The sequence below is a fragment of the Capra hircus genome, chromosome 17 (assembly GCF_001704415.2).
Source record: "Capra hircus breed San Clemente chromosome 17, ASM170441v1, whole genome shotgun sequence".
Lineage (NCBI taxonomy): Eukaryota > Metazoa > Chordata > Mammalia > Artiodactyla > Bovidae > Capra > Capra hircus.
Genome location: NC_030824.1, coordinates 57,283,880 through 57,572,237, shown reverse-complemented (window position 1 = coordinate 57,572,237; position 288,358 = coordinate 57,283,880). Strand labels below are relative to the sequence as shown.

Below are 288,358 nucleotides of genomic sequence, written 5' to 3'. Positions count from 1 at the left end.
ATAAATTTTGTAAAATACAAAGTAAAAGAAATACATACATATATATGTCTTAAAAAAAAAAAACAAAAAAACTTTCGGATGTTTCCCTGAAGCAAGCAGCATTCAGCAGAAACATTTTCTGCATCTCCCCAGGTGAGAGAAATTCTGCTCTCAGGGCCAGCCAAGCTCTAGGGTAGCCAGGAAAACAGGCCGGCTGAAATTCACAGAATACGTTTTGTCCTCCTGATTAGGTAAGCTTCACCTAGGGAGGTTCCCCTTTGGTGAATTTTCAGTGGAACATAGCTATTCTTTCATTCTTTGCAATTTTTGGGAATCCCTCCATAGGCCTTTTCTGCAGACTTTCTCACGATCAATTCTCTAATTTTGTTGCTATAGCATCCACGACCATCTGGCCAAACCATATTCTATTGCCTATGAATGACTGAAGAATCCATGAGTGCATGCTAAGTATCTTCATTCGTGTCCGACTCTCTGCGACCTTATGGATTTAGCCTGCCGGCCTCCTCTGTCCACGGGATTCTCCAGGCAAGAATACTGGAGTGGGTTGCCGTGCCCTTTTCCAGGGGATCTTTCTGACCCAGGGGATTAAACTTACCTCTATTTTGTCTCCTGCCCTGGCAGATGGGTTCTTTACCTGGGAACCCCAAAGAATCCATACCTATCTCTATCTCTCCTTTCAGAGAAAGTGAAGAACTAGGTACCCAGCTTATAGCTTTGCCTGTTGGAATCCTGATGATCTGACAGTGCTCTCTCAAACACCATTTCCTTTAGTTAGGCTTTATGAGTACCTCCAGGAGGATATGCTTCCTCTCTCCTTTCAAATTGCTTCGCATTTTATACTTTTCTCACGATCCTCTTCTTACTTCACCTGGCATTACTGTAATGTTTGCAAATCACTAATCACCTTCTCCTAAAGCACAAAGATCTTGGGATCATTTCTTAGTCACTTTTATGTCCCATGTAATACTAACAAAGTAGTTTAGACGTGTATGTCTAATAAATATTTGTTGGCCAATTGAAATACATCCACTAACACTCTAGTAGATATTGTGCTAAATATCAAGATGCATATAGATGGTACCCTTCAAAAAGTTTGTAGACTGCTCATATGGAAGGATATCTCAGCTCTGCATCTTCAAAAAGGACAAAATTTGTAATATTTCAAGTGGAGCTATAATGAGTGGGTTGTGCTCTTTATAACCTACTGGGTCAAGATTAATAGAAGTGTGAGGATAAGGGAACTTATTTCCTTAGAGCTCATTTTTTCATGAATAAGGCTTTACCACAGGAAGTACTTGAGCCATAGGAAAGAGTTAATAAAAGGGTCACAAATTTGTGTTTTTTTGCATCTAAGTACTGCATTTCGGACTCTTTTGTTGACTATGATGTCTACTCCATTTCTTCTAAGGGATTCTTGCCCACAGTGGTAGATATAATGAGTTAAATTCACCCATTCCAGTTGATTTAGTTTGCTGATTCCTAAAATGTCAATATTCACTCTTGCCATCTCTTTGACCCCTTCCGATTTGCCTTGATTCATGGACCTAACATTCCAAGTTCCTATGCAGTATTGCTCCTTACAGCATCAGACTTTACTTCCATCACCAGTCACATGCACAACTGGGTGTTGTTTTTCCTTTGGCTCCATCTCTTCATTCTTTCTGGGGTTATTTCTCCACTGATCTCCAGTAGCATATTGGGCACCTACCGACCTAGGGAGTTCATCTTTCAGTGTCCTATCTTTTTGCCTTTTCATACTGTTCATGGGGAGAACATCATAAGAATGCTGGACTGGATGAAGCACAAGCTGGAATCAAGACTGCTGGGAGAAATATCAAAACCCTCAGATATGCAGATGACACTGCCCTTATGGCAGAAAGTAAAGAAGGACTAAAGAGCCTCTTGATGAAAGTGAAAGACGAGAGTGAAAAAATTGGCTTAAAACTCAATATTCAGAAAACTAAGATCATGGCATCCAATCCCATCACGTCACGGCAAATAGTTGGGGAAACAATGGAAACAGTGACAGACTTTATTTTGGGGGGTTCCAAAATCATTGCAGATGTTGATTGCAGCCATGAAATTAAAAGACGCTTGCTCCTTGGAAGGAAAATTATGACCAACCTAGACAGCATATTAAAAAGCAGATACATTACTTTGCCAACAAAGTCCTTCTAGTCAAAGATATGATTTTTCCAGAGGTCATGTATAGATGTGAGAGTTGGACTATAAAGAAAGCTAAGCAGCAAAGAATCGATGCTTTTGAATTGTGGTGTTGGAGAAGACTCTTGAGAGTCCTATAGACTGCAAGGAGATCCAAGCAGTCCATCCTAAAGGAAATCAGTCCTGAATATTCATTGGAAGGACTGATGCTGAAGCTGAAACTCCAATACTTTGGCCACCCGATGAGAAGAACTGACTCATTGTAAAAGACCCTGATTCTGGGTAAGATTGAAGGTGGGAGGAGAAGGGGATGACAGAGGATGAGATGGTTGGATGGCATCACTGACTCAATGGACATGAGTTTGAGCAAACTCTGGAAGTTGGTGATGGACAGGGAGGCCTGGCATGCTGCAGTCCAAGGGGTCCCAGAGTCGGATACGATTGAGTGACTGAACTGACTGACTGAAATTTGTTTTCCTTTCTAGCCAGAGCTTCCCCGGTAAAGAATCCGCCTGTCAACGCAGGAGCCAACAGAGATACAGGTTCTATCCCTATGTCAGGAAGATTCCCTGAAGCAGGAAATGGCAACCCACTCCAGTATTCTTGCCTGGAGAATCCTGTAGACAGAGGAGCCTGGTGAGCTACATACAGTTCGTGGGGTCACAAAGAGTTGGACACGACTGACCACATCGAGCACTAGCCAGTCCTAGCTTAAACACTGTGAGAAAGCAGCTTTGGGCTATATTAGTTATGAGAGGACCTACTCTGTCATCTCAGTTTCTGCAGTACATGCAACTTCATAGTGTGTGCTAGTCCCAAGTTCAACGACAAGTGACTGGTGACAGCCCCTCCCCGCCCCACCCAGCTCCCCTTCTTCCTTCTGATGGAAGACACTCCGGATTGAGTTTGACTCCACTTGGGCCGTCTTCAATTGAATCGGCTGTTGACTTGTCGAGTCACAGGGTCTTTCTTCTGCCGTATTCTATTAGGAAGGGAAATGGGTAGAGAAGAAACCTCTTGTGCCTCATTCCATCCAGCTGCTGGTTGTGCTTCGGGAAGTGGAGGACGCCAAGAAGGAACGGGAGAGGTGCAGTCTGTGGTGACTTTGAATCCACCAGACTGCGGGCATCTAAATTTCTCCACTCTGCCTGAGACGGATGTTTTGCAGCCTCACAGAAGATGATCTGTCTATGAAAACATGGATGTCAAGTGTCATATGCAGACATGAGCAATGACTGCCCTCTGTTGCTCCTGAGCTTAGAAAATGGGTGCCAGTGGAAAAGTCAACGAGTCTAGCTGTCACTGAGGAAAGCAGTTCAGGGAGATTTTTGTTTTTATCCTCTGCCAATCTCAACTCACCAATGTGCAGGCTACATATGTTTAGAATTAGCAAGTAACAGTGTATCCTTCATTTCCCCATTGCTCATCTCCCACTCTTGAGGTTGCTTGTCCAAAATGGAACTAAGCTTCCATGGTCCCTGGAGGTCACTCATCTCTCTTTACAGGTGCAGTGGAAAGAGCTCCCCACAACTTAGGTCTTCCAAAGGACCACCTTGCTTACTGAGCTCTTATTAGGTCTGGAGCTCTTTTATTTTCATAGCTCTTCAGAGGGCTAACGAGCTTTTAAGAAACACCTGCAGCAAGTCCCAATTCTACACAGCCACCTAAGTTTTCAGAGAATGTTTTCAAGAGCACTGTGGTGGTGGGGAACCAGGGGTGGAAGGCGGGGGGCAAATCCCTTGCCCAGATAAATGGAATAAGGACTATGAGGGAAGTTAATCCAACATTCACATTCACTTTCCCTTTTTTAAAAAACTGATATACCCAGGCTCTGATGCCTTCATTTCCCCTTCATTTGCAACAGCAAAGCCTCCTTGATCAGAAAAATAAATGCGCAGTTGGCAAGAGCTGAATAGAGGTCTGCTTAAATGATTCTTAATTTATGTTAAAATGCTAAGAGCAGTTTTCCAGGTCCCTGTTGAACACCTCACGAAATGAAGTTTCCAATCTTACCTTTAAAAAAGGAGCTAAAAGACTGAAAAACATTCCCTTTAATTTTAGCTGCCCCAGCTCGATCTTTTAATCTTGCCCCACTGAGATCCAGCAACTGGATCTCAGGGCCCTGGTCTGCAGGTCAGAGACCTGTTTTCTGTTCTCTCCTCCGAAACAACAGCAGCAAGATGGTGTTGGTTTGAGGTCATCAAACTGCTCTTTGCTTGTCTTCTCAGAAACTGGACAGTGATGATGAAAGTATGCAAAGAATCACAATCACGTCATCGGAAAATAGTGTTTCTTGGTATTTTTTAACATTTGTAACATGTTATTCTTCTTCTTTTAATTCTTGTCTTCTTAGAAGGAAACCATTCTGGCCTAATCTTTAAACCGGGTTGATTTTCATCTGCCACTCAACCTATTGAAGACATCTAGCTTAAAATTTTAACAATGTTTATTGAACAAAGATATAGTCATGGTGATATACACCAGGACATAAGCGCTTAAAAATAAGTATTGAAACAGTTTAAAAAATGTGCTATTTTTAAAGAAAATTTGTGACAGGCTTTCTCCAAATAAATAGAGATAGCTTTTAAAATGATCCTTACAGTGATGGTACTTCATAACTTGGGATAATAGCTGTCAATTATTATTCTTAACTGAGGTGGTTAACCATCCAATGCAGTTTTGGCTCTTTAAAAAATCATTTAAAATTTTTTAAATTCAGGTTTTTGCCTATAACTATGTTGAAATCCATAGGAGATCATAAAGACATATAAGATCTTATGCCCATACAATTTATAGTTTAGATCAGTGTGTGTGTGTGTATGTGTGTGTAGCGGGGGGTATAACACAAATGATCAGTGTTAAATGAGGCATGCCAATTTGTTTTTTGAAAAATGTTTACATTTTATATTGTAGTACATTGATTAACAATGCTGTGTTGGTTTTAGGTATACAGCTAAGTGATTCAGTTATATATATCATGTATCTTTTTTTTTCAAATTCTTTTTAAATTTAGGTTATCAGAGGATATTAAACAGAGTTCCCCGGGCTATACAGTAGGTCCTTGTTAGTTATCTATTTTATTTTATTGTTTTTAAATAAATATTTATAGAACATTTGTTGAAGACCTACTAAGTCTCTAGGTACAAAAATAATCATGAACCATAAATAGTTTCCAGTTGAGAGAAATTGTATATGTGAAAGGAAGCTGTGAGTAGCCGAGGGTATCTCTAATTGTTTAGATGGTGTTAAATAGTCCTTCTTATTTGGGGGCTTTATAGAATGCTGCTGTGGCAACAAAGTGGAGGCCCCATAGGCTTTTTTTTTTTTTTCCAGGCTGCACCACGCTGCTTGTGGGATCCTACTTCCCCACCCAGGGATTGAGCCCAGGCCCTTGGCAGTGAGAACACAGAGCTCTAACCATTGGACATCCAGGCAAGTCTTTGGTTATCTGTTTTAAACACAGCAGTGTGTATCTCTCAATCCACAGTTCCCAGAGGCACACTGATTCTAACGCAAGCCGCTCAGAGAAGAAAGACAAGGTGACCATCTAAAGGATCATGACTACAATTTCAGACTTGGGCTAGGTGGGAGAGGAGAGACTGAGGATGTGAAAACAATGAGAAAGAATAAAGCGAGGCGCTCCATCGCTCGGCACTCAGTTCTCCGCTAGGCGTGCCCAGCTAGACGGCTCCAATCTGAAAGCGAACGGAGTGAACTTACTGCCTTCTCCCTGAAACTCTCTCTCCTTTCGGGTTCCAGAGCCCAGCAGGGGACACTAGTACCAGCCCAGTTTCTTAGACTAGAAAACTGGGAGGGACCCTAGATTCTCCCCCACGCCCTTCTTTCTCTTCTCTTCTGTCCTCTCTCAGCCCTGGGGCTGTCTTTTGAGAGCTCCCAGGAAGGTCACTGCCACAGATCTGAGGTCAGCTCCGGGTCGTCATGATCTCCTATCGCCCCCTCATTTCAATTCTCCTTGCTCATTATTGCTTTCGAGAGATGTGTTCCTGAATTTCTAACCTTGGCGGGAATATTGTGAATGGATCCAGAGTGACTACCCAATTCTCCCAAGCCCTTTCTTGAGGTAAAGCTTCTGACGTACTTTCCAAGTGTCCCCACCTGGCAGTCCACCTCTACCCAGGCCAACCAGCTCGGACACAATCTCTGGTTATGGTCCCAGCTTTCCTGATGCCCTCTTATCCAGTCCTCCTCTGTCTGCCCTAGTTTGGAAGTTCAAAATCTTTAGCTTGGTAGATTACGTTAATGCATGTGTGTGATAGTCGCTCAGTGGTGGTCGACTCTTTGTGACCCCACGGACTGCAACCCTCCAGGCTCCTCTGTCCGTGGGATTCTCCAGGCAAGAATCCTGGAGTGGATTGCCATGCCCTTCTCCAGCGGATCTTCCTCAGCCAGGGATCAAACCTGGATCTCCTGCATTGCAGGCAGATTCTTTACCGTCTGAGCCACCAGGGAAGCCCAGATTGAGTTAATAAGTTCAGCCAGTGTTTACTCTCCCCCTCATCATCCTATGGGTGGAGAATCCCGCTGTGCCCTCCGGAGTCTGAGCTTGGCCGTGAAGCTTAGGCTAGCGTGGTGTGGACAGAAGGGATAGTGTGCTAGCTCTGAGCCGAGGCTTCAGGAAACCTTGCGCGTTCCTGCCATCCAGCCATAGAAGAGCGTCGCACAGAGAAGCCATCGCTCATTCATCCTGGGTCCTGAAATGAAAGACCCAGGAAACACATGTGAATCAGCCAAGCCCAGCTCAGTTAAAACCAGCCCTCAGTTGACCTGCAGATGCATGAGTGAAAAACAAATGTTTGTGGTCGTAAGACACCAAGGTTTTGGAGGAAATGAATATTTGTTGTTATAAACCACAGAGATTTTGGATTGTTTATTACTGTGGTAAAATCTGCAGATATATCTGAATTTCTCAGAACCTCCTTCCTAATCTTCCAGTCTCCAGTCATACCTTCCAACCATCTATCCTTCACGTTGGATTAAATAAAAATTCTTCAGTAGCTCTTATGTCCCACAGGATAAAACACCAAGATGGAATAAAAGACTTAGCTGCTCAGCCTCCCCTCTCACTTTTTTCTGTCTTGCTTTTTAAACTCTAGCCATACCTCACACCCTTATGTTCCTGTGATTCACATATTTGAATTATATTTGTCTATGTTCCCTTTTGCAAATGCTGTCAATTCTGAGTCCAATACGTCTGTCTGATCCCTCTCAATCCAGCACATTCACCTGCAAAATCCTGATAAGTGTTCAGCGTTGCCACATCTGAGCATCTTCCCCGGCTCCTCAAAGCTCTGAAAACAATTTGTACAATTCCACGAGAGAACATTTTGTTTTGAAATAGATTATTTTATTTTAATCTCTCTCTCTGTTAGATTGTGAACAATTTGCTGATACAAAGTTTCTCTTTGTGTTTTTACTCTCAGGACTTACCAATAAATGAAGCAATAAATGTTTAGTTGGTTTGGAAATTTAATCTGCATAATGTCTCTATCATCCAGTTGAATCCCTTACACTGAATGTAACTCTGAATGTAAGTGGTTCTCACCAAGATGCTACTTCTCGAACTATGCTTGAATCCTCGAATGAACACTCTCAGGCACCCAATGACCAGGTTAAGAAATAAGGCATTTCTGGCCCCCTCCTTCTTCTCTTCCTGGTTACTACAACATTTTGGCAGAGAAAAGCACTGTTCTGACTTCTAACCCCATAGATTTCTTTTGCCTATTTTAAAACAATACATGAATGGAATCACAGATGCACTTTTGTGTCTGGCTTCTTTTGTTCAACATTATAGTTTGCAAAGATTCGTTCAAGTTGTTGTGAACAGCAGTAGTTCATTTCACTGCTGTGTAGCACTCCATGGCATACATATAACACATTTTATTTATCCATTCCACCATCAATAGATATTTAGATTGTTTCCAGTTTTTGACTCTTATGAATAAAGGTATTATGAACATTTTAATCTGTGTCTTTTGGCATGCATATACAAATTTCTACTGAGTATAAACCTAAGAGTGGAATTTTGGGGCCACAGGGTATGTATACATTCACTTTTAACAGATACTTCTAGACTCTTCTTCAAGGCAACTGTACCAATTTGTGTCCCCATCAGTGGTGTGTGAGAGTACTTATTTTGCATCCTCACCAATTTCTAATATTTTCAGTCTTTTTAATTTTAGTGATTCTGGTAGATGTGCTTTGGCTTTAATTTAGGCATAACTGTTTTTTTAATTAAATTTTTATTTTTACTTTGTTTTACTTTACAATACTGTATTGGTTTTGCCATACATTGACATGAATCCACCACGGGTGTACATACGTTCCCAAACATGAACCCCCCTCCCACCTCCCTCCCCATAACATCCCTCTGGGTCATCCCTGTGCACCAGCCCCAAGCATGCTGTATCCTGCATCAGACATAGGCTGACGATTCGATTCTTACATGATAGTATATATGTTACAATGCCATTCTCTTTTTTTTGGCCATGCCATGTGGCATGCAGGATCTTCCTCAACCAGGGATTGAGCTCATGCCCTTTGCATTGGGAGTATGGAGTCTTAACCACTGGACCACCAGGGAAATCCTGGTTTGTTTTTAATTTGCCTTTCCCCACTGACTAATGACATTGAACACTTAAATAATATGTTTATTTAATATTTAGATATCTTTTGTGAAATCCTTTTTTTTCTATCAGATTACCTTTTCCTTATCTATCTAATATTTTAAACTATGTTTTGCTTCTATCTTCCCAAGAGAGATTCACTTATAATTTTCCTTTGTTATATTTTTATCAAGTTTTGAGTCATGGTTATTCTGGTCTCATAAAATGAGTTGAAAATGTTCTTTCTGTAGTCTCTGGAAAAGTTTATTTTTAACGTATTTTATGGAAGTATAGTTGATTTACAACGATGTGTTAATTTCTGCTGAACAGTGAATTGATTCAGTTATATTCTTTTTCATATTCTTTTCCATTATGGTTTATCACAGGATACTGTGTTATATAGTAGGACTTTGTTGTTTATCAGTTCTACATATATGGAAAAATTAAATGTGAGAGTTGTATTATTTCCAATTTCTTCTCTAAAAGTCAATATGTATGCACGCTAAGTCGCTTTAGTTGTGCCCAACTCTTTGCCACTCTATGGACTGTAGCCCGCCAGGCTCCTCTGTCCATGGGGTCTCCCAGGTAAGAATACTGGAGTGGGTTGCCATATCCTCATACAGGGGATCTTACCGACCCAGGAATTGAACCCCCATCTCTTATGTCTCTTGCATTGCCAGGCAGGTTCTTTACCACTAGCACCGTATGCGAAGCCCAGGAGTCAGTGTGAAAGTGAAAGTGAAAGTCATTCAGTCGTGTCTGATTCTTTGCAACCCCATGGACTATACAGGCCATGGAATTCTCCAGGCCAGAATACTGAAGTGGGTAGCCTTTCCTTTCTCCAGGGATCTTCCTAACCCAGGGGTCAAACCCAGGTATCCTGCATTGTAGCTAGATTCTTTACCAACCGAGCCACAAGGGAAGCCCAAGAATACTGGAGTGGGTAGCCTATCCCTTCTCCAGGGGATCTTCCTGACCCAGGAATGGAAGTGTGGTCTCCTGCATTGCAGGCAGATTGTTTACCAACTGAGCTATCAGGGAAGCCCAAGAGTCAGTATCAGTTCAGTTCAGTTCAGTTCAGTCACTTAGTCGTGTCCGACTCTTTGCGACCCCATGAATCGCAGCACGCCAGGCCTCCCTGTCCATCTCCATCTCCTGGAGTTTACTCAGACTCACGTCCATTGAGTCGGTGATGCCATCCAGCCATCTCATCCTCTGTCGTCCCCTTTTCCTCCTGCCCCCAATCCCTCCCAGCATCAGCGTATTTTCCAATGAGTCAACTCTTCGCATGAGGTGGCCAAAGTACTGGAGTTTCAACTTTAGCATCATTCCTTCCAAAGAACACCCAGGGCTGATCTCCTTTAGAATGGACTGGTTGGATCTCCTTGCAGTCCAAGGGACTCTCAAGAGTCTTCTCCAGCACCACAGTTCAAAAGCATCAGTTCTTCAGTATACACAGTGCTTAAGCTTCTGGGCCTGGGAATCAGACTGCTGAGACTGAATCATGGCTTTCTGCATTCTTATCATGTTGACTTTGGAGAATTTATATAACCAATTTGCTCCTCAGCTTTCCCATCTGCAAAATGGGGGTAAAAATGTACCAACTTTATAAAATTATTGTCAAGACTTTAATAAGAGTTTTACATGTCAAATTTTTAGTAATGCGCTTGGCCCATAGTAGGAGTTTAATAATAATTAGCTATTATAATTATTTATTCACCAAATCAGCCCTTTGGTTACAATACAGTCTTTCATAGAAGCTGAAGCTGTATTCTCTTTATGGTGTTGGTTCAGCAAGAAGCCTTACGTGGGTTGAGGATCTAAGTACAACCTTCTAAATGGGATGCCAAAAATCAAATTCTTCTTCACACTTGGCTTTTTCTCTGTTTTGTGAAATATGAGGCCAAAGACATCAGAAGCTTTCTGTAGAAACAGTACCCAGAGAAAGACGTGGATCTTAGTCATGGTACCTTCAGCAGTGTTGTAGGTGGGTGTGGGTCCACACAGCAGATAATCCAGTGGTTGGAAAGGAGTCAGGACTTTTGATTTTTGCTGCCTGGGTAACTGACCTCAGGGATTCACAGTTTTCCTTTTTAACAAAAGGAAGCCCAGCCTTCCCAGGGTGTGGTTTGAATTCCTGATGTGGCGGTTGTTAGGGACTCTAAAAATGCTGTGGAGCTTTAAAGCGAAGATAGAATCATTACTATGCAAATCTTCTTTTTTTCTTCTATCAGCCTTTGTGCCCCTAAAACACCACTTAAGTGGGATGTCTTTTTTCATCTGGCTTAGAGCCGAGATTTAAGACACATGGTTCTCTGATTAACTCTGAAACCATTAGCACCACGTCTTCATCAGGAAAACCATAGAAATTAGGGTTAAATGGGTCCCCTTGTGACTTTTCTCTTTTTCCAGCTTTACTGGTTTCTCTCTGCTTCCACTGTGTCTTCTCTCTGTCTGCTTTTTATTTGGGAACAAATGATCTGTTCCAGATCTCCACGCATAGTCTTATTTTGCATCGTTCCTGACCTATAGTAAGTACTTCATGTAGGCAGTGTTCCTCTCAGTCATTTTCTTCTGAGCAACAAAAGACAGAAAGATAACAAAAACGGCAGTAGATTCCTATTGTTTACAGGTGTCTGGTCTCCTGAAGACAATTGTTCCCCTCTACGTGCTCAATACAGCTGCAGAAATCTCTGCCATTTCAAAAAATAATTTTTATAATGTTGTGCTTTCAAGTAACCTCATCTGTTGTAGCACAGATCGTGTGTGCATGCTAAGTTGCTTCAGTCATGTCTGATTCTGTGCGACCTTATGGACTGTATCTTGCCAGGCTCCTCCGTCCATGGGATTCTCCAGGCAAGAATACTGGAGTGGGTTGCCATGCCCTCCTCCAGGGGATCTTCATGACCCAGGGACCGAACCCGTGTCTCTTTCTTCTAACCTGCTTCGGTAGGCAGATCCTTTACCACTCGCACCATCTGGGAAGCCAATCGCATTTGTGATCATGTGTACTTAAAATAGATCATCCCTTTTGTGCAGCTCCTACCAAGCTAAGATTTTATTATGGATACTAATCTTTTTATTTTGTTCTGCTGATATATAACCTTTTCCTTCTATGTGTGTGTCCTCCTGCTGCTGCTGCTAAGGCGCTTCAGTCGTGTCCGACTCCGTGCGACCCCATAGACGGCAGCCCACCAGGCTCCCCCATCCCTGGGATTCTCCAGGCAAGAACACTGGAGTGGGGTGCTGTTTCCTTCTCCAATGCATGGAAGTGAAAAGTGAAAGTGAAGTCGCTCAGTCGTGTCCGACACTTAGCGACCCCGTGGACTGCAGCCTACCAGGCTCCTCCATCCATGGGATTTTCCAGGCAAGAATACTGGAGTGGGGTGCCGTGGCCTTCTCCATGTGTGTGTCCTACCTACGTTTTTAAAATATTTTGATTACATAAGTATTATATGAGTACAGTCTTCTTTTAAAAAACTTAAGACATTATGAAGAAAACTAAGATCCTCTGATCAACACTTTCAATTAGGAATGGATCTTTTTCAGGTTTTTAAAAATATTTCTTATAAATGGAAACTGGTGGTTGGTTTAGGTGGTTTAATCACTAAGTTGCGTCCGACTCTTGTGACCCCATGGACTGTAGCCCGCCAGGCTCCTTTGTCCATGGGATTCTCCAAGCAAGAATACTGGAGTGAGTTGCCATTTCTTTCTCCAGGGGATCTTCCCGACCCAGGAATTGAACCCAGGTCTCCTGCATTGCAGATAGATGCTTTAACCAACTGAGCTATGAGATCCCACAAACCAAAATAATAATAATACTTGTTATTAGTATTAAATAAAGTCAGTGTCTGACAATCGTGTCACGTTCGTCAGTTTTCTGGTTTTGTCCATGGATTTTTTTCTCCTGGACGTATAGTGACATTTTCGTGCCTCTTTGCCTGCCTGATGATCTTCTTATTGGATTCTGGACACTGGATCTTACACTGTTGAGGTCCTGATTTTGCTGTCTTCCCTTAGCGAGTGTTGTGATAGTCCCAGCAAGCGCTAAGACTATGCAGTGCATTTCACTCCTCTTGATTCTCTGAGTGTTGCTGGGGAAAGTTTGGAACAGTCTTCACTCCAGTGCTAATTTTGCCCTAGGATAAAGTCTGGCCTCCCTGAGGTCTTTACTAAATGCTCTTCATATCATGAAGTTTCTTTGCTCTGAGTGTTGAACTATTCCTAGCCTCATCTTGGGAACGCCTCAGCCCACTGCTTTCCTACTTTCAGCCTCAAGGAGTTTTATTCCATGGATGTGGAGATTGGTACTCTGCCAAACACTCCAGAGAACTCCTTTGCAGATCTTTAAAATGGTCTCTCCAGTTTCCTCATCTCTGGTATTCTGTTCCATAAATTCTAGTCACCTGGATGTCCCTGAGCTATAATCTCTGTTCCTCTTAACCCTGTTAAGATACTGAAGATACTGGGGTGTGTATAATCCCTCCCTTGAGCTCCCTAGACACTGTCACCTGGCAGAGAGCCAAGAAGATCCTAGGACTTACCTTGTTTGCTTCCCCCTTTCCAAAGATCACAGGCTAGTTAGTGCTGCCCACTGCCCAATGTCTGAACAGAGTCACTGTATGTATTTTGTCCAGTTTCCTTGTTATTTTCAGTGGAAGGGAAATTCTGTTCGCCCTTCCATGATATTTTTGCTTTCTATTAACCATATTTAAAATTATTTTATTCTTTTACTTTTTGGTCTAGAAAATGTCCTTTTCTTCTAGTGGTCACCCTTGAATTTAGGTTTCTTCCAACGAGGATATTGGATCAGAGTCCCCACAGACACTGCACAGACTGTGTGCTTAATGACTGTAGGGAAAATCACTTACATGCACTTGTGCAACGTTACAGCTGGTATACGTTATAATCTATACATAGTCGATCATATTTTTATTTTTTCATTACTATTGAATGATAGTTTGTATGGATATAGTACTTTACGTTCAAAATTATTTCTCTTTAGGTATATAAAAATAACACTTCATTAAAAAGTAGTCACCTATGTTACTTTGGAGATTTTGGATATAAATCTGATTCTCCTTGCATTTTAGGTGATCCATGTTTCTGGCAGCTTTTGGATTTTCTCTTTATCTTTGATATACTAGATTTTCAGTGCCAGTACTCAAAGCATAGATTTTAAAATGGTTTTTTTTTTTTTTTCTGCTTGGCAGTCTGTTTTTTTGTTTGTTTGTTTTTGAGGAATCATGATGTTCTTCAGTTCTGAGAAAATTTTGTTATTATTACTTTATTTATTGCTTGTCCTATAATGTCTCTGGGGCTTCCCTGGTGGCTCAGTGGTAAAGAATCTGCCTGCAGATGCAGGATACACGGGTTTGATCCCTGGGTTGGGAAGATTCCCTGGAGAAAGGTGTCACAACCTACTTCAGTATTCTTGCCTGGAGAATTCTATGGACAGAGGAGCCTGGCTGGTTACAGTCCATGGGGTTGCAAGAGAGTTGGACACAACCTAGCAACTCAACAATAATTACAATGACAACAACAATAATCTTTCTAGTCTGTTTGAAAGTGCATTCCTGCTTAGTTGCCTCAGTCAGGTCTGACACTGTGACCCAATGGACTGTAGCCTGCCAGGCTCCTCTGTCCATGGGATTCTCCAGGCAAGAGTACTGGAGTGGGTTGCCATGCCCTCCTCCAGGGGATCTTCCCAACCCAGGGATTGAAGCCACATCTCTTATGTCTAAGCAAATGTTGGTACTTTTGTATCTATTCTTGTCATTCAAATTTTTTTCATTAAAAAAAAACTTTTACTTTTTTTCTGTGGGCTACGATTCTTCAGCCACATTTTCCAGTTCGGTAGTTCTTTACTTTTGTAGTAAAAGAATTACTTTAATTGATAATTACTCCATCTATTAGATTTTTAACAAATGTTCTTATTTTTAAATAATTTCAGGTTTAAAAATGTGTTGTAAAGTTAGAGTTCCCATATACTTTCACCCAGCTTCCCTTAATGTCAACATCTTATACAATCATAGTGCAATTATCAAAACTAATACACTAGCATTGGTACAGCAGTGTTAATTAAATACAGACCTTCCATAAATATTACCAGGGTTTCCACTGATGTTCTTTTTTTGTGCTGTGTTTCAGAATCCAACACAAGATCTCACGTTGTATTTAGTTGTCATGCCTTCTTCTTTTTTTCCAAACTGTGACCGTGCTTTAGTCTTTCACTGTCTTTCATGAACTTGGTGCTATTAAAAATAGCATTGTTGAGGCATAATTAATACTGTAAAGTGCACAGGTTTAAAATGGATAATTTTATATTTTGGCATATGTATACACCTATGAAACCATCACCCCAATGAAAATAATGAGCCCACCCATTGTTCCTGAGTTCCAGAATGTCCTTGGGTCCCCTTGGAATCCTACTCCACTGCCTTCCTTCACCTCCTGTGACCTGGCAACCATGGATCTGCTACCTCTCACTTTAGGTTGTTTTTTTAAAATTTTACATTTTAATGCAATTTCTAAAGTTTATCATCCATTTATAGTTATTGCAGAATATTAGCTATATTTCTTGTGTTGTGCAACACATCCCCGAACATATCTTACACCCAGCAGTTCACGCCTCCCACTCCCCTACCCTGATATTGCTCCCACCCACCCCTGTCCCCACTGATAGCCAGTAGTTTATTCTCTGTATCTGTGAGTCTCCTTTCTTTGTTGTTATACTCACTAGCTTGTATTTTTCAGGTTCTACATATAAGCGATATCATACAGTATCATTCTCTGTCTGACTTATTTCACTTAGCATAATGCCCTTCAAGTCCATCCACGTTGCTACAAATGGCAAAATTTCATTCTTTTTTATGGCTTAGTGGTATTCCACTGTATGCATACGCTACATCTTTTTTATTCATTTATGTGCTGATGGATACTTAGGTTGCTTCCATATCTTTGCACTTGTAAATAACGCTGCTACAAACATTGGGGTGCATATATCTTCTCGAATCAGTGCTTTGGGGTTTCTTATATATATCCGAGTGGGATTGCTGGGTCATATAGTAATTCTATTTCTAGTTTTACGAGAGATCCCCATGCCATTTTCCACAGTGACTGCAACAATTTGCATTCCCACCAAGAGTGTGGAAGGGTTCCTTTTTCTCTCAACATTTATTATTTGTGGGTTTTTTTTTTTTGATGATAGCCATTCTGACAGGTGTGAGATGATATCTTATTGTGGTTTTGATTTCCACTTCTCAATTAGTGACATTGAGCATATTTTTGTGTGCCTCTTGGCCATCTGCATTTCCTCTTTGGAAAACTATCTATTCATTTCTGCCCATTTTTAATCAAGTTGTTCGCTTTTTGGTACTGAATTGTATGAGCTGTTTATGTAGGTTGGATATTAACCCCTTACTGGTCACATTATTTGCAAATATTTTCTCCCACTCAGTAGGTTGTCTTTTCCTTGTTTCCTTTGCTATGCAAAAACTTTTAAGTTAAGTACTATTTGTTTTTGCTTTTATTTCCTTTACTTTAGGAGATGGATCCAGAAAATGTATCGCTATAATTTATGTCAAAGAGGCTTCTGCCTATGTTTTCCTCTAGATGTTTTATAGCAGCTAGTCTTACATTTAGGTCTTTAATCCATTTTGAGTTTATCATTGCTCGTAGTGTTAGAGAACATTCTAATTTTGTTATTTTACATGTAGTTGTCCAGTTTTCTCTGGACCACTTTTGGGAGAGAGTTTCTTTTCTGTATTGTATATTCTTGCCTCCTTTGTTGTAGAGTATTTGGCCAGATTAATTAATAATTAAACATTAAAATTAGTTTTAACTTTATGGAAATTCATATAAATGAGAAATCCCTTCATGATCCAGTGGTTAGGACGCCACGCTTTCACTGCCTAGGGCATGGATTCAGTTCTGGTGGGGGAGCTAAGATCCCACAAACTGTGTGGTGCGGCACCCCCGAAATTTATATAAATGAAGTAATACAGTATAGTATATGCTCTTTTTTTTTTTTTTGGTCTAGCTTCTTCCTTTCAGAATAATTAACCATACAATGTGTGTGTGCTTAATCACGTCTGACTCTTTGCAACCCCATGGACTGTAGGCCACCAGACTCCTCTGTCCATGGAATTTTCCAGGCATGAATACTGGAGTGGGTTGCCATTTCCTACTCCAGGGATCTTCCCAACCCAGTAATTGAACCCAAGTCTCCTGTGTCTCCTGCATTGGCTGGTGGATTCTTTACCATTGAACCACCTGGGAAGCCCATCAGTAGTTCATAACTTTTCATAACTAAAGAGCATTTCATTGTATTGATTGATATACCATAGTTACATATTCACCTGTAGATGGACATTTGGGGTTGTTTCCCATTTTTGGTAATAACCAAAATAAACATAAAAATTAATTTAAAATTAAAATTAAAAACAAATTTGGCATGGACATTCCTGTACAAATGTTTTGTATGGGCCTATACTTACGTCTAGTCAAGGTTATGGTTTTTCCAGTGGTCATGTATGGATGTGAGAGTTGAACTGTGAAGAAGGCTGAGCGCTGAAGAATTGATGCTTTTGAACTGTGGTGTTGGAGAAGACTCTCGAGAGTCCCTTGGACTGCAAGGAGATCCAACCAGTCCATTCTGAAGATCAGCCCTGGGATTTCTTTGGAAGGAATGATGCTAAAGCTGAAACTCCAGTACTTTGGCCATCTCATGTGAAGAGTTGACTCATTGGAAAAGACTCTGATGCTGGGAGGGATTGGGGGCAGGGGGAGAAGGTGATGACAGAGGATGAGATGGCTGGATGGCATCACCAACTCGATGGACGTGAGTCTGAGTGAACTCTGGGTGATGGTGATGGACAGGGAGGCCTGGCGTGCTGTGATTCATGGGATTGCAGACAGTCGGGTATGACTGAGTGACTGAACTGAACTGAACTGATACCTACATTTCTACTGAGTCAGTGGGTAGGAGTGGAATATCTTGATTCTATGATAGAGTAGAGGTATGTTTAACAATTTAAGAAAACTGTCAAACAATTTGTGAAGTGGCTGTATTATTTTATTTTATTTTTTTTGGCTGTATTATTTTAGATTCCCTCCAGCAGTTTATGAGATGAGATTTCCCCTTTTTCCACATCTTCACCAACAATGGTGTCATCAGTCTTCTTACTTTTATCCCGTATAATAGATGCACAGTAGTGTATTATTGTAGCTTTCATTTACATTTTCTAAATGGCAAAGGATGCTGAGTACTTTTAAAGGTGTTTAGTTGCCATCTGCATATCTTCTCTGGTAAAAGATCTGTTCATATATTTTGTGCATTTTTGTTGTTGCTGTGTTTGTGTGTCTATAACTGAGTTTTGAGAGCTCCTTATTTATTCTGTATTCAAGTTCATTGTCAGTTATATATTTTGTAAATATTTGATCCTAGTCTCTGTCTTGTTGTTTCATTCCCTTAACTGCATCTTTCAGAGTCAGACACGACTTAGTGACTAGAGCACTAAGTTTAGTCCACCTCCGCTGCCTCTTAATCCTCAGGTGTAGCCCTTACTATTCCTCTTCCTTAAGGGAAAACAAGGCTTTGACTGTCTTCTCCCTGTGTTAAACATACATGCATACTTTGACTCCTCAGCGTACTTCTCAAAATAGCTGTATATTTATTTTGTTGAGAGCAGTATTTATTGCTATTGTCTTTATGAATTGATAAAGGCTATGAAATAACCTATGACAGACAACTCCTTGTGTCTTATGCTTCTCGGGGTTAACAACTTTCTTTTTGGGGGCATGGAGGATTATTTGCTTACTTTTCTAGGTATATGTCCAGCTCCAAACCCTGCCAACTGAGCATCTGCTGACGCTCAGACATAACAGGCACTTATGACAAAATTTCACATTTTTGAAGGAATTTCACTGACAGGTTGTCCTCTGTTACTGAAGAGAGGTCATTCTAGGATCCCCAGCAGCATCAGTTCAAAATTCCTTTTGGCCTGAATTTCCTGTTTTCAGAATCCTATGTATTACTCTTTCTTCATGCACTGCTTCAGTTTGGTGGAATATAGCCTCTAATAACTTCCTGAGAAAGGATCTGTGGGAGACAGATTTATGAGACCTTACATGTCTAAAATATTCTTTTCCTCTACCTTCGTACTTTATTGACAGTTTCTTTGGATACGTATGCCTAGGTGGTAAAACCTTTCCTGGATAATTTTAAAAAACATTTCTCAATTGTCCTCTGGATTCCAGTGTTGCTTATAAAAACTTGGAAGACATTCTGATTCCTGAATTTGTATATTTTATCTGTTTTTACTCCTTGGAATCTATCAACAAACCTTCCTTAGGTTAGCACCATCCCCCTGCCTCTGTTTTCAGTGGTAACTTCTGCAGTAACTCACAGACTTCTTGAAGATTCTGTGGTCTTCACTAGATTAGGACTGGCTTTTCTCTACAGGTAGCTTAGGAGTTAGTCTTCTTGAGACACGTATTTAATTCATGTGGAGTGGCTTTCCAGCTTCAGATATTTTATAGTGTCCTTTCCTATTCTCACCATTCTTGTGGATTGTTGCCTTAAAAAACTTTAACCATATTTTGAAATGAACCCCCCCAAAATGTGTGTGCTCAATTGGCCGTGTTTACCCATGGGTAGTGCTTCCCTGGTGGCTCAGCTGGTAAAGAATCTGCCTATAATTCAAGAGACCCTGGGTTGGAAAGATTCCCCTGGAGGAGGGCATGGGAACCCACTCCAGGATTCTGGGGTCACAAAGATTTGGACACAGATTAAGCGACTAAGCACAGCACAGCAGCCATGGGTATCCTGTTTGTTTGTTTTTTTATCCCCCACCACACAGCTTGCAGAATTTTGGTTCCCTGACTAGGGATCGAACCTGTGCCTCCTGCAGCAGAGGCATGGAATCCTAGCCACTGGATCACCAGGGAATTCACAGCATTTTTAAAAAAAATTGATGTATGAAATATATAAAGTGAGCAAAACACACTGATTTTAAGTTTACAGCTTGATGGATTTTTACATCTATCTACCTACCTACCTTAGTTATCTGTCTGTACATCTATCTTAATCATTAGATAAATTAGGAGATAGATTATTTCTAGCATCCCCAAAAGAAATTTTATGTTCCTTCTGTGTCAATACCAATTCCCTCTTGTGATCTCTTCTGACTTCTATCACCATCAAATAATTTTGCTTTGTTCTTTTGATTAATAGGAAAGTAAATATTATGCCATCTTTTGTTTTTGGCTTATTTCATTCAACATAGCCTCTGAGGGATTTGTCACTGTTGTTATGCATATCAGTAAAGCAGCGCTGTGCTGAAGCTGACTCATTTCAGCTTGCAATTGTGTGCCTGACTTTCTGATTCTGTATTTTATGACTTCATGCTGATAACATGACATTGGCTATATTGGAAGTATTTATTCCATAAAAGTTAGAAAACACTACCAACCAGGACTGTTTTCCTCCTTAAGGAGCCAGTTGTTAAATGTTTGTGAGCATATCACTGCAGTAGTTTTTTTTTTCTTTATATTGCTGTGTAGTATTCCATTATATGACTATAATATGTTACTTATTCACTGTCTTATTGATGGATATTTTTGTTATTTCTAGTTTTGCCTATTATGAATAAAGCTGCTTTAAGCATTCTTTTTTTTTTTATTCGTATCTTTTAAATAACCTATGTATTTATTTCTTTTGGAAGTATTGACACTTGGAAGTATGATCGCTGGGTCATGCATTGGGTAGATATTTTGTTTTAGGAGATACTGCCAAACAGTTTTTTAAAGAAGTTTCACCAGTTTATACTTCCACCACCAATGCAGTTTTCCCACATTCTTGTTAACTCTTGGTTTATCAGTCTTTTCAATTTTGCTGGAGGTGTGATGTCTCTCCTCGTGGTTTAAATTTGCTTGCTTTGATAACTAATGAATTGGGATCCCTTTCCTTACATTCAGAATCTTAGCCATTGGGCCACCAGGGAAGTCCCCCAAGTCCTTTAAATTTCCATGTAAATTTTAGATTCATTTGTTAATTTCCAAAAAAATAGAGAGAGAGAGAAGAGAAAAAGAAAGATCTTTGCTTGGGTTTGGTTTTGGATTTTATTGAATCTATAGATAAATTTGGAGAGAATTAAAATATTAATGATCTTGAATTCTGCCAATCTACTTACATGGTGTGTCTCTTAATTTATTTAGGTCTTTAATTTCTCTTTAATATTTTGCAGTTCTTAGCATAGTGGTCATATACATCTTTTGATAGGTTCATTTCTAGTTATTTGATTTTTGAATAACATTTGTATAAAATTGTGTTTTTAAAAATTTCACTTACCAAAGTTAGGTCCTAAAAAACACAATTGATGTTTATATATCAATTTTGTTTTTAGCGGTACTTTAAATTTGCTTATTAATTCTCATAGTTTTCAGATTGCTTTTGATTTCCATGTATATAGTCGTGTTTTCTGCAAATAAGAGTAGAGCATTTTTCTTCTTTTCTAATCCTCATAACTTTTGCTTCCCTTTCTTTCCAACTGCACTTGAGTAGGGCCTCCAGAACAATGCTGAAAATATTTGATAATGGTGCACATTTTTGCCCTTAACAGAGTGGTGCTGGCGTCTGGAAGGGAGAGGCTGGAGATGCTGCTAAACATCCTACAGTGCACGAGCCATACGCCCACAACAAAGGATTATTCAGTCACAGTGTCAACAACACTGATTTGGAAAACCCTGGCGTAAAGGAAAGTAGACTAACAGCTCATAAACCTTAGGGCATGGCTGCTAATATTTATAACCTTGACCTTGAATCATTCGGGAAACATTAGATTATGATCAGCACACTCCAAAATGTGATTCAGTCTAGAAAAATTTACGTAAAAATGGTTAAGATTTGCAATGATTTGGGGCTTAAAGATCTGTTTCAATTGTCTAAACAAATTAATTTTGTGGACGATCTCATTTGCAAATCATGTCAAATGCAAGAAGTATTACAGAAAGGCAAGACCTCTCTCAATTTTTATATTGTTCAGTGATAATTTAAAAAACATTTCTGGCTTGCTGGTTTGATATTTGCATAAAGAGAGTATTAAAAAAAAAGTTCTAAAACAAACTGCGGTTTGGACATCAGGGCCCCAGTGAACTTCTTCCTGTCTATAGAGACTTACATAATCATGGACATGGACCTCAGCAGCATCTCGCTATCAGCTGGGAGCTCACTCAGAAGGGGCTTCTCCTGCAGACCCATCATCTCTTTCACCTTCAGGGCAGAGGCATCCTTACCTGGGGCATGAAAGAGCCAACTACATTTTGGTGTAATTGCAGCAGGTTTCTGGAATTCTTCTGGATGGGCTGGAGGAGCTGGCAGGGAAGGTGGTATGGAAGGGAATTATGCAGAAGTTCAGGGAAGGATAAACTGTGCTGAAAATAAAAAGAATATGCGACAACATCTGGAAATTGATTGAAAAAAGGCAACAACTAAGAATGCATCTGGTGAAGAGAAAACAAGACCCAGATTGCCATGAATCTGGAAAGACCTGGAGACTAGAGAAAGTTCTATTTAAAAAAAAAAAAAAAGAAGAAGAAGACCCTGTGGCTATGCACCAAGAAGCAAACAAAGTTGTTTGGCTTCCTGACCCAGAAATCTCTGTCTGTATCGCAGCACGCTTTCTGTTGTGAAATCCGCACAGGAAGGAAGCCGGAAGAGCCATAAATTCCTGTGATAAGGAAAGTGGTACTGCTGTGGCAGGACACAAAAGGCGCAGAGCTGAATGGAGGCTGTCTCTGGAGCTAACAGGTCATCTGTTAGGCAGAAATAAGCAAATTTCATTGTCTCTTGGCTCACTGCATTCCACCCATCTCCTCAATGGAATACCTTCTTGGGTCCTAGATCGCAGTATCACCCAATGGCTCAGACGACACTGGCTTGTGAAGGGGCCTATGTGTATTTCTCGGTGTGTTTTTATAACACAACAGTGCATTATAACCACTTCAGCCGCACCGGTCATAAATCACGCTATCGTCGCAGTCTCCGATCACGCAGAGCCGATCACGGTCCTCCCCGTCCATCCAAAGAATAAAGAGAGCCTAACATTTTCCAGTGGACCTCGGTATCCTCACTGGAGTCACGGAGGGATGACTGTGTAGTGCAGTCTTCAATTACAAAGTGAATGTCATATCAGTCTCCAGGGACGATGAGGTGAAGACCACCAGAGCTGCTGGCTGGTGTTTCTCGTGCAGACTCCAAACTAGGACAAAACGCCCTTCTCTGTTAGGATTGCTGTAGGATTGTTTGTCAAGAACCTGGTCCTGTTTCTCAGGAAGCTCACAGATTTCTTCCTGCTGTGGTGTTTTCATCCTTTGTTAGCAAGCCCTTTCCCCTTAGTTCTTTTGGGAGAGGAAGCTTGGCCCACTCTGTAACACTGAGCCTTGAATTTCAAAGACGGATGCCTTTTGTAGTCCCTGTTATATTTACTAACCTGTGGAGAGGAGGAAGGCACCAGGAAAATCTTCTATTTGGAAAGCATTTTGCCTCTGAAACAAGAATGACGCAGTACGGTAGACAATCACTATTATGGATTGAATCCCTCCACCCCAAATTTGTAACTCCCAGTGCCACGTGGTTTATTTGGAATAAGATACTGAAAGAAGTAATTAAGTTAAAATGAGGCCATTAAGGTGGGCCCTAATACAATATGGAGCTTCCCAGGAGGCTCAGTGGTAAAGAATCTGCCTGCAGTGCAGGAAATGTGGTTTGATCCCTGGGTCAGGAAGATCCCCTGGAGAAGGAAATGGTAACCCACTTCAGTATTCTTGCCTAGAGAATCCCCATGGACAGAGGAGCCTGTCGGGCTACAGTCCATGGGGTTGCAAAGAGTTGGACATGACTGAAGTGACTAGACAATACAACATGACTGGTGTCTTTATAAAAAAAGAAGATTAGGAGACAGAGGGGCAATCATGTGAAGATTACAGAGAAATGGCTATCTGCAAGCCAAGGAGCAAGACCTCAGAAAAAGCCAGTGCTGCCGGCACCTTGATCTTAGACTGCTAGCCTTCAGGACTGGGGAGTGAGCACATTTTCATTGCTTAAGCCATCCATTTGGTGGGCAGTTCATTATGACAGCCCTAGCAAACTAGGGCTACACCCATAGACAGCTTGATGTATTTTTCTGGATAAACTACAGGGGAATATAGAAATGAAGGGCATCCCTGGTAGCTCAGTCAGTAAAGACTCTGCCTGCAATGCAGGAGACCTGGGTTCAATCCCTGTGTTGGGAAGATCCCCTGGAAGAGGGCATGGCAACCCACTCCAGTATTCTGGCCTGGAGAATCCCATGGACAGAGGAGTGTGGTGGGCTATGGTTCACGGGGTCACAAAGTGTTGGACACGACAGAGCAACTAAGCACAGCACAGCACGTAGAAGTGAAACAGAAAACTTGGGTTAGGAAGCAGGCTACCATTGTAGGCACCTGGGGCTCGTTCCCACAGGAGAGTCCTGGGATAGGGTACAGAACAGACCTCAGAGGTGTTGCTCTTAAACCCATATATCTAAGAGTAAAATCGCTGGGTCCCGTTAGCTCTTTGTTGAATGGTTTGAGGGAGTGCCAAACCAAAATTCACAAAGGCTGCATTGATTTAAACACCCACTAGCAATGTTTGAAAGTTTTAATTCTCCACCTTGTCATCAATATTTGCTATTATCCATCTTTTGTTATAGTCATCCTGGTGGTTATAAAGTGATATCTTGTGATTTTTATTTGCATTTCTCTGATGAGTAATGATTGTTGAGCATCTTTTCATGTGCTATTTTCTTTGGAGAAGTATTTATTCAAATCCTCTGTTAAATTTTTAATGAGGTTATTTGTCTTTTACTGTTTAATTGTAAGAATTATGGTTTGGGTACCATTTGTTGAAAGACTATTCTTTTCTTTATTGAATGGTCTTGGTACCCTTTTCTTAATCAACTGATCATAGGTGTATGGGTTTATTTTTGGATTTTCAATTCCATATGGTTGATCTACATGTCTGTCTTTATGCAAGCACCACAAAGTCTTAATTACTGTGGCTTTAAAATAAATTTGAAATTAGGAAGCATAAATCTTCCAGCTTTGTTTTCCTGTAAGATTATCTGGCTATTTTGAGTTTCTTGGATTTCTATGTGAACTTTAGGATCAGCTTGTTAATTTTGTCAGACGGAAAACTTCCTTTGCAGTTAGTTTTTTCCTTTAAATGTGCAAGGATAGGTTATTGATTTGAGATCTTTCTTTTTTCTTAACATAGGCATTTATAGCTATAAGCTTTCCTCTAACAACTTCTTTAAGTACTTCCATAAGTTTTGGTACGTTGTGTTTTAGAGGCATTCGTCGCGAAGTATTTTCTAATTTCCCCATGATTTCTTCTTTGAAACATTGTTTTTTAAAGAATGCATTGTTTAATTTTCACATACGTGGGAATTTTTCCAATTTTCTTCTGTTATTGATTTCCTGTTTCATTCTATTGTGGTCAGAGAATATACTTTGTATGAATTCAAGTCTTTTAAATGTACTGTTACTTATTTTGTGTCCTAACATGTGATCTCACCTGGAGAATGCTTCACGTGCGATTGAGGAGAAAGTGCACTGTTCTGTTGTTGGGTGGTGTTCTATAGATCTCTGCTAGGTGTAGTTGGTTTATAATGCTATGTTGGTCTTTGATTTAGTTGTTGACCTTTTATCTAGTTGCTCCATCTCTTATTGTAAATAAAGTATTGGAGTCCCCAGCCACTGTTGGGTTGTCTGTCTCCTTTCAATGTTGCCAGCACACCAAAACATGTATTTTGCTGTGCATGTTATTTGGTGCAGTTGTCTTTTGAATCAGATAGGAGGGAAAAAAGCAAGTTATAAACAGAAATGTATTTAATCCGTCTTTTATTTTCACCTATGTTGTTACCTTTGGCCACTGCCTCTTCTTGATGAGGGTGAAAGAGGAGAGTGAAAAAACTGGCTTAAAACTCAACATTCAGAAAACCAAGATTATGGCATCCAGTCCCATCACTTCATGGCAAATAGCTGGGAAAACAATGGACATAGTGACAGACTTTATTTTCTTGGGCTCCAAAATCACTGTGGACAGTGACTGCAGCCATGGAATTAAAAGACGCCTGCTCCTTAGAAGGAAAGCTATGACAAAGATGTGCTGTGCTTAGTCACTCAGTCATCCCCAACTCTTTGGAACCCCATGGGCTGGAGCCCATCAGACTCCTCTGTCCAAGGGATTCTCCAGGCCAGAATACTGGAGTGGGTTGCCCTGCCCTCCTCCAGAGGATCTTCCTATCCCAGGGACTGAACCCAGGTCTCCTGTGTTGCAGGCAGATTCTTTACCTTCTGAGCCACCAGGGAAGCCCATGACAAAGCTAGACAGCATATTAAAAAGCAGAGACATCACTTTACCAGCAAAGGTCTGTATAGTCAAAGCTATGGTTTTTCTGGTAGTTTTACATGGATGTGAAAGTTGGGGCATAAAGAAGGCTGAGCACCAAAGAGTTGATACTTTTGAGCTGTGGAGCTGGAGAAGACTCTTGAGAGTCCCTTGGACAGCTAGGAGATCAAAACAGTCAATCCTAAAGGAAATCAACCCTGAATATTCTTTGGAAGGACTGATGCTGAAGCTCCATTACTTTGTCCACATGATGCAAAAAGCCTACTTGTTGAAAAACACCCTGATGCTGGGAAAGACTGAGGGCAGGAGGAGAAGAGGGTGGTAAAGATGAGATGGTTGGATGACTCAATGGACATGAGTTTGAACAAACTCTGGGAGATGGTGAAGGACAGGGAAGCCTGGCGTACTGCAGTTCCTGGGGTAGTAGAGAGTTGGACAGGACTTAGTAACTGAAGAATGTTGTTATCTTTACTGGCACCTATTTCCTCTCATATAGATTTTAGTCTCTGTCTAGTGTCCTTTAATTTCACTTTAGTAAATTTTCTGTGGTATTTCTTGTAGGGCAGGTCTTAAGTTTGCTTATGGTTTCTCATTTCCTTCTTTCAGAAAGAAGACCGTGTAACCATTCGAGTGGCTATAAAATCATTAGAAATGACTGATAAAATGATAAAACAATAATAGCTCTTTATTACAAAAATATTTCATGTTCTTTGGAAACACTGTAGTTATTTTACTTTAAGTCAGTTTTAAAAGTTCTCGTTTTAAAAACTAAAAAAAAAAAATCTTCTGTAAGAGTGATGGAAAAACCCTTCCTGAGTGTAGCAATACTAATAATTAAATTATGAAAAGCATTTCAGTTTAAATTATGAAATAAATTCTTTGTGAAATCAAATCTGATCTGTAAACAATGGTATTTGCTTTAAAAACTGAACAAATAATGGAAAGCTTAGATAAAGGCACAGAACATAATTCTTGAATATTGAGTGGTACGATTGACTTTCATAATTCCTTTCAAAGTGTTTTATACATATTAATTTAAACCTCTCAAGTGTTCACTGGTAGATCATTTATCCACAAGTGTTGGCCTGGAAATTATTTATCCTAGAGTTAGGAGATGGAACTGAAGATACAACTAATGGAGTCTGGGGTCACAATTTTCTTACCACAAGCAAATGTTTTTTCCTCTGAATAGTTCTGGACTTTTAGAAAGAATAGTGGACATTTTCTTAATAACATTTGCATTTATTTTATTTTAATTTTAATTTATTTATTTTAATTGGAGGCTAGTTACTTTACAATATTGTATTGGTTTTGCCATACATCAACATGAATCCACCATGGGTGTACACGTGTTCCCCATCCTGAGCCCCCTCCCTCCTCCCTCCGCATACCATCCCTCTGGATCATCCCAGTGCACCAGCCCCAAGCATCCTGTATCATGCATCGAACCTGGACTGGTGATTCATTTCTTATGTGATATTATACATGTTTCAATGCCATTCTTCCAAATCATCCCACCCTCGCCCTCTCCCACAGAGTCCGAAAGACTGTTCTATATATCTGTGTCTCTTTTGCTGTCTCGCATACAGGGTTATCATTACCATCTTTCTAAATTCCATATATATGTGTTAATATACTATATTGGTGTTTTTCTTTCTGGCTTACTTCACTCTGTATAATAGGCTCCAGTTTCATCCACCTCATTTAATCATGGGTGAAGTAGAATCCAGTGTAGGCCTTGGCACGTGAAGAAAGGTATTCAATGGCCTTAAATCGTAGAAACACGTCCATTTGTAGTGTGCAGTATTCACACGCTATTTATTTTTTATTTTTTTTTTGTGTTTGATAGCGGTATTCTAGGATTCTAGTTCTCTCTGATTCTTTTATTTATTTTAATTTTTTAAATCATGCAAGTGTGATAATGCATTTACAAAAGACTTGGACAATACAGAATAAAGTTTCACTATATATTACAATTATTTTTTAAGTAGACAAATTAAGGTTTTTAGTTGGAATTTCAGTATCAAACTCCCATTAATTAACAGAATGAATAGACAGAAAAGTAGGATAGAGTAGCCCTGAAAAACACCATGAACCAATTCAACATAATTAAGATTCATACAATTTTTACACAACAGTAGGATACAAATTCTATTCAAGTTCCCATAGACTATAAACTAGGAGACACTGAAATATATCTAGGGACACAAACCATGGTGCAAAAATTTCATGGTCTAAAGGTATTGAAATCATACAGAGTCTGTTCCCTTATCACTGTTCACACACTGTCTCTACCCTTGTTCATTGCAGACTCTCATGTTTCCTCAATCAGGCAGGCAAAGGACCAAGTTCACTCCTGCAAGTCACTGAGGAATTGATTGCTGTCATAACACATCAGTTGCTATCACTGGAGCCAAGCACGCATTGTAGATCTTACTTGAGAATGGTACTTTGCTCAAAGCCTTTCTGGAGAGTTTCTTCTCAGCGTGACTCATCAGGAAATTTTCTCAGATATTTAGGGGCTATCTGGGAGGTCCAGCCACTAATGATCTACCTTCCTGTTCAGACAGGATATTTTCCCTTAGCCAACTAAAGAAATCCCTTTTATAAAGAGTTGTCCTGCTGAGCTTTTGCAGGATTAAGTGCCTAGTTGAGTGCCCTCTACCAGGGAAAGCTGGAATGGATTTGGTTTATTTCTTAGCTCTGTGGAATCCATTTTGAAAACTGTCAGCCAAAGCAGATTAACAGAGCGATTACCATAAGCTATTTTGTGGATTTCATCCAAGTTCTGAGGGCTTGAACTCAAGTCTTTCTTGTCTTGAATGTCATGCATTTGAACAGGAAGGAGTAAAATGACCCGTTTTGGTGCATCTTGGCACTTTATTAAAATCAGGTCTAAGGCTAACCCAGTATGATTTTTTTTTTTTTTCCCCAAAGGAAGTCTTATTGATAGAGGAGTTACTTTTCCCAAGATTGCTCCATATAGCAGGTTACTTGAGGTCTAGTGTATTTACTTCCTCCACTAAGTGGAAGGACTTTAAAGCAATGTTGCAGACATGTCCCAGAAAGTTCTCTTGAAACAGAGAAATTAGAATTGTCAGTATTTGAGGCAGGTCAAGGAGTTTAACTGGATTATGCCTCTGGGTTTCTGTGACTACCTTACTCTACACTTCTCCCTGGGATGGAGTTTATTTTTCCAGGCAGACAATGCATTAAGACTGTGTGTTGGGGGGCCTCCCTGGTGGCTCTGTGGTAAAGAATCCACCTGCCAATGCAGGAGACATGGGTTCAATCCCTTATTGGAGAAAGCCCCACATGCCACAGACCAGCTAAGCCTGTGCATCCTAACTATTGAGCCTGTGCTCCAGACCCTGAGAACCGCAACTTCTGAGCCCACCACCCTAGAGCCCATGTTCTGTAACAAGAGAACCCATCACAGTGAAAAGCCCGCGCACTGGAGGGTAGTCCTTGCTCACCTCAACCAGGGGAAAATTGGTGCAGCGGTGAAGACCCAGCACAGCCAAAAATAAATAAATATGAAATTTTAAAAAAGAATGTGTCTTTGTTTTTGGCATCATGTCTCAGTTGCAGAAGTGATTTGGTCATAGATCATCGGCTGAACCATCTGTGGTTTCTTGAGTTGGGGAAGAAAGGGAGATGCTCTTTGGACTTGGACATGACAGAGGATAGAGTCTTCCAATTCCATCTAACATGGCAAGGGAGGAGGATGCAGCGCTGGGGCTGGTGGAAGAAGGTTGGAGTGTTTGGGCCTGAATCAAATGAAAATGCATGAAAAGAAATAAAAGGAATAATATTAGGATGTGGCAGACACTATGGTTGTGAGGGAAAGTCCACTGCTTCTATGAATTAAGATCTTATGGAATATTGGGTTCAAATTATGTTTTGCTTTAATTTTTATCACTGAATAAGGGCCTTTTGAGTCCATGGTTCAACATAAGTGGCATTTGGGGGCGATCCTGGCTAATTAAGAAATTAGTCAAGATGCTTTAGAAATCATGTCATCAAATACAAGTAGAAAATATTTTCCCAGCTATCTGAAAAATAAACCAGTGAAAAATGAAAAGGTCAAGTTGCTATAAACCCTTTGGCTTTTGTTATGGGCAGTTGCAAATAACATCACTCATTCTCAGATAACTGGAGCTTGAGTTACATAAAATAAGCCTTCGGAATTAAGCTGATGGGTGGTCTTTAGCTTGTTACTCCGGCACTTGGGTACCAATACTTAATATTCATGATTAAACCCAAGGAGAAAAATTCTTGAAATTACAACCTCCTTTTGTGTTTGGAGAAGAATCTAGTTACAGCTAAAATGTTCATTTTACCAACATGTTTTAACCTCACTTAACAGAAAAGGGGTTAGACTTCCAAGCACTGTTCAATGTTTAACTTTAGTTCACTTGCTGGAGAATGTGACAGGTTTGCAGATGTGTTTCTAATGCGAAGATAAGGAACCTGTTTCTCTCTTTCTGTTGCAACACAACACCTCACAAAAGGCTCTCTAGTGCAGATCCAGCTGTTGGGAGAGTTTAGGCACAAAATCTCTGCAAACACGTAGTCTGTTGTCTCCTTGGCGCACCTATGAATGCCTGGCTTTCACAGACAGGTGCCCTTATTTATAAACTCCTCCCGTGAAGACAGCCAGAGGTGTGAGCTGTGCCTGTCAGGGTGAATGATGGGTGCAAAGGAGTACAGAGGAGTAAACAGTGGGACTGTCCTGAGTTAAAGCCTGGACTCTTCCAGTCCCTCGGGGCAGGACACCTGGAGCTCATCCTGCCAGGTCACCCTAACAGGTTTTGTCAGATATGGCCCGTGGTGAGAAGTAAATAAACAGAGTATGCGTACGGGAGGGGAGGGCTTCCCAGGTGGTGCCAGTGACAAAGAATTTGCCTGCCCATGCAGGAGACATGAGAGAGGTAGATTCGATCCCTGGGCTGGGAAGGTCCCCTGGAGGAGGGCATGGCAACCCACTCCAGTATTCTTGCCTGGAGTATCCCGTGGACAGAGCAGCCTGGCGGGCTACAGTCCATAGAGTTACAAAGAGTCGGACACGACTGAAGCAACTCAGCACACACACACTTGGAAGGGGAATGGGATGAAGGATGTTTGGGGAATTTAACCCAACCAGTGAACTTCAAAATGCCTCTCACGACTGAAAACGGAGCTCTCGGGCAGGAGTGGTTCTTTGATTGTTTACGCAGGTTCACCCACACGCCACCAGACATGCCTGCAACCTACTACCCTGCCAGCCTAACTTCTCCTTTCTGCCCCTTTTGCCCCTTGAAATTCAGGGTTGAAACAGGGTGAGGTGGGGAGATAACTTGGAAAGAACCATTGGGTGGCTTTTGACACATTGGTTGGATCTTTCACAAGGGTGATTGATCACACATTGGTTTCCATGCTTGTGAAATGTGAAATACTCTTTTCTCTCTTATTTTGAATTTATGGGACTACTCATCAAATTCAAGAATTAGTGCCTGCTGGTTTAAATAAACCGTTATAATAACATGACTCTGAATGCAGTTTGTCTCTTAAGAAAGGAAGTTTAACTTAGACACCATTACTAAGTTAATCTTTTTCATTTTTCTTTTTTAAAAATTAAAAAATTTTAAACTTTTTGGAAAGATTTTTTGATATGACCCATTTTTTAAAAAGTCTTTATTGAGTTTGTTACAATGCTGCTTCTATTTTATGGGGTTTTTTTTTTTTTTTTTTTTGGCTATGAGACATATGGAATCTTACATCCCCAACCATGGATGGAACCTGCGTCCCTTGCATTGGAAGTTAAAGTCTTAACCACTGGACCACCAGGGAAGTCCCTAAATTTTAGTTAAAAAAAAATTGAAGTATAGTTGATTTACAGTGTTTCAGGTTTACAACAAAACAATTATATATTTGTATATAAATATATTTTTTCAGATTCTTTTCTATTATAGGTTGTAACAAGATAGTAAATATAGTTCCCTGTGCTGTACAGGAGGTCCTTATAAGCCAGTCTTTTTAGGTGGCAAAGCACTGGGCAAACAAGCTCCTCTTGTTGTAGAGGAAAGGTTTTATAGTTAGATATGTCTGATTTAAATTTCTGTTCCAGCCTCTATTACATATAAATGACCTTGGACAAGTGGTTATACTCTGTGCCTTAGTGTTCTGCCTCTGTGAGATGGGGTATTACTGTTTCTCTTTAGTGCTGTGATAGTGAGTCCATGGACTGTACCTACGGAGCACTCATTCTGATGCAGAGGGTGCCTCTGTGCACGTTAGCGCCTCCCTTCAACAATTCATGATAGAACCTCTTTTAAAACCAGGATTATACCGAGGGGGAGGAGAAGACGGGATGAACTGGGAGACTGGGACCGACATATGCACTCGTGGTGCCATGTATAAACTAGATAACTAGTGAGAACCTACTGTATACGCCGGGAGTTTACTCAGTGCTCTGTGGTGACCTGAATGGGAAGGGAGCCCACAAGGGAGGGCATGTATGTGTGTGGCTGAATCACTTTGCTGGACAGCAGTAACTAAGACAATGTTCCAAGCAATTATACTCCAATAAAAATTAATTAAAAAAAAAAGAAAAACGAGGATTATCCGTGTTGCAGTGTCTCCAAAAGGTTATCTTCTTGGTTGCTTTTTAATCACTGTAGAAAAAATTTCTACAGAAATTTCTGCAGAGTTTTCTGCTGTTTTTCACTCTCTCCTGGAAGAGAAGCTGAGTACAGAAAGCAACAGTTAAAAACAATGTTTGGTGACTGGGAAATGGATATAAACATGAGAAGTATCCTTATCAGGAAGATTTTTTTTCCCCTTGTTCTTGGAACTTTGGTTTTCCCTCATTAAACCCATCTCCAGGGATATAAGCATGACTTTTCTCCACCCAGGTGTCAGACATTTGTGATGATATTGATGCCTGTGTGATAGAAATCTAATTTGGGGGATAATAAAGCAAGAGTATTAGAGCTGGAAGAAATTATCCCTGTTAGTAAAACAGGACACTGATGGGCCCAGGAGGAATTTGGGAACCTAGAGATGTCACATGGTGAGTTCATGGCAGAGAAAGGATTAAAATCCAGAATATTAGATTTTTAACCCAAAGCCCTTTATTTCAGAAAGGGTGTTTCATTATAAATGTTTGTTTTTCTCTCAGTTGCTGCTCTTGGTGAACTGGAAAGATGGAAGCCAATATTAAGAAGCTGGGCTTTTTTTTTTTTACTGTCCTTCAAGAGGTCTTCTAAGTGATTTGAAAGAGCAGAGTCAGGTGGATTCGAGCTGGAGAAAGAATGGCCCTCCCAGATTGGAATCCCCACAACAGTTTCTGTTTGGGGCAAATATTGGAACATCACACCTTGAGTTTCTCACTTATTCTACTCATCAGCACACTCACTGATTTTAAGGAGCAAAAAATTAATATAATTTGGGGGAGATCAGAAGGAATATTTCCCAAAGCTGTATGAGGAACAATCTCTTAGATGGACTTGTTTTGATTGCTGTATGAAACGAAATCATAGTGAGATTTCTCAGGCTTTACAACTATGAATTAAAAATTAACAACCAGTCTCTGGCCAAAATCTGCTCCCTAAGCTGTGTTCTGCATCTTGTTCCAAGAGCAGCATAGTCTGCCAAGCATACCGGATGGCGCATCGGCAGCGAGAACTGGAAAGGAGAATTCTGCCCTGAGTTTGAAGGTGTTATTTTTCCCATGGTTTGATTTGCCTGGCATTCTTTGCCTGGCTTTTTTTTTTTTTCCCTTTTCCTTTGCAAGGAAAGGGAGAAATGAGCATTGCTGACGAAGTCGAGCGGGCGCTGAGGCTGGCTGGCTTTATTACTTTTGGCAGATGAATGGTGTGATGTGGTTTTACTTCCTATTTGCAGAGCCTTTCTAGAAACCTGGGCTCTGTTCTCTGGTGAGTCCTCCTTGTCAGTTTATATATATTTTAGAAAGAGAAAATGAAAATGCAAAAGGTGGAATGGGATTTTTAAAAGCAGATTGTTAAAGAGAACCAGAGGACTCCATGGGAAAGCAGGGGCATCAGAAGGGATGGAGCAGAAGGTGGTTATCACAATCCAAAAACTACTTTTCTTTTTAGCACAGAATTTGCAGAATTTGCATGTGTTCAGTCTCCCTTGGACTGCAAGGAGATCAAACCAGTCAATCCTAAAAGAAATCAACCCTGAATACTCATTGGAATATTGGAAGGACTAATGCTGACGCTCCAATCCTTTGGTCACCTGATGTGAAGAGCTGACTCATTGGAAAAGACCCGATGCTCGGAAACATTGAAGGCAGAAGGAGAGGGGGGCAACAGAGGGTTAGATGGTTAGGTAGCATCATGGGGTCAATGAACATGAATTTGAGCGAACTCCGGGAGAGAGAAAAGGGCAGGGGAACTTGGCATGCTGCAGTCCATGGAGTTGCAGAGTTGGACATGACTTAGCGATTGAACAAGAAGTCTCTCTCAGAAGCTAATAATGGCACGAGCAAAAGCATCAGCTACAAATGACGTGTGTGGTACATCCCAGCTTATCAGCAGCTTTTGGCACACAGTATTTCATTTAAAAAAGAAAGGAACACAAAGCAAACTTTTGAGGATTCACAGTGAAACCCCCAGAGCTTGGGCCCAGGATGTGCTCTAGTCTGGAATAGCCGAGGAGACAGTGGACCCAGCCTCTGGTGAATGGTTTGGGCTCAGCTCACTCTTTAAAGCCTGGGATAAAGCACAAGCCCCTAGGCCTGTTTTCCTCATTTTTAATGTGATAAAATTACATTAAAGTTCTCTAGGAATCCTCCCAGCACTAATATTCTAATTCTGTGATCAATTTCTCTGGATGGGGAGAGATTTTTCATCTTAAACAAGGCACACTTTGAATGTTGCAAGACTCACTCTGCTCTTTGAAGAAGTCCCTTCTTGCAGCCAACAGTCCTTCTGAAGGTTTACACTTGATTTACTAAACCATTATCTTTTCAAGCATGCAGCTAGCTAAAAAAATCAGAGCTTCCATCACCCTTGCTTCTATTCTGAAATGAAAATTTCTCCCTGAAAAGATTTAAATAGGAGTGTGTCCTGCACTTATCATGTTGCTACCTGACAATGTCACAAGTCTGGAATCCATTATTGGATGCCATAAGCCAACTCTTTTTAAAAAAGAATCTTAATACATTTTTCGTTTAATTTTTATTCAAGTATCAGTTCAGTTCAGTTCAGTTCAGTCGCTCAGTTATGTCCGACTCTTTGCAACCCCATGAATCACAGAACGCCAGGCCTCCCTGTCCATCACCATCTCCGGGAGTTCACTCAGACTCACGTCCATCGAGTCCGTGATGCCATCCAGCCATCTCATCCTGGGTCGTCCCCTTCTCCTCCTGCCCCCAATCCCTCCCAGCATCAAAGTCTTTTCCAATGAGTCAACTCTTTGCATGAGGTGGCCAAAGTACTGGAGCTTCAGCTTTAGCATCATTCGTTCCAAAGAAAGCCCAGGGTTGATCTCCTTCAGAATGGACTGGTTGGATCTCCTTGCAGTCCAAGGGACTCTCAAGAGTCTTCTCCAACACCACAGTTCAAAAGCATCAATTCTTCGGTGCTCAGCCTTCTTTACAGTCCAACTCTCACATCCATACATGACCACTGGAAAAACCATAGCCTTGACTAGACGGACCTTAGTCAGCAAAGTAATGTCTCTGCTTTTGAATATGCTATCTAAGTTGATCATAACTTGTCTTCCAAGGAGTAAGTGTCTTAATTTCATGGCTGCAGTCACCATCTGCAGTGATTTTGGAGCCCCCCAAAATAAAGTCTGACACTGTTTCCACGGTTTCCCCATCTATTTCCCATGAAGTGATGGGACCAGATGCCACGATTGAGTTATAATAGTATGTTAGTTTCAGGTGTACAGCAAAGTGATTCAGCTATATAGATATCTATCCTTTTACAGATTCTTTTCCCTTATAGGTTATTACAAAATATTGAGTAGAGTTTACTGTGCTATACACAATATAGTCTTTGTTGTTTATCTATTTTATATATAGTAGTGTGTATATGTTCGGAGAAGGCAATGGCAACCCACTCCAGTACTCTTGTCTGGAAAATCCCATGGACGGAGGAGCCTGGTGGGCTGCAGTCCATGAGGTCGCACAGAGTCGGACATGACTGAAGCAACTTAGCAGCAGCAGCAGCAGCAGTGTGTATATGTTAACTCCAAACTCCTAATTTATCCCTCCCCCACTCTTTCCCCTTTAAGCCAACTCCTCTCTTTCTCTCTCTCTCTGACTCTTTTTTTTAAGCCAACATTCTTGAATGTAATTCTAAGCCTGGAAGTCTTCGATCTGTACACATGGAGCCTTGTCGTGTTACTTAAAAAGAAGTTTTTGTACAGTTAGGAAAATGAAGAGCAAGTGTGCAGAGAAGGAAAGGAAAGGATGAGTTAGCTGTGTTTCAGCAATGATCTGGGGTGTGAGTGTGTGTGTCTGACTCAGGGAAGATGGCAATGATCGAGAGGTTGAGTGTTGCAGAATCAGAGAGAGTAAACATTAAAAGATAGGAATCTTGCCTCTTTAACTTGGGACATATGATTCTTCTGCACACTTGTTCTGTGTCCATATACCTTAAAAGGATATCTTAAAACCTTTAAGAGCACACTCACTGTAGCATGAGAAACAAGGGAAAATACAACAAGAATATTGTCTTTAGTGGAATACCAGTTTCTGGGTTTGGTGTTTCTAGATCTATTTCAGAATCCACCTGCAATGCGGGAGACCTGGGTTTGATCCCTGGTTTGGGAAGATCCCCTGAAAGAGGGCATGGGAACCCACTCCAGTATTCTTGCCTGCAGAATCCCCATGGACAGAAGAGCGTGGCAGGCTGCAGTCCATAGGGTTGCAAAAAGTCAGACACAACTGAATGACAAGCACAACACATAGATCTGTTTCTCCTTAGTTTTCAGGAGAAAATACAGCTTGTCGTTGGGAGCTGTATTTCCCATGTCTACCTTGTTCATTTTCAAGAGTAGCTTTTTATTGTTAATTTGAAGGATTCTGTTTCATAAGCAACCATTTTTAAAGTTAGCCTCTTATTTTGGAGTAGTTTTATTAATAGAGTTACAGAAAAGTTGCTCAGGCAGTACAAAGATTTCTTAAATGTCACTCACTCCGTTTCTCTGGTGTGTCTCTGCTGTAGCCATGCTACATGAGACAAAACCAAGAAATCAATATCATAAATCCATGAACTAAACTCCAGACTGTACAGACTTCATCTGTTTTCCACTCGTGTTCTTTTCCTGTTTCAGAATCCAATCCAGAGTCCCCCATGGCATTCAGCTCACCATGTTTTACAGAGGTGAACAGAAGGGTCTGGGGAAGACCCACAGTGCCTTTTAGAGCTATTGCCTTTTATCTGGATTTTCCCTCTTCTTCTAGAGGTACTATTGCACAGTGCTTAGCTAGACTCTGCTTTTTAAAAAAAATTTATTTTATTGATGTATAGTTGTGTTGTTAAAGTAATGTACTAATTTCTGCTCTACAGCAAGATGATTCAGTTATACACACACACACACACACACACACACACACACACATATATATATGAGAAGAAAATGGCAACCCACTCCAGTGTTCTTGCCTAGAGAATCCTGTGGACAGAAGAGCCTGGTGGCCTGTTGTCCATGGGGTCACACAGAGTTGGACTTGACTGAAGTGACTTAGCACGTATGCATGCATTGGAGAAGGAAACGGCAACCCACTCCAGTGTTCTTGCCTGGAGAATCCCAGGGATGGGGGAGCCTGGTGGGCTGCCATCTGTGGGGTCGCACAGAGTCGGACACGACTGAAGCGACTTAGCAGCAGCAGCAACAGCAGCAGTATATATATATATATATATATATATATATATATATATATATGTATATGTATATGTATATGTATATGTACATGTATATACTCTTTTTCCATTATGGCTCATCACAGGATATTGAATATAGTTCCCTGTGCTACACAGCAGGACCTTGTCATTTACCTATCCTATATATAACAGTTTGCACTGGTCAACCCCAACCTCCCACGCCACCTCTCCCTTGCCCCCCGCCCCTTTGGCAACCACAGTCTGTCTTCCTATGTCTGTGTAGAGGCTGCTTTCCTGACCAATCACTGATCCCCCAAGGTAGCTTTGGCTATTCATCCATGGTAGTGTCATTTGCAAAACTCTGTTATAACACTCATCAGGCTGGGCTGCAATCTCACTCACACATACTGGGAGTTGTTTAACATTAAAGCCACATCGGGGGCTGAGAGGAAATGCTGGCCATTCAGGCAACATAGTTCGCTTCAGCTGGCTTTGGTGGCATTGAGGAAAGGAGTCTTGAGACCTTTGCTTATGGCTAGACCCTCAGACTATAAGCCCCATGAAGTGAGGGATTGTTTCTGTTTTGGTTACTACAGGCTTTCCAGGTCCAACTGGTGCTTGACCCAAAGGAGGCTCTTCATAAATATTTGCTGAGTGAACAAACGCATGAGAAGGTGAGAAGCTGCGGAGCTGAAGGAACACCAGAGAGACAGGGAGCACCACAGCTGGCAAAGGAGGGGCGTTTGGCCCTCTCGGTCCCCACCCAGGCGGCCTTGGCAGCGCGAAGGAAGGAATCCTCTCCCGTGGGGGGCAGCTCTGAGCTCTTCAGCTGTTCTGAGTTGGAAGGCTCCCCTCACTACATCACACCTGGCTATATTTCAAAGATTAATGAACAGCGTCTTGTCAGGTTTAATATATTGCACTCGGGGAGTTTACTTTGACGATGTAATCATAAATTCCCTGAGCTGCGAATTACACCTTAAGGACTTAAATGAAGTCCTGGTGAGACCCAAAGAAACAGGAATCACCGTAAAATGTAAAAAGTGCCAGTTTTGAGAGAAAACTGTAAATTTTCTAGGACATTAGGTTTCAAAAGAAGGATTACACACAGACTAAACAAAGTAGAAGTCATAAAAATTTAAAGACACCACAAAACATAACAAAAATAAGATCCTTTTTAGTTATGACAGAATTCTAAAAGGAAACTTACACCAAATTATGCCACCCAAGCAGAGCCATTAATTAACCTAATGAGAAAATATGTTCCATTTCCATGGCCAAAACATGTCAGGAAGCCTTTGACATTTTAAAATAGGAAAAAAGAAAGAGAGAGGTGGGGGGGAGGTGGAGGGAGGGAGGGAGAGAGAGAGAGGAAGAAGGAAAGAAAGAAAGAAAAAGAAAGTAGTTGCACCATTCTAAAAAGGTTTAAACATTCACTTATCAGTTCAGGAAATCTAAGGTACTTTTCATAATATTCTCAATGACCCCTTTGAGAAATTTTTGCAATTGTTGCATAAATAGAATGTGGATTACAAAAACAGTACTGGGAAAAAGAATTTGAAGTCAAGGGAACCATCAGGAAACCAAGGATCATTGTCTGAAGTGGAAGCTTAGCCACTGACCTTTGGGCAGAACTTCAGAAGATGAACTTAAGTAATGTGGACAGAGAGAAAACAATGACCTCCCTTCGACCCCCTCCCCACCAAACCTACACTGACCCGAGGAAAGACTCAAGCAAAGCGTGGAGATAGAAAAATATATATTCTGAAACAAACCAATGACAGCGAAAATTCCCCACGTCAACTTCCCTTTCTGTTTCCCAGTAATTCTATTGGTTCTGTGACTCACGTTGCTTTCATTACAACCGAAGTCGTTTTCTCTCTGGAGGGCCGTATTCCACCCCCTTTCTTCCTGGGCCGTTCCTTGCCCCAGATCTCTCTACCAGCTCTCAACCTTGAGCCTAGTTACGAGGTTTAGACCTGGGTAATTCACTGATGATCTCTTTTTCCCTCCTGAGACACGGAGATAATAATATTTCCCATATATTTTTCAGAAGTTATTTTAAGGATTAGTGAGGTCATGTGGGTAGTGCTTTGAGGTCTTCAGATGAAAAGGGCCAGAGGAGGCCAACATATCATTAGTCAGCTTTATTCAATTGCTGTACATTCTTATACCAGTGTAGTTATAGTGGAGAAGGTATTAGGCAGGGGTTTATGTATTTCTCCCCAAGATTACTCTTAAAACTAAAATTGAAAAGTGGTCCCAGTTGTGAAAGTTGAAACCAGGGTAGGTAACGAAAGCTGTAGGCCTGATTCCCAGGCATCCTGGATGGGGCTTTGTGGCCTGGACAGGCTCCAGGTTCTACCTTCTCTGGTGACCTGGGGGGCAACTTGCCCCTGTGCCCTTTCAGAGGTGATAGACAGTTAACAGAGTCCTGGCAGCTCTGGAAATATTGCCTCAAGGCCTGAGGTCAGAGATGTTTTTCCAGCCTATGCTGGGAAGGCAGTCTGATTCCTACCAGCCTATTGATGTTGCCAATCATTTTAGGAACGAGATTCTCCACTTGACTGACTCCATTTGAATAGAAGAAACAACTCTTGAGTCCACCCTTTTTCAGCCTGAGGTATCACTGAGTTATCCATCCATCTCCCTTCGGGGATAACCCCAAGGCCACTAGAAATGTTCAAAGACGAGCCTATGCTATGCTGTGTTTAGTTGCTCAGTCATGTCTGACTCTCTGAAACCCCATGGACTGTAGCCCGCCTGGCTCCTCCGTCCATGGGGATTCTCTAGGCAAGAATGCTGGAGCTGGTTGCCATGCCCTCCTCCAGGGGATCTTCCCAACCAGGGACTGAACCCAGGTCTCCTGCACTGCAGGCAATTCTTTACCATCTGAGCCACCAGGGAAGCCCAAAGATGTGCCTAGACTTCAGGAACTCCAGTGCTCCTTGGCCTGGTGTCCACACCGGGGTATTAAGAGCTTAACTTTGAGGATTCTGAACTTGTCCAAAGATCATATTATTGAACCAGAAGATCTTTAAATGAAGGTTGAGGGGATTCATCATTTTAAATGTGAAAAAAAGCTGATGATTTTTATATGGTAGTTACAGTTTGATGATGAGAGGGAAACCCATCATCATCATTTCAATTCAACTCATCATTTCAATTTGGAAATGAACTTAAACTCTCAACTCTAATTTGTGTTAAATACATCAGACGTATGGACTCGAGACTTGTTGATTCTGAGATCTAGATTTGGAGGCAGTGGCTAAAATTCTTTAGTTCACTTGAGTGAATCTTGAGACTGTCTTCCCTATCAGACTTCAGGATGAATTTCCTGGAGGAAATGAAGACATTTAGTGCTGAGCACCACCAGGGAAATGTCTGATCTGGTAGGTCTGAGGTGGGACCTGAGAATTTGCCTTTTTCACAAGTTCCCAGGTGATTCTGGATGCTGCTGGTCTGGGGTCATGCTTTGGGAACCATTAAACTAAGGGTACAGGCTTGTAGAATCTGGAGTCTAAACTAGACTATACCATGTATGGTCCTGAACCAGGACGTTGACATCACTTGGAATCTTGTTAGAAATGCAGAGTCTCAGGCCCCAACTCCAGACATTTTGTATTTAAATCTGCCTTTCATAAGATGTCCAGGTAATTAATAGGATCTCCCTGATGGCTCAGACAGTAAAGAATCTGCCTGCAATGCAGGAGACAAGGGTTCAATCTCTGTCGGGAAGATCCCCTGGAGAAGGGAATGGCAACCCATTCCAGTATTCTTGCCTGGAGAATCCCATGGACAGAGAAGCCTGGTGGGCTACGGTCCACAGAGTCAGAGTCGGACAGGACTGAGGGACTAACACTTTCACTTCCAGGTAATTAATATGGACGTGAAAGTTTGAGAAGCACCACTCTCAAGCTCCCTGTACTTGACTATCCAGTAACCTATAAACTGTTCTTAATTCTCAGGCGGAAAGCTCTCTGAGTGACATAACTTTCCACTCAGATACAGCTCTGATTGACAATAACCAAGGACTCCAGGAGAATCAGCATAGCACAATAGAAAGAAAACTGATCTCTCACTCACATCTCATCAAAGAATGAATTGGGACCTAGAAAAATGGCCAATGAACAAATCCAAAATGACTTCAGTACACAGACAAGCTTGCTTGTGTCACAGGAACCAAAACCCCAGGAGAGAGTCTATACTTCTGAAATCACCTGTGGGGTGACTCCTCGTGAGCAAGAGTCCCCTGAACCAGGCGGGAGCTCTTGGGTGTTCACCTTTTAGCTCCGTTGTACAATTCTATAGAGCAGAAATGTCAACGCCTCTCTCAGCAGGGCCAGCCACAGCTCTCCCTGTGTGAAGGCAGGTGTTCAACATCAAATAACACTGCCCTGGACCTGAGCAACCCAGAGGAAAATGTAAATGAAACTAAACAGTTATGATAAGAACCAGTCGAGCACCCGGTCCACCCTGCCCCCAACTCATCCCACCCACCTCTCTTCTTTGCTCACACAGCTGAAAGGCCAGGAGTTGTCTTTAGAATTTCAAATACTGTTTGGGAAAAACAGATCCTACAAACGTCAGAAATCAGGGCAGATGAATTGACGGTCATGGCCACAAAGGATTTTACCCACAAGAACCCACCAAGCCATCCAGTGAAGGAGACAGTGAGCAGCCTGAAGTTTACTACATGGGCAGATCTGTCTTCCCAAATAATTAGTGCATCTTTCATGGATTTGTTCTAGCAAGTCATTCATTCAGTAAGTATATATACCTAGTGGTAGGGTCTACAGGAAATATGAAATGAAACACCTTGTAGGGGGAATAAGTGTGAAGATAAAGTAGAATGCAAAGTTGAGAGTGTTCAGAAATCCCTGCAGAGAATCTCTGGGCGGATGGGAGAGAACCTTAGGGTACCAGTCTCTGAGATGAAGGAGATGGGGGCCACAGCAGTATGAGCAGAAACTGGTGACTGGAGTTTGGATGTACTTGTCTCTTGAGGTCACTCCGCTTTGATTTCCAATGGAAACCAAATTTCCAGCCCCTGTGTAAGCAGTTTGACTACCCTGGGCCAATATGCTATGAAAAAGCTAAGACTAACCTCCACAGAGAGAACACAAGAGTACAGGAAGGAGGGTGCTATCTTGCCAAGCCTGTTGGGGCAGCTCCACTCACCTCCTGAGAGCAAGGTCATGAGAACTTCCAAGCAGAAGATACCCAGCCAAGCCTCTCCTCAATTCCTGTCCTAAAGAAACTTTGAGATATAAGAGAATGATTACTTTTGCTTTAAACCACTAAGTCTGGAGTGATGTGTTGCGTAGTCATTGATACATGGGCTTCCCAGGTGGCCCTAGTGGTAAAGAACCTGCCTGCCGATGCAGGAGACGTAAGAGATGGGGGTTCGATCCCTGGGTTAGGAAGATCCGCCTGCCCCCCACCCCCCCTGGAGGAAGGCATGGCAATCTACTCCAGTATTCTTGCCTAGAGAATCCCATGGATAGAGGAAGCTTGGGCGCTATAGTCTATAGGGTTGCAAATAGTCAGATATGACTAAAGTGACTTAGCATGCACACAAGCATTGATACACAGAACGGATAAGAAGGAAATGAACAGGTTGATGGCATACAGAGTAACCAGGAATGAGAGCTACTTTAAATGGGGGAGGGGGGCGGGGAGAGGCATAGAAATCCCATCTCAGGAGGGAGAGGTGAAGAGTTTGGAAAAGGGCATCTCAGGCAGAAGAAAACACCAAAATATTAAGGGGGGAAAGGACTGATCCTTGTTATGGAGACCAAATGAAGAATAAGTTTGGAGATGCGGGCAAGAGACAGTTATGCAAGGTCCTGGAGGGACTCCTGAAGAATTTGGTTTTCACTGGAGAACCCTGGGGTGACTTAAAGCCACCAGCTAACCCCAGTTCATGCCTATTACTCCAGCTGCCTTGGTTCCAAGGCTCTCCCCTCCAGAGGCCACCCCACTCCCTCTGTGTATGATATCAGTCCAAATCATGGGCTATCCAGTGGAACCCAAAACCTAGTGTTATCAAGAGACAGTACATCCACACCCCAGTCACCAGTTTCCACTCTTCCTGCAGTGTCCCCTTTATCTCAGAGATTGGCACCCTCTTCTCTGCGGGGCTTGGTTATTCTTGGACCACTGGCCCAAAGCGGGTGTGCAGTCATCCTTTAGCTGAATGTTGAATGAATGGCCAAATGTCAGGGTAAATGGTTGGGTCAACTCAATTCTTTCACAAAACTAAAACATATCCTTTGTGAAATGGTCTTTCCCCTTTGATTCACCCACTTTCTAAAGGACATAGTAATAGCTACACAGTGGCAGTAAGACATCTCCCCTTACCCCTTTCTCCCTAAAAACTGACCTTTCTCCAGTGCCGTTTGGTTCTCAATGGAAAGACACGGACATTCTGAACGTTTCCTGTGTTCCCAACAGGTTCTGGGCTAGCCTTCAGTAATTATTCATCAGTGGATTGGTGCATTCTTATAAGTTATCCTCGATCCCTTACAGCACGAGCCTGGATATACAGTGTCTTCTGGTCCTAATGTCAGTTTTTATTGTGCAAATGAAAAGAGAAAGTATGTAAGAAGAAAACGTCTCAGTCTGTCCCTCCTCCTTCCCTCCGTTTTCATTCTTTGATTTTTCTCTCATTATAGAAATGTAGAGGTGGGTTTGTTTTGTTTTTTTCTCAAACTCGGGTAATCAAACTTCCCTTTCTCCCTTTATACTTGTAGTCAGTATGGCACATTGATATGAATCTTTTTTGGAAATCTAATTTTGTAGAGAGAACTCATTAGGGAAAATAAATCACTATGAGTTCCTAAGTGAAAACAAGCAGAGGTGAAACACTAAAGCAAAATTCTAAGAGATAATCATTTCTCACAATGGAACAAGTGAATATATGAAGTAAGTCATAAGTGAAGTTGCTCAGTCGTGTCCGACTCTTTGCGACCCCATAGCTCCTCCGTCCATGGGGTTTTCCAGGCAAGAGTACTGGAGTGGGTTGCCATTTAAAGAGAAAAACAAATATCATATATGGAGGCATACATGTTGAGTCTAGAAAGATGGTAGAGATGATCTTATTTGCAAAGCAGAACTAGAGACTTAGACATAGAGAACAAGCACATGGACGGGGAGATTGGGATTGACATGTGCACACTAAAATGTATAAAGAAGGTAACTAATGAGAACTGACTGCATAGCTCAGGGAACTCTACTCAGTGCGCTGTGGTGACCTAAATGAGAAGGAAATCCAAAAAGGAGGGGTTATATCTATAGCTGATTCACTTTGCTGCATAGCAGAAGCTAACGCAACATTGTAAAGCAACTATTCTCCAATAAACGTTAATTTAAAAAAAAAGAAAAAGACAAGAGAGTATAGAGGCCAGTCTTCACGTGCATCCATGATGAGGTAGGGGTGGAAAGTAGGTAATGAATACAAGTCCATGTCCAGAATGATGTTCCATTTGCACCGTGAGGGAAATGCATAGGCCCTCCACAATGGCTGTGTTGTAGTCAGCATGCCTTTGAAAAACCCTGTGAACTCTCTTTTTACCAAAGTTGGTAACGTCGTGAGTCCAGCTGGATAATGAGCAAACTTACCAACAAAACATGCTTTCACTGTAGTGTATGAAACTCATCATCAGAAATAAATGTTTGGAAATAAGATGAAAATAAATATTATTATTAACTTGGGAGTCACGTTGTGGGAGGCAACCCAAATACCTAGAAATCTGGAGTGATTAGGTCATTGTAATCTTAATCAGTTTTTTTTTTTTTTTAAAGGATAGACAAGACTTTCCTGGCACTACAGTGGTTGAGACTTTGCCTCCCAATGTAGGGAATGAGGTTTGATCCCTGGTCAGGGAGATAAGATCCCACATGCCTGGCAGCCAAAATACCAAAACCTAAACCAGAAGCAATATTGTAACAAATTCAGTTGACTTTAAAAATGGTTCACATTAAAAAAAAAATCTTAAAAAAAAAAAAATCTGGATAGGCAAATTGCAATAAACTCCAAGCCCTCTTTCCCCCTTTCTGTTTACTACTGAGACAATGACATGGTCTGTTATGCCAAAGAGATAGCTGGTCAGCTTGGTCTATTAGACTGCCAGTAAATTGATTTTGCATCCTTGAAACACCATTTTCACACATAGCACTTTCACTATGTCATCTCATTTGACATTGGCAAAACTGTGGTAGTTATCGTTATCCTTGTGTCCATTTTATCAAATATGATCTACCTGCTGCTGCTGCTGCTGCTAAGTCACTTCAGTCGTGTCCGACTCTGTGCGACCCCATAAACAGCAGCCCACCAGGCTCCTGTGTCCCTGGGATTCTCCAGGCAAGAACACTGGAGTGGGTTCCATTTCCTTCTCCAATGTATGAAAGTAAAAAGTGAAAGTGAAGTCGCTCAGTTGTGTCCGACCCTCAGCGACCCCATGGACTGCAGCCCACCAGGCACCTCTGTCCATGGGACTTTCCAGGCGAGAGTACTGGAGTGGGGTGCCATTGCCTTCTCCGATGATCTACATAGAGATGATGATTTCTTGCAAATGTTAGCCTTCTGGTGTCTGTTGAATGAAAGAACACTGGTCAGTGACTTCTGAGATTCAGACTCAGTTTTCACTGCTGGCCCTGCAACCCCACCACTGTGTCATTATCCAGTCCAAATTATCTTGGCCCTTGAACTATGAGTGCAAATTAATTTACATGCTGAGTTGCTAAATTGTGCAAAATTCTTTGCAACCCTGGGACAGTAGCCCACCAGACTCCTCTGTCCATGGGGTTCTCCAGGCCTGAGTACTGGAGTGGGTTTTCATGCCCTCCTCCAGAGGATCTTCCCAGCTCAGGGACTGAACCCATGTCTCTTGCATCTCCTGCATTGGCTGCTGATTTCTTAGCACTAGTGCTACCTGGAAAGCCTGGTTAATTTACATAGTCATTGTTGATCCACAGATGTCCAGTTAGACTAGCACATGACCTTGAGTTACATTCTGAGGTCAAAGGGATATCAGAATGACTGTCTTGGCCCATCTGCCCCATATCCTATGGCCGAGGTTCTTCCTGAGAGAATGCTGTTGCTCTCTTTGAGGGCATCCTTCAAATTTACATGTATTTCAACTTCAGTACCCACTTAGGGCTTTTCCTCTTACTCATGTCCACTAGGAACAGAAGGCAACGTTTAGCTTAATCCTGTAATTCCTTAGTCTAACAGTTTGAGGTCCCTTCTGGAAGGAGTTGGAAAGATAAATAAAATTTCCTAATAGTTTGTTAGAGAGCGATCTGTGGCAACATTGGAATGACCTGGGAGCTGATTAGCAGTGCAGACTGTTGGGCTCCACTTCATACTTAATGAACCACAAATTGATTTTCCCAAGATTCCCCAGACACCTGGTAAGAAAGGATATTAAGGTGTGAGAAGCACTGGCCTGAAAGACAGGGTACTCCTTAGACACAGCATCTGAGGTTGGAGAAATGAGCGCCTCCTTTTGGAGGTTTGATGTTCTGGTGGTTCACCTTGGTGATGCCTGCTGTTCAAGGTTTTGGGCACTAGAGGGGGACATTGGGCTGCATGGCTAAGTGAGCAGGGCCTCTCTTCTGGAAGCAAAAGGGCATCTTGACATGATGCAAAAATTAAACCTTTTCTTTTTGAATCTCTTGTATGAAATTTAGTCCAGTTACCAAATAGTAACTGACACCTAGCATGAGCTATGTGCCAAGCATCGTGCTGGGGTACGTACATGAAGGCTTCTTTGAATCCTTAGAGGTACTATTCTTGATGTACTTTAAAGATGAAGAAATTGGAGCACTTCCCTGGTGGTCCACTGGTTAAGATTCTGTGCTGCAATACAAGCAGCGTGGGTTCAATCCCTGATCAGGGAGTTAAGATCCCACATGCCATGCAGCTAAAGAAAAAAAATTTGAAGAAACTGGGGTTCGGGAGGTAGGGAAATACATTTATGCTCACCCCACTGAGAAGCGACAGGAAGCGATAGAGCAGGGATCAGGCAAGGTCCTTCCGACTATGAGCCTGAGCTCTGACCCTGCACCCTGAACTGGCTCCTCCTCACTCTTCCCAGCAGCCCTGCAGGTCAGGCATCACAGCAACCAGTGGCGATCCCTTTAAACAATTAAAATAGAAGAGCAAGGGATTAAGGAAAATTCTCTACATTTTTAATGCACTTTTTGTGAGGCAGGAGAGCCCAAAGGTTATTGCACAGGCTTTATTCTGTCCAAAACAGCAGCCACTGGCTAGAGATGGTTAAGAGCCCTTGAAATGTGGCTGGTGTGATGGAAAAAATGGATATTTAATATGTTTCATTCTAACTAGTTGACTTTTAAACTCTGATAGTTGATTATTGGAAAGCTTTAAAGTGTTTGGAATAGCTTGGGGGTGTGACTCTACTTTTTCAATTGTCAAGTTTTTTCGTTAATAATTTTGGGTCTCTATAAAAATGTATATGTAAGTATTAGTCATTTAGCCTGACTCTTTGTGACCCCATAGGCTGTAGCCTGCCAGGCTCCTCTGTCTATGGGATTTCTCAGGCAAGAATACTGGAGTGGGTTGCCATTTCCTTCTCCAGGGGATCTTCCCAACCCAGGGACTGAACTCGGTTCTCCCACATGTCAGGCAGATTCTTTACTGTCTGAGCCACAAACTGAATGATTTTGCTGTACACATGAAGCTAACACAATGTGGTTAATTAACTATTCTTCCAGTGAAAATAGAAAAAAGATTTAAAATTCTGTGTCTGAATGAAGATGTGCCATAAGTGTAGCATACACACTGGTTTTCAAGGACTCTATATAAAAAAAGGAATGTATTTATTAAAGTTTCATTAATAACAATAATTCATATATCAGTTACCTGTTGAAATGATCATATTCTGGGTATGTGGAATTACATAAAACATATTACTAAAATTATTTTCACCTGCTTCTTTTTACTTTTTTAATGTGGCCACTAGAACATTTTCGATGATGCATGTGGCTCACATAACCTTTCGGTTGGACCCTGCGGCTCCAGAGCCGTTTGTTGAGTTCAAATCCTTATTCTACCACTCAAAGCTGTGAGAACTCTGTAGGTTTCCATTTCGCTTGTAAAATGGTATAACAGTACCTACCTCACATGGTTGAGAAGGTTGATGAGTCAATATATGTTAAGTGCTCACTGGGTGACAAGTCTCCATAGGCCTTGTATGTTTCTGCACCTCTGATAAGCAGAATTTTGTTGTTTTGTAGACTAAGTTGTGTCAGACTCTTTGCGATCCCATGGACTGCAGCACGCCCAGCTTCCCTGTCCTTCACTATCTCCCAGAGTTTGCTCAACTCATGTCCATTGAGTCGATGAGGCCATCCAATCATCTCATCCTCTGTCGCCCCCTTTTCCTCCTGCCTTCAATCCTTCCCAGCATCAGGGTCTTTTCCAATGAGTCAGCTCTTCGCATCAAATGGCCAAAGTGTTGGAGCTTTAGCATCAGTCCTTCCAGTGAATATTTGGATTTCCTTTAGGATTGACTACTTTGATCTTGCAGTCCTAGCAGAATGTTCTAAACTATCTTATCAAAGATGCTTGTATAGTAACAGCTAATCAACTACACTCCAATATGAAACTGAAATTTAAAACAAGAAATCTTGGACTCTTCACAGTTTGGGACAATATTTAGAAAGAGGCATCTGGAACACAGCCCTGTGTTAAGTGTTAGATATTATTACCGTTACCTGCCCCTCCCCTACTTCCACTTAGTGAAGCTGAATCACTGCTAATTTCTGCCTTTTGTGTCCCCTTGTACGCAGGGAGAGAGCATTTCCTCACTCTCTCTCTGGCCCTCCCATTGGTTGCACCTTGTCACTTACCCCTCCTGGTGGTGTCTTGTTGCGGTCAAATTGTCAGAGCTGAATCTTATAGATCAGCTTGATGGATTTGATTTTCTCTCGCCAAATATTGTTTCTTTTAGCTTATTCTCTTCCAGGAGAATTTTCTGGAACTAAATGTTAAGGCACATGGTGGTTCTCTACGCCCCCAGTTCCTCCTGATTGTACCTTCTCTCATACAGAGGACAGTTTGGCACATGAGAAGTGTCAACCAGCACTTCTCTCCACCAAAAATTCTATCTATCTAGTGCTACTTCTTCACTTTTTTTTTCATTAAAAAAAATCTGGGGCGGTACCACGCAGCATGCAGGATCTTAGTTCCCAGACGAGGGATGGAACCTGCGGCCCCTGCAGTGGAAGCAGAGTGTTAACCACTCGACTACCAGGGACATCTCACTGCTTCCCTTGTTTACACTCAAGAGATGTGCATACACACAACCACAGAGGGTAGTTTCCACATACGCATGAGATCGATTTTGACTGTACTATATAACTCTACCTAGAGTTAAGAGCTTTATTGGTTTTGGTCAAAGGACAATGGGAAAAATTTCAGAGCAAAGAGTATATACAGTGTACTATTTGGAATAAGCTACAGGGTCAAAACAGAACAAAGCTAAAGGGAACGTGAAACATTTCAGTGTGAATTATGTATAAAGGATAATCACACAAACACATCACTGAAATGTTTTAACTGAACTCTCTGAATTGCCTTTAGCTCTGGTTTTTAAAGTAGCCAATATAAAAGGACACCTTACTTTTATAACGGCAACTGAAATTTAAATTTAATTAAAATTAAGACCCTGATGCTGGGCAAGATTGAAGGCAAAAGAAGGAGGTGGCAGAGGATGAGATGGTTAGATAGCATCACCAACTCAATGGACATGAGTTTGAGCAAACTCTGGCAGATGGTGAAGGACAGGGGAGCCTGGCGTGCTGCAGTACATGGAATTGCAAAGAGTTGGACACAACTTAGAGACTCAATAGCAACAAATAAAATTAAACATTCATGCCAGCCCCATTTCAAGTGCTTGAGGGCCAAATGTAGCTCATGACTACCATATTGGACAGTGCACATATAGTACATTTCTATCACGGGAAGTTCCATTGAGGAGCCTTGCTGTCAAATTACATAAATGTCTGAATCAGGCGGTAAGTATTATTCATTAGCAAACAGCATTAAAAGGTACATCCAAGGTATTTGGGACAGAATTCTAGACATGTTTGCAACTCTAAGCAATATGATTATATCTTGGCTTTAAGATACAGGTACAAAACTTCAGCTATGAAAATTCAACACAACATAGAATTTGTTTTCTATTCTGTCAGTGGTTATATCTTCACTTAAATCTATCTGCTCACAGTGATATTTTCCTTTTTAAATGTTTTCTCTTGACAGAAATCATCCACAGTTTTGTGATAACTGCATACCATCTTGGCACGATTGACAGAGCTTAAAACTAGCGTATACTTTATTTATGGTGCGTATTGCTTTTATAACCCAATTTATTTTGAACAGATTGATGAATTGCAAAGTACATAAAAATATTGTGCTTGTTTGTGTCATTATGATACTGTTGCTGAAAATCACATTGGCTATAGTAACAACAGCAACAACGGCTCTCGCATGACGGGGATACCTGACTGCCAGGCACAAATGTGTACCCTGTGTTGCGTGTATATTCTACTCAACTAACTCAAGCCTGGAATGAAGATACAGGACATATGACTGTTTCTGTTTTGGTGACAGAAAGCCATTTTCCCACCAAGTTTTTGCATTATTACTATTCTGTCCTTGGAGAAGGAAATGGTAACCCACTTCAGTACTCTTGCCTGGTGAATCCCATGGACAGAGGAGCCTGGTGGGCTACAGCTCATGGGGTCGTTAAAAGTCGGAGATGACAGCACATTCTGCCCTTGAAACCATCCTCTAGATCCTTGTGCTTCAAAATGTGGTCCAGGAACCAGCATTAGCATCACTTGGGAGTTTGTTAGAGGTACAGAATCTCAGGCACCCCCAGACTCTGTGTCCCCAGTAAACTAGAGGCACGCTAAAGTTTGCGAAACATTGCTTTAGACACCGAAGATGAGACATCAGTACTTCTGATGCCATTTCTGGGGCAAGGTGTTATAAACTGAATCATGTCTCCTTTCAAAATGCCTGTGCTGGAGTCCTAAGCTCCTATACTTCAGAAAGTATTCTTATTTGAAGTTAGGGCCTTTACAGAGGTAATCAAGTTAAAATGAGGTCATTAGAGTGAGTCCTAATCCAATAGGACTTGTGTGCTTATAAAAAAAAAGGGCGGGGGGGATTTGTATAAGACCCAAGGTGTCTACAAGCCAAGGAGAGGGAACAAAACCTTCCCTCCCAGCCCTCTCTGAGGAACCAGTACCTTGATTTCAGGCTTCTCGTCTCTAGAATTATGAGATAATAAAAACTTCTGGTGATTAAGCCACAAATTTGTAAGGGCAACCCTAGTAGACACTAAATGGTTACTCTTTCTTCTGTACCATGACTTGTCCACCTTTTAAGATGATGTTTCAGGCATTTATACTGTTGTATCTGCTCAGGATATGGTATCTATCAATCAGGTAGGGTGCCTACAGCAGTGCTCTTGGGAACACAGTTCCTGGAAGAGATCATTACGTTTCTAACAGGAGCAAAACTAGTCATCGAGGGCCCTGGAAGGAGTGGCAGCCTCCTTGTGACAGTGGGTTCTTCAGCAAGAAGAAAACGGTGGCCACAGACCAGTGTGTGTGGCAGTCACTCAGTTGTGTCCGACTCTTTGCAGCCCCATGGACTGTAGCCCGCCAGACTCCTCTGTCCATGGGATTCTTCAGGCAAGAATACTGGAGTGGTTTGCCATTCCCTTCTCCAGGAGATCTTCCCGACCCAGGGATCGAACCTGGGTCTCCTACATCTCCTGCATCGGCAGGAGGGTTCTTTATCACTAGCGCCACCTGGAAAGCAGATCAGAGTGCTTTAGAAATCAGAAGAGAGGGAGCTGCAGGAGACATGAAAGGATTATTCAAGAGTAAATCATGCCAGGATGGGAGGAACAGGAAAAAGTGATTCGGAGAACGCAGCGAAAGCAACAAAGAACCATAGAGGGCAGAAGTGGCTGGAAGACTGGGAAAAAACTGAGTGTCTTTTCTAGTCATTTAGCTGCCACAAAATGCAGCGGAGTAGTTAATAAACTGTCTAAGATGCGCAATTTCTAACCTGCAGTTCACATGGATCCTGGGATTAGGAATGTCTATTGATAATCCCTGTTAGAGCTGATAGGAACTTGTCTCTCAATTTACACATAAGGAAACTGAGTCCTAAGGCAGTGAGTGACTTACCTAGCATTACTCGGCTGATTAGTTGGAAATACAAACCTGGGAACCCCATCTCACAGCCGAAGCCGAGAATTCCTGCCAGCACACCCAGCATACACAACTTTTGGAAGCTGTAGATCACAGAACAGTGTCTATGATAATCTAAATTGCTTTACATGAAGCACATGGATTTTGCATCAAGTAGTTTTAATTATAAGGCTATAAATATGTCAAATATGTCATCAAATATCTGATGACGTCTTATTAAATTACAAAAGTGAGCTCAAGCAGTTTCTGATGTGGGCGTAATCCCAAGAAGAATGAGTTTTATAGTCAAGTGCTACTCAGGCTTCTCTCCCCCTCCCAGTCCCCTACTTTCCCAATTTTAAATTGTTTTAATCATAGAAACTATCATCGAGAAATCAAGCATAAATCAAATTATGAAAATATCAAAGAAATATTGTATCTAAATTATTTTTCTTCCTTTGATCCTTTCATTTCTTTAAATGCTGGTAGAATTTAATCTCCAGAGAGACCCTTTCAGACCTTCAAATAGGGGAAAATATGTATTTTTTTCTGATGAGATCGTGTAGTTGCTATTTTAAGCTATACGTCCATTGGAATTAATACATTAGTCTAAAATGAAATTTAAAAAAAGAAAAAAACATGAATGTGAAGAAGCAAGTTCAGAGAACTCTCTCTCATATTAGTCGTCCAACTCCTGGACAAATCGGAAGCTGATAGGTTTAATAGTACAAAGGTGAGCTATGAGATCTCTTAGTGACAACTAGGGGAACAATGGCCTTTTCCATTTCCATTCATAACCCTGCAATTACTTAGGCGGTAAGTAAGGATCTCTTACTTTGAAGGTAGGATCCCTCTGATTGTATGTTGCTGTGATCATGCTGGGACTCTAGGCAATGGTTTCTTAAGGTATTCTCCTAAAGGAGATCACATCGTGTTCCTTTGTAATGCCACCTGTGATCTCTTTTCTCATCTCTGTCTAAGTCACTCTTACTAACATGTGTATCATGTATTTATTTTCCATCTTTTGGCCGTGTTGCACAACATGTGGGACCCTAGTTCCCTGAGCAGGGATCAAACCTGAGTCCCCTGCATTGGTAGCACGAAGTCTTCACCACTGGATCAGGGTCTAAAAAAGGAAAACAGAAACTGCTCCTAGTACATTTATGACCAAGGGAATTTGATGCAGGGAATTAATGACACTGTTGATGGCAGAGGAGGAGGCAATCAAGGGACATGAAGAAACCCAGAGATATGGTTAGCATCAGGAAAAGAACCACTTCCATCTTTAGGCTGTTATGCACCTTTTATTATTATCTTCCTCATGGCAAGTAGGCAGGAGCTGCTCTAGGTCTGTCAGGGATTCTAAGTAGAAGATATATCCTTGGGAGATTTATAATCTGGTTGGAGAGACCAGGCATGTGCAGAAAACAGATTATGATTAAGGGCTAAGCCTCAGGGACAGAGTCTCAAAACTGGAAGGGCAGTGGCTAGAGGGAAAGAGACCTTCTGTGCTTCCTGGGCCATTGAGGGGGCTTCCCAGGTGGAGTTCCTGGTAAAGAACCACCTGCCAATGCAGGAGACATAGAGATGCAGGTTCAAACCCTGGGTCGGGAAGATCCCCTGGAGGAGGGCATGGCAACCCACTCCAGTATTCTTGCCTGGGAAAGCCCATGGACAGAGGAGCCTGGTAGGCTACAGTCCGTGGGGTCACAAAGAGCTGGACACAATCAAAGTGACTTAGCATGCATGGGCCACTGAGGAATGAGCTAAGGGATGCTTTACATGAGCTTCTTTGCCTAACTTAACACTTCTGGAGAGTAACCTGAGTTCGAGGACTCTGTCTGGGAATAAGCACCTGTAACACATTTTCTTCTCAGAACAATCTTCTCTTCTAGGGAAATAGCTTTACCTGCCAGTCAGGGATGTATTTGTTTAGGAAGAAAGGAGATCGAGATGAAAGCATTTTGCTCTTCTAAAGAATGTTGGCAGATTTAAAATTCATGTTCAAAATAGCATAGCTGACCTTGTACAAATACTCTTGATACAACTGACTGGAAACCAGGTCAACGAGGTTTTACGGTATCTGCAATTGCCTTTTTCCACGTCTCTCCTCTTCTACGTGCTTCTTTCTCTCAGGACTCTTGACTGCTCTTTTGCATTCTTCACTTATTAATTTTTTACTTTTTTGAAAGGATCAGATCTAAGTCATTTACAACTTATAAATTTAAGTCAATATTTGTACCCAATGAAACTGACCCTTAACATTGCCATATATTTTGGGGAGTAAAATTTTGAAAATAGAACATGAAAAGTGAAAAAAGACAAGAATAGTTTGAACAAGTAGTTTGAGTATAGAATATTTAAAAATTAGTGTTTATGTACTCAATATGGATACTTAAGAAAAGCTTTAAAAATTCTCAAATAAAAAATAATTTTAAAATCGCACATGTACATTAGATCATAAGATAAAGTTTAATACATTTGATCATGTTAAAGGACACAAAACACAGCCAATCTAACCAAATTTCAGGCATGCATTTACATAAATATATTAAATTAAGAAAAGAAATTATACACTTAAACATCCTTTTCACCTAAAAATCATTAAATCCACAGATCAACAATAAAAACCAATTCTCTGCATTTATCACTTCAAGATACAATTGTTCTATTTTAAAGATAACACAAATACACTTGTTAGAATTTATATGCATTATACATATATTATATATTACATAGATAGTGTGTATACATATGTAGTGTTTGTACAGATAGATAAATATATATACATGGGTGTGTGCACACATACAGATACACACAGATGTATTTTAGGCCATCTGTACTATTACTGCTGGACTTTGATGTTGAACTGAATTAGAGCAGTTGGGTGCAATTACTGTCTTCTGCTTCAAATGCACCCATTGGGCTTACAATCTCCCATTATAGACATCCTTGCCTTTTCTATAGTACATAAATTGTGCTGGGCACTTCAATAAATCTTTGTTAAATTAATGAATGGATGGATGGCTGAATAATAGAAGATCAATCAAAAAGAACTAATAATAACTTGGTAAAGTTAAGTCAAATTAATGCAAATATAGAAGGATTATCTAAGCCGATGACTGTGCGTGTTACTTTTCCAAAGAACATTTATAGAAAACAACTAGTACATATATTAACTTGCTTTCTTAAATGTGTACCTGCTTTTGTTACTTGTTCCCACAGTCTTCTGCCTCTTATTAACAGAAATCCAAGCAAAGTATCTTCTGTGAATAAGGTTATGGACAAATTGCCTTAACTGTCAAAAATCTAAAGGAAAATGAACAGCTAGGAAAACCAAAACTTAGAACACTTTAGCCATTCTAAAGTTAAAAGATAAAGTTAACCATTCTTTAAAACTGGACAAAAGAATCACAGATACAGCCAGGAAAGACATGGTTTCCTTACCAATTTCTTTTATGCTTATTAATTATAATGATTTGATAAATTTTTAAATTTTTTTTAGCTGGGTTTCTTTTAGACTTCTTTAGCATGTCCTAGGGAATGAACTCCAAAAATCTCATAGAACCTCAGTATCATTTATCTTGTTACTCCATAGCTCTTGGTGAAATGCAAGTCCAAAAATGTCCTATGAATTGAATGAGATGTGGGAAATACCTGATATAAGGTTGTCAGTTTGATTTCTCAATAATAGTATTATGAATGGAATGTATTAATGTGTTAATAGTATTAAGTTCTACTATACATAAACTCCTAATTTATTCTATGAAAATCATGTTTCTGATTTTAAGAACATAAGGTGAAGAAATACCCAACACAGTTTTGGGCATAGACTGTACCAAATCTGATCACACATTGTTCATGTGAATGGAAACTCTTGGCTAGTTATTTTTTAGTGCAAAGGGAAACGTACAAGAGTTAGTTTCTAACTGTGAAGACAAAGCTTATTTTCTATTTAGCGATTATGAATTTTCTATCTCTGTTAATATTATTTTTTTATCTTGTGTTAAAACTCTTTTTAAGTTAAAAATTTTTTAACTTGAAAGATTATAGTTAATTGAAATAACTGACCAAACATTTATATTAATTTGCTTGTGTGTAAGTAATATAAAATCTACGTGTGCAAAAAGATACCCTGACTAAAATGTGATGTTTGACTCTGTGATGTACATGAGAACTCATATTGAATTGGCATCATTTTTTTTGTTGTTGTTAAAAGCAGTGACAAGTTTTAAGCTTAGGCTTTGTGTTAATAGAAGGGATCACTATTTTTTATTGCTTTCAATCAACTTGTAGATGACCTATACAAAACAAGGAGTGTATCTTTTTTTGGGGTGTATCTTGGGCTCACAGTTAATGAAGAATCAAAAGAGCTCATCTGATAAATAAGTAAATCTCTTCATAGTCACTAGGGAAATAATCACTATGATTGAGAAGAAAATAGCACAATACTTTTTCATGCTCTCCTGATACACTGTACTCCCCAAAACAGTTATTTTAAGACAATTTTCAAAACTTATGAGTGGCTATTAAGAGGAAGAAGTGTTGCAACTGGTTAGGATTAATGTCCGGCAGGTTTTATGGTCATGTTTTTAATATTTTTAATATAAAAATGCTTCTATTATTAGATTTCTCACCTTCTCTGTATCATACTAATTATAAGGGGTATGACTAATTTGTGTTTGTGTGATCAAGAGAAAGAAGGTAAGATAGAATATATTTATCTAGGATATTCTAATGAGAAACTTTCTAGAGGTATTTTCTATAGTCACAACAGGCCCACTAACTTCTTGGAGGTAATAAAGAAATGGGTACATTTTCAAGGCATGGAACTTTGGTCTAAGTTCTTTCCAAGTTCATGTTTCATTCCAAGGGTGGGGTCAAAAGATTCTGAAGTCTCCACTGAGGGACTATTTAATTTTTTCCTCACAGATTTGGGATAGTCTTGCTTAAGATTATTTAACCATCCATAGAGATGGTTGTTGTTTGAAAAGGAAATAGTCTCTATCTTTCCTTATTGTTAACTCACACTGTTGGACTGGGGACATTCTTTCTAGCATCCAAGACGGAACCCCCGCTGAGCTGGGGCATCTAGGCTGGGAGTCATGTACACTTTTTGTCACTTCTTTCAATGACTGCAATAGGTCAGTCTACTCTGTTTATAACTGTCTACTGTTCTTTATGATTTAGAGTTTGAACAAATGTGGTACTAGGAGAGGAATTTCTCAGGCAAAATCAATAGCAACCTGCTCTAGGATATCTTCATTAGTGTCCTGAGGACATGTCTGTTTAGTCAAAACCAATAGAAACAGAGATGAGAGAGGTTAACAAGAAAAGGGATGTACGGCAGTGGGGGAAGAAAAAAGAGAGAGAAAGATATCATAGGTAACATTCTATAGAGATGCTCAGAAACTTCAATCTATTGAGCAGCCAAATATAAATGCCTATAATATACCTTATTTTTCCTCTTAAAAATTTAGTCTTAGTTTTTATGTTTCAAAACTAAAAGAAACTAATACAGTTTAAATTAACGTGTAATTTGAAAGACCCTAGATGCAGCAACCAACCTAAGATCCTAAACCTAGTAGATTTCTTTTTAGTTTATGATTTGGAGATAAAAACAATATTACGAAATTGTTAAAAATTGTTAGTACAGTATTATGTAATTATTTTCAAATAAATAAATAGAGAAGTGCTTACTCTTAAATATACAAATGAAAAGGAGAATGGCTTTCTATTTAAGTTGTATGTGTAGGTTTCTTTGCTGTTCTTTAGGAGATAGTCATTAATCTGAGAAAACTTCTGAGTATTCTTTATGATAAAATAAAAGATATGTTTTACAGTAGTCATATTGAAGGGAAATTCCAAACAGAAAGCTATAAATGGAAGCCCTTTTTATCATTATTCAAGTTTCTTAAATCTTCCTTTCTTTGCACTTTTTTTTAATGATGTGTAAACTCATTTGTCTTCCTATTACCTCAAATAACTAGCAAGAAAACGAAGTTCTATCAACCAGAACGAGAGTTTGTTAGAAGCAGTGGCAGAAAATATTTTGCCCCAACTCTTTATAACCACCATTGTAGCATTTTACATTAAATTGATCCCCAAAGCTTAAGCTCTAGAATGGAAAAAAAGGAAAAATAATTTACATTTTTATGTTTATTGTATCTTTATCTCCCATATCTATTTCATACCGAGGACATTTTCTTTCATTTTGATTATGTGCTTTTTTTACTGAGTAGATATTGCCATTCATGTGATGAAACAATTATTTTTCCCTAGCTCATACTTTTTAACCAATTCCTACTTGCCTCTCATCATGAATTATTTAAGATCATTCTCAGTCACATATCTATTTAAAATCTACTTGAAAAGAAAGGTCAAAAGTGTTTTTTGAAACCATCACTTAGTTTAAAATATATAGGTCTTAACCTGCCTTTGCTATTTACTTCTTTCCTAGGAACAGAAAGAAATGATTCCAATGACTGTCTTTGCTGGGGTTTAATGTCAGTGGATCTGTTTTCTTTTTAGAAAATTTTGATCTTTTATTCTAATGACTCCCCACAGAAAAGGCAATGATACCTGGGGTACATATGTTTTTCTAAGTCATTTGAAACTCTTTCACTTGGGAAATGACTATCTAAAAAAAAGCTGGGTCTGGTCAATTTAATCTAGATATTTTTCAATAGGAGAACTAACGGCAATAGAACATCTCTTCTTTTATAAAGTTTCTTTCGGAAAAGACGGAAAGATTCAAGATGTCAGAAAAAAATGCTGTTTTGTGTGTTTTTTTTTTTTTTTCAATTTGGCTGAATATATGGCAGTATCCTTATTGTTTTCAGTGAAACTATGAGCAGGAGAATGTGTAATAAAACTGCACGATTGGACAGGTTTAGACAGCTGGCTCCCTCACAAGAAGCTCACATTTTGTGAATGTTACCCACGTTGAATAGGAGATGAGGAGATGGTAGGGTCCATTTACAAAAATGGTTGTCAGGACATTTTTTTTTTTAATTGTAAAACTTTCTGTGATGGAATTCAGTAAAAGGGCTATGAAGAGAAAGCCACAGGGACAAAAGACTGCTATTAACCTACAGATGCGGGCTACGGCAGGGTTCACTCCGAGATTTGCCACACTGCTGGGCCAATGAAGTGTTCGTGTGACTAGAAGGGACCACCCCTTTTCTGGGGTAAGAGGGCAATTTGGTCTCCATGCTCATTTAATCCTGAGATGTCTTTGAATAGACTGTCCATTGAAATCTAAATTGTGCAAAATTATGCATGCACTTTTTAATGCAGGCTATTGTTCACTAAGCACTGAACCAAGACTTGTCAACCCATTTCCACTGGGCATGAGGTCACTTGAAACTTAAGCAATCATATATGGCAGACAAGAACAGGGTACTTAACCAAACTTTCTACTTGGTGGTTTCTCACTGTGCTTCCGTTGCAAATCTCTCGCTTTCCAACAATAAACAAATATGAGTTGCAAGCTTTTGTTTATTTTTTAAATTGACACTCCTGTTCTTAAAGGTAAAGAGTAGGTTTGGGAAGTCAATCTGTGTTGTATAATCTGCCCTGCTCTACAATTTAGACTCTGGAGGAACAGATGTTAAAGAAGGGCAACCGAAAGCGGGGGCCCACGTGTCATGAGTCGATGTTTCTTCAGTGGTGCAAAACGCCCTGATAATTCTTTATAATCCAAACATGGCAGGCTGACTTCAAAAACCACGAAGAGAAGCATCTACCTGAGTTTCTGCAGTTTAAGTTAGAACATGGCATTTCTTGAAAAACCCCAAAGAACATTTACAGGATATTTATTCATACATGAACCAGAGAGGATTTTCATTGAGTTCTGAAGGAATATACACATTAAAAGTCATATTTGGCAAGAATGAACATGTTAAAAATTCGTACAAGTGACAGCTTACATAGGCAAGATTTGTTCAAAACGAGTGAACTCTTTTTCCAGTGAGGTTTGACTCAGTGTGAAACCCACAACATTCTAATCACATATACTCTGACAGGCTTGCTATGGTGAAAAGCATTTTACGAATGTTTAATGCTGGAATTTTATAATGAGTGGCTGTTTTCTTGCTTTTTCATCCGTCGTTAATGATTACATGTTGGCACAAGGATACATTGCTAGATTAGATCCACAGCACATTAAAGACTGTTTGCTTTCTCACTCCCCTTCTTTCCAATTAAGTTGGTGAAAAATGTAACTTTAGTATTTTACAGGACAGGGTAAAGGTGTTTCATCTAGGTGATGTCTATATTATAAAAATAAAATAAAAAATATAAATATGTAACACAAACCCAGTGCCTATTGTTAAATAAACTATACAATAAAAGCAGACCTTTTAGGAAGATTGGTTTTAGAATATGCTGTTATGATTTAATTAGAACACACTTGAAAACTATCTTGAAATTAAGCTAGAGTAACCAGATTTCTCTGCCAATAAAAAGGTAAGTGCGTCAACATTCTATAATTGGATACATTGATAAAAATGCAGATTACAATTTTATACCATTGCCCACTTAGAAATTAATCAGGGCTGAAACATTCTCTCATATTACAGTCCTTTAATATTAATATAAAAATATGGCCTTTTAAAATTCAATCCATCAGATTGCACAGTAATGTTTTAAAACTCCATTGAAGTAGACTTCAGTGACTACAGACAGAAAATTCCTGGAAAGTCGAATAATCTCTTCTGGTGACATAAAAATGCTGTTACCAATTTACAATGGAATTTCCGGGGAAATTACTCCACGCAAGGAAATACATATTTTTAAAACCCATCTGTTATGCAACCACACGCATAGGGGTTTTGAGTGTGTGTGTATATGTGCATATGTGAACAAACATGCCCATATACACACACGACCTGCACATTTCTGGAAATGACTTTTAAATTAATCAAAGAAAATGAAATCACAGGAGTGTGTAGCAAGATAACAGTTGTTCTTTTTAATGACAGGATAAAAAAATAAATGCCCACTGGAAAGGAATAGTCAAACAGTCCCAGAAACTATACAATGTAACTTGTTAGATCCAGCAAATAAGATGTCATGTCAATGATCTGATCAAGAATACCTGCCCTGGTTACTCTGCGGAGGTTTCTGTCCACTTGTTCACACTGAGCACCAAGATATCCTTTTTTACAGAGGCACTTGTTGGGTCTAACACAGACACCACCGTGGCAACATGCTGGCTCACATTTTGCTGGAAGAAAAAAAAGAGCAATACAATCATGTTCCATTCTGTAGGTCAGAAACGGCACTGAATATGAGGCCAATAAATATTTGATGAGTAAGGGAAGGGAGGGAAAGAGAAGAGCAGTCCCAAAATGACCCCAAAGCTAATAAATACAAAGAAAGAAGATTTTGGACTTCCAATTATTTGGGGGCCAGAATGCAGCATACAGTGGGAGATAATTCTAGAGAAGCGGATCACCCAGATCATGGGAAACAATTTCAATCCATTATAGAATTGACTTTATGTAAAACAAGGACCCTGATGCTGGGAAAGACTGAAGGCAGGAGGAGAAGGGAACAATAGAGGACGAGATGGTCGGATGGCATCACCGACTCAGTGGACATGAGTTTGACCAAGCTCTCAGAGACAGTAAAGAACAGGGAAGCCTGGAGTGAAGCAGTCCATGCAGGTCGCAAAGAGTTGGACATGACTTAGTGACTGAACAACAACATCGAAACAAGAATTTCAGTTCTTTAAAACTTCCGTTTCCCTAGGGCATCTCCAACAGAAAGTCTTCCAAGTACCTCTGGTTTCCATTCCTCCTGGCTAGGACCTCAAGGTGGGAAGGCTGTGGCCAGAGAGAAAGACCCAGAGGCTGGAACATCAACAGTGTAACAGCAAGAAATGGTTAGTTTTTTATTTTGGTTGGAGGGAGGATCCATTATGTGGATTCCCTTGGATTCTTCCCTTTCCTTGTTCCCAGGGGGTGCACGGTATACGTCTCATTTCTGATTACACCTTGAAGCCCTTTCTTGGGGGTAGTAAGGTTGCCCAGCAAAAGATATTTTGAGCAGTCCTTTTCAGGGTACTCTCCAGCACAGGACTGCCTCAGAAAAGAATGTTTACCACTACAATATAGGTAGGGAATGTAAAGATTTACTGTTAAAATGAGGCGGAGACATAAAATTGAGCCTATAACTTAGTCTCTTACTGACAGGATGAATCTGGGGTGTGCAGCCACTGTAGATAGAATCAAATTCCTTGAATACATATTCTTATACTTCTCAGGGACAGTTCTTTTAACCTTTTCCAAGTGAAGTTGCTCAGTCATGTCCAACTCTTTGCGACCCCATGGACTGTAGCCTATCAGGCTCCTCCGTCCATGGATTTTTCCAGGTGAGAGTGCTGGAGTGGATTGCCATTTCCTTCTCCAGACGTTTTCCAATGCATAATAAAAATCTGGGGGTCTGTGGCTGGTATATGGGAAAGAAACGACACAGAGAAAATAGACTACAATACTCTTTTAAATTTGTGGGAGATGAGCAAACTATGTGAGTATATGAAAAAAGTTCTTGGTTGGGTCAAAAACACCCCAAAATATATATTACTTTAATAAAATGATTCTGGTTTAATCTTATATATTCAAAGTATTTAAATTGATTTAATGAAAAGATGAAAAAAATACTTTATGAAAATATAAAATTTCATTTATATCATATATTATCATATATCATATTATTATTTCATTTATATCATATATTATTATCATATATGATATATATGAAGCCACCTATATTCAAAATTATGTTTACCCTCAGCTTAACATACTGTTACTAGCAGGCACTCAAAAAATTTTTCTTATCCAATGACTTGAGGTGACCTAAGAGTCAAATATAAGCAAAATATAAGTAAGGGATAAGACAGAATGGACACCAGGTAAAAGAAGTCGAGAGAAAATATATTATCAAGCATCAGAGGAAGCAGGGGGAAGAGATATCATCAGGAATTAGAATATTATTGCATTTAAACACTGATCCTCATTTTTTGGCCAACTAGTGAAAAAATATAGAATATGAATATTTGTTTTAAATAATGTAATTATTTTATTTCTGTTGTTTCAATTATGATACCTTTTTCCTAGATATGTAACCATGGTATCAATCAGTCACATAATATTATTAGTGATGAAGTAATTTAAGCTTAAAATGGATATTGTGACTTTAAATACTGTCTACTTTATTTTGACAATATATAAAGTAGGCAATGTATGGCTATAGTATTTTGAAACAAATACATGTTTAGAATAAAGAGAGATGGCCTTCATGATTGATACTTTTAAATATTAACATGGGACTTAGAATTTTATCAGCAAGAGAGACTTTAATGTTTGAAATCTTTTGTAAATAACACGTATATGCTGGTTATTGAAAACGTTCTTTCAACATACCCATCTTAAACTCTAGGTATCTAAATTAATCTGTCTTCACAACAGGTAGAATTTAAAGACAACTGTGTGTATTTGTGGAAGTCACAAGTTAAAGGATAGAATAACCCTGGAATGAAACTCCTTTGCTCTCTGAGCGGCTGTACACCTAGCTGATGGTCGACAAGGGAGTGGCAAAAAGAATGAAGAAAATCTTATAAAATGACTCTAGATAACTGCATTTTCCCCTTTCCTATAAAAACACCAACTGAATCCCCTATTTTAGTGCACTGCAGCAGGAAGGCAAGCAACAAATCGAGGGAGGGCCTATATGGAGTGTCTGAAAACTTTTGGCGCTCAGAAAGGGACTCTGCACACACAGGTCATTGGTGGTGGTGTTCAGTCGCTCAGCTGTGTCTGATTCTGGACTGCAGCACACAAGGCTTCCTGGTCCTTCACTAATCTCCAGGAGTCTGCTCAGACTCACGTCCATGGAGTCGATGATGCCATCCAACCATCTCATCCTCTGTCACCCTCTTATCCTCCTGTCTTCAATCTTTCCCAGCATCAAGGTCTTTTCCAGTGAGTCTACAGGTCTGAAATCTCAAATCCGGGACTGAAAGCCCCAAGGATGATCCAGTTGGGCTGTTTTCACTTTTGATTTTGTGAGAGAAGTCTGTTGTCTTCATAACTAACTTACATAAATGAATTATTTACATTAGGGAAATGGCAAAGTCTTCATGTATAAATTCAGAAACAAGCTGAGCATTACTGTTACTGTAGATGGCTACAGTTTTATCTTATTCACCTTTTTCCATGGGGGACTGTACCTCTCGGTTTGTGGGATCTTAGTTCCTGGAGCAGGGATCGAACCTGGGCACCCAGGAAGCTTGCAGTCCTAAGCACTGGACCTCTGGGGAATTTCCCCTTTTCATGTTATAGCTGAGAAGTTTATACCCTCCTATAAGCCTCTCCCTATTTCCCCCACCCCTAGCCCCTGGCAAACACTTTTCTGTTTTTATGAGTGTGATGTTTAAAAAAACAAATTCCACATATACGTGATATCATGTAGTATTTATCTACTGTCTGGCTTTTTCACTTAAGATACTGTACTCAAAGTCTATCTCCGTGTTGTCAAGAATGGCAAGATTTCCTACACGGCTGAATAACAGTCACATATGTATATGTGTGTGTGTGTATATATATGTGTGTATATATATATATATATATATATATATATATATATATAAACATCTTCTTTATCCATTGATAGTCACTTACATTGTTTCCATATTTTGGCTACTGTGAATAATGCTGCTATAAACATGGGTGTGCAAGTAGAAATATCTCTTTGAAGTCCTTTTTTCACCTACTTTGGATAAATACTTAGAAATGGCATGTTGGATCATATGGTCGCTCTATTTTTCAGTAAATGGCTACAGCTTTGAACATTCGATCATTCTAGAAAAAATAACTAACGTTAAGGTCTTGAGTTCCTAGAGCTTGTCCCATGCCCTCTCTTTCCCAGGGACAACAGAAATACTAACCGATTCTGCAGAAGTCCCCTTCCCAGCCAGGACTGCAGCAGCACGTTCCGGTAGGAGTGCAGTAGCCATTCCGACAGAGCCGGGAGCACTCAGATGTTAGGGTCTGGGCGGGCTGGACCACGGCCCTGCATTCCTCAGGCATCAGAGGTCTGCATCAAAAGACAAAATCAAAAGTGCATTTTGGTTGAAAATCAGCACTGGGATAAAATCGACCGATTTTGTAGCTTACAAAGCATGTCTCTTCCTTTCTATGGAAATTTTACTTTTAAGTCACTCAGACAGAAAGGTCGTTGACTTTCTAAGAAAACATACACCCGTGAGAAGACAAAATAACCAGTTTTGAACCAAAGGGAACACATTAAACATGGTTAAGAAACTTTATCATGATCAAGATTCATTGATTAAAAATGTAATTACATTACACCAATATTTTGGTGAGGCTTCCCTGGTGGCTCAGCGGTACAGAATCCGCCTGCAGTGCAGATGTGAGAGACATGGGATTGATCTCTGGGTGGGGAAGATGCCCTGGAGAAGGAAATGACAACCCACTCCAGTATTCTTGCCTGGAGAATCCCATGGACAGAGGAGCCTGGTGGGCTACAGTGCATGGGGTCACAAAGAGCGGGACATGAATGAAGCGACTAGGCACACACACAATTTTTTGGCATCTAAGAATTCCTAGCAATTACAATTTAAAAAATGAAGATGTATGGATATTTTAGAGCTTTCTTTTTTCTGCAGGACTCCAAAAGTTTTTAGGAATAGAAAAAATAGGCATGTTTGGCAATATTAGGCGGCTGAAGGCAGTCATTAAAGTGAGTGCTTGTAGCCTAAAAAGCTTTGAAATTGCTTTTTATTTCATTTTCATGTTTCTTTTGAGATACTTTGTCCCAGAATGGCTGGTCTTGAAAGGACATAAATAATACATGTGTGTTTCTGGACTCACAGTTTAAACTCTCTATGCAATAAATGATCTAAATAGAGAGATTTTTATATATGTATGTGTATATGTGTACATACATATTTTTATAATTTTATTTTATCCTGCTGTAAAGAAAAAAGAATGCTAATAGTAGCAAACAAAAGTATCTTATCTGTCACGTAAAAAGTCACAGACTTTGTTTTAACTGCTCGACAACTGCCATCATTTAAAGAAGGACCAAGCTGCCTTCAGAAAATTGTCATAAGTCTTCATGTTTTTGAGTGAGAGGTTATCTTTCAAGGTGGTTCCCGCTAGAAGCATGACCCCAACTGCTCATTACCTCATCTTTGAGAAAAAATTTGCAATGGCCCTTTGCTATCAGTCACTGCTACCTGCGCCTCAGTGTGGTGAGAAAGCTCTTTTCAGGGAAGGAATGTAAACAAACGCTTCATCACCAGTCAAATCACCACTGTGAAGAAGGCCAAGTCAGTTGGAGTCCTTAAGTACCATAACAAAGAAGGTGATAATTATGGGTCAGGACCACCATAGAGGCAAATGATACAGCTTTCTGAGAGAAGCAAATAATTAGGCCCCGAAGCCTCAGTTTTTTTGAGACAGGTTATCTTGTTATGCCCCATGGCAACGTGAACTGTGATAATAATTTGAGGTCTGATCTGAGACTGTTTCTACAATGACTCAAAACCATATTTAAAATATCCAGTGACTTCTTTAGCTCCTCTCTCCAATTAAAACCCACTCTCTGTTGAAAGTGTTGTTTGGGATGAACATGTACGCACTGCTATATATAAAACAGATATCTAATATGAACCTAATGGCTAGCACAGGGAATTCTGCTCAATATTCTGCAATATTCTAAATGAGAAAAGAATTTAAAAGAGAATAGATACCTATATATGTGCAACTGAATCCCTTTGCTGTATACCTGAAATTAACACAACATTGTTGCTCAACCATACTCCAATATAAAATAAAATAATTTTTTTAATAAATTACTGATTTTTGCAACTATTGTGACAATTCAGAAACTCCCTTAAATTGACTCAACCTCTTATTTAAATCTAGAAATGGTCCAGTTTATGTGAAGGTACTTGAGACATTCTACATTTTCACTCTGAACACACTACCTAATATTTTCCTTGTCTCTCCCCACCACCCCCTGCTCCAAGGAACTCTTTCTGGGAGTAAGGGCAGAGGGTGATATGGTGGAGAACACATTAAATGGCCAAGGAAAGTGAGGGAAAAATCTTTGCTTTCTTATTTTGAATAGCCCAAGTCTGCTCAATTTTTGCCTCACATAAAATTCTTGTTTGAGATACTATGGTGGCATTTTGACCATCAGAAGAGCAGTTTCTCAGAAGTCGTTATGTTTTTCTGAATTACAGATCACCACATTTACTGAGTGATATTCAGTAAACAGGTATTGTTCACATTTTCCTGGTAACTGAGATTCTATTTATCTAGTTCTATTTAGGTTACCTACTCCAGTATTCTTGGGTTTCCCTTGTGGCTCAGCTAATAAAAAACCCACCTGCAATGTGGGAGACTTGGGTTCGATCCCTGGGTTGGGAAGATGCCCTGGAGAAGGGAAAGGCTACCCACTCCACTATTCTGGCCTAGAGAATTCCATGGACTGTATAGCCCATAGGGTTGCAAAGAGTCAAACATGACTGAGTGATCTTCGTTTTCACTTCATTTGTTACTAATGAACAAATGTTACATGTGAACTAATGATTTTCGTTTCACTTCATTTGTTCATGCTCTTTCCAATTTATTCAAGGAGACCCAGAAGTAGAGTGTGTCAGGAATATGTTACATGCGATGGAAAATGTTCAGTCAACATAGCTCACATGCTTCTTGATTATATGGTTTACACCCGAGCAGATGAATCTAAAGAGAAGACACCATGTGATCAAGAATGTAAGTGACTTTGATCAACTACAACCAGAAGATGTTGCCTGTTTGAAGCAAAGTATAGGGTCATTGAGCCACATACACTGGGAACAGATAAGGCAGTCTGATGCACAGGGATTCACAAGAATGGTTTTTCGAGGCAGGATACCTGATCCTTGTTTCCCGGCTGATCCTCCAATTAGACAGTTTGATTGATTTTCCCCAAACATTTAAATGTGTGTAAACTCAGATTATGGAGGGAATTCTAATTTTTTTTTTAAAATTTTGCTTAAGATAAAGCAAATGCTTATCTATCTGTAGATGCGATTGCTTCATGCTTGGGCTTGTTTATATAAGACTCTGTGACTGTCATATATAAACATGATTCCCTTAAATTTTTATTTAATTACCTACAAAAATAACTTTATTCTTTTATGAAGTTGACAACTAACATTCCTCAGTTAGCATGTTAAAATCCACCCCCCGCCTTTAAACAATTATTCTATTGGGAACCCTTGAACATGAAAGTGTACATCAAACATAGCCCATCACTTATTGGACCTCACTTTCCTTAAGGAATGAGGAGTCCCATTTCTTCTTTCCCTTCCCCATTGAAATAAAAGTTTTCTGAGTAAAAGTCTTCAAGTCTAGCCACTGACTGCCAGGCACTATACTTTTCATGGGGGGAAGACAAAAACAAAACAGTATCCTGATCCTCACGGAGACCACAGTGGGGAAGACAGACGGGCAAACACAAAAGTGTAAGGCAGTAGGATCTTTGTTATGATAGAGGGGCATATGAAGTTATTAGGAATACAGACAAGGGTGCAATTAATTTAGGGTTGAGGGATACTATGGAAAGATGATCTTTAAGCTACCAAAGCATTTTATCTCAACTACTTATAGTCCTAGGAGGTAGGAAAATACCATGGAATTTCAATATGTTTATTGAACTAAATGCATACAGTAGAAACTTTTTCAAATCTAGAATATAAATTCCATGAAGACCAATAATTTCCCTCTCTTCTCTTATGTCTTTTCAGGACCCAGAAGAGTGCACAGCACATGCAAGATGCTTATTAAAAATCTGCTGAATGAATGAAATGAGTGTAATTTTAAAAGGGTGTTTGGTTCTTTAAAATTCTATTGAGTGATGATATTAGGAACAGACAACTTAGGGGAGGCATATGATTAAAATTGAATCACTATACTTTTATATCATAAGCATAAAACTAAATTCACTGTATTTCTTTCTGTTGCCTAAATCAACTCAAGTCTTACAAAATTCTTCCAAGGCACAATTAAACGCACTTTAAATAAAGCATTTTTATACTAATCGTAATTGTAACAAATAAACAACAGGCTAAGAAGTAAGCAAGACATAAAGAGATATGATTATTTTCTCCTCCAATTGGGAATTAAGTCAACACATCAAAATTCATTTTTCTAGTAATATATGTGACAAAGCCTGACAAAGATTGCTGGAGAGCTCAACCATTTCTTTTCTCTACACACACTCTTTGTCCTAGGGACATTTCTTCCTTCCATTGAAAGAAGTAAGTTTCCTTTACATGGAATAAATAAGAATTAAGAAAAGGAAATAGAAGAAGTAAATGTGAACTTTATTATTATTGTCACCTTGAAATAGACCATCTTGTATTTCAAAATTATTACATATACACACCTAGATGGGATCTAAACACAAATCTAGAGTATATTTCTACCTGTAATAGATAAACTCATTTTTCATTCTTAATTTTTATTGAACTGGGAATTTGGGCATTTTAATATAGGCCTAATAAGAATTGCTTAAATAGTATTTTCCTTTTAAACAGAGAAGTTTATTTTTTAAATAAAAGTTTTATTTTTTAAACTTTTAGAGCCTTACGTCTACTGAATGCAGTCTGAGATAGCTTTCAAAACAGGAAACTTACCTAAGAGGATATTTAGGTTTTTAATAAAGAATATATGGTATCCATTTGTTGAGTTATTCTCCATAATTCTCAGAAATTTAATTTAAATTTCCTAATTCAAAAAACACAATTCCTAACCCCTTTACACATGACAAATAATAAAATATTAAAGGGTCAGTGCAGAAATCTACCCAACATTTCCTAATCTATAAAGCATTGTTTTCAGAAGTGTAAGACATTTTCTTAGAAGTCTACTTTGATTCATTTTGTGTAGTAGTACAAAGCTTTAGACACTTTCTTGAAATAAAGGAGAAAATTGAGAAACTCAAGAAGTAATTTATAACACATATCATACCATGATGACTTTTTGTGACTAGCTAAGGCCAATGGTGACTGTCTTTGTGTAGTGGGTTAAAGAATGATTTTAATTTTAGGATCTTTAATTTAATAAGTGACTGACTCAATCAATGGGAAGTCTCTATCCATCTGTATGGATGCACAGGGATAAGTTCTGTCTTAGCAGGCCTGATCTTCAGAGTGAGTGCTGCAGAGACTGATCTACTGTGTCTTATATAAAGAATAAAGTGTTCATTCTGAAATTTTTTTAAGGGGTTCAGATCTTAAATCCATGTTATTGTAAAACAAGGTACACTGATCATGAGTAATACTCTTTTATAAGATTCTGAATTGTTGAAAGTTTCAGAAGATGAGCTTATTCTTCAGCTTCTCTTAGACAATGTTCTGCTTGAGGTGATTTAGGAGGTGATGTAAGAACCGTCTTACTCTTTTTTTTTTTCCTCGTGTGGAATCTTATTTCCCTGACCGGGAATCAAACTCAGGCCCTCAACAGTGAGAGAGCAGAGTCCTAACCACTAGACCACCAGGGAATCCCCTTATTCCTTTATCCACAGTCACATTAGGACACATGCAAAAGCGATCCCTCACAACTAAAACCTTTACAGAATTCTTTTCCTTTTTTTTGATAACTAGTCATCTTCATAATAGAAAGTAGAAAATTAAATTATACAATTGTTGTTGTTTAGTCACTCAGTTATGTCTGACTCTTTGTGACTCCATGGACTGTAGCCTGCCAGGCTCCTCTGTCCGTGGGATTTTCCAGGCAAGAATATAGGAGTAGGTTGCCATTCCTTCTCCAGGGATCTTCCTGATCTAGGGATCAAACCTGTATCTTCTGAATTGGTAGGAGGGTTCTTTACCACTGAACCCCAAAAATTATAAAATGGGGAATAATAAAAGGATCCTAATGGAAATTCTAAGGAGGAATAGAGAAAATATTTCTAGTCTACTATTTGCAATTGGAGAATTGTAGTATGTGTGACTTCAGCATTATTTACATAGTCCAAACTGAGCTTCTGATATCCACACCTCAGTCTTGGCCCTCAGACTTCCCAGGTGGTGCTGGTGGTAAACAGCCCACATGCTAATGCAGGTGACGTAAGAGATTCAGGTTTGATTCCTGGGTCAGAAAGATCCCCTGGAGGAGGGCATGGCAATCCACCCAGTATTCTTGCCTGGAGAATCCCATGGACAGAGGATCCTAGAAGGCTACAGTTGATAGGGCTGCAAAGAGTCAGACATGACTAAAGTGACTTGGCATGCACACAATCCTGATCCTTCTACAAGGAGGGAGGAGCTTCTCTATTTTAGTTAATGGCAGCTCCCTTTTTTTTTTTTTTTTGCAAAACTATTTTCATGTTTTTCCAGTTCTCATGAGGTAGGCAAAACTGTTAAGTCCAAATCCTCATTACTCAGTGTGACACAGAACAGCAGGCCTAGCACCACCTAGGAGTTTGTTAGAAATGTAGAATCTCAGGCCCCTCCCCAGACACATAGAATCAGAGCCTGCACTTCACTCAGTTTATCAAGAGATTCACGTGCACAGTCAAGTTACAGAGGGACTTTTCTAATTTAGGGCCGTTCTCAGCCAATGGTGATTAATGGGGGGCCATAAATTAATGTGGTCAGCAGCTCCCAGGACAGAATATTCTGGAATCTTTGACTAGACGGAATATGACCTCTGCACAAGGAGGCAGCCTTCCTGCACCACCAGATTTGATGCCTTAATGGATCTCCTCACTCTGGAAGCATTTGAATACGTAGGTGATAATCCATAAACATGCATTGGTTCTAAAATCATGACTCAGCACTTTTGCCTCAAAAAAAAAATTAAGAAAATGGAAAACTCCTCATGATTGGTGAGATGTTTACTATTTTCCCATTTGTATAGCTTGAGGCATGGGAATGAGCACTAGTATATCAATACTGTGTCATCTTTTAAATACTCATTTTAGGGTCTTTCTCCAAGGTCAACATACAAAGGAATTTTTGTTTATTTTCAGTCTGGATAATTTTTTTTGGTTTGAGTGGTCACTAAATTCTTCTTATTCATGTTGACATTTCTCTTTTCTAGGTTTCAGTTTACCCATGAGGAGTAGAAGTTTGGATTCCGACTACATATAACCATTTTGTAGCACCTGTTAAAATGATAATACACCATACAAATTCAATTTGGCTGTGAGGAATCTTATATATTCATAATACGATCCTATTCCAGGTCAGAGAACAGAGACTATGGAATCTGTTTCTGTGTAATCATGCAAAACTGGTTTCACAGGACTTCATGGCTATATAGATGGCAACACACACTTCCTAACAATATTTTTCAAGTACCGTTTGAGATCTATCAAAAAATTGAATGTTTTAAGAGCTACTTGCTTTCATTTCATTCTTAAGGAATGCCTTCTTTGATATTATATCACATGTAGGCCACTTAGAAAAATCTTTTTATATATGTCCTCCGTAACCCTGATATTGGGATGAAGGAAAAGAAAACAAATTCAAGAATACCTCTGAAGTTATGTACATTATTGATCATATTAAACATTATTAATTTGTACTGTATATTTCTATAATTCAGGTTTAGAATGGGGAAACCAGTGCTCTACCTTATTTCTCGAATCACTGCATTTTTCTGTTCTGAAAGGCACTGAAGAGTGGGGCTAGGCTTGGGCATTTTTCTCTGGGTCCAAGGTTGACTTTGTTCTAAGGTCTGTGACTTAACTGCTGAGCACGTGATCACTCAGACACAGGAGTGTCCATAGTGTGTCCAAACATTTGCTCCCCCACAGTGTCCACGCATTTGTTATCTATGTCTGTGTCACTATTACTGCTTGGCAGATAAGATCATCTATACCATTTTTCCAGATTCCACATATATGCATTAATATAATAATATTTGTTGGACTGCCTAGTGCTATTGTTGTTCGTTACTCAGTCGTTTCTGACTCTTTGCAACACCATGGACTGCAGCACCCCAGTCTTCCCTGTCCTTCACCATCTCCGTCTTCACCTTTGCTCAAACTCATGTCTGTTGAGTCAGTGATGCCATTCAACCATCTCATCCTTTGTCATCCCCTTCTCCTCCTGCCTTCAGTCTTTCCCAGCATCAGGGTCTTTCCCAATGAGTTGGAGCTCCGCATTGGGTAGCCAAAGTACTGGAGCTTCAGCATCAGTCCTTCCAATGAATATTCAGGGTTGATTCCCTTTAGGATTGACTGGTTTGATCTCCTTGCTGTCCAAGGGACTCTCAATGGTCTTCTCCAGCACCACAGTTCAAAGGCATCAATTCTTCAGCACTCAGCCTTTTTTATTGTCCAGCTCTCATATCCATACATCAGTTCAGTGCAGGCGCTCAGTGTCTCTGACTCTTTGCAACCCCATGGATTATAGCACACCAGGCTATCCTGTCCATCACCAACTCCCAGAGTTTACTCATACTCATGTCCATAGAGTTGGTAATGCCATCCAACCATCTCATTTTCTGTCATCCCCTTCTCCTCCTGCCTTCAATCTTTCCCAGTATCAGGGTCTTTTCCAATGAGTCAGTTCTTCACATCAGGTGGCCAAAGTATTGGAGTTTTAGCTTCAGCATCAGTCCTTCCAATGAATATTCAGGACTGATTTCCTCTAGGATAGACTAGTTGGATCTCCTTGCAGTCCAAGGGACTCTCAAGAGTCTTCTCCAATAACACAGTTCAAAAGCAGCAATTCTTCAGTTTTCTTTATAGTCCAACTCTCACATCCATACCTGACTATTGGAAAAAATCATAGCTTTGACTAGATGGGCCTTTGTTGGTGAAGTAATGTCTCTGCTTTTTAATATGCTGTCTAGGTTGTTCATAGCTTTTCTTCCAAGGAGCAAGCATCTTTTAATTTCATGGCTGTAGTGATTTTGGAGCCTCCCAAAATAAAGTCTCTCACTGTTTCCATTGTTTTCCCATCTATTTGCCATGAAGTGATGGGACCGGGTGCCATGATCTTAGTTTTCTGAATGTTGAGTTTTAAGCCAACTTTTTCACTCTCCTCTTTCACTTTCATCAAGAGGCTCTTTAGTTCTTCTTCACTCTCTGCCATAAATGTGGTGTCATCTGCATATCTGAGGTTATTGATATTTCTCCCAGCAATCTTGATTCCAGCTTGTGCTTTATCCAGCCTGGCATTTCACATGATGTACTCTGCACATAAGTTAAATAAGCAGAGTGACAATATACAGCCTTGACATACTGCTTTCCCAATTCTGAACCAGTCTGTTGTTCCATGTCCAGTTCTAACTGTGGCTTCTTGACCTGCATGCAGGTTTTGCAGGAGGCAGGTGAGGTGGTCTGGTATTCCCATCTCTTTAAGAATTTTCCACAGTTTGTTGTGATCTACACTGTCAAAGGCTTTAGCACAGTCACTGAAGCAGAAGTAGATGTTTTTCTGGAATTCTCTAGCTTTTTCTATGGTCCAACAGATGTTGGCAATTTGATCTCTAGTTCCTCTGCCTTTTCTAAATCCAGCTTGTACATCTGGAAGTTCTCAAGTTCACACACTGTTGAAGCCTAGCTTGAAGGATTTTGAGCACTGCTTTGCTAGCATGTGAAGAGTGCAGTTGTGCGGTAGTGTTAATGAGATTATTAGAAAGTTCACATATACCTGCTCAGTTTTGTTCAATAGTTAAAGATGCAACCCGAATAAAAGCAGATACTGAAGCCACTTACATCTTCCAGTAATTTCATATTCAACTTTATCCTCTGAGATAGGGCTGACCTTGTTACTCCCAATTTAGAAGATTAGAACATGGATGAAAATATGAAATGACTCTCACATGGCCTAATTCAAGATAATCTGGAATTCTTTTCTAGCATAGATTTTTACTCAACTGGTCCTCTTCAGGAACAAAGGGAGCTAGGCACTGTATTTCAGGCCCTTTATTAACCTCCCTATCCAAACACCACCACCAAGATATACAAGTATCTAAAAGGGCGTGTGAATTGCCTTCATTCAACTTTATCAGCTTAACTCTGCATTTATTTCCAGGGGAAAATTAGGAAATGAAAAGGTACATATTTCCTTGAAAGGAGAACCTAGGAGAAATGACTAATGAAACTAGACAAGGTTGTTTGCTTTTAGGGAGAAACAAAGTCCAATTTTATTAAATTGCCTTAGGTGTTTCTTGTACTATTTTTGTTATGTCCTTAATTCAGAAACTGGTCTACTATAATTATGAGAAATATAGGCATTTCACTGTAGCTCAGTGGGCTTGTTCCTGAAAAATCTTGTATTGTATAATAAAAATAAGGTTTATAGGAAAAATAGAGCTGAAGCAGACTCTTCAAGATCTATGCAACTCTGTACCTAAGGCACTAACGAAAGTAAAATGTGGTGTCATGGAGAGGGTATCCCAGGGATACCAGAGTCACCTGCAGGTGGAGGAGAGAGTCACTCAGGGAAGATCAGAAGCACACAAAATATCGTATATTAATGCATAAACGTGGAATCTAGAAAATGGTGTACATGATATTATTTGCAAAGCGTAAGTAGAGACACAGATGTAGAGAACAAATATATGGATACCAAAGGGGAAAGGAGAGGGGCGGCAGGAATTGGGAGGCTGGGATTGACACACACACACAGTTGACACTATGTATAAAATAGATAGGGGTTTCCCAGGTGGCTCAGTGGTAAAGAATCCACCTGTCAAGGCAGGAGAGCCAGGAGACATGGGTTCAATCCCTGGGTTGGGAAGATCCCCTGGAGGAGGAAATGGCAACCCACACTGTTCAGTATTCTTGCCTGAAAAATCCCATGGACAGAGGAGCCTGGTGGGCCACTGTCCATGGGGTCACGCAGAGTCAGATATGGCTGAGTGACAGCATGCAAGTATAAAACAGGTAACTAATGAGAACCTGGTGTGTACCACACGGAACTCTACTTACACTGAGGTGACCTGTGTGGGGAGGAAGTCCAAAGGGGAGGCATACATACATATGCGCGGCTGACTCACTGATGCACGGCAGAAGCTAACACAACATTATAAAGCAACTGCTTCCCTGGTGGCTCAGTGGCAAAGGATCTGTCTGCAGTACAGGAGACCCGGGTTTGATCCCTGGGTTGGGAAGATCTGGAGGAGAGCATGGCAACCCACTCCAGTACTCTTGCCTAGAGAATCCCATGGATAGAGGAGCTTGGCAGGCTGTACTCCTTAGGGTCACACCATCGGACATGACTGAAGCAGCAGCATACTCCAATAAAAATTAATTAAAACACATACACACACACACACACACACACACACACACAGTGAAAAACCACAGAAGTGAGGCTTTGATCTCAGGGGGAAGTGAAACCTGCGAAGAGCCATGCAATGGCCCTGGGGTTGAGTGGGGGAACTTAGTACCATGCTTCTTTCTTGTTTTAACTCAACTCGGGAGGCTCCTTCTGCCTGGACAAGTCAGGCTGAGGCCTTGTTCCTCTTGTCATTCTGGCTTTAGCGGCTTGGAAAGCTATATAATTTCCATGTTATGCAACCATCCTTTTATAAGTGAGTTAATTAGTCTGAAAGAAAATCACAGGATAGCAGAACAGACTGCTGTGAAGCCAAATTATGGTGAGTTCTACCCACCTTGGTACATATTGGCTTCTGGACCATTAATTTGGCAATTTATAATATACCATGTTTTGACATAATTTTGTTGTTCCAGAGTGGCAATATTTATCTCTGAGAACATTGCTAATGTTTTAGACAATGTGTGCAATCTCTTGATTTAAGATAAAAATAAGCTCCTTAGAGAAAAGGACCAAATCTTCATGTATATTCTCCCTTCCTAACGCATAATGGAGGCTACCCACTCCAGTATATTCTTCGGCTTCCCTGGTGGCTCAGCTGGTAAAGAATCTGCCTGCAATGCAGGAGACCTGGGTTTGACCCCTGGATTGGGAATATCCCCTGGAGAAGGGAAAAGCTTTCCACTCAAGTATTCTGGCCTGGAGAATTCCACGGACTGTATAGAACATGGGGTCACAAAGAGTTGGACATGACTGAGCAACTTTCACTTCACTTTCATAATACGTAATACAATATCTTGCACACAGGAGACAAGCCAAAGATACCTGTGGACTCATTAAATCTCATGATTTAATCTTGTATAACTAGACTTACTCTGATAGGATAGAAAATAAAAACTGAAAAATTAGGGTTCAATAAAAAGTCAATGCAATTGCATCCTAATATAAAGAAGGAACCAAATTCTGTTCAGAATTTTATATCCAAAATAAATTTTTTTAATTTAAAAACTTTGTGATAAAAATATTAGACACTAAATAAGAAACATTGGTGACCAATGTTTTAAATGGGAAGTAAGATTTGAATCAAGTTTCTATCCTTTAAAATAGCACAAAAATGTCAGCTTAAATTCTCTGAAGACTATCAGAATGCCAAATTTTCAAATTTTGATGTTACACCTTTTGATTCACTTGTCAACATTGATATAAATGAGGCATTTAAGCAAGAGTTTTTTAAATCAAGTAAAGTGAATTAGTTAAAAAAAAAATGATGCTAGGGTACAATATGTCTCTTTAGAAAGTGCATCTTCCTCTAGCAAGCATTTTTTACAAATTTATGTGGCTGTTCCACGCAAGATTAAATCTGTCTTTATCTCAAGAACTGTAATATCTGATAATATACTGTCTTACAATAAAAGTATGATATTCAGAAGGTCTGGTAATAACAGATTTCCACCATTGTCCCAGGCAGGGAAGAAACATGGATATTGAAAAGAAATACTTTTAATTATCCTTCAATAAAAAATAAATTATTAACAAAATAAACAAAAAAGAAAAAAAAGAAATGCTTTTTAAAGTTTTTGATTAAAAAAATGAGTCTCTTTTTGAAGAATATAATTTTAGCTATTTATATTCTCCATTTCCTGCCTTTCTAACAAATGCCACTTGTAAGTGACAACTCAATCAAGTTTTCATAGCTATCTGCACAATTACTCTAGGAACTGATATACCAACATTCAAAATTGATAGTTTAAGGAAGACTATATAATTAATTTAGGGGCTTCCCTGGTGGCTCAGATGGTAAAGCTTCTGCCTGCAATGTGGGAGACCTGGGTTCGATTCCTGGGTCGGGAAGATCCCCTGGAGAAGGAAATGGCAACCCACTCCAGCACTCTTGCCTGGAAAATCCCATAGACGGAGGAGCCTGATAGGCTACAGTCCATGGGGTCGCAAAGAGTCGGACACGCCTGAGCGACTTCACTTTCACTTTCATATAATTAATATAAAGCAGAAAATTCCCTTGAATACTGTGGTCACATGTGACATCTTCAGAAAATAGGATCTAAATATAAGAAGTCTTATAGTATAGGCTTTTAAAATAACAGGATCATTTCAATAAAAATTTTAAATAAATTATGATATAATATTTTGTATGTACCTTGGAATAGGTGATGGTGCTACATAGACTTGTATGGACTATTTGAGTGTCTTTAAGTATATCTTTGTACATATATACACACACAACAAGTCTTGGTAAAGAATGAATAAAATTCCAGTTATCCTTAGACCATTACCATATATTATGTATGCATCCTCATCCATTCATTAAAAGTTTATCTTATCCCATTCTTTTGTAATATATCTTTAAATTTTCAGATGCTTCTGGAAATTTAGGAAGGATTTGTTAGCTAAAACTATTGCATACCACAACATAAGCTATAGCATATTGAGAGTAAAATGTAAGCAGGCACCTAAGTGTATGCCATTTTTGGTGACTGGAAATGTAGAAAAACCATAGCAAAAATGTGGACCATGCTTCCCTTGTCTTTTTGACTTCAAATCCACCACACTGAATGGATTTTTATAAGGCATATACTTGTTCATGACCTCTAGTGTTAAGAAATTCTGTCATGTTTGAAAACGAGTCCCTCGTCGAGCCTGTGTCCCTGTTAATAGCTGAAAGGTCAATGCAGCTGCTAAACAGTTTGTATTACTGTCAGGGTGGCCCTGAAAACACCGCCTGCAGCAAGAGGACCTGGCAGCTGGGTCAACAGGCACTGCGGGGATTTATCAGCCTAGGGAGGCCACTTGCATAAAACTCCGACTGATGAGTTGGGACTAGACTGGCTTATTGGGCTAAACCCTCTCCATTATGCATGGCTTTCTTTAGGATGGCAGAGCTGCCTGCCAGCTCCCTGAGACATATGCGAAGGATAAACAGAACCAATTTCCTCTCATGAAGTGATTTTTTTTTGGTGGAAAAAAATAAAGCACTCGTCAGCATCCAGCATACGAAGTAGTAGGATGAAGATATTAAGAAAAAAGTAAACAAAGAACAGTGGGGGGGTGCATATTGGGGAGGATACAGAAGAGCAGGTTTTTAAAAATATTAATACCATCATATTTATTAGTTTTCAGACTTCCAAATAACCCATACCTAAACAGAAGAACATTGCAAACTGTTTCTAGCAGCAACAATCCTTAAACAGCAAGGGTTTAAGTGAATTAGGAGTGATTTCAAGATGAGATTAAAAGTCATAGTTTTTCTTTTAGCAGCTGGTATATGAACAGCAAAACCATAAATACATAGACACCCTGGTTTAGGCATGAGGGCAGTTTTTGATATTGGTCATACAGAAGTCTGGAGATAGGATGTTTCTGTAAAATAACCTCTGAAGCTGGGAATTTGCATTGTTAATTTATAGACCTCTTAAGGGAATGGGCTGTGTGATTTGAGTGGGTATAATAGATAAGCAAGGTGTTAAAATAGAAAAAGACTGGGTAAATGGTAATTAACTCAGTATGTTTAAGAATGATGTTGTTTTACAAATTCCTGGAGAAATAACCCTGGAAATATTTCCAGGTCAAAAAAGGGCCTTCAGTTTCAGTTCATCTGATACAAAAATTAAAGAATCTTTTTCAATAGTGTGAAAAGATTTGCATTCTAGAAAAATGAAGCTTGGTAAATTCATAACTCTGTTAGAATTCTTTCATTTCCGCTCCTCAGGAGCACTTGTGTGATTCTGAAAAGATTTAACGAAGAACAAGCCTCTAAGACATGACCTGAACAACTGAAAACTAGACTCAGAGTTCTTTCCCTGGTGACTCAGACAGTAAAGAACACGCCTATAATGCAGGAGACCTGGGTTCAATACCTGTGTGAGGAAAATCCCCTGGAGAAGGGAATGGCAACCCACTCCAGGATGCTTGCCTGGAGAATCCCATGGACAGAGGATCCTGGTGGGCTAAGGTCCATGGGGTTACAGAGTTCTTTAAAACTCTGTGGACGTCTTGACCCCAATTTTGGCACTAAAACAACCTCAAAAGTTGTGAGATCAATCACCTGAAATAATCCATGAGTGCATGGAATGAGCATCAATGATACTAAAGAACAGCATAGGCTTTAAATCCATTATATTATCTTCACAGCGCTCTGCGAGGCAGAAGCAGAATGCTCACCTGCACTTGACAGACAGGCAGAGGAGCAGTGTGGTGGCATCCACATTCCAAGATTCAGAGACAAGACCATCTGACTACTGGGCTTGCCAGGATCACCTTCTTGTCTTAACCAGCCTTGGGGGGCACTACTAAATGAAACTAACTTGATGGCCCAGTTCCCGTGCTCAGCACTGACATGCTGGCTGAAGGAGTCCCAGACCACGGCACGCAGAACCCAATACTTGAGGCTTCAGGGGACCTAGTGAGGTGGGCCAGTAAACTGGGAGATTGGCATTGATTCAATCCTAACTTCATTCCGCCATGAGACTTAATTTTTCTACCTCTGAAGGTATCCCCAAGCTAAGATGGAGGCAATATTTGTCTCTTTTCTGCTTTTCCCTTAAAATCTCCTATGTCCTAGTTAAGCTGTAGAGAAAGCTGGTTGTATTCTCATGGAAGTTTCTTTGATTACAATGGCATTTGTGTTTTTTATAATAGGCTACCAAACCATGCTTTCTGAGAAGGATGCCCACTGTAAAGGATTTTACGTTTATGTCAATAGTTAAGTAACATATAGGCTGGGGGCTTCCCAGCTTTGCTCAGTGGGTAAAGAATTTGTCTGCAATTCAGGAGATGTGGAAGATGTGGGTTTGATTCCTGGGTCGAGAAGATCCCCTGGAGGAGAAAATGGCAACCCACTCCGGTATTCTTGCCTGGAGAATTCCATGGACAGAGAAGCCTAGTGGCCTACAGTCCATGGGGTCACAGAGAGTTGGACACCGCTGAGCGGCCAAGAACTCAAACAATAGATAGCCTGAGACCAGACTGTCCTTACAGATGGAGGTGGTAATGCTGGGACCTCATCCGATCTTGTCAAAATGACCCAAGAATATGGCATATCATTTATAAATTCCCGCATCTTCTTTTTAAGAACTTATTTCTAACTGGAAGAAAGTTGCTTTACAATGTTGTGTTGGCTTCTGCAGTACAACAAACGTGAATAGCTGTATGCATTCACATATCCCCTCCCTGGTGAGCCTCCTTCCCCTCCCACCCTTCTAGATCATGGCAGAGCAGTGAGCTGAGCTCCCTGTGCTGCACAGCAGCTTCCCACGAGCTCTCTGTTTTACACACGGTACTACTCTCTCAGCTCATCCCACCTTCTCCTCTCCGTCCACTGCTGTGTCTACTAGCTTCATTTTGGGGTGTGTGTGTGTGTGTGTGTGTGTGTGTGTGCAGGAAAAAAGAGAGAAAACACAAATCTTACGGTGTGTAAGAATGGAACGTCTATGACACAATGCAGAATATAAGATTTCTATGATTTATAGTTCTCCTCTTTTAGAGCCATGAGACAACTGATACTTGAAATTTATTCTGAAAAACATTATTTGAACAAGTCTGGGGTTCCTCCACAAGAATACAGTTAATCTAAGATTTTGATTGGAATGAGATATTTGTTGTAACAAGAAATATCTGTGGATTATTATTATTAATTATTATTTTTTGGTTGATGAGGCTCTTTCTTCAAATTCTCCCTTAAGTGTTTTAGAAAAGCAGTTCTGCCCTGAAGCAGACATCCTATTAACACTGTGAGGGTAGTAATTTGCTCGTGTTTCCAAAATAGCCCCATTCACATATACTAAAGTGTCTGCTTATACAGACCTTCCACTCGTGTCGGGAGAGCTACTATAATAATAAACGTTGGCATCCAAATCGAAACAGCATGCGGCTCCCAACAAATGTTTATGAAAACATTTGTTTTCTTACAGCCAGTTTAATTTTGAAATGTATGCCTAGGCCTGTGTACAAGGACGGTGTCTCTGGGACTCTGTTAATCGCCCCCCGACCTCCTCAAAACCAAACACACCTCTTAACCCTGGCCCCACACGTGACAGGACTCACCAGAAACAGGCACCACAGTGAAAAGTCAGGCCTTTGAGGTATGTCACTCTGAGACCACCCTACGAGAGGAGGCCCCGAGATCGCAGAGCCAAGGCCCCTCACGGCAACCCTGGTAATTAGACACTAATAATGGACTGAAGGTGTAACATTCACCTCAACTCACCACCAACAGACTAAACAATCCATAGGAAGAGAGAAACCTTTAGCATGAGTAATACAGCAGAAAGCTTGCAAAAGCCTATCAACTTTGACAAACATAATGGAATAACAATGGCTATTTCAAAACGAATGGCATTAGATCCGAGTGAAACCCCAGACTGCATTCTGAATCGTTAGAAGGCTGCTAGTTTATGAATTAACACTGGTTTGATGTTTGTTCTTAATATCGCCAACTTCAATAATCACCAAGGCATCTGATTCCTGATTTTTTTTTCATTCGTTAGTTTGCTTCTCATGAAGGACACTCAAGGAGGAAAAGAACCCTTACAGCGTGTAGATGGGTACTTCTCTTATTGTGAAAGAAAATGCATACTGTTAAATAGAGGAGGAAAGCTATCATCATCGCTGTGTGACAGATGGGTATATACGATGTCCTCCATCACAGACCATTTAGCATTGATTATCCCTTTTTGTTCTGCAACACCAACGTCAACCTATATTTTTCTTACGAAAGATAATGAATGCTTTCTGGGGTGGAAAAAGGACAAGAATCTCCATTTGTTAGTCAGTGATTTTTTCAGAAAAACATACACAATTTATAACCTACAAATATTTGTAAAGGGGAATTAAATGAATGCTTTTAGTAAACTTTTTGGATTATTGGAATGTTTTTCTTCTAAAAGAGACTTGAAATTTGGGGATTTCAATTTGCACATGGGCTCGTGAGGTTAACTTAGCATAGAAAGAATTAGAAATCACACACATAGTGGCGTTTTAAGCATCCTTGAGAATAATACAGACAAATCTCACAGATAATGTTGGGCAAAAGAAAGCAGAAACGAGTACATCTTATACGATTCCACTTATATACAGTTCAAAAATGTGCTAGGTCAGTTAGTCGTACCCAACTCTGTGAGACACCATGGATTGTAACCTACCAGGTTCCTCTGTCCATAGGATTTCCTAGGCAAGATTACTGGAGTGGGTTGCCATTTCCTCCTCCAGGGGATCATGCCCACCTATGTGAGATCAAACCTGAGTCACATGCATTGGCAGGTGGATTCCTTACCATTGTGCCACCTGGGAAGTTCAAAAATGGGAGAAGCTAATCTATGCTGTTAGAGGTCACAGGATGATTCCTCTAGGCAGGGGAGGTAACTGGAAACAGAAATGAGGGGTCTTCAGGCCACCTGTATCCTTCCATCCCTTCTTCTGGGTGCTTGTTACAGTGTGTGTCACTTATGAAAAACTGTCATACTGTATGCTTATGATTTGGGGCCTTTTCTGAATACATGCTTCAGTAAAAAGTTTGAAAAAAAAAAAGGACTAAAAATTCATAGCACTGTGAAGCTAGAGTCTGACCACAACTGGTTCCACAGTGGTCATATACGTGGGTATACTGAAGTCCTGCAATAATTGTTTCTAAACTTACACCTAAAATCTATTTGACAGTATGTAATTTTAGTGGCTTCTGAGAGTTTTGACTTTATCCATGAAATTAACAACTGACTTGTGATGACCCAAGATAATTTGAAAGTTGAGTGTGTGCTGAAGTTGGGTTAGGTGGGTAGAGCGTTGCAGGGGAGGGATAATTATATTTTCTAAAGGATGAAACATTCACATCTTCCTTTTGCTGAAGTCAGTAACAAAATACTTCTGTAGTTTTCATTTGTTTGGTCAAAGAAGCTGTGAGCTTCCAGATAGCTGTCAAATGAGGCTTTGATATTGAATTACCAAAAAAAAACTTTCCTTGTGTGTTAGCATGCTCAGTTGCTCAGTTGTGTCCAACTCTTTGCGACCCCAAGGACTGTAGCCAGCCGACCCTGTAGTCAGTGGCTCTCTGCTGACTACAAGGATGTTATCGCTATGTACATGATCTAAATAATGCTTTTGAAGGTCAGGGTATTGAAGTCTAAGTTTTAGAGCCTGGAGCTGAGGGGCTCTCAGGAGAGCACTCAGCAGATGGACAGGGCAGAAATGTTCATCTTTGAGTGCTAATAGCAATTCCATCACTAATTTGAATGTACTGGAATAACTTAGAAAATATTACTTGACTTAACAGAATGTTAAAAAAATAACTCACCTTTTGGGATCGATAATTTTGTAGAGTTTTCCATTGTGAGTCTGGGTCATACTTTTACTACTTGATAGAATGTAAACTTCACCTATGGAGAGAGAAATACAGTAAGTTAGTTCACAGTATCGTAAGGCTTTACCTCCTATTGACTGTGTGTGTATGCTCAGTTGCTAAAATCGTGTCTGACTCTTTGCGACCCTATGGACTGTAGCCCACTAGACTCCTCTGACAATGGGATTATCTCGGCAAGAATACTAGAGCAGGTTGCGATTTCCTCCTCCAGGGGATCTTCCTGACCCAGGGATCAAACTCAAGTTTCCTATGTCTTCTGCTTTGGCAGGTGGACTTTTTTTTAAATCACTGATTCTTTACCACCTGGGAAGCCCCATGTGTATGTCTATATGTATATTGGGCTTCCCAGGTGGTGCCAGTGGTAAAGAATCCACCTGCCAATGCAGGAGACACTGGAGATGCGGGTTCAATCCCTGGGTTGGAAAGATCCCCTGGAGGAGGGCACGGCAACCCACTCCAGCATTTTTGCCTGGAGAATCCCACAGACAGAGGAGCCTGGAAGGCTACAGTCCATGGGGTGGCAAAAGAGTCGGACGTGACTAAAGTGACTAAGCACACACAGTACATACATATATAGTCATACATCCTCAGAAGATCACTGGCCTGAAGATCATGAAAGCTTCCCAAGTCTACCCTCAGTGACTCTGGTCACTTCTTCCCACATCTCCCCATGGCTCTGGCTTGAGCAGAGTGTAATCTCTCACCTTGATGATGGCCACAGCATCCTAGCTGATCTCCCTGCTTACTCTTATTCTTCTAGGTTTACTCTCAGTATACCAGCTACAGAGATTCCTTACAAGGCAGGCGAGAGTGTATAAATTGGATTCCCCTCTTCTGTATCAACACCCTCCAATGACTTCTGATTTCCCTCCAATGGCTTCTACTCTCTCTCCAAGCCCAGGCTAAGTCCTGACAGAGGTCTATGACAACGTGCCCCTTATTGCTCTGATGCCATCTGCAATGTTCCTAGCCTCACTGGCCTCCTGACTTTGGAAATGGGAGGCAAGTTCCTGGCCCAGCATCCTGTTTCAGGCCCCCGCTGTCCTAGGCTGCTCCTGTCTTAGCATCTGTCCCAGGTCCTGTCTGTCTGTAGACCACCACTACGTACATTTCCCCCCTTTGATCTGTGCTTATGTCATCTTTCTTGACTGTACTGTTTATTTATTTTAATAGATCTTTTTGACTTGGACCATTTTTTAAGTCTTTATTAAATTCGTTACAATATTGCTTCTGTTTTATGTTTTGGCTTTTTTGGCTTTGAGGCATGTGGGACCTTGGCTCCCTGACCGGGGAGGGGACCCTCTGCACTGGAAGGAGAAGTCTTAACCACTGGACCACTCGGGAAGTCCCCTTATTGTGTTATTTAAAAGTACGCTTGTCCCAGCTCCTAGTACACTTTGTGCCAACTCTTTCCTCTTAGAAGAGAACCACTCTCATTTATGACCATTCCTTCCATATAATCCAATACATAGACCTGATCATATGAATAGGGAATTAGAAGTTGTTTTTATGATTATATTTTTATGAGGCTTTAAAATTTGTGTTTGGTTCTCAGTCATGAAATAGTCTTTGATTTAGTCTATATTTCTCTGTTTTACTCTGTTATTATGTATTAAGCACACCCTACTGCTTTCTCACTTCTGGAAAGGATATTATGGGACTTATAATAAAAACATGACACAACAGAAAAAATGGCATTAAAAAACTAAGGAATGTAAGTAAAAAAAAATTCATATTTGTTTCATCAACTACTTTATGCAGTTTACCACATTTAATCCTTAAACCCATTCTGATTTTATGGTTAAAAACATACACACACACACACATCCAGAAAAAACTCATTAAAAAAATCTAACTCAATTTATTATATGGCTCTTAATTAAGAACCAAAGAGTTTACATTAAACAGTGAAAGTACATTTACTCTAAATTATGAAATATACACGATATTTTTGGTTTTGGACAGTAAGAACTGTGTATGCTTCATTTCTGGTTCTCCTCCCAACATTGTATCAAGTATAGACAGATATTTGGACATTTTAACCATGGTGGGGTGATGGTAGGATAAATGATGGTGAGTTATTGGTAGTAAGGTCTGGGGCAACCAAAATGATTCATCAAAATGATTCTAAATACTTATCTCTAACTCTGTCACAAACAATTTGATCCTAATTCACACGTTAAAATCAGAGTTTGCCAATGATGTTTAAATTATATTACAGAAGATTGAAGTGAGAAAGGCTATATTTCTGGTTCATCTGAATGGGGTAGAAGAATTTCAAAGCAAACTTAAATGCAAGATGCTTGCAATGCTAAAACAAGCAAAAGACAGATTGGACTACCCTTCTTTGAATCCCTATATTCCTGCAGCTCTGAAATCTGTGTTTTGTGTTGCAGGAATCTAGTTTGAGTTCCTTGGCAACCTAAGGGAATGGCATGGAGCTATTTCTGATGAATTCTCTATTTGGTGGAGTTAAACCAAATCTGAACATCTACAGTAAATAATTATGATTTAGATGAAAACACAACTTCTCTTTTTTAATACCTAGAAATTCATGTCCAAGGCTAAAGGAGCATGGTAGCCATAGTTTGTTTGAATATTGCTCTTTAAGGAATCATTATGATAGCTACATTTATCTCCGAAATTTAAAACTGGTAGCATTTCACTCTTTGGTAATTCAATTCACTCTTTTCAATTCAATTCAGTTCAATTCATTTCACTCTTTGGTATTCCAATTATCAACCTAGTTTTGCTTTTTAAACTGCATACGTATTGATAATTTATCAACAAATAAATTGCATGTTATACTGGAGATTATCAAGGAGAAGATAATTTTCATTCTGTTGGAAAGCAAATCTATAAACTCAGATTATTTCCAACAAATTTCATGCCCTGATGGGCAAAAAAGTAAAAAATTAGGAAATGAAGTGAGATTCAGACTGCAACATATTTTAAATTTATTTCAAGAGACATGGATAAGTGGAAAGGTTTTCAGATAGAGAATATAAACAAATGACTCAACTGACTCAAAGATATCAGTAGCCATTTGAAATTTTCTCTCTAAGATTCAAAAATTCTCTTTTGTTTCCAACTCCCATCTTCCTGCTTTGTTTCTTTCATGTTTCTGGCGTAGAAATAAGACTTAAAGACCCCCAGAGAAAGTTTATTGTAAGCGAATACTGAACTGGTCATCTTTGCTGGAGGTTACATTTCCAACAAATGGAGGTTGAGATTATTTTGCTTGTTTTTCAGAGTAGAACAGAGCCTCTTGGGCAAAGACCGAGAATGGAACTTAACAGAAATAGTTTGTACAGTACCTAATTCATCTTCTCCAAATCCCAAAATGTGACCTGAAAAGTAGCCTCTACAGGAACCACCGTTGCCAAGACAGAGTGGCTTTTCTTGCCATTGCTTGCTCACAGGACTTTGCTGGAGGGTTAAGAAATTCCTACAAGAAAAACATACCAGAAACCTATGATGAAAATGTGCTTTTGCCTAAAAGACACAATGACATATTTAAAATAAAGCTTATAATAAAAAATTCCTGTGCCGTGGACCTGGCTTCTAAAGGGAAAAATAATATAGCCCAAAATGTGTGTGAATACTCTGAAAGTCCCATGTGAGGAAGAAGTACTTAAAGGTGACATTTTGTTTGGAGGGGGTGGGTACTAAAAGTACCTGAGTATGAGAAATACCCTCCCCTTCATCTGGACAAGGATGCTTCCTATCCAGGACTAGACATCATGCTGCGCTATTGATCAGAGAGAGGGACAGGGGAGGAGCACAAGGTCAGTCCACTTTTCTATTTCCTTTTAGTGACCAAGCATATCAGCTCTGCCATATGCCTGAATGACAGTGACTTGGGAAACAAGATCCTTATTTTGGGCTTCATTACAGAGTTTCTTATAATTATCGACAATGTGACCTCTAAGCTTTAGGCTAATATTTAATTTTGTAGTATTCCTATCAATAGAGAGAAATTAAGGTCTGTTGCCACAAGTCCTGAAAGTTTGGTAAAAAGAAAAAAAATTCTTTCCAATAATTTTTAAATTTTAAAAATTCCTTCCAATAAATTTTTAAAATTTTTATGTAACTCATGTAAAACTACATTTCTTCAATTTACTCATGATCATGTAAATTTATGTTAAGGATGAAGGGAAGAGCGTAAATAATATGAAATGTCCATCTGAAGACTTCTCTGCTCTTAAAAATTATTTTATGAATTTGATCAAGTCTGTTTCAAAACCATCTTTTAGGAAATTCTTTAATTTCCCCACCATACATGGTAGAACCAAAAGTAAATAATAGGACTTCCTTCGTGGTCCAGTGGTTAAGAATCTGCCTGCCAGTGCAAAGGACATGAGTTCAATCCCTGGTCCAGGGAGATTCCACATGCTGCGGAGCAACAAAGTCTGTGAGCTCCAAGTACTGAGGTCCACGCTCTAGAGCCCCTGAGCTGCAACAAGAGAAGCTACCACAACGAGAAGGCTGTGCACGGTAACAAGAGAGTAGCCACAACTCACGGCAACTAGAGAGAGCCCTTGTGCAGCAAGGAAGACCTAACACAGCCAAAAGAAAAAAGGAAAAGAAAGACTAACTGGTAGAATTGAAAAAAAAAAATTAATAAACAATAGTTTTTATGTGTCCCACACCTGACCTCCAAAGGGTGACATGCATTTGAATATTTTCTGATGATTTGCCCAATAATCAATGGATATGTCATTCGATCTATCAAACCATGGTGTCAGGAAGCCTACCCATTACGATCTCCAAACACGTAGCTTCCATAGAGTCTTTCTGACTGGCAGCCTCGGTAAACAAATCCACCAACCAAAGGACCATTACTGAATGGCTTGAATTCTAAAAGCGATGGCTCACTTTCTGGAAATAAATAGACATAACATTAGATCAAACGAAACATATTTTTATAAAGGAAAACTAATGTAGGCCAGGGGGCTTCCAGGGTGGTGCTAGTGGTAACCACCCTGCCAATGCAGGAGACGTAAGAGATGAGGGTTCAATCCCTGCATCAGGAAGATCCCTTGGCGGAGAGCATGGCAACCCACTCCAATATTCCTGCCTGGAGAATCCCAATGACAGAGGAGCCTGGCGGGCTACATACAGTTCATGGGGTCACAAAGAGTCAGACATGACTGAAGCCCCTTTGCACTCATGCACATACAACGTAGGCCATGCCACAGTCACTATGGTAATTTACTTTAACTCTGAAATGTGTTCCGTGATGCATAAGATGGATTCTTTCTATAGATCTTTAGTGGAAATAATTAACCCTTTTGCTTAAATATTATAAAATGTACAGGGCTTCCATGCATAGCAGAATGAAACAAAAATGCTCTGCAAATGCTTATTGTTATTATAACTTCCAAGACATACCAAATTTTCAATGACAATCTCTCTGAACATTTTGGAAATCGTGGACTTTAGAACTAAAGTACTTAAATACTACTTAATTTTTTTAATATTGAATTTTTTTTAGAAATACTTCTGCATATACCTCCTAAACTGAGTGAAACCTCTGTCAAATTCTATAAAATGTTTAAAAGTTTACACTTTAATGAAAATAAAGGCATGGTACATAAAAGGTCTTCAAAACCACATTTGTTGCACATTTTAAAACACTGTCACTTAGTCAAGTAATATTTTCATTTAAAATGTTTTGAGAGTTCTGTTTATAGGATCATGTGGTTAACAAAGTCTATTTCAGTCATTCCTTCAGAATTACACGTGAATCATGCATGTCATTATATTCTCAAATATAAAGATGCCAATTACGATGAAAAAGATACAAAGCTAGCTGGAAATTAATCTGAAAATTACTTATTACATACTTAAATAAGTCACTATCAACAGGAAGTCTTTTAGGCAAAAGCTTTTGTGGAAAGACAAAAGTTCTAAAGTTCTTCCCGCTTCCCACGTGATTATGGTGAATAGGTGAATGTGTGCTCAGACACTCAGTCATGCCCAACTCTTCGCAGCTCCATAGACCGTAGCCCTCCAGGCTCCTCTGTCCATGGGATTCTCCTGGCAAGAATCCCGGAGTGGGTTGCCATTTCCTTCTTAGGGGATCTTCCCGACCCAGGGATCGATGCCAAGTCTCTTGCGTCTCCTGCACTGCAGGCTGACTCTTGACCGCTGGGCCACCAAGGGTGCCTGATGATGGTGAATACGATACTATAAAAAGTAGAACAAGCAAGTTTTAAATGAATTTAATTTACTCCTCTCCCAGGGTACTGAGAGGCAGCATAACTGAATGTCTAAGGTCATGAACTCTGGAATCAGGCTACCCGGGTTCAAATCCAGACCCTGTCACTTTACGTGGTGTGACAAGTAACATTTCTGTGCTCAGTTTTCTCATCTGTGCAGTGTAACTTCTAGGATTCCTCTGTAAATGAAATGAGCGAAGTTTTTCAAGTACTAGTTACGGGCCCTGGCATGGAGTAAATGCTGTGGATGTGGTTATTTGTTTTTTTTTTTCTTTTTTTTCTTTTTTCTGATTTATTGAGGTATAATTGACAAATAAAATTTGATATATATAAATAGTAAAAGAATTCTACAGCTGTGTTTTCAATATATAAATGTAGGGCCATCCATATTGTAATCAGTTTCAGCTGAACCCAAATTAATGTGACTGTAGAATTTAATCTACAAATATAGCTAAAATTCCCACAGGCTAGTGACTCATTAGATTTTTTTTTTTCTAACCACATTATTCTTTGGTTTGGCTTTTATAAGATGTACACACACATACACGAATACCTGAAAAAAAAAGTAAAGTAAAATAACAGAATACTACATGAACCAGCACAGCTGCTTCATTCCTGGTACTAAATAAATATCTGTATTGAATGAATAGAAGAAGCAATCAATTCAATAATCTTCATCTACTATGTTCCCTGAATCATAATCATATTTGATATACCATTTCCTCCAAAATGAGTAAATACAAAAATGTGGGAAAATATTAACTTTATATTTTAATATGTATCTCAAACACTCTAATAATCATGTCATTAGAAATAAGATCTAAACATTCCATCTTCATGACTTGGGTAAATAACATGTTTTTATAAGTCTATTACTTTGTTTTCTCTAAAATAAACACCTTTAAAAAATATATTCTTATTTGAAACACATAATTTTCCTAATTGCTAAGACTAGTATGTTGGGTATTGGGAAATTTCTTACTCTTAACACTTATTTTTTTCCTCTGTATATAAGATGTTAAGACAAGTTCTCTCTTATATATTAAATAAATAGAAGGTATTCATCTTGATTCTCAGATGAGCAAAATATAAACTGCTAAGTTTTGAAGGCCCATTAAATTTTTGGACCTACAGAGCAGCATTCAATCCACGGGGAGGGTAATTACCCAAATGGAGCCCCTAGGGCTTGTAAGAATCATTGGACCTTTAAGAAGCCAGCAACTGATTCTGTTACCACTGTTAGGCCAGTGTTCTGATGCTTTCCTAAATGCTCATTTTATAGAAATCTTTTTCTCTTCAATTAATACACTAAAATAAAACAAAGCCCGAATGAAAGCCCAAATCAACAAATTATGCTCTACTTACCATAATCTTTCCCCTTTATGATCTGTAGGATTCTGGCCGATGAGCTGTTCTTTCCATTGGAGTCTGAACAAAGTATTGTTAAATTGATGTTTATATCAGTGGGGTGTCGATCCACAGCGCATCTGTGACAAAAGTGGGGACGCTCATGAATTCCTACCAGGGTATGTTCCAAATTGAGAGACTCCTGACACAGGAACCCTTTGTGGGCTGGCAAGGATGCTAGGGAGGAATCTCTAGAAACCGCCGAAGGAAACATCCTGTTTGTTTACTCTGTTGAAGTTTAATGAGCTCTGGAGTGTATTTCTTAATTTCTTTTGGTACCTCCCTCCACTATGAACGTGCATGCTGACTTAAAACATGTGTTAGTCTGTTGTTAAGGGAAAGCATGGATATGATACCTCGGTAACGTACAAGAGTAAGGACAGTGGTGCCATCAACTCACATCTTCAACATGCTACAGGATACGTGGTCCCTGAGTTGTGATGACCCAGAATTATGATGCTGTGGCAGTATTTCACGGGCAGTAGAAACTGTACTTTGAGTTTTGACCTTCTCCCAGACTAATGACATATGGTACATACTCTCTTGTGATGCTGTGCAGAGGCAACTACAGTTCCCAGCAGCCCATGCCATCACTAGAGGAATCAACGACGCATAGACAACCACTCTGTATCCCTAAAACCATTCTGCTTTCTACTTTCAGTATAATATTTGATAAATATTAAAATATTTGATAAATATCTCATGAAAACATGAGACATTCAAGTAAATGGCCTCCCTGGTGGCTCAGACGGTAAAGAATTGGCCTGCAATCAAGGAGACCCAGGTTGGATCCCTGGGTCGGGAAGATCCCCTAGAGAAGGGAATGGCTACCCACTCCAGTATTCTTGCCTGGGAAATCCCACTGACAGAGGAGCCTGGCAGGCTACAGTCCGTGGGATCACAAAGAGTCAGATACTACCGAGCGACTAACACAGACACACATTCAATTAAACAGGCTCTGTGTTAATAGATTTTGCCTAGCTGTATCCTAATGTAAGTATTGTGAGCATGTTCAAAGTGCGCTAGACTAAGCTATGATGTTCAGTAGGTGAGGACCATTAGGTGCCTTTTCCACTTATGGTATTTTCAACTTACAATGGTTTCACTGGGATTTAACACTACTGTAAGACAAGGAAGGTATGTATTAGTTATAGTATTAATTTTGTGTTTCTTTTTTTAAAGATTTTTAAAAAGTGTGGACCATTATTTAAATGCCTTTATTGAATTTGTTATAATACTGCTACTGTTTTATTTTCTTGCTTTTAAGCTATGAGGCATTTGGGAATCTTAGCTCCCTGACCAGGGATTGAACTTGTACCCACTGCATTGAAAGGAAGTCTTAACCACTGGACAACAAAAGAAATCCTTTGTGTTTCTTAGATAGAATCAGTACATTCTAAAGTGTGGGCTGCCCTAACAAAGGGGAGCATGGACTCCAGTTTAAGGAATAAAATAAAGCTGCCCTCCACAACCACTAACGTCCTTCACGTAGACTCTGATTTCATGTTCACCCCCAATCTGTGGCCAGAATATTTCTGTGACTTAAGCCACTGACTGTAAACTCTATGAGGAAAGGAACTATTTTCAACCTCTTTATCACTGTTATTTCTGTTCCTTAGTTCAAATCCGAGAATATAAGGAGGGCTCAATATTTGTTGAATGTTTCAGCCAATGAGTGATCAGGTATGGGGAGTGTGGGTTGAGGGAAGAATGAAATTGAATAATATTTTTGAAATTTTCAAAACTTTGGAAAACAGTCCTGCACTATTTTCAGATTTCTTAAGCTTGGCATTACTGACATTTGGTGCCAGATATGAAAGATTGTGAAAAAGTTGGCTTAAAGCTCAACTTTCAGAAAATGAACATCATGGCATCCGGTCCCACCACTTCATGGGAAATAGATGGGGAAACAGTGGACACAGTGTCAGGCTTTATTTTTCTGGGCTCCAAAATCACTGCAGATGGTGACTGCAACCATGAAATTAACAGATGCTTACTCCTTGGAAGAAAAGTTATGACCAACCTAGATAGCATATTCAAAAGCAGAGACATTACTTTGCCAACAAAGGTCCATCTAGTCAAGGCTATGGTTTTTCCAGTGGTCATGTATGGATGTGAGAGTTGAACTGTGAAGAAAGCTGAGCGCCGCAGAATTGATGCTTTTGAACTGCGGTGTTGGAGAAGACTCTTGAGAGTCCCTTGGACTGCAAGGAGATCCAACCAGTCCATTTTGAAGGAGATCAGTCCTGGATGTTCACTGGAAGGACTGACGTTGAAGATGAAACTCCAGTACTTTGGCAACCTGATGTGAAGAGCTGACTCATTTGAAAAGACCCTGATGCTGGGACAGATTGAGGGCGGGAAGAGAAGGGGATGACAGAGGATGAGATGGTTGGATGCCATCACTGACTCAATGGACATGGGTTTGGGTGAACTCCGGGAGTTGGTGCTGGACAGGGAGGCCTGGAGTGCTGCGGTTCATGGGGTTGCAAAGGGTCAGACACGACTGAGTGACTGAATTGGATTGAAGCCTGATCTGCCAAAGGTGGGTAGCTGTTGTGTAACCATAGTCCCAGTCTTGTCCTCATTAATTCAATGATTCCCAGAATACAGTGTTTGGCAGGGATTGTGATACAGACCTGCTGTGACTTAAGGTGGAACTAAGTCCATATAGGGTGAAAATTTTTCCTGTATTGCTTTTTTTTTGAAGATGGAGAAACTCTGACCAGGAAAATAGTTTGACCTGTTTCTAACAAGAAAGAGGAAATCTGGAGGAAAAGTGAGGTCTCCCAAATCTGGAGGCCATGAGGTCTAGCTCTGGCTGAGTACCAAATTCACTAAGGTCCACTTGGCCCTTTTAACATTTTTTCAGTTCAGTTTAGTCTCTCAGTCATGTCCCACTCTTTGTGACCCCATGGACTGCAGCATTCCAGGCCTCCCTGTCCATCACCAACTTTCGGAGTTTACTCAAACTCATGTCCATCATGTCAGTGATGCCATCCAACCATCTCATCCTCTGTTGTCCTCTTCTCCTCTTGCCCTCTTCTCCTCTTGCCCTCAATCTTTCCCAGCATCAGGGTCTTTTCAAATGAGTCAGTTCTTCACATGAGGTAGGCAAAGCATTGGAGTTTCATCTTCAACATCAGTCCTTTCAATAAATATTCGGGACTGATTATCTTTAGGATGGACTGGTTGGATCTCCTTGCAGTCCAAGGGACTCTCAAGAATCTTCTCCAACCTTTTTGGTTTCTTATGTAAAAAGAGCCCAGACAGTGAAACTTCTCTATATGATACTATTGTTGTTATTTAGTTGCTAAGTTGTGTCCGATTCTTTGTGACTCCATGGACTGTAGCCTGCCAGGCTCCTGTGTCAATAGAATTCTCTAGGCAAGAATACTGGAGTGGGTTGCCATTTCCTTCACCAGGGGATCTTTCTGACCTAGTGATTTAACCCACGTTTCCTGCATTGTAGGTGGATCTTTACCACTGAGCCACCTAAGAAGCCCATATGATACTATACTCATGTCAATAAATATGTATCCAACCCATAGGATGTACACAACACTAAGTGAAGTGAAAGTGTTGGCCACTTAGTTGTGTCTGACTCTTTGCGACCCCATGGACTCTAGCCCACCAGGCTCCTCTGTCCCTGGAATTCTTCAGGCAAGAATACTAGAGTGGGTTGCCATTCCCATCCCCAGGGGATCTTCCTGACCCAGGGATTGAATCTGGGTCTCCTGCATTGCAGACAGATTCTTTCAGTTCAGTGAAGTCGCTCAGTCATGTCCGACTCTTTGCGACCCCATGAATCGCAGCACGCCAGGCCTCCCTGTCCATCACCAACTCATGGAGTTCACTCAGACTCACGTCCACCGAGTCAGTGATGCCATCTCATCCTCTGTCGTCCCCTTCTCCTCCTGCCCCCAGTCCTTCCTAGCATTAGAGTCTTTTCCAATGAGTCAACTCTTTGCATGAGGTAGCCAAAGTACTGGAGTTTCAGCTTTAGCATCATTCCTTCCAAAGAACACGCAGGGCTTATCTCCTTTAGAATGGACTGGTTGGATCTCCTTGCAGTCCAAGGGACTCTCAAGAGTCTTCTCCAACACCACAGTTCAAAAGCATCAATTCTTTGGCGTTCAGCTTTCTTCATAGTCCAACTCTCACATCCATATATGACCACTGGAAAAACCATAGCCTTGACTAGATGGACCTTTGTTGGCAAAGTAATGTTTCTGCTTTTCAACATGCTATCTAGGTTGGTCATAACTTTTCTTCCAAGGAGTAAGCGTCTTTTAATTTCATGGCTGCAATCACCATCTGCAGTGATTTTGGAGCCCAGAAAAATAAAGTCTGACACTGTTTCCACTCTTTCCCCATCTATTTCCCATGAAGGGATGGGACTGGATGCCATGATCTTCATTTTCTGAATGTTGAGCTTTAAGCCAACTTTTTCACTCTCTTTCATTTTCATCAAGAGGCTTTTTAGTTCCTCTTCACTTTCTGCCATAAGGGTGGTGTCATCTGCATATCTGACGTTATTGAGATTTCTCCCTGCAATCTTGATTCCAGCTTGTATTTCTTCCAGCCCAGTGTTTCTCATGATGTACTCTGCATAGAAGTTAAATAAGCAGGGTGACAATATACAGCCTTGAGGTACTCCTTTTCCTATTTGGAACCAGTCTGTTGTTCCATGTCCAGTTCTAACTGTGGCTTCCTGACCTGCATATAGGTTTCTCAAGAGGCAGGTCAGGTGGTCTGGGATTCCCATCTCTTTCAGAATTTTCCACAGTGTATTGTGATCCACACAGTCAAAGGCTTTGGCATAGTCAATAAAGCAGAAATAAATGTTTTTCTGGAACTCTCTTGCTTTGTCCATGATCTAGCGGATGTTGGCAATTTGATCTCTGGTTCCTCTGCCTTTTCTAAAACCGACTTGAACATCTGGAAGTTCATGGTTCACGTATTGCTGAAGCCTGGCTTGGAGAATTTTGAGCATTACTTTACTAGCATGTGAGATGAGTGTAACTGTGCGGTAGTTTGAGCATTCTTTGGCATTGCCTTTCTTTGGGATAGGAATGAAAACTGGCCTTTTCCAGTCCTGTGGCCACTGCTGAGTTTTCCAAATTTGCTGGCATATTGAGTGCAGCACTTTCACAGCATCATCTTTGAGGATTTGAAATAGCTCAACTTGTATTCCATCACCTCCACTAGCTTTGTTCGTAGTGATGCTTTCTAAGGCCCACTTGACTTCACATTCTAGGATGTCTGGCTCGAGGTGAGTGGTCCCACCATTGTGATTATATTGGTTGTGAAGATCTTTTTTGTACAGTTCTTCTGTGTATTCTTGCCACCTCTTCTTAACATCTTCTGCTTCTGTTAGGTCCAGACCATTTCTTTCCTTTATCAAGCCCATCTTTGCACAAAATATTCCCTTGGTATCTCTAATTTTCTTGAAGAGATCTCTAGTCTTTCCTATTCTGTTGTTTTCCTCTATTTCTTTGCATTGATCGCTGAGGAAGGCTTTCTTATCTTTCCTTGCTATTCTTTGGAACTCTGCATTCAGATGCTTATATCTTTCCTTTTCTCCTTTGCTTTTTGCTTCTCTTCTTTTACAGCTATTTGTAAGGCCTCCTCAGACAGCCATTTTGCTTTTTTGCATTTCTTTTCTATGGGGATAGTCTTGAATCCTGTCTCCCGTACAATGTCACAAACCTCCATCCAGAGTTCATCAGGCACTCTGTCTATCAGATCTAGTCCCTTAACTCTGTTTCTCACTTCTACTGTGTAGTCATAAGGGATTTGATTTAGGTCATACCTGAATGGTCTAGTGATTTTCCCTACTTTCTTTAATTTAATTCTGATTCTTTACCCTAATGTAAACTATGGTCTTTGCGTGGTAAGGATATGTCAGTGTAGGTTTCTCAATTGTAACAAATGAGCACTTGGCTGGGGCACGTTGATAGTGGGGGTGGCAATGCTCGTGTAGGGGTTATATGGGAACATCTCTGTGCTTTCTGTTGAATTTTGCTGTGAACTTCAAACTAACCTAAGAATTAAAATGTCTTTTAGAAAGAGGAGAGGAGGCACCTGATGCCAGCTACCTGAAAGTGCTGGCTGACAGTTATCAGTAAGAGGACAAGCACAAGATTCTTGGCCTGCTGCTCTGCACCAAGGTGCTTAATAAAAGTCAGCTTTGCTCTGTAGCCAATAATTTTGGATTTTAGTTTCCTTTCTGCTTTATTAAATCCTCCTCTGCTTGAAATGCTTTTGGAGGGAGGCAAATTGTTCAGCCCTCTACCGCCGGAGGATGTAAGCCTCCACAGCACAGGCACTCTGCCACATGTACGGTCTATAAAGCACTCTGCCACATGTACGGTCTATAAAGCACTCTGCCGTGTGTTTTTACGCTGAGGGCCGGGACTCCCCGGGAGGGGTGCGTGAAGGGTCCGGTGGGACTGTGGTGACTCAGGCTGCTCTGACTTCAAAGTGCTGCTTTGTGGTGGTGTCTGTGCATTCTGAGCTCCAGGAATGGAATGTGACAGTTTCCTCCACATCCTGAACCCACCTTAAGTATTCCCTGTCGCCCAGATTTTAAGATCTGCTGAGATGCCAAAAAGGAAATGAACTGTAGACTCGCACTTTGATGGAGGGGAGATGAAGGGCAGGAGGGATTATAAAAAGAAAAAGTTCGAGAAATACTCACCTTGCACATAATGAACACTCAATAAACATTAAATAGCAATAATAGCTTAACAAGAAAATGAATAAATGTGGCCAGATATCCCTTAGTGTGAGTCACAGACCACAGACTGAATGAAGCCTTCATCAAAGAAATGCTATACAGTATTATACTTCCTTGCATTTTTCAAGTATATCCCAAATTTCTCACTCTACATACTTCTTTTGTTTTGGCTGCTGCCGAGTGGCATATGGGATCTTAGTTCCCCAAGCAGGGATTGAACCCACATCTCCCGCACTGGAAGTATGGGGTCCTGACCACTGGAGTGACAGGGAAGGCCCTCTAGTTAGTGGTCGTTTCTTTATGATTCACTGTAGCAAACAGTCAATCTGAATTCCTTTACCATTTATAATCTTTTTCAAGTAAAAAAGTTAACATGCAACTCAACTCCTTCCAAATGCCACTGGGTCATCTTATATTAAGTGAAGCTATGATAGTAAGCGGAGAAGGCAATGGCACCCCACTCCAGTACTCTGCCTGGAGGAGGAAGAGGAGGAGCCTGGTAGGCTGCAGTCCATGGGGTTGCTAAGGGTCGGACACGACTGAGTGACTTCACTTTCACTTTGCACTTTCACGCACTGGAGAAGGAAATGGCAACCCACTCCAGTGTTCTTGCTTGGAGAATCCCAGGGACCGGGGAGCCTGGTGGGCTGCTGTCTATGGGGTCGCACAGAGTCGGACACCACTGAAGTGACTTAGCAGCAGCATGATAATAAGAACCATAATTTATTTAAAATCTATCAGGTGTGTCAGACACGCTAGTGCTTCACTTACAAGATTTGTATTTAATCAGTACAGCATCCTTGCAAGGTAGATATTACCATCCTTATTTACTGTATAAGGAAATTAACATTTAGAAGTGTTTAAGACCTAGGTTCAATCCCTGGGTTGGGAAGATCCCCTGGAGGAGGCATGGCAACCCACTTCAGTATTCTTACAGGGAGAATCCCCACGGACAGAGGAGCCTGGCAGGCTACAGTCCAGGGGGTTGCAAAGAGTCGAGCATGACTAAACAACCAAGCAAGCATAAAAGGACAGTAGAGGATGAGATGGTTAGACAGCATTACTGACTCAATGGGCAGGAAAGTGAGCAAACTCTGGGAGATCCTGAAGGACAGGGGAGCCTGGCGTGCTACAGTCTATGGGGTTGCAAAGAGTCAGATACAACTTAGCGACTGAACAAGAAGAGACAAAGGTTTATTAGTTGTCTGAAGTGTTCAGTTTGAAGTCTTAATCAGGACACCAGCCTACCAGTGTTTATTTAATAAGAACCTCCAAAATGTTACGGTGATTTTTCTCTTTGAATTTGTCCTTTGCCGTGTCTAGTCTGCCTACTAATGGAAGAAAAGAGGACAAAATACTGGGTGACAATGAACCAGTGTGACCTTAGCGGCACAGCGTTGGCTGAGACTCTGCTCCGTGCCTGCAAACTCTCTTTCCTCCTCTTTGTGAATCCCTGCTCTGCGGTAAGGCAGGAGAGAGAAGAGGCTTGTATTCTCACCTGCCTGGATCATGGAGGCCGTGAGCAAACACTTCAGGGGGCTGGTTGGTGCTGTTGAAGTGCGGGTTGCTCCTGGGTATGGAGTACGGTGCGTGGCACATGTCAGTATCCACGTCCAGCCGGAGCACGGAACCTGTGAAGTCGCTGAGGAATCAGAGGACCGCGTAAGGGCTTTCTGTTCTTGTTACATATTTCACCTACACTAAATGCAGGGAGGTTGCTCTATGGCTAAAAAAATAAAAATAAAAACTACCTCTCCTCATGTGAGAAAAAATTATTAACGTTCCAAATTTCACACTGTGGGAAATGAAACCAGAGACTGTTTTGTTTCAGAGCAGCACCGAGACACACACAGCTCGACAGTGATGGAAGGGTGTGGCATCGGTGGGGTACTGCCTTCGGCATCCATCCTCTAAAATGTTTTCTTTTTTTCCAATCCATGTGTTTAACGTCCTCTGAGAAGTTCCACTGAACAACGTCAGTCCATTAGGTAGTGTGGAAGGTAGCTGCTGTACAACCCCCACGGGAGGAACTGGTGTTAGGACATCTCAGAAGAGCGACTTTCAGAAATACTACATCAGCAGATTTATTGAATTCCTCTTCATGTTATAAATAAATGCAGATACTGATAATAACAGTTAAAGAAGATAACCAAGGTGATCTAATTCAGTTTTTAATTCACTTAAAACACTTTACCATCAAGGGACACCTGTTTTTCTGTTTTGTTTTTTACCTTAATCCATCCATTTCTTCCATATCATCCAATGTGATCATCCCATCACCGAGGATGATGTACAGAAAGCCGTCAGGACCGAAGAGCAGCTGTCCTCCCAGGTGCTTTCTGTGGAGTTCGGCGACTTCAAGAAATACTCTGGCTGTTCGTAAATCAACTTGATGGGGGTTTTTCCTACGTGGTGGGGATGAAACAAATCATGAGTGTGAAACGTGTCAGGTGAACCCACAGAAAGTAAACAGGACACAAGTAGGGAAGCACATGTAAATAAGCAAACATACTGAAGGTGAAGCTAATAAAAATCACTGAAAAGTTACGTTAGTTTCTAGGTTTCCCAAGTGGCATTTGAGAGGAAAGAGAATTGTGGAAAATGCCAAAGCTACCATTTTCTGCAATTTTCCTTAAAGACACAATCGGGATGTTCAGCCAGATGGAGACTGAGGTTTAATTATTGCCACCTGATGGTAAATTATTTGTAACTTCTAAACAAAACATTATAAAGACACAGTGAGATAAATAGTATCAACCATCTTTTAATGATACCTGGATACTGTGTATTCCACAACTCTAAGAATATGATCATGAGGCCCCATAGCCCACCGTTCTTGGTTGGTGGTATAAGACACATATAGCTTTCCATTTTTCTTGTAATTGGGATGGAATGCAAGGCTTAGCAGTCCTCTTTCATCTCCTCCCTGCAGTCAAATGAAAAACACAAAGAATTGTGAAGTTAATTATGTTCTTTATTGTGTTTAAACTGGAACCCCCAAAAGAGTCCCTTTCTTCTTCCTGGATAATCTTTGTCCAAACTCTTTTCTTTCCTTCCTTGCCTACTGCACACACAAAAAAAGATTATAAAACATTTCACTTTGCAGAACTCTTTAAGGGTTAGAAACAAGACAATTGTCTTGTGTGGTTATCTACGCACAAGACCCTTACACGACTTTAGTCAAGTGATTTGTGTATGTAATCTGGGGAAGCTAGGAAGACAAGTTTAAGTGCTGTGAAGAATTCTTTGCTGGGTTACTAGGTTGCTTGTAGTTCACAGAAGACAAATAAAAAGGTTCATAATCAGCAGTCACTTCTAATCCAAGTCTCCCAAACCTAAAACACAGTGCGGGCTGCCAACTCCCACTGTCTTGGCAATCTATTTAGAAAACAGTTAAATTGCTTGTGTAATAGGTAAACCTTTGTTTCACCCTGGAGGCATCTACATCAGTTGTCACAACCACGGTGGTCTGTTCGTCATAGCTAGGTAATAAGCAGCCTTGGCCTAGAAATGAGGTATTTTTACATAGATCCTTTCGCTGCCTTGAGTTTTTTTCTTTATAGAAAATATGGAGAAATGAGAGGAGAGCTAAAAGCCAGGGCTGAGGTGGGGGTGGGAAAAATCCTAGAAAGGAAAGGGGACACTAGGAAATAAAAGAAAAATCCCAAACAACTTTCTTTTGTTATTATATGTATGTCAAGAATTGTATACATTAGGCATGCCAAATGCTGTAACAATTAAAACATCATCGTGTGCTTAAATAGAAAGGCATTTTATCTTTATTTTCTGCTAATTCAGCTTAATGAAACTCAATATGGTCTCAGCATTTGCTTTATCCCAAAAGTAGTCTAGGAATTTCTATAATGAAATCAAAGTGTCTAAAATTATCGAGTTCAGATACTTTAAGTTCACATCATGGTAAGCCAGTGAGCACTTCGTCTGTAGTCTGCCGAGTTATGTACAATGGCGAAAAATGTGACTGAAACTGCCCTTAGGACATCACCTTATCCATGCTATTTCATTAAACAGCACATCTCTTTGGGTGAAAAGCTGTAAGTTACTCCTTAGATGTGTCAGAGAAGCAAAACCAGTCTCTAATACTGCGGTTTCTTCACTGGGTTATACTCCATCATTCTCCTACCTTTGTTCCCCAGAATAGCTTGTGTTACTAGAAATATATGATACTGTTTGTAGTTTGTAAGCTACATGGATTTGTGAATTTCAAGATCTAGGCATAAAAGTTTACTTTTAATAAACACTGTTTATTTCCTGGATTAGGGAAAAACTGCTTTCATATGTATGCCATCCAAAACGGAAACATCCAAACTTTAAGTGTGTGTAAGTAATACAGTGGGTGCAAATATCCCAGAACTACCAAGTTATTATTCAAATGTCCAAAAAGCCAGCCTCTTCATTTGCATATCACAATATGATTAATTTTAACAATGAGAACTATCTCACTGAAGGGTAAGTCTTTATGACTTTATGAATGAGCCTGTTTTTTTTGGATTATCTTATGATGATTTTAATATTGACTCATCTTTCTTCTTACATCTTGATTAAACAGATAGCTCTTACCTTTCATATGATATGTTGAAAACAGGGATGTGTAACTAATACTTAATTATAGAAAAACCACTGCACATCTAAACCTCCCTGATGGCTGAAGAAGGAGGCCTAGGGGTGGGATGTAGTTTGTAATTAATTCCTCTTGCAGATACATCCTCCTCTAAAGCAGTGAATGCAGGTTAAGTACTGTATGCCCACTTCACAAATGTTTGTGTTCCACTAGAAGAAGGTTTTGTTGAAAGCAGTTCTTTTGTAGTCTTTAATCAAATCATCTGAAAGACAATTTGAACTGGCTAGCAACATGGTTTAAAACTGTGTTGGTTGCTTTTTGGGAATTAGGTATAGAATTCATGCACTGTAGAGAGAGAGATGGGAAAAGAGATTTAAATAAATCCACAAGTGATAGAAACAGTTGTTTACCTTAGAGATTGACGTATCTCACGAATGAATTTGGAGTTGGGGGGACATCACTGACTTTTATTAAAGGGCCAAATATGGAGACAGAATGAGACATCTGAATGACAAGTAAATAAATCAAGAAAGTCATTTTGAAAATGCCCTGAATTTTTCTGGTTATAGGATTTACATTTGTTTAGGTGGTGCTAGTGGTAAAGAACTCTCCCGCCAATGCAGGAAACAAGAGACGCAGGTTTGATCCCTGGGTCAGGAAGATCCCTGGATGAGGGCATGGCAACCCACTCCAGTATTCTTGCCTGGAGAATGCCATGGGCAGGGGAGCCTGGCGGGCTACAGTCCATAGGGTCGCATAGATTTGGACAAGACTGAAGCGACTTAGCATTAGCACACACACAATAATTACACATGATTTCACTTTTCTAAAGTCAGTTTCCAGGTGCAAAGAAGTGTTCTGGGTGGTTTACAAACAGGACTAATCACTCAATCATTTCAGAGAAATACTCACTTTCATAATTATAGTGATGAAAAAATTTAGTATACTATGTAAATATCCTAGGGTGTCTCTCAAAACTAGCTTTTTAAATTATATCATATAACACAATTCAAAGATTGGGAAGGAAGGATATTTGACTCCTGTTGGGATTTTGAAGTATTGGTAGGCTCACATTTAGCTTGAATTAGCCTGCAGAAGTATGCTGTCCATTTAAAGCATGTTACAAATCATAAGAATAGAGAAGTATGTCGATTGGGCACTGAAGTTTTAACTTTGGACCAGGGTCAGAGGCTATAATGCCAGAACCACCATCAGATTTTTGAGGCTTCCAGACCTTCTGTGGTTGCTTCCACCAGTCTTCATCAGCGCATTGCCGCCTGAGAGCCTGAGTGTTGGCCCCTGGCGCCAGGATCAAAAAAATGGCCCAGCTCTTGCAGGCTCATCAAAAAGCCCTTATGTTAATGTCTTTTTACTCTTTCCCATTCTTTCTCTTCATTATGTGTAGTTTTATGGAATGAAAATCAAGCACTCCTCCCAGAAATATCAAATTATTGCACTGTTCCTATTGAGCATTTGGGGCGAATGAACCTCTAGTGATTAATTAGTTCAATCAAGTTGCCTTAAAAGGAAGACAAAACACAGTCCTAGATGGCAAACGGAAGCTCCGCGGTACAGAGAGCCACACCTTTCCAAATGACACTGACTTCTAACATCATACTTGTGAAAACTGCTAACTTAATGTCCAAAATGTTTACCCTAAGTGATGTGAGAAAGAGTAATGTGTCCAAATATTCACATTATACTTTGTACTTTATTACTAATACCAAATGCTTTGTGCGTGTGTCTGCTGCTGGCAGTGACCATCACTGCCTGAACTAAACTGGCAAAATGTAGTTTACAACACTTAAGAGTTTCCTCTATTTGGATAATGCTTTTTTTTCTCCCCCAAGTTTACTGACTGAAGCTTCAACAGAATATTATTATAGGCTACCATAAGCCCCTTTCTTCCCTGTGCTCAGGCCTCTCAATACCCCATCAACTTCTGGACAGCCTCTCCACCAAGCACCAAGGGCCCCTCAAAAGCAGGTACTTGCATGATTTGAATATAATGTCCCTATACATTTTGAAAACTTGAGATCAACCCATGTTTCAGGGTGCATCATAAAACCCTCTTTAGGAGCTTTTGTTAAGAAGTTAACTACCATTATAATCATCGTCCAGCTCTCAGGAACAATTTCACAGGGTCAGCAGAAAAGAGACAAAGCCCGTAAGCAAAGCGTATTGATGACTTTCATGTAAGTACGAGATGAGATCTAGTCCTACAGTTTTGAGATAAACTCTTACCTGGTGAACACATCAAAGTTCTAACCAAATAACTACAAACATTTCTCTTTGAAGAAAATGAAGCAGCTGTTGAAAAAGACAGGGAATCATGAGATGATTCTAACAGGAAGCACATTGTACTTTTTTACTAGAAATTGTGGGGCATAGCCTTTCATTGTGATATTTTAAAGAAAACATTTGAATGTTTTCATATTTCAATGTGGCTAATGTTAACTTTTTTCTGATTTCTGCCTACTTTAAAATTGGCCTTAATATTTTCTATTTGGCAATTGACTTGCATATTTTAGGAAACAGGGCTGGGCTGCACTGAGGTGGAAGCATCATTTCTCATTTTGCATAGTTTCCTTAGTGACCCTTTGGCAAGTGACTGGCTTCAAGGTCAGTGATCCATAGAACAGCCCTACGGTATAGAGAAAGCAAAGAAATGTAAAGTAAATAAGGCACTCCCTATTACTATCTTGTCAAACAAAAGCGCATTTAACACTCACCCAGCAAATATTTATTGAATGTCTACTGCGTGTTAGGCATTATATTTGGCACCAGGGGTAAGATAATCAACAAGAACCAATTCCTGTCTTCCAGGTGCTTATCCAAGGAAGTAGGTAACAAAGTTTTCAGTTGTTATTTCCCCTATAACTTCTTTATGATGCTAATTTGCGATGCAGGGCAGTAATGCTACACTATTAGAAATATGCATGACCCCAAACCAACCATTAAAGAGAGTAAATAGCTATTCTGGGTAACTTCTGACACAAAGTTTAATCAGCATATTTTCACTAAGGTTTCTCCACTCTCAAACATGGTAAAAAAAAAAAAAGAAAAAACCTTGGTTTTATGACAGATAAATTACATGAAGATTAGGCAGAGTGTCTACAAATAGTAAAACATCTTCTAAATTTATCTTACATCTGTTACCCAGAAAAACATGTATGAATGAAGACCTCTGGTAGAACTTTTGCTCTCTTAGTAATGAAGAAGTTTCTAGGAATTAACATAAGAATAGACTGGTGGCACTTAGAATTCTCTATAAAATATATACTTTTATTAAAAGTCAAGTCACACATTTCCTTTATTAATTGCCATTAATGTCTATGTTTTAAAGGCACATTATCAGGAAAGGAACAAGAGAATTTGGAGACCAATGTGAGCCCCTCCCCGTGCAAGCCTGTGCTTCTTAGATTGGAACCTTTTGCTATTCAGAAATGACAAACAGGTTTATTTGAGAATTGTTCATTCAAATACAATACCAGGTTTCTATTACTGCTGTAAAAAGTCAGCATAAACTTAGCGGCTCAAAACAATACAAATGTATTATCTTAAAATTAGTAAGTTAGAATCCAACCCAGGTCTCACTGGGCTAAAGAATTGTGTTTTCAGAACCATGGTCCTTTCTAGAAGCTCTTAGAGGAGAATTCATTTCCTGTCCCAACTTCTAGAAGCCCCCTGGCATTCCTTGGATGATGCTGCCTTCCTCCCATCTTCAAAGTCAATAACAGCAGGGTTGAATTCTCATATCTCACCACTCTGACCTCCTCTGCTGCCCTCTCTACTTTTAAGAATTTGTGATGACACGGAGCCCACCCAGATAACTCAGTATAATCTTAATTCCACCGCAACCTCAATTCCCCTTTGCCAATTAGGATGAGGAAATCTTTGGGGGTAAGCTTTCCCGGTGGTTCAGATGATAAAGAAATGGCCTGCAATGCAGGAGCCCCAGGTCTGATCCCCAGTTTGGGAAGATCTCCTAGAGAAGGGAATGGCTACCCACTCCAGTATTCTTGCCTGGAGAATTCCATGGACAGAGGAACCTGGTGGGCTATAGTCCATGGCGTTGCAAAGAGTCAGACATAACCGAGTGACTTTCACTCACTAACATCTGTTGGGGAAGGGCATTTTCTGCCTAATACGTGGCTATTTTAATCTATTTTTTAAAAAGGATCTTAAGCACTGATAACTTGAGCCATCTTGGCTGTGCCCTGAAAGATAGGACTAATGAAGCTCACCAATACATTCATATTGAAATATCTAAGGAGATTCCTGGTGCTGGAGAAGACTCTTGAGAGTCCCTTGGACAACAAGGAGATCAAACCAGTGGATCATAAAGGAAATCAACCCTGAATACTCATTGGAAGGACTGATGCTGAAACTGAAACTCCAGTACTTTAGCCACCTAATGTGAAGACCCAGCTCATTGGGAAAGACCCTGATGCAGGGAAAGATTGAAGGCAGGAGGACAAAGGGATGACAGAGGATGAGATGGCTACATAGCATACCAATTCAATGGACATGAACTTGGGCAATCTCCGGGAGATAGCAAGAGACTGAGAGCCTGGCATGCTGCAGTTCACAGGTTCGCAAAAGTTAAGACGTGACTTAGGGGCTGAACAAAAACAACAGCAACGACCTAAGGAGAGCACTTTCACAGCAAGCACTCTCTCTGAGCTGTCAGTATCACAAGAACAACCAACACCCTTCAAAGTGAAGGGAAAGCACTTTTCAGAATGAAGGAGAAAGTGGAGACCACCTATATGTGGGCATAGATGAACTCAGTCAAGAGCAGAACTCCTGTGTTAACCACAGGATGCAAAGAAGGCAAAATCAATGTAGGCAAACCATTTCCAAGCACTAGACGACCTCAATCTCACTAAAACTTTATTTTGGCTTGTTGGTAAGTTTTGAAAAGCACTGTATTCATTTCTCCACAACCCCTGGAAAAGATGAGAAGCATTGCTTTTCAATAGTTCCCAAAGTCTAATTTGGTCTCAGAAGAGGAGTCAATCTCCTGAAGAACCCAGAGGGTTTATGGGAGGGACTGCATGATGTTATGGCACAGCATGATGTGGGCTGTTGTATAATACAATGGAAAATATACTTGAGTTTTTGGCCCTGTTTCTTGGCACAGAGTTCTTAAAACCAATGGAATTTCCTGTGTGATAGGAGCATCTTTTATTCTTCATCAGCCTTACCTGAGTTTATGCTAACAAAGTGACTTTTGGTATTTCCCCTAGCCCCCATAGGTTCAGGACTTCCCTGGTGACTCAGTAATAAAGAATCCACCTGCAATGCAGGAGACGTGGGTTCGATCCCTGGGTCAGGAAAATCCCCTGGAGAAGGAAATGGCAACCCACTCCAGTTTTCTTGGCTGGGAAATCTCATGGACAGAGGAGCCGGACAGGCTACAGTCCATGGGGTTGTAAAGAGTCAGACACAACTGAACAACTACACAGCAATCACAACAATAGATAGCTTCAGGATGGAGACTGGTAGCCAGAGGAGCCAAAAGGTGTAATTGGGGGATTAGAACTTTCAGTCCCACCCACCAACCTCCCCGGAGAGGAGAGGGACTGGTGGTTGAGTTCAATCACCAACAGTCATGATTTCATCAATCAATGAAGCCTCCATAAACCCTTAAGTGGTGGAGTCTGGAGAGCTCCCAGGTGGGTCAACATATTGAGGTACTAGAGGGTGGTGCCCCTGGAGAAGGCATGGGAGCTCTATGTCCCCCTAACTTCTACACCTTATCCTACGCTCCCTTGTAACTAACTGCTCTGAGTTACAGCTTTTATAACAAACTTGTGGTGAAAAGTTAAAGTATTAGTCACTCAGTCGTGTCTGATTGTTTTCGACTCCGTGGGTCTTATAGCCTGCCAGGCTCCTCTGTTCATCAATTCTCCAGGCTGGAATACTAGAGTGGGTAGCCATTTCCTTCTCTAGGGGATCTTCCCAACCCAGGGATCAAACTCAGGCCTCCCCACTGCAGGCAGATTCTTTACCATCTGAGCCACCGGGGAAGTCCAACAAACCTGTAATAGTAAGTAAAGCCATTTCCTGAGTTCTATAAGTTGCTCTATGAGTCACTGAGCCTGGGGAGGGCGGGGCTCACGGGAACCCCCGAATATGTAGTCAGCTGGGCAGAAATGTGGGTAGTGTGGGGACCCATGTATAGCTGATGTCTGTAGGGGAGGCAGTCTTATAGGATTGAACCCTCAATCTGTGGGGTCTGGGTGCATTCTGGATAGTTAGTGTCAGAAATGAATTGTTGAACACCCAGTGAGTGCTGGAGAATTGGTTGATGTGAGAAAAAACACCCCCAAGCCAAAAAACAAAGCAAAACAAAACAAAACCTCTGTCATTTGGTGTCAGAAAACATTCCAGAAAAAACCTGAGAGTTTCCTTAGCTCTGGGATCTAATGCCTGATAATCTGAGGTAGAGCTGATGTAATAAAAATAGAAATAAAGTGCACAATAAATGTAATGAACTTGAATTATCCAGAAACCATCCACCCACCCTGTCCATGGAAAAACTGTCTTCCAGGAAACCAGTCCCTGGCACCCAGAAGGTTGGGGACCACTCATCCTCTTTCTAGGAAGGAGTTCATGGTCAACTCTATCGAAGAAGTCTAAGTTATACTTGGAATGATTTGGTAGTCTTCCTGTTGTACAAATTTTATTTTGGAAGTTGACCTTTTCATAAAATATCTTGTGCCATTTTATTACTCACTCTTCTGGCCCTTCTCACTTTCACTGTTCTCTGAGCATGAAACCACAATATACTGAGGATCTGTCACTTAGAGTACTAATTCTCCCCTTTTCTTTAAAACTGCCTCTATTTTTCCAGATTTGGCTTTTCTTTTAAATAAGTCTGTCTGTAACTTACTCCCTCTGAGTTTCCTGATAATGAATGCACTTCGCGGCACTGTCTTGTCTCCTTAAGGCCTCTGCTATGCTTAATTGTATTTACCCTCTGTTTCAGCGCTTTAAAAAAGTATTTACAGTTTTCAAATGCTTGCAGGACCCATGCTTGCCTAGACCACACTCTGACAAAGAGGTCTGTCCTGCTTCATATGAAGTTGGAGAATTGCTAGGAGATACCCCAGTAAGTCAGAGCTTTGAGGAAGTGTTTTATGGGGTATATAATTTCTGGTATGTAGCAATTGGGCCACGTCAAATGTACATTTAAGGTTGTACATTTTATCTTCTGATGGTAGCAAATGCAAAAAGAGACGAGAAAAGCACAAATGAGAGGATAAAAGATATTCGAGATGGAGACTAGCTACCTCAAAGTCACAGTACCCTCTTCAACGATTCTCTTCCCCACTCTTTTCAAGCATAAACAAAATAAATCAGTCACACTGGGTTTAAGTAATGACCTGCATGGAGGCAAGATACCAGAAGTGGTTATTTTCTAGAATTTACAGCTTTCCAGCTGCTTCTTATTCCATGTCCTAATATTCTTTTGACATCTTATGCCGATGGGGAAGAAAGTATACACATATTCAGTTATATAGGTAAAAACTGTTATGATCACAATAACTTACATCTGGGTGTACATGATTTATTTTATACTTTATTTTAAACTTTATAAGTTTATTTTAAACTTTAAATTGTGAATGGAACCAACTTCCCATCTGAACTGTGATATCTGATACAGGATGGCACATTAGAGAGTGGATTGACTTGTTCCTTTTATGCTATCCAGGCAGCAATTAGTTGCTGCAGAACCTTTAATATATGCTGCCCAAGGAATCTAATATCCTATCAGGGAATGGCTTGGATACTAAGGACTATTTGGCTCAATATGGGTCAAGTACTATTAATAATAATATCTGTCATACTCCAGAGTTCAGTTCTCCAAAATATCTTCTGTAAAAGAAAAAAAGAATGCTTCAATAAAACTAAATTGTGTGGGACATCTATTTGAAATAATGACAAAATACTAAAGCTACAAAAAGTATAAACTCTTTTTAAAAACAGAATCCTAGCATTAAGCACCTTTCTGAAGAAGCAAATGTATAGCGATGTTGGCAGCACTTTTAGAGAAAGCTCTTATGTTTTATTTAGGGTACCCGAAAATAAATTAACAAAAGTTTTGATAAAAACTACAAGGACAATCACGGACTTACAAATGAATAGGGAATTCCCTAATTGTCCAGTGGTGAGAACTCTGCACTTTCACTGCCGGAGTCCCAGGTTCATACCTGGTAGAGAACTCAGATCCCACAAGCAGAGAGGTGTGGCCAGAACAAAACCAAAACCAAACAAAATGAATAAAAATGATACATCAGAAAAGACTGTAGCTATATTAAACTCTCCGATTATAACCTACAGGTTTAATACTTGTTGGGCCTTAAATTTTTAGAAGTACACATTTCCTGTATAATATAGGATATTCAAATGTATAATACATACATTAATATATAACTGAATCACTTTGCTGTATATGTGAAACTAATATAATATTGTGAATCAACTACACTTCAAATAAATAAATAATAAACATTAAAAAGACACATTTCTAGATTGAATTGAAAATGAGTAAAATATTGGGCAGCTACATTTTTGGACATAGCAAAATATCAGATATGTAAATTAGGAACTAGACCAATTCTCCACTAGGCTGTAAGGTTCTTAAAGGGAGGGGCCTGATCTTGGTATTTCTAGTATCTTACAGTGGAAGCCTTGTCATAAATGGTAGCATGCACTGAGCACTTACTGTGCGCCAGAGACCATGCTAAGTAATTTGTAAGCATTATCTTGTTAAAGCTTTATAAAAACTCTAAAGTTTAATGCTATTTTATTATTGTCTTTACTTTATGGATAGAGACACAGAGACATAGAGGATTTGAATAACTTGGTCCACATGTACAACTACAAGAGGCAAAAGAGAGATTACCTGGCTGGAGGAGAAATAATGTAAACTGTTATGCTCTACCACCTCACCAAAAATTCCCTAAATAAGACAGGAACAAACACAAAATAGATTGCATTCTCTCATCAGCATCTACTGTTCATGGACTGAGGCAGTATTTTTTTTTTTTAATGTTTATTTTTTTTTTAATTTAAAAAAATTTTTTTTTTATTTTTTTTTATTTTTTAAATTTTAAAATCTTTAGTTCTTACATGCGTTCGAGGCAGTATTGAAATAGTCTTAATTAAGTTTACAAAGCTTGGCAGGAGAATGAAATGAAGCTTATACATCAGTTATTTGAAAACAAAGGTTAACCTAGGCTTTAGGGCAATGAACTGATAAACTGACTATCTGGGGGGAAAAAAATTCTGAATTTGTGTATATTTCTGTGGTGTAAATACCCTCACCATGGCCCATTTTAAACTGGTAACTTGATGTCTCTGACTGTGGTGTATGAAGAGGTGAGTACAGTTAGCTCTTGCAAACCCAGGACCACCACTGTAGAATATTTCTATTCTTTAAGACTCAGTTAATTACATTCTTTCTCTCCACTAGTATTGTGCTCTTATCTTTCACCCCCTGCTTTACAGTTTTATCAAAGTTGTTCTTTTCAAAGAGAAGTACCCAAATCATTTTGTAAATTGAACAGGGGTTCAAAATACTAAGTGAAACATTAATTAAAGATGATATTTTTAGATGAAACAATACATAAAAACTAGTCTGGTCCAGTGGCAAAGACTCCTTGCTTCCAATGCAGGGACAGAGGGTTTAATCCTTGCTTGAGGAACTAAGATTCAACACATGGCCTGGTGCAGCCAAAAAACAAACTAAAACCAAAAAACTAGTCAACAGTGAAAAAATAAAGTAGAAAGCTCAACAATCCTTTCAAGGAGTTTATTTGGTTATTTAATGGGCAAGAAAGGCAAATTAAAACTCCTTGGCAAAGATCTCTCCTCCTTCTCATCAAGTTGCTCAGATAATCAAAGAAGACAATGAATGAAAAATCATTTTTATAAATTCCAAAGTGCAATTTGAATGGAAGATACAGCTATTACAATGGACAGTAAGGTAAGAGCCATCCTCAAACTCAATCAATCCACAAAACACTAAGATTTTGGAAGTGAATATGATTTTGAAGCAGAGAATGTGTAGCCCTACATTTGAATCAGATGAGGAATGCATTTAAATTGTGTAGCGGAAGTATTATCTTGCCGGCTACCATCTGAAGAACTTTTGGACTTCAGAAAATTGCAGGCATGGAAAGGCACATTGATACTTATATTTAGCACCAGGCTTACCACACACTTATGATAAAGATCTGTCTATATTTCTTCAGAAGATGTAGATGGCATGTGTTAACAGTGGCTTATTAATGAAAGATTTGCAAAACTTGAGGTAATCTGAATTTTTATCCTAGCATTGAAACATACATACTGGCTACTGCTATTGCAGGAATTTTTTTTTCAGTTAAATATATATATATATATATATACACACACATATATATACACACACACACATACTCAGTTAAATATATATATATACAAACACTATATATATATATATTCTTTATAGTATTCTCTAAATTTAAAGCGATTTCTGTAGTAAACAAAGAAGAATGGGAGAAAAAACATTTTAACCCCAACATTTGTGTTTGCTAATAATACACATGGCAAGTAACAATATTTTCTCCCCTCTAAAAACAGACTCTATGTAAAAATACACTTCCCAGATTTATGATAGAAAAATCTGCATTCTTGGTATTGGCAAACAGCTGGGAAAATTACCTCAGAGCAGTATTGACTGACATAACAGATATTTAAATAAATTTTTAAAAGACACTGAAATTTAGATTCAAATTTGAACATCCGGTTATGAACTAAGAAAGAATTTTAAATTATTCAGTGTGTGAGCGTATGTACATCCATTAAAATATACATCTCCCCAAAGATTAGATGATGCTATGGAATAAAGGAAATACTTGTTTATGATGGGGAGTTTCAATTTTTACTTCCCTTACTCTCTCAAATATTTCCTTTTCAGGGTCATTCTTTTTTAGGATCATTCTTAAAATGTAAATATTAAAAAAAATTATTAAATTGATAAATATTCAGCAAACCTTATTAGAAGAGCAAATAATTCCTTTGGAAGATGATTTAGAAAATAGCTTAACACTTTCAAACCACAAGATTGTATTTTATTTGATGGGCAAGAAGTGTTCTATTGTTTGGCAGCTTGGAAATCTCTTTCTTAGAATGTCTTGGTCTGTCATAAAGAAAAGTAATTCTTCACAATTTATTAATAAAGGTCTAACAGAATTAAGGATTATTTACTTTTATAATAAAAGTAAAAATTTTAATGAAATTATTAGAAATATTAAATTTTTATATTGAACGCTAAAGAAATAAAATATTCATATGATTTCATTTACCATCTTTAAAGCTAATACTTTTGTGGCATAAAATCTGACCATTTTATTTTAGACATTAAATCCAAGGATATAAAGCAAGTTTCCTTGATATTTTCCTCTGCTTTATACCTTTTTATCTGAAAAATCTTTTTCCTCCTGTCAGAAAATGGAAGATTCAGGGTCTTTTCAATGAAAGAAAAAAAAATCGCAATATTAAGTATTAATGTTTCACTCCAGCTAAGGGTACAAAATATTAAGTGAATTTGACCTCTTGCTTTTATAAAGTTTGTTTTTTATGACGTGTGGCTAATATGGTGGTCATGCAGCTAAAGCATTATCCTCACATCATTATATTGAAACACAACACTACGACACTTGAGTTTCCTAGTCATGTTTCACTGCTCTTTGCCGTTATATATTTCCTATTGGTACTCTAAAGAAGAACTCAAATTGACTTATATGAGAACCAACATTAAACAATTAAGTAAGATTACTGCTTTGAAAAGAATTCTTGAAAAAAACTCCAACAGTTTAGACCACCAAGGAACACTCATAAATTTAAGAAAACATGAAGTTTTCTCTATGTGACTTCTCTTGAAAAGTTATGCAACAGATTGCTTCAACTTCAAGGTCATATAAAAGTTATGGTACTTTTGAAGTTATTTTCTGAGAAGAGTTTGTATTTAAAAGATTCAGATGTCAATTAAACTTGAAATTTACCAAGATAGCAAAATGAAATTCTATTTTCATTAATCACTATTTTACAAAATGATCAAATGTAGAATTCTAACAATACAGCAACATTAAAAAGCGATCAGTCCAAATCTTCATTTTTACATCAAAGAAATCATTCTTACTCTAAAATACCGTCAGTTACAAATCAGCATTTAATAAACAAACATTAGCTATGCCTCAGATATCCACATTAAGCAACAATTTTTGAAATTTAATATGCCTATACTAATTCTGAATGATAGTAATTCATATACATTATTTCTGGAAAATATATCTTGAATATTAAATTATATAACAATTTAAAATGCAAAATTTGCCACTCCATGTTTTCTATAGTTAGCAAAGTATGATACTACGGCATTAAGACAGAATAAATGTGGGGACCGTGTATTATACATATCTGAAAATATGAAGTCCAGATTAAAGATAAGTAAGTAATTATAAAATCAGAATAGGATTTATGAAGACTAAAAGGAGGGCTTGAATTTCTTAAGTTCAAAAAAGAAAGCAATCTGAGTGCACATAACTTGCTTCAAATACATGAAAATTTATTTTAAGGAGGACAGTGTTTGGCTCCTCACCTTTTCCATGTAAGTTTCACCAGTAGGACAGTTTTCAGTGCAAAAGAAACTATTCCTTTTGGACCAAAAGGCAGAATTTGAGGAAACTTCTGACATTCATACTGCCTGAGATTGTGTTCTTAGTGAACTGAGGGAAGGACAGGAACAGAGTTTTCTAATGTGTTTATAATTCAACATTTGGAGCAATGGGGGACAGAACCGATGGCACATTCACCATCCCATTTTCATTCACAGACTCACCATGCAGAGACAAGTTCTCGATTCTCAATCACAGGGCAAAGGAAGTGTTTATAAAGACCGCACTCCCCGACCAGCCCCCACCTCCTCATCATTTATAACGCGGTCCCCATTTATCCTTACATACTGCACAGCTCTGCTCTGATGCCAGCACTCCATTCAGTCATTGTGGGGGCAAATATGGTGAGCCAGTTGCTCCCAGGTCATTAGGCATCAAATTCCTGTTCATTCGTGTCAAGAGGATGGGCTCAGAGCTTTAGACTGTCTAGATTTGCAACTTGTTTGCTTTTTGACAGGAGAAAGTGACTTAGCTTCTCTTGTCTTTGTTGAATCACCTTTCAAACAGGAACCTTTCCTATCTCAAAGGTTCCTGCGAGGTAGATAACGAAAAGAGCAAAGAGTGGACCCTGACCCAGGGTTGATGTTCAACAGAAGTCAGTCACTGTTACTCTGCACCATGGCCGGGCTATTGTATTCTAGTGGGGGAAAGAGGCTTAGACAAGTAAGCATACAAACAAATGCATAATTTAAAACTAGAGGGAACTAAAAAGAAAAGAATAGGGTATTATGGGAATGCATATCATGGGGAATCCGATTTAGACTAGGGGATCAGGGAAGGCCTCCCCGAAGACAAACATTCCAGCTGAGACTCCAGGAACCAAACAATGAAGGGGAAGAAAATTCCAAAGAAAAAAAGAATTGCATCTCCCAGAGAGACACTTTATTAATATTGGAAATTCTTTGGAAAGAGAAATTTAACGAAAAAGCACAAAAGTACACACACTCTCCCATTCTTGCTCTCTGATTACAGAGAGTTTGAGGCATTTGAGGGCATAGATGAATCAGTTCAGTCGCTCAGTCATGTCCAACTCTTTGCGACCCAATGACTGCAGCACGCCAGGCCTCCCTGTCCATCACCAACTCCCAGAGTTCACTCAGACTCATGTCCATTGAGTCAGTGATGCCATCCAGCCATCTCATTCTCGGTTGTCCCCTTCTCCTGACCCCAATCCCTCCCAGCATCAGTTTTTACCAATGAGTCAACTCTTCGCATGAGGTGGCCAAAGTACTGGAGTTTCAGCTTTAGCATCATTCCTTTCAAAGAAATCCCAGGGCTGATCTCCTTCAGAATGGACTGGTTGGATCTCCTTGCAGTCCAAGGGACTCTCAAGAGTCTTCTCCAACACCACAGTCCAAAAGCATCAATTCTTTGGTGCTCAGCCTTCTTCACAGTCCAACTCTCACATCCATACATGACCACCAGAAAAACCATAGCCTTGACTAGACAGACCTTAGTTGGCAAAGTAATTCCTCTGCTTTTGAATATGCTATCTATGTGGTCATAACTTTTCTTCAAGGAGTAAGCGTCTTTTAATTTCATGGCTGCAATCACCATCTGCAGTGATTTTGGAGCCCCAAAAAATAAAGTCTGACACTGTTTCCAATGTTTCCCCACCTATTTCCCATGAAGTGATGGGGCCGGATGCCATGATCTTCGTTTTCTGAATGTTGAGCTTTAAGCCAACTTTTTCACTCCCCACTTTCACTTTCATCAAGAGGCTTTTTAGTTCCTCTTCACTTTCTGCCATAAGGGTGGTGTCATCTGCATATCTGACGTTATTGATATTTCTCCCAGCAATCTTGATTCCAGCTTGTGTTTCTTCCAGTCCAGCGTTTCTCATGATGTCCTCTGCATAGAAGTTAAATAAGCAGGGTGACAATATACAGCCTTGATGTACTCCTTTTCCTATTTGGAACCAGTCTGTTGTTCCATGTCCAGTTCTAACTGTTGCTTCCCGACCTGCATACAGATTTCTCAAGAGGCAGGTCAGGTGCTCTGGTATTCCCATCTGTTTCAGAATTTTTCATAGTTGATTGTGATCCACACAGTCAAAGGCTTTGGCATAGTCAATAAAGCAGAAATACATGTTTTTCTGGAACTCTCTTGCTTTGTCCATGATCCAGCAGATGTTGGCAATTTGATCTCTGGTTCCTCTGCCTTTTCTAAAACCAGCTTGAACATCAGGAAGTTCACGGTTCACGTATTGCTGAAGCCTGGCTTGGAGAATTTTGAGCGTTACTTTACTAGCATGTGAGATGAGTGCAACTGTGCAGTAGTTGAAGCATTCTTTGGCATCAGAATGAAAACTGGCCTTTTCCAGTCCTGTGGCCACTGCTGAGTTTTCCATATTTGCTAGCATATTGAGTGCAGCACTTTCACAGCATCATCGTTCAGGATTTGAAACAGCTCAACTGGAATTCCATCACCTTCACTAGCTTTGTTCGTAGTGATGCTTTCTAAGGCCCACTTGACTTCACATTCCAGGATGTCTGGCTCTAGATTAGTGGTCACAGCATCATGATTATCTGGGTCGTGAAGATCTTTTTTGTAGAGTTCTTCTGTGTATTCTTGCCACCTCTTCTTAATATCTTCTGCTTCTGTTAGGTCCAGACCGTTTCTGTCCTTTATCGAGCCCATCTTTGCATGAAATGTTCCCTTGGTATCTCTAATTTTCTTGAAGAGATCTCTAGTCTTTCCCATTCTGTTCTTTTTCTCTATTTCTTTGCATTGATCGCTGAAGACTTTCTAATCTCTTCTTTCTATTCTCTGGAACTCTGCATTCAGATGCTTATATCTTTCCTTTTCTCCTTTGCTTTTCGCCTCTCTTCTTTTCACAGCTATTTGTAAGGCCTCCGCAGACAGTCATTTTGCTTTTTTGCATTTCTTTTCCATGGGGATGGTCTTGATCCCTGTTTCCTGTACAGTGTCACAAACCTCATTCCATAGTTCATCAGGCACTCTATCTATCAGATCTAGGCCCTTAAATCTATTTCTCACTTCCACTGTATAATCATAAGGGATTTGATTTAGGTCATACCTGAATGGTCTAGTGGTTTTCCCTACTTTCTTCAATTTGAATCTGAATTTGGTAATAAGGAGTTCATGATCTGAGCCACAATCAGCTCCTGGTCTTGTTTTTGTTGACTGTATAGAGCTTCTCCATCTTTGGCTGCAAAGAATATAATCAATCTGATTTTGGTGTTGACCATCTGGTGATGTCCATGTGTAGAGTCTTCTCTTGTGTTGTTGGAAGAGGTTGTTTGCTATGATCAGTGCACTTTCTTGGCAAAACTCTATTAGTCTTTGCCCTGCTTCATTCCACATTTCAAGGCCAAATTTGCCTGTTACTCCAGGTGTTTCTTGACTTCCTACTTTTGCATTCCAGTATCCTGTAATGAAAAGGACATCTTTTTTGGGTGTTAGTTCCAAAAGGTCTTGTAGGTCTTCACAAAACTGTTCAGCTTCATCTTCTTCAGCGTTACTGGTTGGGGCATAGGCATGGATCACCGTGATATTGAATGGTTTGCCTTGGACACGAATAGAGATCATTCTGTCATTTTTGAGATTGCATCCAAGTACTGCATTTCAGACTCTTTTGTTGACCATGATGGCTACTCCGTTTCTTCTGAGGGATTCCTGCCTACAGTAGTAGATATAATGGTCATCTGAGTTAAATTCACCCATTCCAGTCCATTTTAGTTCGCTGATTTCGACGACGCTGTTGTCGACGTTCACTCTTGCCATCTCTTGTTTGACCACTTCCAATTTGCCTTGATTCATGGACCTGACATTCCAGGTTCCTATGCAATATTCCTCTTTACAGCATCAGACCTTGCTTCTATCACCAGTCACACCCACAGCTGGGTACTGTTTTTGCTTTGGCTCCATCCCTTCATTCTTTCTGGAGTTATTTCTCCACTGATCTCCAGTAGCATACTGGGCACCTACTGACCTGGGGAGTTACTCTTTCAGTATCCTATCATTTTGCTTTTTCATACTGTTCATGGGGTTCTCAAGGCAAGCATAGATGAATAGAGAGAAATAAATGTGGGTCTTTAATATGAGAGCTGGGTTTGAATCCTGGCTTAGTGACTTACAGGCTATTTGACTTTGCAGAAGTAATTTAACACACTTGAACATCAAGGTTTTTAAAAAAATGACATATAAACTTTACTTCATTAGGTTTCTTTTTTAATGAAAAATACACACAGTAAAAACTGTGACACACAACTGATCCATATTAGCTGCTCACTAATCAGCTTTCTGTTCTCCCTCTTGGTGGAGGGCAGAGGGATGGGCTTGTAGTATTTTATGTACCTGACAGTAGATGACAAGGATGTCTACTTAAGTGTAAGAGAGGATTAAGCATTCAGGATTATATCCTGGGATGAATAATCATTTATTCATTCATCAATTATTCTGACAGAACTATAACCTCAAACCAAAATGCCACTCTGAAATGTTTCAGATTATCTTAAATGATAATTCAATTACTCTTCTTAAGCACTTATAATTTTTTTCTTTCATTTTGATATACCTTTTCTTTCTTGATGTTTTCAAGTGAAAAACTGTAGTTGGATACAGTGTTCATTTCTCATTTGATGGCATGCGTGACAAAGTGACTTTCAGGGTGAGGACCCAGAAAGGGCAATGCTGATGGCATTTGGTTTTCTTGTGTGTGGCATTTGCAGTAAATCTGCTTGTTTTACTGTATGTTTGTAATTATGTGAAATCAAATAAAGGAATCAATTTTAAAAGATCATCTTAAATGAGAAATCTAAATATACATACTTATTTTTGTATTTATATATAAAGTATGAGTATAAAAATATAAACACAAACACATTAGCAAAAACTACACAGATTCTGCAAGAATCATCATATGTTAAAAAAAAAACCAAACTTCCAGAAGCAGCAGTTTATCAGATGAATTATGGACATAAATATCAGCAACATCCACAAACTGCCTTGTTCTACTTTCTTAAATACTTCCAGACACAAAACATACTGCCTTTTATGTTAGACCTATAAGTCTAGGTGAATCAGGAAATGTGAAAATAACAATCAAAATTAACATGCATAATATAAAAACTTCTAAGGTTTTTTCCCCTGACACGTATAGCCAAGATGTAAGGCCATGTTGATGTGAATATCAGAAATCCAGGTATCCAAAACCCACATTTTAACACTGTAAAAATGATAAGGGAAGTCATTTCTTTTTTTCAAGCTGGTAATCTTTTCATTGTGTGATAAACAGAAAACTATCACAGATAAACGTGAGATTGTCTAGAGAACTCTCAAATATACAAGAGCATTATTTTGTATAATGCACACATATGATCCTAGAAGAAGTGTAGAAGGTGGGGCCAGCCTAAGACAGAACTGCCCTTACTGATGCTAGAATGACTTTGGCATCCACCCCTTGCTGTTGAGCTGGTGAAAACACAGATCAAGCTAAATTTCCTTTGAATCGATTAACTTCCTGATACAAATCTAAACAGAGGTAAGAAAACCATGGACAGCAATCAAGGACACCTTGTTTTTCCTCTTTGGCTATGAGAGATTGTTGTTTCTGTTGACCGTGTCTACTGATAAGAAGAGTCTTTCCCCACTTCCTGGGCTTCCTGTCTACTGATAACAAGAGTCTTCCCCCACCTCCTGGGCTTCCTGGGTGGCACAGTGGTGAAGAAGCCGCCTGCCAAGGCAGCAGACTTGGGTTCGATTCCTGGGTCAGGAAGATACCCTGGAGAAGGAGATGGCAACCCAGTCTTGCCTGGGAAATTCCATGGACAGAGAAGCCTGGCAGGCTACAGTCCATGGGGTTGCAAGAGAGTTAGACACCACTTAGCGACTAAACAACAACTCTGCTTCCTACGCACAAGCTTGTCAAAAACTCAGCTGATCATTTAACTTTGCTTCCTTGCAACAATAACAAAACAAAACTTTCTATCATTATCTAAAAAGTAAGTTCAAGGGATTTGACAGCAAATACAAGACCCTTCAACAGATAGCCCTAGCCTCTTTTTTCCAGCTTCAGCTTCTGCCATGTATCTGGATGCTCCCTATGTTTTCACATCCTGATGACTCTGCACTTGGCTATTTCCTCTGCTTGTAAGACCATCCCCATCTGGTTGCTGGGAAAGAACTTACTGATCTTTTAAGACCCAGCTCCAGCTCTTCTGGGGTCTTCTCTGATTCCAAAGAATGCCTGTCTCTTTTTTTCCTAGCACTTTCTACAAATTGCTATGACACCATATCACTATTTTATTATGTTGTATTGATTGTACCTACAGCTCTACCTGGGTCAGATGTTTAAGAATCTGCCTGCAGTGTGTGAGACCCAAGTTTGATCCCCATGTTGGGAAGATCCCTGGAGAAGGGAATGGCAATCCACTCCAGTATTCTTGCCTGGAGAATCCCATGCACAGAGGAGCCTGGCAGGCTACCGTCCATGGAGTCACAAAGAGTCAGACACAACTGAGTTGATAAACACTTTCTCTTTTCACCACTTTCCCTACCCATCAAGAAGAATCTTGAATAGAAATCAAGTCTCATTATTTCTGACTGTTTCCCAGCACAAAGTCCAATGGGCTGACACCTAATGGGCACTCACATAGTTGGTTGCATGAGGAACCGACTTTTAGCTCGATCTCACATATTATATATATCTTTGCCCCATGCTCTTCTAAGGCTCAAGTTATCAAATAAGTCATTTAAAAGGATTTATGTAGAAAAAGAACTAGAGTAACGCCTCAGGAAAAATAGAAAGTTAACAACTTCCACTTAGTATTAGTAAAAGAAAGGAGCATATTGCTAAAATTTACATTGGATGGTTATGAAAAACCTTTTTCTGATCGCAACAAGTAATGGTCTATAAAATATTACTCTGAAATTGTTCTTTGACTTGTAGACTAATCAAAGCACTAGTTCAGACAAAAATACAAGGTAATTCTTTCCCATTAAGAAATTGTGTGCTTTATTATCCTGTTGTTTTTCATGATGAATGTGTAAAAGAGAACTGATGCTAATATAGTGGTCCTAGAATTACTTCCTAGGATTAATGTCACTAGAAAACATCAGGTAAAGTATTAAGGGATAACACTAGACAATTTGTTTTTCTTTATAACTACTGGTCTAGAGCTTTAGAACTTCAGAGCAAAAACACTAATAAAAGTCAGTCATCATTATGATGTCATTCTCATGATTTCCTTAGAAATAAACCAGCAAGTACAAAAAATATTTATAATGTACGACATCATCTATGTGCCTTTCCATTGCTTAAACTTTGAGTTATATTTAGTGAGGTTTCCTGTTTGTTATAAAGAACACCTTCTAGATGAAATAAAATACATTAATAAAAGCCCTCTGAAGTTAAACTATCTTTGTGAATTGCACGTGTGCAGGAATAGCTTAAATGCTAGGGACTGAGCCAACTCTATGATCTAGTCCAAGTTATACAAACATTTTTAAAAAGAAATTTTTGTGACCCTAACTCTTCGGAAGATATTTATCTGTTATGGAAATGGTTTAAATATCTAAAAGCAGCTCCCAAATGATATCTGCCTACTGGTATGGCATGGGCCCTAGATGACATTTGTAACCCACCAAACTTGGAGAAATAAGTGCGCCAGTGACATTTGTAGTTTCTGGTGCCTTTACTTTAAACCCATAAATGTCTATGGCCTTTAACAACATCCAATTTTCAAGTCAGGATGACTTTTACAGAATAGGAGACACAGGAGAATTGAGAAGTTTTAGGTATACAAGAAAGAATTCTCAATTCTTCCACTTGTGCATATAACTTCTTAGATGATGCATTTCCTCATTTTTCCCACTTTGCAAACTGTTTCATTTGGCAGAGTCAATTCATATCTCCGGGCCTGACACAGTCTCTTTGACATTGAACATACTCTCCGTGACATGCGTCCTTCAGGGTGTGAAATGGACTTGGAGAAACAAAAGAACAAAGGATCCTCAGGTTTCTTGAAATATGTCAGAGGGGCATAATCCTGCTCCACAAGTTCTGGTATTTAGAGTCCTCAATTTGTTTTGGCAGAAAAATCAAACTTTCTATTCATCTGAGATAAGGAAAGCCTTATCTCACCACAGGTGTGCCTTTTCCCCAAGATTTGCATGAATAATGCATTTTCATCTGCTGGCTGCATGGGACTTCAAAAAAAACAAAAAACCTCCAATGAATTCTACAGAAGGACATTCTGTCAACCAATATCAAACTGGGGCTCTTTTAGCAAGCCACATTTAACTTCCTTCATAATCATACTGTTCCAAATCAAGTTTAGCTTCTTTTTCTGCTTCAACAAGCTGTTCCAGGGTCGACCCATACTTGGGAACAGAGGCTGGGGGAAGCAGGAATATGATCTGAGTTTAGCTTTGGGTTAGTTTATTACGGAATGCTTATTAGAGAGAGCAGAGTTGGAAATCAGTGCTGATTCTGGAACAAAATGTCTTCAAAATATTCACTGGTTGGTTTTTGGATGGTTATTGTACAATTCCCTGGGTTGGGAAGATCCCCTGGAGTAGGAAATGGCAGTCCACTCCAGTACGCTTGCCTGGAAAATCCCATGGATGGAGGAGCCTGGCAGGCTACTGTCCATGGGGTCACAAAGAGTTGGACACGACTAAAAGACTTCTCTTTCACTTTCAGTGTACAACTACTAGAGTCAGACAGACAGAAATTTAAATCTCAGTTCTTCCAGTTGGTAGAAATAACTGTATATCATTACTTAACTTTTCTGAACATGAGTTTATCCATAAAATAATTTATCAATAAAATAGGAATAAAAATATTCAAATTGTAGGACTATTAATAATGCCAGAATTAAAGCTGGTATATCTTAAAAATTCTCTGAAATAGAATGAAACTTCAAAATGGTACATCCCTTTCTCTGTTAAATTAAAAGGTGTATGTCAATAGAGTGTGAGGTATCAAATTTAACTTTGATAATGCTGAAGTTGACTATAGGCCATTAGCAAAAAGACTCCAAAAAGTTATCAGGCACTTCTGGAACACCAAAAGCATTCACTAGATCAAATGATTTTTATAGTACTATGGAGGGGCAGTAATGCATTGCGTGAAGAGGGAAGACCTCAAAGCATCAGTTTAATCTAGGGCTATCGCACATTTGGAACCAAAGAATTAGAGGATGGTGGCTTCCCCTTACCCATGTATAGCTCACTGATTCTTAAGCATATTTAATACACTTCCTACTTGTAGGAGACTGAAGTATCCTCCATGAGGTTGGTAGGAATTAAGCATTAAGTGTATACTAGTTTATAGTCAATGCATTAATGTCTAAACCAAGTGAAAGTGAAAGTTGTTCAGTTGTGTCTGACTCTATGTGATCCCATGGCCAGAATACTAGAGCGGGTAGCCTTTCTCTTCTTCAGGGTATCTTCTCAACCCAGGGATTGAACCCAGGTCTCCTGCATTGCAGGAGGATTCTTTACCTGCTGAGCTACAAAGGAAACTCACTCTAAACCAAAGCAAGGTAGAAAACGGGTTGCATAAGAAATAGATTTGCCAGATAACACATTCAGTCCCTTGATTTGTTTGACCAGTGCTTTCCAGGTGGCGCTAGTGGTAAAGAACCCGCCTGCCAATACAGGAGATGTAAGAGACGTGGGTTCCATCCCTGGGTTGGAAAGATCCCTTGGAGAATTCCACGGACAGGAGTCTGGCACACTATAGTCCATCCATAGGGTTTCACAGAGTCAGACATGACTGAAGTGGGGACTTGTGGGGTCATAATTTAAGGTGAGTGGCAGCCCTTCTCCTCTACCCCAAAGGACTCTACTTGGATAAAAGCTCTCTTTATTGCAACATAGCTTTCCTGGGCAGGACACATGAAGGGAATATTATTAGGATAGCCAAGGACTTACTGCATGAATGGCTGATGCTAGACAAGACAGACCCAAGCAGGACTGCCTGCTATATTATTCAGTCAAAACCAATGAATGATAAGAGGACTGGTTGGATATAACAATTCCTAGAGTGACAAAGCTGTGGTATATTACCAAAGAATAAGTCACCCTTGTCCTGAAGATATGGTCGCTTCTCTTAAGCCAATCAGTCATGGAGTCTAAGAGAAACAGAGTGATGCTATGAACAGGAATGATTTGGAAAGAAATCCAGGCTAAGTATCTTTCTCTTCAGTGTTTATGCTTTCATACATTTTCTGAAAAACTTTTTGTCCTTGTTCCTTGTGTTGAGGCCAGACTAAGATCTTCCTTGGAAGTTCTGACAACTAATGCATGCTTTGCTGAGTGCCATGGCCTTAGGGTGAGCCAGTAAACAGCCAAATAGCTTCAACTCCCACTTCTTTGTCCCCTTCTTTCCACCCAGAAAGTCATTCATGTCTTTAATAACCTTTTAATAGTCTATACAAAGTCATTACCTTAACAGTTCAAGTTATTATTAAAAAATTTATTTCTGAATACAATTTAAGATGGGTAAGCAGAGAGCAAGTTTTCCGGATAATTACTTTCAGGAACATTTTCTATTTTCTCCTTGTTTTCAACATTTCCAACACATCTTTAATCCTCCATTTCTTCACCCCTTTTAACTCCGATAGCCTCTTTAATATCCCCAAACATCTCTCTTTTGAAAGATAATGACTTAATATACTCAGATTCACAAGATAACAAAATACTGTATCTTAATCAGCCCTTTTCCTGAATAAGTTTTATGGTGTTTCTACTGACTCTTTTCTTTTTGACTTCACAGCATTTCCCCAAAGACTCATTTCCTGGCTCTGGAAAAATTCCTTTTCTTTAAGCTCAGTGTCATAATAGTACTTCTCAGAGCCTCCAGGGAGGATACCGAACTTAATTATATTACGGCTGCTGTAATTTGGTGGCTTAGCCACACTTATTCCTTAACCAATTCATATGCTACCGAAGGCAAAACCAAGAGTAACCTCTCTTTATGCTTCAGCAACAAGCTGTTCCAAGAAAACCGTTGTTTATAGTATTGAGAAACTGTTCCTCCAAGCCACATCCCAGTGTAATGTTCAGTTGGCAAAAAAGAAGGTTGTATGTTGTTTGACAGGGAAATCTGCCTCATTCGACCACCCAAGAGGGCAGCAAAAATAAGTTACCTAGTAAAGGTGGTCTTTTATACAGAGGTCAGACAGAACTTTACTGGAAACTTGGGTGGACTGGAAAGTCCTGGCTTAATATAGTGAACTGCATAATTTACCATGCGCTCAAATGTTACTGTATAAGTAAAGCTTATTGTAAGATCAATGCATGCTCCGTTACGCTCTTTTTAAAAAAGTGATTAAAAGAAATAAAAATGAAACAAAATGGCTTGTGCAAGATATTGCTTCCAAATCCTGGACACAATCCTTCATTAGCCCCCTTTTTACTCCTGGATTTGTTTTTAATATTTTTATTTTTTAACTGAAGGATAATTGCTTTACAGAATTTTGTTGTTTTCTGTCAAACCTCAACATGAATCAGCCATAGGTATACATACATCCTCTCCCTTTTGAACCTCCCTCCCATCTCCCTCCCCACCCACCCCTCTACGTTGATATGGAGCCCCTGTTTGAGTTTCCTGAGACATACGGCAAATTCCCATTGGCTATCTATTTTACATATAGTAATGTAAGTTTCCATGTTACTCTTTCCATACGTCTCACCCTCTCCCCTCTCCCCGCGTCCGTAAGTTTATTCTCTATGTCTGTGTCTCCATGGATTACTTCATTTTTTTCTCTTCTTTTGTTGGCCACTGTCTAGAGTGATAGTTATCTGCTTTTCTTGATGATTGAAAGGAAAAGAAGCCACTATGAAAGCAGGGGTGAAAAGGAAGAAGGCTTGGTCATCGTGTTGCTTAAATCAGGTACAAAATATCAAGTTCAAGTTAACTGAAATTCCCTCAAAAAAATTTTTTTTAGTTATTTCGTTGTCATCAAAAAGGTCACTTAAATGTCTATTTTATGATAATGAGTCAGCTAATCATCAGACATAGTATAATTAAGGAGATTTGGTAGTTTTAAAATGGATAAAACTTAGGGCAACCATATAGCCTGGACATAGTTCTGGTCTATGTTCTAATAAAACTCTCCTTTCACTCACAAAGGTATCCCAGCTTGAATGATACATTAAATGGTCATGCTTAATTTAATACATACTTCAAATATGGAGCATGTGCAGAGGAGGAAAATTTTGAAAGTATACTTTTAGAGGAAAATACCAGCTTTGTACCACAAATGGTGCTAAAGTCTGGCATGTGGGAAAACGACGTTAGTATAGTCCCTGTCACTCAGGAGAGAATATATCAGTGTAACGTAGGTACCGCTGCAGTGAAGGATGTAACTCATGAAAAGTGTTCTCGGTCTATTCTGGACAATGCAGAAGGCTGCAGTTATATCCAGGCATACCTTAGAGCAATTGTGGGTTTGATTTCAGACCACCACAACAAAGCAAAAATCACAAGAAAGCCAGTTACACAAATTTTTTGGTTTCCCAGTGCATATAAAAGGTATGTTTACACTATGAAAAAGTGAAAGTGTTAGTCACTCAGTTGTGTCTGACTCTTTGTGACCCCGTGGACTGTAACCCACCAGGCTCTTCTGTCCATGAAATTCTCCAGGCATGGATACTGGAATGGGTAGCCATTCCCTTCTCCAGGAGATCTTCCTGACCCAGGGATTGAACCCAGGTCTCCCGCATCGCAGGCAGATTCTTTACCATCTAAACCACTGGAGTCTATTAAATAAGCAATAGCATTCTGTCTAAAAAAAATAAGGTACATACCTTAATGTTAAAATATTTTATTGCTAAAGAATGCTAACCATCATCTGACCTTCAGCGAACAGTAGTAATCACATCAAAGATCACCGATCACAGATCACTATAACAGATATAATCACAATAGAAAAGTGGGAAACATTCTGAGAATTACCGAATGTGACAGAAGAGGAAGTGAGCAAATCTGTTGGGAAAATGGGGCTGAGAGACCTGTTCCAAGCAGGGGTGCCATAAACCTTCATTGTGTAAAACACACAGTGTCTGTGAAACACAATAATGTGAAGTGCATAAAATGAGGTGTGCCTGTATAGGCAAGGTAACACTGTTACTGGTAGAAAGCAGTATATCCAGGGAGTCAAGCCCATGGGTTGGGATTTGAGTATATACACCAGACTGAGGTGTGCCAAAGACTAATGGAAATCCTACCTAAGTCATTTAGAGTAGAAAAGACACAGAATGCAATCAAAAGCACCTATACTACCTTTTCCCCCCAGTAGTTCTAAAATACAGAACTGTCAAAAATAGCTTGTTGTAATGATCTCTTAAAAAAAAAAAAATCAAAACCCTGGAAATATAAACTACAAAAAAAATTAGGATTCTATGAGTATTGAATTTTGCAACAACTTGGATGAATCAAAGAAGAAATTTCAAAAAGTTATGTATTGGATGTTATAACATTTCAAAAAAGCAAAGTCACACTGTTGGGAACAGATCAGTGAGTGACAGGATCTAGGGGCGGTGGTGGGCAGAGGGGGAGGATGTGCATTCAGGGAGATAGAATGAGGAGGTTTTTGGGGAGTTGATGGAACTGTTCTGTATCATGATTCTGGTGCCAGTTACATGAATTTGTACATATGTTATAGTATATAAAATTTGACTATAAATTGATTTTAAATTAAAATCAGAAAAAAATCTCAGAAATTAAAATTTGAGATAACACTGAAATGTGCATTTAGAGAGACTTCTTTGGTGGCCCAGTGGTCAAGACTCTGTGCTTCCAATACAGGGGCCACAGGTTTGATCCCTGGTTGGGGAACTCCCACAGGCATGGTCAAATTAAAAAAAAAACAAAACGGTGCATTTAGAGAAACATGCTAACTTTTTCAAGATATCCCTCATTTTGTTAAAACATCATTGTGTAAATGAGTTTAGTGCCTTCAAAGATGAAAAGCAACTGGACTTCTAACAGAGGAGTATGTTGAGAATAATTAATTGACCACCTAAATCTGGGGTCAGCCAACTTTTTCTTAATGGTCAGATAGTAAATATTTAAACCTTTGAGGGCTATATAGCCTCTTTATGGCAATTATTCATCTGTTGTTGTAGCACAAAGGTAGCCACGGATAATATGTAAAGAAATGGTTTGGCTATGGTCCCATAAAACTTTATTTATAAAAACAGGCAGAGGGCCAGATTTGGTCTGTAGTTTGCCAACCTCTAATTTAAGTTATTACCACATAGTGTGTCTTAAGAATACTTTACTCTGGCTCACCACCTATATCATATCCAAATATGTGGAAGCAGTTGGTATAATTTTTTTACATGTTTCAAATTCAATTATTTAAGTATAATCCTCTTTTTTTTTTTTTTTTTTGAATTTTTGGCTGCACCCAGAGGCATGTGCAACCTTCCCTACCAGGGACTGAACCTATCAGCCCCCTGCACTGGAAGGTGGAGTCTTAACCTCTAGGTTGCCAGAGAAATCCCCTTAAGCTTAAAATTCAACTTCCAAGAACAAATCATTATAACCACAGTGGCCTTTTATTAGTTCTTTTACGTTAATAAAACAAAAAGAAAATGATGTAATTCAGTTCAGTCGCCCAGTTGTGTCCGACTCTTTGTGACCCCATGAATTGCAGCAAAGGTGCAGACAGCATGCCAGGCCTCCCTGTCCATCACCAACTCCCGGAGTTAACCCAAACTTACGTCCATCGAGTCGGTGATGTCATCCAGCCATCTCATCCTCTGTCGTCCCCTTCTTCTCCGGCCCCCAATCCCTCCCAGCATCAAGGTCTTTTCCAATGAGTCAGCTCTTTGCATGAGGTGGCCAAAGTATTGGAGTTTCAGCTTCAACATCAGTCCTTCCAAAGAACACCCAGGGCTGATCTCCTTCAGAATGGACTGGTTGGATCTCCTTGCAGTCCAAGGGACTCTCAAGAGTCTTCTCCAACACCACAGTTCAAAAGCATCAATTCTTCGGGGCTCAGCCTTCTTCACAGTCCAACTCTCACATCCATACATGACCACTGGAAAAACCGTAGCCTTGACTAGACGGACCTTTGTTGGCAAAGTAATGTCTCTGCTTTTTAATATGCTATCTAGGTTGGTCATAACTTTTCTTCCAAGGAGTAAGTGTCTTTTAATTTCATGGCTGCAATCACCATCTGCAGTGATTGTGGAGCCCCAAAAATGATGTAATTAGCTCCTGTTTTTGAACTATGGGTCAACTTTTATACTCAAATGCCTTGTAAATATATCATCCTTATTTATTCTTTATTTCTTCTACAAAAATGAAGAATCAGGTAAATAGCACTTGTTCTCATCACTTACAGTGAGGATCAAGATTGAGAAAATACTTTATTTCTGTTCCATCTGATCCGAGGTTCTTTATTTTAAAAAAGTTAGTGAAAAATATTGGATTGCATATCAATAGTCCAAGATATTTCAAAATTCGTGGACAGGAACATAAAATCCTACAATCTGACAATGGCACTTGATTCTGGAAGTTACTACTCTAATGTGGGCCATATTATAAGACCAGAGATTTGTTTTCGGTGTCTAAACTCACTCAGGTTCTGCCTTTCGTTTCTCTCTCTAAAACTATCTATTCCTTCTTCTCTGAACCCAAAGATTCTCAAGTTTTCTCACTACCAAAATATGCATTTAAAGAGCTTAAATTTGTTCCTACTAAATCTAAAAGAACAGTAAGGATAAGAGCCAGCTTTCTCAGAGATACCAGAATTTTAACAAAAATCAAGCTGGTAAAAATGTGATTGATAACCTTTAAAATATATTTCACACATCCTTACTTTAAGAAATACAATTGTAATATTTTCTTATTATCTAAGTGTTATCTTTTTAAAAAATGATCTCTATATTTTGTTTTGCATATTGAGATTGTTTTCCTCAAGATAACTCTAATTATCAGCAACACGAATGTTGCCTTTCCATGTCTCTCTTCCCTTACGAAATTCCATTTAACTCAAATATCACTGACTTTTTTCTGGTTTTGGCCCACAGTTCCACTGCATGCAGAGCTTCCCTGACCAGGGATCGAACCTGCATCTCCTGCAGTGGCAGCGTGGAGTCTTAAGCACAGGGACTACCGATGAAGCCAATACCCTGAGAAGAGAATACAATTCTCTTTCTATACTTTGATATTGAGGGATGTTTCAAAATCGATAAACCTAATCCCAGGTGAACAGGTTGACAACAAGGAGTGCCACATAGAACGTCATTTTGTGTTCACAGAGGAACACTGTGTTTCCTCTAAGAGAACCCCAGAACAAGACACAGGTATCGTCACCCTGACAAGAAGTCCAGCCTTCAGGGAGTGTATGAAGTCATTTCTGGGGAAGGAAATGGCAACCCACTCCAGCATACTTGCCTGGAAAATCCCATGCACAGAGAAGCCTGCTGGGCTAGTCCATGGGGTTGCAAGAGTCGGACATGACTTAGCAGCTAAACAGCAACAAAAGTCTTTTCTGTCCTGCAAATGTGCTGCTCTCCTACCCTGCTCTCAGTCTCCACTTCTTGGTAAATCAGCCTCTAGGGTGCCCTGTGTGCCCTGCATGTTTCTAATCCACTGTTCACTGTCACTCAGAAACTTGAACGTTCTGAGAACTAACATCAACACATCAGCTCTATTAACTAATGAAAATTAACTTTATATATAATTCAATGTCAGGGTACCTCCTTGTGGCTAGCCAACCTCAAACAAATGATTTCGTTTCTCCATTCTCATTTCCTCAACCATGGAATGGAAGAGCTGGATTGAATGAATCTAAAGCTTCCTTCAACTGGTAAAAGCTTTATGGGAGCAGCATATGGCACTCAGTGACAACTATTTTCATGGAACCTTATAAGACATTTCTGCTTATTTTTGCTTTCCCAGCTCTGTTGAACTCACTACCAGACAAATGAGATGCTAAACACAGTGGTGTGATCTAAGGAGTCCGGGATTTCTTCTCTCCTAGGCAATTCTGAAATCCAAAAAGCTTGGATAAGCAAGAGGTTTTTTTATAAGTTTAGTGTAAAATTTATTTGCCAGCAAAACTAGATCTGAACTATTGGGAAGAAATTTATATTCTCTCTTTATTCCACTTGTTTGAATATTCAGATTTTTTCTGCATGTACGTTAATGTATATTTTACCAGTGCTATCTCAGATCCCACCAGGGACGTTAGATAGGTTTTAGAAAAGGCAGAGAAATCAGAGAACAAATTGCCAACATCTACTGGATCATCGAAAAAGCAAGAGAGTTCCAGAAAAACATCTATTTCTGCTTTATTGACTATGCCAAAGCCTTTGACTGTGTGGATCACAATAAACTGTGGAAATAAACTGTGGAATAAACCTGCCTCTTGAGAAGTGTGTATGCAGGTTAGGAAGCAACAGTTAGAACTGGACATGGAACAACAGACTGGTTTCAAATAGGAAAAGGAGTGTGTCAAGACTGTATATTGTCACCCCGCTTATTTAACTTACATGCAGAGTACATCATGAGAAACGCTGGGCTAGAGGAAGCACAGGCTGGAATCAGGATTGCAGGGAGAAATATCAATTACCTCAGATATGCAGATGACACCACCCTTATGGCAGAAAGTGAAAGGGCCTCTTGATGAAGTGAAAGAGGAGAGTGAAAAGGCTGGCTTAAAGCTCAACATGCAGAAAACTAAGATCATGGCATCCGGTCCCATCACTTCATGGGAAATAGATGGGGAAACAGTGGAAACAGTGGCTGACTTTATTTTTCTGGGCTCCAAAATCACTGCAGATGGAGACTGCAGCCATGAAATTAAAAGACACTTACTCCTTGGAAGGAAAGTTATGACCAACTTAGACAGCATATTAAAAAGCAGAGACATTACTTTGCCAACAAAGGTCCGTCTAGTCAAGGCTACGGTTTTTCCAGTGGTCATGTATGGATGTGAGAGCTGGACTATAAAGAAAGCTGAGCACCGAAGAATTGATGCTTTTGAACTGTGGTATTGGAGAAGACTCTTGAGAGTCCCTTGGACTGCAAGGTGATGCAACTTGTCCGTCCTAAAGGAGATCAGTCCTGGGTGTTCACTGGAAGGACTGATGTTGAAGCTGAAACTCCAATACTTTGGCCACCTGATGTGAAGAGCTGACTCATTGGAAAAGACCCTGATGCTGGGAAAGATTGATGGCAGGAGAAGGGGACGACAGAGGATGAGATGGCTGGATGGCATTACCGACACAATGGACATGGGTTTGGGTGGACTCTGGGAGTTGGTGATGGACAGGGAGGCCTGGCATGATGCAGTTCATGGGGTCACAAAGAGTCAGACATGACTGAGCGACTAAACTAAACTGAATATGTGACTAATACTGACTTAGTATAAATCTGGAAATTTCTGAATTATGAAACTTATCTAGTTTCAAGGGTTTCATGTAGATGGTAATGAGGGATGATGAGCCTGATATATTTCTAATGATGACCTGAAATCTACAATATTTCAAATTTGCATCTAAGAATAAATGGTTCTTGGCATTATTTACATGTTTTTTGTACTATGTTTACGTACATTCTTTGAACATGGTAATTTTCAACATATATCTTTAAATTATTAATCAAAATAGTCAGTTAAGAAACTAACACAGCACTGTAAATTATACGTCAATAAAATATTCAATTAATATGTCCTCACTTTCTGTTACAGATAAAAATTTTACGCGTTTTAGTATTTTTCAGGTCAATATTGGGAATAAGGAGACATTCTCATATGAAATAAGTGAACAAATAAATGGGGAGATATTTGAACCTGCTTCAAAGTCATCCTGAAATGCAAATCCAAAGGCCTTCAATTACTCCATCTTTCTTCTAATATTATAAATCTCTATCTGCATGTTTACAGTCAATTCATTATATTCTATCAACATACAGAGACAAAACTTCTGAACTTTCCCCAGGATCTCTGGCTCAAATAGAAAAAGTCCAATATACATTAGCTTGATGAATGAGTTGGTCAATGAATGGGTGGATGGCACACAGACAGCCATCTCCCTTGCGTGAAGCAGAGACATTTTATTTTTGCAGTTCCATAAAACACAGGGAAGACATTCAGGAAGTGCCTACACAGAGAACTTCAGAAAACAGATTATTCCTCTGAGCTGGTCAGAGGAATTCCACAACCTGGTCACCTTCTGGATCAAACAATAAGTAGCTTTATTATTATCTTTGGTTAAGAGTCCTCGAGCTGGATGCTACTTGAAGTTTCCATGGATGAAAAGTCAGTTTCAAAGAAAAACACCTTTCATCATTTGACATTATCAAGTGGCGGAACAAAAAGTCTGACAAGGGGTCAGGGTGATGAAATAAAGCAGAGGGTCAAGTCATTGCAACTTTCTCCACAAGCAAGTGAAACATTGCTTTTGGAAAAAATGGATACTACAGGCAACGGTATAATAGACACTAAGGAAAACAAGTTAACTATTTTGGTGAGAGATAGTGAACACACAAGCATGGTTTTACACAGAGAGAATGAAAAAGAAAGTCTGCCATATAGTTACATAATATTGTACTATTCCTATTTAAAACTTAGATACATGACATGAACTAGTTTTTTTTTTTCATTAAAAAGAAATGAACTTTTAATTTTTGAATGTTTATTGCATGTAGTTTGCATTAATTTGAAGAACATGAGTAAACGTGATAAAGGCTTTCAATTAAAACACAAATAACTAAAGGTTTTCCTAATGTTAGAGATAAAAGTACACACATTCTTAGGGAGTCAGAATTTGTGCTTTTCAAACTTTCTCTTGCTTTCATTTAAGTGAGTAAACAAGGACAGATTTTAACATGCTTATTAACTACCTAGCAAAGGCATACTAACAGTCATGAGAATATTCAAAAAAAGTATGAAAAAATGGCAATATTATTCATTTAGTAGTCTACAGCACATTAGTCGTATCATTATGACTAAAAAGACAAATTAAAACATGTCATCTTTGTTTACCAAAATTAATTCAACTGCACAAAATGAGCTCAACATCATTAGAAAGAAAATGTGAACTTTAGAGACACATGGTGCAAAAATATTCCAAAATTACACAGTGCAAAAATACAAAATGTTATCATCTAATGTTTCATATTCTGTATTAAAGCATTTTGAAGACAGTTCTCTATACACTTCTGGAATTCTTGGAGGCAAACTCTATAGTGACGCACTAATAAATATGATTAACAGATGAGACTGAAATAGAAATTTCTTGAAAGCCTTTCAAAATAAGGACAGGACTGTGGCTTGTGTAGATGTATTTCTTACGGGGCCTCAGCTATCTTGTTTTGGAGACAGGACATTATCTGCAATTTAAGCTATTAAGTCAGTCTTTTTGACTCCTTTGTTTCTAGTGATTTAGTAATGCTTCCTGATGCATCATTTATTGGTACATCAAACATCAAATCAAGGTATCTTGATTTCCATGTCTTAAAAATAAACATAGGCATAAGTAAGAAACTAGAACTATGTGAACGAAAAGAAAATACCACCCAATTAGGAATATTGTACCCATGGAAAGCTCCAATTGGGCTGCTTTACAACCTTTGAATGTCCCTGCCATATGACCCAGAGGAAAACCCAGTAATCAGAAGCATGGGAAGGAAGGCTGTCAGGATTGAATATGCAGAGCCTGGACTCTCTGATTTAAGAGTAGCCTTTTTTCCCTGGTGGCTCAGATGGTAAAGCATCTTGCTTACAATGTGGGAGACCTGGGTTTGATCCCTGGGTCGGGAAGATCCTCTGGAGAAGGAAATAGCAACCCACTCCAGTACTCTTGCCTGGAAAATCCCATGGGTGGAGGAGCATGGTGGGCTACATACAGTCCACTGGGTCGCAAAGAGTCAGACACGTCTGAGCGACTTCACTTCTTTGCCCAGAGAGAAGTATGTATCTGTTGTTTCGGCTGCCCGGAATCCACTCCTGCCTCCTCTGCTAACAACATTCTGATTTCCCTTTGGGGTATCACCTCTTCCATGCTTCGAGGGTAGTGCTTTGGCCTCTGCTAATCTCTGCCCCTGGTCCAGGGAAGGGGACATAACCCAAGACAGGCCAATCACGGTAGCACATGACTGGCCCCGGGTGGATGCGGGGCCTGAGACAGGAGCATCATTTAGAGAACTTCTGTTGAAACTCTTATGGGCAAGCAGCTCTTGTTCCTCTGGATTTGCTAAACTGGTAGGATGGGAGCCTGGCACTGCCACAGAAACCTGGCAAAGAATGAAGCTAGCATGGAGGAAAGTAAAGCCAAGGGTGGAAGGGATGGGGTGAGGTGAGGGGTCAGGGTGTGGCTATGCTTTGATTAGGCCCATTTGATGAAGCCCCTTTGAACTGAGTTTGTGTCCCCTAGGGTCTTCTTTCTCCCTTTGGATTCATTTTTCAATTCTTCCTAGAGTGTCTTGCCCCCTAGATAAGGAGAAGCTCCGAGATGCCTTACAAGGGGAAAGATGGCAGTCACAGCAGCGAGAAGGCAGCTGGCTACACGGGAGCCTGCTATATCACCGGGGAGTGGCTGGAACTGTCTTTGCTGTCTACTCTAGGAAGAAACTCAGAATCCCTAACTGCATCTGGGGATTGTCTCTGGCCTCAATTTACATGTCCAGCCCCATCTCAATCCTTTCATGATATTTCCTGTATGAAAGGCTCATCCCTCTTTTCTTCCCATTCCCTCTAACAGTCATTCCCCACGTGAGGCGCCATCATCCTCAGAGGGATGGCGTTCCCTGTTCCTTCCCCCAGGATCTCCCAGACTTGGCCCAGACTTTGGTTATGCATGTGCGTGCCTGCTCGGTCCATGGAATTTTCCAGGCAAGAATACTGGAGTGGGTTCACTTCCTACTTCAGGTTGTAGCATCTACTATGTCATTTATTCTGTTTCCTCTCCCTCCTTGAGTTTCTCAGATCTCTGTTGTTTTTCCTGCCCACCATCAGAACACTCTGATGGTTTGATCAGAACACTCTGATTTTCCTTTGGGGAACTACCTGCCACACTCTCGGTCTTGTGTTTAGGGTTGGGATCCAGAAATGACTCCCAAGATGGGCATCTCTGCTGAGTACCTAACACATATGAATGTGTCTCCTGGTCTATGTTCAATGGTAATCGAATAGCAATAATATAGCACAGCAGGCTGTTATGGTTGAAACCATCCAGATACTTGCATGCAGAATTTTTGATAGAAGGAAGAAACAGACACACACACACACACACAACAAAGAAAAAAACACTTAGACATAGCTCAGTAGGAGCATACATGATGGCAAACAAATGCTTTTGGTAGGATTAAAACAGTCTCAGGTCATGCGAGTCAGTGTCGAAATGTGTCATTTACTGTATTCTAACTATTGCTTCCAAATTCATTTCAAATTTGTAAGTTTGATGGCCATTTTCTCTGATAAACTCTTCTTAGGGTTATCAGCAAGTTACAGCCACATCCTGCTTGATTGTTACTTTGCTGTGGCTATGCCTCCTACCTGTAAAGAGAAACCACGGGGGTGGGGTGGGGGGAAGATGACTTTTGCTACTGAAGTTTTTGGAAGCTATTGCCCCTGTGTTTCTAACGTATTGTCAGCAATTTAGTATTTTCTTCAGCATTTAAAGACTGCTCTCTGTCTGTTGACAACTTCTTTACCACTGAGTTTTTCTCCTGGGTGGCATTAAACTATATTTAAAACTTACATCTTGTTTATATATGCTCTTGAGCCAGAACCTTTGGTTTACAGGAAAGAATTTGCTGATCTCTTTCCTTCCCCACTAAAAAACTACTGAAGTTACACTAATTGCTTCTACAACTGCATACTGCTGGACTCCTCAAAGGGCTGATACCACAGGCAAAGCTTAGACCACTTGGCTTTGCTTATGTTACAATCTGACATATAAATCAGAGAGATTATAGAAATATTCTACATTTAGTCTATGAATTTACATATCTAAACATTGTCTGATTAAAAATTAGGTGTGTAATTTTGGAGGGAAAGCTTATCGTTAGCAATATTTCATTCAGCCACACAGGTTTCTATTATATATCGGTGTGTATATTAATATAGACATTAATACTTATATGTATATATAATACACTTATAAACAATAAAATTGAGCACTAAAATTACTTTTCTTTAGGAAAGAGTTAAAAATACTGGCCCCTTCAATGTTATCTAAAACTAATGGGAAAAGAAAAATTAGACATTCATAGAACTAAAACCTAGACATCTGGGTCTACCTAACTTATGCCCTGATCATTAATAAGAAATTAATGATCACTTTATATCCTATAAAAGAGCATTACTTTCCAATGTTTTCAGTTTAACAAAGCCAAATAAGGAGATATATATATATATATATATATATATATATAATCCAAAACTGAGTCTAAATTCCTACATTCAATAATTTTGATGTAATTATCCCCTCAAAGCTCAATAAAAGCTTTTTCATAATGGAGACAACACAGAAACTGACAAGACTTGTTTTCAATAATTAAATATTTTCTGAATAAAATGTATTCTGATGCAATATGTTCATTCATCTTTAATGGCTTGTATAAATTTTCAAGTGCCATTAATACATTCAAATTAGCAAAATTATAGGGATTAACTTTTCTACAGTGTTCCCCCAATGTCACCCAGGACAGTCATAATTTAACTATGAATCCATTTTGAACGCATATATATCTCAACTCATTAAATGTTTGGTATTTAAAAGTAAATTACAGACATAAAAAAGCTTACTGGCATGCTTCATTGGGGAGTTAAGCAACAAATGTGTGGTTAACACTATCTTATGAGCACAGGAGAGGTCTCTCTTTTACTATGATACTCAACAACATGACTAAATGCCTCCCAGAAATTTCGAATTAGAAATGCAAAGGTTAGATAAAGTTAAAGGTCATCCCCCTACAGTCAAGAGGGGGCCAGCTCCCTACCAAGTTCCTAGCAGACTTGCTTCCCTAGGGCACATCATAAAAGTAATTTACTGACAACTCACCTTACCAGGGGTCATTTGGGGCCTCGAGTCTTCTGGAATTCACTTTTAAGAAGCATGATTAAGTGGGGACAACTATTGGCCCTAAAGTATTTATGCTGAGAACAAATGTCTGTCAGAATTAAATCCTTTGTGTGTGGTGGTTTCAGACTTAAAAAAGATGTGTGCCCTGATGAAAAGCACATATATTCTATTCACCAAATTAAATCTTAGAATGAATATGGTTAATTGATTTATGAGGTTTAAAACAAATACTCCAGAAATCCAAATAGACAACACAGCCTAATAAAATGGAGAATGCATTTACCAGGTTAGTTAAATTCTTTTTCAATGTCCTCTAGTCCAGTTTTGTCTCACGCTGGAGGAAAAATGAATTCACATCGTTTCAAAGAAAAATGAAGATGCTGTGGAAACCAAGCCAGGAAAGTTGACTTATTTCAAAATTTTTGCAAGAAAGAGCTATTTCCTGATTAAAACAAATCTCCTGCTTTGAGTGCTTTTGATAATTTTGACGTGAAGTATTTGGTTTAATATTAGGTAGAGAAGGCTTTTCCACATTAAAAAAAATTACGAAAGGGTAAAATATGTGTGCCTTGCACAAAATTAAAACAGATTATCTGACTCTGTGTGTGGGATACAGTTCTAATCTATACAGTGCGTGGAAATGAAGCTGGTACTTTGAATTGCCCAGCACACATCTCAGTAATAACAGAGGATGAGGCATACAATTTCAAGGAACACCCACAATGAAAATTATTCTTTCCAAACAGAGAATTGTTTTGGAATATGTTAGGTTAATTGGCGCAGTGGGATTTCTCTCAAGGAAACACAGAGCACTGAAATCCTGACATGTGCAAGTAAAATGATCAAGCCTACTCTCTTCCCCTTTTCAATTTTTCACATCTAGTCTACTCTAAGGAACTAAGTAAGTGCTAGCTGCTCAGACTCTTTGTGACCCCGTGGACTGTAGCCTGCCAGGCTCCTCTGTCCATGGGATTCTCCAGGCAAGAATACTGGAGTGGGTAGCCATTCCCTTCTCAAGGGGATCTTCCCCACCCAGAACTCAGGTTTCCTGCCCTGCAGGCAGATTCTTTAGACTCTGAGCCACCAGAGAAAGCCCTCTACGCACTGTCAAATTCACTTTTGTAGATTCACATGCAGATAGAAAAGGAGACAGTTTTTTGTTTGTTTGTTTGTTTTTGCCAGTTTAATTTACAGCAACAAAGACTGATTAGTTAAATGAGGTTCCACTGGCAAAAAGAAAGAAGAAACTCACTGAAGATATCTGTGAATATTCTACTTTGGAGGGTGAACTGCAGGTAATTTAGAAGTAAGGTAATCATTTCTTTATTTTATGCTTTCGGTCATTATTTTACAACTTAAATAGTTAGAAATTCCCTACAACATTAGCATATCTTCCCTATTAGAAGGACATAGTTATTCCATCATTATTTTAATCTTCTCTGACTTAAGAATGGGTTTCCCTGAAAGCTCAGTTGGTAAAGAATCCACCTGCAATGCAGGAGACCCCAGTTTGATTCCTGGGTCGGGAAGATCTGCTGGAGAAGGGACAGGCTACCCACTCCAGTATTCTTGGGCTTCCCTTGTGGCTCAGCTGGTAAAGAATCTGCAATGCGGAAGACCTGGGTTCGATGCCTGGGTTGGAAAGATCCCTGGAGAAGGGAAAGGCTTCCCACTCCAGTATTCTGGCCTAGAGAATTCCATGGACTGTATAATCCATGGGGTCTCAAAGAGTCAGACACGATTGAGTGACTTTCACTTTCTGACTTAAGAATACCTTGATTTGGCCTGTTACATTCTAAAATCCAATTATAATTATCCTTTTAAAAAATAATCACCTGACTCCCTTACTCTATTTAAATATGCATCTTCCCCAAGGAGGAACATGTGTGTGAATACACAGTCTCTAAGCTGTGGTTACCATTTTTATGAATTATCATTTATGACTGGTATAGAATGAGCCCTCTTCATATTGCCACAATTGATAGCTTCCTGTAATTTGCAACTTTTCACTGGAACCAATTAAATGTCCCATGTTGTTAATGTACTGAGGTTTTAAAAATCTATACTTCAAAACTATGAGAAAGAATGTATACATTCAGTAAACACCATGTGTAAAAATACTTACATTTAATAGGGTAAATTCTAAATATTCTTCCCAATATTGACGTGCTGAAAGTTGGAAATGAAAGGAACCTCAGTGATTATTGATCCTCTCATGTTACAAAGGAAAATTTGAGGCTCAGGTGGTCAATGCCCTGGCCATGGGCACAAAGCGCTCAGAGCAGCTCTGGTACCAGGAGTCAGTCTTCTTCCCTGTGACCTCCTTCTACTTCTGCCCCACCTCACCGGCTATCTGTACATGGCTGCTATCACACTTGTTTAAAAAAGCTTAGGTCAGACTTTGTCACTCTCCTGTTCAAAATCCTCCAGTGATTACCCCCTTTCATTCACAGTAAAAGCCAAAGACCTTAGGAGAACACGTAAGACTCTATGTTATCTGAGGCACAACTTCCACCCCACCAACACCACATGGATGCTCTGCGATCGTATCTGATTACTCTTCTCATCACTCAGTTCCACACTGTCCTCCCCAGCACACCAACTGCCTGCTTCAAGGTCATGATTTATCTTTACCATTGAACCCAGGTTTGCAAACTTAGCCCCTGTTAGCCCTACCCATTAAAGACATTATACTTTCATTAACTGAAACCCAAAGTCTCACTTTATGCTGAGTTACAAAGCTTTTCAAAATTTAACTGGAGTGATAGTGACCTTATGAAGGTGAGTACACCTATTTGTCAGCATGGTAGGGTGTCCAATGGGCTCTGCAATTTGGGAGACACTACTTGCGTTTCTGTATCAGTACAAAGGAAAAAATCAGAATAAAGTAGAGTAAACCCCGTGCTCTCTGAGCCTGGGCAAGGATGGAGTTCCCAATGCCCGAGTAATACTGACCACTTTTCTTTACCGTCATTTTCTTGGAAAGTGTTGGAGACTTGCACTGCTTTCTGTTTCACTGACTTTTAGAGCTAGAAAAGACCTATGGTATTATTTAGCCTGGTCCTCTGATTTCAAAGATGAGGATGTAGAGACACCAGAAGGTTAAGCAGATTGCTCCCAGTCATATGCCCACTGGGGCTTCCTAGGTGACTCAGTGGTGAAGGATCCGCCTGCCAAGGAAGAAGATGGAAGAGTTGCAGGTCCGATCCCTGGGTTAGGAAGATCCCGTGGAGAAGGAAAGGGCAATCCACTCCAGCATTCCTGCCTGGAGAATCCCCATGGACAGAGGAGCCTGGCAGGCTACAGTCCATGGAGTCAAGAAGAGTCAGGCACGACTCAGTGACTAAGTACACAGACACACACAACCACTGGCAAATTCCGTGGACAAGAGTGCCATAGCCACTCAGAGGTCAGTTCTCACGCATACCCAGCTGAGGTGGGATATTACAGGAAAGGGACAAAGCGGGAATCAAAGACGGTGACGATTTGATGCTGTCACCCAAAGTTTTAATAATTACTTATAAGGGAAGAAGTGTACCTAGTTAGTCATGCCCGTAATACATTTTTTGGTTGTTTTTCTTTCTTTCCTCTCTTTTTTTCCTTTTATGCAGAAGTTTTATATGTACTGACATTTAATCAAAGTCAAATCGTAAAATACATATACACACACACACACCCTTCCTTGGACACGGAGACATTGTCTTTAGGTTGCAATTAAGGAACTTAAGCAATTAAGGAACTATGCCAACTATTGGTTAAATCTTTTCTGGAGCTAGCTATTAATACATTGCTGCAAGTCACAAAATCCTAACGAAGATCAGCCCCAGGGTGGTGTGTGTGGAAAACCTGGGCGTAAATACATTATTAATGTCATGGGGTCAACCTGATCTTCCAAACCCCTGGAGATTTAAACAGAAGCTTTAAGAGTGGTACAGGGTAAAACCACAGACTGGGTAAGAGACAGAGTGAGCTTTTGCAACCTCAGGTCACAGGCTTGAGCCCAGTCTTGGCTAGTAATTGATAACTTATGACAGATGTTTCGTGACCTGTGTGTGGAAGGAGTCGGTTCAAGTTTTGTTTCCCTTTTCCTGAACAGGTGTGTTCACATCTACCCACGGAGATGTTTGCACTGTGAAAATCTCATTCCCAAATCTTTCTCAGAAAGGCTAAGAATTTAATGGGAATTAAATCCAGCTATCTTTTTATCCTCTTAAGGGTTAGCACTTTTCTCATTTTTTAAAAACTTAAGCAACTTCCCTTCACTCCAAGTCTTATCTTTAAGGAATTCTTCCGAACAGTTTCAAAGTGTTGGTTAAGGGAAATAGCCTGAGGACAGATGTCATTTTATTCATGGATAAGAGACTGGTTTAGGAACAGCTTATTAGAATTTTTTTAAAAGAAGAGAATTTAGTTACTCTTAAAGAGAAAGACAGAATATTTAATATTTGAATTATTTGTATGGAACATTTTTCCTCACGAATTCTGTGGCCATATGTAAACCTTCAAGATCCTTTGTCATCATGTTTTATTTTTATATTAGCCTCAATTTATTGGGTTTTATAAGCAGGCTAAATATAATTTCAACTACAAGCAATCATGGAATTAGATCAAATTCATTGAGGTTCTCCTTTCCTCTTCTTGTGCTACCACATATATGTATGATAGGGTAGCTAGCACATATTTTTTTGTCTTAATAATAATATTTTATAGATTTTCTGTGATTTGCAGTTTAGGCCTGTGGAATTACACAACTTTTTAAAAAATATAAATTTATTTATTTTAATTGGAGGCTCATTATTTTACAATATTGTATTGGTTTTGCCATACATCAACATGAATCCGCCACGGGTGTACAGTGAATGGAAGAGTTTAAAATTAGTTGTATACAGCATGCCTAGAAAGAGTAAAATGAAAATTCACAAGAAAAAGGAGTCAACTTTTACCTCCTTTTGGATGGTAATTCTCACAAGCCACTGTGACCGTATGCATTGTCATCTAGTATCACAAAGTCAAGCTAGGGTAGAAAATGACATGATTTAGAAAAAGATTCTCTCGACTTTTTCTCATTGTAACACATCACACAATGGGCTCAATAAATAGCATCTCCAAAGATGAATTTAATTTCTAGACAGTGACCCAGTTTTCAAAATGTTCTCAGTTTTGGCCACTTTGATATTACGATAATTCAACATAACTGCAGATTTTCAGATTTTTTAAAAAAACCATTAAACTAAATCTCAATTGGTGATGAATATAAACAAATACATTAAAATGAATTATAGTAGTTGATTAAAATATTTACTGTACATAAATATTACATATTATATAAATAGATCTCTCTCTATATTTACTATATAAATGTAAAGATGAAAGAAATCTGTTAAAAGCCAAGTGCTACATAAACAAACTCCCCAAATTGGTCTTAGGTAGGAAGACACAAATCAAAGAGCAAACATGCTTACAGATTTAGAAAGCTTTCTGTAAAATATTGAGGTGATGAGATAGGACAAGGGCTTCCCTCAGCCTGGGATGTGACCAGGAGGTAGCTGTGGTCATTCCATTTATATATTCTTGCACGTGACCTTCAGCACATTTTGTGATAAATTAACAGATGTTTGTTGCGTTGTTCAATTTTGAAAACTTCCTTTAAACTTTCCTCTTCACTGACCTCATATTTTACCCACCTGTCTCTCTTAGAAAAATATTTTGTTGAGTAATACACTCTTTGTATCATGACATTACATGTTAATTTCAGAGCAACTTTGCCCAACTACTCCCCTACCAAATCCTGAGATTCTAAATCTGGTGGGCAAAAATATGTGCCTTCTTAGTTTTCAGTCTCAGTATATTTCCTTTGCAAATCCTACAATTTATTAACTCTATGGCAGAGTGACACAAACCACGTTCCAAAATAAACACACAAAAAGACCTACCTTACTGTAATATCCAGGTTGAGAAAAACTACTCTGAAAGCAGGGAAATGCTGATGAAAGCTTGCTGCCATATTCAGGGCTCAGCTGCTTTGTGCTTAATCATCATTAGGCATGTGCTCTGAGGAACCCCAGACCTGGGAGTTTTTGCCTAATGAGGTAGGTAGCAAGGCCTTATACCTAATGCCAGAAGGTGATGATGTAAAAAAGAAGACATTCTCTTCCTCTAGCTATACATTTTAATAACATTCTGGGTTTATCTTTTCGAATGGAAGAAAACACACAACAATATAACTCTTGCCATAGGGGTGCTGTATAATTTTGCTGCAAACACTAACACTATCATAGAGCTTCCATGAAGTGCCATCCAGTCCCACACTAAGGGGGGCTGTGAAATACCACAGAATGTAGTTAACTGTGGCCACTGGAGCTCCTGGGTCATTCTGAGGGCTAGGCTCCTTTTCCTTACTCTTTTCATGTGAGTATAATAGTTAATATAATAGTATTATAGTTTCATATTAGTAGATGCCGATAACAGTGAATGCTTACAAAGTATTGATACTTCAGAGTTCCGTGAGATTGAGCACATAAAGAGGTAGGTGCAACCTTGTAGCATCCCTATTCTACAGATAAAGAAACCAAGACTAGAGGTTAAACAAACTGCCCAGAGTCAAAGCACCAGCATATGGTATGAATGCAGTGACTAGCACCCAAGTCTGTATGCTTGCCATCAGATCTAGGTCCTCAGCCTCCCTGCTGTTGTGCAGCCAGGACAAGCAGCACCGCGCATGTCTACACCTACTGTCATCCATCTCTGCTTCTTAAATGTGCTCCCCAATCTTTCCCTCTATGCAGTGGCCGCTGCTCAAAAGCACAGAGGAGCAGAGCACCATGGTTGAGAGCATGGCGGCCAACAACTGCCTGGAAAATTTGGTTCTGCTACTGGCTAGCAGTGATCTCATGGGCAGTTTGTTTAACTTCTGGGCCTCAATCGCCTCATCTCTGAAATGGGATAATCATCCCTGCCTCAAGGGGTTACCAGGATTACAGAGGTACTCTATGTAATGGCTTAGCAGAGTAAGTGCTTAAAAGAATAGTGGTTATGATTAGTAAAATATAAGACTAGAGTGGGCTTCCCAGGTGGCGTTAGTGGTCAAGAACCCGCCTGCCACTGCAGGAGATGCAAGAGATACGGGTTCGATCCCTGGGTCAGGAATATCCCCTGGGGGAGGGCACGGCAACCCACTCTAGTATCCTTGCCTGGAGAATCCCATGGACAGAGGAGCCTGCCAGACTACAGTTCATAGGGTTGCAAAAAGTCAGACACAGCTGAAGCGACTTAGCACATACACACACATCCCACATCCTTGCTAAAAACACGGCCAGCTTGAAGACTGTAATACTGGGAAAGTTTTGGGGTGCTTGTGATTTCGTTTCCATTAGATGACAGAGCCTCTGTAAAGTCACGCCAACTGATAACTGCCAACAGCCCTCTTTTTTCTCCTACTCAGATACAGAGAGCTGGTGGCTGCCACATACAGATAGATACTTTTGAAAGAAAGCAGTGACCTTCTCGAGGGTTCAGATTTCTGCTTCTCACTTGTTTTAAATGATTACCACAGGACCTTTGAGACTGATGGGCTCTATTTCCTTTGCCCTTCAAGTCTTAGATAAATATAAAGACATTCATGTAAAAGCTTTCCTCACCTCAGCTGTGAATCACGGGACCTAAAATGTAGCAGAAGGCAGGTCTGTCTCTGCTTAGCTGCAGGGACCCTGTACTCTGAAGTTTCAGCTTCAGCAAAAAAATATTATGTATGCTAGAGAGAACTTTATAGATTAAACCAGTTAACACTGGCACACACCATATCTATATCCATTTATATTTATTCAAATGTTTTAAATAGAATTGCGAATGCCAAGATAAAAAAGTAAGAACACCAGAAATGAAATTAACTTAAACAAACAGAAAATTACATTGAGATTATTTCACATGATCAGCAAATTTAAAGAAAAGATTTCTCTGTTGGACATTTATAATAGACTTAAAATGAGATTAGACATTTACAAATTGAAAACATTTATCACAGAGTGCAGGGCATTTTGATGCAGGATCAGTAACAGTAAAATAAAGATAGTTGGGTTTAATACCATGTCATTACTATCTTGATATAAAAAAATTATGGTAGTAAAAATTTTTACTTGCAGATCTACATTTTAATGGTTTGGAACCAGAATTTTAAATTACCCCCAGAAGAAGGTATTTATAAATGTATATCTGAGGGAAGACTCTTCAATGAACTTTCTACCACTTTTAGAATGTATTTATTTCTAGCACTACATTAATTCTCTTTTAGATGGAATTCAGTAATTCCTAATCCAGTAGTTTGATAGGTCAAAAACTTAAAAAATATCACATATACAAAAAATCCCAGAATGGCAACTCTTCTATTGCAATATTTATCAAATATATTAAATATATTTTGCTGCTTTCTTTCAACTAAACATACACTTTCTTTCAACCTAAAACATGCTTAAAAGCAGAGCTCCAGCAATTTTACTGAGGAAGCATTCGATAGGGGACCCAGTCAGCGCCGTATACGTGTGCGTGTGCATGAGTGTGCATGTGCGTTCATACTTTGTTTCTGATACCAGTTTTGAACAGGAAACTGCTTCTCATTGATGCTCTGACTCATTTCACTCAGGAAAAAAAACCACTAGGATTGCATGCGTTCCCATAAGATCGCCAGTTAAAGACAGAGGAAAATGTGAAAGGAAGGGTCTCTGACCAACTCTGGAGAAGTAGGACATCCATCCCAATGGGCTGATGTGCAACGGATTTCACTAAACCTTCGCTGTTCACGATCATGCGTGTGACTTACAAGCATGTGAGATCAGAGGCTGCCTGGCCGGGCCTTGCCCCGGCGCACCCTACCTCCTCTTCCACAATGCTCCTGTGGCTCCCGGGGACCTGGGCCACTGTCTCTCAAGAGACCCAATGTCAATGGGTTCAGTCACCCAGACAATCAGCAGCTTTCAACCGCATGTCCTCTCCTCTCTTGGTAAAAGGACGGCTTTGAAAAGCATCTTTTGAAATGAGGATCCAAGTAGATAGGGAGGGACAGGAGCCCAGGCATACTTGTTCCAATGATCGACAAGTCGTTAGCTCTGTCTGCTGTGTGATGTTTGGGTGAGGCCTCTTGGGTTCTGACCAACCCTGAGAACTGGGTGGGGGAGTTTGGTGCAGAGAATGGTGTGTGTTAGTCTCCCTGGGTTGGGGGGACACCCTGTAGGTAACAGGTGCAGGCTTGTCTTCACTGTCATATACACACAAAGCTACGGCTGATCCTTGGTGGTCAGGGCAAGCTTGTTTAGATTAGACTAGAGTAACTTCTGGTGTACTTGTCATTATTTTAACAAGGGTTTTCAGATACAAATAGCAAATTACATTTTATGAAAAGGAATGAGAACATTTTTCCCAACTAGCTGAATACCAAATTCCCAGTGGAACAAAAACAGGAAAATGTAATAGGTGAAGCGACTGTCCAACTCAAATGAATTTGTTGAAAAAACTTAATGTCATTTTCTAAGACTTTCTACCAAGAATCTCACATGCTGCCAGAGTTAACTAATCTTCTCATTCAAAGTAGACAAAAAAAAAAAAAAAAAAGTGGACAAATAATATGTGAAGGTCAAATAAGTGATAGAAGGTACAGGACAATGGGGGCTTCCCTAGGGGCTCAGCGGTAAAGAATTGCCTGAGAAGCAGGAGACACAGATTCGATCCCTAGTTAGGGAAGATCCCCTGGAGGAGCGCCTGGCAACCCACTTTGGTATTCTTGCATGAAGAATCCCATGGACAGAGCAGCCTGGTGGGCTACAGTCCATAGGGTCACAAAGAGTCGGACATGAATGAAGTGACTGAGCGTGTACATGGACACACACAACAATGACAACTAGTGTACAACCATTTGCTCCCAGCAGTTACTTCAGAAATATAACTTGGCCATAGGTGGGCAGAGAAAATGTGTCTCATTCCTTATTCAACTGATCCAGGGGTTTGGCTCAGTCTAGACCAGTGCTTTTCAAATTGGCCCCATGTTGAAATCACCTGGAAAATCTTTAAAAGGGTACCAACTGAGTCCTACCTCCAGATATTCTGATTTAATTTGGGCAGTAGAATGTTCTAACGTTCCCAGTCATCTCTGCTGTGCAGCCATTCTTAAGAACCAGTGGTCTATTACCCCCCGAGAACTTCAAATAGATGAGGCTGGGTCTAGTACATCCAGAAGTTCTGACTATGGATTCAGACATAAGATTAATTTAAAGACTTCAGATCACTGTGATCTTGGAATTTCCCTCTTTGGGATAAAACAACATCAACAACAAAGTATATGCTCCTTCCCACTCCCACACTCAACACACAGAATGAAGATTTTAAAATCTGCTCATCAGTTGGTCATTTGAGCCATTTTCCATGGCATCCACTTGAATGGTCAGCTTGTACAATGCACTAACGCTAAAAATCTAGCAAACCGCTATCTAGTTTAAAACTATTTTTTCACCTATTCTTGGTAATTTTACGAAGCTCAGTCTTCTAGGATTTGAGCTGTTGTGACTGGAATCACCTCTTCCTAAATGAAATAGCAGTTTAAATTCATATGGCATAGAATTTACTCTATTAATCCAACTCCACAATTTCCTAGAGCAAAAAGAAGTCAGTGCTTTAGTTGGTGCTTTGCAGTTTTGCACATAACTTTTGCTCAGTGAAACTTGGTTATGCTCTCTCTCGGTTATTGAAATCTCCTATAATATAGGCAGCACAATCTGGGTGTTAGATATTGGGTTGGCAAAAAGTTCATTTGTGTCTTTCCACAATGGCTTATCAAAAAATTTATACAAATGTTTTGGCCAAACCAGTAAAAACCAGACGCCATATTTTTAGCTTTAGTCAAGGCCCATTTAGGGAGGTGTTCTCTAAGTTCCCCAAATGATGGGTTCTTTGTTGGTAGTAAGAATAAGGGCTGGTAGATATTAAAGGACATCAATTGTCCAGCTCTTTGCCACAACAAGGCCAGTCCTTAACGAGGTGACAAAAATCCCTGTCAATTCTGAATTGACCATTAGCAGAAAAGGAACTCCAAATTCCCTTATACCCAGCACTAGCTTTTAGAAACTCTTATAATCAAGAATTCCTCTTTATGTCTGATTTAATATACTCATATTGGTCATTAATTAATACCATGGGGGGAATCACCACTGTGGCTTGTCCTGCATTTATTTCAAACCTACCAAGATTGGGTTTAGTATATAGAATTATTATTAATGCTGTGATTAGAATATTTCCGTCAATACTTTGGTCTGTTAAAACAGCTTTGTTCCCTCTTTTAGGACGTTTAAAACTGAAAGAATAGGGAAGTGATATGCATAATAACTTATGAAGATTCCTATTTACATTATTAAAACAAAATAATCATTGAGAAACTCAGAAGACTGCCATGAACACACTAATTTTTCACACATCAAGAAGCCTGAAAATTACCGTGAAATGACCGTGATACTGTTTTCATTTCAAAAGTATCTGAGGGGCATACCACAAAAACTAGCAGTCTAGTCAACTCATGAATGTGTTGGCATCTATTCCATTAAACCAACAGTAGTCACTTCTAAGCGGAGAAGGCAATGGCACCCCACTGCAGCACTCTTGCCTGGAAAATCCATGGACAGAGGAGCCTGGTAGGCTGCAGTCCATGGGGTCGCTAAGAATCGGACACGACTGAGCGACTTCCCTTTCACTTTTTACTTTCATGCATTGGAGAAGGAAATGGCAACCCACTCCAGTGTTCTTGCCTGGAGAATCCCTGAGACAGGGAAGCCTGGTGAGCTGCTGTCTATGGGGTCACACAGAGTCAGACACGACTGAAGCGACTTAGCAGCAGCGGCAGCAGCAGTCACTTCTAAGACTTCCAATCTGTGACTTGTGACAGGGGTTCCTTGGAGACCGAGATAAAGGCATGCTGCTGCCTGATCTACTTGGGGGTCTACTTGAGGACAAGGATGTGGTCTTAGTACTGACTACACAGCACACACTCAAATTTCCATGTGATAGGTTCCTATCTCACAGATATTACTAGTGCCAAATACTAAAGGAGCCCAAAATATGCACTTTGAAATATGTCATTTTATGTAACTCTACACATGTATTCTACATATTTCTACATAATGGGTAGAAGAATGGATTCTGAAGTTTATTTTAAGCCTGAGAAACCCTGCAGCTCTCCTAGGAAAGAATGCCCAACAGGGTTCTGCAGAATCCTAGAAGCCTACAGAACATACATACTGCAGAATCACGGCGCTGTCACAATCTGGCTTGTATTATTTTATTGCATGATGAGATGTCTCAATATCAGAGAAGATCCCAATAAATGATGAAAAGAGAGTCTTAAGTGACTCTAATCAGAAGAAGGGGATTCTTTAGGTAGCTAAATCGAAGTAGAAACAAGAAAATCAGTGTTTTCCTTCCTGTAACAAAATTTTCCAGTATTCTGAGCCCATTTCTTTCACCTATATTTTATCACACGTGAACTTTTAATACCAACAGTTTAAGTAAAACAGTATTTGAAAACTATTCTCTCAAATAGCTGAAGATATATTTTAGAGTTAATTGGCAATGTGTATCATGGTGTATGTCCCTCAACTCAGTAATGTTCTATCAGTGAATTTTGAAGAAATTATCCATAATCATGTTAAATAATATATACAGGAATGATAAACATTATTTACAGTGATAAAAAGAAAATACTAGGGTAATCCTAAATATCTCTTAATGAGGAAATTCTATGCTCAAAAGACATAAAAAAACCTAAGTTTCTGAGAAAAGTTTCCAAATCTGGTAACATTCTCATGACATAGTATTAGGTAAAAAATGAAGGCTAAAAAGATTTTATAAAAGCTTATTTTTATTTTAAAGTTTCCTAGGAAAAAACTATTAGAGAACATATTTTTCTGCATTTCCAGTTATTAAAACAGACTTGTGTTACTTTCGCAATCAGGAAAACTTAATTTAATATAAAAACTGGAAGAAAGTATATCAAAATATTAATAGTGATATTCTTCAATTGATAGGATTATAGGTGATGATTATTAGAACACTTTCCCCAATGCTTTATTTTATAGAGAGAATGTTTAACTTTTCAAAGTCAGAAAAAACTTTCAAGGTCAGAAAAAAACCTCACTTGTAGTGAGTAATGCATTTGCTGCAGTATCTTTATTTCTTCCTCATAAGTCAGTGCATTATCAGAATACATTTCAGAATGTATTTATTGAACTCCGATGTGCAAAACAGTAATGGTTCATTTTAAGAGACTTTGGATTACGTGCTACGAAATGTAATGAAAAATTTTACTGGGAGAAAGTTGAAACTACTGATTTAAACAACTTTTCCAAATGATCTGTGTTGTGGTGCCAAAGCTCTTTTCTTTAAAGGACCAGAAGTACTAAGTCTTCTTTTGCGCAGTTATGTCCTGGTCAGTCCTGAGTGTTCATTGGAAGGACTGATGTTGAAGCTGAAACTCCAATACTCTGGCCACCTGATGAGAAGAACTGACTCATTAGAAAAGACTCTCATGCTGGGAAAGACTGAAGATGGGAGGAGAAGGGGACGACAGAGGATGAGATGGTTGGATGGAATCACCGACTCAATGGACATGAGTTTGGGTAAACTGCGAGAGTTGGTGATGGACAGGGAGGCCTGGCGTGCTGCAGTCCATGGGGTCGCAAGGAGTTGGACACTACTGAGACTGAACTGAACTGAACTGATGATGCCACAATGTGACCTTGAGGCTAAGTGGTCCCAACAACAGGCATTCTCTGTACTCTGAGTCATCTTAATTATTTCACACGGTAGATACTGAATAGATAGGTATCAGGAATATATTTATATTTTTTCTTATTGGTTTCTTCTGGTTTTGATGTTCTTACCTTTGAATAGAGCTCAACAAAATAAGAAGGGGCTTATATATACCATATGAGTAGAAGAGTATATATCCTCCTTCAATTTTTTCCAGTTTAAAATGAAAAAGATAACTGGTTCTCCTCAAATCATGCTTAATTCGTTTCATTCTAAGACATTCATGAACTGTTAAATGTCTTAATTTTAGAATGCCACAATTTGCTTATAGCTTAGTACTACTAATATTGTATCATCTTACTTTCTTGTGAACAAAGGTCTTGCCAACAAAGGTCCATCTAGTCAAAGCTATGGTTTTTTCTGTACTCATGTATGGATGAGAGTTGGACTATAAGAAAGCTGAGTGCCAAAGAATTGATGCTTTTGAACTGTGGTGTTGGAGAAGACTCTTGAGAGTCCTTTGGACTGCAAGGAGTTCCAACCAGTCCATCCTAAAGGATATCAGTCCTGAATATTCACTGGAAGGACTGATACAGAAGCTGAGATTCCAATACTTTGGCCACCTGATGTGTAGAAGTGACTCATTGGAAAAGACCCTGATGCTGGGAAAGATTGAAGACGGGAAGAGAAGGAGACGACAGAGGATGAGATGGTTGGATGGCATCACTGACTCAACGGACATGAGTTTGAATAAGTTCCAGGAGTTGGTGATGGACAGGGAAGCCTGGCATGCTGCAGTCCGTGGGGTCACAAAGAGTCAAACATGACTGAGCAACTGAACTGAACTGAACTCTCTTGTGAAGAAAACGTGAAAGTATTTGTTTACACACCTATTAGATTATTGAACATGAGAATTCAAATTGAAGAAGCAAGAAAGGAGGCAATAGATGCACTTATATGTTATAAAGGTGGCTAGTTATAGAAAAAATATTTGACTTACCTGTAAAAATATTGTACAAGGAAATCACAGTATAAATAGCGTATCTTATGACACAGAGTCAAACAAAGATGTAGTGAAAGAATGATTTGCAATTGCCAAAATAACCCAAAGGCCTCTTTGTTTCTGCTGGCAGATGCTGATATACAATTCTAATGCCTGTTAAACGTATTTAAGCAAATATTTTATAAAACCAAGAATCATTTTAAGTATGTCAATTACATAGGGAAACCAAGTCAAAACACCAATCTGATTGCACTGCTTAATCATCACCAAATAACATGAAAAATGTAATGTCATTGTCCTGATTTAGTGGCCATAATTATTGCTCCCCTGTGTTGCCTCCTTATTTTCTCCTATATTCTTTCCTTTATTGCGAAGAAACATCTTTAGTGAGGATAACACTAAAATAAAATTAACATAGCCAGAGCAAAGATAAATAAAATTTAAAAAGCCAACCTTTATTCCACTCTGAACAAGTTTGTGAATGTCCAAATAAGGCTCCTTGAAAATTTCTCCTTCGGGGGTAAGTATCTTCACGTAACCTTCTTTTTCCAGAATGAAGAGGCGGTGGGAGCCATCCCCACTATGTAGGGCGCTGACAGGCTGGCGCAGCCCACTCACAACCTCCTGGATACAGAAGCAGTTGTGTTTGTGCTTTCTAAACAAATTAAAGAAAACCAGTAAGCTTTTCCTGAGATGAAGGAGGTTAGAAATGTATGTAGCATCCTTTTCAAAATATATTTCCTTTAGAAATCAACGAAGGGCTGGTAACCCAAGGTCCCAATTTGATTCTCTAAAATTATTTTCAATGGGGGAAAGAAAAACCCTCAAAAGGCTTTCTATCAGAAAGCAAAGGAGAGAATCCAAAAACAAAGGTATTTTAAATTTTTCACAAGCTCACTATCTCATCTTTCAGTGACTCCAATTAAAATCAGCGTTACTCACAATAATTAAACTCACAATAATTAAATAATTAAATTAAATAATTACAGACAGGTACTCAGAGAGAAAGTTCTAAGATCTATTTATAAAAGTCTGTTTAGCTAATAATAATTGTGCTCAATGTTTCTACAGTGCCATAAGCTAACAACAATCATACAATTCAAGCTTAAAACTATACTCATAAAATTCCCATGAATCATAGAGAAGCTAAGCTCAATAGAAGATTAGTAGTCTCAGCATTAAAGATATTTAAGCGAATATCATTTTAGAGAAGCAAACTGCCAAAAAGAAAAAAACAAACATCTGGAGGATATAACTGCTGGACATGAGCATACACAGATGACTCATTGTTAAAACTACAAAGCTTGTCAGGTTTTGTGTTTGTTTTTTTTTTTTAAGATTAAATAACATTTATCTTTATGAACCTGCTGATCTCTTCCACTTTGTCATATTCTTCCATCTGGTCCAAGTAGTTAGAGGCTGGTCCTCTGATTTGTTTTCTTGGAAAATCAGGAAAGCACAGGCCACCATCTTTTCTTGCATAGTAAAAGCAAAACTCATCAGCAGTAGTTTGAAGTAAACCTTTAAAAAATGTAAAGAGATGCCTTAGAAATATTTAGTGTTATGGTAAAAACACCACATTTGAAAGACAAAATATAGGTCAAGAATTTTCAGGAATATTCTAGGAAAATAGATAGACAAAAAAATAAAAGGAAAGAACACTGGATTTTGGTTTGGGATTTCCATTTCTTTTTAAATCAAACATTCAAAGTTGCAGTACAAGTGAAACGATATTGTATTAGATGTCTTAAAAGGCTCATATGAAATAGAGCTAGTATGAACCCAGCATTAATTGCATTGACTATTTTCAAACCTTCCCAGTTTCCAAGCATCACACTTTCACACTCATCTGATTTCTGTTCAGCCCTTTTCCCCTACCATATTAATAACTTCCTAAGAAAAACAAATTGCAGTCAAGAAAGAGACAGACCATCAACAGCCAGTTTGGGTCATTTTAAAATTCTTACTCTATTGTCACTCATACATGATTAAATGATAAATCTAGTTACTATCCCAAGATCATACATTATATGCCACATAAATGACTGACTCCCTGCAATGATCAAGCAATCAATTGATGCCAGTAACAGAGCCTCTATATTCAAATGTGTTGGTGCCTTTTTCTTGCTCACTTACAGAAGATTATTTTGTAACACAAACATAATCTTTATTTATTTATTTTTTTTAAATTTTTTATTTTTTTTAAATTTTAAAATCTTTAATTCTTACATGCGTTCCCAAACATGAACCCCCCTCCCACCTCCCTCCCCACAACATCTCTCTGGGTCATCCCCATGCACCAGCCCCAAGCAAGCTGCACCCTACGTCAGACATGGACATAATCTTTAAAATATTCTTTCAATCTTCTCAAACAGAAGAGCTGACATACTACTCCTCACTGAAAAAAAATTAATTAATATGAGCCAAAACAAAAATGCAGAGTAGACTTAAAGGGATCTGAATGAAAGGACTTATTTTTTCATTTCTTACATAGTAAGAATTTTTATCAAATAAAAAGTTGAATAAGAAAGACCTTATCACAAAAAAGAATTTTGACATTACTTTTACAATTTGAGTTAATAAGGTAGGTCTTTTTTTTTGCAGGGAGGGTATAATGGCTAAGATTCACTTCCATATCTGACAATTTTGTTATTAAAATATGATATTGCTATCAGAATTGACTCTCAGCTCAGTTCAGTTCAGTCGCTCAGTCGTGTCTGACTCTTTGCGACCCCAAGAATTGCAGCATGCCAGGCCTCCCTGTCTGTCACCAACTCCTGGAGTTGACTCAAACTCACGTCTATCGAGTCAGTGATGCCATCCAGCCAGCTCATCCTCTGTCGTCCCCTTCTCCTCCTGCCCCCAATCCTTCCCAGCATCAGAGTCTTTTCCAATGAGTCAACTCTACTGCTGTTTCAAATTCCTGCTTCTGATTTCATACCTTCAGTTAAGCTCAATCCCTTGATTTTTACCTGACAAATCAAACTATTGTACTCCCAGGTAATCAGGTAATGTAGCTGAGGTTTAGAAGTTGTATAATGGATGCAAGTTTGCAAGTATTTGTAAGAAAAAGAACTTAGAATTTGGGGACAACCAAGTGAGGCCCATCAGTGGAATATGAAAGACACTAAAAAGTTTATTTTCTGTGAGCTTAACCCAAGTCCCCTCCAACCTAAGACTAACTAACCTTGGAATCTGAGGGCCCCACAGGATTAAAACGTAATATATATTTTGACCTAACTTGTGGGTGAAGTGTATCATCCCTGAATTTCTGAGACAGATTCTTCAATGCCAATACCTGACTAACTCATTGGGAAACAAGGCTTCCCTGGTAGCTCAGCTGGTAAAGAATCCACCTGCAATGCGGGAGACCTGGGTTTGATCACTAGGTTGGGAAGATCCCCTGGAGGAGGGCATGGCAACCCACTCCAGCATTCTTGCCTGGAGAATCCCATGGACAGAGGAGCCTGGCAGGTTGCAGTCCATGGGGATGCAAAGAGTCAGACATGACTGAGCAATGAAGCACAGAATTGGGAGACTTCTTATCTTTGGGAAGCAGGCGAGTAAGAGCAGATGTCATTGGGTGTGTGTGTGTGTACGTGTGTGCACGTGTGTGTGTGAGTGTGTGCGTGCATGTGTCTGTGTTTGTGTGTGTTGTGGGGATGGGCAGAATAAAGAGCCATGGTAGCTGGGAAGGGTGCTCTCTGGAAGTGTGTGTGTGTGTGGGTGTGGGTGTGGGTGTGTGTGTGTGGGGGGGATGGGCAGAATAAGGAGCCATGGCAGCTGGGCAGGGTGCTCCTTGGGAGGCAAAGGCAGCTGGAAGGAGGTTATCTTTCTTTGAAAAATCCAGGGATTAGAAATTGAGGAGAGGAATGAAGGCCGCAACAGCATTTACTCATCTTCAGCAATTTACTATTTGCAATAAATAAGTTTTCTCTTCCATTATTTAATGGCTAAGCATCAGAGGACTGCACAGTGGTGTTAAATAATTCTGTCTGAGGTAAAAAGAAGGGAAGGAAAACTGAGTTGCTAAATCAAACTCTTTCCAGTTTTGGCCCAGATGTTTTGGGGAGCTAGATGCTCTCTATATAAACACGGATATAGATCTGTAGACAGAGACATATATTCACCTTTAGGCAGGAAGTTCTCTATGCCAATATGGTGCATGCAGGAAGACTGCTATACTATGGATATATTTATAACTGAATATGTGAAGGAGAAATTTTGTTTTAACTTTGTTTTACCTGCAGGGGTCACACATAAATTTCAAAGTACAACTCAGAGAACATTTTGAGCTCATTTTAAAAAAATAATCTGTTTTTCAACATTATAGTCTGCAAACCCATACCATTTTAAGGGGAAATAAATGAATAATTCCAGTGGCTGATTGCATTTTGTTAAGAATTATTAGCTGGGGACAAATATGAGGAAATGAGAAATGGTTTTCAAAAGAAACATCTGAAGACCAATGAGTGCAGATTCATAAACTCTGACACTCCAGAGATATTATGCTCTCTTAGCAAATTAAACAAAAGCAGAATGCCACCAATTAATTATTCTGAGGTTTTTACAGTATTAAAGGCAAACTGAATAATTTAAGTGGGAAGAAGGGAGCCAACTTAGAGGACTTTTACACAAAAATATGGGCATTTTCTGACAATTATGATAATATGAATGGAAACATCTAATACTTTTATTAGTACTTTATCTTAAGTGATCTGATTTTATGGACAGTGATGAATAAGATATATTTTCTGTGAACAGCTAAAAGAGGATCTGGTTTGGGGACACTGGGCTAACATTTATTTCCTGGGAAGATGCAGTTTAGCAAATGGTACCCTTCTGTTTAAAAGGAGACCCTGAAGAGCATTTTACTGAAGGCGTGCAGCTCACCCTGATGATCATCATATGATCAGGTCCACCAGCGATGGGAGCACACTGATGATTCCAGCAGCTGTAATGGTCTTATAACTCCTGATAATTTATCAAATGTTTTGGAACTGTAACTCTTCTCCCGTCTTACTATACCACAAAGCACCCTGTAAAATACTGGACATGTAAATAAATATTCTCTAGGCAGTGTTCTAAGCTCTAGCTTTTCCCTAAGCAAGTATGCTAGAGAAAAGCTCCTTTTCCTCATTCTCTCTGCTGTTTATATTGATGAGGAAAAAATGGAAAAACCCCGCCATCTGTAAGGCTTGGACTGGAAAGCATTTTTGAGCAGGAGGTAGATCTGGGTGTATCAATCCATCCATTCCGGCTTGCTCTCTGGGGCACTAATGAGACACACTCTAAGATATCTGACTAGGGGTCAGGAGTGGCTGTGGACCTGAGAAACTCAGTGGAATCAAATCCACGACCTTGGCCTCTTTAGCATTGGGATTAAACCAGTTGAACTAATTGTGTACAGACAGTTCACACAACCCTCATCTACAGCTGAGAGATGATAGTCTGAGAGTGATAAAAGTCATCATGGTAATGAGCGTAAATTTAAAGAAAGAAGCAAAACCCCAGGGGGACCCTTTCAGATCCTCTCCACAGAGGGCACTTATTAGCTCATCATTTAGTGAACAGCAGAGCATCTCTTCTGTTCATCGTAATTCAGCCAGAAGAAGAGACCCATGGTGTTGAGAAAGGAGTTCCTATCGTTTTTTGTTTTTGTTTTAATGAAATTTGGGGATTTTTTAGAAGCTTTAAGAGTTTATCGCCCTCACTAAATTCACAGCTGGAGAATACTATGACCAATAAAGCTCCAGTGCATCTTTACTGCAGTGATTTTTAACTTTTTCATTTTTTTGTGGAAATAAGCAGACCATGAATTTTTCTGAATTAAGGTTTCTAGAAAATTGCTAGACGTGCAGAGTGAATGGCACTTTCTTAAAGCTGTGAGGGTAAAGCAAAGGGATAGATCATTTATGTGTTTGATTCTTCATATATTGGGCCATGGGGAAGAAATGAAGATGTCTCTGGAATTATTTTCTCTCTTTCAACCCTTCTCAGCAATCTAAGGTCCCTTCCTCTACATGTTTTTGATTTGCAAAAAGATGAGGCTGATGAGGACAGGTTAAAAAAAAAACAGAATCACAAAGTAGCTATTTTTCACAATGTTGAATTTCAGAGAAGAGCAAACCATGACATTAAAAAGACTTAAGAAGGTGAAAATATTACAAAGTCACTTTTTGAGCAATTTCTGGAAAAGGAGTGCTCTAGAATTCTAAAGAGCCTTCTGTGCTGGGGGCCAGGGCCAAGGGGAGGACTGTCATCTGATTTATCATACTTTAGGAAATGGTAACCTGTGTGCCAAGGATCAGCCTGGCTAACAAATTGATGGACACAAACAGTGTGTTATTACAGCTCACTTTGGGGACATGTATTTAGAGCAATTATTAGCATTTGATGGATGCAGAGGAATCCCCTCTGTTTCGCTGCTAACGCCTGCCGGTCCAGCCCTGAAAATCACCCGGGCCGCTCCACCTTCCACTGGAGTGGAGCTTTCATCTGGTTATCTTTCAAGGCAGCCTGGGTGGCCACCAAAAGCACTTGACATCTTGATGCACTTCAGCAGTTTTACATATATACAAACTTTGGAGAAAAATAAATTTGTCATTCGTCACCACATATGTTGACCTGGGGAGCAAGGTGCTTACAGTTTGGCTCCTGAGCTGTTTGCTGGGCTCTCTCTTTCAGTGGATATTGCTTTTTGTTGTTTGTTTTGGAAGCTAAAATAACTCCAAATAAAGGAAGCACCCCACAGATGAGTCTCTCAATTCAGCCTAGTGGCATTTATCTCAAGGAGATAAAAACGCTGAGTGTCAGTATCGTTTTCAGTTTTGAGTGGTAAAGGCAAGCCTTCCAGACTGGAAATTTGCAGCAAACCTTGATGTGGACCTAATCTGTTATCACTTCTCGGCAGGCCATCTAGGCAACCGTGACCTATTCTACTTTGCTTTGGGGAATGTGATAAAGAGGAAGAAACAGCTGGTTTCAGGCAAACCTTAGAAACATGGCTGTAGTTTATAAAGTCAATAATAATATTTTCACATTGAATGGGTTTAGATACATGTTATGGTACACCAAAGGAAGCAAGCAACCCTAGTCAAAATGTTTTCTTAGGCTATTAAGAGCACTCTATTAAAAAAAAATACAAAAAATACATGTTTCTGGGTCAGAGAAAAAAGTAAAATGTGCATAGCAGTTTAAAAAAAAATTGTTCAAGTGCATCCTACAGTTCTTAAAGCTTGTCTTTTATTTCAATGCCATTGAGTTTTATAAACTGTTAGCATCAGTAGACTTCTTTGTTTGTTACACTAACTAAACAGAATCTGTCTTATTAAATTCTTTTCTACGTCTGTGTTGATTCTTCCAACTAAAGCAACAACCACCAGGGTTCACAAGCCTCAGATGATAAAATTAATCAGTGCCCAAGAACTTATAAGGGTCCAAAATATGACCATGTGTATCTGGGACATTATAAGCTTAAGAACTTAAACTTTTATCTCGCCTGTAAGTTTCTCATTGTATACAACTGGATTAAGACATTTAACTTCTGAGGCTACCAGGTAGCTCAGTGGTAAAGAATCCACCTACCAATGTAGGAGACTCGGGTTTGACCTTTGGGTCAGGAGGATCCCCTGGAGAAGGAAATGGCAATCCACTCCAGTATTCTTGCCTAGACAATCCCATGGACAGAGGAGCCTGGCGGGCCACAGTCCATAAGGTTGCAAAGAATCAGACATGACTGAGCGCATGCATACACACACACACACACACACACACACACACGAGGCTCAATTTTCCTCATCTGTCAAAGAGACACAACTAGAACTTTCCTATCTCCCTCACAGGCTTTATGAGAGGCCATCAGTCATTATATGTAAAAGTACTTTCTAAGGTGTTACACGTTGAGGGGGGGCTTTCAAATTATATTTTATTTAAGGAAATACCTTATAAGTCAGTAGACAAACTGTGCTTTACATATCAACTGTGTGGAAGGGGAGGTTGTCTTGATAGCGACAATGATGAGTAAAGACACCAGTGAGAAATCTGTATCAATAATCCAGCATGTGTAAAGATTACCAATTGTATTATCAGTTTAACAAGAAATGTAAAACACTTCAACAAAATAATGTACTGTTTGTAGGGTGAAATGACAGTTATCCTTTTAGCAGCAATACAAGGTCATAAGTTTTTAACAGTTAATTATGAGGTAAAAATAGATATTTTGAAAGGAAAGGCAAGATAAATTTTACACCCTTGTAAAGCAAGCATTTGGGCTTCCCTGGTGGCTCAGTGGTAAAGCATCTGCCTGCCAATACCTTGAGAGCTGGGTTTGATCCCTGGGTCAGGAAGATCCCCTGGAGAAGGAAATGGCAACCCACTCCAATATTCTTGCCTAGGAAACCCCACGGACAGAGAAACCTGGCAGGCTATAGTATAGGAGTCGCAAAGAGTCGGACTCGACTAAGCAACTTAAACAACACCAACAAATCAAGTGTTTAGGAATAAGTATCTTGGAAAGCTATTCTGCAGTAGTTGATTTCACTTAATCATTTTTTTTTTTTTTTTTACCTGGAATATGGCCTCGGCAAGTATAAAAGAATTCTTTGCAATAGTCTTTGCAGAGGAAGGGAAGTACCAGATCTCTTTCCAAGGCTTCTCTCTCAGGTGAGTAGAACAGGCTCTGAGAATGTGGAGAACAAGCGGCACACTTGATTTCCTCCAGTAACTTCCCGCATTCTGTGTTGTTGGTAACAGAAAATATCTGAAAGCCAGACATTAGGAAAAGACTTCTGTTTAGTTCTGCGAAGTTAGGTTTAGTCATTTTTTTTGGGTGTGTGTGTGGGGGGGGGGCGGGTCAACATAGAAAGAGAAAAGTTCATTGAGCCAGTGCTGTAGTCTGCAAAGAATCACCAAGTCATAACACCGAACACCTTTATAAGGACATAAGCACAGTCTCTTCCCAGGTGGCTCTGGTGGCAAAGAACCTGCTTGCCAATGCAGGTAAGAGACGCAGGTAAGAGAAACGGGTTTGATCCCTGGGTCAGGAAGGTCCCCTGAAGGAGGGCATGGCAACCCACTCCAGTATTCTTGTCTGGAAAATCCCCTGGACAGAGGAGCCCGGTGGGCTACGGTCCACAGGGTTGCAGAGAGTCGGACACGACTTAAGTGACTTAGGCAATCTCTTGGGTTGGGATGGGAGGGCAAAGGGTAAGGATGCACAGACGGGCTTCTTACTCATGTAAATCAGTCTGTTTGTCCTTCAGGTGTGAAAAGTTAAATGACAATTATATTTCGGAGAAGGCAATGGCAACCCACTCCAGTACTCTTGCCTGAAAATCCCATGGATGGAGGAGCCCGGTGGGCTGACATTTAATTTGAAAACTTCAAATATCTTTATCCAACTCTATGTAAAGCAACTTTTTAACACGTGGCTTTTTTGTATCTTGGGTAAAAATCTCTTTCATTCCTGGAATGCCTAATGAGATTCTTAAAGATGTTATTTTAACAATATTGTTCTCATTTGAATTAATTTACAATCTACAGATTGCCTAGGCAAAGTTTTCTAAAGTGTGGGAAATATCTTCTTTGCGTGTTCTACAAAATTAATACCTGAAGTTGAGTAAAAAAGGTTTGAGACCAACTTTTATTATTCTTTATATCTTAGCCAGGAAAAATTTTCTAACTAGCTCCTCAGGTATATGTACGAATAAACACAAGACTTTAGTAATAAAGTGTTTTTGTATAGTATTTAATGAGTTTTAATGAAAAAGGGGCATACAGTATTATTATGTCTTTTATATCAATAAGACTAATTTGACAGCTACTGATTCATTGAGGTTAGCAATTTGTAGGTAAAATAGATCTCACTGTCTAGAACTAACTTTAAAAAACTGATTTCAGGACCTCCTCTAAAAAACAGAATATCAGCACAATATTTGATACATGAAATATAGTACTGTCAAATTAAACATTGATTTTTCATATTAAAAACACCATAATGAGGTAGAATTTCATACAAAAATTTCAAGTTTCCCAGTTTATATGACTATGTTTACACTTATTTCTTTAGAACTATGAACTGAAATTAACATTTTAAACTCTAGATCACTGCTTAAAGCAAGTATTTCATCGCAAGTTGAGGTTCTAATTTGAGTAAACTGAGTGACTCATATGGCTTCTGTGTTTTTAGGATAAAGATATTCTAGGTGATCACAAAATTTGGATCTGAAAGAGCAAAGCAACTAAAAGAAAAGAAAGCTGCACACAAGGTGTGCTGAAATTTTAGCACGTAGTAATTAAAAGTCCAACAGAAGCTACCCTGTTCCAGAAAAAAAAAAAGTGTGTACATATATGCGTATGATGAGTTGTAACTATCTACAATATTCAGAAACTTTATTAATAATTACAATTATGCTTACATTTTTATCATTTTATTTAAATGATAATTGCTTAAATGGTTAAAGTTTTCTAAAAGGAAACATAGACCAGACACTTAGAATTTGCATTCCAAGAATGTTTTAAATGGCTTTTATTGTCCATACTCTGTCAGACCTCGCCAGATCTATTCAATATTAATACTGTTCAAGTTTGTTCGGTTTGTTTATCACATGGCAGTCCAGTAAGAACAAAACAACGGCAGGATGCTGAGGCCACCTCTCTTGCTGGCTGACAAACTGGAATGTAATTACCTTTGGTTTTATGGAGAGTATGCAAGCTTAGATTGTTCATAGTTGAAACAAAATGATTCCCATGCACACTCCCAGCTGCTCTCCAGGAAGAGCTTGATTTTAGTGCCTAAAGAATTGTGTCTTTTACAATTTTTGGAATGTGTCCTGGCCACAAGGTCTCTCATCAAAAGTTTCAGAAATAGGATTCAATAAATTATCTGAAATCAAGTATAATATTATTCTTTGTAGAGTTTCACGCTGTCCCAGCCCAGCAGGATGGTAACATTTTGCTCTGTGTGGGGTCTGCAGTGTAAATACCTATTTGAAGATAGATAGAGCCATCATTCTGGCTTTGGTTTCAATGAACCAATAGTCCTACTGAAGTCAATTAAACTGACTCAGCCCAAGCTGCAATGCTGTTTTAGACAGATGAGTGCTGGTGTGTGTAGGGTATTTTTTTTTTCTTTTTCTTCTTCTTCTTCTTTTTTTTTTTTTTTTGTCTATGTGTCTGTGTCTATACAGGGCCTTAACTTTATGTCTGACAATATCATCAATCTTAAGAAGAAATTTAAGCTAATTTCCTGTTTCAATTTTTAAAAGCCATATATGAAACCATCAAATTATAGCGGTTTAAACTAAATATACTTTGGAAATCATGTAAAACTTCGAAACATTATTACAGTGTGCCTAGTAATGACTGTGGCTGTTGCTGACTAATTTATAACATCTGGCAGGTCATCCTTTAATCTTTAGCCACATGAAAGTAAAAATCCATAGAAGGAAGGTAAGATAAATGCTGGAATACACAGTGAAGCGTGGCCTACAGCTACAGCTTATCAACAAACAGTAAAATGGGTGACAGAGACCTTCTGTATTTCTCTTTATTTATCAAGTAACAGAACAAAGAGGATAAAAAGCCACACACATGGGTTCGATGAGGGGACAAAAGGGGAAAATACAGGACAGTATATTAAGATGATGCTTTAAGATCACTTGGTACACAGAAAGTTATTTCTAAAAATCATATGCCTACAAGGTTGTTCAGCTGTTGGATAGAACACATGCGTCTCTGGACTGTAGTGCTGGATTATGTCATTAAAGAGTTCAGTTTCAATTTTAGGCTAATATGTAAATAGATCATTGTACTAAGGCAGCTGTTAAAGGGACCCCAGGATGAGTTATTTGTTTAGTTGGATGTGTTCAACAATAGCCTTTGTCCCTGAAAGAGCCAGAGCAAACAAATGATTGTAAAAGGGCACACTTGAAAACAATTACTTTTCACCCATTCCTTGACAGCTTTGGCTGTGAAACCACCCAAGGTAGAGAGAGCTTCTATGCCTCTGTGGCTACAAGTTAAGTTTTAGAAATGGGGGTATTTCAGTTGGTTGCAGATTCAATTTGGCTAATGGGAATTAGATCTTTTTAGCATCTTGTATTTAGAAGCTGCAAAAATATTGCTAAGACAACATAACTTTCTAGATTTTGGCAGTACTTATTTGTAATAGTAGTTAACCATCTCGTTACAGTTCACAAAACTACTAAAATATACAAAAAAAGGAAAATACAAGATACCTTATGAGAATAATACTGTGGCTAAGAATTGAACTCAATTACATTCAACAGTTCCTTACATATTAAAGAAAATGGGTTAGCCTGGAAACTGGACTTAATTGCCCAGCTAAGCATGATCAATATTCTATCTAATTTGCTACTATTTGTCTATGAAGTTTCTTCCTTTAGGAAAATGCTACTCCTGTAGTTTCGTGAAAATTTGCAGAAATCTTTCTGGCGGAAAAAATTTTTTTTTCGTTAACAAAAAAGGGCCCTTTCAAATAGCCATCATCTCTCCTGTACACACATTATGAAATAAGACCCTAACATACATTATAAGCCAGGAAGGCTTAAGGGAAAAAAGGGAAACACAGAAGTTTATTATAAAATAACATGTTTTAAAAACTATTAAAACTTGAGAACGAACATGGGTTGAGAATGCACATGCAGAACCATGTTACATCTCTGATTTGAACAATTTAAGTATTGTTGATTTATAAGCCACTTGTAATGGAACCAGCCAAAGTCTAGTGTACCAACTTTAATTCAGACACATTTTCCACATGAGTAGGGGTTTGTTGGAGATTGGAAGCACGTAAAACAGAAGGAATGTGGATCGCTAACGTGGCAGAATGCTTCCTAAAGAATGATTTCTTTAAAAAAAATCTATATAACTTCTCTTAAGGGTTATAACTCTACTCAGACCCAGCCCCCCATCCCTTCCCGAGCTCCCCATTACATTTGGTCAAGAAAAAGTTGTCATTCCTCCTGCACCTGGCTGAGTTCAGTATTGTAGGGGTCTGCGAATCATTGGTTACTCATACATATATCGCACATGGGGAGGCTTCATGGCAAACATTTTGAAATCTTTATCTGAATCTCCTGGTTCTGTCCAGCTCCTGGTAAAAACCCTGGAGTGGCTGTGAATGGAGTGATTTTTGTACTTTAATTCAATTAAAACCCAGGAGCTTAATGACATTGTTTTGAATAAAATGCTGCAATATCTGTTCCCTGCATCTCAGACTACTGCTGCATATGGTAAGAATAAAGAGAGAGTTGGAGCTGAAAACCCGCAGCAAGACAGTTCTCACTCAGCTGGGAATAGAGGGAGTTGGACAAATGCTCCCTCAAAAGGCATGAACATTTGGACAGAGCTGGGGACTGAAAGCGAATGATGTTCTCTAGTTTCACCCATTAGTGAACCAACTAACCAACACAATGGTGTTGTTGTTATTCTTTCGCCATAAGCAACAGGGCTCTGTGTGTGGGCAGCACTTTAGTGGGGAGGAGGATAAGTCGACCCCTTTTTGTCCTATTGATTTTTTCCTATTTGCATGACTTGAGCAAATTAAATGATGCAATATGGCTTTTTGTTACAAAACAAAGTGAGAGATACCACCCAGACACATATGTTGATTCGTAGGAGCTGTTTACATGAGAATAGAGTGAAATCTACCGTGAACTGAGCATAAAAATTAGATTCAGCCTGGGTATTTTTTTTTTTTTTTTAATGCCTGGGCCAGCAAGACTGAAACACAAGTTTTCCAAGAGTCTCTCAGACCTTGACAACTGCAGTGTTGTAACAGAGGAATTCTTAATTAAACCTAAAATGGGGAAAAGGAGGGGGAGCAAAGACACCTGATTGTTTATTTCACAGGCAGGGATTGTTAATGACCCAACCCCTCAGTCTTTCCTTGGAGTACAGTAGAGAACACACATTACTGCAACCCAGGGCAAGAAAGATGTGGCAGAACTCAGATAAGCATGTCTTTACACCCAGCCAACACTATATTCATATTCGTTTCAACTTAAAAACATCGGGAAAGTGTAAATGCCACTAACCCCAAAACAAGTCCCTAGAGAAGGCGTTCCTACACAAGTACCACTGAAAGCCCGATTTTATAACGTTACAAAACGTGACAGGAGGAGAATCGCCACGGTTTTCTGCGATAAACACGCTCCAGCCAAATCTTTCTCCAATTCTGGGGTTCTAAACTGGACTACCAGGAGTTCCTTTTTGCTGTTTAACTATTGTAACGCAGGACACCTCCCCCGCCTTCTGACCGGGCTGGGGATCTTACACCAACCGGGCTTCAACATCCTTTACGATTCAATTCTCTCTCTAACCGAGCACGTGGAGAAAACTGCACAAATCTTTTTACTCTAGAAAAACCGGAAACCACAGCCACCTTCATTTACAGTTTCACCGCAGCCAATGCCCGATTCGATCCAAAACACACTGTTCCTCGCGATTCTTTTAAAATATTTACCCAGCCCAGAATGCGGGTACCACAGAGGCTTCTCTTTTCAGAGACAAGCAATGTTGCACGGCATCCCGCCCGCGGACTCCTGGGGGCTGGATAGGTGTCTGCGCACCCAGAGGAACACACAAACGAATCACGCTAGCGCTTTAGAAAGTTATCAAGAAGGACTCCCGGAGACGAGTTTGGCCCCTCTACAGCCACCAGCATCGCCGGAGCCTCAGGGAACCCCACCCAGTCACTATGCCAATCTCGCAGCTGCGAGGCGGGTGCATGCCTACCTTGCTGTCCAGGCGCCCCAGCCCGGGGCTGTCACTCCGCAAGCAGCAGGACAGTCGAGGGTAGAAGCCGCCACACAGCATCTCTCCCCCACTCAGCAGTTCCGGCTGGGACATCATCCGCCTATCTTTCTTTTTCAGGCGCTTCGGGGGGTTCCCATTCAGGCACCTTCTCCTCCTCACTCCGCTCCCTTCGCTTCTTTCCCCAAACTTAGCATCTCCTTCAAAGAAGCCCAGAGCCACGGCCAACAGCAGCAGCTTAAAGGACAGCATCTTCAGCATCATCTGCCCCGCGCGGTAGGGGCTGGGCGCGGGAGGCGGAGGGGGTGGGGGGGAAGGTCACTGCCCAGCAGGGGCACTAGGGCGCCCCGGGAGGGGGCTGCGGGGCGGCAGGACACCCGAGAGGCAGAGAGAGGTGGCGGGGGAGAGAGGGTGTAGAGCGTTGCAACTTTGCGAAAAATAAAAGACAAGGCGATGGGCCCGGTGCCTCAGGGGAGCCGGAGGAGCCAGATAGAGTTGTGCGGTGGACACCGTTTGCAGTGGTGCCAATGTCAGTCTGGTGGGGGGCTTCCTGATGCGGCTGAGAAGTGGGAGGAGGAGAAGGAGGTGGAAGAGGAGGAAGAAGAGAAGGAGAAGACGGCCACAGAGGTTCACTGGTCCGTGTAACGGGAGTTGTGTAGGTGAGACAGTACCAGGAACAGACACGGCGGCGGCGGCGGCGGGGCAGGCGGAGGCAGGGCCAGCGCTGGGCTCTAGAGGATGCTGAGGTCTCCTCTGCCGGCGGCTGCAGCTTCTCACACAGCCTCTCATGTTTCGTTCCCTCTTTTCTTCTTCTTTTTAACTAGCGCGCGGGGAGGTGCTGCCACCGCGCGCCCCTTGACGTCACCGCTGCTCGCGCGCCCCCGCCCGGGCTGGGGGAGGGGAGGGGGCGGCCCCGGCGCGAGCGCGTCCCCCGGCCCCGGCGGCCTCCAGGGTGCGGCGGGGAGGGGCCGCGGCGGCGGGCGGAGGGGGAGGGCCCGCCGGAGCCCTCGGAGCCAGCCTCGAGGGCGCGGGTGTCCGGCCGCCGCCTGGCCGCGCCGCCCGGCTCGGGCCGGGTGCGGTGGGGTGGGGGCCGCGCACGGCTCTGGACCCCCCGGCCCGTCCCCCTCCGGACCGGGGCGCGCGGCCCGGTGGCTCTCCGTCCGTTGCTCGCCCCTCACGCAGCCCCTCCGCACGACCCCGCGCGGAGGCGCCGAGAGAAAGTGAGGAAGAGCAGGCTGCGGGAAGTGAGAAGGGAGGGGACCCTTCCAGGGCCTCCCCTACCCCGGCTCCGACCCGCCCCTTGCCCCGGAGGGAGGGTGAGCCGAGTGGGCTGGAGTTGTGGTGGGGGAGCGTTTCGGCCCCTTCCCCCCCAACCCTGGCCCGCGCGACTCCTCCATCCCCTGGCGATTTCCAGTGTGAAGCTCACGCCGGTACAGATCCTCCTGGGGTCACATTGAGAGGCGGGGATACAGCCCAGATGCTGCAAGCCGTTGAGAACGTGCAGATGAAGTCGGTGCCGAGAAGATGTACCTCTCCTTGCCTAAGTCCTGCGCGCGCCTGAAGTGGCATAAGCGCCTGTGCGTGGGGTGGGGTGTGGACGCCTCTTGGGGGAACTGCTCCCGCCTGGGTCCTGGGCGGGCTGGGCCCGGACGCCCCTTTCCCTGGCCCCACCTGTGCCCTAGAGCGTAGCTGGGCCCCGCTGGCGCTTTCTGCAGAACAGAGGAATACCCCAGGTTGAGGAGCAGAGGAGAAGCGGGCATTGGAATCAGCGTTCGTTTTAAATGGAAAAGAAAAAGTCCTGGGGAGATTTCCGCCGGGGTGTAAACACAGAGGCCCTGGAGAAATAATTAGTAGTAGGTTTGCGCGCGTCAAGGGGCTGGATGCGCTACTTTTCCAGTGTCCCTAAATAGAGTAGCCCTTCCCTCCCCCCAGCTAGGCAAAGTCTAAAGTGATCTGTGCCTTATCGAGCGCGGTGATGTGACATTAACTAGACCCCCCCCCCCGCCCCCGCCAAGTCGGCATCGGAAGGAATCTCTACGAAGTTGCATCACAAAATGGGCTTTCTGTCCACTTGAGTGTTTAACAAGGGGAGCTCATTTTCTGGTACAGGGGTTCTGAAGAGGAGATGAGGCAGTTTTCTCATTTTGGCAATGGAGGAACGTTCGCCATATTTGGATTTGCTTCACTTTTCCAACACAGACTTGGTCAAGCTAATGTGAATGTTTGACAATGGGTGTGGATAACTGATTAATTATTGTTAAAGTGGTCGCAGTGGCTAGATAAGGCTTCTGCCCCTTTCTCTTCCAGGGCCTGAATTTGCTAGTGGAACTAGGTTTTTCCCAAAAGAGGTGACAGAATGACTGAGAAGAAGCTGCTGGGCAGTGGAATCCAGTCCTGAGCTCACTGTAAGTGCCCCTATGACGTACTTAACATTTCTCTCAGGGGCTGTTGTATACACAAGACTTCTGTATACTTGTGATCCCAAATGCTCCTTGTGATCCCACAGACTACTTTATCTGACATTCTCCCTGCCCCGTTGAAGGCTTTTTAATATAAAATAAATCATAGAGCTATAAAGACTTTAAGACTTTAAACTCTTATTTAATAAACAAATCTAGAAAGGAATCCTGTCGAGATTAAGTCATTTGCACAATCTCGTCTAATTAGGTGTTTAAAAATCAGAGACCCAGTCTAGGTTGCTTTCCACTATCTAAGGTTTTACTCCCAAATACCACTGTTATGTTGGTTTTCCAAAATAAAAAATCCTTTAAAAATTCTGTTTCAGTGGTTTGAGCTTCCACCCTAAGTGATGAATTTTTGGAACAGGCCTTACGGTTTGTGTTTAAAGACTAAGGACATTTAAAAGTAAATTAATTTTGGTTTGAAGAAAATTATGCAGATATCATAAACTGAGACCCTAAGTTAAAGATAGTTTATAAATGATTACTGAAACGAGACACAGTTGTTCCTTCTTGATCCATGGGAGCTAGAATTTATCCCATCTGCTGTTAGTCACGACAATCCATAATTTGGGTCACTGATGAGTTAGTCGCATTTATTTTCAGTGCCACTGATAGAATTTCCGAATAGTCACCAAACAGTGTTATACAAGTGAACTAACTTCTGATTCATTTTTTGCAGAGGGAAATAGCAAACTCATCTATAACCAGATCTTCAGCATATTTTTTTTTTAAGACTCAAGAATCAACATTGAGCTGTTTTCTGAAAGAAAACCATTGAAGACCTCCTGGAGGCTGCCCAATCGTCTGCGAACTTGAACCTGAGAAATGGACTTGTTTTTCATCAGGATGATCGCCTTCTTCAGCTGAATCATCAGAAGTGGTGAGAAGAAAAGACCCCTACCCAACCAAACTGCTTCAGACAAATTCAATCAGTCTGTAAAGGAATGGAGCTGTACAGTGTGGCCAGATCACCATCTGCTTGCACCACCACTGAGCTGTCTCTCTAGGGCTGCCACCTACATGTAGGTTGCACCCAGTCCAGGGCATCCGGCTGAGGCAGGGATTGGGAGCTGAAATCCTGCTCCATTCACCAAGCCAAGTTTGTTGGTGCCTGGCCAAACGATGTGGCTTTTTTTTCTAATTTGCACCAATGCACCCTGTACAGTCTAGTGGCATGTCTGACCATCCCAATCCCATACCCCAGTCCTATCTGAGCTTCTATTCCTTACCTCAGATGGATTCAAGATTTTCATGAACAAATTAGGTGTCTTGCACAAGATGAAATGTTTGACCCGAATTGAAATTAATTTCATAGATGAAGCTCAAAATATTACCATATGTAGGAATTATATATATATTTATATGTGTATGTATATACAGTTAAGTAGATACCATTGTCTATGTATCAGAAGTTAGCACAGTTTAAATGGGTAAATGTTTAAAATAAAACTATTTAGGGTATTTCCATCAGTTTTATATATGGATTTCTGGACTTCACAGAAATATGTGCTATTTAATTCTATTTTAACAAATATAAAGTGCCAAGCACTATACTAAACAATATGTATCCAGTAATGAAAAATAATACAAACATTCTTCTTTGAGTAGTTAATAATCTAGAGCCAGAGATTGAACCCATATCTTGTGTCTCCTGCACTGGCAGATGGGTTCCTTTCTACTTGTGCCACCTCAGAAGCCCCAATAATCTAGTAAGGAAGAGAAATGATAAGGTCACAAATAAACTTGTGACTAAATAATTACAGTCAGTTCAGTTCAGTCACTCAGTCGTGTCCGACTCTTTGTGACCCCATGAATCGCGTCACGCCAGGCCTCCCTGTCCATCACCAACTCCCAGAGTACACTCAGACTCACATCCATCGAGTCAGTGATGCCATCCAGCCATCTCATCCTCTGTCATCCCCTTTTCCTCCTGCCCCCAATCCCTCCCAGCATCAGAGTCTTTTCCAATGAGTCAACTCTTCGCATGAGGTGGCCAAAGTACTGGAGTTTCAGCTTTAGCATCATTCCTTCCAAAGAAATCCCAGGGCTGATCTCCTTCAGAATGGACTGGTTGGATCTCCTTGCAGTCCAAGGGACTCTCAAGAATCTTCTCCAACACCACAGTTCAAAAGCATCAATTCTTCAGCGCTCAGCCTTCTTCACAGTCCAACTCTCACATCCATACATGACCACTGGAAAAACCATAGCCTTGACTAGACGGACCTTAGCCGGCAAAGTAATGTCTCTGCTTTTGAATATGCTATCTAGGTTGGTCATAACTTTTCTTCCAAGAGTAAGCGTCTTTTAATTTCATGGCTGCAGTCACCATCTGCAGTGATTTTGGAGCCCCCCAAAATAAAGTCTGACACTGTTTCCACTGTTTCCCCATCTATTTCCCATGAAGTGATGGGACCAGATGCCATGATCTTCGTTTTCTGAATGTTGAGCTTTAAGCCAACTTTTTCACTCTCCACTTTCACTTTTATCAAGAGGCTTTTTAGTTCCTCTTCCGTTTCTGCCATGAGGGTGGTTCATCTGCATATCTGAGGTTATTGCTATTTCTCCTGGCAATCTTGATTCCAGCTTGTGTTTCTTCCAGTCCAGGGTTTCTCATGATGTACTCTGCATATAAGTTAAATAAGCAGGGTTACATATTCAGCCTTGATGTACTCCTTTTCCTGTTTGAAACCAGTCTGTTGTTCCATGTCCAGTTCTAACTGTTGCTTCCTGACCTGCATATAGGTTTCTCAAGGCTATGAAAGAAATGCTAAGATGGAGAATAACAAGCCACATTTATTTCAGATTAAGTGGCTGGAAGGAGCCTTTCTGTGAAAACGGCATTTCAGCTGGGACCCGAGGATGAATTGGAAGGAGCGTGTTAAGTGAGTCCTCCTTGCCATTTAAAGTACAGGAAAAAGAATGAAACATTGCCATCTGCAGCAGCTTGAATTGATCTAGAGATTATCATACTAAGTAAGTCAGAAAGACAAATGTCATATCACTTGTATGTAGAATCTAAAAAATGATACAAATGAACTTGTTTACAAAACAGAAATAGACTCACAAACATAGAAGACAAATTTATGGTTGCCAAAGAGGACAAGGGGGCAGGGATAAGTTAGGAATTTGGGATTAACAGATACACACTTCTATATATGAAATAAACGACAAAGACCCGCTGTGTAGCACAAGGTGCGTGCATGCTAAGTTGCTTCCGTCATGTCCAACTCTTTGTGACCCTATGGACTGTAGCCTGCCAGGTTCCTCTGTCCATTGGATTCTCCAGGCACAAATACTGGAATGGGTTGCCATGCTCTCCTCCAAGGGAAATTCCCAACCCAGGGATCGAACCTGTGTCACTTATGTCTCCTCATTGCAGGCAGACTCTTTACCACTAGTGCCACCTGGGAAGCACCCCACCCCTAAGCTATATTCAGTATCTTGTAATAACCTCTATTGGAAAAGAATATGAAAATATATATACACATATATATTTATGTATAACTAAATCACTTTGCTGTGTCACTTTTCTGAAACTAGCACAGCAGACATTGTAGATCCACTATATTTCAATGAAAAAAAAGAAAGCCTTTGAATTCAGAATAGAATATGATACATTTAAGGGCAAGCAGAATAAATAGCAAAATAAAGTAGACAGCTAAGATAGGAGAGGCGACAGGCCAAACTCAAAGTGTAGTTTATAGACTCCAGGAAACTAGTGAGGTTTTATTCATGTGTTTGTCATTTCCTTTTACAAGTACCTTACCCTTGTTGAACTGTTTCTCTTTCTTTAAATTCTGGCTTTTCACTCAACTTCCCTGGTGGCTCAGAGGGTAAAGCATCTGCCTACAATGCAGGAGACCCAGGTTCAATCCCTGGGTTGGGAACATCTCCTGGAGAAGGAAATGGCAACCCACACCAGCATTCTTGCCTGGAAAATCCCATGGACAGAGGAGCCTGGTAGGTTACAGTCGATGGGGTCTCAAAGAGTCGGACACAACTGAGTGACTTCACTTTCCACTTTCTTTCTAGGAATTTTAGTTCTAAGGGCACTTCAGCCATTGCTTCTTCTCTAATCAGCACTTATTTTCTTTGTTTTCTTTTGTGCAGTTACTTCTTCAAGGTTTTTTTCATAGGCGGAAATTGAATGTCCATGTGACTGTAAACTCCATGAGGGCAAAAATTGCATTGTCTTCTTGATCACTCCAGCACAGTCTTGTATAGGCTCACAGTACGGTGGGTGCTGACCTCTAGATAAATGCTGCTGATTGTCCAATCTTGTTTGACTCCATGCTTTTTAAAGGTTTTAAATAGAGAAAATATTTGCATTATAAAAATGTTGAATTGTTAAAACAGGAGAGAAGACACAACTTAAAGTGCACCCTTGCCAAGGAATTTCAGGAGACATTGTCACTAAAATGTGAGTCCCCTGAGGAAGGATGGTGAATAAATACAAATCCTTTAAACATTAAAGACCAATTATAGTTCAAGTACTGGAGAAGGAAATGGCAACCCACTCCAGGATTCTTGCCTGGAGAATCCCATGGACAGAGAAGCCTGGTGGGCTACAGTCCATGGGGTCGCAAAGAGTCGGACATGACTGAGCAACTTCGCTTGCTCACTCACTCACTCGTAGTTCAAGCACACTGATGACAGTCACGGACAGGGCTGTTGGTAGGGGGTTTTCTATAGTCTTTCAGTTGTTTTCAAAAGTTGGCATCTGCCACATGCCAGATCCTGCTCTGGACACTGGGGACAAAGCAGTGAGCAAAACTCCTCTCATGGTGCTCTGTTCCATTGCAGGAGGCAGATAACAAGTAGCTACAGAATGTGCCAGAAAATGCTGAGTGCTGTAGAGGAAGGGGGTCATGGGAAAAGAGTACAGGGGCTGAGAAAAATGATAATTTTATTTAGTGAGACTCTACATACGAACGATTTCCCTTCCAAGAGTGCATTCGTAATTCCAATTTAAGTCAAACAAAGTGAGCCTAGGTACCCAACTAACACAATTGGCTATGTAGTACTGTACTGTAATAGACGTATAATACTTTTCACACAAATAATACATAAAAACAAACACAAAAGATAAGAGAACATTTTTGGTCTTTGATCTTAAGAAAACATTTTGATCTTACAATACCTTGGAAAGTATGATAGTACAATACAATGGCTGTCATGCCGGGGCTGGCATCGAGTGAACAGGCAAGAAGAGTTCCTGGAGGAGGGAGAGGAGGTGGGAGATGGTAGAGCTGAAGGGTCAGCAGCAGAAGGTGACCAAGGGCAAGCTGCCATTTCACTCACACCTGATGCTGATGGAATGCACATTCACATCTTTGAAACTTCACAACTTGAAGGTTCGTATGTAGGGGACTTACTGTTCACAGTCAGTCCTCTATATCCACAAGTTCTGCATCTGGGGGTTCAATTAACTGCCGTTGAAAATACTAAAAAAGATTCCATGAAGTTCCAAAAAGCAAAATTTGAATTAGCGTGCACTGATGACTATTTACATAGTGTTTACACTGTGTAAGTATAATGAGTAATCTAGAGATGATTTGACGTATATATGGGAGGATGTGTATGCATTCTATGCAAATACTATGCCATTTTGTATAAGGGACTTGAGCGTGTGGATTCTGACAGCGAAGGTTCTAGAACCAATCCCCTAGGGATACCACAGGTGACTGTATGTTGTCAGGAGAGGTGTTTCCTGAGGTACAGGCAGAGACCAGGGAATAGATATTAGAGCAGAGTGGGCTACATGTCTGCAAGTATAGGGAACAGCAAGTCAAAGGCCATAAAGCAAGCATGCTTGGTATGTTTAAGGATTAGCGGAGAGACCAGTGCGGTTGGAGCAGAATGGGTGACAGAGGAAATGAGAAGAAATGAGGGCAGGCAATATGGGGCAGCCCAGAGCCCTGCATTGCATAGCATTTTACAAACTGTGTTATAGACTTTGGCTTTTCCTCTGAATGAAACGGTTATCACTCTGTGGTCTTAGAAATAAACTCTATATGTTAATTTATTATTAAATAAATAGTAGCTATTTCCTATTAACAGAACAAATTAAATATAAGGAAGTAGTTAAGTAAGTGTTGGGAAACTGAAAAAAGAAAGATTATTTAGGTAAAATAGTGACTGCAGGAAGCTCCTCCCATCCTTAGGGACTGGGGAACAAGAGAAGTTGGAATTACCAAAACCTGGAAGCAGACAAAGGAACCCTCGGGTGGGTACCTCCAGGATGGGGACATGAAATTGATTGTGGGCATTCTTGGAAAAAGCAAGACTGGAACTAACTGTCCCTGACAGGGTACATTCGTTTTCCAGGCTGCCATAGCAAAGTACCACAATCTATGTGGCTTAGAGCAATGCAGAAATGTATTTGCTCACAATCTGAAATCAGAGGGAGGGCAGAGTTTGTTCCTTCTGTTCTGGGGCTCTCTCCTAGTTCTGACAGGCTCAGGCCAGTACCTTTGCTTGGTTTGTAGGTGGCATTCTTCTTGTTTCTTCACATCGTATTCCCTCCAAGCATGTCTGTCTCTGAGTCCAGAGTTCCCCCTTTTATAAGGACACCAGTCATGTTGGGTTAAAGTCTACTTCATCTTAACTCATGCATCTGCCAACACCTTCTTTTCAATTAAGGCCAACTTCAGAGGTACTGGGGGTTAGGTTTTTAACATCTTTGGGGGGAGCACAATTGAATTCTTAACCCAAGATGAGGGATCATCACTGGGGTGATCCAGACAGGAACAGCAAGGAAGGAGGAAGGAGCAAGTCTCTTCTCTTGTCATTTTGCCTTTCAGCCTCCCTCCCATGCCCTGTCTTAGGTCAGGTTTCCAATAAACAGAGCTCAAGATGTGGATCCATGGCAAGTGATTACTGAAGGAGAACTGTTAGGAAAGGATAGTGAGGGCAGCTGGATAAGGCAGGAGGACAAAGCTAGAGAAGGATGAAGCTGAAGATGCAAACTGGAACTTAGCTTCATTCTGATCCTACTAAAGCGTGAATTGCACCACAGAATTGGTTTCAACTTGAGGCAAGGGTGAGGTGGCATGATTTTCTTTATTCCTTGTGTTGGTTATTATTTGCTGGTTGCCTTCTATTGGGACATAAGCCCCCAGGTACATAGGTGCCATTCTGCCTTAACAATGCTCTGGAGAAGGGGCAGCTGTGAACTCTAGTAGCCCATGTTTTTCAAGGGATTTGTCCATTTTATCTGTTGACATGCAGTTGTCCATAATATTGCCTTGCTGTTTTTTATTCTATAGAACCTGTATTAGTGTCACTTGTCTCATTCCTAATATTGACAATTTGTGTCGTCTTTTTTCCTAATCAGTGTGGCTGGAGGTTTATCAATTTTATCAAATAACTAGTTCTTGCTTTCATTAAATTTCTCAATTGTTTTTCTGTTTTTTTTTTTTTTCAATTATTTAGTTGGTTTCCCTTCTAATCTTTAGTGTTTACTCTCTTCTGCTTACTTTGGGTTTAATTTGCTCTGATTTAGCTAGTTTCTTATGATGGAGCCAGAAGTCATTAATTTGGGACCTTCATCTTTTTCTAATGTATGCAATTAGCAATATACATTTCCCCATAATACTGGTTTTAGTCACATCCCACAGATTTGAAATGTGCTTTCAATTTCATTCAGTTCGAAGTGCTTTCTAATTTTCCTGTTGAGTTCTTCTTGACCAGTAGTTTATTTAGAAGTGTCCAAATACTTGGGGATTTTTTTTTTAAGCCTTTATGTTATTGATTCGAATTCAGTTCTATTGTAGTCAGAGAGCATCATCTGTGTGAATGGATTCTTTTAACAACTTTTTGAGACTTTTTTATGATGGGAAATGGTCTAACTTGATACACATTCTGTGCACAGTGGAAGAAAATATATATTTTGCTGTTTGGGGGCAGAGTGTTCTATAAATGTTAAGTTGTTTGGTTAGTGTTGTTCAGTTTTCTGTTTTTGATTGATTTTTCAGTCACTTATTCTATCACTTATTGAGATAGCTCTGAATGTATAAGGTATTTTTCTGTTTCTTCTTGGATTTCTATCAGTCTTTGTTTCACACATTTTGAAACTCTGTTAATTGAGCATATATGCATTTGCTAAGTCGCTTTAGTCATGTCCGACTCTGTGTGACCCCATAGACGGCAGCCCACCAGGCTCCTCCATCCATGGGATTTTCCAGGCAAGAACACTGGAGTGGGGTGCCATTGCCTTTAGGACAGTTATGTTTTGCTCATGAATTTTTCCTCTTGTCATTATGAAATATCTTCTTTTATCCTTGGTGATAATCTTTGCTACAAAATTTGTTATTTCTATAGCCACTCTTTTTCGGTTAGTGTTAACAGGCTTTCCTCCTATCCTTTTACTTTGGGTTTATTTCTGTCTTTATATTTGAGATGCATGTATTGTAGGAAGTGTATAGTTGAGTTTTGTTTGTGTCTGTCACAGTGATGGCCTTTGACTTTTCATTGAGGTGTTTGGACCCTTTCCATTTGATGTGATCACTGACCCAGTTGGGCTTAAGATTTGTCATGAGTCTGTTTCTTTATTTGTCCCCTCTTATCTTTTGTTTTTTTTAAAATTCTTTTGGATTGGATATTTTTATTTATTCCATTTTTCTCTGTAATTGGCTAATTAGTTACACCTTTTACTTTTTTCGGTGGTTACTTGAGAGTTTGGAGTATTTTTTGCTTATTATAGTGTATCTTTAGTTAATGTGATACCATGTCATGGATAGTATAAAAGCCTTAGCAGTATGTTTGTACTTTCCTCTCCTAGACTTTGTACATACTTTCCACGAATGTTATAAACCTTGGTGTGTATTGCTGTTTAGACTTTTTTTTTTTTCAGATTTAAAAATAGAGATAAAAGTCTTTCATGTTTACTCACATAATTATAATTTCTGATGTTCTTCATCCCTTAGTACAGATCCATATTTCTCTGTGCTGTGATTTTCCTTTTGACTGAAGAATATGTGTTGACATTTCTCATAGGTAGAGTCTGAACGTGGTGACTCAGCTTAGGTCCGACAAAGTCTTTATTTTGCCTTTGTTTTTTCAGAGACGTTTGTGCTGGGTATAGAACTTTAAGTTGACAGGGTTGGTTGTCTTTTCCCTAAGTTCTTTAAAGATGTTGCTTTATTGCCTTAACTATATTTTTCCAAAGAGAACTTGTTACCATTCTTATTTTATTTTATTTTTGTTTATAATCTGTTTTAATTCTCTGTTTTTCCGCTTATCAGTGAGTATAATCCTCTTAATACTGTTACCCCTTTGTATAATTTTCTTTATGTTTCTTGTGCTTGGGACTTGTTGAGCTTCTTGGATTTGTGAGGTTACAGATTTCATCAAATGTGAAACGTTTCTGGCCATTATGTCTTTAGTATCTCCTCTCCTCTGGGGACTGTAAAAATATATCTTATCAGGCATCTTGAAAGTGTCCCATGGCCCAGTGACACTCTCTTAATTTTTCTTTTTTCTTTTTTTAGTCTCTACTTTATATTTCATTTTGGTTTCTACATCCTCAAGTTCACTAATCTTTAATTCTGCAGTATCTAATCTGCTGCTCTCTTATCTTGGGTATTTTCTAGTTCAGTCACCCCATTTTTCATCTTGAAAAGTTTGATTTGGGTCTTCAAAAAAATCTTTCAAATCTGCACTTTACTTTGTTAATCTTTCCCCTATATTCTTGAACATAAGGAATATAATTATATTAACTGTTTTAATGTCCTAATCTGACAATTCTGTCATCCATGCAAATTCTGGAACTGTGTTTATTCATTTTTTTTTCTCCTTATGGCTTATATTATCCTACTTCTTTGTACGCCTGATAATTTTTTTGTTGTTAAATACCAAACCTTGTGATTTTTACCTTGTTAGATGCTTAGTACTACATCCTTATAAAAATTCTGGAACTTTGTGCTGAAGTTTTGTTAAGTCACTTGGTAACAATTTGGTCTTTCCAAGCCTCCAGTTAAATCTTGTTCGGTGAAACTAGAACCACCTTTAATCTAAGGCTAATTTCTCCCACTAGTGAGGTAATGCGACTGTAAATACCCTGCCTGGTTTCCTTGAGTTATGATGTTTTCCCTCTGGCTGCTTGGAACATGCACTGTTCTTGGACCTGTCTGAGTTCTGAGTATCAGTTTCTTTTAAGTGGTTCTTTCCTTTTCCTCAGGTAACTTCTCCATAGGCATATACTACTAAATATGAAAACTAAATATGAAAACTCTACCCACCCCTGTGGATCTCCATAGCTGTTTCTCTGTGCAACTGTCTTCTCCCCAGGACTCTGCTTTTTGAACTCCAGTTCCTGGCCTCTGCAGACTCCATGTGTCTTTCCTCCGTTCGAGGTTACTCCTGGCTCTGTTTGGATTCTCCTTTGCACCGCAGCCTGGAAAAATCTGTCTGGGCAGTAAGCTGGAACTGTCATGGGGCTCATATTATTTGTTTTCCCTCTCTCAGGGACCAGTGTCCCCTGCTTAGTAAGTTGATGTATGCAGTGTCTGAAAACTTTTGTCTATTTTTTTTTTGGTCCTCATTGTTATAGTAATATAATATTAATTGTTAAGCTGTTTCAGGAAGGGTGTTCTAAATGGTCTCTCCTACTCCTAGTTAGAAGATCTAGAAGAAGTCTTATCTTTTTTTTTTTTTTTTTTGGTGAGATTGTTGGCAACCAATTCAATTTCTTTATAACCTATACTTCGTGACTGTTTTTATTTCGTTTCAGTTTCTCGTGGTCAGCCAATGACCATGTTGCTCTGCCTCCCTAGACCTACTGCTTCGTGTAATCTATACCCTTACAAAATAACTGGCGGGTGTTTATTTCAGGTTTTTGGTTTTTTTTTTTCATCTTTGCCCTTCGTTGTGAGTAGTGATGTTAATGAATTACATTCATGTTCCCTCTTATATCAAGCTCTTTCAGCTCTGTCCACCACCTTCTGTTTCAAGAGCCATACCCAGGCCTTCTTCCCTCCTCTGCTATTACTCTGGGGAATCCTGACTCTCAGAATGTTTTTCTCCTTGTACTCCAACAGCAACAGTTACTTCTTTTGTTTACACTAGACAGTGTGCTAAATTTATTTAGAAAACACACAGCAAACCCTTTCTCCTACTTTTTTTAGCCTAGAGAGTAGCACCCGGCTGCTGGGTATTCTGAATATAAGGATGGGGAAGTCAGCAGCAGGCTTTTTAATAAGTGCTCCTGTTTTCAGCTCTGTGTTGTACCCTACTGCCTATCACACCTGTCATCCTGAGTCTATAACCCTCCCTCCACTGAGAGGCAGAATGGTTCCCTCCTTGGCTACAACCCCTCCATATTTATCCTGGGCTGTGTCTTTTCCTAGCTCATTTATTGAGCTCCACTCCTCCTCTCACTTCCCACCCCCTAGAACTGTGTTGAGAGAGGTCATTCATTGATAAACTTCCTCCTGTTCTTTTCACTGCTATTTACCCGTCCCATTTAAATTGGTATATTCTTCTTTTAATAGGATCCAAGAAACAAGAGAAGATAAAATCATATGGTCAGTTTGTAATCTTAACCTGGCACCAGTTGCTGTTTAGTGCTAAAGCTAAAGACTATTTTTTTCTAAAACTTACAATTTAATTTTTTTTTTTTTTTTTGGCAGGGGTACCTGTCTTGGGAGAACCAAAGGATTGGTTGCAGGATTTTTTAAATGTTATTTGCATATTTATTGTTGGCTGTGCTGGGTCTTTGTTGCTGCATATGGATTTTCTCTGGTTGCAGAGAGTGGGGGCGACTCTCAAGTCGCAGTCTGTGGGCTTCTCACTGCCATGGCTTCTCTTGTTCCAGAGCGTGGGCTCAAGGGCATTTAGGCTTCAGTAGTTGCAGACACGGGCTTAGTTGCCCTGCAGCATGTGGAATCTTCCCGGACAGGGATCAAGCCTGTGTCTCCTGCATTGGCAGGTGAGTTCTTAACCACTGGACCACCAGAGGAGTCATTTAATTCTTTAATTCACACTATTGACCAATCCCTTTTCCAACACCGTGTCTTTTCTTGTTTCAGTTATCCCAGCCTCAGCTGCTTTTCCCCTTATTTATCTGGATATTACTCCCGAGTCTTCACTTTCTCTCTCTGTCTCTTTGCATGGTTTCATACTCCAGATTATATCCTTGAGCTTCTTCTCTGCTTACTATACCTACTGAACATTTGCATGTGGATATTCACCTTTATCTCAGTATACTCCAAACCAAACTTGCCTTCTTCACTCCGGTATCTCTTCCACCCACCTGTACCTCCTGCCTTGATAAACAGAACTTCCCTAAACTCACATTTAGATCTAGAAGCTTCATTAGAATCTTTGTAAGAATGATCCACAGATGGCTCCTATGTTACCATATTGGGGGACCTACAATATATGGTTGTTTCTCTTTTTGTAATGATAATATTTTTCAGTGGCTTAGTGTGTTATAATACAAATTATCCATTAACAAATCCCTATAACCTCTCACCTAGTGGTTTTGACAGTCAGTGAGCTATTGACAGTCATTGCCTAGGTTCAGTATTATAGACTTATATTTCTTACCATCTTTACTGCAGCAACTTCTTAAGGTCTCCACGCCTTTAGTTTTTTTCCCTTCACTTGACCCTTCTATATGCACTACCACTAAATAGATTTTTATGTACCACAAATCATTTTATGTGATTTCCCTGCTTAAAATTCTTTGGTGGATTCTTACAATTCAGAATATAATCCAAATTTTAGAGCAAAGATATACAAGAACCTTTATCACCTGGTCCATGCTTTACCTGACTGTTATTTACTTTCTATTTTAACTCAGTTGGTGAAGAATCCACCTGCAATGGAGGAGACCCTGGTTCAATTCCTGGGTTGGGAAGATCTGCTGGAGAAGTGATAGGCTACCCACTCCAGTATTCTTGGGCTTCCCTTTTGGCTCAGCTGGTGAAGAATCCACTTGAAATTCAGGAGACCTGGGTTCAGTCCCTGAGCTGGGAAGATCCCCTAGAGAAGGGAAAGGCTACCTACTTCAATATTCTGGCCTAGAGAATTCCATGGACTGTATAGTCCATAGGGTTGTAAAGAGTCAGACACGACTGAGTGACTTTCTCTTTCACTTTATAAATGCTTGAAACTTTCTAAAATAGAATTCATCTTGAGGTAGACAAAGTTATACGATGTTGGTTTAACACTTATGGGAAATGAGGGACAAGCTGCTGATATAGAGGCAGATGGCAGGATTATTTTCATGGTAATAACACCCAAGCTTTTAAGAAACAGACCATCTTAACATTTCACAATATATGTAAATCAAATCATTACACTGTACACCTTAAACTTATACAGTGTTCTCTGTCAATTATATCTCAATAAAACTGGCAGACCATTCATAAATAAAGAAAAATCCCCGTGTCTTTGATCACAACAACAGTGGCAACGTGGCATCTCAAGGCCATGCCCAAGAATATTGACTTTAGGGCAAGAAACCCAGGGAAGGAATATAGGAAAAGGGGGCAGTGATTTTTGGAAGACAGAAAAGTTACATTTTTTCCCCCCAGCTTTATTGAAGTAGAAATTAACAAAAATTCTGTAGGTATTAAGGTGTGGCATAATAGTTTCATGTATATATTAATATATGTGCACTGTGAAGTGATTGCTACAATAAAGTTAACACATTCATCTCCTCACATAGTTATTTTTTTGTGGCCTTTTATATTTTTGGTATGGTGAAAAAAGTTACATTTTAAAATGTATTGTTTATTAATTTGCCAAACAAGTACATTGTTTGCCTTGGTTGTGTTGCCATTTCAAGCTTCCTTCCCATAATATTTTTCTTCAAATTATTATGTATATGTAAATAGCTATGATTAATTCATTAACTCATATGAAATTGAATTATAATTTTATAACTAATTTTTTATTCTCTTCTATATAGTTTATTTAGGTTCATGTTTAATAAAAATCTACCAAGAAATATATATTGTAACATCTTAATAAGCTTACTCATCATAATAAATTTACTAGCATCTTAAGTGAAACATTTTACTTTTTAAAGAGAAGAAATATCCATACAACTTTTTAAATAAAGCAATATGGAAAGGCTAATAAGAACACAAAGCGCTTCCACCCATACTTCCTGTTCTGATTTCCTCTTTTCAGTCAACCTTTTGCAGTTTCAGTTCCTCTTATGATTGTAATTACTTGGAATTCTATTCCATTTATATTTGATTTATTCATAATTCATTATGATTATTTAGCTAAATATAATTCATTATAAAATAACTTTTAAAGACTAAATCTTAATTATACCATATTCATTATATTTTACATTTTTATATTTACTTATTCAATTCAACTGAATCAGATTTTATTGCTAGATAGAAATTTCCTAAAATGCAGCAGCATCAATCTAGCTGGTGGCATTTACATGAGTTTCCATACAGATAGTTGGTCTTTACTAAATATCTACAGCTGGTCCTTAATCATATCTGAGTCATAAATGGAGTGATGGAATCATGTCTAGATCAGATGGATTCTATCTCCAACATGTGCTGTGCCAGCCACAGTTGCAGGGGCTATGACTAGCTACCATCACCTAGCCAGCCCTGTCTCTCACATGGAGCACATTGAGCATCCCCTACACTGATTTGCAAGCTGTGTAATGACTGGGGTCTCTGTCAGCGAGAGGGCTGAACTGAAGTGGATATCCCCAGGGTGCCTGCAGCAGGAATCACTTGTGTTCATTTCTCACGATGCTGGGGGTTCTGTCCCATGAAATTGAATCTCATCAATTCAGATTTATTCTTAAAAAAAAAAAAAAAAGCCTTGTTTAATGGTGGTCACTTAAACTGTTATTTTTATAGTTCATGCTAGGTTTGTTTTTTTTATTAGTAAATGTCAATTTCTTCTAATACCTGAATCAGCTGCCATGGTGTAATTTGCTGATATATTTTCTTTCAATGGAATTGGAAGGGTGAGCTAATGGGACCAAAGGGTGTGCAGAAATGGTGCTTAATTATAAAATAATGGAAAACAGTCTGCATCATGAAATTACCTCATAAACAGAACGATCACAACTGAGATGATTCAGTAATTAATGATTACATCAAGTAAATTAACTTGTTTGTATATCAACCCTACATAAATGATGTGAGAAAGTATAATACCTTAACTATGTAAACAATTAATAAAATATGGAAGACATTATAAATTCACAGAATTGAAAGCCCACACAGCTATAGAATTAATTACTTTTGTGTGTGTTAGGTGTTTTGGAAACTAAGAATTAATTTTCTGGCTTTGCCTCAAATCAAGACCACCCTGTAGGAAAGTTTAATTCCTCAGTGAGTACCTATTTATCATTTAGTGGAATGTTTGGCAACTAAGCCACCAAAACAACATATGCAAATGGAGGTTTACTAATGATTGAATGAAACCATGCTCTATTTCTGAATGTGCTTAATTTGAGTAATGTGAAAATACAAGGACTTATTTATTCAAAACAGGCTACCTTAATCAAGATGCAGAATTAATCTTCAAAGATACTAAGCTGTTTACAATTTTGGCAGTTTTACAATCTGGCAAACATTTCTTCGAAAATGTGAGAGATGAGAACAATATGAGTTTAGTTAGATCAAACCTAAATGTATGATTATTTAAACATTTTCAAATAAACATTTGAAACTGTATCTTATAAATAATTGTCCTGGAGAAAATACTACATTATAAAACCTTTATCGTGTAGTTTAAAATGTGAATTTGCAGTAGTCTTATGGTCTGGAAGGGGACTGATATTTGTGAAAGAATGTTCTGACAGACTAAAACAAAAACTTAGCATTTAAATTTTAGGGCCAGCCAAAGAAATCATTACATCTAAGGCAACAATATATCTGATTTGATAGAATGTGAAATAGTTAAAAAATTATTTGTGTGGTGTGGTTTGAGACCACAAATTCTGCATTATTCAAAATTCCATGAATTGCATGTATCCTTTTATTTTCAAAATGGGTGGCTTACTTGTAAGGAAATTCTTCAGTTCTTTATTAGAAATACATCTAAATTTTATGCCCTGCTCAAGGGCATGGAATTCTGCAAACATTTTCATTTATTAATAGTTGTAAAGACCTGGGCATTTATAGACATTACAGATATTTTTACATGTATAAATTTAGAATGTTGGATATAAGACAAAGATTTCTAATTTTAAAATCTATTTGTATTTCATAAGATTTTAGTTTCCAAAAGAGTTCTGCTGTTTTGGTTTGTTTACCTTAAATAAAATATGATTTTTCTATTTAAAATATCTGCAAAGTATATTCTCAAATATCAACTAGTTCTTGAAATATATCTGGGTAGTTACCAGTGTAAATGAACTCCAATGTCAGGATTCCATATCCTTTAAAATAGATGATTTTTTTCTTTTTTTTTTTTTTTCTTTTTGGTAAAGGGGCGGAGAATTGTGGGTTTATTCTTGGAAACGTGAATCCAAAACATATTAAGCCAGACTTTATTTTCCCTTGAAAAATAATTCTGTCCTAATTACCACATGTGCATTGTTTATTGCTTTTAAAGAATGACTTAACATGATTAATAAGCAAGCACCTGAGAAAGAATGTCTTATTTTCCTCCAGAAAAAGTGAGAGGCTCGGCGGGTGAGACCAACCCAAAGGCCAGCGCCACACCGGGTGATAGTCCTAAAATAAAGTCTTCACTCACAGTTAGGAAAAGAAACTTTCAAAAACGTTCTGATCTTGTGAGGCATGGACATTGATTTAGTGTCTCCTCGGGGAGGGAGCGGGGAGGGATGAGATCATATTTCTGAAATTCAGTGTTACGTCCTAAAAGTTTGTAATTCAGCCTTCTCTCATTTCTTTTAAAACTAGGATTTTCCTCTTTCTTCATCTCTGCTGGAACATAGTGGATTTCTCAGTCCCTTTGGTGCTCTTTTATTATATAGATGAATGGCTATTTTTATTTTTTTGTATAAATTCTTCTAAGAACTTCCTCTCTTTGATTGCCTATGTGACATTTCTCTCCAGTCTTTGAATCCATTTGATCAATTATTTTTGGGAAACGGAAGTTTCTTCTGTGAAACACAGGAAAGAGCTATATTTGAGCCCGCCCTTTATGCTAGGGGCAACGATCAGTGTTTTGCATCTTTCATCTCACTTCAGCATCCTAGCAACTCTACAATGAATACAGTGAGGTGAAGAAGATTTCTCATGGCCTTGTAGAAGATCAACCACAGCGCTGTGGTCCAAACACAGATGTATCCAAAGATGATGCTCACTGAGTTCACAGTGATGATTCCAGAAGAGCTGGGCTGTGATGATTGTCATATCTTAAACACGGATGTCTGAGTGCTGTGCTCATCTTCTGAGACTGAATCTTTCTGTATACACACTGCTAAGAGTTCTCAATGGGCTTTCCTGGTGGTTCAGTGGTAAAGAATCCTCCTGCCAATGCAGGAGACTCAGGTTTGATCCCAAGTCGGAAAGGATCGGGAAGATCCCCTGGAGAAGGAAACGGCAACCCACTCCAGTATTCTTGCCTGGAAAATCCCATGGACAGAGGAGTCTGGTGGGCTACAATGCATAGGGTTGCAAAAGAGTTGGACATGACTTGGCAACTAAACAACAGCAGCAGAGAGTTCCCAGTATCTGCTATTATCATGTTTCTTTAAAGTCTGAAGTTCAACACGTGTCCTTGCGGAAGAGAAAACACAACCCATTTCTCTAAATTGTTCTTCTTTCCACTGACCCCGTCCTTCAGGTCACCCTTGTCACCTCCTCCTAAAATAACTCCTTGTGCTTGTCATCACTTCTGGTTTGATGTTCTCTCACCACATCCTTTCTATTAATTATACATGCCTTGTAATGGTATCATCACAAACTGGGCAGCTTAAAACACACTTATGTGTTTTATGGTTTCTACGAGTTAGGAATGCAGGCTCAGCTTCACAGTCTCTCAGCACCACTATCAAGGTGTGTTGGCCAGGGCTCCAGTCCCAACTAAGGCAAAGCTGGGGAAGGAGCAACTTTGTGGCACATATAGTTGCTGGCAACTTTAAGTTTCTTACAGGCAATTGGAATGAAAGCCTCAGTTTCTTGTTGACTGCTGGCCAGAGGTCCTCTTTGGTTGTTTATCACATGGCCCTTTGACATAGGTCAGCTCACAACATGGCAGCCATTTCTTCAAAGCCAGCAAGGGAGAGAGAATGTCCTCCCCAGATGACTGTTACAGTCTTGTGTATTGTAATCACGTACATGCAATCAGGTGCATCCCATCACCTCTGCTGTACTCTACTATTTGGGAGCCAGCCGCAGGTCCTGCCTACACTCAGGGAAGAGAATCACTTAGAAGATATGCACTCCAAGAGGTGGGCATCTTGGGGACCACCCCAATGTCTGTCACCTCGTCCTATCTGGGCCGTGACTGTTCTTCCACCTCATTTGATCTCCAGGCCACTGACCTCTTTTCTTTGTCCTGATCTATCTGTCTCCAGCTATTTTCACACCCCTCACCATCCTGCTTAGATTAGAATCCATCCTCCCGTATTTCGATTACTATTATGCTAATATCCTGATCCCTTGACCTTTTGCCTATTGGCTGCATTTACCTGGAAAGCCTCCAACTCTAGATAAGCCTCGTGATTCTTCTCCCCTGAATCTAAACTCAAATGGTACAATGGTAAATTCATGTTCACACATTCCACTTGGCTCTCCACAGTGCTCAGCAATCTTGCCACGTTTCCCCACTCAATTTTTTTCCCTATTTCCCACAAGAGCTATTCTAAACTTTCTTCACTGCTCTTAAATCTTCAAGCCCTTCCTCCTCCACCTCTTTATTATCAGCATGTGAACTTAACCCCTGTTATTATAACATATAAAGAGAAACCATCATATGGGGTTTCCATCAACTTCAACCCAGTTTACAAATCTTTCTGCATCTACATCTGTCCTTTCCTTTCTCCCCTCCCCTGTCACCAGATGAAACATTTGACTCCTATGAAATATCATATCCTCCACCTGAATTTCATCTCTCCTTTATTTAACTTGTAGTTTCAACATCTTCATCTTTACCAGCTCCTTCTTATCAATATTTAAGTATGCAAATGTTTAACCTATTCTTTAGCCCCATGTTCCCCTGTGTAGCCACGAACCTATCTTTCTCTTCCTTTTTACAGCCTGACTTCTTGAAAGAACTGAACACACTAGATGTCACTTTGGCCTTACCTATACTGGCTTTTCAGCCCTCATTCTGCCTGCCAGCTTCATTGCTCTTTGGTAGTTCTGCTCATCTCACCAATGGTCTTTCCTTAGCAACATTCAATAGAGTTGACCCATCTTTTCTTAAAATAATATTTTTCCAGGGAACCCTCCTATATGGGAGTGTAAATTGGAGAACAGTATGGAGGTTCATTGTTGTTTCTTACTTGCTAAGTTGTGTCCCACTCTTTTGCAACCCCATGGACTGTAGCCCGCCAACCTCCCTCTGTCCATTGGATTTCTGGGACAAGAATACTGAAGTGGGTTGCCATTTCCTTCTCCAATGGAGGCTCATTGTAAAACTAAAAGTAGAGTTACCATTGCCTTCCCTGGTGGCTCAGATGGTAAAGAATCTGCCTGCAATGTGGCAGACCTGGGCTTAATCCTTGGGTTGGGAAGATCCCCTGGAAGGCATGGCAACCCACTCCAGTATTCTTGCCTGGAGAATCCCCATGGACAGAGGAGCCTGGGGAGCTACAGTCCCTGGGCTTGCAAAGAATTGGACATGACTGAGCAACTAAGCACAGCACAGTTACCATATGATCCAACAATCCCCCACTCCCGGACGTATATCTGGAGAATATACTAATCTAAAAACATACATGCAACCCAATGTTCATTCAGTTCAGTTCAGTTGCTCAGTCATGTCTGAGTCTTTGTGACCCCATGAACTGCAGCACACCAGGCCTCCCTGTCCATCACCAGCTCCCAGAGTCCACCCATACCCATGTCCATTGAGTCAGTGATGCCATCCAACCATCTCATCCTCTGTCGTCCCCTTCTCCTCCTGCCCTCAATCTTTCCCAGCATCATGGTCTTTTCAAATGAGTCAGCTCTTCGCATCAGGTGGCCAAAGTATTGGAGTTTCAGCTTCAACATCAGTCCTTCCAATGAACACCAAGGACTGATCTCCTTTAGGATGGACAGGTTTGATCTCCTTGCAGTCCAAGGGACTCTCAAGAGTCTTCTCCAACACCACAGTTCAAAAGCATCAATCCTTCTGCACTCAGTTTTCTTTATAGTCCGACTCTCACATCCATACATGCTGCTGCTGCTGCTAAGTCGCTTCTTTCGTGTCCAACTCTGTGCGACCCCACAGAGGGCAGCCCACCAGGCTCCCCCATCCCTGGGATTCTCCAGGCAAGAACACTGGAGTGGGTTGCCATTTCCTTCTCCAATGCATGAAAGTGAAAAGTGAAAGTGCATTCTTTCAGTCGTGTCCAACTCTTAGCGACCCATACACTATAGCCTACCAGGCTCCTCCATCCCTGTGATTTTCCAGGCAAGAGTACTGGAGTGGGGTGCCATTGCCTTCTCCCCACATCCATATGTGACCACTGGAAAAACCATAGCCTTGACTAGACGGACCTTTGTTGGCAAAATAATGTCTCTGCTTTCTACTATGCCGTCTAGGTTGTTCATGACTTTCCTTCCAAGGAGTAAGCATCTTTTAATTTCATGGCTAGAATCACCATCTGCAGTGATTTTGGAGCCCAGAAAAATAAAGTCTGACACTGTTTCCCCATGTATTTGCCATGAAGTGATGGGGCTGGATGCCATGATCTTAGTTTTCTGAATGTTGAGCTTTACGCCAACTTTTTCACTCTCCTTTTTCACTTTCATCAAGAGGCTCTTTAGCCATGCGTTCTGGGAAGCAAACTCACTCAGAAGGACAATGCAGATAGCGGAGTGCAGTTTATTACACCGGCGGGCCCAAGGCAGAGTCTTTTCTTAGCCAAGGACCCTGACCAGTTTTTCTGAAAATCTTATATACCCTAAGTGTATGTGCCCAAACTCACCTCCCCAAATTCCCTGAAACTAGTCTGAACAAAGGAAAAGAAAGATACAAACTTAACCTGTGATTCATATGCCTTAAGCCTAGGTAGTTAACAGTGGACAATTATCAATAGGCCTGTGGTTATACCCCGATAAGCATAATAGAATTTATGATTCTATTCGGTTACACAGATAATTAGGGTATTCTTTAAGGCAACAGAGAGTCTAGGTAGGAGCCCTGGGGCTCTTCCATCCTTCCAAAAGCAGGGGGCCTGCTTTTCCAGCTGGTATGTCGTTTCCATAGATACTGGGCATATAGCTCAAAGTCCACGTCCGGCCCAAGATGGAGTCCTGCTTTCAAGATGGAGCCTGTTCTGTCTGTTTCCTTCTTCATCCCCACCTCTTGATGCTCTTAACTCATAGGATGAGCATCATTCGTAGGGACATATTGCACCCTGACTCTCTGACCTCCGATTTGGGAGAACGTCATCAACCTTTGGGTTACAAAGTTCATAATACATTGTGAAATAAAGGGTCCACAAAGCAGAACTATCAAGGCAACTATAACAATGGCAAACATAGCTTTCCATCAATCACCTTTCACCAAGATAGACCGAAGTCCAAAAGGGAAGATCATCAGACATAACTTTTACCTGAACTTTCATGTCATCTAGGGTGGCTGATATACAGCCAGATAAATCAGGAATATATACCCAACATTCAACTTTAATTATAGCACAGGTCCCTCTTTGTACTGAAACTATGGTTAGTCTCAAGATGATACCAGCGTGTCCTTGTAGCAGCAGTTGATTGTAGAGCTTCATCTCTGTTTCTTCTTTAAGATGACCTTGGTTTCACGGGGAGCTTGGTTTCCATCAGTGGGGTCCTGCTGTGTAGTCCACTCGGCGTCCTCCGGGTCTGCGTGGTTTGGTATGCTCTCTTCACCCTCATGTGGAGGATGCAGGGAGTGACAGCTGCAACTTTAACTGCAGTCGGGCTGGTTAGAACAACAGTGTACGGACCCTTCCAATGTAGGGCCAAGGAGTCGTGTTTCCAGTCCTTGACCACACCTGATCCCTGGGCACAAATTCGTGAATCTGTTCCCCAAGGGGGAATGACACCCTTTCTTGTACAGACTTAGTTACCCAATTTATTACCTTACCCAGTTGTTCACCTGCCGTGAAATCTCATCTCCCCTTACCTGAGGCAAATTTGTTGACACCTGTTTTATTATGGGAGGGGGCCTCCCATACACAATTTTGTACGGAGAAGAGCCATGGGACTGTGGGGTCATCCTGAGTCTGAGCAGAGCCGATGGAAACAAGTCCACCCAGGAACAGTCAGTCTCTAAGGTCCACTTGGAGAGTGTCTCTGTAAGTGTCCGGCTGGTTCCTTCCACCATCCCAGAACTCTGGGGCCTATGTCTTGTATGTAATTTCCACTTGATGTTTAAAGTTTTGCTTACTTATTATACTAAATCAGCTACGAAAGCCGGGCCATTGTCCGATCCAATGCTGGTAGAAAATGCAAATCTGGGAACTATCTCCCTAAGCAGGCACCAGGCTACTTTGGATGCTCTTTCAGTCAGGGTAGGAAAAGCTCCTACACATCCCGAGGACGTACATACGATGACCAGCAAGTAATGGTAATGTCAGTGAGGTTTCATTTCAGTGAAGTCCACTTCCAGGTGTTCAAAGGGCAGCGTGCCTTTTAGCTGAATCCCTGGAGGCTTCTGTCTGTGCCGAGAGGCAGCATTGACCTGTGAGCAGGCAGTGCAGTTCTGAGATTTTGTCCTGCATAGGGAAGAGAGGCAGAGAACCAAGAAATATTTTCAAATTAGCTCTTCCAGTTTATGATGGCCTAGATGAGTCGCTTGGTGTGTTTGGCTTACCAGAGTGGGTGCCAGCTCCTCTGGTACCAATAATTTGCTGCTTGACAATTCCCGCCATCCCTTTTCAGTCTTGATGGCCCCTTCTGCTTTGGCTAGTTGGTCTTGGGCTTCAGTGTATTTTGGAGAGTCTAGTGTTAGCTCAGGTAGCTTCGCCAATATGAGAGCTTTAATAGGGGCTTCACCTCCAAGCCTTTGGCTGCTTGTTTAGTGGTCTTATCTGCCAGTCTGTTCCCTGAGCCTGGGGAGTATCCTCTTTTTGACGTCCTCAGCAGTGTATGAGTACAACCCTTTCTGGTTCCCAGGCAGCATCTAATAGGGTCTTTTTTTTTTTTTTAATTTTTATTTTTACTTTACAATACTGTATTGGTTTTGCCATACATTGACATGAATCCACCACGGGTGTACATGCGATCCCAAACATGAACCCCCCTCCCTCCTCCCTCCCCATAACATCTCTCTGGGTCATCACCGTGCACCAGCCCCAAGCATGCTGTATCCTGCGTCGGACATAGACTGGCGATTCAATTCTTACATGATAGTATACATGTTACAGTGCCATTCTCCCAAATCATCCCACCCTCTCCCTCTTCCTCTGAGTCCAAAAGTCCGTTATACACATCTGTGTCTTTTTTGCTGTCTTGCATACAGGGTCATCATTGCCATCTTTCTAAATTCCATATATATGTGTTAGTATACTGTATTGGTGTTTTTCTTTCTGGCTTACTTTACTCTGTATAATCGGCTCCAGTTTCATCCATCTCATCAGAACTGATTCAAATGTATTCTTTTTAATGGCTGAGTAATACTCCATTGTATATATGTACCACAGCTTTCTTATCCATTCGTCTGCTGATGGACATCTAGGTTGTTTCCATGTCCTGGCTATTATAAACAGTGCTGCGATGAACATTGGGGTACACGTGTCTCTTTCAGTTCTGGTTTCCTCGGTGTGTATGCCCAGCAGTGGGATTGCTGGGTCATAAGGTAGTTCTATTTGCAATTTTTTAAGGAATCTCCACACTGTTCTCCAAAGTGGCTGTACTAGTTTGCATTCCCACCAACAGTGTAGGAGGGTTCCCTTTTCTCCACACCCTCTCCAGCATTTATTGCTTGCAGATTTTTGGATCACAGACATTCTGACAATTTCTTCCTTATTTTTAATATCTTTTCCACTAGCTGTCAGAGGCCTCTCTCCTTATACAGAGCCCTGTAGTGTGGCAAAATCATACCTGGAGTCTGCGTAAATGTTTGTCTTCTTACCTTTTGACAGCTGGAGGGCCTGGATTAGAGCATATAATTCAGCCTGTTGAGGGGACCAGTGTGATGGCAGAGAGCTAGCCTCAACGATGGTTTCTTCCATGACAACCACATATCCCGACAGTCATTGTCCTTGTTTCACCAGACTGGTTCCCTCGGTGTACAGGACCCAATCTGGATCCGGGATTGGCTGGTCTCTCAAGTCAGGTCTGCTGGCATATTTCCTTGCAATCATGTGAGGACCCACCTTTTAAGAGAGTGGCCAGATTCAGGGCCTGACAAGGCTCAGTAGTAACATGGGGTTCTCACAGAACAGTCCCTGGTATTGAGTAATCTGGGATGTTGACAACCATTTATGGGAGTCCGCTCGCAGGAGAGTGTTGACCTCATGCAGGACTTGTACGAACAAATCTTGGCCCAACGTCAGCTCAGTTGCCTCCCGGACCAGTAAGCCAACAGCAGCAACTGCTCCCAAGAGTCCCAGCCACCCAGTGGCAACATTGTCCCGCTGATTAGAGACAAGTCACTGGTCTGTCCCATGTCCCCCTAGTCTGAGACAACACTCCCATAGCCACCTTGTTCTTTTCAGCCATGTGAAGAGTAAACGGCTTAGCAAGGTGTGGCAGGCCCAAGGCGGGTGCTGCCGTCATTGTACCGGGTTTGAGTTATATTACCAGCGGGACTTGTTTTGAAAGCCTGGGGTGGCAGGGCGGTTGGGGGGTGTGTCTTCCGCCCGGACCTCAGGGAATTGTTGAGTTAACTTTCTCTCTCGACTGTTTAGCCCATCCGGTTTCCTTGCCCTGAGATTGTGCAACCTCCATTCATCTTGAGGGGTTACTGAGAGGAAGAGTAAATAGGTGGTTGAGCCCACTCAAACAGTGGGTCTTTTGTAGGGGGAGTGGTCACTTGTGCCCCCAATTTAGACAGTAAGTCTCTTCCTAACAAAGGTACTGGGCATTCAGGGATGTACAAAAACTCATGAGTACTTGGTGTCCCCCCATCTGATATTTTCAGGGTAGGCTAGAGACACAAAGCCTGCATTTTTCACCATCTGAGACCCAGCAGCCTCTGGCTGGGTCTATTGGCATATAAAGTCTATAGGCCTCGCGCAGTCTTTCGCAGAACTCAGGGGGTGATTCACTTTCCCTTTGAATCACTTCAGAGGGTTTTGCGATACTTATAGCTTTTCGGACCCCCGTCTTGAGACCTTGTGAAACAGTCACCTGATATCTCTCCAGGTGGCCCCTCCCTTCCTCTGTGTTACAGTCCCAGCTGGGCCTCTCATCGGGATGGCTAGTTCTGCCCACTGCTGTGGGTTTCCAGCACCCTCAGGTGCCATTTCTCTTAACCATTTTTTGGCCTCGGTTAGGATTCTGTGTCTTTCCTCAGTGCTGAAGAGGGAGACTAGTAGTTGGATTATGTCATCCATTACAAAAAAATAGTCTCCATTAGCCTAATCATGGCTTGTGGCTCCCCCACACTACGGTGGAGCGTGTCTCTGCCCGTTTAATGTATCTGTAGAGGAAAATGGCTGGTAATAATAGGCTACAGGGTGCTGATGGTAGTGCCCCATGTGTCCTGAACTGGAGGCTGTCATAGCTCTCTGAGGGGCATCTGTAGTGGGGTTCTTTCCCCCTGTTCCTTGGCAGAGCACAGCCTCTGTCTAATAACTGCATTTTCTTCCTCCTTCAGATCAGTACTCACCGGGAGAGGTGGATACAATCTAGGAGGTCCAGCTGAGGCAGAATTCTGGGGGTATTGACCAGAGTTCTCCATTGCTGGGACTGGAGCCTACCGAAACGGCGGCTCTACGAACTCCAGGAGAGCTGGTGGAAGAGCAGAGGCTGCTGCAGGAGCTTCACCTGGCCCTGGATCAGGCATTAAGGTGACCTCCAGTCCTGGTGGAGCACTGGGAGGCAGGCGCGTCATTATACAGTATGGGAGAGGGGTCAGGTCATCCCCCTCCAAATCCTGTAGAATTTCCTTTTTTATCATCAGTCAATTTTTGTGCCATTAATATTTTCCCCTTTCCCTTCTGGATATAGAACCTTGTCCAAGTAGGAGGGTCTTAAGCTAACCCTAGCCATGAGTCAATATATGGATACTGATCCAGGTGTCCCGGCTCTCCTGTGACTACTGTATAGACTGCTTCCACTATTTTTAAGTTCATGGTGTTCTCTGGGGGCCATCCTACACCCATAGGGGGCCATTCGACCTCACAGAGTATGTGGAGGTGGTTAGGCTTCATCTTCACCCCATAGTCTCCTCCAAGTCCCTTCTTTACATTTTAAATCATGCACTCCAATACAGTTGCCTTAGATTCACTTCCCCCCATCTTGCTTACCTTCTCAGACCTTCTTCTACTTTTCCTTTCCGTTCTGTCTACGAAGTTCTCAGTACCCTATGTACTTCTGATATTTCCACTCAATGACACTTAAATTGCCATTCTGCCTCCTTCCTAATTGGGGTGAGAAGAGCCTTACCTGCCAGATCCCAGAGGGAGAAGGGGGATCAGCGTGTCTTTACCTGCCAGTCAGCACAGCCAAACCAGAACACCACTTGATCCAAGACTGTTTCTCCCTTAACCTTTAAAGTCCATTCTGCCTTGGTGGGCATGATCAGGTGCAGATGAAAATACAGATGGGTTAAATATCCCACGTCCCAGGCCGTCTCTGGAAAAGCCAATTCGTACTCACTTATGTATCCCCCTCCTTCTAGCCTGACATTTCTAAGGGGGTCAAGAATTTCATAGCAGATGGGACACCTCCTTGGGGAGGGCAGAATATGAGCACACAAAAACCGAGTTTCTTCTCCTAAAAATCCCCTGGCAATTGCTTTGTAGTAATTTTCCCCAAGACGGTGTGGACATCACCCTCTAAATGACCTTCACAAATTTCTTTCCTAAGCCCTAACACGCTCGTCAACCTGTGTATCAAGCAATCGTTGCCACCTGTCTATTCCAGGCCCCTGTGGGTCTGTGCCTCTTCTAGTCCCTCCCATGGGGGTGATCAGGCCCCCTCTTCCACTCTACCGGGTGGGTTCCTCCTCACCTGAGCGCTCAGTTCCCTTGCTGCCATCCACTACCTGCTAACGTGAAGGGTCCAGGAGTTGAGAAGCAGAATCCTTCCAGAAGGGCGAGGCGCCTTCCCCCTTCTAGAAGATTTGAGCCACAAGGCCTCAGAGTAGTCCCAAATGGGACTTGTCTCCTCAAAGTGAGGAGCTTTCCGGCCAATGCACCAAATGTTGTAGCCACGTTCAGGGAAGCAAACTCACTCAGAAGGACAATGCAGATAGTGGAGTGCAGTTCATTACACCGGCGGGCCCAAGGCAGAGTCTCCTCTTGGCCAAGGACCCTGACCAGTTTTTCTGAAAACCTTATATACCCTAAGTGTACGTGCCCAAACCCACCTCCCCAAATTCCCTGAAACTAGTCTGAACAAAGGAAAAGAAAGATACAATCAAAGTTAACTTGTGATTCATATGCCTTAAGCCTAGGCAGTTAACAGTGGACAATTATCAATAGGCCTGTGGTCATACCCCAATAAGACTAATAGAATTTATGATTCTATTCGGTTACACAGATAATTAGGGTATTCTTTGAGGCAACAGAGAGTCTAGGTAGGAGCCCTGGGGCTCTTCCATCCTTCCAAAAGCAGGGGGCCTGCTTTTCCAGCTGGTATGTCGTTTCCATAGATACTGGGCATATAGCTCAAAGTCCACGTCCGGCCCAAGATGGAGTCCTGCTTTCAAGATGGAGCCTGTTCTGTCTGTTTCCTTCTTCATCCCCGCCTCTTGATGCTCTTAACTCATAGGATGAGCATCATTCGTAGGGACATATTGCACCCTGACTCTCTGACCTCCGATTTGGGAGAACGTCATCAACCTTTGGGTTACAAAGTTCATAATACATTGTGAAATAAAGGGTCCACAAAGCAGAACTATCAAGGCAACTATAACAATGGCAAACATAGCTTTCCATCAATCACCTTTCACCCAAGATAGACCGAAATCCAAAAGGGAAGATTATCATCAGACATAACTTTTACCTGAACTTTCATGTCATCTAGGGTGGCTGATATACAGCCAGATAAATCAGGAATATATACCCAACATTCAACTTTAATTATAGCACAGGTCCCTCTTTGTACTGAAACTATGGTTAGTCTCAAGATGATACCAGCATGTCCTTGTAGCAGCAGTTGATTGTAGAGCTTCATCTCTGTTTCTTCTTTAAGATGACCTTGGTTTCACGGGGACCTTGGTTTCCATCAGTGGGGTCCTGCTGTGTAGTCCACTCGGCGTCCTCCGGGTCTGCATGGTTTGGTATGCTCTCTTCACCCTCATGTGGAGGATGCAGGGAGTGACAGCTGCAACTTTAACTGCAGTCGGGCTGGTTAGAACAACAGTGTACGGACCCTTCCAATGTGGGGCCAAGGAGTCGTGTTTCCAGTCCTTGACCACACCTGATCCCTGGGCACAAATTCATGAATCTGTTCCCCAAGGGGGAATGGCACCCTTTCTTGGCTGCTGTGTTCTAAATGTCATCAGAGACCCATAGTCTATTCTTACTCTCCTATCCCCATAGAGCTTCCTTTACTCACATTCCACAAGTATCTTAGCAACTGACCATCCTCCACACAGCAGAAAGTGATGGAAAGAAAACTGAGGTCATGTACTTTCCCTCTAAGGGCCAAACCCTGATACATTATTCTATTCATATTTCATTTGCCATAAATTAGACATTTGACTTCATTTTGCTGTAAAGAAAGCAAGGAATCTTTATTCCAAGTTTCTGTGTATCCAAGTAAATTATATTGCATGGAATAAAAAAATTAATATTGGAATACAATTGCCATTCAGTTTAGTTCAGTTCAGTCACTCAGTCATGTCCGACTCTTTGTGACCCCATGAATCGCAGCACACCAGACCTCCCTGTCCATCACCAACTCCTGGAGTTCACTCAAACTCATGCCCACCCAGTTGGTGATGCCATTCAGCCATCTCATCCTCTGTCGTCCCCTTCTCCTCCTGCCCCCAATGCCTCCCAGCATAGTTTTTTCCAATGAGTCAGCTCTTTGCATCAGGTGGCCAAAGTATTGGAGTTTCAGCTTAAGCATCAGTCCTTCCAATGAACACCCAGGACTGATCTCCTTTAGGATGGACTGGTTGGATCTCCTTGCAGTCTAAGGGACTCTCAAGAGTCTTCTCCAACACCACAGTTCAAAAGCATCAATTCTTCGGCGCTCAGCTTTCTTCACAGTCCAACTCTCACATCCATACATGACCACTGGAAAAACCATAGCCTTGACTCAATGGTCCTTTGTTGGCAAAGTAATATCTCTGCTTTTCAGTATGCTATCTAGGTTGGTCATAACTTTCCTTCCAAGGAGTAAGCATCTTTTAATTTCATGGCTGCAATCACCATCTGCAGTGACTTTGGAGCCCCCCCAAAAATAAAGTTTAACACTGTTTCCACTGTTTCCCCATCTATTTCCCATGAAGTGATGGGACCAGATGCCGTGGTCTTAGTTTTCTGAATATTGAGCTTTAAGCCAATTTTTTCACTCTCCTCTTTCACTTTCATCAAGAGGCTTTTTAGCTCCTCTTCACTTTCTGCCATAAGGATGGTGTCATCTGCATATCTGAGGTTATTAATACTTCTCCCAGCAATCTTGATTCCAGCTTGTGCTTCTTCCAGCCCAGCATTTCTCATGATGTACTCTGCATATAAGTTAAATAAACAGAGTGACAATATACAGGCTTGACGTACTCCTTTTCCTATTTGGAACTAGTCTGTTGTTCCATGTCCAGTTCTAACTGTTACTTTGCTAGCATGTTAGATGAGTGCAATTGTGTGGTAGTTTGAGCATTCTTTGGCATTGTCTTTCTTTAGGATTGGAATGAAAACTGACAGTTCCAGTCCTGTGGCCACTCCTGAGTGTTCCAAATTTGCTGGCATATTCAAGAGAATAGAGAGGTTTTAAATGTATATTCAGCAAAATAAAGCAAACGCATTATCAAATAGTTTTTGTAAGAATATATGAAGTAGAGGTAACCTCTAAACTGCAAAGTAAATCTATACAAATCCAGTTTCTACATCTTTTGAAAGCAATTTCATAACAGTAATAGATCTTAGAAATTAAAAGCAAATTCTTAACATTATAGACATTCTCAATAAAATAGACATTCTCAATAAAAGTGATTAATGTACCACTCATTCAGTTATAAATTTCTTCAATACTTAAAAATTCTTTTAAAGTTTTCTTTTAAAAAAAATGTATTCTTATTTGAGGAACAGAGAGACATGAATCTATATCTTCCTTTTTGTTATACCTACAAAATAGTTATATAATAATGATAAACTATTTTTAAAATATATGAACTGAAAAAGAGCAGTATTTTAGATCCCCTGATAAAGAGTCAGAGAGGGGAGAACATAAAAATACAGTTTTTTAAAAAAAATTATTCTATTGACTTATTTTTGTTCATTTACAATGTTTTGTTAATTTATGCTGTACAGCAAAGTTATACATATATACTATATAGTATATATATAGTATATATAGTATTTGTATGTAGTATATTATTTGTTATATATTATATACTTTGTATATATTATATACTTTGTATAATATATACATATTCAGTTAAATGTTCTTTTCCATTATGGCTTATCACATGATATTGAAAATAGTTCCCTGTAGTATACAGTAGGACTTTGCTGTTTCTCCATTCTGTACATAATTGTTTTTATCTGCTAATCCCAAGCTCCCAACCACCCTTCCCCTCCCACACTTGCCCACTACAAGTCTGTTTTCTAAGTTTGTGAGTCTTTCTGTTTTGTAGATAAGTTCTTTTGTGTCATGTTTTAGATTCCATGTACAAGTGGTATCATATGGTATTTGTCTTTCTCTTTCTGACTTACTTCACTCAGCACAATAATCTCTAGGTCTATCGATGTAGCTGCAAACGGCATTATTTCATTTTTATTTACGACTGAGTCGTATTCTATTGTATATATGCACCACATCTTCTTTATCCATTCTTTTGTCAGTGGACATTTAGGCTGCTTCCATGTCTTGGCTATTGCAAATAGTGTTGCTATGAACATAAAGGTGCATATATTCAATAGTTTTTTTGAATTATAGTTTTGTCTGGGTATATGCCCAGGAGTGGGATTGATGGATTATATGGCAACTCTATTTTTAGTTTTTTGAGGAAGTGCCATACTGTTTTCCATATGCTTACACCAATTTACCCCAATTTAGGAAGCAGTTTGGCTTTCCTAGCAGCTTAGTCAGCAAAGTATCTCCACCAACCTAGGAGAGAAGGGTGGCGCAGGAGGCAAGAGCAGGTTCCAACCCTGGTTCAGGAAGATCCCCTGGAGAAGGGCATGGAAACCCGCTCCAGTATTATTGCCTGGGAAATCCCATGGACAGAGGAGCCTGGCAGAATATAGTCCATGGGGTTGCATGAGTCAGACATGACTCAGCAAGTAAACCACCACCAACAGTGTAGGAGGGTTCCTTTTTCTCCACACTCTCTCCAGCAAAAAAAATACAGTTTTTAATATATGTTGCAGCAGTTTCCTATTACCTGTTGCCTTGCTGTTCAGCTGGCTCCAGTGTGGTCATATGTAACATGATCTGCCTGGCAGAGTCCTTTTAAGTCCAAAGACAGGACACCCCATAAGGCAGAGAGGCAGGTTGAGGATGCCTTAGAATGTTAACACACTTTCTGGTAATCCCTTTACAAACAGATTGGTCTGAACTTAGTAACTGTACAACCTCTCAGGACCAAGTGGGGCATTTTCTTTTTTCTGTTTTGGCCTGGAGGGTGAGACAGGGCTGTTCTCATAAACTGTGACCACAAGGTGGTTCTGCCCTCAGTGTGCGTGTAACTCACCCAGAGAAGCACAAGGCTTCTAGCAGGAGGCTTGGGTAGATCTTTTGGCCCTTTTCCTCCTAGTGACTAGGAAATTGATTCGAAAACCAACGATGCTGTGAATTTTAAAAGAATGAAAACATTAGAACCTTGAGCACTCCAACTAAGGCAAAGGAATAATTTCTAGGAATTCTGTCTTCTTTACTATTATGAATGCTTTTGTAAGAAAATGGTACCACAGTGGATATATATTTCTTATAGTTTCCTCATATATTTGCCTACAGATATTTACATCTAGATTGGAAAAGACTCTAATGCCGGGAGGGATTGGGGGCAGGAGGAGAAGGGGACAACCGAGGTTGAGATGGCTGGATGGCATCACTGACTCGATGGACGTGAGTCTGAGTGAACTCCGGGAGATGGTGATGGACAGGGAGGCCTGGCGTGCTGCGATTCATGGGGTCCCAAAGAGTCGGACACGACTGAGCGACTGAACTGAACTGAACAATATCTGTGAATAGAAATCTAGTAAAGTGAGATAAGCTTGTGAGCTTGACATTTTCACATAATTAAAGATGCTCCTGGCTGCTGATACTTTCTTAAATGATACCACCTCCCACTTGCTGTTTTGATGGAGGTTGATGTCCTTTACAGGACAAAAATAAAATGGAAGGGACTTTCCTGGTGGTCCAGAGGTTAAAATGTTTCCTTCCAGCACAGAAGGTGGGGTTCAAACCCCGGTTGGGGAACTAAGAGCCCAAATGCCTCATGGTCAAAAAAACAAAATGTAATACAGAAACAATACTGTAACAAACTCATAGAAAATGGTCACATCAAAGAAAAAAATCTTTACAAATAGAAGTGAGTTATTCTTCAAAAATATGATCAAGTAAAGTTCATTGTTGGTAGCAGTGGTTTAGTCACTAAGTCGTGTCTGACTCTTGCGATGCCAGGGACTGTAGCCCGCCAGGCTCTTCTATCCTTGGGATTTCCCAGGCAAGAATGGTGAAGTGTGTTGCCATTTCCTCCTCCAGGGGATCTTCCCAACCCAGGGATTGTATCAGTGTTTCTTACGTTTCCTACAGTGTTAAGCAGGCTCTTTGCCAGTAGTGCCACCAAATCTCAGTAGCTATTGTCTAATCAAGAATCACATGGGAAAATATGTGTTTTGCTTCTTCACTAAATTAATATTTATTGGCAGAATCAGATTTTCATGTCTAGCCTAGTTTTCTACTGATAATACAATATATGTTAGAGGGCAAAAAATTAATCACATATTTAAAGAAATAGTGCTCATTGACTCCCCAATTATAGTTCCCTATGGAGCTGGAGGAAAACTCTGAAAATCAGAAGGATCTAACTTTTAAATTTCATTCATCAAAATAGGACAGTCAAATCAGGTTTCATATTATTACCTGAACCAGCAGAGCAAATGTCAAGAGGAATAAAGAGGAAAGTCCTCAAGGCAGTGAAAAAGTTGGATTTGTAATCACATTACAAACATATAGACTTTTTTTTTTTTAAACGGGTACTCATTTGAAAAGAACTTTAAAAAGCAACAACAAAGCAAAAGCTTGCTCATGTCCCAAGTTGGACAAATAATATTACTCTGAATGAGAAAAGTAAATGGGTAGATTAAAACTTTCTATTTTCTTGAATGCTTTGTGTTATGAAAACCCCCTGCATGTTTTTTTTTTTCTAAATGAAGTTCTCTTCAATTTAAACCCATGGGCATCTTAAGGGAAATTTAATAAACAAGCACTCTCCTGGCCAAAAAGAATTCTGTGCTATGCAAACGATGAAGAGAATTGTGACACAAGATGCTGAGTCCTGCTAGGCCAGTTTTAATTCCATTCCCTGGATAGCTTGTTCACGTACAGAACACTTTGGAAGTCAATGAGAGGAAATTAGTGTGCTACCCAGAGCAGAGAAAATTGAAATATGCTGAATTAATGTTTTGAATCATGAAAGTTACTCAAAGAAAATTCTTTCAATAGGGTGCCAACCAGAGTCTGGTTTTATAATTTTTATAGAAACCTAATTTGTTCCTTCTGAAAGGAGATTTTGGTTTTTCTCAGAAAGAATGATGGTATTGCTTTATAGTCCAGAATACAATGTGAATAAGCTTATTTCAGAAACCATTCTTAATTTTTTTCTGATTATGAAAGCCCTACTCAATTTTGAAAATGCGTACAATACATAAAGTAACAAAGGAAATAGAAATCACAAGAATTTCACTGTATCTTATTCCCCAAGATAAAAGTTGATAACCTTTTGGTATATGTTTTAAAATTATATTGCTTTAAAGCTGTTAAACTTGGTAACTTTTAGTATTGAAAAACTGGAATATATTCTATATGAAGAGGGGGTATGTATAACTTTTAAATAGCAAAATCATTATTTTAAACAGATACTTCAAAACTTATGAAAATAAGCTGGTTAATAGTTATCTTGGAAAACTAGACAGTTTCTCTATTGATGTGTCCTTTGCTTACAGAATTTAAAGTCACTTTCCAATAATTTACCTTAGATCCAGTTTATGAGGCCCAAGCAAAAATCATTGTGTAATTTTATAACCTAAATCTTGTTGTTTAGTCGCTAATTCGTGTTTGATTCTTTGTGACCCCTTTTTGGACTGTAGCCTGCCAGACTCCTCTGTCCATGGGATTTCTCAGGCAACAATAATGGAGTGGGTTGCCATTTCCTTCTCCAGGGGATCTTTCTGACCCAGGAATTGAACCCAATGCTCCTGCATTGGCTGGTGGGTTCTTTGTGCTGAGCCAATAGGCTTTAAAAAGTTTTTTTGGTCATATTTATCTGAAGAAACAAAGCAGAACTACTTAGGGATCAGTTGTGGGAAACAATTGTCTTTGAGTAAACTATAGTGGTATTTATTAGGGTATGTAAGGTAGATTCAACCTCAAATATTTCTGCTACCATAAAGTAACATCTTCCATATATACCACAAAATTTCATATTAGTCATTGGTTTCAAACTGTGTAGAACTGGACATGGAACAACAGACTGGTTTCAAACAGGAAAAGGAGTACGTCAAGGCAGTATATTGTCACCCTGCTTATTTAACTTCTATGCAGAGTACATCATGAGAAATGCTGGACTGGAAGAATCACAAGCTGGAATCAAGATTGCCAGGAGAAATATCAATAACCTCAGATATGCAGATGACACCACCCTTACGGCAGAAAGTGAAGAGGAACTAAAAAGCCTCTTGATGAAAGGGAAAGAGAAGAGTGAAAAAGTTGGCTTAAAGCTCAACATTCAGAAAATGAAGATCATGGCATCTGATCCCATCACTTCATGGGAAGTAGATGGGGAAACAGTAGAAATAACATCAGACTTTATTTTTTGGGGGGCTCCAAAATCACTGCAGATGGTGACTGCAGCCATGAAATTAAAAGACGCTTACTCTTGGAAGAAAAGTTATGACCAACCTAGATAGCATATTCAAAAGCAGAGACGTTACTTTGCCGACTAAGGTCCGCCTAGTCAAGACTATGGTTTCTCCAGTGGTCATGTATGGATGTGAGAGTTGGACTGTGAAGAAGGCTGAGCACCGAAGAATTGATGCTTTTGAACTGTGGTGTTGGAGAAGACTCTTGAGAGTCCCTTGGACTGCAAGGAGATCCAACCAGTCCATTCTGAAGGAGATCAGCCCTGGGATTTCTTTGGAAGGAATGATGCTAAAGCTGAAACTCCAGTACTTTGACCACCTCACGCACAGAGTTGACTCACTGGAAAAGACTCTGATGCTGGGAGGGATTGGGGTCAGGAGGAGAAGGGGACGACCAAGGATGAGATGGCTGGATGGCATCACTGACTCGATGGATGTGAGTTTGAGTGAACTCCAGGAGTTGGTGATGGGAGGGAGGCCTGGCGTGCTGCGATTCATGAGGTCACAAAGAGTCAGACACGACTGAGTGACTGAACTGAACTGAACTTCAAACTGTGTAGTATATTTGCTCCTGACATATTTGTTAAAGAGCAACCCAGCAGTTACAACATTGACAAATTTAACATTGAGTTTTCCGTGATGTATTGATGGAGGCAAACCTTTATGTTCTTTTCTCCTTTAAAGATTAGTCTTTTCAAGCACAGAAGTTGCAAGACTTCTTGAAAATACTGAGGACTCAGGGGACTGCATTAGCATGTATTAGTTGAAAACTATGAATGGCATATAACTGTGGCTGTGAAGTAAAGACTTGATGTGTGCAAGCGAGTTGTAGAATGTCTCCATTTATAATCAAATACCAAAGAATGCTCAAACTACCGCACAATTGCACTCATCTCACATGCTAGTAAAGTAATGCTCAAAATTCTCCAGGCCAAGCTTCAGCAGTATGTGAACCCTGAACTTCCAGATGTTCAAGCTGGTTTTAGAAAAGGCAGAGGAACCAGAGATCAAATTGCCAACATCTGCTGGATGTCTGAATCTTAGCACGCCAGGAATCCCTGTCCATCACCTACAACTGGAGTTTACCCAAACTCATGTCCATCAAGTTGCTGATGCCATCCAGTCATCTCATCCTCTATCGTCCCCTTCTCCTCCTGCCAAAGCAAGAGAGTTCCAGAAAGACATCTATTTCTGCTTTATTGACTATGCCAAAGCCTTTGACTGTGTGGATCACAATACACTGTGGAAAATTCTGAAAGAGATGGGAATATCAGACCACCTAACCTGCCTCTTGAGAAACCTCTATGCAGGTCAGGAAGCAACAGTTAGAACTGGACATGGAACAACAGACTGGTTCCAAATAGGAAAAGGAGTACCTCAAGGCTGTATATTGTCATCCTGCTTATTTAACTTATGTGCAGAGTACATCATGAGAAACGCTGGGCTAGAAGAAGCACAAGCTGGAATCAAGATTGCCAGGAGAGATATCAATAACCTCAGATATGCAGATGACACTACCCTTATGGCAGCAAGTGAAGAAGAACTAAGAGCCTCTTGATGAAAGTGAAAGAAAACTAATGCTTTCTCAACATTCAGAAAACTAAGATCATGGCATCTGGTCCCATCACTTCATGGCAAATAGAGGAAACAGTGACTGACTTTATTTTTTTTTTTGGCTCCAAAATCACTGCAGATGGTGACTGCAGCCATGAAATAAAAAGACGCTTACTCTTTAGAAGAAAAACTATGACCAACCTACACAGCATATTAACAAGCAGAGACATTACTTTGCCAACAAAGGCCCATCTAGTGAAGGCTATGGTTTTTCCAGTGGTCATGTATGGATGTGAGTGTTGGACTAAAAGAAAGCTGAGCACTGAAGAATTGATGCTTTTGAACTGTGGTGTTGGAGAAAACTCTTGAGAGTCCCTTGGGCTGAAAGGAGATACAACCAGTCCAACCTAAGGAAGATCAGTCCTAAGTGTTCATTGGAAGGACTGATGTTGAAGCTGAAACTCCAGTACTTTGACCACTTAATGCGAAGAGCTGACTGATTTAAAAAGACCCTGATGCTGGGAAAGATTGGGGGCGGAGGAGAAGGGGATGATAGAGGATGAGATGATTGGATGGCCATCACCGACTTGATGGACATGAGTTTGGGTAAACTCCAGTTGTAGGTGATCGACGGGGTTTCCTGGCATGCTGCAGTCCATGGGGTCACAAAGATTCAGACACGACTGAGCAACTGCACTGAACTGAACTGAACTGATTTATAATCACACTGTATACTAAATGACCAATGGATGTGGTGGCTGGGTGGTGGGGAGTTTTCAACTCTGAAGTCTTCTCCTAACGGAGGAAATAGTACTAGAGACACAAAAGAGACTCAGAGCACCTTGAATATAGGAGCCACGAGAAAATTCAGCACTCAGCACTTCTGACTAGTGCCATCTTGTAATATGCTGCCTTCTTGGGTATTTATGGGTTCATGATGTTTAAATTATTTTCTTCTCTTATGACATCCACATAGATTTTGTTTTACAGATCAAGAATTCTCTACTGATTTTCCTGAGGAGTGCTAACTAACTAGTTATGTCCCTACCTCGTGAAAAGCACTGCTACCTCTTGTTCCTCCTCTGTGTTCACTTGGGTGTGGCAGTACCAAGAGTAGTGATGGTAAACAGCAGAAGACTGAGAATTGATATTCCTACTTTGTTACTGGTTAGCCTATCTGGCAGTGAGGAAATGACTGCCTCCCTTGAGAAAACTACTTCAACCACCCCACAGTTTATAACAGAGAGAGAGATTTCACTTTGAGAATAGTAGGTAGATTTGGCTAAGATCCAGCTTCACTTGGGCTTCCCAGGTGGCACAACTGGTAAAGAACCTGCCTACCACTGCAGGAGACACAAGAAACACTGGTTCAATCCCTGGGTAGGGAAGGTCCCTTGAGAAGGGCATGGTACCTCGCTCCAGTGTTCTTGCCTGGAGAATCCCATGGACAAGGGAGTGTGGTGGGCTACAGTCCATGGGATCACAAAAAGTCAGACGCAACTTAGCACATGCACCATTACTTAATTCTCCCACCTTTACCACCATGAATGATGGAGGGGCACAGGTGTGAATCCACGATTCCTTTGTTCTCTATGATTTCACTGACAGAGAAGGAACATATTTAGATGGGTTGCTGAAGGCTGAGATTCGGGAAGGGTTAAAAAAAGAGGGGGACAGAGCAAGCAAAACCAAGAATAGCATGAGCTGAGATGGTAAGGCTTATAAAATGTTGATTTCTTGGTCTCGTTGGCTGTGTCCCATTCTACACTGGACCAGCCACTTTGTGTTGGGCATATTCTACACCAGCTATCAGGTGTCTCCATCTTCCTTGATGAATAAGATCAAGACAGTGAGTACCAGAGGAGAAAAAGTTCCTATTCCTGAGGGCCAGAAGATAGTTCTGGGTTCTTGTCTGGGGACCTTTTTCTTTTTCAGTTGCTTAACTTGGGCAATGCCCTTACCTATCAAGGACTTCCCTGGTGGCTCAGACGGTAAAGCGTCTGCCTACAATGTGGGAGACCCGGTTTCAATCCCCGGGTCGGGAAGATCTCCTGGAGAAGGAAATGGCAACCCACTCTAGTATTCTTGATTGGAAAATTCCATGGACAGAGAAGCCTGGTAGTCTACAGTCCATGGGGTCGCAAGGAGTCAGACATGACTGAGCGACTTCACTTTCCTTACCTATCAAGGGAGGACAGGTCAACTTATCGCCTTATCTGGTCTTCAGTATTAGCATCTGGTTTCCAGTTTCTTACCTGTAGCTAAACGTAACATGATAACTTCATAAGAGCACAAATATTGGGGAGGTTGCCTCATTACTGAAAAAGTGACATTGGAACTTGCTGAGCTGTTGGACACTCTTCTGTAGAACAGAGCTAATAAGACCAGTGTCTCAAATTAATTGTCAGGATTAAATGAGCTACATAAGCAAAAATTCTGTATACTGATGTATCATATTGTGGGGGGAGAGGAAATTAGCCAAGATGGCGTGGTCAGGCTCTCTCACCCCACGTTTTGTAAATAATGACTAAGTAACAGCTGAGATCATTTATAGCCCCTCGCAGGCTCCTCACGAGGTGCTCGCTTGGTCACAGGCTACTTTGCGCCGATCGCCTGTATGAGCTCCGCCTAAAGAAGAGTTACATTATGTTACATCACTGCTGCGTCACGGCTGTCCATTGAGTCAGCCATGAGAGGAGCGAATGCAGCGTTCCTACTGCTATGGCCGCTGTGTCAGCCAGGAGAGAGGTTGTGTTGTGTTAGGTTATGCTATGGCTGCTGCTCCGGCTGCTGCGTCAGCCAGGAGAGAAGAAACGTGTCTGCAGTTGCTACAGCTCCTCCTCGAATTTTCGTCCAGCTTCCCCGCGTGCATCTTGTCTACCAGCAAACAGTGCAAACAGCGAGCTACCGCAACACAAACATGAATTGAAATCTCTATTGTCCTTCCAATAAATTTTTTCCTTACCGTCTACCGGTGAACCTAACCAAGGCTTTTTTGTTTCTTTCTTTCTAATTTTTATATGTCTATAGCTTGTCTTGGGAACTGGCTTGCCAGAATCTTGAAGATAGGAACGTATTTTATAACCCCATAGTGTGTATCACATACTGTAAGCACTTGGTACACAGCTGTCCATTGATTTTCTCTGTGTAACCTTGCTATCGCTATTAAGAAAGGGCCTGCGCTTCTAATTTATTACCCTTGCTACTTTAACTCTGCTGTGGCATCTGGAGAAATGATAATCAGCTGCAGCTTTTTTCCCGTCTTGACTCTATGACTCAATACTGTGTTGTCATCATTCCCATTAGTAGCCATTCCACATGACTCAAGGGGAAGGATGGAAATGAGTCTCACCCAAGACGACATAAAAGCAAAGATAATACAATAAATTAAGACTTCAGCTAAAACTACAAAGGAAAAACGGTGATTCTGAGAAACATAAATGTTCAATTTTTCACAATTTGTTTCAACTACTCCCTCGGCCCCATCACTTAGTCTTTTTTTCCTTCCAGGGGCTATTTTCTGAATGAAAGGGTGGAGGTACAGGATGGCCTTGGTGAGTGATGGCTGTGGAGCCTGTTATGATAATGTCACTACTCTGTGTGTGTCTTCTGGACTCTCCTTTGGAAATTATGATGCTGTTAGCTAAGAATCTCCTCGCCATGCAAGAATGTCATGTGCAAAGTAGGTCATCTTGTTTAAATTAGCAACACCCTGACAAAACTAAATTACTTTATGAATGAAATGATGGCCAAGCACGAGTATTTCTGGTTCATTTGCACTTAACTCATTCAAAAGACGTATCCTTAAACTTCTTGGTTAAACGAATCAAAAATCATCTACCAATTTAAAATGGGAATGCGTACTAAGACTCATGTGCTTTACAGTGCTGAGTCTTAATTGTTTTCTCTTCCACAGGGCTCTTTAGTAGGCAAAGAGAAAATTCAATCTTGTAGTCAGAAGTCACATTCTAAAGGAGTCGTTTTAATTATGTTTAATTTTGCTTCTTTGAACATTTTTATATTTTATCCAAAAAATACCAGCAACTGCTGCTTTTGCTGCTTTCTAAGGATAATGGCTTTTTAAACTAAAAGTGTTAGCATGATTTGGTACTTTCCTCTTTTGTGCTGTCATGCTTCCCACCATGATCGTGCTTCTTACACTGTTTTGCAATTGTTTTTGCAACTGTTTTTGTTCTTGTCCCTTCTACTAATGAAGGGGCGTGCCCATGTTTTATTCCTTTTGTATACTCACTGGCTGGTTTAGTTCCCGTCTCTTTTTACCTGAAATTTTCCCTATAAGATAAAGGAAAGGGAAGTAGCTCCAGTGTTCTTCAGTGCCAGAACTTAAGGCAAGAGATTCAGGATACACACAATGAAAACATAGCTATAATATGGGCAAGGCAGAACTAAGGTTTTGGAATAAGGAACTGTGGAAATCCTAACTCAGGCCTTGAAATCAAGTCCTATGATAAGGCCTTCAGAGAGCTCATGGGGAAAGAGTTCAAAGGACCACAGACTCCCACAGGTGTGGGGGGAGGATGGAGGAAAACTGAAGAATTGTACAGCTTCATGGCTCAGTGAGTAAAGAATCCACCTGCAATGCAGGAGACTCGGGAAACTTGGGTTCAATTCCTGAGTCAGGAAGATCCCCTGGAGGAGGAAAATGACAACCCACTCCAGTATTCTTGACTGGGAAATCCCATGGACAGAGGAGCCTGGTGGGCTATAGTCCATGGTGTCACAAAGAGTTGGACAAAACTGAGCGACTGAGCACATAAGCACAATAGTGCTAATCCCTTGAAAGTCAACACCATCACACACCCCCGCCCCCCCTCCATCCCCTCCCTCCCCCGTCCCCGCCAGAAGTGTGCCACCATCCTCCTCAAGTCAGCCAGGCTGGATTGGGACACAGCAGATTGGAAGGGAAAGTGCAGAGAAGGGAAGGAAGAGGAATACACCTAGCCCAAGCTGGACCACTTCCATTCTCTATCACAGAAATCTGACTCTAGGTTTCAGACACATTGTGATAGTCTCTGCAGTGGCTGAAAGTGAGATGATGCAAACCAGGAAGTTCAGGGCAACCATCTTTGCAGACTAAGAAGTAGGGACAGGTTAGGGGCTCGGAGGAAAAAATAACATGGATATGAAGAGAGTTGAGAGAGTGAGATAACACTTCTTGGCTTTTGAACGCTTTCTAGTTACTGGTTTTAGCCCATTAAGAGGCCTTGTCTCCATAAGATATGTCTGACTCATTTCAATACATTTTCTCTTACAGATGAAGCTATTTTGTGTTAATACCTTGACTAAAAAAGGGGGAGAATTCAAGGCCCCGAAACTAACTCGGCAGATCTAAAGGACAGGGGCCAAATCCTTCCTTATATTTCATGTTTTCTTTTGGTTCTGTATTTCTTTAGCATTTTTATAGTCAATTCAGAGCATGCCACTTTTACATTTATCCTCTCTAAGTCTTCCCCGATGGCTCAGGTGGTGGAGAATCTGCCTGCAAAGCAAGAGACCGGGGTTCAATCCCTGGGTCAGGAAGATCCCTGGAGAAGGGAATGGCTGCCCACTCCAGTATTCTCGCCCGGAGGATTCTATGGACAGAGGACTCTGGCTGACAACTGTTTTCAAATTATGTTCTGTTTCAGTAGCATTTTCTAGAGCACTGAATGTCTAGTGCATTACTCAGGTTCTTGGAGTGTTTTACAAGTTCATTAACTACCCCCAGGGGCTGAAGTCTACTTGTGTGTTACTCAGAGGTCCCCTATTGTCTATAGAAAGCTCAGGCTTGTGAATGGTGAAGCAAAGATGAGTTTGGAATCTTCTCCCAAACCTATCTCTTTCTCTAGAAAGACCAGAAGTTAGGGACAGTCCTTGGCAGGACTAAATTCCAAATTTGTCTGTAAATTGAACAGTAAAAAGTAATTGATGATTACTTTTCTATAACAATAAGTGAAAATAATCAGATCCTACAGATTGCTATTGGGATGACTTATTGACATTTTTTTCCTCTTAATGATCTGGAGAAGGAAATGGCAACTCACTCCAGTACTCTTGCCTAGAGAATCCTGTGGACAGAGGAGCCTGGTGGGCTGCTGTCCATAGGGTCGTATAGAGTCGGACACAAGTGAAGCAACTTAGCATGCATGCATACGTTGGAGAAAGAAATGGCAACCCATTCCAGTGTTCTTGCCTGGAGAATCCCAGGGACGGAGGAGCCCGGTGGGTTGCCATCTATGGGGTCACACAGACTCGGACAAGACTGAAGGGACTTAGCTATAGCTGTAGCTGATCTGGAAGAAAAATAAATGACTGATGAGATCTCCAAGTTTGCAGATCACACAAAATTCTTCCAGAGAAGTGGTATGTTAGAACATCAAAAAATTCAGGTCTATAGGTGTAGCAATAGATTTGGGAAAAATATCTTTCACAATTTGAAGGCTCTGAGCTCTCAGTTACAGCTCAGAAGAGAGATCTGGAAATGTCTTGTCCCAAATGGAACTCAGCACTCTTCTAAATTCGGGTTCAGATTTTCTCATTTTTTTTATGTTTGTAGCCAATATGCATTTTTAGTCTAAGTCAGACAGTATGCTATATGCCTTCAATACATAATCCCATTTAATTCATGCAACCATCCAGTAAATCAAATGCAACTATCCCCATTTTATTCATGAAGGCAATTCACTTGTGTGAGTTCCTCATATGTGTTGAGAGACATGAAGAGTTAAGCTAATGGATGAAACTACATTCATTTCTTCATCTTTTAGTACATTCGTGTGCTCCCTAGGTAGCAGAAATAGCCTAGAGGCTTGAAGTACACTGATGGACAAAACAAAACAGAAAAGGTCCATGTCCTTATGTAGCTTATATTGTAATGAGAGGAGACAGAAAGCTAACAATACATACAGTAAAATAATAAATAATCTGGCACTTTAGGAAGTGACAAATTTCAATGGAAAAAGGAGAAAAAAAATCATATAGCAGGTAAAGAGGAACAATACTGTGAGGCTGGTGGGAAAGTGAGTAGCGATTAAGTTGCGTAGTCATAGAGTAGGTCTCAACAAAATAGAACATTTGCTCAAAGATTTACAGAAGTGGGGGTTGCCTACATAGATGTCTGGGGAACAGCATTTCAGGCATGAGTGAAAATAGTGCCAAGCCTGTAAGGCAAGAATGTGCCTTGTGTGTTCAAGGAAATGCAAAAATGTCAGTGGGATGGGGCTGGAATGAAGCCAGAGAGGTAGAGTTTGCATAGACGCAGATCATGGTGCTTCCTGAAGGCTGTTGTAAGATTTTTGAATTATACAAAGCCTGACAACTATGCTTTTCTACTTCAGCCATTTTTTTCCTTCTTCTGATATTCTGGTGATGTAAGCAGGGAGAAAAAAGTATTAGTTGCTTAGTCGTGTCTGACTCTTTGCGACCCCATGGACTGTAGTCCACCAGGTTCCTCTGTCCATGGAATTCTCCAGGCAAGAATACTGGAGTGAGTTTACATGTCCTCCAGGGGATCTCCCTGACCCAGAGATCAAACACTGGAATCCTGCATTGCAGGCAGATTCTTTACCATCTGAGCCACAAGGGACGCTTCAGGTTACAAGAGAGACTATGACACAGCTTTAGAATTTGCCTTCCAACCTTCACCCACCCCATGCCTCTACCTTGGAAACATTTTTTTTTTCCCTCACAGTTTTCAACAATTAGAAGTTTATTTGGGTTTATGAACTGTCTTGATATGCAAATACTCTCTTGTCATTATTGCTGCTGGTGTCTTTTTGTGGGGGGGGGAATCACTTCACATACATAATAAAGTTGATATCTTTTCAATATCTGAGATACACTCTTAAACAAAAAATCTCATCCTCCACCATCAGTGAATCTATTATAGGGATGATATGTCCCTGAAGAACAATATTTTATTTATTTTCTGGAAATACAGATGCTCACGATTACAAAAACTCTATTCTTATATAATTAATCTTAAAAATATATCCACAATCCTCTGTTTTATGATAGCTGTAACTATTGAGGCTGTAATACGTTTTAAAGGGCACTATAAGAGTCTTCATAGTAGGGAAAATGTAGCAACTCAATAAATATTTGACTACTTCTTTCCCTACTGATTGGTTGGTTGGTTTAGTCGCTAAGCTGTGTCCAACTATGGTGACTTGAAAGGCTGTAGCCCGCCAGGCTCCTCTGTCCATGGGATTCTCCAGGCAAGAATACCGAGGTGGGTTGCCATGCCCTCCACAGGGGATCTTCCCGACCCAAGCATGGAACCCGCGCCTCTTACCTCTCCTGTACTGGCAGGCCGGCTCTTTACCACTAGCGCCACCTACAGGCTCACGGCCCTTTATAAAAGATTGGGATTCTCTTCTAGTGTATCTGTTAGTGTCAGTTTACTCTGTGGAAACCGGGGCTTGCGTGCACGCTAAGTCGCTTCGGTCGTGTCGGACTCTTTGCGACCCGATGTACTGTAGCCCACCAGGTTCCTCTGTCCGTGGGACTCTCTAGGCTAGAATACTGGAGTGGGTTGCTGTGATCGGGAACTTAAAAAAACCGCTGATATTCCTGCTACTGTTATGGTTGCAACACCTGTCCTTGTTTCTGATCCAGGAGGGTCGTGTCTGTGCTAGCAGCCATGGCAGGATAATTTGTTAGCTTGTAACTTGAGTAGAATCTCAAATCCTTCACTTTTCTTGATATTGATTTTCCATGCAGATTATAACAGCATAAACCTTACTTCCTTTCTAATGCATTATGTTATATTACGTGCTTCCTTTATTATATCCTTAAAAGAAGGTCAAAATATCTCCCTATGAGGGTAGGCAGTTTCTTTTTTAGACCAGTTGCTCCCTTGTATCAGATGAATTAGTTGCAACTTTTGGTTTTAAGTGGCAGAAGCTAACTTTTTTTCCTTTTTAAAAAAATTATTATTTAATATTGAAGTATAGTTGATTAAAATCTAACTTAAAAATATTTATGTATGTATATATCTAGGGAAAGTATTGAGATAACTCCTGTAGGAACCAGCAGTTGAAGGATAAGAACTGAATGTTTAGCATGTCTCTCCTTTGTTTTACTCTGGGTCTGGTTCTGTGTCTGTGCATTCTGTCTTCATTTCCATGGCAGAAGGAACATTTTCAATGGCAACCTTAGCTTAGCAACTTGAAAAAAAAGAGAATGTGTTTGCCCATATTGATTTCTTGGACACATTGTAATGTACATTCCTATGAAGCTCCACCACTTTGGCCATCTGATGCCAAGAGCTGACTCATTGGAAAAGACCCTGATGCTGGGAAAGATTGAGGGCAGGAGGAGAGGCGGTAGCAGAGGATGAGATGGTTGGATGGCATCACTGGCTCAATGGACTTGAGTTTGAGCAAACTCCAGGAGATAGTGGAGGACAGGGAAGCCTGGAATGCTGCAGCCCATGGGGTCCCAAAGAGTCATACATGACTGAGCGACTCAACAACAACCAAAAATAGCCATTCAACGTGGAGTAGAGTTTCACTGAAGGAGAAGAAGCTGAGCAGATGAAATAATTTATGTCCAATATAAGAGTGAGGAGTTTACACCAGATGAGTTAGTGGCAACTGAACTTTGCCTGGAAAGTTTATCTATATAGAACCTAACAGCCCTATATAGTAGCAATTGCAAGTCGCTTAAGGATGATAAAAGATCTCAGGGCACTGGAATGTTGCATATAGCATTCATATAGTCATTTACTGTGCAAAAAGTCTTATTTTAGCTTTCAAAGTATATAGTGTCTAGCTATTTAGCAGCTTCACAAGGGCAGCAGAAGAATATTACTATGCTTATTTTATTTGGGGATCAGTTATCTGCATTATGAAGAATTTAGTAACCTAGAAAAATAACACAAATCAGCAAATCAAAGAAAAGCAAAGGATGAGTGTACATAATTTCCTGTTTCTGATGCTGTACTTGTGCAATTAGGCCAGATAGCTTTGGCTTTAGAATGCTGAAGCTTAAGAATAGAGTGTCAGACAAGTGTATACCACTTCTTGTTTCCTGGAATGGTAATATATCAATGTTATTATTAATGATAGTAGTAGTAAATGATGAACATAATAAAAGCAAGAATCCAATTATTTCATATTCGTTTTGCATGCAAAAGAGATGACTACAAAATTCTTTCAACTATATGAAAGTGATGATGAATGAACTTTTGAATTTTGTACCTATATTTACAGAATTTTGTTATTATTCTGTGATGCATTTGCATTTATACATGCTAGTAGTGGCTGAAATACTGTAAATTAATCTTCCCATGTATCTTGAAATGCCAGTGTGAGAATTGACACTTAAGACAATTCAGATTGCTATGGCATATTTTTAATTTTCAGCTGTGCATTTGACTTGGCTTTTTTTTGCAATTTGGATTTGTGCAAATATTGAAATCTCAATGATACTTGAGATTTCATACTTCATAGTTGAGACAAAAAGAAAAAGCTGATTAAGTTACTATGCAATGTATCTTAAAAATACGGGAACATAGAGAAGAACTCTGGTGTTTTGGAGCCAGTGCTTATTGACTCATGAAACCAACCTTAGTATCTCCTCCAGTACTGACTGAATAATGGATTACCAAGAATGTTCATGTCCTAGTCCCTGGAACCTGTCAATATGTTACCTTATGCAGTAATAAGCAAAAGAAATTTTGCAGATGCCATTAAAGTAAAAGATGTTGAGATGGAAAAATTATCTTGGATTATCCAGTGGGTTCAATCTAATCACATGAATTCTTAAAAGTGGAGACTCTTCCCTTGTTGAGCGCCAGAGTGATGATGGAATGAAGGTCAGAGAGATGTAATGTGAAAAAGACTTGACTCTTCACTGCTGGCTTTGAAGATAGAGGAAGGGTGCCATGGACCTAAGAAAGTCAGAAGCCTCTAGAAGCTGGAAAGGGCAAAGGAATGGTTTCTCCCCTAGAAATTCCAGAGAAGAAGGAAACCCTGCCAACACTCTGATTTTAACCTAGTGAGCCATAGGTCCGACTCTCAACCTACAGAACTCTAAGGCAATAAACTTGTGTTGTTTTGAGCCACTAAGCTTGTGCTCATGTTTTAATGGCAGCAATGGAAAACAAATGACAGTAATTCCCAACTGTATATTCAGAGACATCATGCTGGTATCTTGAAATCAGCCCTGGTGATATTATTTACATTGCTGAATTACTATAAAATAGGAATTAATTTTTTTCTGAGAGCTAGTTCAACATTTTACAGCACACCATTGGAAAGAATCCCTCTTCATTAAGGTTACTCAAGCCAAGTAGATTGACTAAAACAAAATTCTAACTCAATCACTTTAGAAAATCAATCTACAATTTGAAGAGGAAATCACTGTTTATTAATACAACAATACACGACAGTGTGATGCTGGCCCCTTGTAGGCTAGGGGAAGGGAGGTGGGTAAGGGAGTGGTGATGGGTCAGAAAAGAGATACTAACTAAAAATTCCACTTCATTTTACTCCTGTTAACATAGCTTGAAAATCTGCACTCATTTTCATGAATTTATTAATAACTTGTACAGAACTGGGAGGAAAAATAGTATTGGAAAGGTCAAGATAATGTGGGACTGACCAGTAGGCAGATTTCCCTGGAAGATGCTCTGGTCATTTTACACATTGGATGTTTGGGTTTCTTACCACACGGCTTCCTGCCCTTTACTTGAAAACTTTGAGTGTATAGAAATCAAAGTTGTTTTACAGTCATCTTCTTCATCTTTGAACAGCTGTCATTAGTGGATAGTTTTGTTTATTTGTTGTTCAGTTGCTAGGTTGTGTCCGACTCTTTGCAACCCTATGAACTGCAGCACTCCAGACTTCTTGTCCCTCACCATCTCCTGGACTTTACTCAAATTTATGTCCATTGAGTCAGTAATGCCATCCAACCATGTCATCCTCGGTCACCCCCTTCTCTTCTTGCCCTCAATCTTTCCCTGTATCAGGGTCTTTTCTGATGAGTCGGCTTTTCACATCAGGTGGCCAAAATATTAGAGCTTCAGCTTTAGCATCAGTCCTTCCGAAGACTATTTAGGGTTGATTTTCTTTAGGATTGACTGGTTTGATCTCCTTGCTGTCCAAGGGGCTCTCAAGAGTCTTTTTCAGCACCACAAGTCAGAAGCATCAATTCTTTGGTGCTCAGCCTTCTTTCAGTCCAACTCTCACATCCGTACAAGACTAACGGAAAAACCGTAGCTTTGACTATATGGGCCTCTGTTGGCAAAATGATATCTCTGCTTTTTAATGCACTGTCTAGGTTTGTCATAGCTTTCCTTCCAAGGAGCAAGCGTCTTTTAATTTTATGGCTGCAGTTACAATCTGAAGTGATTTTGGAGTCCAAGCAAATACTAAACTATAATCTGATTCACTTCAACTTCAGCAATATTCCCTAGTCTTGTTCTCTGAAACTATATATATCCAATCTATTGATAAATCCAGTCCAAAGATGCAGAATATAGTAGAATGATGTTGTTCAGTACAACATACTACAGTTAAAGAAGATCCAGTTTCAAAGAGTTTTTCTTGGAATGTTCCATTACACTATCAACTTTAACAAGGCAGCTAGAAAAAGTACAAGATAAGGCATCATGGGGAATCAAAGGAATCAGTCACAATTTTATCTAGTCACCTAAGATAATTTGATAACCAGTATACACTGAGTGTCAACTATAGGGCAAGTACTAATCCCAGCTCTTAAATAGCTTATTCTGATTGGACAGAGACTGACAGTAAGGAGAAAGTCTAATAAATTATGTGCTTTGAAGGTAATAGAGCCCTGGAACAGAAGGAAAATTAAAAGAGGCTAAAGGGTGATTTAGAGTCCTGAGAGGGAGGGTGCTTTGAGTGGCAATTTGAAATAGGGAAGTCCAAGCAGGTTTCACTGAGATGATGACATCTGAGTGATAATATGAAGAAGGTGAAGCACTGAGTCCTGTGGATAGGTGTGAGAAAGCGCTCCAGGGGGAGGGGCCATTCAGTGCCCAGGTGCTAAGGTGGGAGTGTTCCTAGTCCATTACAACTTCTTATGTTTTGAATATATAGAGCTTGCCAATGAATCATTACTTTTGGGGCTTCCTAGGTGGTGCAATGGTAAAGAATCTGCCTGCCAATGTAGGAGCTGCAAGAGACACTGGTTTGATCACTGGGTTGGGACGATCCCCTGGAGAAGGAAATGGCAACCCACTTAAGTATTCTTTCCTGGAAAATTCCTTGCAAAGAATCGGACATGACTGAGTGAATGAGCACACACACAAACATCACTATATTTAAAGGCATTTTTTTTAATAGATAGCTTACAGTTGGGTCTCATTTTTGTTATCTAATCTGGCAATCTCTGCATTAATTTCAAATGGAGTTTTAAGATTATTTATATATAATATAGTTTATATATTATTTATATTTAATATAATCAAAAGTTGATTATTTATAGTTAATATAATTATCAGTATGATTGAATTTAAATCTAAACATCATCCTTTTATTTGCTCCTCCCATCTTTCTTTTTTTTTCTTTCACTTGCTGAAATCTTTTGGTATTTGAGTATTTTAAAGTATAGTATTTTATATTCGCTAATAACTTATCTTCACTACCTTCTACTTTTATTATAGTTGCTAGCATTTACCATATGGATTTTATCTTATCACAGTTTCCATTAAAATGATATCATACCACTTCATGTATAATATAAAAACTTTTCAATATTTTACTTCCACATGTGTTATAAACTGTAGAATACATTATTTTTGTTTTAAAGTCAATTTTTAAGTAATTTTAAAATGAGGGGAATTGTTTTGCATTTCCCTGTACTTTTATACATTTGGTATTCTTCATTCCTCTGTGCAGATACAAGTTTCCATCAACACAGTTTTGCAAAGTATCAAACAAAAGCTATAACATGTATCCTTCCCCTGTATTTGATCATTCTAAATGATTCTCTATATTAAAAAATGTATTAGGGACCTTATAATTTAAAGTATTTTAGTAAATGTGCCCCCAAATCTTGTCTTTGCCATTCTGGAAAAATTCAGATAATGGTACCATAATTATTATTACAAAAACACTATCTCAAAATTAAGGATTATATATATTTTAGGGCTGTATGTGTGTGCTGAGTCACCTCAGTCATGTCCGAATCTTTGCAACCGTATTAACTGTAGCCTACCAGGCTCCTTTGTCCATGGGATTCTCTAGATAAGAATACTGGAGTGGGCTGCCATCCTCTCTTTGAGGGGATCTTCCTGACCCAGGGATTGAACCTGTATCTCCTGCATCTCCTGCATTGCAAGCAGATTCTTTACCACTGAATCAGGAAGCCTTTAGGACTATAAACTATTATAAAAAGTGTATTTAGTGGGAGAGTGAAAGCTGGGCTTCTATAAGGCTTTAACCTGAAAAGCAGTTTCTGTCAAAGGTTGACAGTTCAACTCGGTGAAAAAAATTCATCTGTAAAGATCATTTGTCTGCACTAAGTTTTTTTTTTTAATTTTTTTTATTTTTTATTTTTTTTTTATTTTAAAAATTTTAAAATCTCAATTAAAAAAAATATTTCAGGAGACCTTGGTAGCCCTATCAGACTATATCTAGGGAGAGAGAATATTTTTTAAAAAATATTTTATGGTCAAAACAATGAATGTTTTGAAAAATAACTTTATTTTTGAAAAAATTTAAAGCAGACAGGTCAAAGAATTGTCTGGGTTTTCACAAGCTTCATCTTTCAACTCTGTGGGTAGAAAAGGAAGGCTATATGACCATAATCAAAACAGGCCACTGGGCGGTTAACTTTAAGGTTTCAGGCACAATAAAACTGCAGTTCTGCCGTCTTCATGCTGCTTTGCAATTTTCTGGTTTGAGTATTGGGTGCCTGTGAACCTCTGACAGGATAACTCTTTTGCTTCCACCTGCTCACATGAAGTGTTTACTCAACTGCCACTTCTCCACAGGAGGATTTTGATATTTTTTTTCCTGTGAGAAATTGTTTCCAAAAGTACCTCAAAAAATACTTCCTGATTTTAGAATGTCAACTTTACAACTGTTAGATGAATCTTCTTATGGTGCATGCACATTTCCTTTTAGAAAATAGTGGACTGCTGATGGGCATCTAGGTTGCTTCCATGTCCTGCCTATTATAAACAGTGCGGCGATGAACATTGGGGTACACGTGTCTCTTTCAGTTCTGGTTTCCTCTGTGTGTATGCCCAGCAGTGGGATTGCTGGGTCATAGTGCAGTTCTAGTTCTAGTTTTTTAAGGAATCTTCACACTGTTCTCCATAGTGGCTGTACTAGTTTGCATTCCTACCAACAGTGTAAGAGTGTTCCCTTTTTTCCACACCCTCTCCATCATTTATTGCTTGTAGACTTTTGGGTAGCAGCCATTCTAACTGGTGTGAAGTGGTACCTCATTGTGGTCTTGATTTGCATTTCTCTGATAATGAGTGATGTTGAGCATCTTTTCATGTGTTTGTTAGCCATCCGTATGTCTTCTTTGGAGAAATGTCTGTTTAGTTCTTTGGCCCATTTTTTTTTATTGGGTAGTTTATTTTTCTGGAATTGAGCTTCCAGAGTTGCTTGTATATTTTTTAGATTAATTCTTTGTCAGTTGCTTCATTTGCTTTTATTTTCTCCCATTCTGAAGGCTGTCTTTTCACCTTGCTAGAGTTTCCTTTGTTGTGAAGAAGCTTTTAATTTTAATTAGGTCCCATTTGTTTATTTTTGCGTTTGTTTCCAGTATTCTGGGAGGTGGGTCATAGAGGATCGTGCTGTGATTTATGTCGGATAGTGTTTTGCCTATGTTCTCCTCTAGGAGTTTTATAGTTTCTGGTCTTACATTTAGATCTTTAATCCATTTTGAGTTTATTTTTGTGTATGGTGTTAGAAAGTGTTCTAGTTTCATTCTTTTACAAGTGGTTGACCAGTTTTCCCAGTACCACTTGTTAAAGAGACTGTCTTTAATCCATTTTATATTCTTGCCTCCTTTGTCGAAGATAAGATGTCCATAGGTGTGTGGTTTATCTCTGGGCTATTGTGTTCCATTAATCTATATTTCTGTCTTTGTGCCAGTACCATACTGTCTTGATGACTGTGGCTTTGTAGTAGAGCCTGAAGTCAGGCAGGTTGATTCCTCCAGTTCCATTCTTCTTTCTCAAGATTGCTTTGGCTATTCGAGGTTTTGCATATTTCCATACAAATTGTGAAATTATTTGTTCTAGCTCTGTGAAAAATACCGCTGGTAGCTTGATAGGGATTGCATTGAATCTGTAGATTGCTTTGGGTAGTATACTCATTTTCACTATATTGATTCTTCCAATCCATGAACATGATATATTTCTTCATCTATTAGTGTCCTCTTTGATTTCTTTCACCAGTGTTTTATAGTTTTCTATATAGAAAACCCCATGGATGGAGGAGCCTGATAGGCTGCAGTCCATGGGGTCACTAGAGTCAGACATGACTGAGCGACTTCACCTTCAATTTTTACTTTCATGCATTGGAGAAGGAAATGGCAACCCACTCCAGTGTTCTTGCCTGGAGAATCCCAGGGACGGCGGAGCCTGATAGGCTGCCATCTATGGGGTCGCACAGAGTTGGACATGATTGAAGCAACTTAGCAGCATATATAGGTCTTTAATTTCTTTAGGTAGATATATTCCTAAGTATTTTATTCTTTTCATTGCAGTGGTAAATGGAATTGTTTCCTTAATTACCTTTTCTACTTTTTCATTATTAGTGTATAGGAATCCAAGGAATTTCTGTGTGTTGATTTTATATACTGCAACTTTACTATATTCATTAATTAGCTCTAGTAATTTTCTGGTGGAGTCTTTAGGGTTTTCTATGTAGAGGATCATGTCATCTGCAAACAGTGAGAGTTTTACTTCTTCTTTTCCAATTTAGATTCCTTTTATTTCTTTTTCTGCTCTGATTGCTCCATTCTGGATAAGAAAGCTGTGGTACATATACACAATGGAGTATTACTCAGCCATTAAAAAGAATACATTTGAATCAGTTCTAATGAGGTGGATGAAACTGGAGCCAATTATACAGTGTGAAGTAAGCCAGAAAGAAAAACACAAATATAGTATACTAACACATAGTATACTAACACATATATATGGAATTTAGAAAGATGATAACAATAACCCTGTATGCAAGACAGCAAAAGAGACACAGATGTATAGAACAGACTTTGGACTCTGTGGGAGAGAGAGAGGGTGGGATGATTTGGGAGAATGGCATTGAAATATGTATAATATCATGTAAGAAATGAATCGCCAGTTTAGGTTTGATGCAGGATACAGGATGCTTGGGGCTGGTGCAGTGTGATGATCCAGAGAGATGGAATAGGGAGGGAGGTGGGAGGGGGGTTCAGGATTGGGAACTCATGTACACCCATGGCGGATTCATGTTGATGTATGGCAAAAGCAATACAGTATTGTAAAGTAAAATAAAGTAAAATTAAAAAAAAAAAAGTAGTAAGCAATCAAAAAAAAAAAAAAAAAACGGACTGAAGAGCTTGGGAGACTCTTAAACAAATGTAGAGTGATTCCAATGGCTCTATTCCAGTGTGGCCATCTGTTCTCATCTCTCAACATTTGGTTTTGTAGCAAGGACGTTGTTGTGGGGAGTGGTGAGAGTTTTCAAATTAAAGAAAAAAGATCATTAAGATAAACATAAAGTGGAAAATAGGTAAGTGAGGCCATCTTGCTCTTAGGAGTGGGGACCAGAATTTAGCAACAAATGAAGAACAAAGCACAGACGACCACGAGATAAAGTTTCCTCAAAAGGCACGAGGTATATATCAACTTGGAACACGTTTTAGGGCCATTCCTTTCAGATGGTAAAGAATCTGCTGCAGTGCAAGAAACCCACATTCAATCCCTGGGTCAGAAAGATCCCCTGGAGAAGAGAATAGCAATTCACTCTAGTATCCTTGCCTGGAGAATTCCATGGACAGAGGAGTCTGGTGGGCTAGTCCCTGGGGTTGCAAAGAGTGAGACACACTAAGTGACTAACACATACTTTCCTACCCTGAAGTTCCAGCCTTTGCCAGGACCCTGCCCTCAATTTTCCACTCCCTCCCCTTACCTCTAGAAGGCAGTGGAGAGTTGAGGGGGGATGTACAATTAACAAGACACAGTGCAAAGGTCATTGTTTTGAGTGTCCCAACATGGGGATTCTGATACCAGCTAACTCTGGGCTCATTCTGAAATAAAGCTGAAGCCATTTCAGTTCTCTGAGCCTTGTTTTCACCACTTGTCAGATGAGATCTAGATGGCTTCCATGGTTTCTCTTAGTTTAGGAGTTTGTGACTCTGTGTCTTACTTCCTCACTATGCAGTCAGTTCTGGCAACCATTAGGGCTTAGCTCTGTTCTCTTTTCCCTAGATTATTTTCCTCTGCATGTTCTGTCCAGCCTTGGCATCACCAGTGGCTTCTTCCTGTGTAGATGTCACTATATGGCAGAGACACCATCAATGACGGTAGTTATATTCTGGACCAAGAATCATTGGGAGGGACCTCAAAAAGTTCCCCTAAGTATTATCAGAGGAAAGGGAAGACAAACTACCAGGTTTCGTCTCCTCTTCTCTCTCTTTTAAAAAAATATTTATTTTCATTTATGTATTTATTTGGCAGCATGAGAACTCTTAGTTGCAGCATGTGGAATCTAATTCCCTGACTAGGGATCAAACCCACTTTCCCTGCATTGAGAGCACAGATTCTTAGCCACTGGACCACCAGGGAAGTCCCTATCCTCTCTCTTTTCTCTATTAACTTGAAGATTTAGGAAAAGTCTTGACCCATTTCAGTCTTAATTTTCCCATCCATAAAATGGAATAGTCATTCTCCACATCTTCACAGTATGATTTTACATTGCATAATTAAGACTTATGGGCACTAAGGTTTTGATGAGCGAACCATAAAAGTGTAACATATCATTACAAATAATTACAGAGCATCTGGCTGTAAAATATACTCAAAATGACAATATCCTTACCTGGAGACAGAGAAAGAGGAGTGTGGAGCCTGATAGAAAATGAATAAGGAAGAAGAAATACAGGAAAAAGAAACAGTGAATAAGTGTTAAAACAGAGTGGAGTAGTGCAAAGGAAGACAATTTTAAAAGTCAAGTAAAGTACTTCCCTGGTGGTCCTGTGGTTAAGAATCTGCCTTCCAATGCAGGGGATGTGGGTTTGATCCCTCGTTGGTGAACCAAGATCTCACACGCTGCAGGGCAACTAAGCCCTTATGCCACAACTACCCAGCCCATGCACTCTGGAGCCCGCACATTATGATTAGAGAGGAGCCTACGTATCGCATGAAGAGCCCACACACCACAACAAAAGATCCTGCATGCCGCAACTAAGAGTCAGTGCCGACCAAAAGAAAAGTCAAGGAGAAGAAAAAAGATGAGCAGAGTATCTTTGGAGAATAACTAAAGGGGCAGTTTGTTCAGAATTTAATAGGATTTATAATAGCTATGATGGTTGTTACAAACAAAAGTAAACATAGCAAATTATAACGGTATGTGCATCATGTATAATTCTATGATGTCCCCCCACTGCCATGATCTCTGCCTCCTAGTGTTATTGCTGTGATTATATCATCGTATGTGGCAAAAGGATTTTGGAGATGTAATTAAGGTTACTGATCAGTCGACATTATGATAGTGAGATTTTCTGAGTGGGGCCTAACCTATTCGCTGGAGCTCTTTAAGAGAAAAGGATTTCCTCTGACTGGAAGGAAAAGAGAGAGTCCTAGAGATGTTCACTGGCTGGCCAGGAAGAAAACAAAAGTCATGTGAACTGCCTATAGGGACTACATGGAAAGCCTCTGAAAACGGACTGTGGCCAGTAGCCAGTGAGTAAATGGGGATGTCAGTCCTACAACTGCAAGGACTGAATTCTACCCACTTAAAATATGAGCTCAGAACTGGATTTTTCTTGGAATTTCCAAACTCAGGTGGCTGATAACTTGATTGCAGCCTGGTGATACCCTGAGCAGAGAACACCATCACACCATACTGGATTTCTGACTTACAGATCTGTGAACCAGTAAGTGGGCATTGTTTTAAGCTACTAATAGAATACCAGAATAGCATCCATGGTAATATAAAATAGAAAAAACTATATTAGAGCATGGCTCTATCAGCTAGGAGTCTTAGGATTGGCTTCCTGGGTCTCAGGTAAGGTTAAAATTTAAGAGTCACAGTAGTACAATTGTGGGTGTTCTTACATTGATCACAATATTCAAGTAAACGTTAAGATAAATGAAATCTTAACATAAACCCAACTGAGATCTTATTTGGTGCAGTTTTAACATATAAAGTGAGAAAAATGTTGCTATACACATGCAGGTAACATTTTTTGATGTGTATTTGTAAATTAAACCATCAGTCAGTCAGTCAGTTCAGTTGCTCAGTTGTGTCCGACTCTTTGTGACCCCATGAATCGCAGCACAAGAAGAGCTTTTGAGCCAACTGTTTTGAAAGGGAGAAGTCTTTTTGCTTAGTTGTATGACCTGTGCAAAGTTATTTTTGTGAATTTCAGTTTTTTTAATTAAGTTTCTTTATAGAAAGTCCCTCATGTAGTGAAAACTTTTGTTGACAAGTAGCAAAATGGGCTTATTTGAATTATACTCTCCCTGTGTGTTTTATTCTATCCTCTAATGGAGCAATTGCCAAACAATGAAGGGATTGAAGAGAGAAAGTCAAAGACAGATTGGAAAGGCAGTAAAGTTAATTAGCATGTTTCTTCTCTTGCACTGATTTTTCCTGTTTTGTTGTCTCATCTTGTGCTAAATATCAAGATTCTGATTAAGAACAGTTGTAAGAAGTAAGTAGCAAACCCTTGCCTTTCCTCCTACCAGCTAACCAACTCTTTCTGTTGTCCATTCTAATGTGAATAATGCCACCATGTATCCAGTTTCTAAGACTTCAAAGCTCTGAGTCATCTTTCACCCCACCCTCTCCCTGATTCCTCATATCCTACAATTTATTGTCAAACACCTATAAAATTCTTCTCCTTCTTCTTTCTCTCTCCCTCTGTCCCTCTTCTTTTCCTCCTTCATTTTGTCTTCCTCTTTCTTCTTCATTATTCTCCTCCTCCTTTTTCTTCCCCTTCTTTTATCTTTAGTTCCAATGCCACTAACTTGAAATTCAAATCCTTTCTATGATTTCTCAAATTATTGCCATCACCTGTTAGGTCATTCAGTTGTCAGACTTTGTTATCATATTAGATAATTCATTCTACAAATCATGGACAGTATATTGTGTCTAAAATACACTTCTAATCCTGGCTTCTTTTTTTTAACTCAAAGATTTTCGGTATCTCCTTTCACCCACAGAATAAAATCCAAATTCCTTATTTGGGTATTAAATTCTTCCACTGCTGCTGCTGCCGCCAAGTCGCTTCAGTTGTGTCCGAGTCTATGCGACCCCATAGACGGCAGCCCACCAGGCTCCCCCGTCCCTGGGATTCTCCAGACAAGAACACTGGAGTGGGTTGCCATTTCCTTCTCCAATGCATCAAAGTAAAAAGTGAAATTGAAGTCGCTCAGTTGTGTCTGACTCTTAGCGACCCCATGGACTGCAGCCCACCAGACTCCTCCATCCATAGGGTTTTCCAGGCAAGAGTACTAGAGTGGGGTGCCATCACTTTTTCCGAATTCTTCCGCAATACAGATCCAATTACTTTCTATGTTTTTCAGTGCCCTTTATACATGTGCCCCATTCTTTAGCTACATTAGATTCCTGTGTCCCTTGAAATCTGAGTTATGCAATCACATGGATCTGCAGTTAAATCTTGATTCCACCACCTACCAGCTAGCTATGTGAACTTGGACAGTCTTTAAATCTCTGTCAGCCTCAATCTGGCATCTGAAAAGTGGGGTAATAATATCCCTTACAAAACAGTCATTGTGAGAATTAAATATGATGGTGTATGTAAATTTCCAGGCATAGTATCTGGCACATAGTTCCTAAGAAATGATGCTTTTCATTGTTATTTTTCTTACTCTTCTTCCCTTCATCCTCTTACTGTATCTTCTGTATCTTATTCACATTCATATTCTTATTCTCATACCAAATATTTTCTGACTCTTTGCTGTTGTTTGCGATGTTTTCTCTGCAAGGAATGCCAAGTCCTCCATTTCTGCCTGTTTCATTGCATACTATCCTTTGTGATGACTCCCCCAAGTCTTTTCCACTGCAGAGGATGGGCAGTCTAATCCAACCCTGGGAATTTCCAGACCTTCGCAGGGATTGGTTGAGGACATCTTGAACGGCCAATGTGAGGTAAAGGGAATCTGCTGGTAAAGTCTTTATCTTTCCAGTGAAGGAGGCTATTTCTCCTCTTCATTTGAGTATAGATGTATCTCAATGTGATGTTTGAATTAGTATCATCCCACTAGAGATGAAGGTGAAGATGAAGGATGAAAGATAGGGGAGGAGACAGAGAAACCCTGGCTGATATCATGAAGTTACTCATGCTGAGCCCAGAGCCCTCTCTACTTCTGGTCTTCTTGTTAAGAGAAACAAAAATCTTTCTTTATTGAAGTCAGTCTGAGTTGTAGCTTTCTCTCTGCAATCAAAAAGATTAAAAAAAATTGTAACTATACATGGGTACGGATGTTAACTAGACTTATTGTGGTTATCATTTCACAGTTTATTCAAATATCAAGTCATTATATTGTAGAGCTGAAACAAATATAATGTCATAAGTCAATTAGATCTCAATTTAAAAAAATGTCTTTAGTTGTTGGCATGCTCCACTACATCATTCAGGAATGCATTCTGTCATAAACAGCAGAAAATCTGACTGTTGTGGCTTAAATGAAGATTTATTTTTTTTTAAAGTGACACCAAAATATTCATGATCCTGCAGGTTAAGTTCCAGTGCCACTTTCTTAGTTAAACTCTCCATGTTTCCTCTGGCAGAAGTAAATACGTTCTCTCTCCTCTCTACTCCTATTTTGTACACTACCGTATCTCTCCCCTGCGCCTGTCACATGCTGCCATGTCTGCAAGCATCTTTGTCACACTGGAGAGGTGTTTTGTTGAGGTAGTCACTGTATCTTTATCGTGTTTTCTTCTTCCACGGGGTGTTCCATGATGCTTGTATAGGCCATGGTGATTTGCTCCGTCACACTTGTTCAAATGGGCTTTTTGTTCCTTGTTGGACCTTTGTATATTGATTTTTATAGTCTGAATATCATCCAGTGATTAAAAGAAAAGAGTGGTATTGGTACATGGGTGTGTAGATCCCTTCTAAATTGTCTTGTACTAGAGTATTTTTTAGAAGATTTTTTGATGTGGGTCATTTTGTAAAGTCTTTGTTGGATTTGTCACGATATTGTTTCTGTCTCATGGTTTTGGTGTTTTGGCTGTGAGGCATGTGGGATCTCAGCCCCCTGACCAGGGACTGAACCTGCGCTTCTTGCATTGGAAGGCACAGTTTTGGCCACAGGAGTGCCAGAGAAGTCCCTAGAGGTATATTTTTTAATCAGTTCATTAGAGGAGAAACTCAAAATGTTTACTGCAACCAGTAGCTCTTTGATAGAAGAGAACCTGAGAGATTAAGAGCTTAGGAAAGGAAGAGAGATGAAATCTGGTACTCTGCTTAATGGCACCTGTTAGCAAGGTCAGTGGACATCACTGGGCAAACCTCTGGAAGGGATCTCCACACCATCTCTTTAGTTTGTTCTCAGTCTCCAAGAACTGATATGTTGACCTTCACATGCAAGGACACAAAATATTTAGATTTTGACTTTATCATCATTTAGCATTAATTTCTTAATATAAGCCTCTGATAAGTTTTAAACTTTTAATGTTATTGAATAGCACTAATCAAAGACCATGTCCTGGTCTTCCTTGAGATGAGAAATAAATCCTGTCCCTCCCCCACAGTCAATAACTTGAGTTGTTATGAAAGATCATGGAATTTCTGCCGGCTGGGCTTAAAATAATATAAGTGGTAGATTCTTCTCTTCCAAAGTTTGTTTAAATGTGTCTGAGTCTGAATGTGAGAAAGATGTGATTCAAATTACCTCTTCCTGTGTCATTAGCCTCTGATTTTATGATTGAGGTGTGTGTCATGCCAAGGGTTCCAGAGGAGACTAGATGTGATTGGAGTTTGAGAAAACCTTGCAATGGAGCACAGAGAAGCTCTGGAGTGCCTCTGAGAGGGGGTTTGCTTATGTAGACTCTTCTCTGATGTTGTTGTTCAATTGATCCACTGTGTCCAACTCTTTGCAACTAGGCTTCCCTGTCCTTCACCATCTCCCAAAGTTTGTTTAAACTCATGTCCATTGAGTTGGTGATGCCATCCAACCATCTCATCTTCTGTTGCCCCCTTCTCCTGCCTTCAATCTTTCCCAGATCAGAGTCTTTTCCAATGATTCAGCTTTTCACATCAGGTGGCCAAAGTATTGGAACTTCAGCTTCAGCATCAGTCCTTCCAATGAATATTCAGTTTGTCCTGAATCTCCTTTACAATGGACTGTTTTGATCTCCTTGCAGTCCAAGGGACTCTCAAGAGTCTTCTCCAATACCACTGTTCGAAAGTACCAATTCTTTGGTGCTCTCTGATATAAGGCTGAGCATATAGGATTATGCTCTGAAGGAGCCATGCAGAGTCTCCCGTTGCTCTCGTCAGGCTGGGTGGATTCACGTACCTTGACCCAAAGGGAGAGCCCAACAGGCTGGGAGAGGGAGAGGGAGAGAGAGAGTCAGAGTGAGAGAGAGGGAGAGAGAGAGTGAGAGTGAGAGAGAGAGAGAGAAGAGTGTGAACTGGAGCTGGGAGGAAGGCACATTTATATCTGCACATGACTGTTCCTTATGACTGCCTCTCAGCAGTTGCTTTGCTCTTTAGCGACTACTTATTTCCCCGCTGGCAAGCATCCCAGAATGTGGGCTTTCTTCCCTCTGTGTCTTCTGGTACAGCGATGCTCTTGGTGATCCACATGACCTACTAATGGTTCCCAAATTTAGTGGACAGAGCAAAATGGTAGAAGCTGGAGAGCTCTGAATGTCAATGTCACTAGGTTTCTCTGTAGTTTTTAAGCTCTTGATCTTCTTGTGTGCCATATTGTTCTCCCCTGATCTAACACTTTGATAATTAGCTACTTCCTTTTGTTTTGTTAATGAATCATTTTAATTGTTCCAGCAAATGTTTTTTTGAGCATCTTTTCCATGCCAGGCACTTTTGTCCACACACGGGAACACAGTGCCATGGTGAACTAGAAAACAATGATCTCCACAGTTAGTGAGTTTGTGACCCAAAGTAGGAGGCAGAAAATTGAAGAATGCATTAAAGCATAGCTCCAGCCTTTGGGCCATTGCTTGAGGGGCTCCTCCAGGTTGGGATGCTCTCACCTCAGACTTTTACCTGTCAGGCTTCTATATACTTTTCCCATCTCAGCTCCAACATCACCTCCCAAGAGATGCCTTCTCATATTACCCATTGGTAAGTCCTTTTCTCCTCCCAAGCCTCTATCCTTCCCATCCTCCTCATCCACAGTTTCAGATCCAAACACCTCTGAAAGCTAAAAGAATTTCCCTCCTAACTTGAGTGAAAGTTTATTCATGCTATAAAATTTACTCCATTTATTCTGTTATATATTTTATTGTGGTGACATTCATGTATTTGATTTATGGGAAGCTGATTCAGACCATGTTGGTTTAACGAATAGTATGAGCACTGTATTACCTTACTAAATTAAAAAGTCCTGAATTTTGAAGTACTTGTAGTCCCAGTAGTATTGTTATTTGTTATTGATTTTTATGGGAGTATAGTTGCTTTACAATGTTATATTGGTTTCTACTATACAGCAAAGTAAATTAGCTGTATGTATAATCCTTTTTGGATTTCCTTCCAGTAGTTTTGGATAAAGGATTATGAACATGTCCTACCTAAATTTCTCCTGTGCACTAATTAGCTGAGTTTCTTATTTTCTTGTTTCCCTAACTAGAATGATTGCAGAGACCTTGTCTCTCTGGTTTACCCTATTCAAAATATAGAGTGGTACCTGGGTGCTTAATAAATATTTGTTAAGTGAGTGAGTGATGGCTTTTACAGGTAAAGTACCTAATGTTCTTGTGTAGATTTGGCTGGGGAGGGGAAAGGCAATGTCAGAGAAAGCTTGTTGGAAGAACTGATGTCAAATCTAAGACAAATAATTACATAAGTAAAGTTCAGGATGGGGAGTGGGGAGAGAATGAGTGTGTGCAAAGGAGAGTGGTAAGTTTAAAGGACGGGAAATAAGTTCAATGTGACTGATACACAGACTTTAAGGGCGGAGTGGCAAAAGATGAGACTGGAGGGCAACCAAAGGGGTTTTAAACCTTATTAAGGATTTAGACTTTTATTCTTTGGACAAGCAGGGTGATAATAGCATGAAGGTATCCACTCATTTAATCCTGCCGACAGCCTGGAAAGCAAGTACTATTCTTCCATTTCACACATGAGAAGGTTGAGAGTCAGGGAAGTTTATGGGATTTGCATAATTTGTGGCAGAGCTATGACTAATTCAGGTTGTCTGGTTCTGGCCTCCATGCTTCCTTTTAGAAACATGGTGAAAACTTGGTGAGAAGTGGAAAATCTTGATGATGAGAGTCACTACCACCAGCACAGAGTAACAACTCCCAAGTGTCCTGGTGGCTGGAACACTAAGCTGACAATTCCAGCACCAAAGGCTTGGTCTCCGAGTGTGCTATTAGGCTTGATGGGTGCCACGGTGTGCTTAGCAGTGGGTGATGAGCACAGATGCACTGGTGGCAGAAGGGGCGGCTGGGTGAGGCAGAGCAGATGAACGTAGGTCAGGCATCACTGCGTTAGCTGCAAATCAGAACCACAATGAGATGTCACCTCACACCTGTCAGAACGGCAATCATCAAAAAGAACACAAATAACAAATGTTGGTGAGGATGTAGGAAAAAGAGAATTCTCGTACACTGTTGGTGGTAATATAAATTGGTGTAGCCACTGTGGAAAACAGAATAGAGGCTTCTCAAAAATCTACAAATAGAACTGCCATATGACCCAGCAGTTCTACCTCTGGGTATATGTCACAAAAAAGCAAAAACACTAATTCCAAAAGATGCATGCATCCCAGTGTTCATAGCAGCACTGTTCACAATAGCCAAGACACAAAAGCAACCTAAGTGTCTATCAACACGTGACTGGATAAAGAAGATGTGGTATGTATGTATGTATGTATCTATGTATCTATGTATGTATATATGTATATGTGTATATATATGTGTGTGTGTGTGTATATATATATATATATATATATATAATGGAATATGACTCAGCCATAAAAAAGAATGAAAGCTTGCCATTTGGAACACATACATGGACCTGGAGGATATTATGCTAAGTGAAATAGGTCAGACAGAGAAAGATGAATACTGCATGGTATTGCTTATATGTGGAATCTAAAAAATACAACAAACTAGTGAATATAACAAAAAAGAAGCAAACTCATAGACATAGAGAACACACTAATGGTTACTAGTGGGGAGAGGGCAGAATGGGGAAAGATAGGGGCAGGGGATTATGAGGTACAAACTCTTTATGTACAGGATAAGCTACAAGGATATATTGTACAACACAGGGAATATAGCCAATATTTTATGATAAATATGAATGGATTATAGCCTTTAAAAGTTCTAGTTACTTCATTGTATGCCTGTATTGAAAAGCAGAGACATTACTTTGCCAACAAAGATCCGTCTAGTCAAGGCTATGGTTTTTCCAGTGGTCATGTATGGATGTGAGAGTTGGACTGTGAAGAAGGCTGAGTGCCGAAGAATTGATGCTTTTGAACTGGGGTGTTGGAGAAGACTCTTGAGAGTCCCTTGGACTGCAAGGAGATCCAACCAGTCCATTCTGAAGGGGATCAGCCCTGGGATTTCTTTGGAAGGAATGATGCTAAAGCTGAAGCTCCAGTACTTTGGCCACCTCATGCGAAGAGTTGACTCATTGGAAAAGACTCTGATGTTGGGAAGGACTAGGGGCAGGAGGAGAAGGGGACGACAGAGGATGAGATGGCTGGATGGCATCACCGACTTGATGGACGTGAGTCTGAGTGAACTCCGGGAGCTGGTGATGGATAGGGAGGCCTGGTGTGCTGCGATTCATGGGGTCGCAAAGAGTTGGACACGACTGAGCGACTGAACTGAGCTGCACTGAATAGTGTACAGCAACTATACTTCAAAAAACAGAAAGGATCACTGTCTTAGAAAAAGCAGCACAGAAGCCTGACCTACTGTGTCAGCAGCGCCATTCAAGTTCATAGAGGACAGTGCATGTTAACTACCATGCTCAGGAACAGTGAAAGATTTATGAACTTGGCCACTCCCTGGAGGTGGTGTGAACTGGAAAACTGTTACAAGGGCTTAAAAATAATATTTGGACCCTTATATTCCTTCTTCTTTATCAGAATCTATTGGTCTTGACTTTGAAACTTTTCAGACTCCATCCTGAAGAACAACATGTTTAAGATCCACACTGTGGAAGCAGGGAAATGTGTTATTTCAAAATGCCACATGGCTAAGGCATGTATATTTATCACAGTTTATTATGTCTATCGTTGCTAGGAACTTAAAATATTCAGATCAGCTTCTATGAGTAGCGTAGTCCATGGACCACATTAGCTCTGACAAAGGCCCAAACTTGGACTTTATAGTTGATTGGTTCAGCAGATTTAGCAACCTCCCAAAAGAAGGAAACCTACCCCGCAAACTGGTAATGGCTCATCTCTGTAATGTTTTCTAAGACATCTGATATGCCTTTAAATTTTCTGTTTCTTTTTGCTCTCCCAGGGAGCCTTTCCTTCAGAGCCAAAAAGAAAGGACATATTTTGACATGGGTTAAAGGTCCTTGTAAAGATCTAGAAAAGAAATATCTGCCAATTAGGCACCAAGAATGTGGTGTAGTAGAAATGCTATTGGTTTTGGAGTCAGAAGACCTTTGCCTGATTACCAATCTTAACAGGTTATCTAATTGCTCTGAGCCTCAGTTTTCCCATCTGTGAAATGAGATAGTAACATCCACCCAGTAGGGACGTTGTGAGAATTAAATGAGATTAAACATGTAAAATGTGCATTATAAATGGGCAGATGTCTACTATTCATATTATTAATACTGAAGAGAATAGAAAAACTGAAAGCCCTGTAAATATCAGAGTAAATTCAGATTTGCTTGGATGATTTTTTTGTGGAAAATGATTAAGTGGTTTCTCTGGAATGAGAGAGAAATTTCATTTGTACAGCTTTTATGAAAGTTGTAAGAAATATGGCTGAATTCATTAGGAATTTGAACAAAAGCTAAAGTGTCTTAGAAGAAAACCCCTCAAGCAACGCTATGGTTAACATTCAGCATGTCGAGTAACATGTTTGAAATAGTTTAGTGATGTATTGGAGTGAGTTTTGTAACTGTCAGGCCTGCTGTAATGCAAGAGGTTATGACACTGCTACATGCCAGGCCACAGGAATCAGCAGAGGACCTGATTTCAGCACAGAAATCTTACATAGTTAAGGAGGGGCAGAAGCAAGTTCACTTATCCTGGGGATCAATAGTCTCCTTTTTTTTTTTTTTTTAATGTAGGTAGAAGGCTAGCAAAAACAAAACAAAACAAAAAGAATGCTGGCAGCTATGGTGCCTTAAACTCTGAAGGATCATCATGAGAGCTTCGATAATAATGTAAATAAAAAGGTTTGTCCATAAGGGAGGCTCCTTGGCAGAGCAGCTACTAATACAGGTTTTGGAGTCAGTAAAATCTGTACTCATACTTCCGCTATGTTGTGTTCTCATTTGACACCTTCATCAAATGGAGATGTGTGTGTGTGCTAAGCCACTTCAGTTGTGTCTGACACTTTGCAACCCCATGGACTGTAGCCCGCCAGGCTTCTCCGTCCATGGGATTCTCTAGGCAAGCATACTGGAGTGGGTTGCCATTTCCTTCTCCAGGGGACTTTTCTGACCCAGGGATCAAACCTGCATCTCTTATGTATGCTGAATTGGCAGGGGGAGTTCTTTACCACTAGTGCCACCTGGGACCCCCAGAGATAAATAGTAATACCCTTATAACATTATTGAATTCATTAACCAAGGCAGTGGATATGAGACTTCCCTGATGGTCCAATGGCTGGGACCCTGTGCTCCCAGTGCAGGGGGCCCAGGTTTGATCCCTGGTCAGGGAACTAGATCCCACAGGCTGCAACTAAGACCTGGTGCAGCCAAATAAATAAACATAAAAAAGTGTTTAAAAAGGCAGTGAATGTAAGCCAGTAGCCCAGTGCCCAAAGTAAGCACTCAATAAAAGATTACTATATTTATAGATTATTTCAGAAACTTAAAAAAATGATCTTTCAATCTATTTCTGCAACATCTTTCCCCCCTGAGATAGAATGAACCAACCAGGAGCAAAATCTAATGCTGTCATTTTGATTCGATGTTCATTTCTTTCCTAATGAAAGAGTCAATAAAAAGAAAGGACTTAGATATGCCATCTCTGAGTTACCTGTGTCCACAGCCTGGTGAGAACTCAGGCAGGTGACGGGGCTTATGTGCCTGAGGTTTTGCAAGTGCTTGTACTCAAAATGAAATTTAACAAAATACCCTGATGTTGTCTGCCATCCAGTAGCACTTGTGGTTGAGTGCTTTTTGGAGAGAGCTCCTAGGTGGGGAAAAGAAATATGAAAGCAATGGAGCTCTACCAAACCTGTGAAAGCGTAGAGGAAATCCTTTATTTGTTGAAGAAACGACGCTCTTACTTTGGCAGAAACGGGCCAGGGGCCAGAGGGAAAGAAGAAGAAACAAACCAGGTGAGATACGGCGTGATAATAAGCAGAGCCTGACGCCAGCCAAGCACAGGAAGCTGCTCGCCACCTGCAGCGAGAAGCCAAAGCAACCACCAGGACTATCCGGTCACAATCAACCTACTTAAGGCCTTGAGGGCCCAGCGGAGGCAACTGCAGTGTTGACTGAGCAGAGAGACGCCTCAGTGGGGCCTGTGAAAGGGAAGAAATCCAGAAGGATTCCGGGATGGGGGATGTTGGCCTTAGAAGGACAGTAAAACACTTATGTTCAGAGATGGATCGACTCTAGTTCTAGGCTCTGTTCCCTAGGGAGGCCCGGAGGAGAGACCACAGGCTTAGCTGCTGTGGGGAGGCCACCTTCTCTCCCCACCCCCCACTCTCTCACTTGGCTCTGGACATGAGCAAAGTTTATGGATGGGCAGAAAGAGAACACCCGTTTTGTGCTTTCTGGCTCAGCTCTGCAATGCCCCTGTGGTCCAAAAGAGACACATGCTCCCTCTAGAGATGAATGGGTGTGAAACTGTGAAGGTAAATAGGACTGGCCTTACCCTTTTCTATTTCCAATACTCAATTGAAAAACAATCTTATATAAAGAGCTTTATTGTATCACAACATGGAAAAAAAAGTCGAGTGCCTCTGGGGATCAAGTATACACAGACTTTATTTGGATGGACCTGTGAGCCATCCTGTTATAAAGCATCTAGAGAATAAACAACTTTTCTCTAAGCGTGGTTAATCAAAGGGCTCAAAGCAGCAGTGGCAATGCAGAGGTGGATAAAAATGATATGGAATTTGGATCTTTAGGAACTCTAGGCTGGTTGAAAAGCAATTTTGAAATGGGTGAAAAAGGTGGCATGATGTTGGGAGTCTGGGTTTTGAAATTATGGGGGCAACGACTATTGGAGCTCATGTTGAAAAAGCCACCAGCTGCAAGTGGGGTGTCTGGAAAGTTGGGGGGATGGATGGACAAAGGAGCTGGGGGGCAGGTGCAGGAGATATGAAGGAACCGACTCTCTTCCTGTCCACCATCACCCACACTTTAGCTCGTGTCTCCACTTTTAGGCCTTCCTGGTGGCTCAGTGCTACAGAACCCACCTACCAATGCAGGAGACTCAGGAGACACGGGTTCAATCTCTGGGGCAGGAAGGTGCCCTGGAAGAGGCAATGGCAGCCCACTCCAGTGTTCTTGTCCGGGAAATCCCATGGACAAAGGAGCCTGGTGGGCTATAGTCCATGGGGTTACAAAAGACCTGGACACGATTTAGTGACTAAACAACAATGACTTTACCTTTAGATATGCTACACGGCGTTTCCTAGAGACAGAGGCGAGGAGCCAGGAGCAGGAGGAAAATGAAGGTCAGATGGAGGAGGGAGAAGAGAAGTCACGGAAATCTTTCCAAATGCAGAGGTGTAGCAACCTTCAAGGATCCGCTGGGTTGTTCTTCCTCTCCTCACCCACTTCAAGCTCTGGTACTGCTGTCCTCTGTTGCAACTTCAGGTCGTGTGACAGCTTTGAGAGTGAATGATTGACCACATAAGTTCGTACCCAACTACCACCCACAGCAGTGGCCACCCTAGTGGGTTTCCAGTTAGTCTTCAAGCACCATTTTCTTTCTTTTTCCTCTTCCCTTCATCTTCCTCTTCTTCCCTCTCCTCTCCCTGTCTCTGCCTCTGTCTTTCTTTTGTTGGTGTTGGTTTTCCATTTAAGTTTACTTTTACCCACCACCCAGGGTGGCAGTTATTTATTTTCAAAATTGTTACATAAGAAGTGGGGGGGGGGTGGTGAAGTGGGCACTCTGGCTTCTAATGGAATGGAGCAGCAACTCAGGGGCAGAGAACTTACCTGATCTAACCCCTGGACCGCGTGTTCCATAGCCTCGATGAAAGTGAAGGCATCATTTAACACACAGTTGTGAGAAACATGAGGCCAAATACTAAACGCTTTGGCAAATGCTGTACTCAGGAACAACACCATTTTTCTTCACTTACCGTCATGACAGCTAAAGAAAGGAATACAGGGTGCTTGAATTGCAGGATGCCGGGGAAAGGAAGACAGTTAAGCAAATATTAGTTCATACGTGGTGATCCTCTTCTTTGTGTACACTTTGAACTAAAACAACAGCCTCTTAGCAGAGTGGTTGAAGTTAAAGTGTTCAGACACACATTAAAAAAAGAAGATTTTAAACAGCAGTCTACCTCTGTGCTATACAAAGCCTCTCAGCAGTTCAGTAGGATGAAATTAATGTGCTCTTAAGATGTCTGCTTCTTCCACTGGTACAGAAGTAAGTAGAATATAATTAGTTATTCCGTGACATTGGAATGCTAAAGGTGATAAAAGAAAAGGAAATATTCTGAAGTTAGAGTGCCTTGTTTGACTACTGCCAGGGAGTTAATACATTAACGAGGAAATTCTGGACCTAAATGGACTAAATTCATTATTTTTTCTGCTGCTAAAATTTTGTTTGGATAACTGCAAAAGATGAAGTGGAAAAAGGAGACATTCACGTCTCATATGGAAGGAAAGGCCTGGTTGTGTCTGATATTGGAGAACCAAATTTTTTTAGGACTATTCATTCTAGTGAAAATATTACCTTTGTGTCTCTGCCAATGGTAGCATTTTAATTTGTGATTCAGGATTATTTATCCTGTTGTGGTTGTTTCATTCTCCTTTAAAATCCTTCCCTTTCTCTTTACTACTTGTTTTGCTTTCAAACTCCAGCTAATGTACATGACTGAGTAGTCTTCCAGAAGGTGAGGCTGAAATCCCCGTTGGCTTTCAGCTATGGGATCATTGAAATTATTTCAAAATTACCTACCACCTCCCATTTGGAAAGAGATTTGTGCGTCTCTAACTCAGAAATTAGGCGGTGAGTTAATAAGGTCTCTTTCTTGGAGTGGAGTCACCATCCGAAGTCTTTTGTTGTAATCACACCGAGGCATGAAAATGACATCTAGCAATACAGAAATATTTTGCTCCTGACTAATCAGTGGGGCTGCCCCAGAGTCTGAAAGTCAGAGCATGGACCACTGGATTCTCTGTGTAGTGGGTCTAAATTGCTCAGCTCCATGTCATTTATGGAATCTCTCTGGAGATTCTAGGAAGCACAGCTACACTGGGGCTTTGTTTTGACCTTGGCCTTCTCCTCTTCCAAACGAACATCTACTCCAGGTGTTTTGAAATGCACAGGAGAAAATACAGTTGGTTGTAGTCATTTAGAGAGTCATTCAGAGGTTCTTTACCATCAGAGCCACCAGGGAAGTTGTAATTTGGTTATATGCAATTCTGGAAAGTACTCACCCTGCTCACATGAGTTCCTATGTCTTTAGGAATTCTACCCTCTGAGGTGGTTACAAAGCAGAATGAATTTCTGAAAACTTTTCTGGTCCAAAGTTACATTGTCCAGAGATACTCCAATTTCTCAGTGCCTCGGTTCACCCATGTACCAAAAAAGCTGAGCATTTATTTGGTTCACACCCATCTGGGTCTGGCTTTTGGCTCTTATTCAGGGTTCCTCGATATATTCCCATCATTCCACCTGCTCTAAGATCTTTATTTGGAGGCAATAGTGATTCCAAGAGCTAAAGGTGATTTATATCTGGGAAGAAAAGCTGTGTTACCAAAGTAGCTTTTCCGTAAATAATAAACCTTTCACTTTTTATTCTCCTAGAAGGTAACATGACTCAGTGATCTCACTCTTGTAATCAAACCAAATCCTGTGTTTATGGGTCTACACTGCATATGTGCTAAGTCACTTCAGTCGTGTCCGACTCTCTGTGACCCCAGAGACGGCAGCCCACCAGGCTCCCCTGTCCCTGGGATTCTCCAGGCAAGAACACCGGAGTGGGTTGCCATTTCCTTCTTCAATGCATGAAAGTGAAAACTGAAAGTGAAGTCACTCAGTCGTGTCCGACTCTTAGCAACCCCATGGACTGCAACCTACCAGGCTCCTCCGCCCATGGGATTTTCCAGGCAAGAGTACTGGAATGGGGTGCCATCGCCTTCTATTTCCCTTGATAATAACCTGTAAATTCACTCATTTAAGACTCTTGATACAGATCTGACATCTGAAGTGAGAAATTCCTGTTTCTTTGATTCACATGAAGTGTCAAGACTATTACTGCTATTGAAGTGAAGTGAAATGAAAGTCTCTCAATCATGTCTAACTTTTGGTGACCCCAAGGACTATACAGCCCATGAGATTCTCCAGGCCAGAATACTGGAGTGGATTCCATGTCCTCCTCCAGGGGATCTTCCCAACCCAGGGACTGAACCCAGGTCTCCTGCATTGCAGGCAGATTCTACCAGCTGAGCCACAAGGGAAGCATTACTGCTATTATGCTTCTGTAATATGTGGTTTTGAATTTCTATATTAAATAGCTATGGTATTATAATTTATAAAAAATATATTTGGTCATTCAGATGAACAAAATATATTTCTCATATATATTTGCTGTTTGTCCACAATAAGGTGACTTTCAGAAAGCTCCTAGGGATGTTGGCTAGTTACCTGGAGAATCAACCATAGTGATTAGAGGTTTGGAGATTTTGGACACACCCCTCCTCCAACCTCCAGGGAGGGCAGAGGGGCTGAAGTTTGAATCCATCACCAATTGATTTAATCAATCAGTTGCTAATGATCTGATTAAACATGCCTATGTAGTGGGCTTCCCTGGTGGCTCAGACAGTGAAGAATCTGCCTGCAATGTGGGAGACCTGGGTTCCATCTCTGGGTCAGGAAGAACCCCTGGAGGAGGGCATAGCAACCCACTCTAGTATTCTTGCTTGGAAAATCCCCATGGATATAGGAGCCTGGTGGGCTACAGTTCATGGAATCACAAAGAGTCGGACGCTACTGAGCCTATGTCGTGATGCCTCAATAGAAACGCCAAAGGACAGGTTTCTGAGAGCTTCTGGGTTGGTGAGCACATGGAGATTAGGGGAGAGTAATGCACTGCCAGAGAACACAGAAGCCCCACACTCTTCCCCATACTTTGCCCTCTGCATCTCTTCCATTGGCTGTTCCTGAGTTATATTGCCTTTCATAAGAAACTGGTGTCTAGAAAGTAGAGTGTTTCTCTGAGTTCTGTGAGCTACTCTAACGAATTAATTGAACTCATGGGGGGTCTTGGGAACTTCCAATCTGTAGTGGGTCAGCGTCACAAATAACAACCTGGACTTGTGACTGGCATCTGAAGTGGGGGTGAAGGAGTACCCTTGTAGGATGGAGCCCTTAACCTGTGGAATCTGATACTTTCTCTGGATAGATAGAGTCAGAATAGATTTGAATTATAAGACATACAACTGGTCTCTAAAGAAGTAGTTACTGGTATGAGGAACACCTCCTACCCTCACACTGGAATTGATACCAAAACCTATCTTATAGACTTCTATATTCCTATAGAATATTTGAATACTGTAGGAGATTTGAAAAACTATGTAAGGTTTGGTTGTGGAAACACAATTCATGATCAGATTCATGGATGCTTTTTTGCTGGTGAGTTTGAAAATTCAGTCAACAGGAGGGCAAGTCACATATTTCTGAACTAGATAAGTGTAATGGAACCAGTGTCATGGTGGAGAGGTCTGACAGAATGTGGTCCACTGGAGAAGGGAATGGCAAACCACTTCAGTATTCTTGCCTTGAGAACCCCATGAACAGTAAGAAAAGGCAAAATGATAGGATACTGAAAGAGGAACTCCCCAGGTCGGTAGGTACCCAATATGCTACTGGAGATCAGTGGAGAAATAACTGCAGAAAGAACGAAGGGATGGAGCCAAAGCAAAAAAAAACCAAAAAACAAAACCCAGTTGTGGATGTGACTGGTGATAGAAGCAAGATCCAATGCTGTAAAGAGCAATATTGCATAGGAACCTGGAATGTCAGGTCCATGCATCAAGGCAAATTGGAAGTGGTCAAACAGGAGATGGCAAGAGTGAACGTCGACATTCTTGGAATCAGCGAACTAAAATGGACTGGAATGGGTGAATTTAACTCAGATGACCATTATATCTACTACTGTGGGCAGGAATCCCTTAGAAGAAATGGAGTAGCCATCATGGTCAACAGAAGAGTCTGAAATGCAGTACTTGGATGCAATCTCAAAAATGACAGAATGATCTCTGTTCATTTCCAAGGCAAACCATTCAATCACAGTAACCCAAGCCTATGCCCCAACCAGTAATGCTGAAGAAGCTGAAGTTGAATGGTTCTATGAAGACCTACAAGACCTTTTAGAACTAACACCCCCAAAAGATGTCCTTTTCATTCTAGGGGACTGGAATGCAAAAGTAGGAAGTCAAGAAACACTTGCAGTAACAGGCAAATTTGGCCTTGGAATGCGGAATGAAGCAGGGCAAAGACTAATAGAGTTTTACCAAGAAAATGCACTGGTCATAGCAAACACCTTCTTCTAACAACACAAGAGAAGACTCTACACATGGACATCACCAGATGGTCAACACCGAAATCAGATTGATTATATTCTCTGCAGCCAAAGATGGAGAAGCTCTATACAGTCAACAAAAACAAGACCAGGAGCTGACTGTGGCTCAGATCATGAACTCCTTATAGCAAAATTCAGACTTAAACTGAAAAAAGTAGGGAAAACCGCTAGACCATTCAGGTATGACCTAAATCAAATCCCTTATGATTATACAGTGGAAGTGAGAAATAGATTTAAGGGCCTAGATCTGATAGATAGAGTGCCTGATGAATTATGGACGGAGGTTCATGACATTGTACAGGAGACAGGGATCAAGAACATCCCCATGGAAAGAAATGCAAAAAAGCAAAATGGCTGTCTGAGGAGGCCTTACAAATAGCTGTGAAAGAAGAAAAGTGAAAAGCAAAGGAGAAAAGGAAAGATACAAGCATCTGAATGCAGAGTTCCAAAGAATAGCAAGAAGAGATAAGAAAGCCTTCCTTAGCGATCAATGCAAAGAAATAGAGGCAAACAACAGAATGGGAAAGACTAGAGATCTCTTCAAGAAAATTAGAGATACCAAGGGAACATTTCATGCAAAGATGGGCTCGATAAAGGACAGAAATGGTATGGACCTAACAGAAGCAGAAGATATTAAGAAGAGGTGGCAGAAATACACAGAAGAACTGCACAAAAAAGATCTTCATGACCAAGATGATCATGATGGTGTGATCACTCACCTAGAGCCAGACATCCTGGAATGTGAAGTCAAGTGGGCCTTAGAAAGCATCACTACGAACAAAGCTAGTGGAGGTGATGGAATTCCAGTTGAGCTGTTTCAAATCCTGAAAGATGATGCTGTGAAAGTGCTGAACTCAATATGCCAGCAAATTTGGAAAACTCAGCAGTGGCCACAGGACTGGAAAAGGTCAGTTTTCATTCCAATCCCAAAGAAAGGCAATGCCAAAGAATGCTCAAACTACCGCACGATCGCACTTATTTCACATGCTAATAAAGTAATGCTCAAAATTCTCCAAGCCAGGCTTCAGCTTTGCTTTTGCCTTCTCTTCTTTCCACAACTGTTTGTAAGGCCTCCTCAGACAGCCACTTTGCTTTTTTGCCTTTCTTTTCCTTGGGGATGGTCTGGATCCCTGTCTCCCGTACAATGTCATGAACCTCCGTCCATAGTTCTTCAGGCACTCTGTCTATCAGTTCTAGTCCGTTATATCTATTTCTCATTTTCACGGTATAATCATAAGGGATTTGATTTAGGTCATACCTTCGGTTGGTTGTCTATTTGACATCCATTTCCCCAACCATCTCTCTTCCTGAAAGGTGCACAAGCAGAGTCATTTGCAAATATTTGGTGATTCTGTCTCAGAACTATTTCTCAAACTGGCCTCCTGGGCTGGTTCTTAATTTGCTGCTCCAGGACTGTTCCAAAAGTCTAGTAGCCTCTGAATCACTGTCCTCTCCCATCTCCAGTCTACCCCTACACTGTTTACATGTACCCAGTGAGTAACACAAAGGCCTTTGATGTGCCAAACATTGGACTGAAGCTAAGTAGTGAATTTGTCTTTGGAAGTGCCAGAGGCTGGAGCCGATAAGCTGGGGTGTGTCAGGCTAACGTCCGTCTCCCCAAGTCTCCATCTGCCACTTGATGTGGATGAAGGCTTTGTTGCTGGAGGCACAGGGCAGGGATTTTATGTATAAGAATTTTGAGGATAGTCAGGGAGATGTCATAGTGTTTGGATCCCGCCATATCCCCTGAAATAAATTTGAGCACCCGTCATTAAATGGGAAGCAATTAAAAGAATTGTTTTTATAAAATCTGACTTTGGCACCGTTGGGCACAAGCAATTGTTTTAGAGCCCAGGAAACAAGAGTTAGTTGTGAGTCCTGCTAAGTCCCTCTACAAAGTATCTTGGAGCTCTCTAGAGTTTTGCAGACCAGTGGCTCCTTTTCTGCATAGGTGGGTCAGCGTTATTGTTAATGAGCTTTCTATAAGGAGCTCCTTGGACAGTGGACAAGGACTAGGAGAAGGCAGAGCAGAGGAGAACATGGCTGATGCCACTTGATAGCGACTATAGTTGACAATATGGTTTTCAGTGTGGGGACTCTAGAAACAGCTGGAGAGGCTTTGAGGTGTGTACACATGTGGAGAACAGAAGCATCAAAATAGTGAAGTAGGGGCTTTGGGGTCATAGTAATTTGGCTATGCACATGTATATATATTTACACATGAGTATGTATATCTACGGAGAAGGCAATGGCAACCCACTCCAGTACTCTTGCCTGGAAAATCTCATGGATGGAGGAGCCTGGAAGGCTGCAGTCCATGGGATTGCTGAGGGTAGGACACGACTGAGCGACTTCACTTTCACTTTTCACTTTCATGCATTGGAGAAGGAAATGGCAACCCACTCCATTGTTCCTGCCTGGAGAATCCCAGGGACGGGGGAGCCTGGTGGGATCGCACGACTGAAGTGACTTAGCAGCATGTATATCTATTTAAATATTTAGTAAATATATTTAAATAAATATAAATACTATTAAATATTAAAATATTTACATATTTATACCACCTTATGGGGTCTGATTGACGTGCAAAATCAGTACTCATTTAATGTATACAATTAGATGAGTTTGGAGATAAGTATACACCTGTGAAGGGTTTCCCTGGTGGCTCAGTGGTAAAGAAACTGCCAGCAAATGCAGGAGACATGGGTTTGATCCCTGGGTTAGGAAGATCCCCTGGAGAAGGAAATGGCAACCCACTCCAGTCTTCTTGCCTGGAGAATCCCATAGACAGAGGAGCCTAGCGGGATCCAGTCCATGGGGTCACAGAGTTGAACACGACTTAGCAACTAAACAACAATCATAATATAACTTGAAATCAGGAAGTATGATGCTTCTGGCTTTGTTCTTGCTCAAAATTGCTTTGGTTTCCTGGGATCTTTTATAGTTCCATATGAATTTTAGGACTGTTGTTCTATTTCTGCAAAAAATGCCATTGAGATTTTGACTGGAGTTGCATCGAATCTGTGCATAACTTTAGAGAAAATATTTACAAACAATACATCTATATAAATTTAAATAATTGTTTGGCCATCTCATCTGCATACTCAAACTTATTATTAAGTAGCAAACGCGTGAACTGTGAGACTTTTCAAATGATCACGTCTCTGATTAGAAGTGAAAGTGGCAGCATTGAAAGTATAGGGTAGAGTATGACTCATCAAAAAGAGGTTTAGACTAGGTGTACAGAGACCTGGAGTCTAGTCTCTAATTAGTCACAACTGTTCCATGTGATCAGGCCTTAGTTTCCTATTCTCAGATGATTATAGGAGAGAAAGATTCATAACGCCCTGTTTTCGTTAGAATCATTTGTGTTGGAAGGACCAAAAAACCCAACTCAACTTAGCTTAAAGCAGAAGGGATTCTCTGATTTATATAGATGAGCCTTATGATAATAATATGTAAATGTAGGCAATATGATTTTCAAAGGAGGCATTTGAGATTCATCCCTTTTTTTCCTTTAAAGCAGGACTATAATATTAGCCTCTCTGGGCTTCTTCCGCCCCTCCCACCAAAATTACTGAGACTAATTATAGGAATATTGTAGTAAGATTACAATTCTGGGTAGAAAATGTTTAGTTCTATAATATCTGATGCAGACAGAGTATTATCTGTTTTATCGATAATAATGTGTTTAAGATGAAACACGTCTTTAAGAATTTATATAAAGTGCTTCAGAATTTACTATGTAGTCAACTTTAATCAAATGTTGGCAGGCATGCAAAGTCATGTTTTCAAAGGACAATAGAGGGGCTTAGACATATAAATATATATATATTTATAATAAACATATATATTGATCATACATAATTATATATGATACGTTTGACTATAAAACATAACAGCAATTTTGCATTTTCTCTAGGGTTGATGCATTTCATTTATATTACATTATTTAGCAATATTACTGTACACTGGCCAGTGATCTGATGAAGTCTGCATGGTAAGCCATGCTTCCCATAATTAGCTCTGTTAAGTGTCTCAGAGTCTAAATAAACTCCCCACAATGGTTTGGGAGCCAGTATGAGGCAAAGTTTATCATTCTGGGTTCCTTGTGAAGAATCAGTGAGAACATTCTGTTTACTTGTGCAAAGAAGTGCTTTTCATGGGTCTGGGTTCCTGAAGGCAGTGGGGAGACCCAACTGCCTAATATTAGGAGATTGTGAATGTCCTCCTCTTCCTTATGCTTTCTTTCTAAGAATCTAGTCCTTCCTCTTCTTCACCTCTCCCTGAACAACAGCTGCACACACATCCCTTCCCCTGACACTGGGAGATCAGACAAGTAGCCTTTTCTTCGGTCATGAATGCCACGCAGTGAACCTGCCACTAGGTCATGCTCATGTGCAGTGCAATCTGTTTCCTCCTCCTGGGCTCCAGCCTCACCTCCCTTAAAACTGGAGCCCGAGTGTCCCTCGGGGAGTCTGTTGTTCTACACTAGGGCTTTTGGCGGCTGGTGAACATAAAGCCATTATTTTCCAAGTTAGCAGGTTATGTAAACACGACATTTCCAAGTTGGAAAATATTCTCAGCTAGGATCAAATTCAATCGAAATTAACTTCTCTAATCTTTATAAGAGAATATTTAATGATGGAAGATATCTTGATGGGTGTTTTTATTTTGCTCATATAGAATACAATCCTTTTAGGAACACCTCCACCACGTACAATCCTTCTCTTCCACGTGTTCTTAAGGAAAACCCATGCTCTCTTCCCAGGCTCTTTTGAGAGCATATTACGATAATCCCAAAGTCGATATCATGAGAGAGAAGATGGAGAAACTTGAAGATAAAGATTAGGAAGCATTGCTGATATAAAATAAATCATAGTAGAAAATGAACCAGCTCTAAAATTATTTTGTTAAGTTATTGAGAATGTAGTAAGAAATATATACTGAATCTTAGCAGATTTCACATTTGAAAAGTAGGCTGTATCTTGCTGTGCTATGCTTAGTCACTCAGTCATTTCTGACTCTTTGCAACCCCATGGACTATAGCCTGCCAGGCTCCTCTGTCCATGAGGATTCTCTAGGCAAGAGTACTGGAGTGGGTTAGGTTGCATCTTACCACTCCAAAAAAATTATAATCTGGTGTTATTTCTTCAAGTGTTCCAAAACCCATATCTATAGTCCAAATGTTCCACCTCTCAAAGTGTACACGGGTTAAATTTAGACAGGACACAGGTCAGATTTGCGGTTTATCACGTTTACTATGCCACAGCAGGTAAAGGCTTCTCTTTTTAAAGCATGCTTGTCTCCCATAAATTCAACTGAAAAAAAAGCTGAAAGTACCTAACCCAAGCATTTCTTTCTGCTCTTAGATGTCAATCATGAATTTACTTTTCAGTGCCTCGCACAGTGCCTGGGACTTAGTGGGGCCTCAGTAACTATATGTTGCAAAGATGAAGAAATGGATGAACGGCTCCCTCTTTGAATGTGCTGTGTTTCATCCTGCTCTGCCTCTGGAGGAAGGAGATTTCACTGGTGCTACTATGGATCAGACTACTTGACCTTGGGTTTTCCTGTTTAAAATTTCAAGGAGTGTCTCCTAGGTTTAATATGTGTAGACAAGTCCATGTTGCCAAAAGATGCTGACAACTGAGAATGTATGTTCTGGAGTCAGACAGGCCCACCTTAGGGTCCCAGCTGTGTGATCTTAAGTTCAGAGACCCATTTGATCCTTGGAACATGGTTGGGACAGTACTTCCCTCATAAGCTGGTTTGGAGGACCGAATGGAATAACATATTGCAAGAATTTAACATACTGCCTGGCTCACAGTAAACACATAGGACATTTATTATTACTGTTTTAATTTTGCATCTGTGAGAAAGAATCTTGCTTTCTAAAGTTTATTTTCACAAGCTTCTCAATCCCCAAGATCTTCCTTTTTCCCTTTCTTCCTAGCGGGTCAGTGATCGTTAGTACTGCATATAGTATTCCAGGAATTGTTCTGTCTTGTTCGAATGACATTTTCACCTTTGATATCTTCGGTATTTTATTGCTCCTTTTGTGCAGAGCAATATATTGGGATCTTATATTCAGGAAGCAGCATATAGTGATTTCCAGAACACTTTCTTAATTTTAATTGATGGCTCAGAGTCCTTCGCTTATAAATATTACTCAGATATTTATTCCCCAATGCAGTTCTTCCCATATGGCTAAGCTACAGCTCACCCAACAACAGAATGTCCTGTGAGCTCAATATTTAGTTAACCATTCCAGCTTTACATTTCAAAACTGCCTTCTCTCTGGAAACGTTGAGTGGCATTTTCAATGCTGAAGATTGTAAGAAAATATTAACTCTGACCAGCACCAGTACTGGCTACAGGAAGAAACATTAGTAGCATGGCCCCAGTGAGCTCCCTTTCCTGTTTGTGGTCTTTAAATTAGCTCCCTATCACAGTGGTTAGTGTTCACTTTGTTGGTTTTTTTGAATAAATTTGTATATAATAAAAAACCACATTGATTCTGTTGTCATATTTATAGCCAGATTTTAAAAGCTTGTTTGATTCTGTTTATACATTTTTGAGGGCTTCTCAGGGAAACCACCTTCAACGCAGGAGATAGAAGAGATGAGGATTGGATCCCTGGGCTGGGAAGGTCCCCTGGAGGAGGGCCTGGGAACCCACTCCAGTGTTCTCGCCTGGAGAATCCCACGGATGGAGGGGACTGCCGGGCTACAGTCCATAGAGTCACAAAGAATCGGACAGGACTAAAGGTGACTTAGCAGGCACGTATAAGTTCTGTGTTTTTATTTAATTAACTCTAGTATTTTTTTCTTCTGTGATTTTTTTCTGCGGCTGTTAAACTTAGAAGTTCTGAGTACTGAATTCAGATAAAAATTCACCAGAGTTTCTTCTTGATATTAACGATTGCCTTTAAAAATTTTGTCACATAGAATTTATCATTCTATCTACCATTTCTTTGGCATATGTGTGAATCAGGAACTTGACTTAAAAAAAGGTAACAATTTTCTTAGCTCCATTTATTGAATAAATCTTTTCTACAGATTTGATTTGTAGAGGCAAGCTAATCAGCTACTCAATGTAAAAAGTACAGTCTAGTATCTGTTAACAAATTGGTAATAGGGAAAGAATGAAACTTTTTAAAGACAGTGTTTTGTGTGTGTGTGAGGAGGGAGGGGAGTATGTTCCCAGTGTCTAGAGTAGTTGCTGGCATATAAGTGCTCAATTTTTCTGAATGAAAGAATCTAGGAATTTGAGTTAATTCTTTGATAAAATAAAATATTCTTTTCCCACCACTCCTCCAAGAATTGCTGCTTTTTTCAGGCTTATTTCTTAAGATAAATGATATTTTTCTACACTATTTACTGTGGAAATAGCACTGAATACTAAGATTTAAATTTTTATTGCTATAGTGTTTTCCACAATCTAAAAATATTTTAAAGATTCAAATAATTCATCCCCGTATGTTCCTATATCTCCTTTTTCACATAAAATTTATTATTCCATTTAATTTTTCCCTTGATTAAACTTTTATAGTTTTTTCTATTTCTTTTTTCTTTTTTGCTTCTTAGTTTTCTTTCTATTTTTAAGTAATCAGAAATGGAAATGATACATAGTTCTAAAAATTTGCTCTTTTAAAATAGTATTACATTTTCCTAATATTTTGTGTGATTTTCAAATTAATTGCTTTATTTTTTAATTGAAGAATAATTGATTTACAATGCTGTTTGTTTGTTGGACCTACAACGCGATATTAGTCCCTGGTGTACAACATAGTGATACAGTATTTCTATACATGTTAAAATGATCTCCGCAATAAGTCTAATTATGATCTGTCACAATACAAAGCGTTACATTATTATTGACTATATTCCCCATATTGTACATTTCATCCCTGTGTCTTATTTTGTACCTGTTGTACCTCTTAATTCCCCTCAGCTCTTTCACTCTTCTTCTTTTAACAATATTGTAATTATTCTGTAACTTCCTATCCAGTTAGATCCAACATTTATTCAGACTGTCCTAGCAGTAGCAGGAGTATAGTACACATGTTGATTCAAATGTATTCATTATATTATTTCAATATTTCATGAAATCTATTTCTTGAAAACCTAAGATGACAAAGGCTGAGAAAGTGAAAGTCACTCAGTCTTGTCCAACTCTTTGTGACCCCATGGACCTTAGCCCAGCAGGCTCCTCTGTCCATGGAATTCTCCAGGCAAGAATACTGAAATGGGTTGCCATTCCCTTCTTCAGGGGATCTTCTAGACCCAGGGATCAAACCCAAGTCTCCTGCACTGCAGGCAGATTCTTTACTATCTGAGCCACCAAGGAGGGGCATACTAAATTCAGGGTAAGGAGGGAGAAGTAGGCAGGGGCCAGACCATACATGCAGGTCTCCTTAAGACACAAATCATTCAGAGTTCTGTTCCAAGAGCAGTGGGTGGCAACTGGAGAATTTTTAAATGGTACCATGTTTTATGGTTGTTGGGTGAAGAATCTATCAAAGGGGGCTAAGACAAAAGTTAGGGAGGCCAATCAGGAAGTTCTAGAAGCCATCAGAGGTGGAAAGAATGATAGATACTTGGACTGAGGATGTAACAGGGGAAATAAACACATTGGATGAAGAAGGAACATGTTGAAAGTAAAGTAATGGAACTTCTGTTAGACTAAATATGGATTGTGAAGGAAAGGAAATAATGAACATAATTTCTAGGTTTTTGGCTTGAGTATTGGATGAACAATGAGGCCACTTAGGGAAAAGGTGAGAGCTGGGAAGATAATGTTTTGGGGAGAAAGAAAGAGTGAGATTTTAGCCACATTCATTTGAACTGTGTATCATGCATATAAGGGATTTTACTACCCACTCCTCCTAGTTTTTAAGTTTAAAAGATCTTATATTGTAAATTCAGGCTTTTGTACCCAGTTTCTAGTTATGTAACCTAGGGCAATTTACTGAACTTCTCAATGCCTCAATTTTCTCATCTCGAAAATAAGGATAATGTGCCCCTCTTGTAAGTTTTGGAGAAGGAAATGGCAACCCACTGCAGTATTCTTGCCTGGAAAATTCCATAGACAGAGGAGCCTGGTGGGCTACAATCCATGAGGTCGCAAAGGGTCGGACACAACTGTGTGACTAAATTTCGCTTCGTTTCTAAGTTTTACTGTTGAGAATAAATGAGTTTTCACAGTTAGAGTGTCTAGCACATACTGACAATCAACAGAAGCTATTATTATTACAGTTATGTTTGATCTTTGAAATTTGTTTGACAAGTTTAATTTCATTTTTCTGCTTATTTGTACTATTACTTAGACAACTGTGTTTGATAGGTTTCGGGGTGTTCTACCATAACTCTTTGAAAGCATTTTTTCTTGAAGAATGATTTATGTGTAGCATTCCAATAGTTTCAGGTGTACAACATATGATTTAACATTTGTCTGCCTTGTGAAATGATCACCAGAATAAGTCTAGCTTATATGGGGACCATCTGTCACCACACAAAGCTTTTTTAAGTTACAAAATTTTTTTTCTTGTGATGAGAGCAGCTTTCTAACTTGCAATATGACATTACTGACTATAGTACCTTAACGTACATCACAGCTCCATGACTTATTTTTTTACAAGTGAAAGTTTGTACTTCTTGATCCCCTTTACCCATTTCATCTACCCTTCTACCATCCTCCTCGTGGGTAATCACCAATCTGTTCTCTATGAGTTTTGTTTTGTGGTTGCTTTTATATTTCCATGTGTAAATGAGATCATATGGTATTTGCCTTTCTTTGTCTGACTTATTTCACTTAGCATAACACTCTCAGTTCACACAACTCAACTCAAAATATATACATGTACTAATATTTCACTGTATATATATTTGCACCTCAGTTCAGTTCAGTCACTCAGTCATGTCTCACTCTTCATGACCCCATGGACTGCAGCATGCCAGGCTTCCCTGTCCGTCACCAACTCCGGGAGCTTACTCAAACTCATGTCCATAGAGATGGTGATACCATCCAACCATCTCATCCTCTGTCATCCCCTTCTCCTCTCACCTTCAATCTTTCCCAGCATCAGAGTCTTTTCAAATAAGTCAGTTCTTTCCATCAGGGGGCCAAAGTATTGGAGTTTCAGCTTCAGCATCAGTCCTTCCAATGAATATTCAGGACTGATTTCCTTTAGAATGAACTGCTTGGATTTCCTTGCAGGCCAAGGGACTCTTCTCCAATACCACAGTTCAAAAGCATCAATTCTTTGGTGCTCAGCTTTCTTAGTGGTCCAACTCATATCCATACATGATTTCTGGAAAAACCATAGCTTTGACTAGATGAACTTTTGTCTCTGCTTTTTAATATGCTGTCTATGTTGGTCATAACTTTTCTTCCAAGGAGTAAGTGTCTTTTAATTTCATGGCTGCAGTCACCATCTGCAGTGATTTTGGAGCCCCCCCCCCCAATAAAGTCTGACGTTATTTGTACTGTTTCTCCATCTACTTCCCATGAAGTGATGGGATCAGATGCCATGATCTTCGTTTTCTGAATGTTGAGCTTTAAGCCAACTTTTTCACTCTCCTCTTTCACTTTCATCAAGAGGCTTTTTAGTTCCTCTTCACTTTCTTCCATAAGGGTGGTGTCATCTGTATATCTGAAGTTATTGATATTTCTCCTGGCAATCTTGATTCCAGCTTGTGCTTCATCCAGCCCAGAATTTCGCATGATATGCTCTGCCTATAAGATAAATAAGCAGGGTGACGATATACAGCCTTGACACACCCCTTTCCCGATTTGGAACCAGTCTGTAGTTCCATGTTCAGTTCTAACTGTTGCTTCTTGACCTTCAGTTGCCTCACTCATGTCTAATTCTGTGAGACCCTATGGACTGTAGCCCATCAGGCTCCTCTGTCCACGGGATTCTCTAGGCAACAATACTGGAGTGAAGCCATGAAGTAATGGAAGCTATGCCTTCCTCCAGGGGATCTTTCCAACCCAGGGATTGAACCCACATCTCCTGTATCTTCTGTGTTGCAGGTGGATTCTTCACTGCTGGGCCACCAAGGAAGCCCCTATATATATATATATATATACTCATATATAAATACTAGTGTTGATTATATATGTATACATATATATCACATTTTCTGTATCCATTCATCTGTCAATGGACACTTAGGTTGTTTCCCCTATATATATATATATATATATTTATATTTATATGATATATATACACATATATAAATACTAGTGTTGATTATATATGTATACATATATATCACATTTTCTGTATCCATTCATCTGTCAATGGACGCTTAGGTTGTTTCCATATGTTGGTTATTGTGAATAATGCTGCACTGATTATTGTTGTTGTTCAGTTGCTCAGTCGTGTCTGACTCTTTGCAACCCCATAGACTGTAGCACACCAGGCTTCCCTGTCCTTCATCCTCTCCCAGAGTTTGCTCAAACTCATGTCCATTGAGTCAGTGATGCCATCCAAGCATCTTATCCTCCCTCTGTCATCCCCTTCTCCTTCCTTCAGTCTTTCCCAGCATCAGGGTCTTTTCCAACTGGCCAACTGGCTGTTCACATCAGGTGGCCAAAGTATTGGAGCTTTAGCCTCACCATCAGTCCCTCCAATGAATATTCAGAATTGATTTCCTTTAGGATTGACTGGCTTGATCTCCTTGCTATCCAAGAGACTCTCAAGAGTCTTATTCAATAGTTTGAAGGCATCAGTTCTTCAGTGCTCAGCCTTCTTTATGATCCAACTCTGACATCCATACATGACTACTGGAAAAACTGTAGCTTTGGCTATACAGACCCTTGTCAGCAAATAAGTCTCTGCTTTTTAATACACTTTCTAGGTTTGTCATAGTTTTTCTTCCAGGGAGCAAGTATCTCTTAATGTCATTGCTGCAGTTACCATCTGCAGTGATTTTGGAGACCAAGAAAATAAAGTCTGTGGACAGAACAGATTTCCACAAACAGTGGAAATATACAGCCTTCAAATACACCTTTCCCAATCTGGAACCAGTCTGTTGTTCCATGTCCAGTTCTAACTGTTACTTCTTGACCTGCATACAGGTTTCTTAGGAAGCAGGAAAGAAGTTCTGATATTCCTATCTCTTTAAGAATTTTCCGCAGTTTGTTGTGATCCACACAGTCAGAGGCTTTAGCATTGTCAATGAAGCAGAATATATGTTTTTCTGGAACTCTCTTGCTTTTTCTATGATCCAGCAGATGTTGGCTATTTGATCTCTGGTTCCTCTCCCTTTTCTAAATCTAGTTTGAGCATCTGGAGGTTCTCAGTTCACATACTGTTGAAGCCTAGCTTGGAGAATTTTGACCATTACTCTGCTAACATGTGAAATGAGTGTAACTGTGTGGTAGTTTAAGCATTCTTTGGCATTGCCTTTCTTTGGGATTGGAATAGACCTGATGTATGAAGAGATATTCTGTTGCCTTCTCACACTGGAAGCATCTTAGTTGGGATATCAAACTTTTAGTTCACAGACTCTTTCCTGAAAAACTGTCTTCTGACCTTTCTTGTTTTGAAAAAACAAAAAAAAAGCCACTGGATTTCAGGCTTCTTATACTGATTAGGGGGGTGCATATATCCCTTCAAATTAGCATTTTATCTTCTTTGTATAAGCACCCAGAAGCGGAATTGTTGGATCACATGGTGGTTGCACTTGTAGCTTTTGAGGCCACTCCATACTGGTTTCCATGGTGACTGTAGCAGTTTACATCCCACCAACAGTACACAAGGGTTCCCTTTTCTCCACATTCTCACCAACACTTGCTTTTGCTTCTCCTTTTGATAATAGCCATTCTGACAGATTGAGGTGATATCTCATTGTGGTTCTACTTAGTATTCTTTTAGAGACTACTTTCAAACACTTAGGGTTTTACTTCTGAAATAAATCTTGGCCACTATGCCTTCTAATGTTTTCTAGAAGGACATGTGTATTTTGTTTGTTTGTTTGTTTGTTTTGACCTTACATACGAAGAAATATTCTGTTGCCTTCTCTCACTGGATGCGTCTTAGCTGGGATATCAAACTTTTAGTTCACAAACTCTTTCCTGAAAAACTGTGTGTGGCTATGGTTCTATTATCTTCTCAACTTTCTTGTTTTGAAAAAGAAGCCAACTGGATTTCAGCTTTCTTGTAGCTAACCAATATTTTCTATCTAGATATTAAAGGATGTTTTCTCTTTGTCCTTTTATTTCAACACTTTATTAGCACATGTCTAATCTAATGTCACTTAATTAGAACATGTGTAGATCTTCTTTCATTAATTTTCTCTCAGCAGCAAGAGTCCTTGAAGGGCAGCTAAGCTAGTGAAAACTTTCACATTCCTACACCCTGATACAGTTTCTTTATACAATAAACTTATGGCATTCAGGAAACCATACCTTCTGCCATTGGCTTTTCCCTACCTCTGTTTATCCAGGAAGCAATGTACAATCACCAGCACATCTTTATTGCTCCTTTATTTTCTGAAATATACAGCCTTAAAATGAATATGAAAAATGTACTTGTGTACTGGTCTCAGAAGACACGATTTGTCCAGGAGAAAGGAAATGGCTTCTTTTCTAATTAATCTGAGTCACTGACCTGCATGTCCATAGAAGGGTCTTCTACCCTGTCTTGGCTTGAGAACCCCAGGGACAGTATGAAAAGGCCAAAGATGTGACACTGAAAGATGGACTCCCCATGTTGGTAGGTGCCCAATATGCTACTGGAGAAGAGCAGAGAGATAGCTCCAGAAAGAATGAAGAAGCTGAGTCAAAGAGAAAGCAACACCCAGTTGCGGATGTGACTGGTGATGGAAGTAATCCAATGTTGTAAAGAACAGTATTGCATAGGAACCTGGAATGTTAGGTGCATGAATCAAGATGAGTTGAAAGTGGTCAAACAGGAGATGGCAAGAGTGAACATGGACATTTTAAGTATCAGTGAACTAAAATGGACTGGAATGGACAAATTTAATCAGGTACCATTATATTTACTACTGTGGTCAAGAATCCCTTAGAAGAAATGGAGTAGCCCTCATAGTCAACAAGAGTCCGAAATGCAGTACTTGGATGCAATCTCAGAAACAAAGGAATGATCTCTGTTTGTTTTGAAGGTAAACCATTCATTATCACAGTAATTCAAGTCTATGATCCAACCACTAATGCCGAAGGTTCTATGAAGACCTACAAGACCTTCTAGAACTAACACCCAAAAAAGGTGTCCTTTTTATCAGAGGGGACTGGAGTGCAAAAGTAGGAAGTCAAGAGATACCTGGAGTAACGGATATGGCCAAACTCCTATAAGTTTGGCCATGGAGTACAAAATGAAGCAGGGAAAATGCTAACAGAGTTTTGCCAAGAAAATGGACTGATCATAGCAAACACCCTCTTCCAATGACACAAGAGACAACTCTATATGTGGACATCACTAGGTTGTCAATACTGAAATCAAACTGACTATATTCTGGCAGTCAAAGATGGAGAAGCTCTATATAGTCAGAAAAAACAAGACTGGGAGCTGATTGTGGCTCAGATTGTGAATTCCTTATTGCAAAATTCAGACTTAAATTGAAGAAAGCAGAGAATACCACTAAATCATTCAAGTATGAGCTAAATAAAATCCCTTATGATTAAACAGTGGAAGTGACAAATAGATTCAAGGGATTAGATCTGATAGACAAGAGTATCTGAAGAACTATGGATGGAGGTTTGTAACATTGTACAGGAGGCAGGAATCAAAATTGTCCCCAAGGAAAAGAAATGCAAAAAGGCAAAATTGTTGTCTGAGGAGGCTTTACACATAGCTGAGGAAAGAAGAGAAGCAAAAGGCAAAGGAGAAGAGGAAAGCTATATCCATCTGAATGCAGAGTTACAAAGAATAGCAAAGAGAAATTGAAGACCTTCCTAAGTGATCAATGCAAAGAAATAGAGGGAAAAAAAAGACTGGCAAAGACTAAAGATCTCTTCAAGAAAATGAGAGATACCAAGGAAACATTTCATGCAAAGATGGGCACAATAAAGGACAGAAATGGTATGGACTTAACAGAAGCAGAAGATATTAAGAAGAGGTGGCAAGAATGCCCAGAACTATACAAAAAATATCTTAATTATCCAGATAACCACGCTGGTGTGATCACTCACTTAGAGACAGATATCCTGGAGTGTGAAGTCAAGTGGACCTTAGGAAACATCACAATGAAAAAAACTAGTGGAGGTAATGGAATTCCAGCTAAGCTACTTCAAATCCTAAAAGATGATGCTGTTACAAAGTGCTGCACTCAATATGCCAGCAAATTTGGAAAACTCAGCAGTGGCCACAGGACTGAAAAAGGTCAGTTTTCATTCAAACTCCAAAGGATGTTCAAAGTGAAAGTGAAAGTCTCTCAGTTGTGTGTGTGTCTGTTTGGGACCCCATGGACTGTATAGTCCATGGAATTCTCTAGGCCAGAATACTGGAGTGGGTAGCCTTGCTCTTCTCCAGAGGATGTTCCCAACCCAGGCATCAAACCCAGGTCTCCTGCACGTCAGGCAGATTCTTTACCAGCTGAGCCACAAGAGAAACCAAGGATACTGGAGTGGGTAGCCTTTCCCTTCTCCAGGGGATCTTCCCAACCCAGGGATTGAACCCAGGTCTCCCGCATTGTAGGCAACTCTTTACCAGCTGAGCCACAAAGGGAAGCCCAAACTACTGCATAATTGCACTCATCTCACACACTAGTAAAGTAATGCTCAAAATTCTCCAAGCCAGGCTTCAATAGTACATGAACCATGAACTTCCAGATGTTCAAGCTGGATTTAGAAAAGGCAGAGGAACCAGAGGTCAAATTGCCAATATCCTTTGGATCATCAAGAAAGTAAGAGAATTCCAGAAAAACATCTATTTCTGCTTTATTGACTATGCTAAAGCCTTTGAGTGGATCACAACAAACTGTGAAAAATTCTTAAAGAGATGGGCATACCAGACCACCTTTCCTTCCTCCTGAGAAATCTGCATGCAGGTCAAGAAGCAACAATTAGAACTGCACATGGAACAACAGACTGGTTCCAAATCAGGAAAGGAGTACATCAAGGCTGTATATCGTTACCCTGTTTATTTAACTTATATGCAGAGTACATCATGTGAAAATCTGGGCTGGATGAAGCACAGGCTGGGATCAAGATTGCCAGGAGAAATATCAATAACCTCAGATATGCAGATGACACCACCCTTATGGTAGAGAGTAAAGAGGAACTAAAGAGCTTCTTGATGAAAGTGAAAGAGGAGAGTGAAAAAGCTGGCTTAAAACTCAGCATCTGAAAAACTAAGATCATGGCATCTGGCTCCATCATTTCATGGCAAATAGTTGGGGAAACAATGGAAAGAGTGACAGCCTTTATTTTTTTGGGCTCCAAAATCACTGCAGATGGTGACTGCAGCCATAAAATTAAAAGCTTCCTCCTTGGAAGAAAAGCTATGACCAACATAGACAGCATATTAAAAAGCATATAATCAAAGCTGTGGTTTTTCCAGTTGTCATATATGTATGTCAGAGTTGGACCATAAAGAAAGCTGAGTACTGAAGAATTGATGCTTTTGAAATGTGATGTTGGAGAAGACTCTTGAGAGTCCCTTGGGCTGCAAGGAGATCCAACCATCCCAAAAAACGCAGTCCTGAATATTCATTGGAAGGACTGATCCTGAAGGTGATCCTCCAGTACTTTGGCCACCTGATACAACAAGCTGACTCATTAGAAAAGACTCTGATGCTGGGGAAGATTTAAGGCAAAAGGAAAAGGGGATGATAGAGGATGAGATGGTTGGATAGCATCACTGACTGGATGGACATGAGTTTTATCTAGCTCTGGGAGTTGGTGCTGGACAGGGAAGCCTGGCATGCTATAGTTCATGGGGTTGCAAAGAGTAGGACACAATTTAGAGACTGAACTGAACTGATGGGAATTGAGTGGGAGCTTGGGACAAGCCATTAGGAGTGGTTTACTTGACACACCACTTTAAACTACGAAGTCTCTTTGATTTGAATTTATAGGTCAGTATTTCCATATTGTCCAGTCTCAGAAAAACACTTCTCAGAATTTGCATGCCATTTTAGGTCTCTATATTTTTTAGACTAAACATGTTTCCTGTAATTTTTTAGGCCTGAAACTGCAATTTACATTATCTGAATTGTTTGCCTACTTAGATCACATTCTCTAGACAGTGCTCAAGTCTTTACTAGGCTGCAGATAAATAGACTTATACACAAAAATCTTCTATTTATACAATCTCTCTTTGGGATAATAGTATGCTTTTTGCAATTCATATATCTCTTCTAGCTTTGACTGCCTAACTTTGAATATTTTAAATTACAAATTAGGTGAATATTCCCCTAAAGTTTGCATATTCACCTAATATGCAACCTGTGCATTGGACACAATGTATATATGTCTACATATTACAGAAAGTGCTTCCCAGAAGGTGCTAGTGGCAAAGAACCCGCCTGCCAATGCAGGAGACATAAGAGATGCAGGTTCGATCCCTGGGTCGGGAAGATCCACTGGAGAAGGAAATGGCAACCCACTCTAGTATTCTTGCCTGGAGAATTCCGTGGACTGAGGAGCCTGGCTGGCTCCAGTTGAGGTTGCAAAGAGTGGGACATGACTGAAACTACTTAGCACAGCACATTAGATAGTAATTTTTATTTTTATTTGTCTTGTTTAAAAGAAATTTGCTCTCATAAGTCTGTAAATTTAATGTCAGGTCTGTGAATCCTTCTGATTGTTCATTTCATCTCTGTGTCCATTTCTCTAGCTGTGTTAAAAAGAGAGAAGGGAAATGTTTTCTTTTGACCCATAGAATTCAAAGTAGGCAAATGTGGTGCACTCAAGTTTTGAATCTTTTACAAAAAATGAAGGTTTTCCATTAGCAAAAGGCTGGTAAAATAAGAGAAAGCCCAGAGCAGAAGGTCTAAAGTGAAGAAGGAGCACCCTAGTGAGGAATTTCTGTTAAATTTGAGCATAGATTCTAGGGTAGCGCAGACTCAGCTGTCTTTTCCCTGTTACCACCACACTTCAGGTCTCCCTCTGATTAAAAACATGTGCAGCCGTACTGTTTGATGGACAGGACACTTCCATTCAGACTGTGTCCAACCAGAGAAGCCTCGTTACCTAATACTGATTGGGCGCTGCTGTCAGAACAAGGGGGACTGGAGCTCAGTAGATGACCTCCACATTTCCTCTTCTGGGCTCCCATCAGGCTTCACGTAGCATTTATCACTTCATGTTGTGAACAACTGAATGTACGTGTGTGTGTTTCCAGCATCTTCAATTCCCGCTTTTGAATTTGCCTGCCACTTAGTATGTATGGAATATATATTTATTAAATGAATGAATATTGTGATGAAAAAATATGCATTGCTTGCTTCTCAAAAAGGGAGCTTATTTAGAAAGCATACATATAAGGTCAAGAGATTATTTTTCTTCTCTTTTCAAAATTCTGTCCCCAAAGTACCTTTATTTATTTTTTGATGCCTTTTAAAGCATATATATGTAATTTATTTTTAAAGTATAATGTATATAATTTTTTAAATGTCAATATTTTGGCATTGTTATATCAGTTTCGGCTTCCTATCATTCATTTATTCTTTCTTGCAATGAATGCGTGTCAATTATCTGTAAGTTCTAAATGTGACCTTGACCCTGAAAGTTCTGCAGCAACTGAGGAATCAATATGGAGCTCAAGAGGGCTTTACATTTTTAAATGGAAGACAAACACATACTGAATCAGTATAATGATCTATACATAAAATGTTATAAGAAATATAACTGAACTGTAGACATAGATACTGGGTACTGTGGAACACAAGGAAAGATGGTCAACCATATTAGAATGAGGGCTAAAGACATTTTTGAAATGTTGTAAGAGAACCCAGACCCCAGAAGGAGTTTTTTACATCACAGTGCTTTTATGAATGGGTGTGAGTGTTAAATTTTAGCGATTCCATGCTTAGGAAAAATAGCTTGAACGCTTCTCATACTGATTACCGAAGAAGAAGGTATACTCAGCTTATAATACTCCCAGTGCAAATGCTGAGATTCATGCCTGCCCCCTCAGCATGTTTTTAGTGCTTCAGAGGAACAAACTAAATAGTTGAGATTCTCAAAAAGCTGAGCTATCAAGTTGATCCATATTTTTCTATAAATATTACGAAACACAAAAGACGGTGTCTATTTTAAAGACCCAGGAAAGCATGTGATCATCTGTGCAGCTCCAGGGATACAAGTGGGAGCTTCCCTCATGGCTTAGCAGGTAAAGAACCTGCTTGCAATGCAGAGGCACAGGAGACGCAGGTTCGATCCCTGGATTGGGAAGATCTTCTGGAGGAAGAAAATGGCAACCCACTCCAGTATTCTTGCCTGAAAAATCCCATGGACAGAGGAGCCCGGCAGGCTACAGTTCCAAAGGGTTGCAGAGAGTCAAGACATGACTAAGTGACTATGTATGCACACCTGCAAGAGGATTTAGATAGCTCTGAGCTGCATAGAATATATTTCCCTTTCTTCACTGAAAAAGACAATCTAACATATTGAGAAGCCCTGAAAAGTAAAAATTTCTCTTTTGGATACTTTTTTATTAGGTTAAAAAAACACCACCACCCATCCTTTCAACTTTGTTGAAAATTTCCCCTGAATATATACCCTTGAACACCGATTACATTCTTGTCACACTGGAAAATAACATGATTTCACTCCCTCTGCCCCATGGGCTGCCAATGCAGAAGCAGAATTAGTCTGTGGCCCACCACCGCAGGGAGCAAATGGCTTCTCTAGCATGGCACGATGCAGACCTTAGTCACTGCAGCTCACCCTTGCTAAAGTATAGCTCAGGAGCTAGGCGGAGTTGCTACTAAATGGGAAACACTATTTTCCAAAGAGAGCTTGTGGGACACCCAAGTAGGCCACCAGGGTGTTGGGGAGAACCAGAAAAACAAAGGTATGAGGCCTCTTCTCCCACTCCACCCTCCAATTGCAGGGTAATCAAACCAGCTCCCTGAACAGGCCAGTGGCTGAAGGCTTTGGGGTTTGGATTAGAGAAGGAACAGGAGGGAGGGAAGTAACATTACAGAAAACGGAGCCAATTAAATACCCAAAGCAAGTTCAAGACGTTTCAAAAATCTCCCGGTTGGGGTGGGGGGGCGGGACCGGGCGGGAAATCCTGTTTTGCTTTCCATGAAAAATTCATGAGACAAAACCTAGGAATTTCTCACAGTACACGCAGGGGGATGGGTGTTTCCACTTCAGAGCCAGCTTAATGAGAGACAAGTGATGTGGAATACTGTTGCTGTGAAGAGGAATAGAGGATATGTATGCCTAGATGCTCAGGAATGCTTTGTGTCAAGACCTTTTTGTAACATGTAGCAAGCTCTCCTGAGGCGAGGACAATTCTCAGAAACTCAACCTGGACATGGAAGAGAGTCTATCAAGGACTAGATTAAAATTTTGCCTTATCTGTAAGCAGAGCATCTGGCTGGTGATCTCACTGCTCAGAAAAAAAAAATCATTTTTGTTTAATAAACATGTTTGGCTGGAGAATTTGCTTGAAGGAGTTCCCTTAGCATGCCCCAGTATCCATCTCCATGAGGTGGAGCCGCTTCCTTAGGTCGCAGGAGCCTGTATCCTCTTGTGGCCAGTCTGTCCACCAGGATCCCTGCAGGAGACTAAGTCTATCATTTCAAACACACCAGAAAGAACCCCCAGTAGAGCGTGTTGTAGTTGTCAGTTGCGTGGGGGCTGATGGGAAGTGTGCAGATGGGAAATCAGAAATTGCACAAAAAGGATGATTCCAAAACCTCTAGACTGGCTCCAAGCCCTTTCATTCCTTGCCCAGGCTCCCCTCTAAGTGTAAGTGAGCACAGGCAACTTCCCAGAGCTTTTCAGATAATCAAGACACCACTGGTAGGAACAAAACGTTATGAAAACAGTTTCTGCCTTTCACATTCCGGCCTGTCTGATTCTTCTCATTCTTAAGTTAAGGGTCATTCTGCACTTTTTTTCCCTTCCCTTTTGTGCTTCTCTGCCCAACCACTTTTCACCCATTCAACTTCCTGTTCCTCTCCTGCATCCAGTTCTTTGTATGACTTGGCACCTTGGGCCTTCACATGTCCGGAGTACTTCCTGAGCAAATATTTTATTGAACTTCCTAAAAATACACAGGTAGAATGAAAATAGGACCATGTAAATAAAGACAGTGGAGTGTTTATATTTACTAGAAAATGTGCAGAAATATGCTGGTGTAGGATTCTCTGATTCTGTCTCCACTGTGGCTCTTTCCTGTGTTAAAAGACAGAATATAAACTCACAGCCATTTCTGCTTGACTTTCTGAACACCAACTTCCATAGTAATATATTCTGTGAAATTCAGAACAGTCTGTTCCTCCATAAAGTGATGGTCACATTCCTCAAAAATTCCCTGTTATCAAAAAAGAAAAAAACCCACATGAAAGAATTGCTTCAGTGGAAAAGATATGGTTCAGTTTATATAGTTCATTTTTCTAGTGTGAATGTATTGAATAAATAAATGGGTGCATGCTTTAAAATACCTATATGATGCTTAGATATGCAATCTAAAATTTATATGGCAAGTCAGCATTCGATTACATCTAATTTTTCCTGTTCCCACCAATACTGTCCTTAACCCAGCATCTTCATGCATGTAATCATTATTACTTTTGTCATTTATCAGTAGGATAAATCAAGTGAAAAGCCATGAGCTAAAGTGTCTGTGTCCTTAGGGCAATGGCTTTCTTCTTACCCAGGTGCTAATTCATGTTCACAAGTGTCCTATTACTTAAAGCAGTCTAGTACAAGCAAATCATTAGTCATTTGAGTCAATTTCATTTTATCGCCTTGATTTTATGGAAAGGTGGACTCCATTTGTGGATGCAAAATGCGAGTCATGAGTTAAAATTAAATATAAGTTGATTTTGGATTACAACAAGCAGGCTTTTTGAAGTTGAAATATTATCTAACTGTTGATACTCACTGAGGATCTTTTATTCCTTTGCATGCTATAAACCATTGAGACAAGAGCCAAAAATGGTCTTTTCTAAAGAACACTCCATCTTTCTCCTGGGACATTTATTTCTGTTTTATTTTCATCTTTTATTTTTAATGAGATTCAAAGGCTAAATTTGTATATGCTTATTTATAATTGTTTAGAACAGCACATTAAAAAATACTTGCACTTAATAACTATGTCTCAAATTCTGTTTTTAATTTTATTGAAGTATAGTTGATTTACAACATTGTGTTAATTTCTACTGTACTGCAAAGTGATTCAGCTATACATCTATATAATTGTAAATAGATGAAAATAATTATTTGGAAATAATTTTCCATATTCTTTCCCATTATGGTTTATCCCACATCTCAGATTCTGGATGGTTTTAAGTCTGTTGGCAAGTAAGTTTGTAGTGCCATGACGAAGCTGCACAGATTTAATGATGGTGAACCAGGTATTACTAAACAACTTTTATAAAGAAAGGAACTCTAACTTAAAAGCAAGCAAGCAAAATTCCTTTTTCCCCCTCCTAACTAAAGAGACAAGTTAACTTGCCAACTAAAAACTCTTAAGTCCCAAGAAATACCCTAAACACAGAAAAAAAAGCACCAGATGAATGCCTCCCCTTTTTCCTCGTTGGTCTGAGGCCGACTGACAGCACCAGGTGGCAGCCCTCGGGAGCCGCCCGCTGCAGATGCCGTACCTGACAGCCCAAAGCTGGCAGGAATTAAGCAGAAGCACGTGCTTCCTGCGCAGGGCAAGGATCAGCAGGTGGGATCGGCAGGCAGACGGCGATCCGAGCCGGTCCTCCTGTGTGGTCACTGGGGCCGCCGGCCTCGTGGGCACCAAGGGCCCGGAACAGGACGTTTGCTCAGTGCTCTGTTGGAAGCTGTTCAAATGCAATTATGCTGTATGTCGTGGCGGAATAGATGACTTAGAGGTTCCACACAAATTGAATTTGAGGCCAGCTTGAAATTACATTAGATCTGGGGGCTTTGACCAAAGCCTGTCTGAATCCCCCCTGCATTCCCCTTAAGGTCATCTTTCTTTAATCATTCACTAATGTTTTTCCTGTTAGGTCACTGATGAATGGGTGACGTAAATCTCCTTCCCCACCCCCACCTCCTCTTTTGAATATTACACTGTAATATTTTATTAATTTGTCCTTTGGGGCTGCTATCAAAACAGCAAATATGAAACTAATTACCAAATCTCAAGAAACTGACTTTTCTCATTCCTCTTGGTACTGTAAGTCTCAAAGGCAAACGTCAATGACCAGGATGTGATACAAGAAAAGGTGCTCTGATGCTCTGCTGTTGTCTGTAAGGATACTTTTTTACCAACTGAAAGACACCAAGGGAATGAAACAGATTCAACTCATGAGAAAAATAAGGACTGGCCCCTCAGGGTAAGAAGCACGAGTGCCCATTCTCAGATTAATAGCATCCTGTGTCTCTGATAATTACTTCATTTTTCTCAATATCCTTTTCAAGCAATAAACCATGAATCTCAGGAAATTGTTAAAGGTATAGCCAAGCTAGAACGCTTCCTTCATCTTTTCTCTGTCTCTGCAAACTTTAGCAGGTTGGGTAAGTATGCAACCAATGTGTTTGTTAAGTGGTAAAATTTCTCTGATAAATTTAGAATTAGCTAAACTGTGCACAATAACTCTTTTTTCTTCATTCAATCAAGAATCTGTTATGAAACTTTCACAAGGAATACACAGCTCATGATGTCTTCTAGGTTCTCTCATCAGCAGAACTAAGTTAATAGTATTCTAAAGCCAGGAAAGGTGATGAATGGTTTGGGAGAAATCTGGGGGGAAGAACTCAGAAGATTCTTGACAAAAATTCTGGGTAGACCACTTGACAAAATGGGTATTTCAGCAATTTGGCATCAGAATATATTTCTGTAAAATACAAAATAAAATGTATGTCACTCCCCAATAGTTCATTTATTAACTTCTTTTTTTATTTAAAAAATTGTTAAATTAGAGTTGATTTACAGGATTTCAGGTGTACAACAAAGTGATTCAGTTATACACGCATACATACATATATATAAATACACACACATATCTATATATACACATATATTCTTTTTCATAGTTTTTCTGTTATAAGCTATTAACCCATTAGTTGTATATTGTATTCACTCAAGAAACATTTATTAAAAGCCTAGCATGTGCCAGGCTCTGTGCTGGACACTGAAGAGAGACTGATAAATAAGACACAGTCTCTGGCCTTAGGCCGATCTATGGCTAAGTAGTGGAGACAGAAAGAAGGAGCAGAGGGCAGCAGAGGATGAGATGTTTGGATGGCATCACTGACTCAATGGACATGAGTTTGAGCAAACTCCAGGAGATGGTGATGGACAGGCAAACCTGGTGTGCTCTGGTTCATGGGGTCACAAAGAGTCAGATACGACTTAGCCACTGAACAACAACAAAGGAAAGACAGACACATACACGAGTGATTTCAATGCATCATGTGAGGCACCACACTATAGGGTTAACTGGTAGCATAAAGAAGGGCATTCTCAGCAGTGCCTGGGAAGTAGCTCTTTTAAAGATCCTGATTCCATGGCAACAGTTAAAACGATCAAGACTCATACTGGAATTGAAGTAGTTTTGAAGTTTAACATACACACATTCTGTGCATACGTATAAACGAATGTGTACTTATTGGCAAATTTTCACTCAGTGAACACTTATGTAATCTGTCTCCAACTCCACAGGCAGAGCGTGAGAAGATTCTGGAAGTCCCCTTGTTTCCTCCCCCATTGCCACTCCACCCAAAGACGGTGACTCTTCCAACACCGCTATTTACTCTTGCCTGCTTTTGCATTTTATGTAAATAGAATCATTCCGTAGGCTTTTTTTACATTTGGCTACTTTTCTCAGTTTTATATTAGTGAGGTTCATTTCTGTAGTGAAACAGCCTTCTCTGTGATACATTGCACTCTACTTTATGAATATGGCACAATTTATTTACCCACGCGTGTGTGATGGAATTTGGGTTGTTTCCTGTTTGGGTTGTTATAAATATTGTCTCTGGGAACACTTCTGCACATGTCTTTTGGTGAACATATGTATTCATTTCTCTTGAGTGAGTATATATCTCGGAGTGGAATTTCTGGATCATAAGGAATGCATATGTTCAACTCTTGTAGATACTGCCAGCAAGTATTCCAAAGTGGTTTTCAGCAGTTTACATGACCACCGTCTGTATCCCCCAGTTCCGTTCGCTCCACACCCTCCTCAGGGCTTGGCATTGTGTGTTTTTTCCACTTTAGCCATTCTTTGGGATATAGAGTGGTCTTTCATTGTGGTTTTATTTATGAAACCTAGGAGTTTTAAAATGATAAAAATCAGAGATGTGTTCCCACAGATAACTGCTCTGAATAGAGAGCTGGAAAATTTTTGGAAATGAAGAGGTTCAGTGATTTAATCTGCTGTCTGTGGGATTTGGAGCGCTGTGGTGTTGTTGCAGTACTCAGAATTACAAAGCATCTCCTCAACTCACGCCTCTTCCATAGTTTCTTTCATTCCAGCCTTCTGCTTTTTACCTCCCCGCTGGCTTCCTCAAGCTCTTAAGAGTGATGGTAGTAGCTGATACATGTCTGTGGGCTACTGTCTGCAAAGTCTTATTCCCAGGCAGTTTCGAGGTATATATTCTGTTAACCCTCACGACGAGTCCATGAGTTAGATGATGCTATTCACTCTATTTTACAGGTGAGAGGAATAAGACACAGAGAGGGTGAGTAACTCATCCAGGTTTTGCAGGGAATCTTGGAGCCTGGCATTGAACCCAGGTGGAGAGTCTCTGAATCTAAGCTCTTGATCCTTATATTACTTTATGCTGGTGGAGAATGAAGCTTGCCTCTTTTCTTTCCAGTATATATTTGTATTTTTCAAAGAGAATCATAGTTTCTTGACATTCTCACCTAAAACACATATTCCATCAGTTACAAGGGACTTATTGACTCTGTGTCCTGAGCTATTGATAGACATGATGATGCATGTAAGGTGAGGGGTTTAATAAGATTCTACTCTTGCATAGAATCCATAAACTTCCAAGTTCTTTTCCATCCGTCATCTCACTTGATCTTCATGAAAGTCAACTGAGGAGAGAATTTAGGACTGAGAAGTTAAGTGAGTTGCCAAAGGTCAAATGGTGCAGGAATGCCAGAAGCAGGCTCTGAACCTCGATTTTTATCTTGGGTTTTCCTGATGAAGCTTAAATTGTGATGTGCAGAGACCTATTTGAATATAAATTCTGTGTAATCCACACCAAAATCCCTCCAGATTCTACATGTGAGTCAATTAACTTTTCAGTGAAATTCATCCATGTTGATTTTAATTTGCATATTTTAATTTTTTTTCCTCCCTCATTTCTTGTCTGTTTTTTGGAGGGTAGGGATTGTATTTTTAGTCATGCTATGCTTAGTCACTCAGTTGTGTCCGACTATTTGTGACCACATGAACTGTAGCCTGCCAGGCTCCTCTGCCCGTGGGGATTCTTCAGGCAAGAATACTGGAATGGGTTGCCATGCCTTCCCCCAGGGGAATCTTGTGAACCCAGGTCTCCTGCACTGCAGGCAGATTCTTTACCATCTGAGCCACCAGGAAAGCCCTTTTTTTTTTTTTTTGTAGTAGTAGTGATATGTAAATGGCTTCATAACGACCAAATTCAGTGCTTGCACTACTAATGAAAAGTTTGACTCAATACTGGCTAGTAACCAACAGGGCTTCCCTGATGGTTCAGTGCTAAAGAATCCTTCTCTCAATGCAGGAGACATGGGTTCCATCCCTGGGTAGTTAAGATCCCCCAAAGAAGGAAATGGCAACCTACTTCAGTATTCTTGCCTGGGAAATCCCAGGGACAGAGGAGCCTCGTGGGCTACAGTCTATGGGGTCGCAAAAGAGTCAGATCCAACATAGTGACTAAACACCACCAATGACCAAAAATAGTACAATCCTTTTGTGTTTTTGGTCATAAATGTCTACTCTTTTAGATTAATTGCCTCAGAAATCTAAAGAAGAATCTGTTATTAGTGACTTTTATGCCATCCAGTGGACAACACTGTAATTTTCCTAACACTTATTCACTAAAGAAAACAAACTTAATTTCCCTGTGCCACCATGTTAATAAATGTTGACTCTAAAAAGGACATTAAATATTTCAGTGCCACCCAGCATGTAAACACCTATGTCATATGTTACTTCTAAACTTACATCTGTAATGTTGACGGAGAAGGCAGGGTCAAAATGAAAATGTGAAACTTACGGACTCTGCCACAATGATATTCCCTGTTTCTTTGCAAGGACTTCTCTGAAACCAGAAAAACAAGTCTTCCCATCCTTTCCCCACATTTTCCAAATACAGAATTTTGTTGGAATTCGATAGGAGTCCTTCTTCTCAACTGCATATATTTTGCTTCCATGGAACCCCAGGAATCACCCACTTCTTTTTCATATTTGAGACACTTCTAGCACATTAATGAAATCATTTAGGGGTGGCGTTACTAGCACTTAAAACCAAAATGGGGTAGAATAGAATAGAAAGGAAATATAGTGCATCCCATTGCTACTGTTGGGATGTGCATGTTTCAGTTGGATGTGCATGAAAGTGATGTAATACTGAGTGTTGATGTGAATATATTTCTTACCACGGTTTTGTCTGCGCTAGTTATTTATCTTTTGTCTTTCAACTCCACATCCACCCTCTCTACACTGCTTTCTGATGTTGACATTGAATTATTTCGTGCAGGGTGGTTCTATCAAGTTCTGCAACTAGGAAGTGCTGGAGGGTGAGGAGAATGTGGGAGGAGGGAAGAAGGGGCTTCCTTTCTGTTTTTCTGTTTCCATCAGCATTGATCCAGCAACAGCATCAGCTCCAGCTTCAGACTTTTCTCAGCTTCTTTCAGATCTCCAGCAGCAGAGGTACCAGGCAAAACCAGATGGTGCAACTCCTCAAATGTATGAATGTCAGCTCCTCAGAATCTTCCCTTCAAGCTCCCGGTTCTAACTAGCCCTTCTCTTATTCTCTGTTCCCCTTCCCAAGACTAGGGCTAATTACTGCAGTTATTACCTCTAGATATGGTTTTCAATCCAATTCAGGGAAATCAACCCTGAATATTCTGGAAGGACTAATGCTGACGCTAAAGCTCCAATACTTTGGCCACCTGATGCAAAGAGACAACTCATTAGAAAAGACTGGGAAAGATTGAGGGGAGAAGAAGGGGATGACAGAGGATGAGATGGTTGAGTGACATCACCGACTTGATGGACATGAGTCTGAGTAAACTCCGGGAGACAGTGAAGGACAGGGAAGCCTGGCATGCTGCAGTCCATGGGGTTGCAAAGAGCTGGACAGGACTGAGCGACTGAACAATAACAATTATTTTAGTGTTCCCTTTCTATAGAGGCAGTCTGATTGTGGGTTGGAAAAGAATATGCAGATATGAGGCAGAATGAGAGGAGAATAGAGTTTATCAGAGTAGGTGATGCTGTTAGAACAGTGGGCCAACTCAAGGGAGCGCCAACCCCTTTCATGGGCTTGTGGCCAATATTTATAGTCTCAATGTAAAGAAAATTCCTATGGGAAGGGGTGATGTTAAGTCATTGGTCGGGGGTCTTCTGGCGCCTGATATAGAGATAGGTGCTGTGACAACTGGATGGCATAGCTCATGACAAAAAGGATGGCTCGTGACATTAGTTGCCATGGAGCTTGGCTAATCCTGGAAATATGGCCCTATGATCCCAACATGGGGCTCCACTTTTTCTGACTTTCAACATGGCAAACCAATTCCTTGTTCTAAATCCCTCTCTTTGAAATCCATACACTGATTTTCATTTTTTTGACTAAACTCTGAATGATATAGAGTCAAGAAAAGAAGTCGAAAAGCCATTGCTTTGGGCGTTGACTCTTCAGTCGATGTCACTCATGTAGTGTGTATCGCAGCATATTGAACACCTTGGTGACTGCTATACAACGTCAATCACTGATGCTAGAAGGATGCTTGGCTTACTTTGCTTTTTTCTGAAAGGAAAAAATAAGAAACAAGGCATGAAAAAAGTGTTCAATGTAGTCCATTTAATTTTAGAGTTAAAAGCGTCACAGCATTTATCTTGTATTATGATGTGGGATATAATATTATATCTTGTTGCTTAGTCACTAGGTTGTATCCAACTCTTTGGGACCCTGCAGACTGTGGCCAACAAGACTCCTCTGTCCATGGGATTCTCCAGGCAAGAATACTGGAGTGGGTTGCCATGCCCTCTTCCAGGGGATCTTCCTGACCCAGGGATTGAACCCAGGTCTCCTGCATTGGCAGGTGGGTTCTTTACCAGTAAGTCACCAGGGAAGCAAGATTATATCTAGGAAGGGGCTAAAGAGGAACTGGCACCAGCTTTCCTGACACTTAGGTTATGCTAGCTGCAAGATGTGGTGCAGTGTTGGAAAGTGTTGGTGTCTATAAGTGTATTACTTCCCACCTCCACACACAAATTAAGTGATGAATCATTTACATCTACCCTGGGCAGTGACTAGTATTTGGTTATACAAATTGAGAACACCAAGAGAAGGCTACCATCTTTCAGTTAGGAAAAGGAACTGAGAGATCCAGAGAACCAGTCACAAACTGGTAGCCCATGGGTTTCATCTGGCTAGCAAATACATTTTTGGTTTTGGCCCACAGAGTTTTTTTTTGAATGTGAATTAGTTGCCAAGATGTGAAAAGGATCTTATTTCCACAGTCTCCGGAGCTCAAGGAATACTGCGTCCTTGTTCCCACAGGCTACCAAGTATTTCCTGGGGAACTTTTTGTCTGATTTCCCATAATCCCTGCTAGTCCATTATACTTGGACTTTATTTTTTCCTTTATGTTGTCTGGCTGGTTCCTATGGATGTATGTGGGTTTTGAAATTTTTAATTGGAGGACAATTGCTTTACAATATTGTGTTGGTTTCTGTCATACAACAATGTGAATCAGCCACAAATAGACATGCATTCTCTCCATCTTGATTCTCTGTCCTAGCCTCCTCCTACCCACCACCCTCCCTCATCTTCTCACCATACTAGGTCGTCACAGAGCACTGGGCTGAGCTCCCTGTTCTGTACAGCAGCTTGCCGCTAGATATCTGTTCCACACGAGGGAGTGTACATGTCAACGCTACTCTCTCAATTTGTCCCCCCTTCTCAAACCAATTCTCTATACCTGCGTCTCTATTCCTGTCTGGCAAATAGATCCGTCAGTACCATTTTTCTAGTACTATGTATATAGACATACATCTATGATATTTGTTTTGACTCTTGACCTGGAAGAAGAAGGGGCTTTCCAGGTGGTCCTAGTGGTTAAAGAACTCGCCTGCCAATGCAGGAGATGTAAGAGACGTGGGTTTGATCCCTGGGTCAGGAAGATCCCCTGGAGGAGGGCATGGCAACCCACTCCAGTATTCTTATCTAGAGAAACCCTTGGATAGAGGAGCTGGCAGGCTACAGTCTGTGGGTTTGCAGAGTCGAACATGACTGAAGCAACTTAAGCACACACACACTAGAAGAAGCAAGCTAGACTGATACAGGCTGGTGGCAATGTGGCTCCAGGAGGGAAGGATAAAATAAAAGCAGACTTCTCGGACAAGTGAGTTAGCAGGTATCAGACACCTGTCAAGGGTACTTGGGAATGTGTGAAGGAGAGCGAATGTGTTGTTTATGAAGCTGTGCTGTGTGACCTATCCCTACTTCCATCTTCCCACGAGAATATCAGTACAACCACCTTACTGGAGTTTGTGTGTTTCTGTGTGTGTGTGTGTGTGTGTGTGTGTGTGTGTGTGTGTGTCTGTGTTGCTTTCTTCTGTGGCCAGATCATAGCCAGTGGACTAAGACGGAAACAGACACAGGTGGAACTAGAGAAGAAATGGCTCAGGAAAGCTCAGACATAGGCCAGTTACATATTTTCTGAGTGATTAAAAAAAAGGATGCTTGGAAGTCCATAGATATGGCTATCTGAACGTTTGGTAATAGACAGTTTTTTGTTGTTGAAATATAATTGCTTTACAATGTTGTGTTTGCTTTTGCTGTATAATGAAGTGAAATAGCTACATGTATACATCTCTCCCCTACCTCCCGAGGCTCCCTCCCTCCCACTGCCTCCATCCTATCCCTCTGGGTCATCACAGAGTGCTGAGCTGGGCTTCCTGTGCTTTCCAGCAGTTCTCACTGGCTATCTGTCTTAGACATGACAGTGTATATGTGTCAGTCATATAATTTGCCCCACCCTCCCTGTCCCCTCCTCTGTGTACACATATCCATTCTTTATGTCTGCATCTCTATTCCCGCCCCACAAATAGGTTTATCTGTATCATTTTTCTAGGTTCCACATATATGCATTAATAGACGGCATTTGTTTTTCTCTTTCTGACTTACTTCACTCTGTATGACAGACTGTATGTCATCTACAAATGATCCTATTTCTTTCCTTTTAGTGGCTGAGCAATATTCCATTGTATATATGGACAATTAATCTTACTGGATGAGACCCATTAACTTTAATCAATCAAAAATACTTCTGCAAAAACAGCACTTCTTAACTTTTGCTTGATGGTGTCATTTCTTTTTCACTTAACTCTCCTATGGTTTTATGTATTATTTATTTATTTTTTATGTTTATTTTATTTTTTGACTGCTCTAGGTCTTTGTTGCTTAGTGCAGACTTTCTCTAGCTGCAGCAAGCAGAGGCTACTCTTGTTGCAATGTGTTGGCTTCTTATTGTGGTGGATTCTTTTGTTGCAGAACACAGGCTCTAAAGTATGCTAGCTTTAACTGTTGTGGCACGCAGGCTCTAAAGCATGGGCTTAGTAGTTCTGGCATATAGTATTAGTTGCTCAGTGGTATGTGGAATCCTCCAAGACCAAGGATCAAACTCACGTCCCCTGCATTGCAAGGTGGATTCCTATCCACTGTGCCAGAAGGGAGGTCCTCTCCCATGGTTTAAAATACTAATTAGAACCATTCACCACTAGGTGTCAAACTTTTAAATGTATATTAATTTATGAATAAATGAACGGTATGTATAAACTACTTATCTACATATAAATGTAAAACTTAGCAGTGTAGCTTTGAAATGCATGTATCCACTTACATGAGATACTTTTCCACAGTAAATACTATAGTACCACACAATCCATAGTTAGTTGAATTTGCAGCTATGGAGAAACTGCAGATATAGGAGTCTGACTATCAATTATATTAACCCTGAATTGTTCAAGGGTCAACTGTGTATAGGAAGTTATGAAACTATATGCATAAAACAATATAGAGCTTTATATAATTATATAAGAGAACTTCCAGATGTACCAGCTGGATTTAGAAAAAGCAGAGGAACCAGAGATCAAATTGCCAACATCCATTGGATCATAGAAAAAGCAAGAGAATTCCAGAAAAACATCTACTTCTGCTTCATTGACTATACTAAAACCTTTGACTGTGTGAATTACAAGCTGAAAAATTCTTAAAAAGATGGGAATACCTACCTGCCTCCTGAGAAACCTGTATGCAGGTCAAGAAGTAACAGTTAAAACCAGACATGGAAAAACAGACTGGTTCAAAATTGGGAAAAGAATACATAAAAGCTGTATATTGTCACCCAGCTTATTTAACTAATATACAGAGTACATTATGCAAAATGCTGGACTGGATGAAGCACAAGCTGGAATCAAGATTGCCGGGAGAAATATTAATAACCTCAGATATGCAGGTGATAATACCCTAATGGCAGAAAGCAAAGAGGAACTAAAGAACCTCTTGATGAAGGTAAAAGAGGAGAGTGAAAAAGCTGGCTTAAAACTCAACATTCAAAAAGCAAAGACCATGGCATCCAGTCCCATCATTTCATAGCAAATGAAAAAATTGGAGAAAAAAATGAAAATAGTGACAGACTTCATTTTCTTGGGCTCCAAAATCACTGCAGATGGTGACTGCAACCATGAAATTAAAAGAAGCTTCCTCCTTGGAAGAAAAGCTATGATAAACCTATACAGTGTATTAAAAAGCAGAGACAATGCTTTGCCAACAAAGGTCCATATAGTCAAAGATATGGTTTTTCCAGTAGTCATATACAGTTGTAAGATTTAGACCATAAAGAAGGCTGAGCACTGAAGAACTGATGCTTTTGAACCATGATACTGGAGAAGACTCTTGAGAGTCCATTGGACTGCAAGGAGATCAAACCAGTCAATCCTAAAGGAAATCAACCCTGAATATTCATTGGAAGGACTGATGCTGAAGCTGAAACTGTGATATTTTGGCCACCTGCTACGAAGAACCAGCTCATCTGAAAAGACTCTGATGCTGGGAAAGATTGAGGGCAGGAGGAGGAGGGGATGACAGAGGATGAGATGATTGAATGGCATCACCGACTCAATGGACATGAGTTTGAGCAAGCTCTGGGAGATGGTGAAGGACAGAGAGGCCTGGCATGCTGCAGTCCATGGGGTCACAAAGAGTTGGACATGACTGAGCAACTGAACAACAAATATGCTTTGTAATAAACCAGTAATCTGGTGAATAAATTGGTTTCCTGAGATCTGTGAGCTGTTCTAACAAGTTATTATAATAGAACCCAAGGAGGAGATCATGGAAACCTCCAAAATGTAACCAGTGGTCAGAAACACAGGTAACTAGTATCTCGACTTGTAACTGGCACGTATCCCAGTCTTGGGATATTGAGCCCTTAACTGTGGGACCTAATGCTATCTCTGGAGAGTATTGGAATTGAGTTGAATTGTGAGGCATCCAGCTGGTGTCAGAGAATTACTTTTTGTGGGAAAAAAGCCCACGTATTGGAGTTGATGTCAGAATCACATATCCAGGGGAAATGACATCAGTATCTGGAAGAGATATCTGCACTCGTGTTCACTGTAGCATTATTCACAATAGCCAAGCTATGGAAGCAGTCTAAATATTTGTTCAATTTCTTATTATAAAGAAATTGTGGAGGGTTGAGGGGATAAGAGATGTTTTATTTATTTATTTTTGGTTACAGAAATTGGTTCAGGGTTGGGAAACAGGAAACAAGTCGATCCCTAGGTTGGGAAGAACCTCTGGAGGAGGGCATGACAACCCACTCTAGTGTTCTTGCCTGGAGAATCCCATGGACAGAAGAGCCTGGTGGGCTATAGTCCATAGGGTCACAAAGAGTTGGAGATGACTGAAGTGACTTAGCAAGAGTGCACAGAGAAAGAAGCTAGGTCATGGCACAGTGTTGGAACACTGGGTCAAGCCTTGTCTGAAGCCACTTCTATCCTTGAATTGTCAGTTGTGTGATCCGTCATCCCCATCCTACTCAAGGCAGATGGCTTTAATTTTTCATTTCTATATTTATAACTTGAGTCCTTTGACACAATATCTCAGGTAATATTACATCAGGAATAATTTCTGATGCCATTAAATAATCCTTCAGTTCAGTTCAGTTCAGTTCGATTGCTCAGTCGTGTCCAGTTCTTTGCGACCCCATGAATTTCAGCACGCCAGGCCTCCCTGTCCATCACCGACTCCCGGAGTTCACGCAAACTCAACGTCCATCGAGTCAGTAAAGCATGACTTTAAAAGTGTATGATATTACACAGAAGGGATGTACCATCTTTTATTGAAACAGTTTCTACTGTTGAATATTTAGGTGGCCTCATAAGCTTTCAAGTATTTATATCAATTTCTTCAGTCTCTGTCTACAATTCTACTTCATTCTGTTGTTCAAAACAGCCTTCTTCTTGTTTCTGTCTTCTTTTATGATCCTTATGGTTTTTCATAGGCAACACGATAAATCTATCATGTTCTATTCATCAAGAAATCCTTCCTGTTTGCTTAAAATTTTATGTGTCACTTTTTGCAAGAAGCCTAACCTTAAAAACAGGGCTCAAACCCACTCATTACAATATCACTGACAAATGGTCAGTCTGCCAAATTATCCAAAGAAAAATATTTCTTGCTTAAAAGGAAGAAAAGTATAAGTGTCAGGTGAAAACATTCCGCTGTTTCCTCATTTCCTCACAGTGCTAGTACCTAGTAGGTATTCCATCAATACACTGAAAAAGTAAAAGTGAAAATCATTCAGTCGTGTCCCCTGGTTGTGTTTCACCAAGAGGTAAGATTTGTGAGGGCAGAGCCCTTACTAATTGCTTCCTGTGGGATCCCAGTACTTAGCGCAGTGTCAGTAAATATTTTGAAAGATTGAAAGAATGATCACAATAGTAATAATAGCAGCGGCATCAATGGGTGTATGAGTTTTAGTTTTCTATCAGTTCAGTTCAGTTCAGTCACTCAGTTGTGTCCGACTCTTTGCAACCTCATGAATCGCAGCACTCCAGGCCTCTCTGTCCATCACCAACTCCCCGAGTTCACTCAAACTCATGTCCATTGAGTCAGTGATGCCATCCAGCCATCTCATCCTCTGTCGTCCCCTTCTCCTCCTGCCCCCAATCCCTCCCAGCATCAGAGTCTTTTCCAAAAAAGAGTCAACTATTTGCATGGGGTGGCCAAAGTATTGGAGTTTCAGCTTTAGCATCAGTCCTTCCAAAGAACACCCAGGGCTGATCTCCTTTAGAATGGACTGGTTGGATCTCCTTGCAGTCCAAGGGACTCTCAAGAGTCTTCTCCAACACCACAGTTCAAAAGCATCAATTCTTCGGCACTCAGCCTTCTTCACACTCCAACTCTCACATCCATACATGACCACTGGAAAAACTGTAGCCTTGACTAGACGGACCTTTGTTGGCAAAGTAATGTCTCTGCTTTTGAATATACTATCTAGGTTGGTCATAACTTTTCTTCCAAGGAGTAAGTGTCTTTTAATTTCATGGCTGCAATCACCATCTGCAGTGATTTTGGAGCCCCCGAAAATTAAGTCTGCCACTGTTTCTCCATCTATTTCCCATGAAGTGATGGGACCAGATGCTATGATCTTTGTTTTAAGAATGTTGAGCTTTAAGCCAACTTTTTCACTCTCCTCTTTCACTTTCATCAAGAGGCTTTTTAGTTCCTCTTTACTTTCTGCCATAAAGGTGGTGTCATCTGCATATCTGAGGTTATTGAGATTTCTCCCAGCAATCTTGACTCTAGCTTGTGCTTCTTCCAGCCCAGCGTTTCTCATGATGTACTCTGCACAGAAGTTAAATAAGCAGGGAGACAATATACAGCCTTGACGCACTCCTTTTCCTATTTGGAACCAGTCTGTTGTTCCATGTCCAGTTCTAACTGTTGCTTCCTGACCTGCATACAGGTTTCTCAAGAGGCAGGTCAGGTGGTCTGGGATTCCCATCTCTTTCAGAATTTTCCACAGTCTACTGTGATCCACACAGTCAAAAGCTTTGGCATAGTCAATAAAGCAGAAATAGATGTTTACTTTTCTATAGGAAAAGGAAATGGCAACCCACTCCAGTACTCTTGCCTGGAAAATCCCATGGATGGAGGAGCCTGGTGGGCTGCCATCTATGGGGTCGCACAGAGTCGGACACGACTGAAGTGACTTAGCAGCAGCAGCAGCATAGGTGCTGTAACAAATTACTCCAACTCAACCATTTAAAACTGTATACATTTATTATCTTATAGTTCTTTAGATCAGAAATCCAAAGGGGGATCAGGTCCTGGGGAAGAGTCTGTTTCCTTGCTCAACCAAGTTGTCAGTAGAATTCTATCTCTTGCATTTATAGCAGCGATCCCTAACCTTGTTGGCACCAGGGACCAGTTTTGTGAAAGAGTATATTTCCTAGGACTGGTACAGGCATGGTTTCAGGATGATTCAAGCGCATTACATTTATGCTGCTGCTGACCTGACTTTAGGTGGAACTCACGTGGTAATGCGAGTGATGGGGAGTGGCTTTAAATGCAGATGAAGCTTTGCTCGCTTGTCCACCCACCACTCAGCTCCTGCTGTGCAGCCCAGTTCTTAATGGGCCACGTACTTGTACCATGGGAGTCCCTGATTTATAGGGCTGAGGTCAGTGCGTCTTTGCTGGCTTTTGGCTGAGGAAAGTTCTCAGCTTCTAGAGGCTGTCTGCAATTTTTGGCTCATGGTCCCTTTCTCCCTTTTCAGCCAGTATTGGATCTTTGAGTCTATCTAGGTTGCATATCTCTTTCTCTGTTTCTTTTATTCCTTTCCCATCACTGTATTTCTCCTTCTGACCTCCTGCCTTCCTCTTCTAGTCAGGGCTCATGTGGTTACACTGGGCCCATCCAGATAACCCAAGACAATATTCTTGCCCTAAAGTCAGCCATTTAGTCACATTGATTCCCTCTGCAACTTTAACTGCTTTTTGTCTTGTGACATGACATATTCACATATTCTGGGGCTATCTTTGGGGATCATGATTCTTCCTACCATGGTGGATTAGGAACTTTTTCTAGTATTCATTTAATATTCATAACTAAATTTTGATGAAAACTATTATTATTTTTACTGTTAGATGATAAAATAGAGGCCTGTGCATGGATGCTCAGCCGTGTCCCACTCTTTGCGATCCCATGGACTGTAGCCCTCCAGGCTCCTCTGTCCATGGGATTTTCCAGGCAAGAGTACTGGAGTGGGTTGCCATTTCTTCTTCCAGGGGATCTTTCTGACCCAGGGATCCAACCTGCATCACTTGCATCTCCTGCATTGGCAGGTGGATTTTTTTTTTTTTTTTTACTACCATGCCATCTATCTGGGAAGCCTAAAAACTCTCTTACTATTAGTTATAAATATATAGAGAAATAAAAAATATAGTAGAACTAATATTTCTTTAGTACAATATAATTTAAAGCATTAGAATTAAAGTTATACCTTTGCAAAAAATTTTTTTTAAAAGCTCAGAGTCTTGAGTCAGAAACACCTCTCTTCTTGTCCTGACAGCCATTTACTAGTAGTGACATTGATGCTGCTGCTGCTAAGTCGCTTCAGTCGTGTCCGACTCTGTGCGACATTATGTCTCAATTAAACACCTTTAACTTCTGTTTTAAAATCAGAATGAGAAATTTAGAATAGCACTTCGGTTTAAGAGCAAGAAAAAGCAGTGTTGTTTACTTCTTGAAACATTTTTGTGTAAAACCATAGGGTTCTTTAAAGAATATTTTGTTTAATGTATTTATTTTTGGGCTGTGCTGGATCTTCATCGCTGTGCATGAGCTTTCTCTGGCTAGCGTGAGCAGAGGCTACTGTCTAGTTACAATGCACAGGCTTCTCATTGCAGTGGCTTCTCCTGTTGCAGAGCACAGGCTCTGGAACATGCGGGCTTCAGTACTTGTGGCACACGGGCTTAGTTGCCCATGGCTTGTGAATCTTCCTGTACCAAAGATCAAACCTGAGTCCCTTTGCCTTGGCAGGCAGACTCTCAAACACTGGACCATCAGGGAAGTCCAAGACTGTAAGATTAAGACAAGAGGCATTTTTCTCTTCAGCACTTCTAAGTTGCTAAATATATATGTGTTCATTCCTTCTTTTAACTCTGTCCGCTTTGGTGTCTATATCTAGAAGTTACGTAGTAGGATCTATGCACATTTAAGATTGTTTTAATCTCTTGTTCAGTTGACCTCAATGATTATGAAATGCCTCTCTTTTTCCCTAGTAATACATCTTGTCTCAAAGCCTATTGGGTCATAAAATAGCATAGCTACCCCAGTTTTATTTGTGCTGGATTTTGCATGGCATATCTTTTTCCATATCTTTCTACGTGCAGACTTTCTGTATCCTTGGTATAAAAGTGTGCCTTCTGTTATGAATCGTGTATGACTGGGGCTTATCCTCTTTATACAGTCTTCTGTGTTTAGTTCATTACCCAGTTAATGTGATTATTAACAAAGTAGAGTACAAGTTCTCACTTGACTATTCATTTTCTTGGTCCCATCTCTTCTTTATTCTTTCATCCCTCCTTTCTTCCCCACTTTTGACTTAATGAAATTTTTCTTTATTTCACTTTTAGTTTTCTATTAGCCATTTAGATTTTTTTAAAAGTTTTTTCTATGGTTAGCCTAAATATGAAAATGCACATTCTTGATTTATTGCAGTCTGCATTAAATTAGTAACTTCATCACTTTCTGAAAGATCTAGGTTTATTTCCATACTTTGACTCCATTTACTCCCTTCTTGTCCACTCTGTTTTCACATATTTTACTTTTATCATGTTTCAGCCTGTATGGGACATTATTATTACTTTTATTTTAAACTGTCATTGTTTATTTGTATACACACACACACACACACACACACACATATTAGAAATACTCATATATTCTTTCCAGGGTTCTTTATTCTTTCCTGATATCCTGTGTTTCAGCTGAAATAATTTTCCTCCAATTGGGAAAACTTCCTTTAGAATTTCTTCTAGTGAAGGTTTGCAGAAAATACATTCTCTCAACTTTTGTTTATCTAAAAACATCTTTATTATATCTTCATTTTTGAAGGATATTTTCACTGGCTATAGACTTCAAGGTTGGTAGCTAATTTTCTTTTCCTTTCAGCAGCTTCAAGATGTCATTCTCTTTTCTTCTGTGTTTCCTGGTTTCTGTTGAAAAGTCAGCTGTCAGTTTTATTGTCATTCCTTTAAAGGTTGTATGTTTTTTTCTTCTTCAGCTGATTTTAAATTTCTCTTCTTGTTGTTGATTTTCAGCAGTGTGACCATGCTGTGTCTTGGTGTGGTTTTCTTTGTATTTAGCCTGCTTGAGGTTTGATAAAACTCTTGAATCTGTGAGTTGATATTTTTACCAACTTAGAAAAATTGTTGGATATTATCTTTTCAAATATTGTTTCTGTTCCATTTTTTCTTCCTCCATTTTTGTCTCCTTCTAGAACTCCAATTCGGAAAAGGCAATGGCACCCCACTCCAGTACTCTTGCCTGGAAAATCCCATGGATGGAGGAGCCTGGCGGGCTGCAGTCCATGGGGTTGCTGAGGGTCGGGCACGACTGAGCGACTTCACTTTCACTTTTCACTTTCCTGCATTGGAGAAAGAAATGGCAACCCACTCCAGTGTTCTTGCCTGGAGAATCCCAGGGATGGGGGAGCCTGGTGGGCTGCCGTCTATGGGGTGGCACAGAGTTGGACATAACTGAAGCAACTTAGCAGTAGTAGTAGTAGGATTCCAATTACATATAAATTCAACATTTTTACAAATACCACATTTCTTTTTATGCTCAGCTCTATTTCTTCTAATCTTTTTTCCCCCCTAAGTTTCAGTCTGAGTGTCTTCAATTGATTTATTTTAAAAAAAAATGTAAATTTATTTATTT

At 40.2% G+C, this 288,358-nt stretch overlaps 2 protein-coding genes across 2 annotated transcripts; one reads left to right on the top strand and one right to left on the bottom strand.

The window, feature by feature from the left end:
• HHIP (hedgehog interacting protein) lies at positions 55,763 to 172,212 on the bottom strand. The gene is made up of 13 exons (XM_005691213.2): positions 171,249 to 172,212; positions 165,057 to 165,249; positions 157,853 to 158,009; positions 156,942 to 157,143; positions 103,147 to 103,298; positions 102,604 to 102,777; positions 101,871 to 102,014; positions 93,589 to 93,710; positions 90,757 to 90,880; positions 89,317 to 89,447; positions 85,934 to 86,015; positions 66,262 to 66,410; positions 55,763 to 62,538 (listed from the first exon to the last, which is right to left on the bottom strand). Exons 1-13 carry the CDS (start codon positions 171,528 to 171,530, stop codon positions 62,345 to 62,347), a joined length of 2,106 nt encoding a protein of 701 aa, XP_005691270.2. The 5' UTR covers positions 171,531 to 172,212; the 3' UTR covers positions 55,763 to 62,344.
• LOC108637865 (translation initiation factor IF-2-like) lies at positions 171,720 to 172,833 on the top strand. Its single transcript, XM_018061206.1, has 3 exons — positions 171,720 to 171,851; positions 172,091 to 172,582; positions 172,681 to 172,833. Exons 1-3 carry the CDS (start codon positions 171,720 to 171,722, stop codon positions 172,825 to 172,827), a joined length of 771 nt encoding a protein of 256 aa, XP_017916695.1. The 3' UTR covers positions 172,828 to 172,833.

Excerpts from the sequence above, each read along its gene's own strand:
- HHIP (XM_005691213.2), bottom strand. The coding sequence starts at position 171,530 with ATGATGCTGAAGATGCTGTCCTTTAAGCTGCTGCTGTTGGCCGTGGCT. Across the intron at positions 157,144-157,852 it reads AAAGTGGAAGAGATCAGCAG|AAAGCACAAACACAACTGCT; the intron begins GTTCATAAAGAT and ends TAATTTGTTTAG. Across the intron at positions 93,711-101,870 it reads GGCCTCCATGATCCAGGCAG|ATGCGCTGTGGATCGACACC; the intron begins GTGAGAATACAA and ends CTTTTGTCACAG.
- LOC108637865 (XM_018061206.1), top strand. The coding sequence starts at position 171,720 with ATGGGCCCGGTGCCTCAGGGGAGCCGGAGGAGCCAGATAGAGTTGTGC. Across the intron at positions 171,852-172,090 it reads AGTGGGAGGAGGAGAAGGAG|CGCGCGGGGAGGTGCTGCCA; the intron begins GTGGAAGAGGAG and ends CTTTTTAACTAG. Across the intron at positions 172,583-172,680 it reads CCCCTTGCCCCGGAGGGAGG|TGTGAAGCTCACGCCGGTAC; the intron begins GTGAGCCGAGTG and ends GGCGATTTCCAG.